The 245,195-nt window shown below is 37.2% G+C and overlaps 4 protein-coding genes across 4 annotated transcripts; 3 read left to right on the forward strand and 1 right to left on the reverse strand.

Annotated features, from left to right (window-relative positions):
• Window positions 1-8,607: 8,607 nt before the first annotated feature.
• Window positions 8,608-9,519, forward strand: LOC110541093 (olfactory receptor 4K3-like). The gene has a single exon (XM_021627902.2). It carries the CDS (start codon window positions 8,608-8,610, stop codon window positions 9,517-9,519), a length of 912 nt encoding a protein of 303 aa, XP_021483577.1.
• A 6,329-nt stretch (window positions 9,520-15,848) lies between these two features.
• LOC110541091 (olfactory receptor 4F15-like) lies at window positions 15,849-16,787 on the reverse strand. Its single transcript, XM_021627901.2, has one exon. It carries the CDS (start codon window positions 16,785-16,787, stop codon window positions 15,849-15,851), a length of 939 nt encoding a protein of 312 aa, XP_021483576.1.
• A 16,339-nt stretch (window positions 16,788-33,126) lies between these two features.
• On the forward strand, window positions 33,127-34,065 carry LOC110541094 (olfactory receptor 4F15-like). The gene has a single exon (XM_021627903.2). It carries the CDS (start codon window positions 33,127-33,129, stop codon window positions 34,063-34,065), a length of 939 nt encoding a protein of 312 aa, XP_021483578.1.
• Window positions 34,066-35,431: 1,366 nt separating this feature from the next.
• On the forward strand, window positions 35,432-229,596 carry LOC110541090 (ankyrin repeat domain-containing protein 26-like). Its single transcript, XM_060371561.1, is given in 59 exon segments — window positions 35,432-35,670; window positions 37,369-37,483; window positions 37,634-37,807; window positions 39,865-39,971; window positions 42,963-43,100; window positions 46,450-46,514; window positions 47,963-47,996; window positions 50,027-50,099; window positions 52,232-52,328; window positions 64,985-65,013; window positions 65,106-65,178; window positions 67,078-67,145; window positions 69,646-69,715; window positions 72,867-72,895; window positions 72,987-73,059; window positions 75,426-75,493; window positions 78,950-79,031; window positions 86,982-87,010; window positions 87,099-87,171; window positions 91,895-91,965; window positions 92,429-92,510; window positions 93,838-93,866; window positions 93,952-94,024; window positions 96,197-96,225; window positions 96,309-96,381; window positions 97,457-97,518; window positions 108,142-108,235; window positions 115,039-115,106; window positions 116,915-117,008; window positions 124,711-124,739; window positions 124,831-124,903; window positions 128,233-128,303; window positions 130,850-130,943; window positions 132,454-132,524; window positions 133,976-134,054; window positions 135,903-135,973; window positions 136,451-136,535; window positions 139,303-139,373; window positions 148,569-148,662; window positions 152,049-152,077; window positions 154,408-154,480; window positions 157,464-157,504; window positions 159,360-160,316; window positions 160,850-160,873; window positions 163,141-163,155; window positions 177,426-177,489; window positions 179,747-179,936; window positions 181,913-182,096; window positions 185,986-186,035; window positions 187,356-187,473; window positions 189,125-189,333; window positions 191,419-191,641; window positions 195,362-195,480; window positions 197,614-197,734; window positions 202,046-202,260; window positions 204,381-204,511; window positions 204,514-204,588; window positions 228,304-228,414; window positions 229,571-229,596. Coding segments are annotated over 59 exon segments (6,024 nt in total).
• Window positions 229,597-245,195: the final 15,599 nt, after the last annotated feature.

Here is a 245,195-nt window from a genome sequence, read left to right on the forward strand (position 1 = left end):
GCTAAAACAATCCTCTACAATAAAAGATCTTCTGGAGGTATATCCATCCGTGATCTCAAGCTGTACTATAGAGCAACAGTTATAAAAACTGCATGATACTGGCATAGAAACAGAATGGTGGATCAATGGAACCGAACAGAGGACCCAGAAATAAACCCACACACTTATGGACACCTGCTTTTTGACAAAGATGCCAAAACCATACAATGGAAAGAAGATAGGATCTTCAACAAATGGAGCTGCTCCAACTGGATGTCTACATGTAGAAAAATGAAAATAGATCCATACTTATCACCCTGCACAAAACTGATGTCCAAGTGGATCAAAGAACTCAACATAAAACCAGACACATTAAATCGGCTAGAAAAAAAAAGTGGGGAATACCCTAGAACTCATTGGTACAGGAGAAAACTTCCTGAACAGAACACCAACAGCACAGGCTCTAAGAGCAACAATCAATAAATGGGACCTCATGAAACTGAAAAGCTTCTGTAAAGCAAAGGACACCGTCATCAAAACAAAGCAACTGCCTACAGATTGGGAAAGAATCTTCACCAACCCTTTATCTGACAGAGGACTCATATCCAGTATATATAAAGAACTAAAGAAGCTGAAAAGCAGCAAACCAAGTAATCCAATTAAAAAATGGGGAACAGAGCTAAACAGAGAACTCTCTGTAGAGGAATATCGAATGGCAAAGAAGCATTTAAAGAAATGCTCAACCTCATTAGCCATTAGGAAAATGCAAATCAAAACAACCCTAAGATTTCACCTTACACCCATGAGAATGGCCAAGATCAAAAACTCAAGTGACAACACATGCTGGAGAGGTTGTGGAGAAAGGGGAACCCTTCTCCACTGCTCGTGAGAATGTAAACTTGTACAACCACTCTGGAAATCAATCTGGTGCTTTCTCAGACAACTAGGAATAGCGCTTCCTCAAGATCCAGCCGTTCCACTCCTAGGCAAAAGAGGCTCAAGTACACAAAAAGGACATACTTGCTCAACCATGTTTGTAGCAGCTTTATTTGTAATAGCCAAAAGCTGGAAACAGCCCAGATGCCCCTCAACTGAAGAATGGATGCAGAAACTGTGGTACATGTATACAATGGAGTATTACTCAGCAATAAAAAATAAGGAAATCATGAAATTTGTAGGTAAATGGTGGGACCTGGAAAGGATCATCCTGAGTGAGTTATCCCAGAAGCAAAAAGACACACATGGTATATTCTCACTCATATAAACCTACAACATAGGATAAACCCACTAAAATCTGTACATCTAAACAAACTAAGCAAAAGAGAGGACCCTAACTAAAATGCACAATGCCCATCCTGAAAGGCAAAAAGGACGGACATCAGAAGAAGAAGAAAACAGGAAACAACCTAGGAACCTGCTACAGTGGGCCTCTGAAAGCCAGAAGAAGAAAACAGGAAACAACCTAGGAACCTGCCACAGAGGGCCTCTGAAAGCCTCTGCCCTGCAGACTATCAAAGCAGATGATGAGCCTGATGGGCAACTGTTGGGCAGAGTGAATGGAATTTTATGTAAGAAGTGTGAAATAGCAAAAGCTGGAGAGGACAGGATCTCCACAAGGAGAGCAACAGAACAAGAAAATTTGAACACAGGGAACTTCCCAGAGACTCATACTCCAACCAAGGACTATTCATGGAGATAGCCTAGAACCCCTGCACAGATATAGCCCATGGCAGTTCAGTTTCCAAGTGGGTTGCATAGTAATGAGAAGAAGGACTGCCTCTGACATAGCCTGATTGGCCTGCTCTTTTATCACCTCCCCCTGAGTGGGGAGCAGCCTTACCAGGCCACAGAAGATGACAATGCAGCCACTACTGTTGAGAACTGATAGACTAAGATCAGAAAGAAGGAGAGGAGGACCTCCCCTATCAGTGGACTTGGGGAGGGGCATGCATGCAGAAAGGGGAGGGAGGGGAGGGAAGGGAGGGGAGGAGCGAGGGGCTTATGGCAGGATACAAAATGAATAAAGTGTAATTAATGAAAGTTAAATAAAAAATTTAAAATAAGATCTAGTTTCATTTGTCTACACATAGATATCCTGTTTTTGTAGAACCATGTGTTCATCATGCCACATTTGCTCTAGTGTGTGTTTTTGGCACATTCATAGTTATGTGAACTTATTTTTACATTGACTATTCTAATCCCTCGATTTATCTGTACATTTTTGTACCAGTTCCATGCTTTTAAAAATTATTAGGAACCTATATCAACTTGAAATCAGTAATATGATACCTCTAGCACCATCCTTTTGATTCATGATTACTTTGGTTATAAGTGGATTTTTTGTAATTCCATAAAAGGTTTAACTTTTTTAAATAACTTTAAAATAACTTTTTTTTAAAAAAAATAACTTTAAAAAGATAACAAATTTAAGAGACATGAATATAAGGGTATTAGTAGAGAAAAAAGGGATTCATAGAGAAGAATAATGAGAAAAGAGAATAACTAGCAGATTTGTCTGGAGATATTTAATTCTGGACCCATGGTCACCATATGTATGTAACAATCAAAAATATATTTTAAAAAGATTGCTTTTACTATTTCTCAGAAGAACGATGCTGAAGATTTGATTAAGGTTGGATTAAATATGTAACTGGCAGATGTCCTCTTCCCCTTCAAGGGAATTAGGAGAAGATGGGAAAAGAGGGTGGGATTGGGATGGGGCGGGGAAGGGGGCTACAGATGGGATACAAAGCGAATAAACTGTAATTAATAAAAATAAAATTAAAATTAAAAAATATGTAACTGGCATTGGTAAGAGGATAGTCTTATTTATTTATTTATTTATTTTTATTATTATTAGTTACATTTTATTAACTCTGTATCCCAGCTGTATCCCGCTTCCTTATTCCCTCCCAGTCCCATCCTCCCTCCCTCAGCTTCTCCCTGCCCCTTTCTAAGTCCATGGATTAGGAAGGACCTCCTTCCTTTTTGTCTGGCCCTGTTTTATCAGGTGTCTTCAGGGCTGGCTGCAAAGTCCTCCTCTGTGGCCTAGCAGGACTGCTCCTCCCTTGGGGGCTGGGGAGGTCAATGACCCTGCCATTGAGTTCCTGTCAGAGATAGTCCCTGTTCCCCTTACTATGGGAAACCAATTGGTTATTGAGCTACCGTGAGCTTCATCCGAGTAAAGGTTCTAGGTTATATTCATACATGGTCCTTGGTTAGAGAAACAGTTTCAGAATAAATCCCTGTGCCCAGATATATTTGGTCCTTGTGGTGCTCTTATCCTTTCCCCATCATACTAACTCCCCTTCTACGGAAGGTTTGGTTATGAGTCTTAGTATCTGTTTTGAAATACTGCTTGGTACTGGTTTAACTGGATGTCTACATGTAGAAAAATGCAAATAGGTCCATACTTATCACCCTGCACAAAACTAAAATCCAAGTGGACCAAAGACCTTAACATAAAGCCAGATACACTAAATCAGTTAGAAGAAAAGGTGGGGAAGAGCCTAAAACTCATTGGCACAGAAGACAAAATTCTGAACACAACACCAACAGCACAGGCTCTAAGATCAACAATCAATAAATGAGACCTCATGAAACTGAAAAGCTTCTGTAAAGCAAAAGACACTGTCGTCAGAACAAAACGACAGCCTACAGACTGGGAAAGGATCTTCACCAACCCTGTATCTGACAGAAGGCTGATATCCAGCATATATAAAGAAGTAAGGAATTTAACAAGCAATAAATCAAGCAATCCAATTAAAAAAAATGGGGTAAGGAGATAAACAGAGAATTCTCTGTAGAGGAATTCAGAATGGCAGAGAAACACTTAAAGAGATGCTCAACATTCTTAGCCATCAGAGAGATGCAAATCAAAACGATCCTTAGCGGTGTATCAAAGAAGATATTGAGACTCATAACCAAACCTTTGGCAGAGTGCAGCGAGTCATATGAAAGAAGGGGGAGTTAGTATGATCTGAAGAGGACAGGAGCTCCACAAGGACCAAATACATCTAGGCAGAGGGGTGTTTTATGAGACTGTATATCCAACCAAGGACCATGCATGGATATAACCTAGAAACCCTGCTCAAAGGGAAAAGGAACTGTCTCTGACATGAACTCAATGGCTGGCTCTTTGACCTTCATCCTCCACACTGAGGAAGGATCAGCCTTGCTAGGCCACATTGGAGGACATTGCAGCCAGTCCTGAAGACACCTGATAAGCTAGGGTCAGATGAAATGGGAGGAGGAAGTCCCCTATCAGTCAACTTGGAAAGGGGCAGGGAGGAGATGATGGAGGGAGAGTGGGGTTGGGTGGAAAAAAGGGAGTGGATTACAACTAGCATACAAAGTTAATAAACTGTAACTAATATTAAAAAATAAAAATTAATGAAAAAATTGCTGCCCACTCTTTCTTGATGTTCCTTCTGCTTTTGATGTAGTAATTGTGTTGGATACCTCATCTTGTGTTGCTCTCTGTATTTTGACCAGTTGTTGATTTCTGTAATAATCATTCTCTTATGTGTCACAAAAGAAGCTTATTTGATGATGGTTAAAGTGTTAAACTTGCCTCTGAACACAAGGGCGAATAGTTAGAATGCAGTCAGAAATCATACTGTATTATGAAAGTCCTAGTATTAGGATCTTCTCTAAGGTACAGGACCTTACTGACCAATAGTAGTTAGATTTATAGTACCAGTCATATATTCCTTCCTATGTCCTGGTTTCTGTAGTTACTCCGGGTTATATAATCATGCCTGAAGATTCACAACTAGGACCCAGAAATAAGGACCCATGCAATGTTACCCAATCTCAGAAAGTTTAAACTTTTAAAAAAATATTTATTTGTTTGTTTTTTATGAGATGGCCTGATGATAAGAGCAAGTGTTCTTGCAGATCAGCCTCATTTTTTTTGTTAACAATTTCATTCTTTCCTTCTTTCATTCTTTCTTTCTCTCTCTCTCTCTCTTTCTTTCTGTCTTTCTTCTCTTTTTGTGGAGCTTAGACTCAAATCAGTGCTTTATTGTTGAGCTATATATGCAGCCCACACAGATTTTTTTTTTAAACTGGATACATTACACACAGAACATTGTTCATGCTAGCACAGAAACTTTAGAAATAGGAACATATATTCTGTTCCCCTTTGGCAATTTTCATATGATCATGACTGAAAATATTGATGGCCAATTAACCAGAGTATCTCTCAGAGATAATCGCTTACTCCCTTTGACAAAAGTATTATAGCATCTACAGAAAAAAAAATATCAGTTCAGTTCTTTAATATATTAGCTTTGGGAAATATTAACCAAAGAAATGTTTTAAATCCACACTTAACCATTGCCACTTAAAACTCTGTGCTATGTACCCACTTACTCTCCTTGACTTTAACAATAAATGGCTGCACTGCCAGCTGATGATCTCACAGTTCTGAAACTGTGATGTCTCAAAGGAGCATGATATAGGTAGGAGAAAGTCTCCTTCCCAAGAGGCTACTGTGCACTAAATATATATCAAACACTTTACTATAAATTCTTGGCACAGCAGAAAATGGATTGTTTTGCCTCACTTTGATACTATTCCAGGGTCTTGTTATAAAATTATGGACAGTTATTTATCCATGAAAAAAAAACATTTTGCTAGGTACTATGTCTCTCTGATAAAATATGACCTATGCACACTTGTTTATTTCTTCTTTTTCACATTCTCTAGCATATTTAAAACAATTCCACTATGTTTTAACACTGTCCTATGACAAATATTAATAGTCGTGATCTGGAACTCCCAAAGAGATGACAAAAATATAGAGGATTTTTTTTTTTTTTTGGCAAGCTGTCATGAGATGTCTACTGTCCAAAAGCAATAACAAGAATATTTTGTCTAGGGTCATACTGTACTTTGGATGACCTGGTTTAAGAAGACTTGCTCTCATTGATTCAGAACCATGGAATACATAGTTGTCATGGAATAAGGGATTTCTTACAGGCACTGAGAGGTAACTATAATCATCAGAAATTTTCAGATAAGCTGCAACTGATTATTAATTATTTTCAGAGAGAAAGAGAGAGAGGAAGAGATCTGGATGGAAATTATGATTCTGAAACTAACTTAAGGAACTGAAAGGTGATATCACAGAAGGTAAAGAAATAACTTTAGAGAATGCATGCTCTGCATGCTGGAACACGCCTGACATTAATATGCTAAAAGTAATGGGTATGTGCAAGTCAGAGAGACTGACAGGGACACATAATCAATTTTTATATCATTATGAAATAAGAAACTTTAAAAGATGAAAATCATCTGATTTTCATTTTATATTTTTGGTTTGATGATTTTTATAAAGCTCTGTTTCATGCCTTTAGGCTTTAGGAGTATGTTCTTTTGGAATAGAAATTTACTTTTACTACATTAGACATGCTTGAAAATCAAGTATAATTCATTATTAATATTGAGACCAATATGAATTAAGTTACTAAAAATTGAAATAGTAACAACAGTAAATTAGTATGTATATAGAATATTTTCATATCGTTACTTTTACATCTATATTTCTTCTGCTGTTACCTTTACATAGGAAATGTATTTTAAGGAAAAGATTTTATAAACTTCTCCTTAGTTAATTGAGTATTCCTAAGTAAGTTCAAGCCTTCTGTAATCAATCTTCCCTTATAGAACCTAAATCTTTAACTATGTTCCTTTTATAGTTTACCTGCCTACTTTTTTTAATCTATTTCATCTACAAAATAAATACAATTCTTACAGTGATTATGAAGTTGTGATTAAAATGTTTTAAAACGGCTTTAACCTATAAATGAAATTTAAAGATATTTCCTAATTTTGAGAGAGGATAAATAACTAACACCAGTTATAAGGAAACAGGAATTAACATTGTAAAGATACTTGCTTAAGTGTGGCAAAGTCATTGAAATTGGAATATTTAAAAAGAAGGCAGAAAAAAAAAGTAATGAGGGAGAAGAGAGAAAAACAAAGATGGAAAGGAAGAAAAGTGAAAAAAGGGGAAAGGACAGAATTGGCAGGTATGAAAAAATATAGAGGAAGTGGGAAAAAGAGAAATATTTTTTCTATTTTATGGCTTGCCTATACTTAAAGCAGTTTACTCAAAATGAATTGTGATAAGAATTCTCTAGTTTGTTCATAAGACATCTAATATGCTTTCATATGTTATTTATCCCTACTAGTCAAAAATGTCTTCCACTAGTGAATTCAGGGAACATACTTCTCTTTTAAAACTTACGTTTTTTCAGCCCAAGGCATATGAGAATCAGTGGAAATATTACCGACATTTTAGAGGGATGAGGGACTCATTCGATTCTGAAAGCAACATAGCATAATTTTTCTAGTCTCATAAACTGAGTGTCTTCTAACCTGGATGTAAATTAACATCTGCCCTATGATTCATCAAGTCTTGTGTTCATTTTACTCCATACTGACTTCTAGATTTCAGTTTCTCAGAAGCTGTTATGTTTTTAATATTAATTTATTGTGAATTAGTGTGTTCACTGTTTAAACTAAATGGTCTACAATACAGATTTTTTTTTTTCTGAACACTAGGCCTCCTGATTCACTACAATTTGGTATAATTTAGGTTTTGAGTAATTTTGCTCAGGATTCATAAATTTGAAATTCATGATCAGAAAATATTTTTCCAATAGTCATGGTCTTTTCTTCATGAGTGAATGTTTACCCTGTCACAAATGGCTAAACATCCTACCCTTCACTGGATTTTCAATCATATAGAATTAACTATTATGGTAAACAATTTGGTCGTTTTTATCATAATTAGTATTACTATATTTTTACTAACTTATTTATTCACTCATTGAGTAATCACATAATTATTGAGATATTCATGTAATATTTTAGGTTTATATAAAACTTTATTTTCCTACCTTAGGAATCTTAGCTCCCAAAGATTCTTTTTTAAAACTTCACATTTGTTTTAGGTGTACAGTGTTTAATTGATAATACTTCCTCATTCATACCACATCCTTTTTAATGCTTGAATCACAACTCATGTTGATTTACATAATGAGAAGATTACATCAATGGGATACAATAAATTGCAAGAATGGAAATTAGGACTATCTTAATATGCTTATGTACTCACTTACCTTAGCCACCACTTGACTCTGTTACTCTTCTCTTAAATTCCTTTGTCATTGCATGCAAATATAGTTTTATTAAGTCCTTACAAAGTATAGTTATTTTCTGTTGCCTTTCATGTTGCAAAAACTATGCAAAAATCCACATTGGACACTTTAATTACTATATTTTACTACAATTTTACAAAGTTATACTTCACTTGTGTTTCAGAACACTATGCCCTTGTTTTGTCGATGGCAATTATGATTAGTATCCACTTCTTCTTATGCACATATTCAAGAATTAATGTATGCAAATACATGAGAATAAAATTTCTAGGGCATAGAATGTGTGACTGTTACAGTGAAGGTTATATCCTAAAGCCAAGGTCTTTCCCAAAGCTAGTAGTTTCAATCACTTGCATCAGAAGAGGTTAAGAAATCCTCTTAATTCACATCTGTTCTTAGCCCAAGGATCTATCTAACACTATATATTTTCCTTCAGATTAATTGGAGACTGAGATTAATGGAGGAAGTAAACCAGTCTGAGGTGGCGGGATTCATCATCCTTGGCCTTTGTGAATCTTGGGAGCTCCAGGTCTTCTTCTTAGTGATATTTTCTTCACTTTACTTAATCACCATTTTGGGCAACATATTTATTGTAGTCATAATCATCACTGACCTTCATCTCCATTCCCCTATGTACTTCCTGTTGGCAAATCTCTCATTCATTGACTTCTGTCTTGCCTCAGTCACCACACCTAAGATGATCACAGACTTCCTCAAGGAAAAAAAGACTATCTCCTTTGGAGGGTGCATGTGTCAGATTTTCTTTGGACACTTGTTTGGAGGGGGCGAGATGGTGCTGCTGGTGTCAATGGCTTATGATCGTTATGTGGCCATCTGTAAGCCACTTCGTTACACCAGCATCATGAACAGACACATGTGCATTGGATCAGTGTTGATATCATGGATCGTTGGCTTTGTACATGCCATAAGCCAACTGGCTACAATTGTAAATCTGCCCTTCTGTGGATCTAGAGTTTTGGACAGTTTTTTCTGTGACATTCCATTGGTCATCAAGCTAGCCTGCATGGACATTTATGTTCTAGAAATTTTGATAAATGCTGACAGTGGAGTGCTAGCAGCCATATGCTTCATTCTGTTGCTGCTCTCCTATTCTCATATACTGATTACTGTCTGCCTTCACTCTAAGGATGGGGCATCCAAAGCTCTCTCTACTTGCACTTCCCACATCACAGTGGTGGTATTATTTTTTGGACCCTGCATCTTTATCTATCTGTGGCCGGTCAGCATAACTTGGGTGGACAAGTTTCTAGCTGTATTTTATGCAGTTATCACTCCCTTCCTGAATCCAGCCATATACACTTTAAGAAACAAAGAGATTAAAAATGCTATGAAGAGACTGCAATGCTAGCAAATGAATTTCAGCAGAAATTTTTTTTAGGATTTCACGTTTAGAATGTTAACTTGGGGGTTCTTAAACTAGCCCCACTTGTTCTTTTCTCTCAATGTATTCTTTTTTTATTTTTATTTTTAAAATATTAGTTACACTTTATTAACTTTGTATCCCAGCTGTAGCCTTCTCCCTCATTCTCTCCCAATCCCATCCTTTCCCCCTCATCTCCTCCCATGCCCCTTTCCAACTCCACAGATAGGGGAGGACCTTCGCTTATCAGGTTTCTTCAGGACTAGATGCAATGTCCTCCTTTGAAGGGAGGAGCAGCCTTGCTAGGCCTCTTGGTGTATTCTAAAATAACTTCATACACATTATGTAGCCCAAAAGAAATTACCTTAAATTCACACTCCTCATTTTTATTTTTTAATTCTTACAAGTTTTTTGTTTTATCTTGTCTACATGATAAATTTTCCAGGAGTAAAACACTTTTGAAAGGACTAAAATAGAGCTGGCCAATAGGTATTATAGAAAAGAGTTTATTACTATGAATCACAAAACCTGATTAATACCCACAATGAAACATCATTACATACTTGAAAAAAAATGGTTATTATTAAAACCTCAAGAGATTGAGAGCAATGTAAAGAAAGCAGGTAGAAACCACCGCTCCTCCAAAACCAAAACCAAAACCAAAACAAAACAATAACAACAAAACAAAAACAGGACTGCAAAAATTTTGTTTAGAATTCCACCAGGCTTTTAAGGAAAGACTAACTCCAATTTATTTCAAATCATTTTATAAATCAGAAAAGAAAATAGTGCTTTTGAATTGTTTATGAATCTAGCATTACCCTGACACCCAATCCAGTTAAAGACGTAACTATCACAACAAATGAAAATTACAGATCAATGTCTCAGATGAACAATTTCTCATTAAAATACTTATAAAGTTCAAGAACATATAAAAGTATTATTCATAATTGTCTGAGAAAGTGCCAGTGCTGTCTTTTTTCCATTGAATGGTTTTGGCTTCTTTGTAAAACATCAAGTATTCATAGGCGTGTGGGTTTATTTCTGGGTCTTTTATTCGGTTCCATTGATACAACATTCTGTTTCTATGTCACTACCATGCAGCTTTTACCACTATTGCTCTGTAGTACAGCTTGAGATCAGGGATGGAGATACCTCCAGAGGATCTGTTGTTGTACAGGATTGTTTTGGAAATTCTGGGTTTTTGTTTCTCCATATGAAATTGAGAATTTTTTCTCTCAAGGTCTGTAAAGAATTTTGTTCATATTTTGATGAGAATTGCATTGAATCTGTAGATGGCTTTTGGCAGAATGGCCATTTTCACTATATTAATCTTACCTTTCCATGAGCACGGGAGATCTTTCCATCTTCGGGTATCTTCTTCAATTTCTTTCTTCAAAGACTTGAAGTTTTTCTCAAACAGGTCTTTCACTTGTTTGGTTAGGGTCACCCCAAGGTACTTTATGTTATTAATGGCTATTGTGAACGGTGTTGTTTCCCTGATTTCTATCTTGGGCCTTTTGTCTTTGGTATACAGGAGGGCTTCTGATTTTTTTGAGTTGATTTTGTATCCAGCCACTTTGCTGAAGGTGTTTATCAGCTGAAAAAGTTCTCTGGTTGAGTTTTTGGGGTCGCTCATGTATACTATCATCTCATCTGTGAATAGTGAAACTTTGACCTCTTCCTTTCTGATTTGTATCCTCTTGATCTCCTTTAGTTGTCTTATTGCTCTAGCTAGGACTTCAAGTACTAAGTTGAAGAGATATGGAGAGAGTGGGAAGTAGGAGAAAACAAGTAACAGGACAGGAGCCTACCACAGAGGGCCTCTGCAAGACACTACGTAGCAGTGTATCAAAGCAGATGCTGAGACTCATAACCAAACCTTGGGCAGAGTATAGGGAATCATATGAAAGAAGGGGATTTAGTATGACCTGGAAAGGACAGGAGCTCCACAAGGACCAAATATATCTGGGCACAGGGGTCTTTTCTGAGACTGTATCTCCAACCAGACACTATGCATATATATAACCTAGAACCTCTGCTCAGATGTAGCCCATGGTAGCTCAGTCTCCAAGTGTGTTCCCTAGTAAGGGGAACAGGGACTGTCTCTGACATGAATTCAGAGCTGGCTCTTTGACCTTCCCTCCCTGCCCCACCGCGAGGGAGGAGTAGCCTTGCTAGGCCATAGAGGAGGATTGTTGCCAGTCCTGAAGAGACCTAATAAGCTAGGGTCAGATGGAAGAGCAGGAGGACCTCCCCTACCAGTGGAATTAGAGAGGGGCAGGGAGGAGATGAGGGAGGGAGGGTGGGATTGGAAGGGAATGAGGGAGGGGGCTACTGCTGGGACTACAAAGTAAATAAACTGTAACTAATATAAAAAATAAAAAAATTAATTAAACAAAAAATTATTTATCATGATGAAGATGACTAACTTCCAAGATTCAAGGATGATTCAAGATATAAAAATAAATACGTGTGATCAATCACATAAACTCAGAGACAAACTTAGATGCAAAAAAAAGAACACTTTGACAAAAGAACTCTGAAGGTATTAGGAATAGAGGAATCATGCCTCAATATAATAAAGGCTATATATTTCAAACTTGTAGCCAGTATCATAGAAAAGAGACAGAAAAGTAAAGATCAGGAGCGAGAGGAGTGTGTCCATTGTCTCCTCTGCTGTTGTGAGTTGTTCTTGAAGTTTTATTTGGAGCATTATGACAGGAGAACAAAACTGTGTGTGTTTGCCTGTGTGTGTGTGTGTGTGTGTGTGTGTGTGTGTGTGTGTATGCAATAAGGAAATAACATTCTTCATACAAAAAGAAAAATAATCTAAAGTTCATATAGAATCACATAAGACTCCCAATAGCTAAAGCAATTCTGAGGAAAACCAAACAATTCTAGATGGATCACACATCAGATTTCAAGTAATATTACAGAGGTATAGTGATAAAAACAGCATGGTAGTGGCACAAAAACAGACACACAGATCTACACGGCAAAATAGAAGACACAAATGTGAGTACATATAAATCCAGCCACCCAATACTTGATAAAAACTCCAAAAACACAAATTTGAGAATATACAACATCTTCAGTTGATCCTGGGAATACACTTGTAGAATAATGAAGTTAGATATATCTATCACCTTGCACAAAAATCAACTCCAAATGGATCAAAGAGGTCAATGTTAGCATCTTTTGTTAACAGCAATTAAAACTGTTTTTAGATTCTATTTTATTATAGTTAGAATGAGTATCATTAGTAAAACATACAACAACACAGTGTCCCAAGGGTGTGGAGAACTGGATTCTTTATTGTTGTTGAGAATGTATGCTGGTACATAAACGATGAAAAGCATTATGGAGATTTCTCTAAAAAATATAGAAATAGACTTCCACTTACACTATTTCAGATTGTGTACCTAGAAGATTCCTTAGAGATAATTGCACACCCATATTTATTTCTACTCTATTTAAAAAAGCAAAGAAATTGAGTCAGTCTAGGTATTCGCATACTGGTGAATGAAAATTTAAAATTTGGTACATATACACTATGGGGTTTTGCTGTCATAAAGAATGAAGTTATGAAATTTGTAGGAAAATTAATGGAACTGGAAATATTATATAAAGTGGGGAAACTCAGACTTGAAAAAGAAACGAACACATTCACTTTCTTTTTATGTATATTAATTACAGTTTATTCACCTTTTATCCCAGCTGTTGCCCCCTCCCTCAGTCCCTCCCAGTCTCACACTCCCTCATCTCCTCCCATGCCCCTCTCCAAGTCCACTGATAAGAGGAGATCCTTCTTACGTGCATCTTCCTCTCTAAGCTTTAGATGCCTTCACTTGTGTGAATTATAGTGCGAATAGACTAGTATTGTAGCAATGAGCCTGTGAAAAAGACTCCTTAAAGGTGGTGAGACAGAGCAGGCATGGATATGGAAGTGGAAAGAGGGACACTGAGAGTATAATGATTTAAACAGGGAAGAAGAGCAGGGATTCCAGGAAAAAAAGTGGGATGGAAGGAGGATAGACTAAACTAATAATATTTGACAAAATTTATACTTTTTAATCTAATAAAAAGTAAAATGAAATAATAAGATCTTGATGGGAGATAACCTGTGTGAGTGAATAAAGCTTTTTACAGAAATCTTAAGGTATTGAATGCCAGCTATAAGCTGCTTTTTTGTGAGTTATTGATCAGGAAGCCTTCATAAGCTCCCATAACAATACAGACAATTGCCACTATAGTTGGTTCCGCTGAAGAGACCACATGCCTTGGTCAGGACATAGAGAAATTAATGTGGACTGTATGTTTCCTCCATGATGGTCACCCCTGCAATGCCAGAGTATCTTATGTAGTTTCTCAAGAGATAATTATCATCAGCAATCTTAATCAACTTTATAATGTGCATACAACAATATCGTTATCCAAAAATACAACTCACTATTACAATAGTGACAAGCGTGGGAGTCATCAACCCCTGTCTGATAGTATTTGACACTTGATAAGCAAGAGAGAATTCATATTTGTTTCTTTAATACCAGTGGAAACCCCATTCCTGGGCAAGGTTATAGGGCTTGCTGGAGAAGCAACTGCTCCTGTAGATGGACATGATATGCCTGTCAACATGCCTCTTAAATAATTATGTTTATGCAATAGGAAAATTTACACTTTAAGCTTATCTCAGACAAGCTAATTTTGCAATCAACAGTGGTGAGTGCACAGATGCATAGCTGGTAAAGTGCTGAGACAAATGAGTGTGATTGACCAATGATAATTAGGAATAAAGATCAAATCACCTCCTCTACTTCTCGGGGGCAGTCACAGAACAAGTGGGGAATGAAATGTAAAAAATGATAAAGGGTAGAGGTATGTGAAATCTTGTCTCTGGGCACAACAGATACATTACACTGTAAATTATGCAGCTATGACTGCCTTTATAAGAGCTCTACTGGACTGGGCCTATCATTAGTCCATTGTGGAAGGGACTTGTCTTATAGGAGGTCACTGTATCCCTAGGATTATTGCCATGATAAGAGTTGATAAGAAAGGAGAAACATTTTCCTCAGTAGAATTTTGCATTTAGCCACTGGCAAAATGCTCATAGTCCTGTAAACAACCCTAATAAAACCTATTGGGTCACAAAAGAAGTCATAAAAGTAGAAGTGAAGCCAGCTGAGAAGATGAATGGAAATAGGAGGTGAGGTAGTTTGACAAGGGACCACAGTAGGAACTGATTTTAATCAAATACTTTGTGTACATGTATTAAAATGAAAACTCATCATTATGTGTAATTAATATACACCAATAAAACATTAAAAAATAATTTCAGTGAGGTGATGGGGAGAAGTGAATTATTCTATACCATTAGCAGGAATGTTAACAATTTTACTTCAACCATAATATAAAACATTAAGGAGGTTTCTCAGAAAACTAATAAATAAAATTATCACATAATTTGGCAATTACTTTACTGGTTATATATGGTATGTCTATCCACAAAGACATTTATATTCCCATATTTATGGCAGTTTAATGGCAGTATACAGGATGTGAAAACATAAAAAGTATATATAGATTGGTGAATAAATAATTGTTCTTTGGGGCTAGAGAGAACACTAAATTGTCAAGAACATTTGTTCTTTGTATAGAAAACCTATAATTGACACCACATATTGGTTCCCATCTGTAGCTCCATTTCCAGAGGATGTGATACCCTCTTCTAGCATCCACAGGCACTATGTAGAGTAGACAAGATACTGGAAAAACACGTACACATAAAATAAAAAATAAATTAATCTTTAAACTGCATTGAAAAAAAAATAAAAAAAATAAATACATTAAGATACAGAACTTAAGCTGAAATAATTAGAACCCATCAACAAACTTCTGTAAGTAGAGAGACTCCGCAGGACATATAAAACAAAACAACTGACATTATGTATTTATATGTTTTGTTTTGTTTTCCTTCTGTGTTTCTTTTTAAAAGCTATCCTTTGGGCTGTCTCATTAAAACTACTGAACTACTTCTGGCTTGGAGCTGGGGAATTTATGTGTCATCGATTGCTCCAGTAAACTTTTTAAAATTTAAAAAAAAAATGAAAAAAATAATTGATTTCTATAAAACAGAACTTTATTCACTCATAAAGATTGTGAATCCATGTAATTTACAACATCATGGATAAATCTTGAGGGGATTATACAACTTAAAAAAATCAGATGCAAAGAGAAAAATATAATTATATAAGGATATTTACTATCTGAGTGTAATGAACACATACCAAGTAACCTGTGTTTTCCAGAATTATTCAGGACATTTTCCTAAAATGCAGGAGCTGATTACTTAGTCTTTTCATTGCCACCTTCATGTCTTTGTTTCTCAGTGTGTAGATGGCAGGGTTCAGGATGGGTGTAATCATGAAGTCCAGGATGGCAAGAAACTTATCCACTGGCACAGTAGGAAATGGCCACATGTACACAAAGATGCATGGTCCAAAGAACAAAACCACCACAGCGATGTGAGCAGAGAGTGTAGAGAGGGCCTTGGACAAGTCACCTGATGAATGTTTTCTTACAGTCAACAGGATAACAACGTAGGAGATAATCAGTAAGAAGAAGGTGCCAATAGAAATGATGCCACTGTTTGCAGCAACCATGAACTCCATTCTGTAGTTGTCTATGCAGGCCAGTTTGATAAATCGAGGAAGATCACAGTAAAAACTATCTATCTCATTAGGACCACAAAAACTCAAATGGACAACGAAAGCTAATTGGGCCACTGAATGCAAAAAACCAATAACCCAAGCACCAGACAGAAGCAAAAGGCACATCCATGGGCTCATGATGGTCAGGTAGTGGAGGGGCTTGCATATGGCCACATATCTGTCCCAGGCCATGGCTACCAGCAACACCATCTCAGATGCCCCCAGGACATGAAGGACAAATATCTGGATGACACAGCCCCGGAATGAGATGGTATTGTGCCCAGAGTACAGGTCAGAAATCATTTTGGGTACAGTTAAGGTGGAAAGACATAAATCAATAAACGAGAGGTTTCCCAGAAGAAAGTACATGGGGGAATGTAAATGTGGGTCAAAGGTCACTGTAAACACAACAAGGGAGTTTCCCAGCACAATGGCTGTATAGGCCACCACAGAGAATGCAAGGAAGAAATGCTGTATTTGTCTAGATCTTGAAAGGCCCAGAAACACAAATTCATGCACCTCAGTGTAATTTGTTTCATTCATTTACCTTGGTTGTATTTCCTGAAACAAACAGCAAAAATAAAAAAATGTGAAAAAAAAATGTACCGTAATGTTAGAAGAATAAAGTTCTGATACCAGAGGAGGGAAAACCTTCTTTATCATTTAGCAAAGCCCTTGGAAAACACATACTTTTGCCCATTCAATAACCAGACAGAAAACATGGAGAACCAACTTTATGTACATGTGCGTGCGATGTGCCAGATACCATGCCAGATACAGTAATGCAGACTGTATCTTCATGCAGTGTTTGGTCTAGATGTGAAATGAGACATGAAGTATGTAATAACATTATGTGGTCACTATAAGTACGTTGTGTGGACCTGAATAAGGTACAGCACACACATACAGCTGTACTGCATACCGCTCTGGAAGATGTCTTTGTTAAGACCTAAAGAGTTAATGTCAGATGTTTGAGTGAGAGATATTTATGGGGAGAAAATTACATCGACATACCCAAGAGCATAGAGCAAGCAAAACTCAGCAGTAAAGAAGTGTTCAGTAAGATTCTTATTCAGATGAAGTTTTATATTTGTTTTAAGAAATAAGTCTACACACACCAGTGAGGAACTAATTAAAGAAAACATGTCCCTGCTTTAGGAAATGATTGGTAGCTATAATAAAAAGAAAATAATGGAAGGATGCAAGAGAATAAAATAACACATCACCTGTTATTTTATCATGGGACTACACAAAATACATCTAAGAAGGCAAAATTTCTCACAAAATGGTGGCAATTTAACAAAGTTAGGTAAAAAAAAAATTGACTTTAGTGACTACAGGAGTTTTAATACTATGTTAATAAAATATTTTAAAAATGTAATATGCATATTCTTACCTAATTGTGTGAAAAAGACCATAGTAAATACAGACCCACAGGCACAATGTTTACAGAACAATCAGCAGTCTTGCATTCCAAATTTTTAATATTCTAAACAGGCTCTTATAATAATATAAATGTAAGATAATGAATGTTAAAATAGAGATAAAATAAAATTTACAGTGAATAAATAAAGGCAATGGACAAATTAAGAAGTCCAGATTGTCAGTTAACGTATGACGTAAAACCATACCATATGCAATGAAAGATGTAAATGTAAAATCTCATGATGCTTTTTGTAAGTAGAAAACTGCAATTATAAACAAATGTGTCACAAGTGGGACCATGAGAAAAGTTTTTCACTGTAACTCAAAATATAAATACATTCATCTTCAGAACACAATTCCAAAGTATGTATCCACTTATCCAAAATATTCTTAGACTCTTAGACTAATACTTCATTACAAGAAAGTTTTTAAAGGTCGTGCTAATACCATATACTCTAGGGTACATATCATGCAATCAATTATTTTATAACGAAAAGGTAACCTGAATAAAAAATAGAGAATTATGTGGTTGCTGTCTCCTTCCGGCTCCTTTCATATCCCCACTCTTCCATAAGACTTTCTGCGTTCTGTCCCAAGTTTGGCTGTGAGTCTTTGCATCTGCTTCAATCCATTGCTCGTTGGAGTCCTTTAGAGGACATCTGTGGTAGACTCCAGTCCTGTTCTCTCTCTTCTACAGCTTCCAGTGTCTATCCTGTTTTCACTTCTGAATGAGAATTAAGCATCTTCCTTAGGGTCCTCCTTGTTGTGTACTTATCCTATATTATATGTATAATATATATGTATAATATATAATATATTATAATAAGATTATATTATATATATTATAAGTAAATATGTGTCTTTCTGCTTCTGGGATACCTGCTCCTTGATCACTTCTTCCTGGTGAGGTGACCTAACCAGCTGAAAGAGGAATAGGATCCAGGCAGTCCTGATGGGACCTGATAGTCTAGGGTTAGACAGTAGGGGAGGAGGACTTCAACTATCAGTGTTCTAGGGAAGGAGGTTGGGAAAGAAGAACTAGGGATTTGAGACTGGAGGGAGATGATAGAGGGGGCTACAACTGGGATACAAAGAGAATAAATTGTTAATAATAATAAGAAGAAATGGAAAATTGTGTTATTCATAATATCTCCAGATGGGCAAAGCTCTTATTCCTACCCATAAAATAAATATAAAGAAAGACTATTTTAATGTATCCTAATTTGTAAAAATTAAAAAAATACTTAGAAGACATTTTTAAAATCTGTGCTAAAATACTGAAAGGAAGTAATAGATATTGGCTTTAGGCTAGTATTTACTTATTTTTGAATGTAGGTAATTATACTTTCAATATATGTAAACTAGTCAAATGTCAGCTTCAATGTCCATCATGCAAAATTATGATTAAGTTTTCCTTGTAATATGTTGTTGCCATCTTGATATATTTTAAACTGTTTCCCCCCAGTATACAACAATGCTTTATCATGTGAATTGCATTGCACAGCACCAAGCTCTCTTCCTGACTGTACCACTGCCTTTCCTCACTGCCACTCAGCACCATGCCAGGCTCCTGAGGTGTCACTGCAACTGCATCAGCATGAATTCCTAGAAATTCTGTCCCTACAGTTTTAGGCCTTATAGTTTTACAGGACTAGGTAAAAATTCTATGTATTGCATAGTCATTGTAAGAATTGATTGGTTTCCTAAGTATACTTTTATTTAAATGTAGTAGGTTTTTTTGACTACAATCATCTTCTAAACTGAATATTCTTTAAAAAAAAAAAACCTGCATAGTTAGTAAGATCACAATTACAGAAGGTGAGGGGAAAAAGTGTTTTATAGAAGAAATTCATTTTATCAGTTAAAGACCTTAAAAAGCACCTAGCCAAATAATATAAATGTATATGTTGATGTAGAGCTATATATATAGAGATGGCAAATGTGTTGTTGAAAAGATGCCTTACACTATGTGGTTTTCATAGAACAGAGGTGATTAAAATAAGATGAAGAAGGAGTAAAAAACAGAAATAATGGGAGATCTAAAAAGAGAGGAGACAGAAGTTTCTGGGTTGCTTGTTTAGCTGTAACCCTTCTTTAATAACTTCAGTGACTTTTACTAAGTTCAGAATACTCATATCATCTACACTATCTTCCATTCAAACATCTAAATGTCTCCTATAATTCAAAATACTTCATAGTTTTCTTTATTTACTTGACTAATCCTGTGTGTTTCCTTAATTTCTTGTTATGATTGAAATACTACAGGCCTGAATTTTTGCAGACTTCTTCTTATCCACATCCCAAATTCCTGCCTCAAATTTTCCAGAACAGCATCTGCTACTTTCACAGCGTATGTGAGACATAGGTCTCTGTGGTCTTCTATCATTTTGTATAGCCATGCATCATAAGACTGTTAATGTTTTATGGATGACATTTGACTAGACATACAGTACCTTATTCACAAATTACAGCTCATATAATTTTTCAATAATCATTTATGAGTACCCAGGTACACGGATGGTTAGATAGCTGCACCCAAAATTTTATTCTGTTTTGATCATGCATATGCAACTGCAAATGACTTTGCCAATTAAAACATGTTAGGCACTTCATGAGATGTTTAGTTCCTCACTTCATGCCTGTCACCAAGTACTAAGAATAGAAATTGAGTTTAATAAGTTTAAAGGAAATTTATCCAATGGATAGTTTGACTCTAGTACTGATATTTGGAGAGTGCATGAAAACATTATTTTTCTTGTAACAAAATAATTGATAGAGAAGACTTCAAATGATGACAGATCCTACCAAATAACAAACACGAAAGGAAGATTTGAAGAGTGTGAATCTGTTGAAATCCACTGTGCTGAGGGGACTGTATTCAGGGTTCTGCTGTCCAATCTAAATCATTGAGAGGTTGGTATGTATAGACAATTAGGGGAACTTTTAAACACAAGTGCTGACATACCCATGTGAGTTCTGTTCTATTCTTTATTGGAAATATATTCTTTCCTTACATATTTATATTCTCATTTCTTCTTTAGAAAATGCATCTCAGTCATCTGATTCAGCTCCATCCAGGAAACTTCCCAGAACTCACACTACAAGTATAGCTCATTATTTGAATCTCTTTGTATTTTTAATTATCTGTAAAGGAAGCAGGAACTGGAAACATTATCAGTGGGGACTGCGGATATAACTTTTGGCAATCACCTTATGCTAGTTCTCAGTTATTATCCACGAAGTGCTTTGACTCAAGCTTTATATTTCAATGTGTTTAATTATGGTTTCAACTGTATGTTTTTCTACTGGTACCTACAGTTGTGATCTCAGTTATCTCTTTTAAAGTATGCTTATATTATCAAGTATTCCTGCACATGAAATCACTTTTCTAACCACTATGAAATAGATTTAAAACTAAATAAATACATTACCATAAAATTATTTGGCATAATCAATCATGCTTGTTTCATTAATCATATTAATTAAAAATAATTGAAATGTTGTTAATGAAGGTATGCAACAAATTTTGTCTTTCCATAGTTCTTTTGGGAATCTTTGATTCATCCATTTCTATTTTGAATATAATTTCCGATTAGAAATTATAGACGATATGATATATTCAACCTGTTTACAAATTTGTAAAACTAACTTTGAATACTTACTTTAATAACTGTAAATGGCATCTTTCCAATAGAGACAGTCACATAAATTGATGTTATTATTAAAGTGGCACATTTAAAACTTTCTTTTTAATTATGTATGGAGGCTTTAAAGGCATTGAAGTATAATTAAAACATCTAAGCGTGTGTTTTTTTAAGACACTTCTACGTTTCAAAGACATCCTTGCCAAAGATAAAAATGATGACACTCATTCTCTGCTTCTCATCTAGCAAGCATGTGACCTAGGACTGTTGTAGATAACACTGGGTTTGTATCCTGCTTTGTGAGACAAGTAAGACAAAAACTGCAAATAGAAAATGAAGTATTTTGTAAAATCCCTGGAATAAATATGATAAATTAAACAGGTTTATCTGAACCAACAATATCATGAGTAAAAGGAGAAAAACTTATTTGTGAACTTAATACACTTTTTAATATTCTTAAGACATAGTCCAAAAAAATCACTTAGTGGTGTATTTACCGATTCATGGACCATGAAATAAAATCTCTTAGTGTCCATTATGAAACAACACTTAAAGGATATTTAACAAATGAAGGTGAATGGGCCAAGAGAGAGAATCCTTATTATCTTGACACCCAAAACCTCCCCCCATCACTTGGCTGTTGTCTTTCTTACCTGATCAGAAAAAGGAAGAAGAAAATGTATGTTAGCAAACAATGTTTTCAGTTTTTAAATTTTTTCTTTCCTAGTTCCTGTGAGTAGTTTTGGAATATAATTAGCAAGTTAGATCACCACAGCACAAAACCCAGCTCTCAGTGACCACTTGATTCTGGTGTCCTAACAGTCCTCAGTCCGTGCATCATGGGAATTCTGCATCGGGATCCCCAGGGTAGGAAGAGTGAGCAAACAGTAAAAGTTTAATTGAAGAGTAAGATTAAAGTGCAAGGAACTATCATGCATTAAGTCACAACCAGTATTTTTAAAGGGAAATCTCTATTCCCAGGCAGTATTTAGGTTTCTTATTTCTTTGGCTAATATCAATGAGCAGGTTGTAGCTATTTGCATATCAAATAGATCGTTTATATCATTGTTGTAACACAGAGGTAGGGTAACAATTTAATATAAACATTGCATTTCTTGGTCAGTATTAGATGTATATCATGCCATTTATGATAAGACTGAAAAAGTGAAAAGAGAATATTCATTTGACTCAACAGATTAAAATTAGAATTTCTGCAGCTTGTCTTCCTTAAATCTGTAGCAGAACATTAGTCCTAACCAGCCACTGAATTTCTGTTCTGCATCCTGACATTCCAAGGGCCCATAACCTTGGTCAGAAAAATAATTTTAAATTTTTATAAGAGAATTTAAAAGACAAAACAAATGATTAGTTTTAAAAGTATTCTATCATCTAACTGATTCCAGAAGTTCTTATATTTTCCACAATATTTTCATTGGCTATTTAGAAATTTTATACAATGTACCCCAATCATAGTTGCTTCCGCACCGTCTTTCAGGTCCACCCTCCCAACATTGAACCTTGCCCCACAACTTGAAAATAAACCAAGTTCAATTTGTGTTTCCCATATAATCACTGGAACACAGTCAAACTCCCAGTGGTTACACCTTAAACATAACTGAGTCCTTTCCCATCTTCCCAGCAGAAGCTATCAAATGTGAAGAGCTACACTTCAGCATCTTTCTTAACATTTATTTGGAAGTGGTTGTGATACAGGGTTTCTCTGTATAGTGCTGGCTGTCCTGGAACTCTATAGATCACCACTGCTTGGGTATTACATTTTTTAAGGGCTCTCTTCAACGTCTTCCTGTGACCATGTTGATATCCTCTCAGGGGTCATGTTGATGTCCCTAGTCCCTGTTGTCACTAGAGGTCATGTTGATGTCTGTGGTCCATGCTGTGGCCAGGGCTATGTAGATGTCTGCTGCTGTCACCAGAGATAATGATGAGGACCACCTGGAAACATATTGAGGTCTATTTTTCATGGAGGTGCTGGAGGCCATGTGGATGTCCATGGTCTGTGATGCAGCCAGAGACCTTGTGGATATCCATGGTCTGTGCAGCCATGAGAAACCATGTAGGTGTCCATGATCTTGTGCTGTTATGGAGAGGGAAACTTCTGTTGTAGTGATCTCTCCAGACTAGTAGTTGACAACAAGAGACATTGAAGGCTTCTACAGCACCTCACCAAAGGAAATTATTATTTTTTAAGTAAGGCATACCAATTACTTTACATAAAAACAAGTGATATTATATGAGCAGAACAGGTTGTATTCATATATTTAAAATATGTATCAACAATTAAAGAAGTAAAATTGATATAGAGCAAAGTGGGATACTGGGGGATTTTAGGAAGGAAAAGAAAAGGAGAAATTTTTATTATTTTGGCTTTTCGATAAACACACTTCTTTACAAAATAAAGCTATTCCTCTAGTGTCAGAAGATCACCTATACCTGCAAGATCAGGTCCCAGAGCTGGAAAGACAATGAAATATCAGAAGGAAATATCGCTTTGGCACTAGTCTTTCCTCTTCTCCCTGGACGTATATAACCTCACTTATCTGAGCCCTGGGTTTTCAGTCCACTTTAGAAACTTTCAATGTTTTCCATAATATCTGAACGAGTTCTCAGAGGTTGTTGTCATGTTTATCTGATTTTCAAAGTTGCCTATCTCTTAGCCAAGATTCTATTTTTTAATAATTCCATATTTTCCTTATACATAGTGATGCATTACATACCAGTATTCCTGTCCATACCCAGAGTATAAGGTGAACGCATTTGCAGCACCATAACCCCTTCCATTCTTTATTTCCTCCCATCTTTGCTAATTCCCCTTGTTCTTCTAGACAGTTGGTGTCACTTATACTTTTGTGTTATGCATACATAAATACATACATAATACATACTTACATACAGATATACAGACATAAGTGACCTTGCATGTTTATATAAAACCCAGGAATCACATATTAGAGACAGGTTTAATTCAGTCAATACAATTTTATATTAATATGTTTATTTTCCTACATACTGACTGAAAACACTTCCATTATGTATGTATACACATATTCTTTATCTATGTCATGGTGATTGGATACCTAGATTGATTTATTAACATACTCATTATAAATAGTGCTGCAATAAACATTGTACATAAATATCTCTGTTACAGGTTTGCTTAGAATCTTGTGGGTAAATAACCAGGAGTGATATAGATGGCTTCTATATTAAATCTCTTAATAATAATTTTTATTTATTTATTTATTTATTTATTTATTTAGAAATAGTGACACTGATTTTCATGGTGGCTATCTGACATTCCTATTACTAGTATAAAAATGTTATAGTCACTATGCATCTTAGCACTTACTGTTGTTTTCTTTTTTGCTTTTTTAATATTTTTTATTTTTATTTTTTATATTAATTACAGGTTATTTACTTTGTATCCAAGCTGTAGTCCCCTCCTTCAGTCCCTCCTAATCTCACCCTTCCTCCCTCATCTCCTTCCTGCCCCTCTCTAAGTCTATTGATAGGAAAGATTCTCCTCCCCTTCACTCTGACCCTAGCCTATCAGCTCTCATCAGGACTGGCTGCATTGTCTTCCTCTGTGGCTTGGTAAAGCTGCTCCTTCCCTCAGGGGGAAGGTGATAAAAGAGCCAGCCACTGAGCTCATGTCAGACACAGTCCCTCTTCCCATTACTAGGGAATCCACTTGGATACTGAGCTGCCATGGGCTACATCTGAACTGGGGTTCTAGGTTATCTCCATGAATGGTCCTTGGTTGGAGTACCAGTCGCCTGGGCCCAGATATTTTGGATCTGTTGCTCTCCTTGTAGAGCTCCTGTCCGCTCTAGGTCTTTCTATCTCCCCCTTATTTCATAAGATTTCCTGCACTCTGCCCAAAGTTTGGCTATGAGTCTCAGCATCTGCTTTGATACCCTGCAGGGTAGAGTCTTTCAGAGGCCCTCTGTGGTAGGCTTTTGTCCTGTTTCCTGTTTTCTCTCTCTTCTGATGACCGTGCATTTGCCTTTCTGGGTTAGGCTTGATCATCTTACCCTAGGTCCTTCTTCTTGATTAGTTTCTTTAGGGGCACAGATTTTAGTGTGTTTATCCTATGTTATATGTTTAATATCCACTTATAAGTGATCATATACCATGTGTGTCTTTCTGCTCCTGGATACCTCACTCAGTATGATCTTTTCTAGATCCCACAATTTGTCTGCAAATTTCATGATTTCCTTGTTTTTAATTTCTGAGTAATATTCCATTGTGTAAACATACCACAATTTCTGTATCCATTCTGTACCCAGTTAAGGAGCATCTGGGTTGTTTCCAGTTTCTGGCTATTATGATTAAATCTGCTACGAACAAGGTTGAACAAATATCCTTGTTGTGTACTTGAGCATACTGACTTTTGGTTTACATTGTAGGAGGCATGGAGGGTCTTGTGCTCACAGATTAACACTGAACAGAGGAGGAACAGGACTGTTAAAGACACAGGGTTGTTCCTTCAGAGAGTTGGTTCTATAACCTGTAATCTACCCATCAGGCTGGGAGCAGACATGGGTAATAGCCTGGTGGTCTTTCCATTATGTGTGATCCCAAAACCACCACCGATCCTCCAGACCCTTATCATGAGATTATTTTTCTCATTCGACTTATAGAACCCATCTTTATGGAATGTGTCATACATAGTTTACAAAGTGTTGCGATATAGACATGTCTAGTATTCATTCAGTTAATTTGTTCCTCAAAGAGATTTATGAATACTTTTTTGTGCACATTGTATTGAGTTAATTATCATCAGGAAAGTTTTTGGCAAATTTAAGTGCTTTTCTTAAGTTTGTCTATAATAAGCTACTTGGGGTCAGACTCCTGATGTTTTGACCAACACCTGCAACTTACTAAATCTTCTTAAACTGAACTGACTTTGTGCCTCACATGGACTGGTATGTTGCTGGCTGTGTTGATCACAGACACCTGTGATTTATGATTGAGTTTTCTTTTCAATACTTACCATGATACTGACAGAAGATTTGTCATATGTAGTCTTTATTATGTTGAGAGATGATATTTCCACAGTTTCTTTAATGCTTTTCTGAAGGTGCCGGAATATAATGTATGAAAAATTTTTCTTCAGTAAGAAAGGTAAATAAAGAAAAATTTTTCATACATTATATTCTGAAAATGATTTCTCCTGTCTCAACTTCTCCAAGATCCTCTCCACTTTGCCACCCACTCATATCTACACTCTTTCTTCCTCTTTCTTTAGAATAAAAAAATTGGCATTTAAGCAACCACTGCTGCTACCACCACAACAATAATGATAATAATATTAATACCAACAATACTAATAAAATGAATAGAGTAGGACAAACCAAAGAAATGGAGCCAAAGAAAAAGCACAAGAAACACATATAGATGCAGAAACACAAATAGCATAGACACACATGTGTCATCAGACTTGATGGAGATCAGAAATGCTGGGAAGCTGAGAACAGTCTGGAACCAGATCCTATTGAAATTGAAGCGATACCCACATATGAACTTCTGGAGGATAACTAATAACATTAGTAATATCTTGTAATGCTTAGGTATCTATAGGACATTGATGGCCAAAAACTCCAAAGAAGTAAGCCACTCCTTGCACTGAGATTTTTTTTTTAATTAGCTAGCCTGTGCTGTCTAGTAGGGACTTTGGTACCTCAGTTACCAGATAACTCCTCTTTGACCCATACCCTCCTTGTCTCCCTCCTATTCCTCCCCTTTCTTTTTAAGGAAGCTTCTACAGTAGCAAGTGGGGTCCCATATAAATTTTTCAAAAGGGCTTTTATTTTATTTATCCCTTTATATATTTGTTCCTCTGCTCTGTGTGCATACTCCTCATTCCAACTTCATCCCCACAGTCTTCCTACTCTAAATTTTTATATCACTCAATTCCCCTTTAATAGCCTACCATGGCCCTTTCATAATTTCATGAGCTTTGTGAGAATTCCAAGTATAATAGATACTTCTGAACATTCAATGAAAGCAACGAAGAACAAACACAGAGAAACTCTATTTGCTATAAAGTAAAAACTTTATAGAAAGTTTATTGAAAACTTGCTTTAAATCCAGGATATAAACTACTTACATTGGTACATGTGTACAGTGTAGAGAGCACTGCGTACTTCTAGAATTGAACTCTGACAAGTAATACCATTCATTCTTGACATGAGTGCGAGGTCATTCAAGGTAGTTTCTACCTAATGCTGCTGGATGGACTGGAAAGTCACATGCAAAGGCAATTGCATGAATAAGTTTACAAAGTGATTTTACAGAATGCTTTTTAATTGTTTCAATATACATCCACATTTTGTCAATGATATTTAATATTTAAGTAAATATTGAAATGTTAGTAATTGAAATCCCTGGACACTTTGCTGGTATGCTTTACTAGATGGAATTTTCTGTTTCTCATTTGCTTTCTTAACAAAATTATCGACATTTTATCCTTTGAGTACAATTCCCATGATAAAAGTCCCGGGGAGTTAGATCACTAGCTTTCAAGCGACTAAAACCTCCACAAAGTACCAAAGAGAGAAACACTTCTTAAGAGATGCAATAGTATTGGAAAGAGGGATTTCTGTTGCCTTCATTTTCATTAGTCAGGTAAGTGTCAAGTTACAATTAAAGTCAATAGCCTACTAAAAGTAGCAGTTATTTTACTTGTGTAAGCACTGCATAGGTCTCAGGTCACAATAACAAAACTTGTTATTTATTTTATTTTTATTTAAAAGCATTAATCATTCACTTATACTGGACTTCCATGGAGAAATAAAAAATTTCACTGTTTTCTCTCTAGTTTTTTTTTAAATTTCTGGTCTAGATTATATTTTCATAAAGACTAGCTAATGACTTAGAAACTTTTTTTAAAGTGACTTTTTAAAGATCAGCCATCGGTATATCATAATTCCTAAAGTAGCAATTAATAATATTCTGATATCAGGTGTTCAGTAGCTTTAAGATGTTAGGACAAATCTTCATTATCAATAAAATAGTATCATCAATCCTTTTATTTATATACTTGCATATGCTTATAGTTACCAAAATGTTACCTCTATCAAACTCATTGTCCTTACCAGGGAATATAATTTATTAATGAGATACACTCTCTGATTTTTAGGAAGCCATATGCTTAGTACAGCTTCAGGAGAATAATCGTTGTAAATTATACTGTGGAATATGCACTATAATGAGTTTTCAAGTATGATGTTAGAGCATAGCAGAAGGCATGCTAATTCAGAATTAAGTAGAAAGTCGTTCTTGATGAACTGACATAGTAGAGAATTTTTTCAATAAAAAATAACCAGCTAATCAAAACCACTAAGGAATCTTTTGAATAAAGAAACATATTACAGTCATGAAAGAACAAAGGATGCTTAAAATGGGTGGGACAGAGGGGGAGGTAGCCAGAAGAAGGATTGCCAGAGCTTTCCTGCTATACTGAAAATGTTTACAAGCATAAAGCAATGCAGATTTTAAGCAATGAATGAGACAGAGAAGCATCATGGAATATTGCACTTGTGTGTGCTTTTCAATTGTTTCCCTTTTAGAGTTTATGGTATCCCTTCTTGTTTGTTTCTATTTTTCTCTTTTTCTTGTTCCATGTCCATGTCCCATATCCTCTGTTCTTTGCTTTTCATCTACTTCATTATTAGCATCAGTTAACTAAATAATGGATATAGTTTAGAGAAAACCAACAGTAGGTTACCTCACAAACTTGAGTTTAATATTAGTGGTAATTTCTTGCTTAGAATGCTCTTTCATGGAATTGTGATATTTCATGAAAAAATAATTTTATATTTATAACCTATGTTATAATTTTTAAAGGTTGTTTGAAGGAGTCTGACATTGCTATGTTGAATTTGTAGGGCTATTTATCTTGATCTCTTCTTTTGTGAAACAATCCACTTTTTTTCTTTTTATTATTTTTTTATTTTTATTAATTACACTTTATCCACCCTGCATCTCTCCCATAAGCCTCTCCCTCTTCTCCCCCCAGCCCCCTCTCTCCCCCTCCTCACACATGCCCCTCCCCAAGTCCACCAATAGGGAAGGCCCTCCTCCCCTTCTCTCTGATCCCAGTCCACCAGATCACATCAGGAGTGGCCGTGTTGTCATCCTCCGTGGCCCGGTAAGGCTGCCCTCCCCTCAGGTGGAGGTGGTCAAAGAGCAGGCAAACCAGACTATGCCGGAAGCAGTCCCTCCTCCCATCACCATGTAACCCACTTAGACACTAAACTGCCATGGACCACATCTGCGCAGGGGATGTTCAAATGTGTTCAAACTTTCTGATTCTGTTGCTCTCCTTGTGGGGTTCCCGTCCTCTCCAGATCCTACTATTTCCCACTTCTTACATAAGATTCCATAAACTCTGCCCGACCATCGGCTTTTAACTTGGTAGCATACAAGATTGTTTTAGCTATTTAAATAACACATGAATATAAATTCAGGAAGTTAAAGATACATATAATCCTACATTTCCAGATTCTCAAACAGTGGTATTTAATGAGCATTTTTGAATATTATTTTTCATTCAAATAAAATTTTCTGTTACTAATTTTACTTTAAATTTTCCAACCTTCAAATTGGAAATATTTCCAGATTTATATGCAAAATGATGTAATATAATAGCTTCAAACTATTCCATCCCATATAGGAATAGTTATGTAACTAATGTACTGATTTGCACTATTCAACATTAATAATATGTAATATATATAGTAGAATAAATGTTACTTATTTATGCATAAAATACTTGCTTTGGTGGTAATATTCTATAAATCAACTTAGGATCTCATTTTAGTAATATTTTCATTCCCACCAGCATTGGAGGAGGGTTCCCCTTTCTCCACAACCTCTCCAGCATGTGTTGCTATTTGAGTTTTTTATCTTGGCCATATTTTCAACTTTCATTCTAAAAGTGAAAGAAAATCTTTCGTTCTGGAATCTTGATAAAACTGAGAATTCTTTCTCTCATCTATGTCTTGTCATTATTTGTCTATCTCTTTCTTGATTATGTTGATTTGTGATATAAAAGCTAGCAAAGTACTAATGACTGATAAGGTAAATAAACCTTATTGGTAATAAACCTATTGGCCATTGAGTGCATGTTTTGTGAGTCACCTCCATATACCTTTTTTATCTTAAAATTAGATCTACTCCTTGCAGCATGAATTTTCTTCCTTATATAAGCCATAATAGTATAAATGATGATAGTTTTCAAAGCCATAATCAATTAATAGCAAAGACCATTTTGGTATACAAAAGAAAGCCATGGTAAACTGGTCAGGTGTCCAACATTTTAGAAAAGTTAATATAATAGTATTGCTTCCTATTAGTGTTTGTGCATATAGTAGGTATGTATGTTCATGTGTGAGTGCACATGTGTGTATGTGTGTGGATGCATGTGTGCATGTATGGAATCAGAGAACAATGGTGGCTGTTGTTCCTCAAATATGAGCTGCCTTGGTTTTGTTTGAGTGTGTATGAAAGAGACATGGTCTTTCATTGCCCTGAGATTCACAAATTTGTTTAGATTGGATAGCCAGTGAAAGTTATGCATCTGCCTTTCTATCTAACACAATTAGATAATCATATCATTATGCTCCCATGATATCGGGTTTTGACCTGTGTTCCTGGGGTGAAATTCAGGTCCTCAAGCTTGTACAGCAGGCACTTTACCAACTGAGCCATCTCCTCAACCCATGCTTTTGATCTTGGTAAATTTCTTGTAAAAATACAGAACATGCAACTCTGTACTCCCAAATGTAAATGCTTTTGGTTCCTTACATTGAATGAGAAAAAAAAAATTGAGGACTAATAATTACAGCTCCTTTGATAGGAAACATATACTATCATTTACCTCATGTACCTTCATGCCTTGTTAATCGTTTTCTTTTATGTGAATTTAAATTATAGAGATTTAATTGATATATAAAAATATGTGGGTACTGTGGGATTCCATGACTGTTTTGATAAAAGTGTATGTAAATTTATAGATGGATAGATAGATAGAGATATGTAATAGAACTGCTCAAATCAAGGCTAGCTTAGAAACCCGCTCAAGTATTTGTCACGACACTGTGGAAAAATTTTCTGCTTCTGGTTCAATAATAAACTGGTCACACAATTCTGCTCTAATGTTCCCCAGTTCCTATCTGTATAGTCTTTACTGAGTGACTTTTTCCCTCTGCAGTTTTTTTTTTCTTGGCTTTGATATCTACTCCTACGTTCTCACCATCATGATGCCTCTTCCTGTCTGGTTTTGCTGTACAGAACTATATTTATGACACTAACAAGCTCTTGTTGTTTGCACCAATATATTCTACATTGTGAATATGCATTATAAGGATTTTCATGTGGACTCAGGCTTGGTAAAAAGTGACACAGAAGAGAGGAAGTAACATCATAAAAATTGGTAGGAGTCTAGAGGGAAGCTTCTTAGTAATAATGCAAGAAGGGAAACCATAGCAGTAAGTTAAGTGCGGGCTAAACAAATCATTTGGTTTGGTTACTCAAAAATGAAAAAGTTTATAAGACAGAAAAAGTAAATTGATATATTGTTACAGAAAAATGTATATTTGATCATCTTTGATTATCTTTTTAGGACTTGCTAATGTTAATTTTATATGTATTAAACTATTTCAAGTATCTACAGTAGTGCAGAGATAAGCAACTATCAGGTAGTCATGACAGGATCATCCTTCTGGTTTTATTAGAAATGTATCTTCTAAATACATGCTTCTTATGTATTTTGTCCCATAACAATTTTTATTAAAAATACATTATTCACCTCTTTCTATAACATTGGTTTTGTTTTCCATGTAGTTAGCTGTTTGATATTCCTTTAATAGTGTCTGTTTAAAAAGTTATATCAAGTTACGCTCTAGTTGTCAATGTATGAAACTGTATTGTTTGCTTGCAGTCTCATTTATAGAATTTCATCAGATCACAACCTATTTGATGACACAAACAGAAATCAATAACCTTTGCCCTTCTGTTTATGTTTCTTCAGACAGTACAAAAGTAGAATTATCACTTACATGGCAACTATGAGACTGTTTTTATGATGAAAAAGAAACATTTTTAATTTCAGTTTATTCACTTTGCGTCCCAGCTGAAGCCCCTTCACTCATTCCCTCCCAATCCCACCCTCTCCCTCATTTCCTCTCATGCCCTCCTCAAAGAGAACTTTTACTAGAAGTGCTTGTATCACTCTTGATGCACCTCCTTTGTCTATGTGTTATTTCAGAGGACATTTGAAACCCTGGGTACTCTAATTCCTTTCCTGTGGTAACTGCTACTGCTATCACAGAATGTATGTAGGCACATACTTCTGGTATAAACCAACCCTTCTCCACTTCTTTTTCTATATCTTAGTCATCAGGGTTTTGTCTACATTTAAAGTTGTTTTACTCTTCACATACTCAGTCTGCCTGTAATTCCGCCAGAAACAAGACCACTGTCTTAATAAAGAACATAACATCATATTTGAAATATAAAATATACTCGGAATTGATAATAGAAGGATAGAGACATATTCTTCAAAATATGGAAGATCAGGAAGACTTATTTTTTATTAGTCCATATTTTGGAAACAATTTAAGTGTTTGCTTTAATATTCATTAAAACTTTACTTTTTAATATAAAATTGTTTATTATAATGGATTTATAAATAAAAATGTCTCAATGTTAGGTTATTATTTTACCATTTCTGGTAATTGTTTTGCCTATTTTGTTTTGGATGTTGTAGATAACTCAAGAAAGATCCAATGAATGAAGGAAACTATTCTGAAATATCTGAATTTATATTCCTGGGACTATCAGTCTACAGACCAACACAATATTACCTCTTTGCATTCTCTACAATATCATATGCAACAATTTTTATAGGAAATTTTTCAGTTGTGTTTACCATGATCCTTGACCCTCATTTGCATTCGCCCATGTACTTCCTTTTAGCTAATCTTTCATTTATTGACTTTTGTTTTTCTACCTTAACAGTCCCTAAGTTGATTTCTGGCCTGTACTCAGGTCATAATATCATTTCATTCCAGGGTTGTATCTTCCAGATGTTTGTCCTTCATCTCCTTGGGGGATGTGAGATGGTGTTGTTGGTAGCCATGGCCTGGGACAGATATGTGGCCATATGTAAACCCCTCTACTACCTGACCATCATGAGCCCACGGATGTGCCTTTTGCTTCTGATTGGAGCCTGGATTATTGGTCTCATTCATTCAGTGGCTCAGTTAGTTTTTGTTGTCCATCTGCCGTTTTGTGGTTCTAATGAGATAGATAGTTTTTATTGTGATCTTCCTAGGTTCATCAAACTGGCCTGCATAGACAACTACAGAATGGAGTTCTTGGTTACAGCTGACAGTGGATTAATTTCTCTTAGTACCTTCTTCTTATTGATTGTCTCCTACATCTTCATACTGTTTACTGTATGGAAGCAGTCCTTGGGAAGTTTGTCCAAGGCTCTCTCTACACTTTCTGCTCACATCACTGTGGTGGTTTTGTTCTTTGGACCATGCATCTTCGTGTACATGTGGCCATTTCCTACTGTGCCAGTGGATAAGTTTCTTGCCATCCTGGACTTCATGATTACACCCATCCTGAACCCTGCCATCTACACACTGAGAAACAAAGACATGAAGGTGGCAATGAAGAGAGTGAGTAAACAGCTTCTGAATAGAAAAAGTATCTCCTAAGTGCCTCATGAGAATACACAACCTGAATACTGTAATATAAACACAAATGTTAAATGACCTCCTCTACTTTGACATGATGTATTATTCCTACTCCCACAGCTTGATAAACTTGAATATTTTATTTCAAGTTGATAATGGTATGATTACATATTTATTGGTTATTAGCTATTTATTACATATTTATTGGTTGTTTATATGTAATATGTAATAACATTCATTATTTATTGATTACATATGTATTGGTTATTATGAAATGCATATTTTAGATCCTTTTAAAAGCACTATTGGATATTAAAGCAGCACATTATCCATTTTCCACATCTGAAGAAATTCATCATTACCTCCTAGACATTTCTTGTACTATTTTTCTCATTTGGTACTAAGTTTCATTAAAGCTGGCTTCAAACTTGAAATTTTCCTGTATCAGCCTCCTCAGCGCTGGGATTAAAATGTGCACCATCACATCTTACATGCTTTTCAGTTTGTGCTTGCGGTAAGTGAGTGTGTATGACTGAGACTACAGTGTGCAGGTGAGGGTCAGCAGGAACAGGAGACAGAAGCAATCTGAATTCCTGTGGAAACCCTGGAGTGGGAGGGGATGCAGACTCAAGGAATTAGGGCAAAAAGGTTGACTTTGGGAAGTATTTTCCTGAAGTGCATTTAAAGAGATGAACTAATATAGGAGCTAAGGCAGGAGGTGCCTGTAGCAGCTCCTGGGGGCGGGAGAATGGTGTTCAAGAGAGGGTAGTGAAAAATGGAAGGTTGTATGACTAGAGAAGGAATTAAAGGAGAGGGAGGGGAAAAGGCAAGAAGAGAAGAGGAGGGAGAAGAAGGAGGAGGGAAAAGGGAAGGGGGAGCTGAGAGTCTTGGGTGGAGGCTAAGTAGGAGCACTTCTACAATGAGAATGAAAATAAAATGCTCCTTTAGGCTGGGAGGGGAGGCTGCAACCAGGATGTAAAGTGAATAAATAAATATATTAAAAAGGAAAACTTAGACTTTCAACAATCTCTGCGGATATTTGAGGACATTTGATGGAAAACAGATTTACTTTCTTGCAGTGAGTTGGCCAGAAATGGCTTGTACGTGGACAAGGAATGCTCTTGAACCCCCAGAGGTGTTAGCAGTACACAAAGCTCGCTCTTGTACATGCGCGCACCAATGTTTACCAGGGTTGCTAAGCAACCTGGATTCCATCAACTGCATCGAGGGGTGTCAGAAGTTATTTCCCCCACCCTATAACCTTGGTGCGGGCCCTAGTTGGCATATCATAAGCTGATACTGCGTTTTAGTGTTAGTGGGTCTAAGGACAAGATCTGGGGAAATGTGAAAAGGCCAGGAGAGGAGGGTGAGACCAGCAACTTCAATCATGAAGAAGATCTTGGTTCACGGAATTAAAGAAAAGACACCTATGGGTTTCTGCGATGTCCCACGAAAAAACTTGTTGGACTTTTTACGTGATATGAAAAGCATTTCTGTCCCAAACGAACCCAGATACAAACCTCTGAAAAAGATTCACAGGGCCGCAAGCGAGGGTGATGCCCAGAGGCTGCAGAGAATGATCAGTCTTGGGAAGCACAGCGTGAATGACAAAGACTTTAAGGAGAGGTAACGGGCGGGGGAGGGAAGGGGGCTATGAGCTAGTGGGAAGGGCCTAAGTGTAATTCACAGAGACAGCTTCTGTTAGATCCAAAAAATCAGTGGAGGGGAGCCAGAAGAATGGGAAGAGCGGGGAGTCTCTGTGCTGTGTGTCTCTTCTTGTCCCTAAGCACCTCCTCATAACATGAACTCGCCAGAGGTGGCTAGTTCACACCTTTCAACTCAGCCTACAAATTTAACCTGATAAATCATTAATTTATTGAGTATAATTATCTATTCTTTTTTTTTTTTCTTCACGTTTATGTTTGTTTATTGTATGATGAATTTTTTTCCTTTCTCCCTTTTTTTAATTTTTATTTTATTAATTACACTTTATTCACTTTGTATCCCCCCGTAAGAACCTCCCTCTTCCCCTCCACTGATAGGGGAGGTCCTCCTCTCCTTCCTTCTGATCTTAGTCTATCAGATCTCATCAGGAGTGGCTGCATTGTCATCTTCTGTGGCCTGGGAAGGCTGCTCCCCCCTCAGGGGGAAGTGATCAAAGAGCAGGCCAATCAGATTTATCTGTTCCTTAAGTCAATTTATTCACCAGTAATAACATGAACACTTACCATGTAGCATTCATATTGTACCACTCTTAAAACCTTCATGCTTTGCCCTCTCTAAGCTAATTAAGAGACTTTTAAGTAAACTTTGGAATCCTTGAAATCAATTAATATTACTGGCCCAACCAAACACCCACCCTATCTGAGAATGCCAATCCCTGACATTATGAGCAATACTCTGCTATACTTGTAGACAGGAGCCTGTCAGAGTTGTCCTCTGAGAGGTTCTACCCAGAAGCACCTCAAAACAGATGCTGAGACTCACAACCAAACTTTGGAGTCTTGTGGAAAAGTGGGAGGAAAGACCAAAGGACTCGGTAGTGCCTGGAGCTCCACAAGAGAAACAGCAGAGTCAACTAAACAGGGCCCAGAGAGGTTTGCTGAGACTGAAGCATCAACCAAGGACCATGCATGAACCAGACCTGGGCTCCCTACAAACATGTAGCACATGGGCAGCTTAGGCTTTAAGTGGGTCCACTAGTAAGGGAAGTGGAGACTACTTCAGACACAGACTGACTTGCCAGCTTTCTGCTCACTTCCCCCCTGGCAGTACTGCCTTGACAGGCCAGAGCTAAAGGAGGACATGTTCAGTTCCGATGCAACTTGATGAGCTGGGGTGGATGGGAAAGCAAACTCCCCTGTGGGGAGAGGAGAAACTGAGAGGGGAGAAGGGAAGGGATTACAAGGATGTAAAGTGAATAAAATAAATAAATGAGGAAAAAACTTCAGAAAATCCTTGTATCCTTTTATTGCTTAAAATCTTGTTTGCTGAGTAGAAGAAAATGTTAATTTTAAATTGAGCTGTTAAGTGCAGGTAGATAGCCTAGAAAGTTTACATATCACCTTGGTTTTAAAATAACTACTATTTTTGATCTTTGCTCTATTGATATCAAACATACTGCCATTTTTACTAATATAGTATAAGTTAGTAAATATTTCTATTTTTTTCAGAAGAAATTAATTCAGAATTCAGAAGGTGGAAGAGTCACTTGACATGAAATGTTTTAGAATTATGTGCCATTTACTATTTTAAGATTTCAGGAGTAATTTAATTTTGAGTTCATATTACAGAATTTCATTCAAACATTTTTCATTTCCATAGGACTGCTCTGCATTTCGCCTGTGCCTATGGCCAGGTGGAAATAGTAAGTGTTCTGCTGAAAAATAATTGTGACATTGATGCTGTTGACAGGAACTCCATCACACCTCTGATGAAGGTATATACACTTCTTCAAATTCAAGAAAACATAGGCTTGATGTAAATGCTATAAACAAACTTACCCCATGACCATGTCACTACGTGGGGAACTGTGAGTGATGTTTTGAGTCCTTTGAACAAGCAATCTGTTTCTTGGCATAATCTCTAGGCTGTACAGAACTGGACCTACGGATGTGTGTGTGCATTGCTGAAGCATGGTGCTGATCCAAACCGTATGGACAAAAATGGCAACACTTCTCTCCACTATGCTGTGTCTGAAGACAACCAAACACTGGCTAAATGCTTGCTTAAATACAGTGCAGACATGGAAATAAAGAACAAGGTATAGTTCACCCCACTGTAGTCCCCAAATAGTCTGAAATATGTGTGTGTTAGCAGTAATACAGGTAGGATTAGCTTCCCATGTTAGAAATTCAAGCATTCCTTGAATGAAAACATTTAGAAATATCTTCATTGTTTAAAAGCATGATTCCAAATAGGGATACTGTGAAAGAAGTCTTAGAGTTTAAAATGTTTCTGCATTAAAGGTTGGCATTTTGAAAACACTGTATTTGTTCAAGGTAAACCTCTGCTTATTATTTTCACTAAAATTTGTTTTTAACTTGTGTGATGTAACACACTCAGAAAACAAACTTTCCCTTGCTAATGAAACTATTTGAAAACTCAAATGAAGCAAAAGAATTTGTGACAAAATTAAATCTTATGCTGTTGACAAATAACAAATGATATATTTCTCTGCATTAAGACAGAATCAAAGAATATGGAACCAGATCCTGATTAGAAATATGTAGGTCCATCTCGAAATTAGGCAATTGAAGGAACAACCCCCAACTCCTCCCAGATGCTCCCCACCCACTTTCTTTCTTACTCAAATTCATGACCCCCTTCTAAACAAAGGAAAACAAATAACAACAAATATCCATAATACAAAAATCAAAAGAAATAGAATTGTGTTAAGATGAGTTTATGTGTATTCTGCTGTGCTTTCTGTTTGGGGAGTCATCATTCTTCTTTTACAAACAGAATTTACTGTCATATTTTTCTTTTTGTTGAACAAACAACTCCCACCTTGGTGAAAACCCCAACCTCTGCTCTCAAAGCCTGGATTGGGAGGAGCAGGGAGATGGAGTTTGCATTTTTGCATATTGAAATGAAATGTGATCCTAGCTGTTTTGTTCCTTGTCTGTTCCCATCTAAGGAAACTAAGAAGTCATCAGTGACTGAGTTCTTTCTCTTTTCAGCGATATGAACAAATGGTGAAGGCAATTAGCCATGTGGACTAGAAATGAGACTGAAGTGAAAGGCAGCTTCCTAATTCTAGAATTGAGTGTCCCAGTGACCCCAGGAGAATTTTAGACATCTGTATCAAAAGCAGAGTTTGACTCTGTAAATGTAATTAGTCATGGACAAGGGTATTTACAAAATTATACTCTTGAAATTAGGAAACAGTTCATTTTCTACTTTTAAAAAATCTTGACAATAATCATTAGATGTTGGACATTTAAGCTGGGATACAAGTTGAATGAAATGTAATAAATGACAATAATAATAAAAAATAAAAATAAAAACATTTATGCATTATTAATATTCAGGTCAACAGTTAGTGTAATTGATAACTGCAAGGGATTATTTTTTTCTACATCAAAAGAGCAGCAAATCACAAATCTAAACAGTTGAAGCTGTTAGGTGCTTTCAGTGTGACTTCCTAAGTGCATAAAACCCAGGCATCATGTCTTAGCATTTATAAACACTGAAGAACAAAAAGAAAGTTAATGACGCTGTTGAAAATCAATTGAATAATTTTGCCTTAGCACCTCTATGCAACTAATGATTAATTTCATTAATATTATGGAAAAACAGAGCAAATGAAGTGCAAACTAACAAGTGTTTGAAAATTTCTGGGTCAATGTTAAGATCTAAATTTCCTTTGGTATATTTATCATTTTTGTAAAGCTTATGGGAGAGATGATTTCACATGTAAATATTGGTTCATACAAGCCAACTGGAGAAAACACTTACTGGAAAGAAAAGACACAGGAGCAATGGACTCTTATGGTCCATGGATATGATTGCTTTTCTCTGTGAACTGAACCCATTGTTAAGCCTCAAGTTACTCATGCTGAAACCTGCTTATCAAATTGCTCTTAAAAAATCAATTCTTAGACCCACAAGATAGCTCTGTAGGTAAAGGGTTCACTGTCACAGGCAAGTAGAAAAGGGGAATTTCAAAGAGAAGGAGCATGCAGTGGACTGAGAGGGAAAAGGCTACATGTTCACTCTAGATAGGGTTAGTATTCCTGGGGATGATTTTAAGACTCAATTCAGTTCAAGACTGTAATGATTTTGGATTGCAAATTTTTGTTTTGTTTTGTTTTGCAGGATGGCTTTACACCACTTTTATTGGCTCTCAAGGAGAATAAAATAGAGATGGCAAAGTTTTTAGTAAGGAAAGGAGCAAATATACACGTATTTGATGGAATGAAAAGGTACTATCATTTGATTTTTAAAAAATGAGTGGCAAATTGAAATAACGATAATCATGCAATCAAGAAATATTAAACTGATAGGAAGAAGACTAATTTAGAAGTATTCAGTGATCAGATATTACTAGTCATCAGTCTCATCAGTTAGGTAAGAAACGAAATGTTGTCGCCTACCTTCACATCCCTTTCACCTAAATGGACTGCATTGTCCAGCCTCAATACAATAAGATGTACCTAGACTTACTGCAATTTGATATGCCAAGGCTGGCTGAGAACCATGGGAAGCCTCCTCTTTTCAAAGGAGAAGGAGAGGAGTAGGGGGAGGTGAGAGCGGAAGGACTGGGTGAAGAGGAGGGAAAGCTGTGATAAGGATGCAAAGTAAATAGAAAAACTTAATTTAAAAAGAAAGGGACTGAAAAGAATATGGAAAAAATAGAAAGAGAAAAGCAATGTTGAAGTGAGCAACACAAATCGTTTGTAATAAGTTTCATACTCCCTTATATTAAATGATGTTTCTTATTTTATATTTTGTTTGGTTGGCCAACCAGTCTTATAGTAGATTAATGGGTTTTCATTGGGGTTTTACCATTTTTTTTTTATTTTAGAAATTTTTTTTATTAAATTTTTATTTATATTTTGGTATTTTGTGTTTTTATTTTTATTAATTACAGTTTATTCACTTTGTATCCCCCCTGTAGCTCCCACCTTCCTTCCCTCCCAATCAGATACTCCCTCCCCCTTCTGGACCCATGCCCCTCCCCAAGTCCACTGACAGGGGAGGTCTTCCTTTCCTTCCTTCTGATCCTACCTAGTCTATCAGGTCTCATCAGGAGTGGCTGCATTGTCTTCCTCTGTGGCCTGGTAAGGCTGCTCCCCCCTCAGGAGGAGGTGATCAAAGAGCAGGCCAATCAGTTCATGACAGAGACAGTCCCTCTTCCCATTACTATGGAAGCAACTTGGACACTGAACTGCCATGGGCTACATCTGTGCAGGGGTTCTAGGTAATCTCTGTAATTTTTTAGTTGTTTATATTAATTACAGTTTATTTACATGGTATCTCAGCTGTAGGCCCTTCCCTCATTCCCTCCCAATCCCACCCGCTCTGCTTCATTTCCTCCCTGCCCCTCTCTAAGTCCACTGATAGGGGAGATCCTCCTCCCCTTCCATTTGACCCTAGGTTATCAGGTCTCATCAGGACTGCCTGCAATGTCCTCCTCTGTGGCTTAGCTAGGGTGTTCCTCCCATAGGGACATTTGCTCAACCATGTTTGTAGCAGCTTTATTAGTAATAGCCAGAACCTGGAAACAACCCAGATGTCCCTCAAAAGAGGAATGGATACAGAAATTGTGGTATATTTACACAATGGAATACTACTCGGCAATTAAAAACAAGGAAATCATGAAATTTTCAGGCAAATGGTGGGATCTAGAAAAGATCATCCTGAGTGAGGTATCCCAGAAGCAGAAAGAAACACATAGTATATACTCACTTATAAGCGGATACTAGACCTATAATGATAAGGCTTTACTATTTTTTTAAGAAGTTTGAACTTTTGTTTAACTTTTATTCATAACAAGACTAAATAGTATTGTGATATTTCCCCTTTTTCTTATACAGTAGTCTGATAAAATGTCATATTAATCATAAAAAAGAGTTGACAATCACAGTCTATTGAATGACTCCTACCTTTCACTTCCTCTTGTTTAAAGAATAAGGAGGTAATTTTTTGCTTTGGTGGCTAAGAATTGTTATTGCAGGATACTGCACAACTCCAGGCTATGTATATAACCTCTTTGTTAGTTCTAATTGGTATTGATATTTTTATATTTACTTAATTTTGAGAAAGGAAAGCAAATTAGCTTTACCTGTACACATGTAAATGAAGCTAAGTCATAAGTGAGTTGGTGCAATTCACACATAATTTGGTTAAAATGCCATATGGTTAGTTTCTAGTGTGTGATCTGAAGTGTTGTATCACCAAATATAAAAAGGAACATAATATCCTGGAAAGGCTCTTGTGAAATCATTTATGTGACATTTAGGGCTGTGCAAACACATGTTATCATAACTACTAAGTGAAGTGATAATATTATATTAGTAGAATACTTTACAATTGTATATCATTTAAATAAAGAAAATAGCTTCCAATGTTCTGATGGTTATCTGATTAATAATTATAATGTTACACTAAACTAGAGAAAATGGAGACATTTTCATTTAAGTCTTTACCTACGTCGTAAGAATGACTTTGGCACGCTTATATTCTAGCAAAGGTGATGAATCTAAGAATTCTATTAAGAATGGATACACAAGGAAAGCAACAGAATAAAAAAATATGGGCCCAGGAGTCTTATCTGAGACTGATACTCCAACCAAGGACCATGCATGGAGATAACCTAGAACTCTTGCACAGATGTAGCCCATGGCAGCTCAGTATCCAAGAGTGGGTTCCCTAGTGATGGGAGCAGGGGTTGTCTCTGACATGAACTCAGTGGCTGGCTCTTTGATCACCTGTACCTGAGGGGGGAGCAGCCTTGCCATGCCACAGAGGAGGACAATGAAGCCAGTCCTGATGAGACCTGATAAACTAGGGTCAGATGGAACAGGAGAAGGACCTCCTCTATTAGTGAACTTGGAGAGGAACATTGGAGATGAGGGAGGGAGGGATTGGGCAGGAATAAGGGAGGGGAACTACAGCTGGAATACAACGTAAATAAACTGTAATTAATATAAAAAATAAAAATTAAAAAAAAGAATGGGTACAACAGTACTGGGAGCTTTCCATCCATTTTCTCTTTTGTCTTTGGATAAATATATACATATATATGTATGTATGTACATATGTATGTATGTATGACCTTGTTTCCCTTAATATTTATGTGTGATATATAGGTCAATTCCAAACAGACAGACAAACATTAAATTTGCAAAATATACCCACGTGTTAACAGTTTTAGTTAAAGTAATGAAGCTAAAATTCCTGCATTATTTCAGAAACACACTGTTATATGCCGTAAGGTGGGATTCAAAAGACATGGTGAGTCTGCTTCTCGATGAAGGTGTTGACTTTTTCTTTAAAGATGTATTTGGATGGACTGCATTACGGTATGCTATTGAAGGCACAAGTAAAGGGTAAGTCTTTGCATTAGAATGTTATTAAACATTAATTTGTAGCCTAAATGAATCACAAAGTCTTCATCTTCCCTCACACCATATTTTGGAATGACAGTGACCATCCAATATACAAAATACATAACATTAGAAGTAGAAATGAGGGAAGGGTTTTTTTGTTTTTGTTTGTTTAATCTTGTGACTTGTTTCGAAAATGCTGAAGATGGAACGAAATACTTCCTATGCAGGCAAATCTGTCATTGCCTGAGCTAGATCTCTGTGTGGAACTTTCCAGACCTTTGACGTTATGGATCCTAACTTTTTCCATTTCATCCAAATATAAATTATACATGTATATAATGTATTAATTATATTAAGTATATATAGACAGACATTTAATATTCTAATTAGATGTTTCAATTTTCAGGTACAGTTTAGCAGAAAATGGTGTCTCTTTCTCTGGAGGGCTTTCTTCTATCTATTATTCTTTGAATCTTGAAGAAGATAATGGTTTCTGGGTTCCTCAAATCCAAGGAAGAGCTCTCTTTTTCAAAACATAGATCAAGAAGGGATTCTAGTCCTTGTTTCTACTGATTCTGTTGCTTCAGTGCTGGTAATAGCACTTCTCCTGAAACCTTGATAGCCATATTGCCTTTGTTGAATCAGATCTCTTATACTTCATGGTAATTCACGCTTACATTAAATAGTTATAATATTTTTAACTGAGCTATTAGCTTCAAAGTGATGGTGTTTTCTTTTTGCTGCTGGGATTTTTAGCTTGTGCCACATTCATTGCTAGCAATTTTAGAGCCTTACATGGGGCCTCATATTGGTGGAACCATAGATTGGTGGAATTCATAGTTCATTAACTTTGAAAAAATTGTTCATTTGTTCTGGTAGAAAATATGACTTGGGATCATTGAAATCTGAAATGAATATTCAACTCATGTTGGGGAGTATCATGAGTCTTTATTCATTACTGCTAGAACTCTACCACCAGAACTCTTTGCATTTTTGTGCAGCATTCTTTCCTACACACTAGGAGACCCAGTCTTATTTTTCTCTGGCTAGTTGTCAGCATTGGACTGTATGTTAGAGAACTCCTTCACATCATGTGCCATTGGAATCCATGTGTAAAACGGGAGTTTCTCTTCCAAAGCATCTGGAGATAAACAGGGCATTCAGTCATTCTAACAAGGATCTGAAGGTTTGATGTTTGATTAGGTAGAGGAGGACTAGAAGTAGCAGAAGTAATTTTTTAGAACATTTTGGTTTTCAGCCTTTGATGATTGAGAGTGTGGTATAGTGCACAATCTATTTAATGGAAAGAAACCATGTGATAAAAACCTTTTATTTTCAAGCTGTTAAATAGTTCATTTTTGTAAATTATAAGCCATAAAATTATAGCAGCAAACAATGAAAACTAGGGCTAGTGATGGTTAATTTTAATTACCAAATGACACAGTTTAGCATCCCTTAGAAAGAAAGTCTTAGTGAGTGACCCTGTAGATTAGCTTGACCTGTAGAGTGGTCAGTGGAGAATTGTCTTGATCATTAATAAATGTGGGAAATGTACCACAGTTTCTATATCCATTCTTCAGTTGAAGAACATCTAGGTTGTTTCCAGATTCTGGATATTATGAATAATACTGCAATGAACATAGTTGGGCAAATGTCCTTGTAGTATGGCTTAGCATCTTTTGGGTATATGCCCAGGAGAAGTACCTGGATCTTGAGGTAGCACTATTCCTAATTTTCTGAGAAAGTGCCAGATTGATTTCCAAAGTGGTTGTACAAGTTTACATTCTCAATAGCAATGGCAGAGGGCTCCCCTTTCTCCACAACCTGTCCAGCATGTATTGTCACTTGAGTTTTTGATCCTAGCCATTCTGATGGGTGTGACATGGAATCTTAGGGTTATTTAGATTGGCATTTCTCAGATGACTAAAGACATTGAGCATTTCCTTAAGTGTTTCTGTGCCATTAGATATTCCTCTGTTGATATTTCTCTATTTAGCTCTGTACCTCTTTTTTATTTGGATTACTTGAATACTATTCAGCAATTAAAACCAAGGAAATCATGAAATTTGCAGGCAAATGGTGGGAACTAGAAAAGATCAACCTGAAGTGAGGTAACCCTGAAGCAGAAAGACACATATGGTACTCACTTGGAAGTAGATATTAGCCATATAATATAGGATAAACATACTAAAATCTATAACTCTAAAGAAGTTAAACAACAGGGAGGACCCTAGGGAAGAGGCTGAAACTCAGAAGGACAAATAGGATAGACATAGGAAGTAGGAGAAGACAAGCAACAGGACAGAAGCTTTCCACGGGGGGCTCCTGAAAGACTACGCATCAGGGTATGGAAGGAGACACTGAAACTCATAGCCAAACTTTGGGCAGAATGCAGGAAACCTTATGGAAGAACAGGGAGATAGAAAAACCTGGAGGGGACAGGAACTTCACAAGGAGAAAAACCGAGTCAAAATACCTGAGTCTAGGGGGTCCTGCAGAGACAGACACTCCAACTGAGGACCAAGCATGGAGCGGACCTTGACCCTCTGCTCATATGAAGCTCATAGGCTGCTCAGTCTCCAAGTGGGTTCCCTAGTTAGGGGTTCAAGGGCTGTCTCTGACATGAACTCAGTGGTTGGCTCTTTGATCACTTCTCCATGGGGGGGGGGCGTGAAGCCTTGCAAAGCGACAGAGGAAGATGACTGCAGCCAGCTTTGAGTCAGGTAGAATGGGAAGAGGTCCTCCCCTATCAGTGGACTAAGGAAGGGGCATAGGGGGAAAAGGGGAAGGGTGGGTGGGATTGGGAGGAGACAAGGGAGGGGGATACAGCAGTGATACAAAGTGGATGAATTTTAATTAATTAATTAATTAATTAATTAAAAATAGATGTGGGAAGATTCTACCTGCTTTGAGAATTACCATTTCCTAGGCAGGAGTCCTGAAAGGTATAGGGACAGAGTAAGTGAGGAGCATGCATTAGCATTCGTTTCTTTTCGCTCTTGATTGTGGATATAATGCAACTGCTGCCTCAGACTTACTGCAGTAATGATGACTATTGTGAGTGAAGCTAAACCGTCTTGCCTAAGTCTCTTTTGTCAGGCTATGTATCACAGCAGCAGAACTGAAACCAGAAAAGGATTTCATGATTTTTGGACAGCTGTAATATCTGAATATGGGACCATGAAAGGAACTAACACATTTTGTTTTATTTGAATACTATGATAACGCCTTTGACATTGTTTGCAACAGTCTGTAAAACTTAACATAGTAAAATATTTTCCATATCAATTTAAAAATAGTAATTTTATGTTTATTTTTTTTTATTTTTTACTTTTTTTGCACATGGCAGTAGTCGAGAGATTCTCATGAACTATGATGAAAAGTTACGCAGAAAAAATAAAGATGGCAGTCTAGGTAAGGCTAATGATAATGATAAGTAAGTATTAAATTCAGCATGTACCCCATGTAAGCCAACTCTTTAATTACTTGTTTTCTAAGCATATGCAGTTGAAACTTCACATATTTTAAATATTTTAACTTAGGAAATAGCACTCACAGTCTGTGTTTGTGACTTTTAGTTATTGCTCATTAAACGTTGTCCCTGTTTTTTTTTTTTTTTTTTTTTTTTTTTTTTTTTTTTTTTTTTTTTCTTTTTGTCTATGCTGAGTCACGAGGCAGTTATCCCATACTGGCCTCTACCTTACTGTGTAGCTGAAGTAGCTTTATAATCCTGATGTAAGCTGCCTGGGTTTCTCAGTTGTTGAAGTAAGAGGCATGCAGTACATAGTCAGTAGCTTTCTTTATTAAAATCAGTCATTTTTTCTGGAAATAGAGACTGAATCCTGAAAATCATGTTTTTAAAGCCATTGTCTACTATCGCCATTATTCCTGAAGCTCCTTCCCCCCTTTTGTTTTTGATCATCAGTATAGTATATAATGGCAAATGCACTAGAAAATTGCTATTTCCACTTAATGCAAAAGGTTTAGAAGAAATTACACTGTGTGCTATTATCACTGCTTAACCTGTTTTCTTCAGTTCAGCTGTCATGTCGAAGAAGCTCAGGGGGTTGCCCACATATCTAAAAGATGTTCTAGAAGTTTCCTGCTCCTTTTTTGTTCTTTTAAGAATTAAACTTCTCTGTATTTGATACAGCTCAGGGCTGGTAAATCCTTAAGAGTCCAATTAGGCAGTGGTTCTTTCTATTGCAGGAGCTATAGCAGATGATTCTTGAGTCTCATTTGCACCAGATATAAGAACAAGGAAGTAGCCTCCACTGAATTCTTTAGCATTGTTTTGTGGAAGATGATGACTTGTACTGAGCTTAATTTGCAGCTTGAAAGTCTTTGCAAAGCTCCTTGGTCTTGGTCTAGCTCTGTGATTTGCCATGTTGTAAAATGCAGTGTTGATAAATTAAACTTTCTTAAGAGAATATTTATCCTAAACTAAAATTTATAATGAATATTTGATGTGATAACAAAACAAACTCACTTAAAATTGTTACTAATATGAGACTGTACATCTCTCCTGCTGTTTACTTGACAGTCTCAGCTCATAATAGCTTTTAAAGTCAGTCTCCTAGTATTAAGTTAGCGTTTTTATCATTGTACATAGCATTTTAGTTTTAGGTGACAAATTTTTGTAAATTTTAGTCTTTTTCTTTGGGTGTAGTAAATAGGAAACAAGGAGAAGATTTTTCTAGTACATTTATTATTCAATTAGCAAAATAATTAGTGCCCACCATACTCTATTCTTAATACATGGTCTGAAAGGAATGTTTCCTAATAAACCTTCAGAGTCATTATTTTTAATATTTTAGATTTTTCAATTTTTCATTTTGAAATAATTTCTTTTTCTTAAATAGAATACAAGAATTGTGAAGACAATTTGCTACCCAAGTAAGATTCATGTAATTATAAAAATCATGTTTCCTAATTATGGAATGTATAGATGAAAATATTTGTGCAGTATTCTACTCTGTAGCAGCCTCAATATTTATGCTTGTCCTTAGTTATTTCTTATAATTATCATGATAAATGTTTACTATTTTTCCTATTATATTTCCTATTATATATTTTTCCTGTTATTTTTCTAATTGTACAATTGTGATTCAGAATAATGTTTCATGATTTGACTATCAGGCTGCCTTGGTTCTAGTTGTATTCCCTTGCTCATTAGCATGGATTGACAGGAGCCCATGAAGCCTTTGAACCTATATAAGATGCATATCAGAACAAGTAAAATTTATGTTTAATGAAAATGTTTTACAATGTTTTCTGTTCTGCTCTCTTTGGAAAAGGCATTCCCAATGATCACATACACACTTATTTAGTTCTTTCTTTCTTTCTTTCTTTCTTTCTTTCTTTCTTTCTTTCTTTCATTCATTATTATAATTAACTTTAAAGCATTTAAAATGTTTCAAGGATACCTCACTCAGGATGGTCCTTTCTAGATCCCACCATTTGCCTGTAAATTTCATGATTTCCTTGTTTTTAATTGCTGATTAGTGTTCCATTGTGTAAATGTACCACAGTTTCTGTAGCCATTCCTCCATTGAGGGATGTCTGGGTTGTTTCCAGGTTCTGGCTAATATGAATAAAACTGGGTATATACTCACTTATAAGTGGATACTAGACCTATAAGATAGGATAAACATACTAAAATCTCTACACCTAAAGAAGCTAAACAAGAAGGAGGTCCCAGGGTAAGATGTTCAATCCTTACTTAGAAAGACAAATGGGATAGACATTGGAAGTAAGAGAAAACAAGAAACAGGACAGGAGCCTACCATAAAGGGCCTCTGATTAGTGATTAGTATATATTTATTTATTTACAATATCACTTTATCCTTAATTTCTATCTCCGGTATGTGGCTTGTGACCATGAAATACCACTTCCCAATAAATTAACTAAAACTTAAAAAAAAGGGGGGCCTCTGAAAGACCCTACCTAGCACTATATCAGATGCTGAGACTCATAACCAAACCTTGGGCAGAGTGCAGGGAATCATATGAAAGAAGGGGAAGTTGGTAAGACCTGGAGAGGACAGGAGCTCCACAAGGATCAAATATAGCTGGGCATAGGGGCCTTTTCTGAGAGTGATTCTCCAACCAAGGACCATGCATGGATATAACCTAGAGCCCCTGCTCAGATGTAGCCCATGGCAGCTCAGGATCCAGGTAGGTTTCCCTAGTAAGGGGAATAAGGACTGTCTCTGACATGGACTCAGTGGCTGGCTCTTTGACAACTCCCCCCAAGGGAGGAGCAGCCTTGCTAGAGCACAAAAGAGGACATTGCAGCCAGTCCTGATGAGACTTGATAAACTAGGGTCAGATGGAAGGGGAGGAGGACTTCCTCTATCAGTGGACTTAGAGATAGGCAGGGAGGAGATGTAGGAGGGAGGGTAGGGTTGGGAGGGAATAAGGAAGGGGAGGACCTACAGCTAGGATACAAAGTAAATAAACTGTAATTAATATAAAAAGTAAAAATTAAAAAAAGAATAAGTAACAACAACAACAACAAAAAGATGCTTCAAAGAACTCCTGATACTATTTTAGCTTTTTCCATACTTGTTTTTTAAGCAGAACAACATGATTTGTATGTTTTGGGTGTAAAGCTTAGATTTTGAATCAGGCTTTACTTTGGGTTAAAGTAGCATAAGTTCTGTTAGTCAGTGAGCAGGTGACAAATTCTGAATTCAGTTTAGGCAGTTTGTAAAGTCAAGTTTGTCCAAGGCCCAGCCAACATATCTGTTGTTACCATTCATATGGAATAATGTCTGAACATATTGGCTCTTTCATAAATTGGAAGAGACAGAGGCAAAGAGGAAACTGGATTATGATTATGAAATGTAATTTAATATAAAGGTTTTTACATGTTTTTCTAAAGAGTCTCGTTCTCCCATTTTTATTGTGTATTTGCTCTGTAGGCACCACAATGATCCTGCTTCTGTTTCCACCTTGCGTAAATCAAATGAGAATGAGTGTGATTTTGATGACAAGGTAAAGGTTTGCTTCTTAAACTTAGTATGTTTGTACAGCAACGTGTTTCCCTGGTGCTTACACTTGAAATTTTGTAGTGGTCTACCAGTTGTAATTTTGTTGACAATAGGCCATAGTCAGTGGGTGAGAAAAGACATTTTTTCACGACTATGAGTAGTAACTAATTTAATATTTCTTCAATTCGATAAACAAGCAAAGATCATGCAACTAGTGGTAAGAGTAAAAGGGGGGAATATATAGTTTAAGAGAATTGTACTAGAAATAGAATTTCTACAACAGAGTTTTAAAATATGGTCAATGACATTTGGGTAAATGTCACTTACTGTGACTTATGACATCATATGATATTAGAATCACAGTGAAGAAAACATTCTCACCAGAGGAAAGAGAATCATTCATGGAAGATAGATATCTGCTTATTAAAACATCTCCAGCAAGCTGGATAGCTTATGTCTTATTTAGCAAGCTATTCACCTGAGCATTCATGTGCTTTTGTAGTAGCTGTAGACTTTAATTTGCATTATTTTATGCCCTTCTGAGGGGGTAAAACTTGAATACAGGTTGTGATATACATATAGAAATTGTTCTTCTGCCCATCTGCAGGACCAAGCCCAACAATAAGAGCTGCTTTCTAGTACATACCAATTCCTATCATCAGTTTGCTGTTTTAAATTTATAAAACACTCTGATCAAGATCTTAGCCACATATCTTCTTCCTGATGTGGATACTGGATATAAATTTAAAAACATGTCAACCATATTTTAAAAAGATTAGTTAGAAAATGATTTGGAATGGTGCTGATAGCTTAATATTTTCACAACAGATTATATCTTTAATCATGAAGTAACATTTTATATGGCATAATTAGGGAAAATAATTACTATTATGTTATTTATAGTTTGATAAAAAACTTGCATGAACTTTAAAATTTTTTTATTATTATAACTTATTACAGCTTATTGAATAAGCTTATCCTGCCTGTGGCTCCCTCCTTCATCTCTTCCCAATCTCACCCTTTCTCCCTCTTCTCCCTCTATGCCCCTTCCCTAGTCCTCTGATAGAGGAGGTCCTCCTCCCCATCTACTTGATCCTAGCCTATCAGGTCTCATCAGGACTGGTTGCATTGTCTTCCTCTGTGGCCTGGCAAGGCTGTACCCTAAGGGGAGGTGATCAGAGAGCCTGTCAGTGAGTTCATGCCAGAGAAGCCTCTGCTTCTCTTATTAGGGCCCCTAATAAGATACTGAGTCTATGGGCTACATTGTGCTAGGGTTGTAGGCCCTCTCCATGCATTGTCCTTGGTTGGGTATCAGTTTCTTCTGGGCCCCCAGGGCTCAGTTTTTCTGGTTCTGTTCTCTCCTCCAGGTCTTTCTAACTTCCCCTTCTTTCCTAAGATTCCCTCACTCTGCCCAAAGTTTGGCTATGAGTCTTAGCCTCTACTTAGATACCTCCATCACAGAGGAAGAGAGTACAACCAGTCCTGATGAGACCTGATAGGCTAGGCTCAAATAGAAGGGGAAGAGTGGACTAGGGGATGGACATAAGGGGAGTAGAGAGAGGGAGGGTGGGTTTGGGAGGAGATGAGGGAAGGGGCCACAGATGGGATGCAAATTAAATAATTTGCAAAAATGATAATAATTATTAAAGAAAAAATAAAGTAAATAAATGTATGATTTAAAAAAAACAAATTTGGAAAATATTCCAGATAAAGGGAAAGAATATAGTTTATCAAAGCGTTGTTATGTTTTGATTGTCAAATAGTGGAAAAGGAAAATTCTGAGGATAGACATCTTTTTTATTGTGGGTATTTAAAGAGAAATCATTTTAAAAATTGAATACTCATTTTCAATGTAAAAATGTAAGAGTAGGGCAATCTAAGATTATTTTTTTATGAAATATGTGCAAGTAAGCAGATTGTCTATGAACATGTCTCTTGTAAGCGTCCATGTTTGTTTTACACAGAAGAGAAAGACAGACTTAATCTACAGAACATGTATAAGGTTTGCTGTTGAAATACTTGCTTTTGGGGACATTCTTTTTTGTTTTATGCCCAGTTTTTTTTAATGAAAAAGTCACATATCTTAAAATTAATGAGAAAGCATTAATTACTTTATTGTTTTGATATCAATTTTAGCTGGACACTTCTAAGTATGCTCTCGCTAAATGTCCTAGTAACTTATGTGGGGCTGGAGATCAAAGAGACAAAAATGAATCAAATTCAACAGTAGATGGTAAGAACCATATTCTATAAAAATATTATGTGACAGAAGGTTTATTTATATCATGAGGACTGATGAAATCTAAGAGCTAAATAATTTTTCTTTGAATGGATAACAGTGAAAAGTGGAAGTGAAATGCCTACAACTGCATCTCTCAGCAGCCAATCTTTAACAACAGGCAAGACAGAGTGACACTAAACATGTTTAATTAAGGTTACCAGTTCGTGACATTCTTATACACAAGGGCTCTTGGGAAATAAAGAAGAAATGAATACAAGGAATGAGATGTAAAAGCAGAGAGAACAAGGGAATGAATAAAGAAAAGATTTTATTGTACACGGTGTAAAAGAAAAAGCTAAAATTATGAAAAACTAGAAATTTGTTTTCATGTAGCAGCTGAGAGGTAGGAAAAACTTCTTATTCTTTCTCATCATCTCACCATTGCAAAAAAAAATTCATTAATGTCTAATGAACTCTATCATACAGATGCGGGTTTACTTTATTACAGATAAATATAAGCACTATGTGCTTAGTTATATATTGTGGTGTAAAATGTCAGGGAAGTTGCTGTTACAGGCTGATACAAGATAAAGTAATAGGCTGTCACAAGAACAAAGAATGGTGTTAGTTATAGAAGGTTCAGGAAGTTATCACTAGACATGGTAAGAACTTCAGGTCAGATGCCAAATGTAAGCTGAGGCAGAGAGATACTGAAGAAGACATCATAAAAAACAGTATTTCTCAAAGATACAGAAATTTGAGGTCAGTCTTAAAAAACAAATAATATTGTTCAGCTTGCCAAAAACTCTGTATTTACAATATTTTCTCAATCAATAACAACCAGCTACATTCTGTATATCCCCATTATGTTTTTAGGTAAACACAGAGAGAGGGCTCTTAGTTTATTACTGACAATCAATGCTATCAAGTGGAAGAATACATTTGCTTTTATGTGTGAGCCTGAAAGTAGAAGTCATTAAAAAAAGAAGAAGAAGAAGAAGAAGAAGAAGAAGAAGAAGAAGAAGAAGAAGAAGAAGAAGAAGAAGAAAGGAAGAAGCGGAAATAGAAACATTATAAGATGATAATGATAATTTATGGAATTTATGGCAGGAAAAAGCCAAGAGATAGAATGTGAGCAATGAGAATTTGAATTTAGATATGTGCTCACGGTCTGCAGTGACATCCAATTTTCCAATGAGGCTATTGCTAGTGTGAAAATCGTTTATTACCCACAAGATACAATAATGCAGTTTTGGAAATAGAAGATCCTTAATTTCAACTAATTTACTTACACTGAAATTGTACCTTATAGTAAATGTTTTACCTGGTTTACATGTGTAAAGTTTTCATAATTCTTCCTTGAAAAGTCATTTTAAAACTTTGGCAATCATGCTTAAAACATTTATCTACATTAAGTTGCAATTTAGGTTCATGTACTTCCTTAAAAATGCTCCCTAAAATTTTTAAGAACTGGTTTATAAGGCATAATAAATTCATAATAATAATCTGCATTCATGCTCAAACTGGAATATCTCTATGAATGCCCATTATACACATTAGTATGTAAGCTGATCAGTCCAGAGCAGTTTCCTTGATAAGTGATATTGTTTGTCTGAATAGTTCTACTGGATTTATGTTACCAGGATCACATGAAAAAATATGCTAAATCCTTATAGTCTTCTGGTTTTACTTATGATAAATTTTTATCTACATTGCATATATAAATATATATAATTTGTTATATAGTGTATAATTACTATTAGCCTTAATCACTGAAATATATCATCTTAGAGTCTTACTTTAGAAACCTTCAACTTTAATCTATTATATTACTTTTTAATTGCATCCCAAACATATTTCCTCCCAAACTGTACCAAAATAGGACCAGGTAAATCAATTAAATAGTCCTATATCCCCCAAAGAAATAGAAGCGGTCATCAAAAGTCTCCCAACCAAAAAGAGCCCAGGACCACATGGCTTCAGCACAGAATTCTACCAGACCTTCAAAGAGCTAACACCAATTCTCTTCAAACTATTCCACAAAATAGAAACAGAAGGAACATTACCAAACTCATTCTATGAAGCCACAGTCACCTTGGTACCTAAACCTCACAAAGACCCAACAAAGAAAGAGAATTTCAGGCCAATCTCCCTTATGAACATTGATGCAAAAATACTCAACAAAATACTCGCAAACCGAATACAAGAACACATCAAAGATATCATCCACCATGACCAAGTAGGCTTTATCCCAAGTATGCAGGGGTGGTTCAATAGATGGAAATCCATCAATGTGATCCATCATATTAACAAACTGAAAGAAAAAAAATACATGATAATCTCCCTAGATGCTGAAAAAGCATTTGACAAAATCCAACATCCATTCATGTTTAAAGTATTTGAGAGATCAGGGATACTTGGTACATATCTAAACATAGTAAAGGCAATATACAGCAAGCCTATAGCCAATATCAAACTGAACTGAGAGAAACATAAAGCAATCCCACTGAAATCAGGGACAAGACAAGGCTGCCCACTCTCTCCATATCTCTTCAACATAGTTCTGGAAGTCCTTGCTAGAGCAATAAGACAGTTGAAGGAGATCAAGGGGATACAAATTGGAAAGGAAGAAGTCAAATTATCACTCTTTGCAGATGATATGATAGTATACGTGAGTGACCCCAAAAACTCTACCAGGGAACTCCTACAGCTGATAAACACCTTCAGCAAAATGGCCGGATACAAAATTAACTCAAAAAAATCCGTAGCCCTCCTGTATACAAAAGACAAAAGGGCTGAGAAAGAAATTAGGGAAACAACACCCTTCACAATAGCCACAAATGATATAAGGTACCTTGGAGTAACCCTAACCAAGGAAGTCAAAGACTTGTATGAAAAAAAATTTCAAGTCTCTGAAGAAAGAATTAGAAGAAGATATCAGAAGATGGAAAGATCTCCCATGCTCATGGCTTCGCAGGATTAATTTAGTAAAAATGGCCATCTTACCAAAAGCAATCTACAGATTCAATGCAATTCCCATCAAATTACCAACACAATTCTTTACAGACCTGGAAAGAAAAATTCTCAACTTCATATGGAATAACAAGAAACCCAGAATTGCTAAAACAATCCTCTACAATAAAAGATCTTCTGGAGGTATCTCCATCCCTGATCTTAAGTTGTACTATAGAGCAACAGTAATAAAAACTGCATGGTACTGGCATAGAAACAGAATGGTGGATCAATGGAACCAAACAGAGGACCCAGAAATAAACCCACACACTTATGGACACCTTATCTTTGACAAAGACACCAAAACCATACAATGGAAAAAAGATAACATCTTCAACAAATAGTGCTGATCCAACTGGATGTCTACATGTAGAAAAATAAAAATAGATCCATACTTATCACCCTGCACAAAACTGAAGTCCAAGTGGATCAAAGACCTCAACATAAAACCTGACACATTAAATCGGCTAGAAAAAAAAGTGGGGAATACCCTAGAACTCATTGGTACAGGAGAAAACTTCCTGAACAGAACACCAACAGCACAGGCTCTAAGAGCAACAATCAATAAATGGGACCTCATGAAACTGAAAAGCTTCTGCAAAGCAAAGGATGCTGTCATCAAAACAAAGCAACTGCCTACAGATTGGGAAAGAATCTTCACCAACCCTTTAACTGACAAAGGACTCATATCCAGTATATATAAAGAACTAAAGAAGCTGAAAAGCAGCAAACCAAGTAGTCCACTTAAAAAATGGGGAACAGAGCTAAACAGAGAACTCTCTGTAGAGGAATATCGAATGGCAGAGAAGCACTTAAAGAAATGCTCAATCTCATTAGCCATTAGGGAAATGCAAATCAAAACAACCCTGAGATTTCACCTTACATCCATGAGAATGGTCAAGATCAAAACCTCAAGTGACAACACATGCTGGAGAGGTTGTGGAGAAAGGGGAACCCTTCTCCACTGCTGGTGGAAATGTAAACTTGTACAACCACCCTGGAAATCAATCTGATGCTTTCTCAGACAACTAGGAATAGCGCTTCCTCAAGATCCAGCCATACCACTCCTGGGCATATATCCAAAAGAGGCTCACGTACACAAAAAGGACATTTGCTCAACCATGCTTGTAGCAGCTTTATTTGTAATAGCCAGAAGCTGGAAACAGCCCAGATGCCCCTCAACTGAAGAATGGATGCAGAAATTGTGGTACATCTACACAATGGAATATTACTCAGCAATGAAAAATAAGGAAATCATGAAATTTGCAGGTAAATGGTGGGACCTGGAAAGGATCATCCTGAGTGAGTTATCCCAGAAGCAAAAAGACACACATGGTATATACTCACTCATATAGACATACAACATAGGACAAACCCACTAAAACCTGTGTATCTAAAGAAACTAATCAAGAGAGAGGACCCTAACTAAAATGTCCAATCCCCATCCTGAAAGGCAAAGAGGATGGACATCAGAAGAAGAAGAAAACAGGAAACAAACTAGGAACCTGCCACAGAGGGCCTCTGAAGGCCTCTGCCCTGCAGACTATCAAAGCAGATGCTGAGCCTGATGGCCAACTGTTGGGCAGAGTGAATGGAATTTTATGTAAGAAGTAGGAAATAGTAAGAGCTGGAGAGGACAAGTTCTCCAGAAGGAGAGCAACAGAACAAGAAAATTTGAACACAGGGAACTTCCTAGAGACTCATACTCCAACCAAGGACTATTCATGGAGATAACCTAGAACCCCTGCACAGATGTAGCCCATGTCAGTTCAGTGTCCAAGTGGGTTACATAGTAATGGGAAGAGGGACTGCCTCTGACATAATCTGATTGGCCTGCTCTTTGCCAACCTCCCCCTGAGGGGGGAGTAGCCTTACCAGGCCACAGTAGAGGACAATTCAGCCACTTTTGATGAGAACTGATAGACTAAGATCAGAAAGGAAAGGAGAACCTCCCCTATCAGTGGACTTGGGGAGTGGCATGCATGCAGAAAGGGGAGAGAGGGTGGGATCAGGAGGGGAGGAGGGAGGGGTTTATGGGGGGATACAAAATGAATAAAGTGTAATTAATAAAAAAAAACAATTAAAGAAAAAAAAACAAAATTTAGGAACCTCAAATTTTAAATTATCATTTCTAAAGCTACCCATGATTATTATGTACAGATTCTGCTTGACTTAGTGGTCAGTGGTGTGGTGAAATATGACTGATTGTGTGTCTCTTTGACATTTTAGACTCCTCTAAAGAACAACTCATGTCAAAGGTAATAGCATACAATTTATATCATTAGTTCATACTGTATGAATACAGACATTATTAATTATCATTTCTAATGCCACACAGCCTGCCATTGAAAAAGTAGATTCTGTTGCATATGAAGAATCAGGATCAAATCAGGAGGAGTCAACACTTGCAGGTAAACCATGGAGTATTGGTGTCTGTGCAAAAGTACTTCAGCACAACTTGAAATGTTTACAATATTTACAATATTACAGTCTTATTGATGACGTTTGTATCAATGCAAGGGTTTTCGCTACTTTGATGTGCAGTTCTTGTGTGTCACGTGCCTCTGGTTCTAATAAACTAATAGCAATTCTGATAAATTAACAATTTCTTGTAAAATCCTAGTATCAGTAAAATCCTTTTATTCTCTCATTACTTACATGTCATGCTCCCATTATTTTCTGTCATGCATCTGCCTAAACAACATTAATTCTTAAATCAGATATGTGATCAGGAAAAGCAACCATAAATATTTATACTATACCTAGTCTTATAGCAATACATCTGACTAAGTATTAATAATTCTGGTCTCAAGTCAGGAGAATGGTCAGTCTATACATGGATCATTTGAATGTTACTGCCAGTGTGAGATTAAGAAGGAGAGAGATTATTGAATAGATGTGTATTTCTGGAAGAAATTTTGATACAGGAGCAATCAGGTTAAGTAGAAACAAGATCTTTTATCTAGGTAAGGAAAAGATTAATCCAAAAAGACCATACATTACAGTCAGTCTTGAATGAAAACACTTCTTAGAGCGAATTCAAGATTTCCGCATGTGAGAAACAGTAACCATAGATAATTAATTATTAGATCTTTTTGTAAAGGGAATGCTTGGCAAATAGGGTAGTTTTAACCTTCTGCATTTTCTATTTGTGAGCAGCATAAAGCTGTACCTAGTTATGTGTTTGAAAAATTTTTAAGGTTTGCTCTTAACTACATCTAAATTTAAGGATAAATTTTTGAGATGTGTGTATGTTTTGAAAATTGTGCCATCTGCTGCCTGTGTAAGTCAACTACTGAATAGTTACAGGATGAGAAATGATTTAGGGAAAACAAATACACAGCACTTATTTGGAACAATTCTTTCAAAACTGCATTAATTTCAATGGAAAATAATGTTTTCAAAATATATGTTGTTATATAGACAATATATATTCAGTTTTTCATAGCTTAACTAAATAATAAATATGTTTACCAACAGAATCAGACATATTTACCACTGAATCACTAGAAGAAAAGGTCTCAGATGACAGTGAAAATATTCAGCCATTGGTATGAGGATATTTCTGTTCTTTTGTTCTTGTTTAATTGCATACCATGAGCAATAAGGAGGTATTTTTTTTGTTATCTCTTCCAAACTTAGTTGTTAATGCTTAAAAAAATTTAAATAATTATAAAACTTAGAATATTATTAAGATCAACACTAGTTTAAAGTTAAATTTTTCTCTTTAGACTGTGTCAAAAATTATTCCAAATATAGTCTCTGCTTTTTCCAGTGTATCATTACAGTAGAATAAAAATGTAAGACCCAATTTTAGCTTAATGACTGAACAGCTGCAATTGTGAACAAGGCAACTGCATTTGTTTTATGGTAAAGGATCATGTTTCTCATTCAAGTCTGTGGCTCCACATTATGAACATCGATGTTAATTTTTCTTAATTCTTTCTTTTTTATTATTTTTCTTTTTATTTATTGTTTATATATTACAGTTTATTCACTTTGTATCCTAGCTGTAACCCACTTCCTCATCCCCTTACAATCCCACCCTCCCTCCCTTTTCTCCTCCCATGCCTCTCCCATATCTGATATGTCCACTGATAGGAGAGGTCCTCCTCTCTTTCCATCTGATCCTAGCCTATCATGTCTCATCAATACATCAAAAGAGGGATAAAATGGGGACAGGAAAGGGCCTCTGAAAGACTCTACTCAGGGAATAGAAACAGATGCTAAGACTCATAGCCAAACTTTGGGCAGAGTGCAGGATCTTATAAAAGAAGGGGGAGATAAAAAGGGGGCAGGAGGGGACAGGAACTCCACAAGGAGTTATAACCTAGAACCCCTTCACCGAAGTAGGCCATGGCAGCTAAGTCTCCAAGGGTACCCTAGTAGGGAAACAGGGGCTGTCTCTGACATGAACTCAGTGGCTGGTTCTTTGATCACCTTCCACTGAGGTGGCAGCAACCTTACAAGGCCACAGAGAAAGTCAATGCTAATTGTTATTTATATATTGCATCTATAGTGTCTTCATTCTTTTTATTGAGGGAAATAAATAGAATTGCATAATCAATCCTAGTACATTTTTGCAAAGTTCTTTCTTCCACTTGAGGGCTTTTGGTGTACCTCTCAACATCTGTGATTTATTAGTCTTTATTGTCAGTTCTACTAGATTTGAACACCCCTTTGGAGACTTATGTTTGACTTGTTTGAATGGGTGTTCTTTGGGAGGACTGAGTGTGTAATGTAAAACCAGAGTGAACATCACAAGCATTAGCCCAGACGTTGTCACTACAGACTGAAAAGGAAAAGGAGAAAGCAACCTGAGCACCAGCATTCCATTTTCACTGCTTTGTTTTGTTTTCATTTGCTTGAAACAAGATTTTTCTATGTATGTCTGGTCCTGGAACTCATTCTGTAGACCAGTCTGGCCTAAAACTCAGAGATCCCCTTGTTTCTGCCTCCTGAGTGCTATGAACAAAGACACGCATCACCAGGAAGAGAAATGTTTCTGTCGTTGGATGTCATGTAAATGCTTAATGCTACATTCTATAAGTAAAATTAAATGTGCCCAAACATGAGCTACAGAACTGCTTTTGGGAAATCCTGTTTAGAACAGCTTTACTTGTGGATATATGCATTTCTTCTGGCTTTCCATGACCAAGTTATTTAATCAGTGCATTTGCAATGATAATAAGTAGAGTTGATGTAGGTAGAACATTCCACATTCTATTTTAACGTATTTCCCCCTTCAACACAATTTTTCTTGTAACATTCCAATTTAACTGCTTTTAAAATTGGAAAGATCTTATTCTGAAGTAAATGATAAGTGGGAAACTCATGATTGATACAAATTTTAACCAGTGTCTCTGATCCACTTCCACAGATAGGAGATGGTGTTTTATCTAGGAAAACTTATAAAAGAAGAAAACATAACACAGAAAGAAAAATTAAAGGTAGGAATTTTAAAATGTTATAAAAATCACGCCTGTGAAAGGACACTGATTTAAAACAAAGGCTAAGGCATTCATATTGTATGGGTCCAAGATATAACACTACTGAATTGAAATGAGGGAAGTGGTCAAAATATCCTGTAAATAATAAACATGGAAAAAGAAGCTTACATTTTGATGAGATAATTTGAATAGTAGAAGCTTAATAAGGAAAGTAAAGTGAAGTTCACTGTGAAAACTTGTCAGACATGAGCAGAAGACTTTGGGTGGCTTTATATATCAGCACTGAGAACAAAGACTAGATCAAAGTTTCTACATGGACTGTTGGACCCAATTGGAACTGGTATAATTAGGTAAACTGTAGCTGATCAATTCTCTTAATAATTTCGAGCATCAAAGAAATAGAAGTATGCAAGATTGATTTTAGACAGATATGTAAAAGTAACTTGAAAAGCATATCAGTTTTAACTTGAGTGACTAATGTGGTTATTTAGTGAATGTGCTTTTAAAACTAACATGATGTACCACAACAATGCACCCTCAGAAACAAAATACATTAGAGTTCATTCTCTGAATAAAAAAATGTAAATTGTAACAGATGTAGCATTGAACTCATACACTCCAAGTTCCTGATACAACAAAGTGAATAGTCAGCATACATTTTTAATTATTTTTATTTTTACGTGCATGGTGTTTTGTCTACACGTGTGTCTGTATGAGGGTGAAAGATCCCCTGTTACTGAACTTACCAACAGTTGTGGGCTGCCATATAGGTGCTGGGAATTGAATCCAGCTACTCTGAAAGAGCAGCCGGTGCTCTTAACCATGGAGCCATCTCTCAAGCCCCTCAGCTTATATTTTAAAATAATATCTCGCTGCTGAAAGATGATTTTTTTACCATCATCTAAGTGTAATGCATACATTCCCATAGTGGATCAAGATACTGTAAAATGTCTGTACTGAAAACATTTTGCCCTGATAACATACTTACATGTGTATGAAAAAGACCACTACTTTATGAATCACTTAGAAAATATTGCTCTGTTTATTTACCCGTTGTTACAGGCAGAAGAGGTAAAGACACAAGGTTCAGTCAACAGAAAGGTGAGAAATCTTATTCTACAGAGTCATTTGATGGTATGTGTATTTAAAGCAGGACAGACTAACACTAAACAGACTGAGCTTTATTTATACATTTAAGCGTATGTATACAAACCTAAATGTTTGTGTACATTTAAATAACAATTAAAACAAAAGAGTCCATGCAATGTAGAAGTCACAGAGTTGGAGTGCATGGGAAGGGCTGGATGGAAGAAATGGAAGAAGAAAAATGAGGTAATATTTTAATTAAATTTAAAATTAAAAATATCAAAAATAGGACACAGAGCTGGGGAGTTGAGTCTTTGAAAAGGAGAGAGTTTGCTGTGAAAGTATGAAGACTTGAGTTCAATTATCTAGACTGACTAAAACAGCTGGGCATGGCTACCGTGACTATATAACCCAGCACATTGAGGACAGTGTCAGGGGGATCACTGAGTCAGATATTTTGACTACTTGTCTAACTCCAAATTCAGTACTAGAGCTTGTCTTATTGGAAAAAGGTAGACAGTGATAGTCACGGTCGCCTGTTGTCCTCTTCTGGTCTATATTTCTGCATACACAGGTATGCAACTGCATAGACAAATATGCATAGACCATGAACACATTACACATAGCAAAGACTGAAATAAAATAAAAAATGGGACAGAAATTATTTTCCTGTCATTAAAATTACCTATGTAATTTTTATGGAATAATACACTATATTAAATGGCTTTACAGTTTTTTTTTAACTTAAGAAGTTTGAATAATTTTTTTTTCTTTTTTTTCTTTTTTCTTTTATTTTATCAGTTACATTTTATTAACTCTGTATCCCAGCCGTGTCCAGATCCCTCATTCCCTCCCAGTCCCTCCCTCCCTCCCTCATCTCCACCGTGCCCCTTTCCAAGTCCACTGATAGGGGGGACCTCCTCCCCATTCATCTGATCCTGTTTTAGCAGGTATCTTCAGGACTGGCTGCAAAGCCCTCCTCTGTGGCCTAACAGGACTGCTCCTCCCTTCGGGGGTGGGGAGACCAAAGAGCCAGTCATTGAGTTCCTGTTAGAAATAGTCCCTGTTCCCCTCACTTTGGGAAACCAATTGGTTACTGAGCTACCACAGGCTACATCTGAGTGGAGGTTCTAGGTTATATCCAAGTTTGAATAATTTTAAGGGTAGTATTAGATGTCTGAGTGGCATGTGAGGTTTTTTTTTTTAATGGCTGAGGAATGTTCTGAACAAGGAGGGTGATGAAGGAAAGGAGGACACAGATTAGGATCTACAGAGGGCACAGAAAGCAAATGAAGGTAATGAACAGGTGTTTAAAGTTGTAAAATTTAAATTACCCGTAGGTTATTTTATGTATGTACTTTAGAATTTCCTGTTGCAAATTTCCATGTTTATTAGGATTTTCTATCTCGACTTGGAATGACGGTGACAGAGTTATCTGCCTGTGTTCTCAGCTCTGTCAGAGCCTGAGCAAATGTTTCTGTGAGAACAGGGTTTTAGTTTGATCTCAATTATAAGATAGTTTCCTTCCTATGGAGTAAAGACACAAAATAAACCTATGAATTCAAATTGGATGATACTTGTGATTATGGGAAGCTTATTTGCATTTTAGTTTACATTCAAGTTTTGTTATAGCTCTGTGTCTGGCATAGGACTAGGTCTGTAGCCAGAAATCATAAAATAAAAAATGAGATGGGTAAGTGTGAATAGACTTTCTTGAGCCACCTGGAGCACATGCACCACCCCACTCATGAACACACACACACACACACACACACACACACACACACATAGACAGAGAGAGAGGGTTGAATGATTCAGTACGATCCATTTCAAATATCAGTTAATGTCATAATGGGAGAGCCCAGTTTTCCAGAGATAAAGTTCTTAAATACTTAAAATAATTACAAATGTTTTACATCCTCTTTCTTTGCAATTTTCTTTGGTCCCACAAGCAAGTGTGTCCTCTTCAACTATTTATTTTTAAATATATCTACTGTGCCATATGCTTTTGGCATTTCTTGCTACAACTTTTTAATTAGTGTGTGCTTTGCTCCAATCTGTCTCCTTAACCTCATACAAAACATTCCTTTTGGAAGGCACCCCTTACATGATCATTAACACTTGAATTCCAGGACCAGAACCTGGATGTGAAGAGAAGAATCTTTTGGGCAGTCAGTCATAACATGGTAAAAGAAGATCAAGGGAAAGAATGAGTTTACTGGTTTTTGTTGCTGTTTGTTTGTTTGTTTTTTTGTTTTTTTCTGAGCATGCTTACAGCACCATAGAGGAAACAAAGAGAGGCTGAAGCTGCAATGATTCGGTGATAATTTTGATAAATAACAGGGAATACAGAGTGGAAATAATCCACTAATCAGAATATAAAGCTGTGTGAATTTGTGTAGCAAATAATGGGTTTAAGCAAGATATGTTCATTCATAAATATTGTACATGGTTCAATATGTTTACCCTTATTCTTTTTACTGGTAAGCTGCCTTTTACCCTACCAGCCTCCTATTTCTGTTTTCACATTTTTTTTTGTAGTCACCATTGTGTATACAGGAGAAGATGGATGACATTTATTCCTGTGAATTTGTCTTATTTTTCTAAAACTTAGAACTTGTTTCTCCTATTACAAAATTATTTTTAAATTTTATTTATTCATATTTTTTATGTATATTGGTGTTTCACCTGAATACATGTCTGTATGGGGGTGTTGGATTCCTTGGAACAGGAGTTACAGACAGTTGTGCGTTGCCTTGTGGGCGCTGGGAATTGAACGATGGTCCTCTGGAAGAGCAGCGAGTACTCTTTAACAGCTGAGCCTTCTCCCCAGACTTATTAAATTCTTTAGAGTAATAATGTAGACAAACTCTGTTTCACTCGATTAACAATCAACATTACAGACATAATTTATCTCATGCACAAGTTAAGGATTTTAGAAAACATTGTTTTGAGTTTATGTATATACTTCCACTACTATATATTGTCATGTGGTTGTCTAAAATAGGAAAGTAGTCCTCAAATATTCCAAGCTGAAAATTGAGAATTTGTTTTTATCTAAATTTTGTACAGATACATGATGTTTATAGTATATTGATTATACTCACTTTTGCCTTTAAGTTCAAGTTTGGATGCATCCTACCTTGAAGGTAATTACTCCTTCTGTTTATTTCTGTAGTTATTAGTCAGTTGTTATCTGAAGTTTACAAAATTTAAATAACTTGTTTTTAAATCAACCCAGTCTTCCACTGAAGGGAAAATGCCCATTCTGAATGAAGTAGGAAATATGGCAGACTCACAGCACTTCATAATAGGTAAACAATATTGTACAAATCATTTCAAATAATAGTCCATTAAAATGCTTGAAACGCTTGCATTCTTCCAAAACTTAAAAGGTATATATTTTATAATATACACTTAATGCATGCTGTTTAGTAGACTTTACATTTAATAAAATTTTACCACAGGTAGGAACAGATAAAATCAAGAATATAACTATTACTGATATAATTCTGCAATGCAGGTTTGAATTATATTTCTCATCCTACTACTAATGTATCTATCCCCAGGTGCCTCATTTCCACAGAAGATCCCTTTTAGTGTGTGACGTATCTACACTGCAAACATGAATACAAACCATGGATTGTACTACAGAATGAAAGTGTCTCAATGCTCCATAAGAGACTTCATATTCTGATTCTACCCTGATACTGTTCTCATCCTTTTCCCTATTGCTGTCTCTTGCCTGACACCACAAATTCCATGGCATGCTCTCCTCATAATAGTTCCAGACAAAAACCATGTTGGCATTTAAATATTGTCTGGCTGTCCTTCCTCTGATAGTTCTTATTTTCATCATTTTAGCCCTCTGTGTTCCTAAGCTCAACACTTAATTTACAAATAAGATATAGACGATTAGAAGCCACCCCTAATGTTTTGTTGACCCTCTGCCATCTAATGTCAATGTCTCAGTTTGACTACAAAAAATTATTGAGTAAAATCAAGAAAAACTACTTGTAAAATGAAAGTGTAAAGATGATTTTTAGTACAGGAGTGAGGTAGAAACAGGTGAAAATGATATAATTCAAGGAAGAATGTTGGTATAATGTTCTTTTAAAATGTATACACGTTACCCTTGTTCATTCAAATGCTGATTTCTCCCTCCATCCCTGCTTTCAATCTGGATATTGCATTGTGATACTCATTCTAAGCATCCTGTCTCAACTCTTGTGTAAACAGGCCAAAATAAAGCAACTAGACACAATGTTGAGCTAGGAGGAGCCAGAGGACAGGAAAGAGGGGAGGAGCCAGAGAGCAGGAAATGAGTGGAAGGAGAAAGGGCAAGGAGAGCTAGGAGCAGAGCAGGAGAGATCTTGGAATTACATGGAGAGATGGACGTGGAGAGATGGACTGGACCTAAGATATCACTAAAAGCAAGTATAATGTGGGAAATCTAAATGTTAGGAAACTATGAGGGCTTGGAGGTTTAAGATGGAGTAACTATTGCCCAGCATTGTGTTCTAGGTTAACTAAATAAACCCAGTCTCTGTGTGGTGATTTGGTTATACAGCTGTTTAAGATTAACAGCAAGCTTTACCAGAAGATATATCAATAGTAAATATTAATCACTGTCTACAACAGAAGAAAGAAAAGTCAATAAATTAAGAGGTATGACAGGAAAACAGTACTTGTTTACTTGGAGAGAGTCAGAATCAAGGAACGATTTCTACATAAAACTGAGTCTTAAAGGGTGAAACTTATACATGGTGATATATATAAACTTGAGAAACAGTTTGATTACAGAAAAATAGATTGAATTATTGGCTGTATTTTGTAAAGAAATAGATTAACAGATTTCTTAAGATGTAATGGTATGAATTAAAAGTTACAGTATGAAAACTTTAGCTACTATGGAACTTTTTTTTTCAGTAAGTTTGTTCATTTAGATAGAGAAAATGAGTTTGTAGATGAATATTTTCAATATTTTTATATTGTGAATAAGGTGCCATCTACTGATTTTTTAAGTGGACTTTGAATGGTTGGTTAAAAAAAGTTTTAGAATACAAATACCCAGCTCAAAAAAAAATTATACTTAGTTAAAACTGTTAAATTAAAATATTATTAATAACTCTATACATTTAAATGTTATTATAAAAGCATGATTTTAAAATATAATAGTGCTTCATAAGTTAACTAAATATATTTACCTGCAGAATCAGACTTAGAAATTGAATCACTGGAGAAAACACTTTCAGATGACAGTGAAGATAAACAGTCATTGGTATGAAGATATTTCAAGTTTTTGATTTACTGATGTTTACTTCTATTTAAATATACAGCATGAAATAAAAAGCTACATTTTAAGATACCCAATCTTAGCTTTTAATGTTTAAAATTTTAACTAATTACAAAGCACAGAATATTCTTAAAATATACACTGGTGTGTAGCCAAATGTTATCTTTATTTTGATAAAATATGTTTCAAACACAGTCTGTGCTATTTTTTGTAAATCAATTCTTATAAATTGAAAAGAAACCAATTAATGGAGATAACCTAGAACCCCTGCAGAAATGTAGTCCATGTAGGCTCAGTCTCCTAGTAAGGTCCCTAGTAGAACAGGGGCTGTCTCTGACATGAACTCAGTGGCTAGTTCTTTAATCACCTCCCCTGATGGGGGAACAGCCTTACCAGGCCACAGAGGAAGATAATGCAGACAGTCCTGATGAGACCTGATAGGTTAGGCTCAGATGGAAGGGGAGGAGAACCTCCCTTATCAGTGGACTATGGGAGGGTAATGGAAGGAGAAAAGGGAAGAAGTTGGGATTGGGACAGGAGGAAGGAGAGGGTTACAGCTGGGATACAAAGTGAATAAATTGTACAAATAAAAGAATAAATTAAAAATTAATTAAATTGAAAAAAGACACTATCACATTACATCTTATTGACTAAACAGCTGCGATTGTAAACAAGGCAACTTTATTTGGTTCATGTTACAGGTTTGCTCTTCTCTGTCATTTCAAGTATGTGGTAACGTATTATGTACATCAATGTTAAGTTTTATTTATTACTTGTTATCTGTAGTTTCTTCATTCTCTCTAGAGAGGCAGAGTTAGGATTAATGATCAATTTCAGTGCCTCTCAGAGCTATTCTATCTCCCACTGTAGGGCTTTTGATGTCTGAGTGGCCTCAACAGCTGTCAATTTTAAGAGATTAGGAATCCTTGTGGAGACATCTGTTTTACTTGTCTGAGAGGGTGTTTGGGGAATATTGAGTGTGTGGCTTAGAAACAGAGAGAACAGTCCAGGAACTGTCACTGCAGACTGAAGAAAGGAAAGGGAAAGAGCAAGCCAAACATCACCTTTCTAATGACAAAAGCGATTAAAACAATAGCAACCCAACTTATCTTCACTGAAAGGAGGCAAAACAGAAATACTGAGGAATATTTACTATCTTCAGTGAACATTAGAATGTATTAAGGCAAGACTTTAGTACAGACAGTTTATAGAGATGATAACAGCACATGGAGTTCTGTTTATAAAAAACCTTCTAATAAACATGTTCTGAATCAATATTATAATTTGCAGTTGAATTTCGAGGATATTTTTCCCAATATTTTAACCTTGGATAGTTATTCTTTAGGATTTACAATGTTCTTTATTTATGGCTAAATACTGTGCATACCAGATGAAAGGACATGTTACCTAGTAAGGACCTAAGGCCAAGCAGCAAGCACAAATCAGTTGAGGTGGTTCACACAAAAACTAGAGAATCCCAAGGTAGTTAATATTGAAGGAGTTTCTGGTCATGATGAGGCTGTGAATGGGCACTGGCTTCCATGTTTTTTTTAGATAATTGTAAGGATGAATCAGAGTAGGAGGTAGAAGATGACAATGTTTTACCTATATGAATATCTTAAAGGGCAATCGGGAGAGAAAACAGTGGACCATAGGTCTGCCTCCCCTAAATCTGTTTATTCTGAGATGACCAGGATGCTGGTGGAAAAAGAAGCATCATATAGTCATATTATAGTCAACATGTCAATAATTGCTTGGCACTTTTCAGTCTTTGGATGAGTAAAATCATATATGGTTCTCTTCTTACTAAGGTTTACAACGCTCTCAGAGTAACATTTTTCATCACAAAGGATGTGCATATCTGCACATTATATTTGTGTCCTATTTACTTAAAGGCAATATCAAGAAAAATATATAACACTCAGCCTATTTAATCATTTTTCTACTAGTAAACATTTTATATAAGTAATTTTAGAAGTCTCAAACACTTGCTTGCTCCACATACTGACTTCTTTGTTTTGTACTAAGGATTGTAAATTCAATACACCACACATGATTTTCTGCCTCATTATTTCTGACATTAGATGACATGAAAATATTAAATGCTGTATTTGTGAAATTCAATTTGTTAAAAGAACTTTTGGTAGAATGCAAAGTGAGTTTAGGCATTCAGAATTCACTTCTTACTGAAGTATTCAGGAAAGCTGTCATGTGTATATCACATTTTCTCTTGCCATCCAAGACCAGATTCCAGAGTCTTATGACAGACTTATGGTCTTATGACAGTAAAAAGTGTAATGAGTCTGACAGTCATAACATACTCTGTTTAAAAGTGTCTTCCCTTCAATACATGTCTTCTTAATTTGCCATTCTAAATGCTTTTGAAATTTCAATTTTAGGTATTTTGTAAAAAACACATAATATATCTATGAAGTTCATAATTGATACCAATTTTAACAGAGTTATCTCTGATAATATTCCACAGAGTGATGACGGACATTTTTCTGGGACAAGAGCTGAATGTGGTCAAAATGATACAAATACACAAATTACAGGTAGGAAGGAAATTTAATAAAAACAAAAAGAAACAACTCAAAGTAGGAGAATGATTTTGAAAAGTGATTAATCAAAAATACTATTCATTAAATATATAGTAAGAAACATGTTCAATAAAAATTTGAATAACTTACCTAGTTCCAGCAACACATCAGACTGATAGATTTTTTTAAAAAGGTTTTGCATTATGAGTCACATTAAAAATATTTTAACATAGAGGCATGGTAATATGCAAGGAAAATAATGAAGGCAGGGTGAAGAATAAGAAAAATAGTACTGAGGGATAAAATTTGTGGAAATGAGGGAGATGTACATAAGAGATGGGGAAATTTTTAATTGTACTTCAGTTAAGCATTCATGGCAAAATAATATTGGATGAATGTAAAATGTAATTTGATAGCTAAACTTTCTAAGAAGCACAACAAAATCCTTTATCTTTTATCACTTTTGGAAGGCATTACCTACTCCATCAGGCAAAAGTATTTATGAACCATAGATAAATTAAATTATGTATTAGCAGATATTCATATTTCTATGTTTCTACAGCTTTTAACTTTATGATCCTTAAATACTGATGCCAAATAAGTAAGAATGAAGTGGACATAAATTTTCATAAAATAAGGAAAACAAAAAAGACTCAAGGATATATTTATATGTAAATATATAATCAATAGGATTTTATGAAGGTATATATGTAATACAATTAGAAAAGAAATGTTCACTAGGAGTCTTGAAGGACATGCATGATCATGTTCTTCACAAAACTCATTTTGGGTGGTTCCATGGGTAAGCACTAAAAACAAAGACTAGACCATCATATCCTCATAGGCTTTTTTTATTTTAATTTTAATTTTTTCTTCACAATTTATACCTTATATATCCTGATTGAAGCCCCACCCTCAGCCCACCCTCAGTCCCACCCTTCCTTCCTCTTTTTCCCATCTCCTTCTCCTAGTCCATTGAAAGGTACTATCTGCCATATGCCCATAGCTTAAGTCTCATCAGGACTGCCTGGATCCTCTTCGTCTGTGGCCTTCTTCATCAGGGGCAAGTGATCAAAGAGCAGGCAACTGAGTCCATGATAGAGACAGCCCCTGATCCCCTCACTTTGAACTCCACAGGGAGACTGAGGGGCCAATTGGCCACCTCTGTGCAGGGGGTCTAGGTCCTCTCCATGCATGGTCCTCCATCGGTGCATCAGTCTCTGCAGGACCCCATGGGATCAACCCTTTAGCTTTATTGGTCTCCTTGTGGGGCTCCTGTCCCCTCCATGTCCTTCTATCCCCACCCTTCTTTTCTTCCATAAGACTCCCTGCTCTCTGCCCAAAGATTGGCCATGAGTCTCAGCATCTGCTTCAAAGCCCTGTTGGGTGGATCCTTTCAGAGAACCCTCTGGAGTAGGCTCCCATCCTGTTTGCTCTCTTCCACCACTTCTGGTGTCTATTCTGTTTGTCATTCTGAATGAGATTTAAACATCTTCTCTAAGGTCCTCCTCAGTGTTTAGCTTCTTAAAGTCTTTAGATGGCTATCGTATATTCTATGGCTAATATTCACTTATAAGTGAGTGTATACCATGCCTGTCTTTCTGTTTCTGGGTTACCTCACTCAGCACGATCTCTTCTAATTCCATCCATTTGCCTGAAAATTTCATGATATCCTTGTTTTTAAAATGGAGTAGTATTCCATTGTGTAGAGGAACTACAATTTTTATGGCCATACCATCCTGAATGTGCTTGATCTGCTCTTGGAAGCTAAGCAGGGTCAGGCCTGGTTATTACTTAGATGGGAGATCTCACAGGCTTTTATGAGAAGAAATGAGACAATGTGCAGTCAATCAATTCTCTTGATCAAACAGTTATAACTAGGTTGCAGTGACCTTATGCAGGTACCTGGAAATAGTTTGAGTATAGTAGCATTTGTTTTCATTTGAGATTGAAAAGGTTAGATAAGGTGGATGTTTAGTGAATGTCTGTTGTGGTTATTTTTATAAAATTGTGTTTGTTGGTTTCTCTCTTAACCCTATTATAACCAAATAATTGAGACTCTATTATATAATTTCTATAACAAACTTCAAGGCACATGTAAATATTGTTTTTATTTTCTCAGATGAAGGCATAAGAGGAGAGCCATGCCCACGTTTTGGAAATACATGGCTCGGTCTGATCCCAGAGCTTTTTTTATGGATTTCCAAGGCCTAGGCCTGAAAGCTGCTAGACTCTGTTCCAATCCAATCTTCCGAAAGCCTTGGTCTTGAAGGCTTCAGCTTCCAGCCTCTGTCTGCTAACGTAGGCTTAGAATGTTTTTAGCCTCTGAGACTGCTAAATAAGCTCACCCTTTCAAGTTTTTTCTGAACTCCGGCTGGCAGGTTCAATTTAGCTGTTCTGACTCAAAACTTCTCTTCAATCTCACCAAATTGCTCTGCTTGTAAAAAAATTCCTTTGAACTTCACAAACTGAATTGCAAACACTCAACTGTATTCAATTGAGCTGCTCCAAACACTGAACTGAGCTGTACTGTGCTCCCAAACTCTACTGTACTGTCTCCACAAATTCTTTCCCTGTGCCATTCTTAAGTAGCCTGTCCTTTCTGTCTGCTCCTGTGAGAGTTGGGCTTATCCTATCTCTAATTCATTCTGTCATACCTTTCTCTGATTCATCATTTTGTCTGCCCCTCAATTAGACACCATTGTTTGGGATCAAAGGTGTGAACTAAGGATATGTCTGTGTTCCATCCAGACCATACTGTAATTCAGGGCCTGTCTGCATTACAACGGGATCAGATAGACCAAGAAGGTCTTTAGATGTGAACCCTTGCCAGAGCAGTCATGCTGCTGGATTACAATTCCTCTACATATACCACAATCAATACTTGACATTTGAGAGGAGGCACATAACTGTTTTTATGTCTTAGTTTATTCATTGTTTAGAACTTATAATTTATTTCATAAAATAGTTTATAGTAAGATGGTATGCCAAATATAAATTAACAGTATTAATAAACAGTAAAGCATTCACTTCTTTACTGTGCAAACTTAATAAAAAATTTTGATTTTCAACATTGCAAACAAATTAAATTGCTCCTGAACTTACAATGAAAATGTGACTGGTATTCTGTTTACACTGTACTGATTTTATCCCTTTTGTTTTTTAGCTCAAGTTTGGATGTATCCTAACTTGAAGGTAATTATTTCTGCATGTTAATTTTTAATTTTCAGTTATGTTTTGTCTAAAGTATACAAAATTATAATATCCTGCTTTTAAATCAACCCAGTCTTCCTTCGAGGAGAAGATACCCAATCTCAATGAAGCAGGAAAAGTGACTGAGTTGCAAAATTTTGTAATAGGTAATTTTATTTATTTATTTATTTATTTATTTATTTGATATATTTTATTCAGTTTACATCGTGTTATAGCCCCATACTTCCTCCATTCCCAGTTCTACCCTCCCTCTTCTCACCCCCTTCCCTTTTCTGAGGAAAAGGGGAGCTCCCTTTCCCATCCAGCCCAGCTCATCAAGTTGCATCAATACTTGGGGAAGAGGAAGCATGTCCTCTTCCCCTGTGGCCTGGCAAGTCAGTGCACCAGAAGAAGTTGCAAAAAAGCTGACAAGTGAGTCCATGTCCAATATAGTGCCTACATCCCCTACTAAAAGACCCACATGAAGCCTACGCTGCCGGTCTGCTGTATCTTTGGAAGGGCTTACGTCAAGTTCCTGTATAATCCTTGGTTGATGCTTCCACCTCAGAAAGACCCTCTGGGCCCTGGTTATTTGCCTCCTTTTATGGAGTTCCCGTCACCTACAGGTCCTTTTCTCTTTTTTCCCACTTTTCCACAAGATGCCCTAAACATCATCCAATATTTGGTTGTAAGTCTTGGAATCTGTATTGAGGTACTTCTGGGTAGAGCCTCTCAGAGAACAACTCTGTCAGACACCTGTTTACAAGTTTAGCAGAGTATTGTTCATACTGTCAGGGATTGGCACTTGCCAGTAGGGTAGGTCTTGGTTAAGCCAGGCATGGATTGGGCATTCTCTCAATCTCTCCTCTATCTGATTTATCTTTATCCCTGTACATCTTGTAGACAGGGTAAATTTTGGGTCAAAGTTTTTGTGGGTGGTTTGGTGTTCCCCTCCCTCCACTAGGAAAGTAGTCTGGCTAGTAGGTGTCCTCTTTAGTCTCTATAACTTTTGCTACTATGAGTCTCTGCTTGAGTACCCTTCATATCTTCCCAGGAGTCTACCGTGACTTAGGTCTCCAGCTTGTCATAGAGATCTCTCCACTCTCAGTGTCCCTGTTCTCTACAGACTTTCAGTCCTCTCCCTCTCTTTCTCCTCAGGTCAGATATACCCCCCTTAACTCCCCACAACCCCTCTCCTACCTTATTCCCTCTCTTCAGCTACTACCTCTGTCTATTCTATCTCCCATTCTAAGTGATATTTGTGCACACTCCCCAGGATCTTCTGTGTTACTTATCTTCTTTGGGTGTGTGCTTTGTAGTGTGTTTATCCTATACCATATGGCAAAAATCCACTTTTAAGTGAGTACATACTATGTTTATCTTTCTGGGTCTTCATTACATAATAGGTAAATTTTAAAGTATAAGTCATTTTGAACAAAATGCTTGAGATACTTGCATTCTTCCCTATCTTAGATGTTTTTTTTCAAACCATATTGATGATATCACAAAATAAGGGAAAGGTCAATGTTGTCATGTAACTCTGTTCTGCCCAGTTCACGAACCCCAAAAGACCAGGAATAAACAGACTCCACTGTAAATACATGAGGTTCTTTTTATTGTAAATTACAAGCTGCAGCTTGGGCCCAAAGTGGTGGGAGCCAAGCGCCCCGTGCCCAGGTTAGTTGGGTGATTTAAAGGTTCTGGTCTATCCCAGCATGCCCAAGGCAGGGGCAATTCCTGCCTGGCAAGCATCTATTGGTTAAAATGCTACATTTTCAATAGATTGGCTATAAGGAGGTTTCCAGACCATTAATAACCTGGTGTCCCTCCCTAGGGGGGTGGTCCAGTTTCCTAGCAACTGTATCTCTAGTGGGTGGGGAAAGAGTGCAGTGAGGTGGCCCTTCCCCTCAGGGCATTACTAGACTTCTTTACCCACCTACTTCAGGTCTTAATAATAGCTGCTAATTTATCTTTTGGTCTCTCACTTCTTCAAAAGGAAAAAGAGAGAGAGAGAGAGAGAGAGAGAGAGAGAGAGAGAGAGAACATGATAAAAATTTTATGTGAGTTCCAGCATCAAGGCTTCTATTTACTGCTTCATAACTACACTTACCATCTCTATATTTAATAATTTGCAGAGGTAACTTGCCGTACTTCTATGATCCATCAGTTTCAAAACTGCTTTGTGTAAACTGGGAGTCATAGGAGCTCCTATAATCTCAACATACCTTGGAATCTCCAGTTAGATTTCTTGAGGTTTATTGACTAGCCAATTAACAGAGCAAGATGCTGACCCTTAAAATAAAATAAATGATCACAGTAGGTCTTCCAAAGTGGCTTTTAATCTGAGCAAAATTAAAATTGACTGTATATTATTCTTTATTAATAAGTATTGTCTGAGTACAGGTAGTGCAAGTTCTCTTATTAATAAGTTAATTGATCAAGAATACATAAAATACATATATATTGTAATACAATATTGTGCTTACACATAAAACTCACCACAATTGGACTACATAAATATGTTTACCAACAGAATCAGATTTGGAAATTAAATCTCTTGAAGAAACTCCATCAGGTGACAGTGAAGACAAACAACCACGGGTATGAAGATATTTCACTTGTTTTGTTCAATATTGCTTATTTTTTTTAATTGTATAACATGGGCAATATGACAACATATTTTAGGTTTCTTGATGCTAAATTTACATTATTTACTTATTGTTTTGATTAACAATAATTTCTAATTATTTTCTCTGAAAATTTCATACAACAAATTTTGACAATATTTACTCCCACAGTCCCTTTTAGACTAACACCCCTCCCTATCTCTACTTCCTGTTTTCTTTTTATTTTTCATTTATTTCTCTTTTACAAGACATTACAGCTCACAGCAAATATCCTGCCCTTCTGTCTCTTATAGTCTTTCCACCTTGTCTTCCACATTATTCCCTAGGCATTAAATTTAGAGGGTTTGTGCTGAACACAGTTATTGGGGTTGAGAATTAAATGAACAGTTGTTCTCTATAGTTTGACCAGTTTCAGTTTTCTGTAATCAATCTCAATCTGCTGCACAAAAAGCTTCTTTGATGGAAGTGAATGCTGCACATCTCTGTGGGTATAAAGAATAAGCAGCAGAATTCAGTTAGAGATTTTGCGAGTTTGGAGAAGTGGCAGTAGTAGGTTCTCCTTTAGGATCCAACCCCTCACCAGCTGTCTCCATTCAGTGGGCCCTAGATCTCAGCTGGGGTTCTGGAGGCTTGGATTCCATGCAGAGAACAGATCAAGGGGATTCTGTTTCTCTCAGGAGGAGCTAGGGCACTTTAGGGCGAGGCCCCAGTATACTAAGCCAGGATGTGGAAAAGGTTTTTCAGAGTGCTACAGTTTGGCTCTTTTAGCATGAGATCACTGGTGGCAATAGAAGCTTGTGCAGTGCCAAAGTGTCACTGCTCTAGTTTAAGCTGCTGTGCTGAGCATGGCAGAGGTGCAGGCCAAGGCCCATGCCTGGTGAGCTTGCAGCCTAGACACAGGCCTGATGAGGCCCAAACCCAGGGAGACCCAGGCCCAGCAGGCCTGAGGGCAGGGCCAGCTGAGTTGTGTCCTGGCAGTGGATAAATTATGAATTTCAGATGGTCTTGAAGTGAGAAAGTGTGTACCTTTAGTCCTGTGAAATCAATGGCAATATAAACCTTGGGCAGAGGAAGAGATTTAGAGGGTGAATGTGTTTGATTCCATGGGGTTAGAGATACTTAATGGTCCTATCACAAGAAGGAAAATACAGCATTTAATTATCCTGGTGTGTGTGGGGTGGGGGGTTAGGGGAAATTTCTAAGTATACTTTAAGGTCACTGCTGGACTAAGATCCTAGCAGGGTGGGACATTTCTAGGAATTCCTAGATGCTTGCTAGAATAGTTTCCTTATCAGGAAAGGATCTTGTCTGTAATCTGCTCTGAGGGTTATGTGACTCCCTACTAGATCTGGAGTGACCCAGATCAGGGGAGATTGTCAGCACCCAGCTGAGAAAAAGGAGTCCTTCATGACAGACCCAGTGCTAATAAATGGCTAGCCATAGACTGCTGACTTCAGCCTTATCCAGCAGAGCTCCATAAGCAGCCACAGGTAATTAGAAAATTTGAAGTACTAGGCCTGGTCTCCCTCCTACTAAGCAGGCCTTGGGCCAAGTAGGTGGCTGTTGTTTACCTCCAGAATGAAAGTGCTGATGTCACATCTTCTAGAGTGTCTTGCTATTCTGGGTCCTGTTAAAGGACTTGATTCTCAGTCACTATAAATATATGGTTATATATGGTGCAAATCAGTATCTGTTAGGGCTGATACTTTCTTCCACAAAGTCCTTTTGGTTTCTGAGTGCTCTGAATGGCTGTGATTGTTGTTATTGTCAACTATACTGGATTAGAGATCCCCTGTGGGTATTTGCTTGGATTTGTCTGTGAGGATGTTTATAGGGAAGAATGACTGTGTCCTGTAGAATCAGGGTGAATATCATCAGTACTAGTTCAGGGGCTGTAAGCATAGAATGAAGAAAGGAAGGAAGAAAGCAAGTTGAACACCAGACTTCAAAAAAGAAAACTGATTAAAACAAAAACAACCCAACTCTTCTTCATTGGAATGAGGCAAAGCAGTTGTCTCTTCAACTTACATTAAATATATTAATACAGGATTTAGTGAAGATAAGCACTAATGGATGTACATAGCAAATATATTTTTAGTTGTATAATTAATTCAGAATAAAGACTCTGAATTGGTATTTATGTGTAATAAAGACACTCTTTAAATATTTTAACATTGGAAACAGTATGTTTAAGATACACTTAATGCAGTTAAAGATGATTGTGACGCTAAAAGTACAGACAACTCAGCAGCAAACACAAGTCTACACAAAAATTTACAGGACAGCACAGATAGTCTTAGTATAGGCAGAACTGAAGATGTTGAACTCATGATGCCACTCATAGTGGGCACTGGATTTACATCTAGATAAGATGGTTAAGAGGATGCAGCATTGGAGTTCAAGAATTAGATCTGCTGCATCAGAACAAAGACAAAAGTTTATCCCATGTGTTGCCCAGTTGATTCCTTATATCCTCAGACAACCAGCAACTAAAGAGCAGAGTAAGCATGATACAGTCACTTTTTTAATTCTCATATTTATGGGCAAGAAATGTGCCTATAGATGCTTGTCATAGTTCAAAGAGTCAACAAAGAAATGCATCTTCTCTTCTTCTAAGCACTGCTATACTTTTTGGAAGTACTTTATTACAAAAACAAAAAAGTTGCACACCATAGCTAATATTTGTATCCCATTTATTAAAGCAACATAAAAATTCAATCTCTTCATTTATTTAAACATCTTTTTTATTAGTAAGCATTTTAATTTGTGCATATTTGTGTTCAGCTGTTTGTGTAGTACCTAGAAAGGCAGGCGTGTGTATTGGATCCCATGGAATAATATATACAGTTGGTAATAAACCACCTGATAATGTGCTGGAAATTGAGCTGCCATCATCTGGAAGGGGAGGAAAGGCTTAGTCGTTGAACCACCTCTCCTGCCTTTTAAGACCTTTTACTCATGTTTATTCTCAAGATGACACAGTATGAATTCTCAAAACCTTACCTATTTTGTCTCAAGCAATTTCTGTTGTTTGATTTTTATATTAATGTTAAATGCTATCTTTTAAAATTTGATACTTAAAATTTTATAACAATGTATATTAAAAAAAAACTATGTTTAAAAGAAACCAAAAAAGCTAGAGTTGATGTTTAGGAAGCTCTGCTTGTTCATATTTCTCTGTTTTCTTTGGCTTTCCAGGATCAGTTGACATATTGAGTGGACTTATAATGATGAAGGGCAGAACTGATCTAGAGTCCTTTTATCCCATATTCCTTCAAGGATTTTTCTGTTCTTTTTGAACTTTCCCATTAGCACTTAGTGTAATTTCCTTTAAAAATTGAAATTCAGGTACTTAATTATGAAACGAATTATAAAATATTTATGCGACCCATTTGGTGGTATTAATTATAATTGTATATATTTTTTTAAGTATCTTCCACAAATAGATGCTAGCCATTTTTCTGGAGCAGCAAATGAAAGACCAGTAAACAAATTAGATGTACAAATGAAAGGTAGGCATGATACTCTTTTTAAAAAGTTATGTGATGGTGGCCTTGTTTAAAATTATACAATAACAATATGACTTGCTAAATGTATAATAAGAAATATCTTAAATACTAATAGTTTCAGAGACTTATCAGTTTTCAGCAACATGTTAATTTGACAGAGTTATTAAAGGATTTGTGTCATGAATAAAGCTGTAATATATTCTAATACCAAGGAATGCTAATAAATAAGGAAAAGTTGATTAGGAATGAAAACAAAAGTAAGGAGTGCAGGGAGGAGATAGATGGATATCAGGCACTGTGCATGAATACCTGATTAGTTATGAAGAGATTAGGAAACTCATAAAGAAAATTACATTGTGATTGCTTATGAAATCTCAGTTTGGTGGACATTGAAGATAGAATTGTTAGACTTCATTCAAAAAAGCTATTACATAAAGAACTTTGTAAGAAAATTCTGTACTGACAAGGTCTTAGCAAAGTTTGAGGTGGCTCCCTTTGGAGACAACTTTGTGTTTTGCCCAGATCTTAAGGTCCCCAAAGACTACCAGGAGCTGGACCATGTATGCAAGTGCAAAGAGTTTTATTAGGGCTTAAGCTACCACTACCAACTCATGAGATCAGAGGGGAGAACCCAAGCAGCTACATGGCATGGTTTTTATTGGGGTTTGAGCAAGAATCTGGAATTCAAAGCTTAGCAGTTAAGTATGGTATGGCATTCAGCAAAGGCAAGCTTGTAACAAAATGATTGGCTAACTAACATAACAAACATTGAGTGAGCTATTTATAGACCTCAGGACTGTTAGGTGGGTGGGCTGCCCAGCACAGATGCCTTACCCTGAGGTAAGATACATTCCCATTCTTGTGGTTACTCTAGGCTATTCCTTGGGTAGGGAATTTTATGTTTTTTGTTTTTTTTTTTTTCTTTATTTTTGTTTTTTCTTATTCCTGGAATTGGTGACCTATGGCCTAGTTCCTGGGACTGATGATTATTTTTTTGTGGGGGGGGTCCCTAGTCCTCTCAGTTGTACACATATCTTTTGGTTGCATATCCATAGGATTCTAGGTGTCTTTCAGGATTGTCACAAGCTAAACCCATACAATCTCCTAGACATAACTGTATAGCAAGAGTGCAGCAAGAAAAACAGCAATAGACATACCAAAGTAGACAGGGAAAGGTCCGCAAGGCCTCATCCCTACACAAGGAAGTACTTTGAAGCAATGCTTGAGAGCAGGAGAGATAGTCTTCTTCAGGGAAGGGAACACTGATTAGTTTTCCAATGGTATGTCCAGTTTGCGAATCCGAAAAGACCAGGAATAGACTCCACTGTAAATACCATAAATACCTGAAGTTTTTAAATTGTATACAGGTTTCAACATGGGACACTAACTTTCTGTGGAAACAGGAGAGGAATGCAGCCTCACGGTCTAGTGGAGCAAGGTTTTTATGGGGCAAAACCACAAACAGGGACTTACATGCTTTGACTTTAAATGATTTGGTAAGGGAGATTGACTTTTGAAATGGTCCGCTTTAGGAGTTAAGACTACAAACAGTTCTGGCCTGGTCTTATGGGTCGTTTCCATAGCAACTGCATAAACTAGTGGGTGGGGAAAGATTGCATTAAGCTAGTTTCTTTTCCCAGGTGGCTGGACATATCTCCATTTGGCTGACCTTAGTTTTAAACTTTAAAATAACAGCCACTGATTTTTAATCCTTTGGTCTCTCACCAATACCAAATGTCCAGCCTGAATGCCTACATACAATTAACATTATAGACACTGAGCAGGTTGTATGATTTATTTAGGCATGTGTGTGTGTGTATGTGTGTGTGTGTGTGTGTGTGTGTGTGTTAATTCCCACTTCTAATTCCTCTCTTCTAACTCTCTCACATTCACCTCCTTAATTTCCTTAAAATTGATGCCCTCTTTTTAAATGATTTCTTGTTTCATATATAAGTATGTTGGTAAATACATATATACAACCTGCTCAGTGTAATGTTATTTGCAATAGAATTATGGGTGTTGGAGAAGAAACAACCACCACTTTACAAAACCAGCATATAACAAACCTCTTAAAAATGTCTAAACTAAAAAGGGAGAAATAACATAAGAAATGGCGATGAGAGTAGCAGACCTGTGGATGCAAAAAGGAACATTTATGAGTCCTTTCATTAACATTACATTGCTTTTAAAGCAACTGGTTATTAATATACAATAGTTTTCTGAAAATGCCTAACATCTTTTTTTTCCAGATTTTGTGTGTGTTGATTTATTTATTTTTTAATTTTTCATCAATTACACCTTATTCATTCTGCATCCCCCCATAAGCCCTTCCCTCCTCCCCTCCCAATCCCACCCTCCGTCCTCCCTCTGCATGCATGCCACTCCCCAAGTCCACTGATAGGGGAGGTTCTCCTCTCCTTTCTGATCTTAGTCTATCAGTTCACATCAAAAGTGGCTGTGTTGTCCTCTACTATGGCCTGGTAAGGCTGCTCCCCCCCAGAGGGAGGTGATCAAAGAGCAGGCCAATCAGATTATGTCAGAGGCAGTCCCTCTTCACATTACTATGTAACCCAATTGGACTCTGAACTGTCCTGGGCTACATCTGTGCAGGGGTTCTGGGTTATCTCTATGAATAGGCCTTGGTTGGAGTATGAGTCTCTGGGAAGTTCTCTGTGTTCAAATTTTCTGGTTCTGTTGCTCTCCTTGTGGAGACCCTGTCCTCTCCAGCTCTTACTATTTCCCAGTTCTTACATAAAATTCCATTCACTCTGCCCAACAGTTGCCCATCAGGCTCAGCATCTGCTTTGATAGTCTGAAGGGCAGAGGCTTTCAGAGGCCCTCTGTGGTAGGTTCCTAGGTTGTTTCCTGTTTTCTTCTTCTTCTGATGCCCATCCTCTTTGCCTTTCAGGATGGGGATTGGACATTTTAGTTAGGGTCCTCTCTCTTGCTTAGTTTCTTTAGATGCACAGGTTTTAGTGGGTTTGTCCTATGTTGTATGTCTATATGAGTGAGTATATACCATGTGTGTCTTTTTGCTTCTGGGACAACTCACTCAGGATGATCCTTTCCAGATCCCACCATTTACCTGCAAATTTCATGATTTCCTTATTTTTCATTGCTGAGTAATATTCCATTGTGTAGATGTACCACAATTTCTGCATCCATTCTTCAGTTGAGGGGCATCTGGGTTGTTTCCAGCTTCTGGCTATTACAAATAAAGCTGCTACAAACATGGTTGAGCAAATGTCCTTTTTGTGTACTTGAGCCTCTTTTGGATATATGCCCAGTAGTGGTATGGCTGGATCTTGAGGAAGCGCTATTCCTAGTTGTCTGAGAAAGCGCCAGATTGATTTCCAGAGTGGTTGTACAAGTTTACATTCCCACCAGCAGTGGAGAAGGGTTCCCCTTTCTCCACAACCTCTCCAGCATGTGTTGTCACTTGAGTTTTTCATCTTGGCCATTCTCATGGGTGTAAGGTGAAATCTCAGGGTTGTTTTGATTTGCATTTCCCTAATGGCTAATGAGGTTGAGCATTTCTTTAAGTGCTTCTCTGCCATTCGGTATTCCTCTACAAAGAATTCTCTGTTTAGCTCTGTTCCCCATTTTTTTTAAGTCTTTTTTTTTTTTTTTCAATGCAGTTTATTCAGGAACATTGAACAATCCTCTGACCCTGGGGAAAGCCAGCCCACAGCTTAAATAGCCTCTGGGTAGCCAACCCAGGCATGCCACGTGGGCAATGCAGACAGGTCCACATACATGGAAGCAAGCCAGATCCTCAGCCTTAGCCAAATGTGGAATTGTTCGTGACAGAGAGCACTCACCATCGGGAAGGTGGAAGGCAGAAACCAGCTCCATCTTTAAGGCATAGCATTCCGCAGCTCTCTACAGTTCCCCCTTTTTGTTTTAGATGCATCAGGCAAGAGTAGAGGTCTGATCTCTGATATTAGAAATAAATTGGGACTTTGTACAGATGTTCATTTAGGTGTCATCCACCCAAAGAGCATCAGACCCGTCCGATAACTTTTTCTCAGAGGCAGGACCTGGGGCATCAACCAGCATGCAATCAGACATGCTCTTCTCTGGGTCCAAAGCGGCTGACCCTGAGTGCAGTGCTTAGCCTCGCATCCTGAGCGTATCATTTTAGCTTTTTATGGTATCCAACCATGCTTGGGGAGAATGTCCTGCTTCAATGGCTGTAAAGGCCTGAATGATCATGGCTGCATCACACTGTTGTGAGACTCTAATCTTGCATATATACCACAGGCAAACCAAGGAGACCAACACCAGAAGGCCTGCTAACACTCCCATGCCCGCCCATTCCTTCAGATGATTCATGGCTGCAGCAATCCATGTTGAAAATCCTGTGGCTAGTCCTGCGTCCACTCCGGTAGAATTTACTGTGACAATGGCCACTCTCAGCTGCTCCATCGTAGTATCGAATTCTCCAGTCCAATTACCTAAAATATAGCTCGACAATTGTTTAGACAGATTTGCAGCACAGGAAAAATTCTCATGTTGTATGCTAGTGACACAAAGTCCAGCATACTTTCATTGACAGCCAGGTTGAGCGATTTGCCATAGGGTATCAATTTGCTCCTGCAAGAGGTCAATCCTCTGATTGAACACCATCAAGCTTCCTTTTAGTTGAGCATTAATTCCTTTATGTACAACTAAGGCATGAGCTACATTGGCTAAATGATTATTCAGGGTCTGAGCAGTCTGCCCAGTATGACTCATGGCATTAGCTAATGCCCTGGTGGTAGCTCCAACAGCCGTCAATGAGATGGTAGTAACAATGGTGGCTGTAGTTCCAAGATCCCTTTTCTGTCTGAAGAGAGTCATAGCGTGAGGGGCATCAACGGGCACAGGCACCCAGTGAGGCATGCGAGTAACCAGGGCATACCTAAATTTACTAGCATTCCAGCATTGGGCAAAAAAGCAAGTATCATTACCAGAATTACTTGGCTCTATCTGGCTAATAATGAATAAAAATGGGGGATATAGACAAACAGGTGTGGGCTTATAGGAAATATTATGAGAAGCCTTAACCCCTCGTTGGAACATCCTGCGTCAGTTCTAGAACTAGCAGTGGTGGTGTCCGAGGTCTGAGTAGGTTCAGGAGACCATTGCCCCCAGGGGCGAGACGTGCTCCATGCCAATTGACTAACTCCATGTTTTCCTCTAATTTTGAAAGTCATTTAAGGTTCTTAAATTATTTTTTCCCTTTTTTCTTAAATTTTTCATCAATTACACTTTATTCATTCTGCATCCCCCCATGAGCCCCTCCCTGCTCTCCTCCCAATGCCACCCTCCTCCTCCCTCTGCTTGCATGCCACTCCCCAAGTCCACTAATAGGGGAGGTTCTCCTCTCCTTTCTGATCTTAGTCTGTCAGTTCACATCAAAAGAGGCTGTATTGTCCTCTACTGTGGCCTGGTAAGGCTGCTCCCCGCCCAGAGGGAGGTGATCAAAGAGCAGGCCAATCAGATTATGTCAGAAGCAGTCCCTCTTCACATTACTATGTTACCCAATTGGACTCTGAACTGCCCTGGGCTACATCTGTGCAGGGGTTCTAGGTTATCTCCATGAATAGTCCTTGGTTGGAGTATGAGTCTCTGGGAAGTTCCCTATGTTCAAATTTTCTTGTTCTGTTGCTCTCCTTGTGGAGACCCTGTCCTCTCCAGCTCTTACTATTTCCCAGTTCTTACCTAAAATTCCTTTCTCCTGCCCAACAGTTGCCCATCCAGCTCAGCATCTGCTTTGATAGTCTGAAGGGCAGAGGCTTTCAGAGGCCCTCTGTGGTAGGTTCCTAGGTTGTTTCCTGTTTTTCTTCTTCTTCTGATGTCCATCCTCTTTGCCTTTCTGGATGGGGATTGGACGTTTTAGTTAGGGTCCTCTCTTTTGCTTAGTTTCTTTAGATGCACAGGTTTTAGTGGGTTTGTCCTATGTTGTATGTCTATATGAGTGAGTATATACCATGTGTGTCTTTTTGCTTCTGGGACAACTCACTCAGGATGATCCTTTCCAGATCCCACCATTTACCTGCAAATTTCATGATTTCCTTATTTTTCATTGCTGAGTAATATTCCATTGTGTAGATATACCACAATTTCTGCATCCATTCTTCAGTTGAGGGGCATCTGGGTTGTTTCCAGCTTCTGGCTATTACAAATAAAGCTGCTACAAACATGGTTGAGCAAATGTCCTTTTTGTGTACTTGAGCCTCTTTTGGATATATGCCCAGGAGTGGTATGGCTGGATCTTGAGGAAGCGCTATTCCTAGTTGTCTGAGAAAGCGCCAGATTGATTTCCAGAGTGGTTGTACAAGTTTACATTCCCACCAGCAGTGGAGAAGGGTTCCCCTTTCTCCACAACCTCTCCAGCATGTGTTGTCACTTGAGTTTTTCATCTTGGCCATTCTCATGGGTGTAAGGTGAAATCTCAGGGTTGTTTTGATTTGCATTTCCCTAATGGCTAGTGAGGTTGAGCATTTCTTTAAGTGCTTCTCTGCCATTCGGTATTCCTCTACAGAGAATTCTCTGTTTAGCTCTGTTCCCCATTTTTTAAGTGGATTACTTGGTTTGCTGCTTTTCAGCTTCTTTAGTTCTTTATATATACTGGATATGAGTCCTCTGTCAGATAAAGGGTTGGTGAAGATTCTTTCCCAATCTGTAGGTGGTCGCTTTGTTTTGATGATGGTGTCCTTTGCTTTACAGAAGCTTTTCAGTTTCATGAGGTCCCATTTATTGGTTGTTGCTCTTAGAGCCTGTGTTGTTGGTGTTCTGTTCAGGAAGTTTCCCCCTGTACCAATGAGTTCTAGGGTATTTCCCACTTTTTTTTCAAGCTGATTTAATGTGTCTGGTTTTATGTTGAGGTCTTTGATCCACTTGGACTTCAGTTTTGTGCAGGGTGATAAGTATGGATCTGTTTTCATTTTTCTACATGTAGACATCCAGTTGGACCAGCACCATTTGTTGAAGATGCTATCTTTTTTCCGTTGAATGGTTTTGGCGTCTTTTTCAAAGATCAGGTGTCCATAAGTGTGTGGGTTTATTTCTGGGTCCTCTGTTCCGTTCCATTGATCCACCATTCTGTTTCTATGCCAGTACCATGCAGTTTTTAAAACTGTTGCTCTATAGTACTACTTAAGATCAGGGATGGAGATACCTCCAGAAGATCTTTTATTGTAGAGGATTGTTTTAGCAATTCTGGGTTTCTTGTTATTCCATATGAAGATGAGAATTTTTCTTTTCAGGTCTGTAAAGAATTGTGTTGGTAATTTGATATATGCCTAACATCTTTTAATATTAAAATTCTATTATGCTTTTTTCTCTTGTTTTAAAAAAAAAAGAAAAAGAAAAAGAAAAAGCACATGAGGTGACCTGACAGCATGATGTGACAGCATGATGTCTAAGTTTCCTTCAATTTAGGAGAGTAATTTTCTAATGAACATTACCTTTACATGTATGTGTGTGTATACAATCTTATAATTTTTTATTATACTAAATGTTAGTACTTTCAGTTTCTGTCAAAGGTTTTTACTGAGATTATGTATGAAAGATTAAAAGAGAAGTTAAAGAAAAAAATAATTATAATTGTAATATTCCTTGAGTTATATATAATCTATATTTTCAGTAATTTTATGCCATAATTAAAGTTTCATAAAAAGAACTCCATTACGCATTTTGTTTTATATGAGATCAATATATTTTCTCAAGATTATGTTTGAAACAATGTAGTTTCCAATTTAATTAAATCTGTATTTTAATTTTTATTCAGTACTTCTTCTCACATTTTTCTTCAATCAGCAACAACATAAAATTCAACACATAGCAAGCAAAGTAAAATTTCCCAAACTTAGGGTAATTATTGATAACCACAGTGATTCAGTTCCATTTTAACTGTGCCGGGAGGATGTTGCTCATTTTCATATAATAGATTGTTTGTCTTTTCAGAACCTGCAAGGAAATATCCAAACATGAAGGTAAATACTTCGACAGTCTTGCTCAGTATTATAAACTATATTTTGTAAACCATGTAACAGTTGTTAAATTACTTGTTTTAAAATTCAGACACCTAATGAAATGAATAATCTCATTCCAAATGAATGCTTGGAAGTGAAGGATGAAAGAACATTAAACTCAGGTAAATCTAAACCACCAATTTTTCTGGAAAGAAGGACTTGAAATTACGTGCGATGTTCACAGAATTCTAAATTGTGATTTCCACAAAATTTGATATAGGTAACTCAAGCTTAATAACACAGGAAATGCAAGGTATAGTCACAGTGTTGGGAAAAAGCAAATTTACTTGCTCATTTCTGTCTTTTTAGTGGAGAGTAAAGAGCTTATTAGGAGAGTTTGTAATGCCTCCAGCAGACAGTAGAGGGTGACAGCATGGTGGAAACTGAGGAAAATTCATGCCCCACCAACAGAGACAAACCCCATGGTAGAGTCTGTGAAGAAAATCAGAAAGCCTTTAATATTTTTTGAAGATGGGGGGGTTCACTAGTAAATTCAGTAGTTAAAGCCTGTACTGAATTACACAGGCAGATTATATGCTTCATTGGACCTCCTTTCAATGGGAGATTCTTATTCCTCTGGGTCTATTGGGCTATCTGAACCTGTTCTACATTTTAGTTTATGTGTCAGTAACTTCATCACCAACTGTCAGTCATAGGCTTAATTCTGTATTACCAAGTATCCTAATGAATTCCTTCAACATAAGAATACTGGCAATGTAAACACAAGAGACTCAAACATATTAATTAGATCATATCACATTTTGTGTCTTAATCATTTGCAAAGTACTGGGAAGGACTGGATTCTTCATAGCTCAGTACCAGGACATTTTAGTAAAAAAAAAATCTGTGTGCTGTGAGCTGGTGAATTTATGTATCGTTTTAGGAAACAGTACCTAAGTTTAATAATTAATGGTTGTTACTTTGCACAGTTGCCTTCTACAAAATCACCTCTATCCATTTATTCACTTGCTTTCCAAGTACATATTCATACCACATTTATAACTATCTATATTCATCCCAAGTAATAACAGACTAATTTTAGAAATATGAATGTATAAACCTTTAGGTGATTCCAATAACCTGACTTCTGTCCATGCCTTATTTAAAGCTATTCCTTCTTCTACCCATTCCTCTATCACTGTTACAGTTATGAGAATGCTACAACATTTTCCTTGTTATTAGAACGACATATACCACTATTTTTCATATCTCATCCTCTCTCTTTCCCTAATATCATGAACTTGCCATATTTTAAGTCTGCTTAACATAAGGTAAAAATTTTTATTTTTTACTCCTGGCTCTTGAGGTACATTCATTAAAATCCCAAGCCAAGGCAGGCACATGATAGATGATTATTCAGTTTAACAAATGATAATTGCTTATAAAATTATAATATTCAACATTGCCAGTCCAATGCAGCAAGAAAAACAATAGACATATTAAAGTTAGCTTGCCAGGAGACAACTTACTGAACAGAACACCAACAGCCGGGTAAAGGTTCTAGGTTATATCCATACATGGTCCTTTGTTGGAGAAATAGATGGACATCAGAAGATGAAGAAAACAGGGAACAGGACAGGACAGAGGGCCTCTGAAAGACTCTAACCAGCAGGGTATCAAAGCATATGCTGAGACTCACAGCCAAACTTTGGGCAGAGTGCAGAGAATCTTGTTGGGATCAGTAAACAGGCATCTTTATGGCCAGCTCCAAGGGACCTGACAAACCAGTTATCAGGGATTTTTGAAGCCACCAAGAAGACCACCCACTCATCACCTGGAACCACCTGCACATGCCCTGAATCACCTTATAAGAGAACTCCTGAAGCTCCTTCTCTCTCTCTTTCTCTTCTGCCCCGTCTCTCTGCGACTCTCTTTTCCTTCCCCTAATAAACCTCCCATGTGGAATCAGTCTCCTGGTGTGATTTGTGAACCCATCATGTAACCTTCACAGCCGCACGTTTTCTAACAAATCTTAAGAAAGAAGGAGGAGGTAGAAGACCTGGATGGGATAGGAGTTCTCAAGGAGAGCAACAGAACCCAAAAATCTGGGCACAGGTGTCTTTTCTGAGACTGATACTCCAACCAAGGACCATGCCTGGAGATAACCTAGAACCCCTGCACAGATGTTGCCCATGTGAGCTCAGTCTCCTAGTGGGTCTCCTAGTAATGGGAACAGGGACTATCTCTGACATGAAATCAATGGCTGGCTCTTTGTGCAGCCTTCCCAGGTCACCAAGGAAGACAATGAAGACAGTCCTGATGAGATCTGATCTACTAGGATCATATGGAAGGGGAGGAGGACCTCCCCTATCAGTGGACTTGGAGAAAGACAAGGGAAGATATGAGGGAGGGAGGGTGAGATTAGGAGGGGACAAGGGAGGGAGCTACAGCTAAGATACAAAGTGAATAAAGTGTAATAAATAAATAAATTTTTAAAAGGTAGCTAGCAATTGAAATAGCAAAGATGCAGATAAAACATGGACAAAGAGTTTTGCGGGGTATAGTAGCCTGGGCTGACATCTGTGTTCTCTTAGGGTCTGCATGATATCCGTCCAGGCCCTGCTGGCTTTCATAGTCTCTGTTGAAAAGTCAGGTGTGATTCTAATGGGTTTGCCATTATATGTTACTTGGCCTTTTTCCCTTGCAGCTTTTAGTATTTTTTCTTTGCTCTGTATACTTACTGTTTTGATTATTATGTGGCGGGAGGATTTTCTTTTCTGGTCAAATTTGTTGGGTGTTCTGTAGGCCTCATGTATTCTAATTGGCCTCTCCTTTAGCTTGGGGAAATTTTCTTCAATGATTTGTTGAAAATATTTTCTGGGCCTTGGAGAAGGGAGTCTTCTTTTTCCTCTATACCTATTATTCTTAGGTTTTGTCTTTTCATATTGTCTTGCATTTCTTGGATAGTCTGTGTGAGGAATTTTTCGGATTTAACATTTTCTTTGACAGATACATCGATTTCTTCCATTGTATCTTCTACACCTGAGATTCTTTCTTCCATCTCTTGTAGTCTGTTGGTTATGCTTACCTCTGTAGTTCCTGTTTTCTTCCCTAGATTCTTCCTTTCCATTATTTCTTCCATTTGTGTTTTCTTTAATTTTTCCAATTCTATCTTCAGGTCTTGAGTTGTTTTGTTTACTTCCTTCACCTGTCTGATTGTACTTTCCTGTTTTTCTTTTAGTTCCTTCAAATCTGTTTCTTTCATTTCATTCAGTGTTTTAAGCATTTCCTTTCTAAAGGCCATAAACTGTTTGGCTGCAGCTTCCTTTATTTCTTAACGGATGGCAATATTCTGTTTGAGTTTATCTTCCTCTATGTCTTTACAAATCTTATTTGTTTCCTCTGTTATCCTGAGTGAGTTGTCCCAGAAGCAAAAAGACACACATGGTATATACTCACTCATATAGACATACAACATAGGACAAACCCACTAAAACCTGTGCATCTAAAGAAACTAAGCAAGAGAGAGGACCCTAACAAAAATGTCCAATCCCCATCCGGAAAGGCAAAGAGGATGGACATCAGAAGAAGAAGAAAACAGGAAACAACCTAGGAACCTACCACAGAGGGCCTCTGAAAGCCTCTGCCCTTCAGACTATCAAAGCAGATGCTGAGCCTGATGGGCAACTGTTGGGCAGAGTGAATGGAATTTTAGGTAAGAACTGGGAAATAGTAAGAGCTGGAGAGGACAGGGTCTCCACAAGGAGAGCAACAGAACAAGAAAAATTGAACACAGGGAACTTCCCAGAGACCCATACTCCAACCAAGGACTATTCATGGAGATAACCCAGAACCCCTGCACAGATGTAGCCCAGGACAGTTCAGAGTCCAATTGGGTTACATAGTAATGTGAAGAGGGACTGCCTCTGACATAATCTGATTGGCCTGCTCTTTGATCACCTCCCCTTGGGGGGGAGCAGCCTTACCAGGCCATAGTAGAGGACAACACAGCCACTTTTGATGTGAACTGACAGACTAAGATCAGAAAGGAGAGGAGAACCTCCCCTATCAGTGGACTTGGGGAGTGGCATGCAAGCAGAGAGAGGAGGGAGGTTGGGATTGGGAGGGGAGGAGGGGGGAGCTTATGGGGGGATGCAGAATGAATAAAGTGTAATTGATGAAAAATTAAAAAAAAACATGGACAAATATTAGATTAATGCATAGAAAATAAATATAGTTATAGTTCAAAGAACAATTTTAACCAATAAAATTTCACTGAAACAGTGAGTCCTAATAGAATAACAGGACCTAATTAATTTTGCAGACACTGTCTTTTCTGCTATAATAAACATATTCTTTCCAAAATGAGGTATGAAACTTTGCAGCAATAATTGGAAGAGAAAAATTCCTAGCTATTCTTGAAGTGCCACTTCAACAAAGTAGAAAATATTTCCCAGCATGACTGTATTTGATTCCGTATATATGTATATATATATATGCATATGTATGCATATACATATATGGAATCAGATATATATGTATATATGTGTGTATATATGTGCACATATATATACATGTATATATACATAAATACATATATATATAAGTGTTGATTTATGTTTAATGGAATAATTTGTTCATTTGTATTTAAAATGTGTATATTTTTTGAGCATGGGGCACTTTGCTGTCTTTCTAAGTAATCCAATGAAGCTCTTCATAAACGAGACTTTTAATTCCAATTTCAAGAATTATCCAGACACAAGTTAAACGTATTTGAAACTTCTGATTAGGATATTAAATGTTCATATGACATTTTCATCAATATTTTGCAGTTTCTATACAGTATAAAATTCATGCTACTTGTTCCCTGCTTTGTACTGATTACATATGTGGTTTTGTTTTCAGAACCAATGGTAAAATCTACATCAGAAGAGCAACAAAAATGTCCTGCTGCCAGAGATAAAAAACAACCAGTGGTACTTAATTTTTATATTATTTTATATAATATTTTCATTAATAAATAGGGAAGAATAGGTAAATGGAAGTTGTCTTCAGCCTGCCCTGTGGAATCTGTAGATGATTGAATCTTTCGTTTTAACACCCATTTAAGTAATTAAGACAATTAACATATTTTAAGAATCTGTAATAACATAGCTGAATCTTATTTTTAGACACATTTCAAGCTGTTTATATCATTGTTTGGATTATATATGAATGACATCCTCAAGTTTTTAAACATAGATCAAATCTGAAACTTTTGTTTGGGTGTTTTGTTTTTTGAACCAATGATAACTAACATTTCTAGAGTCTAACTCATGCCAAATAGTCACCACTCTCAGTAAAACCTGAGATTTCTTCTTATGAGCCAATGCTGCTGACATTTAAGTTTCAATTATTCATTCAATGAATTATTGATCCTCATTTTAACATGTCTTTAAGCAAACTGGACCAATGGATATTGTGCATTTATTTACTGTTGAAGATCAAAGAGAAGAAAGTATGGGAAATAGTCAGGAAAAAGGTAAGAAATCTTATTATAAAGCACCAATTGGTGGACACTTATTCAAAACAGGGCTGAGATAATCTACTTGCCTAGAAAAATTAGATATTAGATATTAATAAAATATCTATAACATATTGTCAGTAACTCAAACATTGTATAAAATGTGGGCTGGACCCCGAGGGGCCAGGATCCCTGCAAGAAGACCAACAAAGCCAAAAAAAGCTGGGTCCAGGAGGGACTGCAGAGACTGATGCATCAACCAAAGACCATGCACATAGAGGACCTAGACACCCTGCTCAGACATAGACCACAGACATCTCAGTCTCCATGTGGGTTCCCTATTAAGGGGAGAAGAGAGAGTCTCTGACATGAACTTGGTTGTCTTCTCCTTGATCACTTCTCCCTGGTAGGATGCCCACAGAAGAAGACCATCCGTCCAAGCAGTCTTGATGGGATCTAATAGGTTAGAGTCAGACAGTTAGGAGGAGGACTTCCCCTATCAGTGGAAAATGGGAGAGGGATGGGGAGGAAGAGGTCAGGTTGGTAAGGTGGGACCACAGGGAGGAGATGAGGGAGGAGGCTACAACTGGGATACAAAGTGAATAAATTATAAAATAATAATAATAAAGAAAAAGAAAACAAAGAACATATTTATTAATTGATTTCAAATACTGCCTTATATTAAGTATTTCACTGCTATTAATTGAAACAGATTTTTAAGAGTTTTTTACCATTCCATTGTATATATAATTTCATATTCCTCTTATGAATAGTTTTAAGAAGGCATAGTACAAGACAAAATAATGAGGTCATAGTTACAGCCTATATGTATTCAAAAGAGGAATATTTCATACAAATCATGAAGATTCAAGCTGACCAGTTCATAAAATTTTAACTGAGTTACGCTTATCTCTGAAAATTTTAAGTCAGATTGTGTTGCCAAAATTACAATATAAAGTGGAGAATGGCATATTTTCACATTTCAATGAAGCTGAAACATTTAATTAAAATTAACTACTGAGGTATTTAATCTATCATCAGGTCTAACAGTTGTAAGGACATCTGAGCATTTTCTTAAAAAAATTAAAGTATGATTAAAGCTAAACATTTCCCCATTGGTTTCTCTTCTTTAATATGTTAACTCCAGTTGATTTCTACTGAATTTCTTTCCTAACCAGAACATTATAGAAGAAACAAAACCAAAGTCTATCCACCTCCCCAAAATTAACTTGCTATTCCCAGCGCTAATCATGAAAATATTTTCTCACACAAAGTATTGTTATTTGATGACTGATGATGTCATAATGATGTGTAGGTGATGTATACAATATCTTTGGTATTTTAGGTTCTCCTGAGGAGCAACCCCAACCTCAGGTAACACTTCCAACTTATTACCTATCATTAACTGAATACTGTATGAAATATAGAAGTTGTAAACTATTCTTTAAATCTCACCTAGCATACCACTGAAAAGACAGATTCTTCTGCTCATGAAGACTCAGGCAAAAATAAAGAAGAGTTATCTCATGCAGGTGAATATTGCAATATTTATTCTTCTTAATTCATTTCCTTTGTTTCCTAAGTTCACTGGTAGATTTGATATGAACAATGCACATGTATAGCTGCCAGCTTAATTATTTTTTATTTTTAATTTTATTTTTATAATTATTTTTATTCTTATTAATTACAGTTTATTCACTTTGTATTTCCCCTGCAGCTCCCCCCATCTACCCCTCCCAATTCCCACTCCCTCCTTCTTCTCCATCTGTGTCCCTTCCCCAGTTCACTGATAGGGGAGGTCCTTCACCCCTTCCCTCTGATCCTAGTCTATCAGAACTCATCAGGAGTGGCTGCACTGTCTTCCTCTGTGGCTGTGGTAAGGCTGCTCCATCCTCAGGGGGAGGTGATCAAAGAGCAGGCCAATAAGTTCCTGTCAGAAACAGTCCCTGTCCCCATTACTATGGAACCCACTTGGACATTGAACTGCCAAGGGCTACATCTGTGCAGGTCATCTTCATGAGTGGTCCTTGGCTGGAGTATCAGTCTCAGAAAAAGACCCCTGGGCCCAAACTTTTTGGATCTGTTGCTCTCCTCGTGGAGCTCCTGTTCTCTCCAGGTCTTGCTATCTCCCACTTCTTTTATAAGATTCCCTGCACTCTGCCCAAAGTTTGGCTAGGAGTCTCAGCATCTGCTCTGATAGCCTGCAGTATAGAGCCTTTCTAGACCTTCCGTTGTATGCCCCTGTCCTGTTCCCTGCTTCCGATGTCAATCCTCTTTTCCTTTCTGAATGGGGATTGAGCATCCTAGCCAGAGTTCTCCTTCTTGATTAGCTTCCTTAGGTGTACAGATTTTATTATGTTTATCCTATATTATAAGTCTAATATCCACTTATGAGTGAGTACATACCCTGTGTGTCTTTCTGCTTCTGGGATACCTCACTCAGGATGATCTTTTCCAGTTCCCACCATTTGCTTGCAAATTTCATGATTTCCTTGTTTTTAATTGTTGAGTAATATGCCATTGTGTAGATGTACCACAATTTCTGTATCCATTCTTCAACTGAGGGGCATTATCATAAGCATATAATACAGAAAAAGAAAACCCACTAGTTTAATCCGTTTAAAGAATATAAAGTTGAAAGCATACAGAAACTGGTTTAGAGAATGTTTTTTAAAATAGGAGTGGTTATCTAGAAGAAGAACAGAAAAAGACATAAACTTGGAAGTTAATGATGAGGACATATGAAAGGACTCATTTCAAAAAGCTTGAATATACTTTCATTCAAATTGGCTATATTGCTGCATAGAACACCAGAAATGAGATAGAATGAAGCAAATGTTAAAAGCCTCAGACACTTACTTTTTCTCTACAGCAGCTATATATTAACTATTAAAAATATTATGGTCTTAAGCATTCAATAAGAGTTATTGTAATGTAAAAGTGCAAATTATTTTAAAAGTGGTTTCCAATCTATTTTAAAGATGGTTGTTTGGTCACTATAGCTTTATTAATAGTGTGATACATCCACAACACAGCATTGGAAACAATGGAATACCTTAATTCATTCCTTAATTACAAAATATAATCATTGCATTAAATATTTACAATATTTCAAACAGAGCTTAAGTAACTTTCAATTCTTGTTTTAAAAATACCCATCAAGATTGTATTTTTCAACACTGAAAACATTTTGTGCTTCAAATTGTAATTTAGGTTCACATACCTTCTCAAAGAGTTTACTAAAAATGGACAATGTGTAAACTATAGAAAGAGAATAAATGCAGTCTCTAACATCACATATTTCTGTTAAGAAAGAAAAACAGTTTATGCATTAGTTAGTATTCTACAAGTTTATATGAAAGCTAATCATCTCAAAGTTCTCTTTATGATTTCAACATGTCTCTGAACACTTATTACTGCTTTGGTATTCTTTAATAAGTTATAAATATGACACCTTCTTATACTCGTGTGAATGATTCTGAAATATTTAGTTAACCATACAAGGTCTTTCATTTTAACTTTTGCTTTAATGGTTGATATATTACTTCAGAGTCATGACTTCACCTTGAGATTTGAGACTATTTTCTCTCTACCAGTTTATAACTATCTCATTGATACATATATTTTCAATATGTATCTGTTTGAAGATATGATAGACTGTGTAGCATTAATATATAATTGGTTATGTCTCTTTGACCTTGTAGCTGCTCCTGAAGAATATTCTCAATGTAAGGTAATATTTCATATTTATTCTGGATTGTTTATTTCATACGTATGAGAAAAATTGTTAAGTGTCTTATTTCAAAACTCATCCAGGCTACCCCTGAAACAAAAGAATCTAATTCAAATGAAAATTCATCAGTGAGGGATATAAAATCATTTTGTGCACGTAAGTTTTGTAATTGTTTATTATGATACAAGTATTTTAAATACTGGAACTTCTCATTTTCTTTCATTTTGTTCTTAACATTTTAGAAAAATAATACCAATAATACACATATTTTGTTGACTTCTATAGTCCAAAGAGTTTTTTCTTTGTAAAATTATTTTTGAAATTTCAAATTACATGTATTAAACATTTGTGGGTTCATAAAAGAGGAAACAGAATAGCAGTTCTTTAATACAGGAGTTTTAATGATCCTGAAGTGAACTAAAAGTGCTTTTGTACTTAAAATTCAAGTGTGCTTTTTAATTAAACTGCTAAATATATTCCATTGGTGAACAAAATGTATAAACCATTGGGATAAATAACCAAACCAAATAAAAATAACGAGCGAATAAATTAATAAAACTAAAACAGAAGATAAATAATCCATATGGAAGTGAATAAAGTATATATTTGTTTCATTATTTGGATTTTGATTTAGAGCATGCCATAACTATTTCAGGATCAATTTGGACATTTTTTTAATATAGTAAACTGTTAATTCTACAAATTAAGGAAAAGCAATAACTATAGTACATGACATCACTATTACTAGCTCTTGTGACAGACCAGATTTCATTATGGATTGAAAGACATTAAATTCACTGGGGCGTAAATCTAGAGTTCTAATATGCTGATATTCAATATACATTTTTCTTTATTTTTAGTTGATTATTTTACTCTTGGACAGCTTAGGAAGTACAAAACAAAATCAAAGTCATTCTTATTTTTTACATTCATTTCTGAGATGTGTTTTTCTGTACTGGGTACATGTATGGAGATGAATAACAAAAATGTGCATGAAACCATTTATGAATTAATTCATAAATTGAAATTCATGTAGCCTGTGTATTTTGTTCATCCATTGCAGATATTGATTGGAAAATTAAGATTAATTGAACTTTAAGATGAGGAAACACAATTTCAATTTTTATAATAACCAATGTTTAATTTTAAGTAAAATCTATGGTTGTAAAGAATACTGTTTAAGAAGTATCTAGTATATTTTAATTCTGTAATCATAAATCTATTTCAGTAGAAGCAGATTTAAAAATGAAAACAGAGGAGTATCCTGATAGTGAGAAAAGTAGTCAATCTTCTGTAAGTAACGTTTTTATTAATTTGTATTTTAATGTCTTTTGCAAACAATGCCCAAAGGGCTAAATGACATATTCTTTTCAACATGCATTTAGATTTAATATTTTTCTAGTTAGAGTCTTTGAACTTTCTTAAAATTTATGTTAGTCCATACATCAGGTATCTTTGGAAATGTTTATTAATTTAAAAATTATCATGCATGCTTCTGTTATTACATTCTACTCCTGTGTGAAATATAAGAGAGCTTGTGTTTGTCATCACCACATACTTGGAAATAACGCCAGTGTTGTATGGATGGTCCCATTTTAATGTTCAAAACAATAATTTTAAATCTCACCTTTTTACAAAATGCTTTAAGCTTTACTTGAGACAATTTGATTTGTTGTGTTAAAGAGTCAGAACCGAAAATAAAGATTTGTCTGTATCAAGGATTAAATGTAAAGTTCACTTGACACTTAGGCATAACAGTACCACGTCTCTCTCTACTTGTCTCATTTGCACTACTTTGACCCAACATAATATCCATGGGTTATCAAGAACATACATGATAGTTTTCTCCTAGCAACAGAGGTTTTCACTGAATAATCATATTTTCAGTATATATATATAATGAATAAGTTACAGGCTGAAATTTATTTTTTAATGGTGTGCTTACATTTGTTACTTTGAGGACTCAAAACCAGTATTTTTTGAGAAATTATAGGATCCTGAAGCTTTGAGGACATGTTCAATAAGCTTTCACCCATTGTCTATTGACTTCCCTAACAGACACCGAGACTATCTTTTCTTTTGTGTCTCATAGCCCCAGTGCTTTTTTAGCTGTATGAATAATCATTTTTTAGTCAATATAAGATTGTTTTATCCATTAAAATATTAAGTTTACAAAAAATAAATACAACATCACACAAAGCTGAAATATAACCATTAAAATTGATTTTCTTCAACCAATATCTTGAGAGTACTATACAAAGAATTTAATTAATATTAGAATATAGTAGGTCTTGTAATGCATGCATATGTCATCGGTGTTGAGGAATTTTGTAGGAATTCTTAGATTCTGCTCGTATGGAGTGATCTGTGCTTGTTTCCAAGGTCATTTTTATGTTTTTGATACTGAACAATTTTTCACTAATATTTATCATCAAAATAAAGAATGAAAGTGCCACTATGTTTTCTTTCTTACCTTGACGTTGACTATTTTCATCAGTTATTGAAGATATCAAAAGTGGCAGGCAAGAGTAAGTGGACACAGCAGGAGAACCACTGTGCAGAATTTTAAGAAAACAACCAAGTAATCAGAAAAAAGGTTTTAATTACACACACAAAGAATACTGACCCAGTGAATTATCAAACATTGCATACGTTGTCTTTAATGGAGAGTAAAAGTATAAGTTTATATTTACATAAAATCGTTCTGAAAAGACTCTAACTAGCAGTGTTTTCAAAGCAAAGACTCATGACCAAACCTTTGGCAGAGTACAGGGAATCATAAGAAAGAAGGGGAGTTAGTCTGATGGGGAAAGGATAGGAGCTCCACAAGGACCAAATATATCTGGGCATAGGGTCTTTTCTGAGACTGACATTCAACCAAGGACCATGTATGGATATAACCTAGAACCTCCACTCAGATGTAGCCTGTGGTAGCTCAGTAACCAATTGGTTTTCCAAAGTGAGGGAACAGGGACTATTTCTAACAGGAACTCAATGATTGGCTCTTTGGTCTCCCCACCCCCGAAGGGAGGAGCAGTCCTGTTAGGCCACAGAGGAGGGCTTTGCAGCCAGTCCTGAAGATACCTGCTAAAACAGGATCACATGAATGGGGAGGAGGTCCCCCCTATCAGTGGACTTGGAAAGAAGCACGGTGGAGATGAGGGAGGGAGGGAGGGACTGGGAGGGAATGAGGGATCGGGACACGGCTGGGATACAGAGTTAATAAAATGTAACTGATTAAAAAAAAAAGAAAATGAAGTCTCTGAGTAATCAGATGTGCTTTCTTCTACTGACATCACTGTTGACCAGTTGAGACCTTAGTTTTGTTATTGTTGTGTGTGTGTGTTTTTAAAGAGTATAGTTGATTAAAAGTTAAAAATCATTCTGTGAACTTCTAACATAGTCTTTCAAGTTTGGATGTATATAATTGGCAAGTAAAATAGCAACCTTTAAATGAAAAAAAAATCCATTTGTGAAGCTTTTGAGAAAAATAAATGGTTAAATGGCAAAAAAAAAATCTTTCTGAATATCAAAAACATGAGAAAAGAGCCATCACTGGGAAACAAAGCAATGACATCATGAGTAAAGAGTAGGAAAAACTGTATCTGTCATCTAAGTCATCTAAGTAATCTAAGTCTTTATGGGAATCAGATAACCAAACCTGATGCAGTTTTATTCTTATTTTTTTCTTTTTTCTTTATTCTTCTTTTATATCATCCCAACAGCAGTTTTCTCTTCCTCTTTTCCTCCCAGTCCCCAAAACCCCATCTTCCCTAACCAAATATCCACTGGTCTTCTAGTTTCTCTTCAGAAAACTTAATGCCTCCCAGGAATAGAAACCAAACATGACAAACAAGTTACAAAGAGACTAGGCACATGCCCTCATATCAACCCAGTAGGAGGAAAAGTATTCCCCAAACAGGCAAACTAGACAGACATCCCCCACTCCCACTGTTATGAGTTTCACAAGAACACCAAGCTACACAACCATAATATATACTCAGAGGACCTAAATCCCATATAGGCTCCCTGATGTAGGTTCAGGTCTCTGTGAGCCTCCATGAGCTTTACTTAGTTGATTCTTTTGGGCTGTATTTTTGTTGTGTCCTTCACTCCTTTGGCTCCTACAATCTTCTCTCTCTCTCTCTCTCTCTCTCTCTCTCTCTCTCTCTCTCTCTCTCTCGTCTTCTTTTTTGTAATTTAAACTCTTTGCAGCCTGCTACCAACCCCCTTCCTCTCTCTACCCAGTCCAGCATTCATGCCACCTCCCACTATTCCCCCTCTAAATCTTTTAAGACAAGGGGATCCCTAAAGTGTACCAACCCAACCTGGCACCTCAACTCACAGCAGGAATGAATGCATCCTTTCCCACTGAAGCCCCAAGCTCCACAACTAATGTTTGACTATGGGTCTTTGCACCTGTTCATAATCTTATAATGTAAGGAGAAGAAAATGTGGTAGTAAACAACTGAATCCATTCAGACACATCAAAATATCTTCTGATTCTTTTCCTATTATGATTTGTGCTTTATTTTATAAATTTTAGGGGGTAGAAGACTTCTACAATGTAATTTCTATGCTATTATACGAACCAAACCAACAAAATTTTTTTTATATTATTCAATCATTTTGTTATTAGCTAGTTTGATAGAACATATTTAGCATTTTATTAATTAATTTATTTTTCTATTAATCACAGTTTATTCAGCTATAGTTGCCATCCTTATCCTCTCCCAAGCTCATATTTTCTCATCTTCTCCCTCCATGTACCTCCCCATGTCCACTGATAGGGGAGGTTCTCCTCTCCTTCCCTCTGACCCTAGCCTATCAGGTCTCATTAGGACTGGCTTCATTATCTTTCTCTGTGGCCTTGTAAGGCTGCTCCTCACTCAGGCAGAGGAGATCAAAGAACCTGCCACTGAGCTCATGTCAGAGACAGCTCATGTCACAGACAGCCCCTGTTCCCTTTACTAGGACACCCACTTGGACACTGAGCTGCAATGGGCTACAGCTGTGCAGGAGTTCTAGGTTATCATCATACATGGTCCTTGGTTGAAGTATCAGTCTCAGAAAAGACCTCTGTGCCCAGAATTTTTATTCTGTTGCTCTCCTTGTGGAGCTCCTGTCCCCTCCAGGTCTTTCTAGTTTCCCTTTTCTCTCTTTCTTTTTTTTTCATAAGACTCCCTGCACTCTGCCCAAAGTTTGGCTGTGAGTCTCAGCATCTGCTTTGATACACTGCTGGGCAGAGTCTTTCAGAGGCCCTCTGTTGTAGGCTCCTGTCCTGTTTCCTGTTTTTTCTCTTTTCCCATGTCTATCCTGTTTGCCTTTCTGAATGAAGATTGATCATCTTACCCAGGGTCCTCTTTCTTGCTTCTTTACGGGTACAGGTTTTAGTATGTTTATCTTATATCATGTCTAATATGCACTTATAAGTGAGTTTATACCATTTGTGTCTTTCTGCTTCTGGGACACCTCACTCAGCATGATCTTTTCTAGATCTTACTATTTGCCTGCAAATTTAATGATTTCTTTGTTTTTAATTGCGAATCCATTGTGTAAATGAATCACAATTTTTGTACTCATTACTTAGCTGAGGGCCATCTGGGTTGTTTCCAGATTCTGGCTATTACAAATAAAGCTGCTATTATGAACATGGTTTAGCAAATGTCCTTGTCTGATGTAGGAAAAGATATTTTCAAAGTCCTTAGGCTGTCATTTTGTCCTGTTGACCTTGTCCTTTGCTTTACAGAAGCTTTTCAGTTTCTGGAGGTCCCATTTTTTTGATTGTTGATCTTATAGCCTGATCTATTGTGTTCTGTCCAGGAAGTTGTCCCCACAGAAATTGTGGTACATTTACACAATGAAAAACTACTCACCTATTAAAAACAAGGAAATCATGAAATTTGCAGGGAAATGGATGGAACTAGAAAAGATCATCCTGAGTGAGATATCCCAGAAGCTGAGAGACATACATGATATATGCTCACTTATAAGTGGCTATTAGCCATATTATATAGGATAAAGATACTAAAATCTATAAACCTAAAAAAGCTAAATAACAAGGAGGATTCTAGGGAAGATGCTTAATTCTCATTCAGAAGAGAAAATAGGGTAGACACTGGAAACAGTAGAAGAGAGGCTACAGGACATGAGCCTACCACAGACATCCTCTAAAAGACTCCACGCAGCAGGGTATTAGAGCAGATGCAGAGACTCACTGGCAAACTTTGAACAAGTGTAGGGAGTCTTATGGAAGAAGGGAGACCCAGTGAAACAGGAGGACTTCTGCTATCAGTAGACTAGGCAAGAAGGATCATGGAGGGAGAGAAAAGGGTGGCACTGAAAGGAGATTAGGGAGGGGCTACAACTGGGATACAAAGTGCATAAATGGTAAATAATAATAATAATAATAATAATAATAAATAATTGGAAAAAAGCACATCTTTCATTATCATGTCTTCATCCTCTTTATTAGCTCTCTGTTTAGCTTCTTTAGCCATTTTACTTTCATGTTTTATATACAAATGTGATTTGGAGCCTGGTGGGGGATGAAGAGCCAGAAAGGTTCAGATGTAGTACTCATGCATGTAATTAGAAAATAATGTATACAGTAGAATCTTAAAAAGAAATACAAATTAACAGGCATCAGCTTGTGATTTTCTAACCACAAAGATTAATTCACAGCTTGTTGTTGTTTTGTTTGTCACCGATGGATTGCCTTCCTTATTGGGTGGGAAGGTGTACCAAAAACTCACAGCTGAAAGGGCTGGGAAGGCATCCCAGCTCTGAGGTAGGACAGTGTTCCCAAGGAATCCTGAGACATGGGGGCCCAGGAATCACACTGCTCTGGGGAGGAGCAGGGTCCCAGGGCTATCCTGAAGGACAGGAGACCAGGAACTGTACTGCTCTGAGAGAAAATCTCCTTAAAAGAGATGCTGCAGCTCCCAGGGGAGGGTTGCTCCAATCCCTAATGAGCTGAGGAGCCTGAGCTTCACTCCTTCTCCAGCTGTTGCTGCTCTCAGGGGAGGGTTGTTCCAGTCTCTGAGACGCTGAAGAGTTTTGGAGCCTGAGATCAGTTCCTTCTTTGTTCCTTCCTTCTTTTCTTCTTTTTCTTCCAAAGAATTTGTCACAGCAGGCAATAAATCTCTTAAAAGAGATTTCTTGGAGGGATGAATACAGGAGAAGAGGGATGAATCCAGGAGTGGCTGCCTCTGTTCCTGGGAGAAGGCAGCAGGAACTGGGCAGACACAACCTTTGTATAAGATTTCTTAGGGGCCAGATCTTTCTAGGGCAGGGATTTCCAGAGTGTGGATTGGTGGGGTGCCAAGTCCTGAGCTTGAAGCAGATGCAGAGACGCACAGGCAAACTTTGAACAGAGTGCAGGAGTCTTATGGAATAAGGCAAATATAAAAGGACCCAGAGGCCCTCTGTGGCAGGTTCCTAAATTGTTTCCTGTTTTCTTCTTCTTCGGTTGTCCATCCTCTTTGCCTTTCGGGATGGAGATTGAGCATTTTAGTCAGGGTCCTCCCTCTTGATTAGTTTCTTTAAATGTACAGATATTAGTAGGTTTATCCTATATTATGTGTCTATATGAGTGATTATATTTGCGTGTGTGTTTTTCTGCTTCTGGGACAGCTCACTCAGGATGATCCTTTCCAGGTCCCACCATTTATCTTCAAATTTCATGATTTCCTTATCGTTTATTGCTGAGTAATATTCCATTGTGTAGATGTTCCATAATTTCTTTATTCGTTCTTCAGTTGAGGGGCATCTGGGTTGTTTCCAGCTTCTGGCTATTACAAAGATAGCTGTTACAAATATGGTTGAGCAAACATCCTTAAAGGCTCTGCCCTGCAGAATATCAAAGCAGATGCTGAGACTTGTGGCCAACTGGTGGGCAGAGTGCATGGAATCTTATGAAAGAAGTGGAAAATAGTAAGATCTGAAGCGTACAGGACTCCTCAAGGAGAACAACAAAACCAGAAAATTGGAACACAGTAATCTTTCCAGAGTCTCAAAGGCCAACCAAGTATCATGCATGGAGATAACCTAGAACCCCTGCACAGATGTAGCCCATGGCAGTTCAGTGTCTAAGTGGCTTCCATAGTAATGAGAAGAGGGACTGCCTATGACATGAACTAGAACCCCTGCACAGATGTAGCCCATGGCAGTTCAGTGTCCAAGTGGCTTCCATAGTAATGAGAAGAGGGACTGCCTATGACATGAACTGATTGGCCTGCTCTTTGATCACGTCCCCCTGAGGGAGGGAGCAGCCTTACCAGGCCACAGAGGATGACAATGCAGCCACTCCTGATGAGATCTGATAGACTAAGATCAGAAAGAAGGAGAGGGAACCTCCCCTACCAGTAGACTTGGGGAAGTGCATGGGTGGAGAAGGGGGAGGGAAGGTGAGATTAGGAGGGGAGGAGAGAGGGTTTATGGGGGGATACAAAATGAATAAAGTGTAATTAATAAAAGTTAAAAATATGCAAAGAGGGAAAAATAAAGAGAAAGAAAGGGTATAAAAAAGGGGGGTACACTCTTGTACCAGAGGGTACAGGAGAACTTCCTCTATCAGTGGACTAGTAAGAGGTTTAGCAGGGATTTGTTGGCTTTGTTGTTTAGGAATTGGTCAGTTTTTATGTTCAGGGATTGGTGGTTGTTAGTAGGAAGCTCAGGGATTGGTCATGACCTGTGTCTTTCTGAGACTGGATTAAATTTGTAAACTTGATTACCTACAACTGTATATATATTTTTTTCTGTAGATGACAATTTTATTCTTTTTTAACTGAGAAATTTTGACTGTAAGCATTGTAAATACTTAATTCTGTAGTAATTTCAATAAAATTATTATGTTCAAACATGTTTTTAAATATCTGCACATCAATATGAATTTTGCAGAATGATGTTTTATGTGTCCCAAAGTTAAATCCTGTTTAAGACGTGTATCCAACTAAAGGAGATCAAGGGTATAAAAATTGGAAAGGAAGAGGTCAAAGTGTCACTATTGTCAGATAATATGATAGTATACATGAGCAACCCCAAAAATTCAACCAGAGAACTCCTTCAGCTGATAAACACCTTTAGCAACGTGGCAGGATGCAGAATTAACTAAAAAAAAAAAATCAGAAGCCCTCTTGTATACCAAAGACAAAAGGGCCAAGAAAGAAATAAGGGAAACAACACCCTTCACAATAACCACTAATAACATAAAGTACCGTGGGGTGACACTAGCCAAGCAAGTGAAAGACCTGTTTGAGAAAAACTTCAAGTCTCTGAAGAAAGAAATTGAAGAAGATATCAGAAGATGGAAAGATCTCCCATGCTCATGGATTGGTTGGATTAACATTATGAAAATGGCCATCCTGCCAAAAGCAATCTACAGATTCAACGCAATTCCCATCAAAATACCAACTCAATTCTTCACAGACCTTGAAAAAGAGATTCTCAGCTTCATATAGAGAAATAAAAAACCCAGAATCTCCAAAACAATCCTGTACAACAACAGATCATCTAGAGGTGTGTCCATCTGTGACCTCAAGCTGTACTACAGAGCAATAGTGATAAAAACTGCATGGTGCATAGAAACAGAAAGGAGGATCAATGGAACCGAATAGAAAACCCAGAAATAAACCCACACACCTATGAATACTTGATTTTTGACAAGGAAGCCAAAACCATTCAATGGAAAAAAGACAGCATCTTCAACAAATGGTGCTAGTCCAACTGGATGTCTACATGCAGAAAAAATGAAACTAGATCCATATTTATCAACCTGCACAAAACTAAAGTCCAAGTGGATCAAAGACCTCAACATAAAACCAGATACTCTAAATCAATTAGAAGAAAAAGTGGGGAACAGCCTAGAATTCATTGAAACAGGAGACAACTTCCTGAAGAGAACACCAACAGCATAGGCTTTAAGATCAACAATCAATAAATGGGACCTTATGAAACTGAAAAGCTTCTATAAAGCAAAAGACACTGTCATCAGAACAAAATGACAGCCTACAGACTGGGAAAGGATCTTCACCAACCCTATATCTGACAGAGGGCTGATATCCAGCATACATAAAGAACTAAAGAAGTTAAAAAGCAATAAATCAAGTAATCCAATTTAAAAAATGGGGTACAGAGCTAAACTAAGAATTCTCTGTAGAAGAATACAGAATGGCAGAGAAACACTTAAAGAGATGCTCAACATCTTTAGCCATCAGGGAGATGCAAATCAAAACAACCCTGAGATTTCACTTTACGCCCATCAGATTGGCTAAGATAAAAAACTCAAGTGACAACACATGCTGGAGAGGTTGTGGAGAAAGGGGAACCCTCCTCCACTGCTGGTGGGAATGTAAACTGGTACAACCACTTTGGAAGTCTATCTGGCACTTTCTCAGACAATTAGGAATAGTGCTTCCTCAAGACCCAGCTATACCACTGCTAGGTATATGCCCAAAGTTTGCTCAAGTACACAAAAAGGACATTTGCTCAACCCTGTTTGTAACAGCTTTATTTGTAATAGCCAGAACCTGGAAACAAGCCAGATGTCCATCAACAGAGGAATGGATACAGAAATTGTGGTATTTTTACAGAATGGAATACTACTCAGCAATCAAAAACAAGGAAATCATGAAATTTGCAAGCAAATGGTGAACTCTAGAAAAGATCATTCTGAGTGAAGTATCCCAGAAGGAGAAAGACAAACATGGTATATATTCCCTTATATAGACATGATAAACATAATGAAATCTATACACCTAAAGAAAATAAACAAGAAAGAGGACATGGGGTAAGATGATCAATCCTCACTTAGAAAGACAAATGGGATGTGCAATGGACGTAGGACAGGAGCCTACCTCAGAGTGCCTCTGAAAGACTCTACCTAGCAGTGTATCAAAGCAGATACTAAGACTCATAAGCAAACCTTCGGCAGAGTGCAGGGAATCATATGAAAGAAGGGGGAGTTGGTATGATGTGGAAAGAATAGGAACTCCACAAGGACCAAATATATCTGGGCACAGGGTCTTTTCTGAGACTGACACTCCACCATGTATGGATATAACTTAGCACCTCTGCTCAGATGTAGCCCGTGGTAGCTCAGTAACCAACTGGTTTCCCATAGTAAGGGAAACAGGGACTATTTCTGACAGTAACTCAATGTCAGGCTCTTTAACATCCCCACCCCCTAAGGGAGGAGCAGTCCTGCTAGGCCACAGAGGAGGACTTTGCAGCCAGTCCTGATAAAGCAGGGTCAGATGAAAGGGGGCGAGGTCCTCCCCAATCAGTGGACTTGGAACAGGGCAGGGAGGAGATGAGGAAGGGTGCATGGGATTGGGAGGGAATGAGGGAGTGGGATACAGCTGGGATACAGAGTTAATACAATGTAACTAATGATAAAAAATAAATAAATTAAATTTTAAAAAAGCCGAGTATCACTTGATGTTCTGTTAATAAATTCCCTCTTAAACTACATGATGGGTTTATATTTTTTTCTTTTTAATGAGGTTAAGTATATTTCATCTCTGAAGCATATTATGATAATGAACTCCTCTTTTAAAATGCTTGGTGGGACATACTTATGTTCATATCAACAGTAGTTACTTTTGCTACTTTTAAAAGACTTGCTTTTTAAATTTTTAGCATATGTATAACCTCCATCTGTGTGTAAGTGTGTGTTAGTGCAGGTTCCCGGAAAGGCCTGAGGACTCTGAGCATCCTGAACATGGAGTTTAGAGTTATGAGCTAGCTGAGGTGGATGCTGGGAATAAAATGTGGGTTATCTGCAAGAGCAGACCGCCTTCTTAACCACTGATTCATCTGTCTCGTCATACAGTACTTTCCTTTAAAATGAGGAAGTAAAATATATTCAAAAGTAATTGAAAATTCATAGATCTATGTTAATATTTGTTTTACCAGAATACTACGACACATACTCAACCAAGATATGCCCCTCAGGTATCTTTAGGATTAATTCCAACACCAACAAACATTCTAAATGAAGAAGGGAAAGGTAAGAATAATGTCATTGGCATGCCATTGTATGGAATTATTAAAATCAGGACTAGTATGCATTTTAATAGAGAAAAAGCTGTCCATAAAAATAAGGTATGCATTAAAAAATAAGACACATTAGATTGTAACAAGTTATAAGTATCACGAAGGTTTAATAATATTTTAAATTGAACATATCAAGAGCCAAATTATAGGACTGGACTCAGCACTTAAGAACAAATACTGTTCTTCCCGAGTTCAGGTCCCAGCATGTGAATCAGGAGGATAACAATATCTATAATTCTGGTCTATGAGGCTTCTATAAGCATCTGTGCTCACAAACACACATACGTCCACAGAGACACATACACAATTTGAAGGACACAGGGGAAGAGGATATGCTTAGTCTTGATGCAACTTGATGAGCTGGGGTGGATGGGACAGGGAAATCCCCTTTTCTGAGGAAGAAACCTGGGGAAGACAGGGAGGGTGGGAGAGTAAAACTGGGAGAGGAAGAGAGATGGGGCTACAGCCAGGATGCAAAGTGAACAACAACAACAAAATAATTAAAAATAAATAAATATCATAACTAAGGAAAAACAAAAAAGTAACTAAATTTTTATTCATTTTTCTTTTCATTTATTCTTCTCCATTATAATACTACACCCCAAACATATCCTTCCCTCCAGCCACTCCTCCCAACCGGCCCCCACCTCCTTTCTCCTCCCGATCTACTGCTCCTCCCTTTCTCTTTAGAAAAGAGCAGCCCTCCCAGCGATATCAACTGAAGATGGCAAAACAAGTTACAATAATAAAACTAGCATCAAAACTTTCATATAGGCCACAAGAAACAACCCAGTTGTAGGAAAAAGTCCCAATACCAGGCAAAAGATTTAGAGACACCCCACTCTTCAGAACACCACAACCCCTTCTACCCCAGCTAACAACCACAACATATTCAGAGGATCTAGTGCTGACCAATGCAATTTTTTTAAAAAAAACCTGAATAATAGATGTATTTTGATATTATTTATCTGAGAAATCTCAAGTAATAAGAATTTGGAAAGAAGTTAGAAAGTGAATATTAAAATGGTAGAATGGTTACACAAAGAGGAGGTTAGGGCAATATATATGTGTATACACACACATATATTTTATAAAAGGGTATAAAAGTAACTTCTTTAGAAATGGCAAGTGTTAGACATATGTAAAACACATGCCATAAGGAATGGTATGGAAACATGACTCATAGGAAAAAGAATAGGGTGCGATTCTTCTTGTCTCTATCGCTTATAGAAAGGTGTGACACATAACAGAACTTCTTTTAATGCACAGAAGATAATCATAAACATCTGAGTGACCCACAATACATATTGAACATCAAGTGAAGGTTTTTCTACTTCTCTGGCAGAGAAGTATCAGCTACAGGCAAAAGCATGAATGGCAGGGCAGAAATAAATGATCAGCAGGTAACTCATCTATGTGGTGATCATTGCCTCACGCTACTTAAGTCGTGTGCCTTAGAACACTAAAGGAACCTTATGAGTTTGACACCACAATGTAAAATTCTGTACAATGGAATGTGGAAGGAGGGCTTCTCAAAGAGTCATGGACTTTACTGCAGACCATTGTTAAAATTAAATTTCTACTTTAATAGCCGTGGACGTCTCTATATATAAGACACCTTTGGGTGATATATATTTATCTAGTGGTTTAAACAACTTAATGCAACTCCATTGCATTCAGTTGCAGTCTATGGGAAGCATGCTTTCAATAGATGTGGTGCTGAGTCCGAAGGCAGGAAAGAATAATTTATAACTTTTATTACTTGTGAGAATTCAGGCTGTTATGATCTTATTTCAGTTACAAAAGAAACTTTTCTTTTTTGTTAAGGTTTCACGTATTCTGAAGACTCCTTACTATAAAATTCACATATAGTCTAGAAAATAATGAAAAGAATGAATTCCTCAGAGTTCCAAGCATGTTTGTATTAGAGTACTATTTTATACCTTATTATGCTGAGTATCTTCACTGATCACTTCAGTTAACATTATTTTTTTGTGAATAAATGTCTTATGCCTTTCACTGTATTTTGTCAGTGCCTCATGTTCATAAAATTACAACAGTGCATTGGTGTGAAAGTTTGTGAAGTGTTTGATCAAAACATTTAGCCTAGCATTTTACTTCACCTTGGGCAGTTGGAAGACCACCACTGGCCATTGATTTCAACCAGGACTGAGAGACAGGTTCTATGCTTTAATTACAAACTTCATAGTGGTACATGTGACTTTTGCACTTAGTTCAGTTACTTTCATTTGTATTATGAGCATACTTTGAATTTTTCATTTTTATTTTTATTTTATATTTTTTAATTTTTATTTTTTAATATTAATTATAGTTTATTCACTTTGTATCCCAGCTGTAGCCCCCTCCTTCATTCCCTCCCAATCCTAGCCTCCTTCCCTCATCTCCTCCCATTCCCCTCTCTTAGTCCAAGGATAGGGGAGGTCCTCCTCCCCCTCCATCTGACCCTAGCCTATCAGGTCTCATCAGGAGTGGCTGCAATCTCCTCCTCTGTGGCCTGGCAAGGCTGCTCCCCACTCAGGGGGAGGTGATCAAAGAGCAGGCCAATCAGTTCATGTCAGAGATAGTGCCTGTTCCCCTTACTAGGGTACCACTTGGATACTGAGCTGCCATGGGCTACATCTGAGCATGAGTTCTAGGTTATATCAATGAATGGTCTTTGGTTGGAGTATCAGTCTCAGAAAAGACCCCTGTGCCCAGATTTTTTGGTTTTGTTGCTCTCCTTGTGGAGCTCCTGATCCCTCCAGGGCTTTCTATCTCCTCTTCCTTTCATAAGATTCCCTGCATTCTGCCCAAAGTTTGGTTTTGAGTCTCAGCATCTGCTTTGATACACTGCTGGATAGTCTTTCAGAGGCCCTCTGTGGTAGGCTCCTGTCCTGTTTCGTTTTCTCCTCCTTGCAATGTCCACCCCATTTGTCTTTCTGAGTGAGAATTGATCATCTTACCCAGGGTCCTCCTTCTTTATTTATTACAATTTATTCATTTTCTATCCTAGCTGTAGCCCCCTCTCTTATCTCTTCCCAATCCTACCCTTCCTCCTCCTTCTCCTTCTATGCTCCTCTCCCAGTCCACTGATAGGGGAACTCCTCCTCCCCTCATATTTGACCCTAGCCTATCAGGTCTCATCAGGACTGGCTGCCTTGTCTTCTTCTGTGGCCTGGCAAATATTAACCCCCTCCTCAGTGGAGGAGCCAGCCACTAAGTTCATGTCAGAGAGAGCCCCTCTTCCTCTTACTAGGGAGCCTACTTGGATATTGAGCTGCCAATAGCTACATCTGTTCTAGGTTATCTCCATGCATGGTCATTGGTTTGAGTATCAGTCTCAGAAAAGAGATTGGGGCCCAGATTTCTTGGTTCTATCATTCTACTTGTAGAGTTTCTGTCCCCTCCAGGTCTTTCATTTCCCCTTTATTTCATAAGATTCCCTGTACTCTGCCCAAAGTTTAGCTGGGAGTCATAGCATCTGCCTCGATACCCTGCTAGGTAGAGTCTTTCAGGGGCCTTCTGTGGTAGGCACCTGCCCTGTTCCCTGTTTTCTTCTTTTTCCGATGTCCATCTCCTTTGCCTGTCTGAGTGAGGATTGATCATCTTATCCAGGGTCCTCCTTCTTGCTTAGCTTCTTTAGGTGTACAGATTTTAGTGTGTTTATCCTCTATTATATGTTTAATATGCACGTATAAATGAGTATACACCATGTGTGTCTTTCTGCTTCTGGGATATCTCACTCAGAATGGTCTTTTCTAGTTCTCACCATTTGCCTATACATTTCATGATTTCCTTGTTTTTGATTGCTGAGTGGTATTCCACTGTGTAAATGTACCACAATTTCTGTATCCATTCCTCAGTTGAGGGACATCTGGATTGTTTGCAGCTCCTCTCTAATATAAATAAAGCTGCTTTGAGCAAATGTCCTTGTTGTGTACTTGAGCATCTTTTGGATATATGCCTACGAGTGCTCTAGCTGGATCTTGAGGTAGCATTTTTCCTAATTGTCTGAGAAAGCACCAGACTGATTTCCAAGTGGTTGTACAAGTTTATATTCCCAGCAGCAATGGAGGAGAGTTCCTCTTTTTCCACATCCTTTGTAGTATGTGTTGTTATTTGAGATTTTGATCTTAGCCTTTCTGATGGGTATAAGGTGGAATCTCAGGGTCATTTTGAGTTGCATTTCCGTGATGATTAAGGATGCTGAGCATTTCTTTAAGTGTTTCTCTGACATTCAATATTCCTCTATTGAGAACTCTCTGTTTATCTCTGTTCCCCATTTTTTAATTGGATTACTTTATTTGTTGTTTTTTAACTTCTTGAGTTTTTTATATATTTTTATATCATCCCTCTGTCAGATATAGGGTTGGTGAAGATCTTTTCTCAGTCTGTAGGCAGTCATTTTGTCCTGATAACAGTGTCCTTTGTTTTACAGAAGTATTTCTGTTTCATGAGGTCCCATTTATTGAATGTTGATCTTTTTTTTCAATATATTTTTTATAATTTTTCATCAGTTACATTTTATTCATTCTGTATCCCCCCATAAGCCCCTCCCTCCTCCCCTCCCAATCCCACCCTCCCTCCTCCCTCTGCATGCATGCCACTCCCCAAGTCCACTGATAGGGGAGGTTCTCCTCTCCTTTCTGATCTTAGTCTGTCAGTTCACATCAAAAGTGGCTGCATTGTCCTCTACTATGGCCTGGTAAGGCTGCTCCCCCCCAGGGGGAGGTGATCAAAGAGCAGGAATGTTGATCTTAGAGCTGTGCTTTCCGTGTTCTGTTCAGAAAGTTGTCTCCTGTGCCAAAGATTTCAAGGCTCTTCTCCACTTTTTTTTCTAATAGATTTAGTGTGCATGTTTTTTTTTTGTTTGTTTGTTTGTTTGTTTGTTTTTTGTTGAGGTTTTTGATCCTCTTGGACTTTAGTTTTGTGCAGGGTGATAAATATGTGTCTATTTGCACGTTACCTGTGGATGTCTCCAGGGTCTGAGAGTGGCAAGTTTTTTCATTTAATTAATTAGTAACTTTTATTTTACCAATTTGTCCCCTATATTTGAGATCTATAAAGAGTAAGTGCAGGCTTGGAGAGCTGTCTCAGAGGTTTAACAGCACTGGCTGTTCTTCCAATGGTCCTGAGTTCAATTCCCAGCAACCACATGGTGTCTCAAAAACATGTATAATGAGATCTGGTGCCCTCTTCTGGTGTGCAGGCACACATGCAGACGGAATACTGTATAAATAATAAATCATAAAAGAAAGAAACAAAGAAAGAACGACTAAGTGCATAAGTGCAACAAGCAAAGAGAGAATATTCTGAAATGCCGAATTTCCTAACTGATTTCCAGTCAGTTGGCATGTTTTGCCATATATGAAATCCAAACTTATTTTAGCATATTTACATATAATTGATTGTATCATTTTAGGCTTTCGAAAGAAACTTCTTGAAGGAAAGGTAATCATTTTATATTATTTCCTAGATTATTATATTCATAAATTATAGCTTGTAGAAGACTCATTAACTATATATTTGAAAACTACTTCAGCCTCTCACAGAAATGAAAATCTCCACCCCACATGAAGTATCAGCAGTCATGTGTGGACAAGGATTTCCTGCAGGTAAATTCTGTAATAACCTAATCTCTGAAACAACTGTTTTAAACATGTAAAGTCCTAACAATCTTCTCATCTCCAAACCTTTGTCTCTAATTGTTTATGGAAAGATTTGATGTGAATGATCAAAATATTCTTTTACCATCACCATTTCAAAGCAAGCTATTCAATTGCAAGTCGAATATTTCCACCTTCCTGTTTCTGGAGGCTCATAGTGCCCATTTGGAAGTCCACTTAGGCAGTGAGTTCCCTGCATATAGTAAGAAAGCATTGGAAGTTTATAGGGTTTATAATTGCTAACTCTAGGGATAGAGAGGTTGTTCACGAGTTATCATTTATTGCTTTTGCACAGAACCCAGGTACACTTTCCAGCTTTTACAAGGCAGTTGTCAACTGTCTGTAACTCCAACTTCAGAGCCTCTGACACCTTTCTCTGACCGCTACAGTCAATAGGCATGCATGGTGCATATACACATATGCAAGCAAAACACTCATACACATTAAATACATTATCTAAAATAAAAGTATTCTATATTGTTGCATAGGCTTATACCCATGAGCATGTTTGCTTAGCATGTTCAAGCAAGAAACTCCTGGTCAAGAATGCTGTGTTTGAAAGCAATGTTTATTCAGAGACATGCAGTTTAATTTCGCTTGTAAGTGCACTCTGTGAGTAGGCATGAGTTTCTCTTCTCATTTGTGTTCTACTCATTTCTATGTCCCTTGTCATTCTTTGTCTCTGGTGTTTAATAGGAGTTCATATAATAAAACACACTGAACTATATATCCCTGCCTTTGCCTAACTGGCAGGAAGAAGACTACATTTCACAAACTACCCGGCATATTCTGGAACATGTACCACCAGCACTAAATCCATATTTCTGTGTTTGTTCTGTTAATAGTTTTCTACTCATATATGTCGTTAGATGACCTTTTTGTCATTTTGTTTGTATGTGTATTTACTATAGTGTGTTTGGCATTTTTACATGTAATTCATATATTCAACCAGTGAACTCAACTCCCTTTAAATTTAAATTATTATAACAAGTAATTTCTAAATTTCTTTCTCTATGATCATGAAGATTCTAATTTTAGCAATGTCCTGTCAGGTTTGTTTCAACATAAACATTGATTTTTTTTTCAACAGATGAAGACTTAACATTTGAAATACAGAGCCAGGATTATCTTGACAACAGTGAAAATACTCAGTCATCTGTATGTAATGATTTATATAACTGCTATTTCAATATTTTTAAACAATGTACTCTTGGCTAAATAAAATCTTTTAGGCACACATTCAGAATAAGAAGCTGAAAGTTTAAAATTCAGTTTTTAAAGTTTCTTACTTTTGAGGTTGCTAAATAAATTCAGCATCTCTCTCTTTCCTACCTCCAAACTTTCCTAGATACCCTCCTTGTTGTCTTTACAAAATATGGCCTCTATTTTTATGAATTGTTATAATTCCTGAATTTTGTTACAATCTACAGTAACTACATTTTCCCTGAGAAATTTTCCTATGGTTTCAACTTTCTTTCTTAGTACTCATCATGTTTCCCTTAATTTATGCTTGCTCTGTTATAAAAATATCAGAGGAAAAAAAACATCATTACTAAACACTTGATAACATTAGAAACACTGCACTAAAAACTTTTGTTATATTACAAACAGTAACTTGAATACTTATCTTTTATTTCAATGAATGAAGTCAGCTGATATCATTAATTTACTAGGCAGTGATGTTATCTAATGTTAGGATATATTAGGTCTTATTCTAATGCAGATACATGATAATAGACATTCTGTATTCTAAGTTTGTGTTTTACAGAACTGTCTGGATGAACTTTCTGTGGAAATACAATACTTTCCCCCAAAGTACCAACATGGACATTTTAATTCTTTGGAATTGAATAGTTTTTCACTAATAATTCACAGTTATTATTTTTTTTTTAATTTCCTATTCCTTAAGGGTTTTGCTGTTAGTGAGTATCTACCAAGTAGCAAGCAGTACTTTAATAAAATAACCCAGTGATCAGATACAGGCTTTAAGTGCTGGACATTAATAGTCAGGTTGTGAAAACAGTGAACACTGAAAAAGTTTCTTTAATGGGGGGGCCAGTTGGAAGAGGTCAGCTTTGCAAACCCACAGAATGCCATTGTGGGTAAAGAGAAGGAGGAATCATTTCTGTTTATATTCTATGTCTTTCTAATACCTGGGGGGGGGAGGGTGGCTGAGGAAATATGAATTCAAATAACAATCCCTACACTTATTATTATAAAGTATGAGGAAATAAATGACTGGCAAAACTCAGACAATGCGTGTGATATTTTAATCCCCTTCTTAAGGCTTGTGACTGCCTTATTTTCCCACTTCTGATTCATTCCTCTGTTCCTTCCAGGTTCCATTTCTCAAACTCCTCCCTCTCCTCTCCAATTGATAGCCTTTTTGATCATTACTATTAGGTGTGTGTGCATGTGTGCGCACAGACATACACATTTGTGTCTGTGTCTGTGTGTGTATGTGGAAATGTAACCTGTTGAGTGTATTTTGGTTGTCATTTGTATATGGTTTCAGAGCTGCCCAGTCTGGATAGAATAACCAATAAGGAGGTTTATTCCTGGGTAGAGCTAATTCTTCCTCTCCCAGTGGTCATTAGTTGCCTACAGTTCTTTGTCTAAGGTTAGGACCCAGGGAAAACCCTCACTTCCCGGGTAGCCTCTCTGTTACTACTGACAATCCATTCCTGTTTAGGCAGATATTTCTAGAAGTGACTGTTGCACAGACTTTGTGGTTTTCTTCCTCTTACAAGCTTTCTGCATTCTCTTCTGTGATGTTTCCTTCAATTGTAGATGCAGGAACAGTGATGGAGATCAATCCATGGTAGGGGTCCACATGATACATTGTCACTACAAATTTTAAAGAAAGTTTTGAAGATATTATTTTAGAATGGGAAATTAATTTATTTTAAAACAAAAGACATAAGAAATATTAATTGAACTCACTATGGACATTGATTTTTTTCCAGGATACCATTTTGGATCTTCAGCCTAAGTGTGTTCCTCATTTATTAGTTGGAATAACTTCAAGATCCACGAATCTCCTAAATGAAGGAGAGAAAGGTTGGAATTATATATAATAAACAAATAATTTGAGATGTTTATTAAAATAGGGTTAAATATTTTATACTAGAAATAAATACTATTAATATAATAAAAAGTACTTCAAAGAATAAAATATATTTGTTGGCAATAAACCATTGTATCTTATGAAGTTTTGATAATATTTTAAGTAGAGTATCAAGATGAGAGCTGAATTGTATGTGCATTGTAAAGTGTTCCTTACTTGAGGAGTTTCAAGAAACAGATTTAGAAAGAAGATGAGAGATGAAAATGAAAATGATGGAGGAGGTAGGTAGAGAGGCAGGATTATAGGGCAGGCATATGGAGTGTGAGGGGTAAAAATAACTTACTTAGAAAATGAAATGCAGAGGAGGGGCAAGATGGCGGAGCCGAGAGGACTCTCATTCTGAGCAGCAGCACAGCAGGATCAGCACAGTGACCAGCAATCAGAACTCTCGGCCATAAAACACAGTCATTGTGTTTCCCAGGTGAGAGGATACCCCACGGTGGGGGATTCAATCAGCTTTTAACTCACCCTGCTAAACCGCAGAAGAGATCCCGGTTCCGCCAGAGGCTTGGCTGCCGGCCGCCAGCCCCAGCCCCAGTCCAGAGACACAAGCCAGTGTCTCTGGTCACGGTCCCAGACTGAACCTTGGGCACCACACTATCAGAGACTGGAATTTTCAGTCGAGAGATAACCCCAGGGTACAGAAAACGATTGGGACCGGCCTTAGGTCACCCAGACATCCCCTGGAAAAGACTCGGGCGGGTTCCACGGGCACGCCAGGAGCCAGCCCAGAGCCAGAACCGGGGACCCAGGTTCCGGCACAGAGCCCTGCCTGCCTGCGCGCCTGATTCGCCTCTGGAGATAGAAACGGCGGGACTGATCTCAGAGCACTCAGCTCACCCCCAACCTGAAAAGGTCCCCGGAAAATTACCCAGCTTAGGGAGCCACTCAGGCTCCCAAAAGCCGCAAAGGCAGACACAGGCAGTTTCTGCGCAACAGACAGCTGGTAGAGACTGAGCCGCCATCACACAGCTGTGCTCCAGGCACAGGCAATTTCTGCGGCCAGCCAGCTGGCGGACACTGAGCAGTGTGCACCAGGGCAAAAAAAGACACTAGGAGTCCGTGTCTCCAGAGAATCCACGGGGAAGGAAGGAAACTGTACTGATCTAAATCACCCAATCCTTCCCTAGAAAAAGTCTAACAGTCTAGTGGGGCCGAGGCGCCAGCACTCAGCTGTGCTCCAGACACAAGCACAAACAGTTGAGGCACACCAGATGTCCAACTGGGTCACAGCAGCTGATCATTAAATTTGCAACAAGAAACCCAGAAACAGGGCAGCTGCCCTCAGGACTTTCCTGGGTGAGAGGAGAACCCTCTCGACTAACAAAGACCACAGTTACCACTCAGGTCTATATCCCTGAGGTGAGCAACTCCTGAAAAAACACCAGCCATCCAGGGACCATACCCAAAAAGCTGAGAAGACATCCTTCAGGAAAAACCAGCTTTCTGCAAAGGGGATTCTCTCCACCACAGGATCCCCAGGAACCAGCAGAAAATAACCCCAAACACCTAAGATAACACAATGGGTAGAGGCCAGCGTAAAAGCTCAAGCAACAAAAGACAGAGCAATATGGCATCTCCAGAACCCAGTTACCCAGGGGCAAGTAGCCCTGGACACCCCACCATAACTGAAATCCAAGAAGATGACCTAACAAGTATGCTCATGAAGATGATAACAGAGGAAACAAATAAGATTCGTAAAGACATAGAGGAAGATAAACTCAAACAGAATATTGCCATCCGTAAAGAAATAGAGGAAGCTGCAGCCAAACAGTTTATGGCCTTTAGAAAGGAAATGCTTAAAACACTGAATGAAATGATAGAAACAGAGTTGAAGGAACTAAAAGAAAAACAGGAAAGTACAATCAGACAGGTGAAGGAAGTAAACAAAACAACTCAAGACCTGAAGATAGAATTGGAAAAATTAAAGAAAACACAAATGGAAGAAATAATGGAAAGGAAGAATCTAGGGAAGAAAACAGGAACTACAGAGGTAAGCATAACCAACAGACTACAAGAGATGGAAGAAAGAATCTCAGGTGTACAAGATACAATGGAAGAAATCGATGTATCTGTCAAAGAAAATGTTAAATCTGAAAAATTCCTGACACAGACCGTCCAAGAAATGCAAGACAATATGAAAAGACAAAACCTAAGAATAATAGGTATAGAGGAAAAAGAAGACTCCCTTCTCCAAGGCCCAGAAAATATTTTCAACAAAATCATTGAAGAAAATTTCCCCAAGCTAAAGGAGAGGCCAATTAGAATACATGAGGCCTACAGAACACCCAACAAATTTGACCAGAAAAGAAAATCCTCCCGCCACATAATAATCAAAACAGTAAGTATACAGAACAAAGAAAAAATACTAAAAGCTGCAAGGGAAAAAGGCCAAGTAACATATAATGGCAAACCCATTAGAATCACACCTGACTTTTCAACAGAGACTATGAAAGCCAGCAGGGCCTGGACGGATATCATGCAGACCCTAAGAGAACACAGATGTCAGCCAAGGCTACTATACCCTGCAAAACTCTCAGTCCTCATAGATGGAGAAAACAAGATATTCAATGACAAAAACAAATTTCAACAATACCTACAAACAAATCCAGCATTACAGAAGACACTGGAAGGGAAAATACAACCCAAGAAAGCTAGCTACATTCAAGAAAACACAGGAAATAAATAACCTCACTTCAGTAAAACAAAAAGCAACCAAGCACACAACTTGATGACCACAGCCAACATCAAAATCAAGAGATCTAACAGCCACTGGTCATTAATCTCTCTCAACATCAATGGACTCAACTCTCCAATAAAAAGACACAGATTAACAGAATGGATACGTAAACAAAACCCAGCAATCTGTTGCATACAAGAAACACACCTAAGACACAAAGATAGACATTACCTGAGGGTAAAGGGTTGGAAGACGACTTTCCAAGCAAACGGACCCAAGAAGCAAGCAGGAGTAGCCATTCTAATATCTGATAAAATAGACTTTCAACCAAAATTAATCAAAAGAGATGGGGAAGGACACTTCATACTCATCAAGGGAAAATTCCACCAGGAAGACATCACAATCCTGAACATCTATGCCCCAAATACAAGGGCACCCACATTTGTGAAAGAAACATTGATAAAATTTAAAGCACATATAGATCCACACACATTAATAGTGGGAGACTTCAACACCCCACTCTCAACAAAGGACAGGTCAACCAAACAGAAATTAAACAAAGAAACAATGTCTCTGACAGAGGTCATGAATCAAATGGACCTAACAGACATTTACAGAACTTTACACCCAAACAGAAAAGAATTTACCTTCTTCTCAGCACCTCATGGAACCTTCTCCAAAATAGACCACATAGTGGGTCACAAAGCAAGCCTCAACAGATACAAGAAGATTGAAATAATCCCATGTATCTTGTCTGATCACCATGGAATAAAGCTGGACCTCAACAATAACAGAAATAACAAAAAGCCTACACACACATGGAAACTGAACAACTTGTTACTAAATGACAGCTGGGTCAGGGAAGAAATAAAGAAATTAAAGTCTTTCTAGAAATCAATGAAAATGAAGACACAACATACCCGAACTTGTGGGACACAATGAAAGCAGTGCTAAGAGGAAAGTTCATAGCACTAAGTGCCTTCAAGAAGAAATTCGAGACAGCTCATTCAAGCACCCTAATGGCTCACTTAAAAACCCTAGAAAAAGAAGAAGCAGACACACCAAGAAGGAGTAGATGGCTGGAAATAATCAAACTCAGGGCTGAAATCAATCAATTGGAAACAAATAAAACAATTCAAAGAATCAATGAAACCAAGAGCTGGTTCTTTGAGAAAATCAACAAGATCGACAAACCCTTAGCCAGGCTAACTAAAAGGCAGAGAGACACCACCCAAATCAACAAAATCAGAAATGAAAAGGGGGATATAACTACAGACACTGAGGAAATCCAAACAATCATTAGGACTTACTTCAAAAGTCTATATGCCACAAAATTTGAAAATCTAAATGAAATGGACAATTTTCTTGATCGATTTGACTTACCAAAGCTGAACCAGGACCAGGTAAATCAACTAAATAGACCTATATCCCCCAAAGAAATAGAAGCGGTCATCAAAAGTCTCCCATCCAAAAAAAGCCCAGGACCAGATGGCTTCAGCGCAGAATTCTACCAGACCTTCAAAGAAGAGCTAACACCAATTCTCTTCAAACTATTCCACAAAATAGAAACAGAAGGAATATTACCAAATTCATTCTATGAAGCCACAGTCACCTTGGTACCTAAACCTCACAAAGACTCAACAAAGAAAGAGAATTTCTGGCCAATCTCCCTTATGAACATTGATGCAAAAATACTTAATAAAATACTTGCAAACCGAATCCAAGAACACATCAAAGATATTATCCACTATGATCAAGTAGGCTTCATCCCAGGTATGCAGGGGTGGTTCAATATACGGAAATCCATCAATGTGATCCACCATATTAACAAACTGAAAGAAAAAAACCACATGATAATCTCCCTAGATGCTGAAAAAGCCTTCGACAAAATCCAACATCCATTCATGTTCAAAGTATTGGAGAGATCAGGGATACAAGGCACATATCTAAACATAGTAAAGGCGATATACAGCAAGCCTATAGCCAACATCAAACTGAACGGAGAGAAACTTAAAGCAATCCCACTGAAATCAGGGACAAGACAAGGCTGCCCACTCTCTCCATATCTCTTCAACATAGTGCTGGAAGTCCTTGCTAGAGCAATAAGACAGTTGAAGGAGATCAAGGGGATACAAATTGGAAAGGAAGAAGTCAAATTATCACTATTTGCAGATGATATGATAGTATACGTGAGTGACCCCAAAAACTCTACCAGGGAACTCCTACAGCTGATAAACACCTTCAGCAAAGTGGCAGGATACAAAATTAACTCAAAAAAATCAGTAGCCCTCCTGTATACAAAAGACAAAAGGGCTGAGAAAGAAATTAGGGAAACAACACCCTTCACAATAGCCACAAATGACATAAGGTACCTCGGAGTAACCCTAACCAAGGAAGTCAAAGACTTGTATGAAAAAAATTTCAAATCTCTGAAGAAAGAATTAGAAGAAGATATGAGAAGATGGAAAGATCTCCCATGCTCATGGCTTGGTAGGATTAACATAGTAAAAATGGCCATCTTACCAAAAGCAATCTACAGATTCAATGCAATGCCCATCAAATTACCAACACAATTCTTTACAGACCTGGAAAGAAAAATTCTCAACTTCATATGGAATAACAAGAAACCCAGAATTGCTAAAACAATCCTCTACAATAAAAGATCTTCTGGAGGTATCTCCATCCCTGATCTTAAGTTGTACTATAGAGCAACAGTTTTAAAAACTGCATGGTACTGGCATAGAAACAGAATGGTGGATCAATGGAACCGAACAGAGGACCCAGAAATAAACCCACACACTTATGGACACCTGATCTTTGACAAAGACGCCAAAACCATACAATGGAAAAAAGATAGCATCTTCAACAAATGGTGCTGGTCTAACTGGATGTCTACATGTAGAAAAATGAAAATAGATCCATACTTGTCACCCTGCACAAAACTGAAGTCCAAGTGGATCAAAGACCTCAACATAAAACCAAACACATTAAATCGGCTTGAAAAAAAAAGTGGGAAATATCCTAGAACTCATTGGTACAGGGGAAAACTTCCTGAACATAACACCAACAGCACAGGCTCTAAGAGCAACAACCAATAAATGGGACCTCATGAAACTGAAAAGCTTCTGTAAAGCAAAGGACACCGTCATCAAAACAAAGCGACCACCTACAGATTGGGAAAGAATCTTCACCAACCCATTATCTGACAGAGGACTCATATTCAATATATATAAAGAACTAAAGAAGCTGAAAAGCAGAAAACCAAGTAATCCACTTAAAAAATGGGGAACAGAGCTAAACAGAGAATTCTCTGTAGAGGAATACCGAATGGCAGAGAAGCACTTAAAGAAATGCTCAACCTCACTAGCCATTAGGGAAATGCAAATCAAAACAACCCTGAGATTTCACCTTACACCCATGAGAATGGCCAAGATCAAAAACTCAAGTGACAACACATGCTGGAGAGGTTGTGGAGAAAGGGGAACCCTTCTCCACTGCTGGTGGGAATGTAAACTTGTACAACCACTCTGGAAATCAATCTGGCGCTTTCTCAGACAACTAGGAATAGTGCTGCCTCAAGATCCAGCCATACCACTACTGGGCATATATCCAAAAGAGGCTCAAGTACACAACAAGGACATTTGCTCAACCATGTTTGTAGTAGCTTTATTTGTAATAGCCAGAAGCTGGAAACAACCCAGATGCCCCTCAACTGAAGAATGGATGCAGAAATTGTGGTACATCTACACAATGGAATATTACTCAGCAATGAAAAATAAGGAAATCATGAAATTTGCAGGTAAATGGTGGGATCTGGAAAGGATCATCCTGAGTGAGTTGTCCCAGAAGCAAAAAGACACACATGGTATATACTCACTCATATAGACATACAACATAGGACAAACCCACTAAAACCTGTGCATCTAAAGAAACTAAGCAAGAGAGAGGACCCTAACTAAAATGTCCAATCCCCATCCGGAAAGGCAAAGAGGATGGGCATCAGAAGAAGAAGAAAACAGGAAACAACCTAGGAACCTACCACAGAGGGCCTCTGAAAGCCTCTGCCCTTCAGACTATCAAAGCAGATGCTGAGCCGGATGGGAAACTGTTGGGCAGGTGAACGGAATTCTAGGTAAGAACTGGGAAATAGTAAGAGCTGGAGAGGACAGGGTCTCCACAAGGAGAGCAACAGAACAAGAAAATTTGAACACAGGGAACTTCCAAGAGACTCATACTCCAACCAAGGACTATTCATGGAGATAACCCAGAACCCCTGCACAGATGTAGCCCAGGGCAGTTCAGAGTCCAATTGGGTTACATAGTAATGTGAAGAGGGACTGCCTCTGACATAATCTGATTGGCCTGCTCTTTGATCACCTCCCTCTGGGGGGGGGGAGCAGCCTTACCAGGCCATAGTAGAGGACAATACAGCCACTTTTGATGTGAACTGACAGACTAAGATCAGAAAGGAGAGGAGAACCTCCCCTATCAGTGGACTTGGGGAGTGGCATGCAAGCAGAGGGAGGAGGGAGGGTGGGATTGGGAGGGGAGGAGGGAGGGGCTTATGGGGGGATACAGAATGAATAAAGTGTAATTGATGAAAAATTAAAAAAAAAGAAAATGAAATGCAGAATAAGACATGCATTAGAAACAGACCAGAAGATAGCAGTATATAAGCACGATTGAGAGGTGGAAGGAAAAATTACTATTCTTACTGTTTTCATCAGTTCTAAAAAAGCAGAGAAAACTAAAGAACTGGGTTCTAGTAGAGCTTCTTTTATGCATAAAGTAGATAGCCATGAAACAAACAGGTCAGCCATGCATGCCATCACAGCTTAATGTCATGTATAGTGTTGCCTTTTACTGGATGTTGTCACTTAGGCCTAACCTAGAATGGCAGGTGGAAGTTTCTATTTGCAGATATAATTTATTCCTTGTCTCTTTTTTTATTTTAGCTTTTCATAATATATATTCTGAATTGAAGGTAAAAATTTGATATTTCATCTTTGATTATTAAGTTTGGAAAGAATGACATGTAAAGAAATGATCAAATATAATTTTTTAAACCCATCCAGTCTCCCATTGGAAGTAAAGCTTTAGTTTCATCTGAAATATCAATGATGAAGCAGAAACAAGAATTCCCACCAGGTAAATTGTCCAATACTGTTTTCTTTGTATAACTATTTTTTTTAATTTTATTTTTTTCTTATCAGTTACATTTTATTAACTCTGTATCCCAGCCGTGTACCGATTCCTCATTCCATCCCGTCCCTCCCTCCCTCCCTCATCTCCACCGTGCCCCTTTCCAAGTCCACTAATAGGGAGGGGACTTCCTCCCCATTCATCTGATCCTGTTTTATCAGGTATCTTCAGGACTGGCTGCAAAGCCCTCCTCTGTGGCCTAACAGGACTGCTCCTCCCTTCGGGGGTGGGGAGACCAAAGAGCCAGTCATTGAGTTCCTGTTAGAAATAGTCCCTGTTCCCCTCACTTTGGGAAACCAATTGGTTACTGAGCTACCACAGGCTACATCTGAGTGGAGGTTCTAGGTTATATCCATACATGGTCCTTGGTTGAATGTCAGTCTCAGAAAAGACCCTGTGCCCAGATATATTTGGTCCTTGTGGAGCTCCTATCCTTTCCCCATCAGACTAACTCCCCTTCTTTCTTATGATTCCCTGTACTCTGCCAAAGGTTTGGTCATGAGTCTTTGCTTTGAAAACACTGCTAGTTAGAGTCTTTCAGATGCGCTCAGTAGACTCCTGTCAGACGTTCAGTGCACATCCCATCTGTCTTTCTAAACGAGGATTGATCATCTTACCCCATGTCTGCTCTCTTGATTATCTTTTTTAGGTGTATAGATTTCATTATGTTTATCATATCTTATAGGTCTATATAAGTGAGTATATACCGTGTTTGTCTTTCTCCTTCTGGGATATTTCACTCAGAATGATCTTTTCTAGATCCCACCATTTGCCTACAAATCTCATGATTTCCTCCTTTTTGATTGCTGACTAGTATTCCATTGTGTAAAAATACCACAATTTCTGTACCCATTCCTCCGTTGATGGACATCTGGGTTGTTTCCAGGTTCTGGCTATTAGAAATAAAGCTGCTATAAACATGGTAGAGCAAGTGTCCTTTTTGTGTACTTGAGCAATGAGGATTCTGGATCAGGCCCATGGGTGCTTCTGCTCATTCAACTTAGGTTGCTGAACCAGGTGAATGGATTTAATTATGACTGGACTTAACCACAGTTTAAGCTCACAAGTAGGATAAGATCCCCCAGCCTCTTCAGCACAAGATGAGGACCCATATTAGGGGCCAGATTTGGCAATGGGAAAGATACACAGATGTTTAAAGGGTCCAAAAAACACAGAGGGTAGGCTTCCAACATAGTCAAGATGCCTTAGCTGACCCATGACATTATCTGACTCTCAGAAGAAGGTAGACATAGACCTTGCATCCATAATTACTACTCACAAAGAGGGAAGGAATACATCAAACATACTAAAAGTTACTCCAAACACCGCCACTTGAGTTTTTCTTTTTCCTCTTTTATTAAAAATTGATTTTCTCATATATAGATTGATAGATAACAGTTTCCCCTCCATTTACTCCTCCCAATTTCTCTCAGCCTTCCCTCCCATCCAAATCCACTCCCCTTCTGTCTGTTAATAGAAAAGAATAGGCTTCTAAGAGATAACAGAACTTGGACCCAGAGAAGAGCATGTCTGATTGCATGCGGGTTGATGCCCCAGGTCCTTCCTCTGAGAAAAAGGTATCAGACGGGTCTGATGCTCTTTGGGTGGAAGACACCTAAATGAACATCGGTACAAAGTCCCAATTTATTTCTAATATCAGAGATCAGACCTCTACTCGTGCCTGATGCGTCTAAAACAAAAAGGGGGAACTGTAGAGAGCTGCGGAATGCTATGCCTTAAAGATGGAGCTGGTTTCTGCCTTCCACCTTCCCGATGGTGAGTGCTCTCTGTCACGAACAATTCCACATTTGGCTAAGGCTGAGGATCTGGCTTGCTTCCATGTATGTGGACCTGTCTGCATTGCCCACGTGGCATGCCTGGGTTGGCTACCCAGAGGCTATTTAAGCTGTGGGCTGGCTTTCCCCAGGGTCAGAGGATTGTTCAAGGTTCCTGAATAAACTGCATTGAAAAAAAAAAAAAAAACGAAATTAAATAAAAGATAAAATAAAACTATCATATAGAAGTTGGACAAGGCAAGTAGACAGAAGAAAAAGATCCCCAAGTAAAGACACAAGAATGAGAGATCCATTCATTCACACATTCACGAGTCCTATAAAAATACTAAATTGATAGCTATAATAGATATGCTGAGGACCTGATTCAGTGCAGTGTCAACTCTGGGATACCTCACTTAGAATGATCTTTTCTAGATCCTAACATCTGCACAAAAATGTCATGATTTCCTTGTTTTTAATAGCTGAGTAGTATTCAATTGTGTAAATGTACCACAATTTGTTGAGGGGCATCTGGGTTGTTTCCAGGTTCTGGCTATTACAAATAAAGCTGTTACGAACATGGTTGAGCAAATGTCCTTGTTGTGTACTTGAGCATCTTTTGGATATATGCCTAGGAGTGGTATAGCTGGATCTTGAGGAAGTGCTATTTCTAGTTGTCTGAGAAAGCGCCAGATTGATTTCCAGAGTGGTTGTACAATTTTACATTCCCACCAACAATGGAAGAAGGTTCCCCTTTCTCCACATCCTCTCCAGCATGTGTTCTTGCTTGAGTTTTTTATCTTAGCCCTTCTGATGGGTGTAAGGTGAAATCTCAGGGTCATTTTGATTTATATTTCCCTGATGACTAAGGACTCTGAACATTTCTTTTTGTTTCTCTGCCATTCTATATTTCTCTACAGAGAATTCCCTGTTTAGCTCTGTACCCCATTTTTAAATTGGATTCCTTATTTTGTTGGTGTTTAACTTCTTTAGTTCTTTATATATTCTGGATATTAGTCCTTCACCAGATATTATTTAAAACAACGTATCAAATAATCATATGTGAATTCTAGAATATTGAATGACATGTAAGTGGTTGACATAGAAGAAAATAGTAACGACAACTTTTTTTCTAGAGAAATAGGCTGTTATGAAGTATAAAACAGAACTTGTGTCTTTGTAAATTTTTAATTATGTTTTCAAAGATGTATTTATTTATGTTGGGCACACGCATATGTGGATAAATATTTAATATGTTTATGCATGAAGGTGCAAACTTTCATTCTGCAAAACTATACATCTGGAAGTTCCTGGTAATTCTATTTTGTACATAAGTAAATATCTTTGTGAGGATAAACTTAAATTTTAAAATGAGAAAACAAAAGTATAATTTTCATAATAACTAAACCATAAATGATGTTGTTGTAAAGACACATATATACTTTTAAAATGTTACTTTTTGTTTACTTGAATTACGTAAATACGTACTTATTTCAATAGAAGCAGACTGGAAAATGAAAACCGAAGATTTTCGGGAAAATCTGGATGACGATGAAAGCACTGAATCACATGTATGTAAACTTAAATTTTTACTTCTGCTTTAATATTTGTAAACAGGTAGCACAGGCTGAGTTAAACCTTTCTCGAGACATGCATTCTGAGAGAGTAGTTCAAAGCTTAGTTTAAACATTTTAGTTGAAATTTTTGATTTTTTCTTGAATTTATATTAACACATAGTTAAATTTTCTCTCTTTATTTTTAGCCCATGTTTCCTCCCTATGTTCTTCTATTACAAAGTCAAAGAGAAGAGTGTGCTTGTTATTAGTAAGCACTTGAAAACAAAAACACTATTGCATTGACTCCCTTGTTTTTATCCTGCAGTCACTGACTTCATAACTTAATCTTTTATTTGGGTAATTAAAGTAGCCAAAATAACCAAATTACAATTGAAAAATTAGTTAACATTAGGAAATGTTAGATCTTGTCCTAATCCATATACATGGTTTGTTTGACACTATTTTTATTTATAGGGAACTGGTACACTAGACTAAGTATCATGTGGAAAGACAGTGAATTTTGTTTGAGGCCTCTGTAAGGCCATTTTCATTATCTCCATGAATAAATAATTTCTCATCAGTTCTTTTCACCAAAAGAAAAATGTCACATCCAGAACGCCTTTTATTCCCGTTGTCTTCAGATATTTTTTAGATATAGTATATCCTAGAAATGACAGCAGGTATAATAAATGAGACTGTGTGCATGAATTTATGTCCCTGGAACAGTTTTTTCATGGTAGAAATCATAATAAGAGTATGGCTTTCTATACAGAGAAAACCTTTTTTTTTTTTTTAAATTTATTTTATTTTATTTTTTTTATCAGTTACATTTTATTAACTCTGTATCCTAGCCGTGTCCCGATCCCTCATTCCCTCCCAGTCCCTCCCTCCCTCCCTCCCTCATCTCCACCGTGCCCCTTTCCAAGTCCACTGATGGGGGGGACCTCCTCCCCATTCATCTGATCCTGTTTTATCAGGTATCTTCAGGACTGGCTGCAAAGCCCTCCTCTGTGGCCTAACAGGACTGCTCCTCCCTTCGGGGGTGGGGAGACCAAAGAGCCAGTCATTGAGTTCCTGTTAGAAATAGTCCCTGTTCCCCTCACTTTGGGAAACCAATTGGTTACTGAGCTACCACAGGCTACATCTGAGTGGAGGTTCTAGGTTATATCCATACATGGTCCTTGGTTGAATGTCAGTCTCAGAAAAGACCCTGTGCCCAGATATATTTGGTCCTTGTGGAGCTCCTATCCTTTCCCCATCAGACTAACTCCCCTTCTTTCTTATGATTCCCTGTACTCTGCCAAAGGTTTGGTCATGAGTCTTTGCTTTGAAAACACTGCTAGTTAGAGTCTTTCAGATGCGCTCAGTAGACTCCTGTCATACGTTCAATGCACATCCCATCTGTCTTTCTAAACGAGGATTGATCATCTTACCCCATGTCCGCTCAATTGATTATCATTTTAGGTGTATAGATTTCATTATGTTTATCATATCTTATAGGTCTATATAAGTGAGTATATCCCATGTTTGTCTTTCTCCTTCTGGGATATTTCACTCAGAATGATCTTTTCTAGATCCCACCATTTGCCTGCAAATTTCATGATTTCCTCCTTTTTGATTGCTGAGTAGTATTCCATTGTATAAAAATACCACAATTTCTGTACCCATTCCACCGTTGATGGACATCTGGGTTGTTTCCAGGTTCTGGCTATTACAAATAGAGCTGCTATAAACATGGTTGAGCAAGTGTCCTTTTTGTGTACTTGAACAAACTTTGGGTATATACCTAGCAGTGGTATAGCTGGGTCTGGAGGAGAAAACCTTTAAGAGGTGTTAGTGACACTACCTTGGAAACAATATTGTAATATCATGAGTAATGAGGAGAGGGAGCCACTTCTGATTATAAGTTAAGTCTTTAGAAACCAATATTGGAGAGGAGGCTGAGATTCAGATAATCAAGCTCCATGCATTTTTTTTTTTTAATTCCTACAAGGGGAGGAAAGTGTGCTATTATACAGAGGGTTAAATCACATACCTATCAAAATATGTTTTGATTTCCTTTCAAATAATTTTTGCAATTTAAAAAACTACATCTTTGGAAAAATACAATAATACATCTAAGTTTTCCATTCTGTTATTTAGAGTAAAAATGCAAAAATTTTTATCATTTTGTCATTATATTCAACCTGTTTATAACAATAACAGGTAAAGAAAAACAGGTCATGTTTTCAAGAGAGAGAAAATGAGAAGAGGTATAAGAGCAAGGATGAAAGAGGAAAAGGAAAGAGTAAAATGACATAAATATATTTTAATTAAAAATTAAAGTAAAAAACATTTTCAAAAAATTGGCTTTTATGTATTATTTACATGTTTAACGAATAATAAATATTTATAGGGATAAACACATAGACTTTGTCTGGAAATGTGATTTACTGCATTCATCTTTATAAATGTCTTGAAAACGTGCTTATTTTACTTTTAATGTAAGTAAAATTTATGTACTTTACTGCAAAGTGAATAGATTTCCTTATGGAATTCACTATTGATCTTGATTTTACCAGAATTCTTTTACGTGTCTTCAACCAAGTTCTAGTCCTTATTTATCGTTAGAACTAACTCAAAGGCCACCATATCATCTAAATAAAGGAGGGAAAGGTAAGGAATATGTATCATCACTCAGTAATTTCAAACAATATTGATTAAAATCAGGGCAAGAACTGTACCATTATAAAAAGTGCTTTAAGTAGTAGGAATGTATTATCTTGTCATAAGTTATATATCTCATTAAATTTTAATACTATTTAAATCGTCCCTGTTAAAAAGTGAATTATAAAAATAAACATGGTTCCTGTTATTAAATGAAAAAAGATTCTTCTTTCATACAATACATCACAGCCACAGTTTCCATCCTTCCCCTTTCTCTTATCTCTCCCTTACTTTCTGACTCCCCCAGGTCTAGTCCTCTTCTGTTTCCTCTTCAAAAAAGAGTAGCTCATAACTTAAATTAACTCATTTTACTAATTTAAATACTGCCAATGTGGCTGGTTACCTGAGCTCAGGCATCATGCATTCGTTTTTCCTCACATCTTGGTCACTGAATTCCCATACCTGTCTCTATTCCAGAATCCTCTCTGCCTACTAGATGTCTCACCCCATTTCCTGCCTAAGACCTAGCCATGGGTTTTTTGTTTGTTTGTTTGTTTGTTTGTTTGTTTTTTAATTGACATGTGTTGCATCCGCAAAATACAAAAGAGATTCTTCCTACAATTATTCTTTAACTGAAGAATTTCAAGACATGTTTGGAAAGGAGATGAGAATAAAAATTAAAATGATAGGAAGGGTAGAAAGGAATATATGGAACAAATATTTAAAGTGTAAGATATGGCCACAGAAGAAGCTCATGCAGCCAGCCCTGATGAGACCTGATAGGCTAGGGTCATATAGAAGGGGAGGAGGCATAAGAGGAGAAGGAGAACAGAGGGTGGGACTGGGAGGAAACAAGGGAAGGGTCTACATCTGGGATACAAAGTGAATTATTTGTAATAAAAGAACAAACAAATAAAATAAACTATAAGATATAAAAATGACACCTTTAGAAAATGAGTGCAGTTTTGACATGTCAGAGGCATATGTTGTGAAGCAAAGGTATGGAAACAGAACTCAGAGATTGAAGGCAGGATGACAGTCTTCTCATCTTCTTTATTTGCAGAAAGGAATAGAAGACTGGAGTCTGGGTCTTTCAGAAATATTGATCACCAGCACCAAAAACATATTCTTATATTTCGTTAGTTTATTTTTGTCTATTTTTGTTTAATATACTTCTTTTAAGTTTATTTTTAATTAAACTAATTATGTGACTTCTTTGATACCTGTCTGTGTAGATGAACATTTGACATATGTTTATTCTTGATCATGAAATGATTTATGATGTGGCTTATGTGTAGAAGTTCTTGTTTGTTGTGCAAATATTGTATGTCAATAAATATCACTGGAAGAATAAAGATAACCACACTTTAAAATAAGAGCACTAAGAAAGCAATTTTCATTCTTAATGAAATAAATTAGTGTAATAACTTTCTTTTAATCTTTGGTTGTAAAGACTTCTGGTTTATAAATGTTATTTCTAGTTTATTTTAACTATATTAATATTGGTTGATTTCAACAGAAGCAGACATACAAATGACATCAGATGAAAACCTTAAAAATCTGGATGGAAATGAGAATACTCAGTCATCTGTAAGTAATGTTGAATAAGAATTTCCACTTTAATATGTATTTTTATAAACAATGTACCATAGGCTAAAAGAAATCTTCTAGACATGAATTATTATGAAAGTTAAAACTTTGATTTAAAAATATTTAATTAGTTAGAAATGTTGAATTTTCTTAAAATCTATGATTTTTTTTTCAGAGCTAAAATTTCTCTGGTAATTGTTCCTAATAGTTTTCTGTGTTAACCTTTGTATGTTCCTTCCTTTTACCCATATATATATATTTAAATATATATTTAATTATACTTTATTTTCTTTGTGTCTTCCCTCTAGTTCCCTTTCTCTTTCCCTCCCAATCTCTCCCTTCCTCCCCCTTCTCCACACACTGCCCTCCCCAAGTCCACTGGTAGGGTAGGGTTTCTTTTTCTTCCTTCTGATCCTAGTCTGTTAGGTCTCATCAGGAGTGGCTGCATTGTCTTCCTCTGTGGCCTGGTAAGGCTGCTCCCCCCTCAGGGGGAGGTGATCAAAGAGCAAGCCAATCAGTTCATGTCAGAAGCAGTCCCTGGTGCCATTACTATGGAACCCACTTGGTATGACTATGCATCTGAACATATGATCAGTGTAGCACTGATATCTTGTTGATCTATTCCTGGTAGACATCCCAGACTTATTTATTTCCCTAAAGGAACACAATAGATAAAATTAAAATAATACTCACTGACAACAGCTGTTATTAGAATATAGTAGATATTGTTGTAATTAAAACACACCATATAGATGTCTGACATTAAATTGTACTTTGTAGAAAATTGTTGGAAGACCTAACTTGTGGAAGTAGAGGTATTTGTGCTTGAGTTCTCATCAAGGCCATTTAATTGTTTTGAGGCTGCATAGTTTTCCAGCAAGTCTTGGCATCAAATCAGATATAAAACAAACAACCAAGTTGTGTTTATTTCCTTGGCCCTGACTCATTTTTTCATGTATGAAGTATCTATGCAGTGACAAGAAGACAATAAGCGTTGCAGACATGGCAGTATGCTTATCTTTAATAACACAACCAAGTAATAAGAAAACACATATTAATGATTAACACAGATACTGAAAGCTGAACGTTATTGAAGTTTTCCATTATAGTGGGAGTCAAATACAATTTTGTATTCAGAAAAAAAATATTTTGAGTGTGATAGTGAAGTGGCCAAATATATGAGGAGAGATATGAAAAGAAAACATTGTCACCATGAGTAAAAGAATAAAAGGAGAAATTATACTTATTATCATTTAAGTCTTTATAAGCCCAGATGGATGAGACAGTGGAAACTCACAGAACCAAACCCATTTAACCTAAAAAAGATTTCATCTGGAATGGTGTAACTATTTCTTAATTATAAAAAGATATACTTTTATAATAGGAAATAGGTTTACTGCATTGTGATTAGAAATCTTCATGGAACTAACTGCTGGTATTTGTCTTAGCAGGATGACATGTCAGATTATCAACTGTGGCATGTTCCTCATTTATCAATACCCACAGATCTTCTAAATGAAGGAGGAAAAGGTAATGATTATATCATCAGGAAGTCATTTCAAAAATTTTATTAATTTCAGAGGTAGGAATAACTTTTATGAGACTCAAAAGTTTCATTTAAAATGTGTAGAGGAATTCAGCTTGTTAGGTGGTAATACATTACTAACCATGTAAAATTTCTCAATATTAAATTGAGAGTGTCAAGGTGAAAACCCAATTGTAACTACACTGGTAGAATATTTGTTACTTGAGGAATTCCAAGAAATAAGATAGTGGTGTTAACTCAAGTCTCTGAAGACAGAAATTGAAGAAGATATCAGAAGACAGAAAGGATCTCTTGTGCTCATGGATCGGTAGGATTAACATAGTGAAAATGGCCATTCTACCAAAAGCAATCTACAGATTCAATGCCATTCCCATCAAAATACCAATACAATTCTTTACAGACCTTGAAAGAAAAATTCTCAACTTCATATGGAGAAACAAAAAACCCAGAATTTCCAAAACGATACTGTACAACAACAGATCATCTGGAGGTAATTCCATCCCTGATCTCAAACTATGTTACAAAACCAGAGTAATAAAAACTGCATGGTAGTGGCATAGAAGCAGAAAGGTGAATCCACAGAACTGAATAGAAGACCCAGAAATAAAACCACAAACCTATAAATACTTGATTTTTGACAAGGAAGCCAAAACCATCCAATGGAAAAAAGACAGCATCATACTGAATGTAAGCCAAGATGAGAGCATCAGGTAGAAGCAACGAATGATATGAAATGTCATCAGTTATCATTATGAAAGTGTCATTCATTGATAAAAATGTCATTAGTTTCATGAGGTTTCACTTAATAATTTTGGGGCTTAGAATCCATGCTATTGTGGTCCCATTCAGAAGGTTTAGTTTCCCTCTATGTCAATGAGTTCAAGTGTATTCTTTTTCCTCTATCAAATTAATGGTATCAGATCTTATGTTGAGATCGTTGGCCAGTTTGTAGTTGAATTTCGTGCTGGATGAGGCAAGAGTCCTTGTTTTATTCTTCTGCATATAGCTATTTAATTTGGCTAGTAGTGCTTTCACAATCATTTCCTCAGTGTGTATTATTGGTCTTTGTCAAAAACAGGTAGATATAGAAGCATGAGTTTATACCTGGGTCCTCAATTCTATTTCATTGATCTATGACTCTGTGTTTTTCATTACCATGTTGTTTTCATTAATATAGCTCTGAACTATAATTTGCAACCTAAAATGGTGATACTTTTATATTCTTTTTTACTGTTCAGGATTGTTTTGGCTATCTTGAAAATTTTATTGTTTATGTGTAGAAATTAAGATGATTTTTTTCATCTTCTCTAAGAAGTGAATTGGAATTTGATAAAGATTGTATTAAATATATAAATCACTAATGATAGTGTATCCATTTTTACAGTATGAATCTTTCTAAATTTCTATATTCTTCAGAGATAATGCCATATAATTTATTTAGGGAGTCTTCATATAGTCTTGATATTAGGGTGATACTGGCTTCATAAAATAATTTGAAATGTTTTTTTAATTTTATATTTTTTTGTGAAATAGAGTATTTGTGTTATTTTCAATGAAATTCTGATAGAATTCTTTGCTGGGGCCATATGGTCCTCATTTGTAAAGCTTTATAATCCAAATCATTGTCCTTGTTAATTACATTTTCTACAGCAATATATGTGCAGTAGAATATTAAACATAATTAAAAATTAAAGTTAGAAAAATATTTAATTGTGAAAATAACAAATTTTAAACTTTAGTTTTTGGGTATAAAGACTCCTCAGTTCAAAATGTTATTTCTTATTTTAATTTTTGTTTTTGTTTTTGTTTAAATTCATAAAAAAATTCAACAGTTGCTGAATTACAAAATACATCAGTGAAAACTCAAACCAATCTTGAACGCAATACCAATTCTCAACCATCTGTAAGTCAGTATTAAGTTTGAATTGCTACTTTGGTATTTTCTCATATAAAACAAATTGTCATAAGCTAAATGAATTTTTTATCTATATGTCTTTATCTTGACTAGTCAATTAAAATTGATCTGGTTAGAATTTTGGAACTTTCTTAGAATATACAGTCATTCATACCTAAACTTTCTCTATGATTTGTTCTTATATTTATCCTACACAGTTCCTTTCTTTTATTCCTCTTTTGTTATGAGATGTAGGATATTTTTAATTAGAAGTAATTAAAGGTAACTAGTATGCACTGATATTCTGGTTATTTTATATATTTCTGAATTTTTAAAAAATATTTTGTATTCCTGTTTTTTTCTGAGTTTGGAGAGCCATGCTTCTTTAGTTTCAAAAACAGTTGCTTTAAAATAGGATTTTTTTATGTTATGGTGAAGTCCTTGGTAAATATTCGTGGAAATCACTTTTGATATTGATTTTGGCAGGAAAGCATTATGCATCTCCCACCAATGCATATTTCTCATTCAACTGGAATAAGTCCAAGATTCACGAATCTCAATGAAGGAGAAGGTAAGTTCTGCTCTTTGGTAACTTCTCCCTGGTGAGGTAGCCTTGCCAGGTCACAGAGGAAGAGGATGCAGGAAGTCCTGATGAGATTTGATAGGCTAGGGTCAGAAGGTAGGGGAGGAGGACTCCTCCTTTCTGTGGACTAGAGGAGGAGAATAAGGCTTAAGAGAGGGGGAGGGTGGGACCAGGAGGAGACAAGGAAGAGGGCTGCAATAGGAATATAAAGTGAATAAACTATACACTATACAAAATAAAGCCCTCAAAAGAGACTTAATTATCATCAACCCTCAAAAGAGACTTAATGTATCATTTGAGACATTGTTAAAATCAGATGGAACAATATATTTAATAGCCCAGTACTTGCTTATCAAATTGTAATAAGAATTAAAATGTATTCAGTGGTAATGCTTTATATAACATGAAAATTCAGTACATTTTATGTTGTGATTGTCAAAATGAGAGGGGCATGAGAACTACATTGTTAACTATTTTTATTTGAAGAATTTCAAAAATTAAGAAATTGAATAGAAAATACAAAGTGAAGAATAAAATTAAAGTATACTCACTGAATAGGTTATTGTCTATAGTGTTGAGAGATAATTTTGCTTGATATATTATTTGAAAATTCCATGAATTTCAATTTGCTTCATTTTTTATTTTTTTAAATATATTATTTTTATTAAATACAGTTTATTCATTATGTATCCCAGCTATAGCCTCCTCCCTTCTCCCCTCCCAATCTCACCTTCCTTCCCTAACTTCCTCTCATTCCCCTCCTCAAGTTCACTTATAGGGAGGTCCTCTCTCCATTACCTCTGACCCTAGCCTATCAGGTCTCATCAGGATTTTCTTCCTCAGAGGGAGGAGATCAAAGAGCCAGCCACATACACACATATTTTGGAATCATATCTCTTTTGTTCTTATTATTAATATTCATTCTCTCTCTCATATTTAGGTAGCACTTTCTCATTTTCAAACAGAAACAAACTCTTCAAAGGCTTTGTACATAATTTGAAAGTTATCCATAAATCTTTACTATATACATGGTGTGCTAAACCTTATAGCTTTTAAGTTATTGGTTCCAAGTATTAAATAAAATATTTTAGTCATTATACTGAGGCAATTTCATACATGAAGTCTTATGTATTCTTTTAATGGCCTACTCACTATCCCCTGGTTTTCTCCCATGTAACGTTAGTCCTGTTTTCTCTACACATAGACACCCTTTCTGATTTTTAAATTTATTTATTTTTTATTAATTACAGTTTATTCACTTACTATCCCAACTATAGTCCCCTCCTTCCTCCCCTCCTAACCCTACCCTTCTTCATTCATCTCCTCACATGCCCCTCTCCAAGTCCACTGATAGGGGAGGTCCTTCTCCTCTTCTATCTGACCCTACCCTGTCAGGTCTCATCAGGACTGGCTGCATTGTCTTCCTCTGTGGCCTGGTAAGGCTACTTCCCCCTTAAGAGGAAGTGATCAAAGAACCAGCCACTGAGTTCATGTCAGAGACAGTCCCTGTTCCCATTACCAGGGAACCCACTTGGACTGAGCTTCCATGGGCTACATCTGTGAATGGTCTTTGGTTGGAGTATCAGTCTCAGAAAAGATCCCAGTGCCCAGATTTTTTTTTTCTGTCCCTGTGGAGCTCCTGTCCCCGCCAGGTCTTTCTATCTGCCCCTTCTTTCAAAAGATTCCCTGCACTTTGCCCAAAGTTTGGTACCCTTTCTGATTTTATTGTCACACATAATATTTTATATTGCCATCACTCCTTTCCTCTTCATACCTCTCCTCCTCTCTTCTAGTCCCCTTTCTACACTTAAATCTGATAAACATACAGATACAGACATACGCAGATACTACAAACACACACAAACATATACATATTTATATCCATATACACATACACATTTATATATACTTACCCATAAAACATACACATTTACATATACATATACCTACATATATGTATTCCGTAGGTAAATTTAGACCTACATGTGAACAGAAGGTTGGAAATATGATTTTGAAAATCTTAGACTAATTCTGGTATAGTTGGTTCAGCAGAGTAATCTCTTTTTTTTCCCCATATTTTGGTTTCACATTTCTTTGTCCATTCATCTTTCTGGAATTCCAAGGTGACTCTCTGTCTTAGGTGTTGTGACTACAGTGAAGATAAAATTTGATGTGAGAATATCTGTGTTGTGCTTATCTAGACATTTCACTATTATCAATTATTAGTTGCTGTTCTATCTTATTTGCTGTTAGTTTGCTAATATTTCCCCCCTTTTCCCTATGTTTTAAAGATGATATATTTCTTATTTGACTTTTTTCTGTCTATTTTGCTCATGAACTTTTTAACTTACATATTTAGGGTCCTCCGTGGTTATAAATTCTTTCATTAGGAGTCAAAATTGGAAGAGAGTTTATATAAAGACGAAATAAAAGTTTCCCTTTACTCCAGTAATACACAGATTGTATACATAATTTACATTGCTTATTAACATTGGGTATATGAATATGTGGGTGTATATTTAACATATGTTTTTGTCTGACTATGGAACCTTTATGCTTTACTCCATCTACTGAAGTTCTTGTTGATTGTATTTTCTACTTCAGTGTCCCTACAGTTTTAGATTAAATTTGACAAACTGTAAATGTGAAAATAAAAATATAATTTTCATTATAAGATTTTATACATTTTAAAGCTCACTTTAAGATTATATTTGTAATTTTATTGAACTAAATAAACACTGAATTCTTTCAACAGAAGCAGACTTACAAGCGAAATTGGAGGAAAATCAGAGAAATACTGATATCAGTGAAAACATTCAATCATCTGTATGTAAAAGTTTAATTGCTAAATTTTAACCCTGTTATTTTGCTAATGTAAACAGGTGTCCATATGCTAAATTCAATTTTCTTTTACAAAGACCTTTGGAAAGAATGGTCCATAGCTTAAGATTTAAATTTAAATGTATTTAGTTAGAAAATTTGAACCTTCTTAGTATCTACAAAAGGCCATAATAGTTTCCATGATATGTTTTTTCCTATGTTTTTCTTTATTTCATTCTTCAATTGTTAAGTCAAAATTTGTTATTACTAGCTATATGAAATCATGAAAAATGGTACACAAATCTTCTGTTGTTTTATAAAAAAAAGAGTAACTTCAAACTTCTTTTTATTCTACTTAAGAACCAAAAAATATGAGACTACTACTAGCCACTGATGTGAGTGAACATTAAAATAGATTAGATCTTGACCTAATTCAGATACTTTTTTTTAGGTTTTTTGTATTATTTGAGTTTGCATTTTACAGCTAACTGTAGACATTGACTGCTCTATATGTGAGATCTCTCTGCAGCCATTTTAATGATTTTTGATACTAAATACCTTTTTGACCAGTCATTGTCATCAGATCTGTGGCCAGAGGTCACAGCCAGATTTTCATTATTTTCATGACCTCAACTAGTTGCAATTATTGAATATCAGCTAAATGAGTGGACATTACAGATGACGCTTTTCTCTGTATTTTAATTATATTACCAAATCTGAGGAAACATTTTTTTTTCATTGGTTCACAAAAAAAAAATGTTGGTGGTGTAATAAAAAGGAATGTTATCATTTTATATATATATATATTAAATATAATATATGTTTGTGATGTAAAGAGAATGTGCAAATGATCACCAAGCAAGATTCATTCACACACTAAAATATATTTTTTATGATTTGTTCTAAAAAAAAAAAGAACTTAAGGTGTTGTAACCTGCTTACCCTGCTTAAACTCTACAGTCCTATTGAGACCTACTTTAGTTTTTAGCATAACGTTGGCTCCTGTTAACACCTGCTGTAGCCTTTACCTTATCAGAAGCCATTTTGCCTCCAAGTCTCCATTTTGATTGTGTTTCTATGGTTTAATTTCTCAAACTTCGTATACTTTGTTACCTGGACACTCAATGAAGTCTCCAACTGCAGAACCAATTAAACACTCTGTTTAACTAGTCAAAATGATGTAATGTAGCTTCCTACACCTGGATACCTGGTTGTTACCTATTTGTGGTTTGTTTCTTTCACCTGGTTACAGTTTTGTTACCTGGTTACAAAAACAAACAAACAAACAAACACAAACAAACCAAACCAAACCAAAAGAAAACAAAACAAAACAAAACCTGCCTTAGGATGCCATACTCTGGCTCCAAGTGGCTCCTGTGTCCAGATTGTGGCCCTGACTGGTCAGTTTTTGTTCAGCGTTCAATAAACTTCCATTAGTCTTAAAAAAAAAAGGATTTTTCTTTTGTCTTCATTATTTGATTTAGTAAAAACTTTAATACTATATATGCAAATTCTATGCTTTATATTATAAAAGTAGAACTCAACAATATTTCCTTATTTTGTCATATCAAAAAACAGTTTTTTCTCAGTGAAGTTTTTACCTAAAATAGATACTTATTCCCAAATAAAGCAGACACTAAATTATCATTACATTGGTTTTTAATTGTTTAATTTATTTATTCACTTTACATTCTAATTGTAGTCCCATCATTTCTCTCCTTCTGTTCTTCCATTCTGCCCTCTTACTCCTATCCCATCTTCCCTTCTCCTCAGAAAAGGAGAGACTCCTCACCAGCCAACCCAAGCACAAAAAGTCTCATCAGGACTCAGGTCATACTTATCCTCTGCATGCATAGCAATGCAAGGCAAGGCTGCCCCTTTAAGAGGAAGTGATTGAAAGCAGGCAACAAAGTCCATGAAATAGACAGTACCTGCTGACCTTCCTAGGCTACCCATATGAAGATGTGTGGGGACCATAGGTCCTGTCCATGTTGGTGCTTCCATTTCTGCAAGGTCCCATTGGTCTTGGTTAGTTGATTCTCTTGGTCTTCTGTGGCATTCTTGTTTCCACTATCTCCTCCACCACCACCACACTTTTCTACAAGACTCGCCAAGCTCTGCCTAATGCTTGACTGTGAGTCTCAGCATCTGATTTGATTAGCTGCTTGGTGGTGCTTCTCAGAGAACAGTTATGCTAGGCTACTGTCTACAAACCTAGCAGAATATCATTAATGGTGTGAGGGGTTGATTCACTCCCATGGAGTGGATCTCAGGTTGAGCCGGGCATTGGTTGGACTTTCCCTCAGTCTCTACCCTTATTTCTGCACATCTCACAGACAGAATAAGTAGAGTTCTCCTCCCACCACTATTAAGTCTTTCCTGGCTAGAAGGTGGTCTCCTCAGTCTCCATGTCCCCAGTGGCTGGGAGAGTTAGCTAGAAAATCCCATGGCCTCCCTGTAGCCTAACCTGTCACCGGTATGCAGCTTGTCTCAGTGATGCCACCACTCTTGGTTTCCATTTTCTCTCCAATTCCTGTCATCTCCCCTCACCATTCTCCCCAGATCTGAACCCCTCACCTCCTTGCCACACCCTCTCCTACCCAGTTCCCTCTCTATATCCATTTCTGCTATTTTCCCATCAAGGGCTCTCCTTGGGTCCTCCTTGTTACTTAGCTTCTTTGGGTCTGTGATTAGTAGATAACATACAGCAAATATCAGCTTATAAGTGAGTACATAGCATGTGTGTCTTTCTGGGTCTGGGTTACCTCACTCAGGATGATCATTTCTAGTTCTATCCATTCGCCTCCAAATTGTAATGATAAACGATGAAGCTATCACAACCTACCTGTCTTTTTTTCAAAACATGCTTGTAATCTACCATGAAATAACACAGATCAGAATTTATCCATACAGAATTAATTGATATCTGAGAAAAATAATCTTTTCTAATATTTTAAGAATGAACCTCAATATATCTTTTGGGGATTTCTGAGTAATTCATATAAAATTCATGCTCTTTTATACTTTTCTGTTGCTCTCAAAGGTTTTCAGTTTTCCACATAAAAAGTAATCAGAAAGTAGTATTACTTGCTGAGTCCATACCCTCATTCCACACCATCCTCAGTTATCCACTTTCTCTTCTTTCACTAATTCCATTGTTACAAAACAGTGTCATCTTTAATTGTATTATATATTTACACAATTTTATTTATGTACATAAAATCTGAGAGCCTTAAACAAAGAGAATTATTATGGTATTAGTCTTTCTGAGGCTGGCTTAATTTGAAAATACAAATATCTACAGTTGCATGATATTTTCTGCAACTGACATACTTTTGATTTTTATGATGTTTTAACACACCTTTCATATGTCTTTCTCTTGTTAAAAATTTACTTATGTATTTAATTATTTTATATCCTGATCATAGCTCCCTCTCCCCTCTCCTGCCAGTTCAAACCTTCCTCCCTCTTCTCCATACCCTGCACCCCACTCCTCAAATTAGAAGAGCCCTTTTACCAACCCACCCCACCACATCAAGTCAAACAAGGAATGAGCACATCCTCTTCCTCTGTGGCCTTATGAGGCAGCAACACCAGGAGTGTGATCAAAAAGTAGGCAACAGAGTCTGTGTCGGGGACAACACCTGCTCCCTTTATTAGGGAATCCACATGATGCCTGAGCTGCCTACCACTACATCCGTGTAGGGGGCCTAGGTCCCATCTCTGTAAGGTCCTTTGTTAGTGTTTCAACATCAGGAAGCCACTCTGGGCTCTGGTTAGTTGGCTCTGTTGGTCTTCTTGTAGAGCTCCTATCCTCCAGGTCCTTCTATCTTTGCCCTTACTTTTCCACAATGTTTGGCTTTGAGTCTAGGGATCTGGTGCTGGGTGGGACCTCTCAGAGAGCAGCTAAGCTAGGCTCCTCTCTGCAAGCATAGCAGAATATTATTAATAGCGTTAGTGGTTGTCTCTTTCCCATGGGGTGAGTATGAGATTGATCCAGGCATTAGGTGAACATTCCCTCAATTTCTGCTCTATTTTTATCTTTGCACTTCTTGTAGGCAGGGTAAATCTTGGGTCAAAGCTTTGTAGATGGGTTGGTGTTTCTGTCCCTCCATTAGGAGTATTGTTTATTTAGAGGGTATCTTCATCAGTCTCCATGACTGCTAGAACTAAGGCTCTAAGCTAGTCTCACCCCATATCCTCCCAGAAGCTTATCATGTCAAAGGTCACCACTTTGTTACAGAAATGCCACAGCCCACAATTTCTCTTCTGTCTGCAGGCCCTCTGTCCTCCTACTCTTATTCTCTTCAGGTATGTTCTCTCCAGCCTCATTTCTATTTGAGCCTCTCTTTCCTACCTTGTTGCCTCTGTTCTATTTACCTTTCAGAGTGTGATTTCAGAATCCTCCCTTGGGTCCTCCCTGTTACTTATCTTCTTTGGGTCTGTGAATTGGAGTATGGTAGAGTGTCTTTTGGGCATATGCCCAGAAGTGGTATGGCTGGGTCTCCAGGTAGATTTAGTCACAATTTTATGAGAAGGTACCAGTTTGATTTCCAAGGTGGTTGTACAAGTTTGCACTCCTACCAGCAACGAGGGAGTGTGTTGGGGGGGGGGGTGTTCCCATTTCTTTACATCCTTGTTAGCGTGTGTTGTCAATAAAGTTTTTTATATTAGCCATTATAAGGGGTGGAAGATGAAATCTCAGAGTTGTTTTGATATGCATTTCTATAATGACTAAGGACCCTGAACATTTCTTTAAGTCCTTCTTAACCATTAGAGATTCCTTTATGAGAATTCTCAGTTTAGCTCTGAACCCCTTTTTTGATTGGATTATTTGCTTTGTTGTTGTTTAATTTTTTTTAGTTCTTTACATATTTTGGATACTAGCCTTCTGTTGAACGAAAAGTTGGTGAAGATATTTTCCAAACCTGTGTAGGCTGCCATTTTGTTCTATTGACAGTGTCCTTTGCCTTACGGAAGATTTTCAGTCTCAAGAGGTTCCATTTACTAATTGTTGATTTCAGATCCTGTGCTGTTGGTGTTCTGTTCAGGACATTGTCTCCTGTGTCAATGAGTTCAAGGCTGAGCCCCACTTTTTGTATACCAAATTTAGTGTATCTGGTTTTATGTTGAGGTCTTTGATGTACTCAGACTTGAGTTTTTTTCAAGGTGAAATATATGGATCTATTTTCTACATGTAGACTTTCAATTAGACCATTTGTTGAAGATGTTTCTTTTTTTTTTCATTGTATGGTTTTGGTTCCTTTGTCAAAAATGATGTTTCCATAGGGGTGTGTGGTTTTGTTTGGGGGGATGTCTTCGATTTGATTCCATGTAGCTTTTACTACTCTTGCTCTATAGTATAGCTTGAATTTAGGGGTGGAGATACCTCCAGAAGTTCTTTTATTGTGTAGGATTGTTTTAGCTATTCTGTTTTATTATTGTTGTTTGCTTTTCCATATGAAGTTAAGAACTGTTCTTTCAAGGACTGTAAAGAATTATATTGGTATTGATAAAGTGCATTGAATCTGTATGTTGCTTTTGATAAAACGGCCACTTTTACTATGTTAGTTCTACCAATCCATGAGCATGGAAGAACTTTCCATCTTCTTATATGTTCTTTAATTTCTTTCTTCAGATACTTGTAGTTCTTGTCATATGGTTCTTTGACTTGTTTGGTTAAAGTTACCTCCAGATCTTTTATATTACTTGTGCCTATTGTGAAGGGTGTAGTTTCCCTAATTTCTATCTTGACCCATTTGTCATTTGTATACAAAATTGCTACTGATTTTTTTTTTTTTAGTTAATTTTGAATCCAGACACTTTGCTAAAAGTGTTTATCAACTGTAAGAGTTCTTTGGTAGAATTGTGGGGGTCATTTATATATACTATCATATCATCTGTGAATACTGATACTTTAACTTCTTCCTTTCCAATATGTACCCTCATGATATCCTTTAGTTGCCCTATTGCTCTAGTACTCATCAAGTACTCTGTTGAATAGATATGAAGAGTGGACATCCTTGTCTCGTTCCTGATTTTAGTGAATTATTTTAAGTTTCCTTTCATTAAATTTCATCTTTGGTATTGGCTTGTTGTATGTTGCCTTTATTGTGTTTAGGTATAAGCCTTGTATCCCTGATCTTGCCAAGACATTCATTAAACATGAAGAGGTGTTGAATTTTGTGAAAAGCTTTTTCTGTGTCTAAGCAGATGATCAGGTCGTTTGTTTCTTTTGGTTTGTTTATATGGTGGATTATTTTGACGGATTTTCATATATTGAACCGCCCCCGCATACCTGGGGTGAACCATATTTGATCATGGTGGACATTATTTTTGATGTGTTCTTGGAATTGGTTTGCAGGTGTTTTGTTGAGTTCAATTGGATCAATGTTCTAATGGAAATTGCTCTGAATTATTTTTCTTTGTTGGGTCTTTGTGTGGATTAGGTATCAGGGTGACTGTGCCCCTATAAAATGAGTTTGGCAATTTTCCTTCTATTTCTATTGTATGTAATGTCTTGAAGAGTATTGCTATCATCTCTTCTTTGAAAATATGATAGAATTCTGTTCTAAAATTATCTGGTCTTGGGCTTTTTTTTTTTTTTTTTTTTTTTTTTCATGGGAGACTTTTCATGACCACTTCTTTTTCTTTAGGGGTTATAGGGCCATTTAACTTGTTTACCTAAATTTTATCTAACTTTGTTAAGTGGAATCTATCAATTAAATTGTACATTTCATTTGGATTATCCAATTTTATGAAGTATAGGTTTCTGAAGTAAGACCTAATGATTCTTTGAATTTCCTCAGTGTCTACTGTTATGTCTTTCTTTTCATTCCTGATTTTGTTGATTTGGTTCTTTTTTCTCTGCCTTTTAGTTAGATTGGCTTAGTTTTTGTCTATCTTGTTAATTTTCTGAAATAACCAGTTTTTGTTTTCATGGATTCTTTGTATTTTTCTTTTAATGTCCTGATTTCAGCTCTGAGTTTGATTATTTCCTGCATCTACTACTCTTGAGTGTGTTTGCTGCTTTTTTTTCTAGAGCTTTCAGGTTAGCTGTTAAGTTGCTTATGTGAGATGTATCCAATTTCTTTATGCTGGCACTTAGTTCTATAAAGATTCTTAGCACTTCTTTCATTGTTTTCCATAAGTTTGTATATTTTGTGCCTTCATTTTCAAAGAATCTTAAAAGTCTCTAATTTATTTATTTATTCGCTGACCCAGTAGTCATTAAGTAGGGATTTTTTTCAGTTTCTATTAGTGTGTTGTCGTTTTGTAATTTCTGTTTTTGTTGATGTCCAGCTTTAATCCATGGTAATCTGATAAAATACAATGGGTTAATTTAATTTTCTTGTATTAGTTGAAGTTTGCTTTGTGTCTGACTATATGGTCAATTTTGGAGAAGGTTCTCTGTGATGCTGAGAAGGTATATTCTTTTGTATTTGGGTGAAAAGTTCTACAGATATCTACTATGTTAATTTGAGTCATAATAGTTAGTTTTATTATTTCACTGTTTAGTTTCTGTCTCGATTATTTGTCCATTGTTGAGAGTGAGGTGGTAAAAATCTACTATTAATGTGTAAGTATCAATGTGTAATTTAACCTTTAGCAATGTTTCTTTCACAAATGTGAGTTCTTTTGTATTTGTCACATAGATGTTCAGTATTGAGATGTCTTCTTGGTGGACTTTTTCTTTTGATGTGTATGACATGTCCTTCCCCATCTCTTTTGATTAATTTTGGTTGAAGTTTATTTTATTAGACATTAGGATGACTACATCATCTTTTGTTTATTTACTTAGAAATATTTTTTCCAACCCTTTATTCTGAGGTGTAGTACCTTTGTTGCTGAGTTGTGTTTCTTGTATGCAGCATAATGTTGGATCCTGTTTATGGATCCATTCTGGTAATGTGTCTTTATATTGAAGAGTAGATTCCATTGATATTGAGAGATATTAATAACAAAGAATTCTGAGTTTATTTTATTATAATATTGTTGGTGATAGTATGTTTGTGTACTGTCTCTGGCTCTGCTGCCAGTCTTTAGATTCCTCTCTCCTAACTGAGCAACCTCTTCTAGCCTCAGTAAGAGAAGATACACTTACTCTTACAGCAACTTGCTATGCCAAGGCTGATTGTATCCATGTGAGGCCTCACATTTTCTGAGAAAAAAGGGAGGGCATATGGGGGCCAGGAGAGGTAAGATGGAGGAACTGGGAAGAGAGGAGGGAGAAGAAGCTGAGATCAGGATATAAAGTAAATAAATAATTAATAGTATAAATGAAAAAATACAAGAAAAAATAAAAGAAATAGAATGAACTTAATATATTAATTTTTCAATATAATTTTTTTAATTTAAATAATTCCCAAAAAGTAATGCCTTGAGAAAAGACACACATTATAAGAAAGTGCCAAGTTTAGCCTGGTCATACACACTTTTAATCCAAGCTCAAATGTTTAAGAGGTACTAGGATCTCTGTCAGTTTGAGACAAGCCTAATAATACATAACAAGTTCCAGGCCAGACAGTGAGCCCTTATCTCATAAGCTAATAGAATAAAAACAAAACAAATAAATAGTTATGAGAAACTGTGGTAGAGATTTCAAATTCAATAAGGTACAGGGAGAGGGAGCGTTATCATGTTGATACTGTGAAGCATTTCATTGTCTTCTTACAAAATTTCTGAAAATAAACTTGTTTAATTCTTTGTGTGTTGGGCACTGTGCACAGTGGGGGCAGAGGATGACCTTGGACACTAGACACCATTTGTTAGGCACTGTCTACTTTTGGTTTGAGACAGATTCCCCCACTGGCCTGGGTCTTGCCAAGTAGCGTTGGGTTGGCTGATCATCAAACCCCAGGGTTCTACCTGTCTGTTTAAGTACCTAAACTTTTTATGAAAAATGTGATGCTGCATCCTGAAGTTAGTCTTTGTTGAAATAGATACATCACCAATGCCTTATCCTTGAATATATTCTCTCTCTCTTACAATGTGAAGTTTACACTTCTCCTACCAGATGAGTATAGTCACGGACTTCATCTAGACAGCACACATTATATACTCTTTCTATATTTTTATAATAATATACTAGGGTTTGACTAAGAAATAATGAAATACTGGTTTTTAAAATAGGGAATTTCTTTTACTATGGAGTAACTGGAAAAAAACTGAGTTAACTTAATTTGATACCTGTTTTACTAGGACAATGTAAAGCACTTTCAACAAAGGCGAATCCGTCATTTATTGATGGGGCTAATTCCAAGATCTGCAAATATTCTAAGTAGAAGAGGGAAAGGTAAGAGTTGCATGTTATATATATTTTTCAAATCAGGGCTAACAATATATTTAAAGTACCAAGAGTTGCGTATCAAATGTGTAGTAAGAAATAATGTGTGTAATATGGAACTAAGTAAATATATTATAGAGTTTCAGTGACATTTAAAATTTATAATGTTGAGATCTGAAATGTAACTGTGTAACTTTATAATAAGGTAATATTTATTTTATGAATTTAATAATATAAGTAGTTAGAAAGAAAGGGAAAAAAATAAGAAAATAAATGAGAATGCCTGAAAGGAAATTTGACATGAATAAATAATGGAAAGTTGAAAATTAAAATTACGTTTTTATAAAAATAATTGATGGAACCTATACATGCTCAATATATAAATTATGTTTTGAGACACAAATTTGTTCAAAAAAGAACTTTAATTTTTCTGTCTTTTTATATTTCCTTCTTTTTGAGCCTTACCAAATGTTAAGTAATCATCTTGATCAGCTGTGTTTTAATTATCACAGTCACATATGAACATATTCAGTCAGCCTTGCATGTAAGAATGTTATTCAAAGTGTGGTTACTTCAAAAAGGATCATACATGTTAAAACAACAGGCTTGAAAATAACTCCATAGCTTATTTACAGAGAGATCTAGAAATATATCAGTGGATAAGAAGTCAGATAATTGACATACTTCAGTTTGGGGGAGATGATAGGGATGAGCTCAAGGTTATATTTTAAGAACGAATAACAAGTAAAGGAACTAAAGCCAACTCATTATTAAAAACAAATCTACTCAAACATAATGTGCATGACGATAACAGAGCTCATGCCAATCTCTCACCTCTGGGGTTTATAAGTTCTGTGAGTTGTGGGCCAATAATCAAGGCTCCCTGTAGGTCTTATTGATGGCAGGGAAGCCTGACTTAGGTGCCACTTCCCCCTCCCTATCACTCTTTTTTCAAATCTGTGGGAGTCTCACCAACAAGACTGCCTCATCGTAACCTGAACATGGATGACACCAGTAGATCTAAAGCAGATGGAAAAAAAAAGCCTTTTCATACATTCTTTTGAGTATAAAGATGGTATGCCAAACTAATGTATAACAATTTTAAAAGCAAAATTCATTATAAAAGGTCTTCCTTGAATACTCAAATTGTTAATCTTACTATATATCAGAATTTATTAACGTGTAGTGAGTTAATATGTAATATTTAATTGGAAACACAATTTTATTTTCTTTATCTACCATGTATCAATATCAAACGATAATGTAACTCATAGTTTATTCTTCTTCTCACACAAGTTGTTCAGGCACAATACATATATCCAACCTTTATGGGAACATTATAGTAATACAATTATCACACACAATGTGAATATTTTATTAACTTCTCTTTTATTGTTATACACACGTGCTTATTCATTATAAAAATTTATGTATAACAAATTATATTTTTATTTTAACATATTAACATCAGTTTTCAATTTCTAAATTTCAGCCCACAGAAAGTTATTTAATGCATTATTATAATTTAATGTAATATTTGGTTGTAAGGGTTCCATTAAAGAAATACACTCTTACCTTTTTTTAATTTTTGGAATTCTGTATTCAATAAATTCAATAAATAGATAGCAGTGATATGCCAAATACAGGCATTTTAAAGAATTTTAAATTAAATATATGTTTAGAATAAAATGCTGTTACAAAAAACAGAATTGGATACTAATAAAACAGTTTAATAAAATAAGACACAATGTTTAAGACAAAACTAATGAAAAAGATATATAAAGTTAATATACGATCATATTTTTAAATGTCCTTTGGGGAGGAGGCACAAAAATTTAAATAGCTTAAATATTCTTTTTAAAACATTAGTTATTATAAAGTAACATAAATTTGATACAATAAGACTCTATCATTTACAGAAACAAACTCCACTGGTGAATTATATTTCTGAGTTAAATTTTAATTATATATTTACTTATACAGCTATTTCTAATACACAAGACTTTGACAGAAATTTAAGAAGTTTGAGTATATAAAATTTGGCCAAAGTAAAAGTAACATCTTTTCAGCAACTTTTGTTGGTACTGGAAAACCCAGATGTTATGAAAAGCTGAGACTGGTTATTTACAAATAACTTTGTGAGTCAGTGGAATGCTTCTTAAATCAATCCCTAGTAAATATAGATCATGAAGAATATAAAATGAGTGGAAGCTTTACATATTGAAATACCCCCTTTCAACCTATAGTAAAACTGGTGCTGACACATGCTAGACTTCAGAGTGACAATGTTTTCTTAGGATGGCAGAACTTCTGTTTTCCTTTGTGGTAGCACACACATTTTAAATAAAAACACTCTACAGAAGATACACCTTTCAACCGGGGGCAGGGTATTGATGGTGGGACTCAACCCTTGATTCCAGAGGGCTCTGATCTCCTAATGACACTTTTACCTTTTTTTTTTTTTAACTCATTGACAGTCAGGCCAATTCTCAGAATCATGAATACAAAGACCCTTTATTAATCAGCTAGTCAAGTTGGTATATGTTCATTTTCTATTTCAGTTAAATTTATCAGAGTTATCATTTTTTATTTTTTTATTTTATTTTTTTTCAATGCAGTTTATTCAGGAACATTGAACAATCCTCGGACCCCGGGGAAAGCCAGCCCACAGCTTAAATAGCCTCTGGGTAGCCAACCCAGGCGTGCCACGGGGGCAATGCAGATAGGTCCACATACATGGAAGCAAGCCAGATCCTCGGCCTTAGCCAAATGTGGAGTTGTTCGTGACAGAGAGCACTCACCATCGGGAAGGTGGAAGGCAGAAACCAGCTCCATCTTTAAGGCATAGCATTCTGCAGCTCTCTACAGTTCCCCCTTTTTGTTTTAGACGCATCAGGCAAGAGTAGAGGTCTGATCTCTGATATTAGAAATAAATTGGGACTTTGTACAGATGTTCATTTAGGTGTCATCCACCCAAAGAGCATCAGACCCGTCTGATACCTTTTTCTCAGAGGTGGGACCTGGGGCATCAACCCGCATGCAATCAGACATGCTCTTCTCTGGGTCCAAAGCGGCTGACCCTGAGTGCAGTGCTTAGCCTCGCATCCTGAGCGTATCATTTTAGCTTTTTATGGTATCCAACCATGCTTGGGGAGAATGTCCTGCTTCAATGGCTGTAAAGGCCTGAATGATCATGGCTGCATCACACTGTTGTGAGACTCTAATCTTGCATCTCAAGAGCAAACAAGAAACATTATTCTCTCAAATCCAAATCTAAAATAATCATTTAGATAGAAATTACAAAGAATAACTTTTGTGATTTTTGTGTATGGATATATGACAATTGATTTTACATCTAAATCACTATATATTTTCCTTGACTATTTTTTTTTTAGAATCTCACAAGAAATGTTCTTCACTTAAGGTAAATATTTTTATTTTCCACATATAATTTACATTATATTTTATTAAATACAAACTACTGAATGTGTTTTATCAAACCCCATCTAGGATCCCACTGAAATAAAAGTCTTTGATGCAAATACAAAATTAGAAAACTATGAAATACAAACATTCAAATCAGGTAACTTTGCAAAATTATTCTGGGAAGAAGAATTTTAAAATATGTTGTAATAAGTAAAAATGATATTGGACTAAATAATGTTTATTATTATTTGCCCTATAGTTATTATGGTAGTATCATTTAACACACTATCACAATCAAATAAGACACAGACACCTGTTAGATTTTATAATTGCCTTATTGAACTTGGGCTGGGCAGATATTCTGTTTACATTGTGTCCACCTCACAGCTCCTATCCAATACCATCCATCTTACCATCCTTATCTGGGCTACCTTTCATCCACAGTCTTATGAATACTTGCTTTTATTCTTCATCTGGGCCTTCCCACGCCATTATTGGAGTCCTTCCTCCTGGTCCAAATGGTTTCTCTTCACACTAACCCATTGCGGTGTCCACGAGCCTCCTCTCTTTCCATTTGTCTGTTTCCCAGGATTCCCTGGGAACGTTAGCCACACCTACCCCGTTCTGCCCTGTCCAGGTTTGAGGCCTTTAATCAACCAGTCAGGTATAATGTATGAGGCAGGTTTCCACAACAAGGTTAGGTTTATCCAGGCATTAACCAGATCTTGAGGGCCAGTAATTAGCATCAAAATACAAGAATCAGACCAACCCCCAACAATTCCCCTTTTTTTCTAAATGAAAAGTTCATTTTTATACAGTAAGAATAGTTATGAAACAGCTATAAAAACCAATATGTAAAAGTGCAATTTATAATGCCTATCCTATCTATGAAGGTTTAAAGTTATTTTTACCTAAATTATTTATTATACTTTGTATCTACCAACCTAAAAATATGTATCTAAATGTAAAATATCTTTTTAATTTCTAAGCAACTAAGCTAATTGTAAAACTATGGCTATTTGTTCTTCACCCCCATAGGAGAATTGAGAAGGAATAAAATTAATTACTTAAGTAAATAGAAAGTGGATGTTAGCAGCTTAAAAAAAGAAAAGAAAAGAAAAGAAAAAGGCAGAGACAGTTTTCTGCCTAAGATGCCATCCAAAACAATCTATACTGTTGAAGCATTGCCTTCAGCCTTCTGTCTTTTACAGACATATATGTGAAGCAGGAACTATTTAGGATTTGTGTACCCTGTCTTGGCAGAGTTTGGCAGTTTATTTGGCCTGCGTTTGAGCTTTCCCATTTTATGCAGAATTGTGTCTGTTGTAAAGCAAGGGCATTTTATTTGCCTAAGTGAGTGGTTTGCTATATTTTCAGCCATCTCCGTAAGAAGGTATTTGATGCTTATCTTTTTTATTTATTTATTTATTTATTTTTGAGGTAGGCTGGGTGCTGCCTAACTTTTCATTTAGAAAAATGTCTCACTGACAAAAAAATCCTTAAAATAATAAAAACATTTTATGTCAGAACACAACCCCATCATAAACCAGAGGGTTTTTTTTTTCTTTTAAAGACTTATTATTTTTTTTTTTTTATGTATGAGTGCTCTATCTGCATGTACACCTGCATGCCAGAAGAGGGCATCAGATCCCAGTATAGATAGAGCTACCATATGGTTGCTGGGAATTGAACTCAGGACTTCTGGAAGAACAGACAGTGCTCTTAACTGCTGAACCATCTCTCCAGTCTCCAATAAAAACATTTTAAAATGCCATGTTCTGTAAATCTCTGAGGTTTTTGAAGACTTATTTATTTTTATATATTTATCTATAGAATCATATCTATCTGTTAAATCTAGTATATACCTTTTTTGATAAATTAAACTAGATTAGACTCATGTCTGACATGACCATGAGTTGATTAACAATTAAGTTGCATTACCTAATATCCTAAACAGCTTGTAATAACATTTTTTAAAGTATTGGCAGTAAACCTTAAATTTGTACCAATATACTAAAACTTGTACTAATGTATAAAATAAATTTATTTTTGCATCAATATACAAAATCTTATACTAATGAGCTAGAAATAACCTTATTTGAGAATAACAAATAATCTACCTTTTCTCATATCATTTCTATAAAATATCCTTATATCCCTCTTTCCCTTTTTCCTTATCTAAGAAAAAAAGAAAGATAGAGAAAAGAAAAAAGAAAAGAGAGAAATTCCTGAGTCTAAGGTAAATAATTTTATTTTCCTCATATAATGTACATCATATTTTATTGATATAAATTCATTACTGAATGTGTTGCTTCAAACCCCATCCAGGATCCCACTGAAATAAAAGTCTTTGATCAAAATACAAAATTAGAAAGGAATGAAATACAAACATTCAAATCAGGTAACTTCACAAAATTATTTTGGAAAGAAGATTTTAAAATATCTGAAATAGATGCAATATTCTCATTTTACTTAATTTTCCTCCAAATGTGAAAGAAGTATTTGTCCTAAATAAAGCAAATGCTTTAACAACGTATAGAGAAAGTACATAGAATCTTATGAAAATGTTTTATAAATGAATACTTCTTTAAGTATCAGTATTTTTAAGTTTCTACATTCTAACATTTCCAGCCAAACTACTCATATTTGTTAAGGGATTAACTGGGGTGATTTATGACAATGTAAATTTTCCCATAGTTTAAAAATGATCACAAAAGAGATGGCCAGCATCTCACATACTTTTAATTTTGTATACATATTTTCCTGAGAACAGAGCACTCCAGGATCTTCATAGTCTTTATTTTCATTTTATTGAAAATAGAATCTTTAGTAATATATTCTGATTAGAATTGCTGCTACCCCAATCCTTTACAAATCTCCACGCCCATCTAAATCCACTCCCTTTCTTGGTCTCTATCACTAGAAAACAGAGGCATCTATAAAATATAGAAAACAAAAAATAATGATAAGCTAGAATGAAAACAAATTTGAATAGGACAAAGCAAAACAAATGATCAGAAAAACATCGTGTAAAGGCAAAAAAGCACAAGATACACATACAATTAAAAAAAACAGTTGCAGAGAAACAAAAATTGAAACTAAAACATATAAGCAAAGGACTTGTAGGACAAAAATAAATAAGTAAAGTATTATCAGACCATTTGCCTGCTCATTGATCACTTCTCCCTGGTGGGGTGACCTAGCCAGCCCACAAAGGAAGAGGATCCAGGCAGTCCTGATGAGAGCTGATAAGCTGGGGTTAGCCAACAGGGTATGAGGACTTCCACTATCAGTGGACTAGGGAAGAGAGATAGGGGAGGAAGAGGGAGGGAGGGTTGGACCTGGAGGAGATGAGGGAGGCAAGTACAACTGTGATACAAAATGAATAAATTGTAAATAATAATAATACTGAAACTACAGTTGAAATTGATAAAGTTCTTTTGGCTAAAATTTAAAAATTTAGGCAAAGCACTGTGAGACATCTACTACTGGCCATCTACTGCTAGGAAGGAAGCTGTGATTTAACAAGGGTTTGTATATCCAGTGAAAATCGATTAGAGAGAACTAATTTCCTTTGCTAGTTCATGTCAGCTGGAGAAAACTGTGATACCAGTGGTGTCTAATGTCCACTCTCAGCTTTGAGACCTCATCCGGTACAGATCTTTTCAGGCCTTGTTCAGGCTGCCACAGTCTTTGTGAGTTTGCGTGTATAGGTCCTTCTGTTTTTAGAAGGACATGCTACCTTGACCTCCATCTTCTCTGGCCCTTACACTCTGTCTGCCTCCTTTTTCACACGGTTCCCTGAGTGTGCCCAATGAATGAGTGTTCTAAGGTCTCTCACTATCTGCCTCACATTTGACTGTGGTTTCTCTCTGTGTTCCTTCCCGTCTACCATAGGAGATGCCATAAGCTTCTCTGTTGATGGCTGAACAAGCACTGATTGATGAGTATTAAAGATTGTTATTAGGAGTCATTTAATAGCTACATTCCCTTTGCATTTGGCTTTCCCTTCGTTCCTGTCCCTGGCTCATAAGGGAGGTATCAGCGGTGGGTTCCATCTCATGGAGTGGGCCTTAAACATAAACATACTTATTGCTTACTCCCACAAGCTTGGTGGCACGATTGCACTAGCATATCTTCCATACATTTCATTGTAGAAATTTAAAAAAAGGTTATGCAGCTGTGGTGGTGTTTACAGTCTCTGTTGGAAGCATGAAAAGTATTTTCAGGCCCCATGAACACTACTCTGACTTGTGAGCCTGTTTATACAGTGTATTTAATAGATCACGTCTATGACAACAAATTATATTATATAATATAAATAATTGTAAAATATACTAGGATATGTATTAGTTTTCATGTTGCAACTATATGCAATTTTCCATTATAAAGTATCCTCTGAATTAGAGCTTCAAAGTCATATTAATAAATTATTCATTCATTAAAATGACATAATCCTACCTTTCTTTTCTTACTTTTTAAAAACTTCTTTCTTGCGTGAACTAATCATCTTTTGGGGGTTGTAAATTTGGATATGTTTCCTGTTCCATTCATGTTTCACACTGTTACATCTGCCTAAGTCACTTTATAAATTTCAGCTTGATCTTTCACTCTTGAAATATCATCTCTAAAAATATTCACTTTTAATCGTCAGCAGCTCACATTTATCAGGACCCTAATACCTACTGAGAAAAAAAATAAAAAATAAATAATGTTATTTTTTTTTCAAAGATGATTGGGAAAGTTTAACTTACTTATCCAGGAGTTAAAGGAATCATAAAGTAAATAAAGTTAGGCCGGTAAAGTTAAAGTTAAAAAAAAAAATGATATAAAGCACTCACTCAGTTCAAAAGAGATGCCTAACATTCTAGAAAAAAAAAATGAAGGAAAACTTCCCAGAGTCAACTAAATCTTAAACAAAGACAGTTTCCAACACCGTGAACAAATAAATGAAAGTGTATACACATATGAGTTCAGGAATGTAACTGTAATGCTTAGCAGGTTGTTTAAATTTTCAATTTTGAATTATTGAACTATATACACTGTGAACGTATATGTATATGTGATTTTCTTGCATTTAATTTTGTTTTTAAAGTTTTAAAAAGTATTGCCACATATGTAAGGTAGGTAAAATTGTGACTAAATATTCTCTCTACCTAAAACTAAGAAATATTTGATGTCTTTCAAAGGGGTTTTAGATAATTGGAAATAACTCTTAAAATAAAAATTTCATCTAAAGATAAATAAGCTATTAAAATTCTGGAAATAGAAAACAGAAAAATTTATTACTGCAGATTAAAAATACTTAGCTGTTATTATAATTGATTTTGTTTTCTTCAGTGTTGTTTGTGGTATAACTAATTACATTTATTTATTATAAACAGATCAAGACATGTGTGATGGCAGCAGAAATAATCAGCCATTGGTATGTAAATACTTCATTTTAAAAGACTAACATTACAAGATTTTTCCTTTTAGGGTATAGTGTAGCATATACCAAATAGCATTATGTTTTTAAACTTCTCTGTGGAGCAAGTAGGTTATAATTTCATACTTTATTGAAATATCCTTAAACGATAAAAGTTTTTTGTCTAGAAGGACTGTAAATGCAGTTAAGAAACAAGCAACAAACTTCTTCAAGTTAGTTAACAGGTAACTTATCAAATAGATTTAGAGCAACCTCTTTTCTTTGTATTACCATGTATGAAAATTCAATCTCATTTTGCATATGCCTAAAATTATCATAGTGCATAATTTGTTTTAAAATATGAAATTTCATATTTTGAAACAGGGTCTCATCTTGTATCTCTGGCTACCCTGGAGCTCTCTCTCTGTAAATTAGACTGACCATAAACTCACAGAGATCTTCCTTTCTCTACCTCCCTAGTGCTAGGGAAAGGCAGGCCCTAGTGCTTTCTCCACCACTTCAGTTTTACTAAACTACAGAAAAATGACGTAACTAAAAAAGAATGCTCATATTTAACGTAAGGTAGGGTGAAGTCTTTTATTGTGAGGAAAACTATGAAGTACTAAAAATATTTATTTACTGTGGCAAGTTTAACATAGTGGGTTAAGAATAGTCAAATCAAATCAAATCAAATAGTCAAATCAAACAGTAGTTAAATTGCCTGGCTCATTTTTCTACTATTGCAGGATAAACTACACAATTTTCACTCCTGAAGAGATTTCATCAATTTGCAAGAACTAAACCTATGTTAAAAAGTTACCTGTGACTAATCACTATTCTAATTGTTATTTGATGACATAAGGATGATTTTTTTTTAAAACAGTCGTGCTGGACAGTATACTTGAATAGAAGCCACTATCTCATCACAAAAAATTATCAAAGAATAAGGAATAAGTAAGACTTGTGATAGGGTTTCTGCATATGTGAATTTACGTGTTCATTCTGTGGGAATGTAGGGTCATGTGTTCATCAGACAAGGACAGTTTCAGTGGAATACTGCATAAAAAGAAAACCATTAAGTATGAAAAGTGGTGGTATAAAATATCCATGTTCTCCTCCCTCTTTCCACTGTCAGTGTTACTCCTGCCATATTCTGACAAACTAACTTTTTTTTAAGCATGTGACCTTTACACCAAGATGCACAGAGAGACATTTTACTAAGTCATACAATGTTTTACAGTTGGCAAGCTACTTTTATTTAAGGAATCTGATGAGACTATCATGGGTCAAAAGAAAGGATGGAAGAGGGACATAAAATATATGTTTGAAAATTGCAAGAAATATCCCCAGCCAATCAAGTCTACCTGCTGTTGTTTTGTCTATTTAACTTTGTATCTTTTGCTCAAAGTATTATCATTTATAGTTATAAGATGGTTTCACATATTTTTAAAATAAGCATTTATAGCTCTACACACTTTTAGTTTTATCCTTAAATCAGCCATTTCTTCTAGGTGGTTTTATTACTTTTATAAATTTTGATACATGTGATTTCATCACATTGACATATTAAAGATTCAGCTAAACTTTTGAGGTTTAACCTCAAAGTATAAGGCCGAGTTGTGATGCATATTGAATTAAAGATGGTAAGGAAAAAAAAATCTTCTCAAAAGTAGAACAGGCACTAGGCTCCCCATATCCCTCAAGAACGTCAAACTTCTTTGTAAGCTGCACTTCTTATTATACACTGACACAAAAAGTTTTTGTAAGGTAAATTCATAAAATTCAACAGTCAACTCATAAAGATCATTGGGGGGAAAAATAGCTCTTTACTGTGAAAAAAAATGTTACCCTTAATATTCAACTCTCATTACAGGGTGAAGCGAACAGGCAGAAACATGCAAGCAGTGAAATGGAAGACAGGACTCGATCCTATGGCCAGGAGCTAGCTGCCGCTGCTCCTGATGCTTCTACTGCTTCTGTCATTGCTGCCATCGTCGCTGCAGCTGTTGTAGCTGTGGCTGCTCCTGCTGCTGCAGTCGCTGCTGCCTCTGCTGCCATAGCTGCTGTCGTGGCTGCTGTTGCTCCAACGGCTTCTGCGGCTGTTTCTGCCGCTGCGGCTGTCGATGCTCTCGCTGCTGTTTCCGGGGTTGCGCCTGACAATTCCGCTGTACCTGTCGCTGCTGCGACGGCTGCCACCGCCGCTGCTGTCCCTGCCTCGATGGCTGCTGCCGGTGCCCCAGACACTGCCCCTGCTGTCGCTGCTGCTGCTGCCGCCGCGGCCGCCTCCACTGTTGCAATGACTTCGGTGGCTGCTGTTTCCCTCACTGCCGCATCTGCTGCTTCTGTGGCCGCGCTGGTTGCCTCTGCTGTCACCGCAGCGGCTGCTTCTGATGCTCCCACTGTAGGTCCTGCTGCTGCTGCAGTTACTGCCGTGGCTGCTGCTACTGGTCCTGCGGCAGCTGCTGCTCTTGTGGCTTCTCTTGCTGCGGCTGTCACTCCCTGTGCTCCTCCTCCTGCTAACCCTTCAGCTGCATCCCCTTCTCTTGTTGCTGCGGCGACTGCTGCTGCTGCTGCCGTTGCTTCTCATGCTGTTGCTTCACCTGCTGTAGCTGCCGCTGCTGCTGCCGCTGCTGCTGTTGCTGCTACTGTTCCTCCCCGGACTCCTGGAGCAGCTACTACTGCTGTTGCAGATGCAGCGACGCCTCCTTTTAATATCCCCACAGCTGTACCAGCTGCTGCTGTTGCTGTTACAAAACAAAAAACAAGTCTACAAAGAAAGTGTGTGGAAGCAAGAAATCAGCGATCTCCTCTTGAGGAGGCGGAGGAGCATGTTGGGTAAGCCCAGGAAGATTTGAAACTAGTTATTGATTCTGCCCTTTAAAAGGAATTCTCATTTTTTTACATTTTCCATGAGTAGCAAATATGGCTAACTTTGACACAAGGGTAAACTGAGGCAGAACTCAGATAGGCAAAAAGTGCCAAAGCTGGTGGCTCTTGGCTTCTAGCTGGTAGCTTCTGGCAAGAAACTCTTTAACTCTTTAACAGTTTTTGTCTGGTTAAAGGCTCTAAACTCTTTCTCTGACTTTTTAAAACATTTATTTATTTTTTATGAATTACAGTTTATTCACTTTATATCCCAGCTGTAGCCCCCTCCCTATTCTCCTCTCATGCCCCTCCCCAAGTCCACTGATAGGGGAGGTCCTCCTCCCCTTCCTTCTGACCCTAGCCTATCAGGTCTCATCAGGACTGGTTGCATTGTCTTCCTCTGTGGTCTGATAAGGCTGCTCAGAGGTGATCAAAGAGCCAGCCACTGAGTTCATGTCAGAGACAGTACTGTTCTCATTACTAGGGAACAGCTCAGAGACTGAGCTGCCACAAACTACATCTGTGCAGATGCTGAGCCTCATAGCCAAACTTTGGGCAGAGTGCAGGGAATCTTATGAAAGAAGGAGGATATAGAAAGACCTGGAGGGGACAGGAGCTCTCTCTGACTCTTTAACTACCAGAGCTGATAGCTTTTGGTTAATGTCTCTGCTGATTATGAAGGAAGACACTGAAACTGTTTAACACTCTAACAGCCAGAACTGATAGCTCCTGGCTAGGAACGCCGAACTTTCTTTAATTCTTTACACGGAAAAAATTCTTTAATTCTTTGACTCTTTAAACTCTAAAAATCTCAGTTGTTGGGGGATCCAAGGTGATGGCGCCGGGAGGACACTGTATCTGAGGAGCAGGACAGCAGTGTCTGCACAGCGACCAGGAGACTGAACTCTGGGATCTAAAACACCAGCGTTTGTGATTGCCAGGTGAGAGGAAATCCTACGGTGTGGAAATCAATTGGGACTGACCTCAGGTACCCAGTCAATCCCTGGAAAAGGTCCTGGGGACCAGCTGCGCACAGCTGCTGGCCCAGATCGGAGCACACAGCCTCCCGCCCAGAGTGAGGCGTGCAGCCTCTCGATCAGAGCAGAACCGGCAGCCACCATCTCAGACTCGGGGTGCACAGCCTCTGGCCCAGAGTGTGGCACCCAGCCTCCAACTCAGAGCAGAGCCCTTAGTTGCCGGCCCAGAGAGGAGTGCACAGCCTCTGGCCCAGAAGGGGAAGCACAGCTACCAGCCCAGATCAGGGCGCACAGCCTCCAGACCAGAGTGGCGTCCCCAGATGCCATACCAGCCCTGGGCACACAGTCTCTGGCTCAGAGCAGGGCCTTTAGCTACTGGCTCAGGGGGGAGGACTCAGCCTCTGGCCCAGAGACTTGCTGTGAGTTAGACTCACCTTCCCAGACAGTACTGTGGGCCCTGGTGCACCAGAGACTGAGTTTCCCTTGTTGTGAGAAAAGCCCACAGCGAGGGAATCAGCACGTTCTTCAAGAGGGCTGTACCTCGAAAACAGTGTAACAACAGCAGCAGCTCACTAAATTCAGAAAGAGAAACCCAGCAGCAGGGCAGCTGTCTCCAGGACTTCTACGGGTGAGAGGATAGCCCCCCTGCCTAACAAAGACCACAGCTACCACTCAGGTCTATACGCCTGAGGTGAGCAGTGGCAATTCCTGAGAAACACTGGCCATTCAGTGACCACACCCAAAAAGCAGAGGAGGCCTCCTTCAGGAAAAATAATCTTCCTGCCAAGAGGATTCTCCCTACCTCAATATTCCAGGAAGCACCAGAAACTAATAGCCAACACCTGAAATAGTCCAATGGGTAGAGGTCAGCATAAAAGCTCAACCAATAAAAGACAGAAATAAGACATCTCCAGAATCTAGTCATCCAGGGGTGGGCAGCCCTGGACACACCAGCATAATTGAAATCCAAGAAAATGACCTTACATCTATGCTGATGAAGAGGATAATAGAGGAAACAAATAAAATACATGAAGAATTAGAAGAAGATAATCAAACAGATTATGGCCATCAGTAAAGAAATGGAGGAAGTTAAAGACAAACAGATTATGGCAATCCATAAAGAAATACAGGAAGATAAAGACAAACAGATTATGGCCATCAGTGAAGAAATACTGGAAGATGCAGCCAAATAGTTTGTGGCCTTCAGAGAGGAAATAACTAAATCATTGAAGGAAATAAAAGAAACAAAGGAATGTTAAAACAAACAGTTAAAGGAACTAAAGGAAAAACAGGAAAATACAAACAGACAGGTGAAGGAAATAAACAAAACTCAAGACCTGAAGACAGAATTGGAAAAAATTAAAGAAAACATAAATGGAGAAAATCATGAAGAGGAAAAATTTACAGAAGAAAACAAGAACTACAGAGATAAGCATAACCAACAGACTACAAGAAATGGAAGAAAGAATCTCAGGTGTACAAGATACAATGGAAGAAATCTATGTATCCATCAAAGAAACTGTTAAATCCAAAAAATTCCTGCAGACCATCCAAGAAATCCAAGACAATATGAAAAGACAAAACCTAAGAATAACAAGAATAGGAAAAAAAGAAGATTCCCTCCTTCAAGACCCAGAAAATATCTTCAACAAAATTATAGAAGAAAATTTTCCCAACTTAAAGGAGAGGCCTATAAGAATACAAGAGGCCTACAGAATACCTAATAAATTAGACCAGAAAAGTAAATCCTCCTGCCACATAATAATCAAAACAGTAATTGTACAGAACAATGAAAAAATACTAAAAACTGAGAGGGAAAAAGGCCAAGTAACAGATAATGGCAAACCCATCAGAATAACACCTGACTTCTCAACAGAGACTATGAAAGCAAGAAGGGCCTGGACGGATAGGATGTAGACCCCAAGAGAACACAGATGTCAGCCCAGGCTAATGCATCCAGCAAAACTCACAGTCATCACAGATGGAGAAAGCAAGATACTCAATGAAAAAAATAAATTCAAACAACACCTACCCACAAATCCAGCATTACAGAAGATACTAGAAGGAAAAATAGAACCCAGGAAAACTAACTACATTCAGGAAAACACAGGAAACAAATAAATTCACTACAGCAAAACTAAAAGTAGCCAAGCACACAAACACACTACCATAGCCAACAGCAAAATCAAAGCATCTAACAGCCACTGGTCATTAATCTCCCTTAACATCAATGGACTCAATTCTCCAATAAAAAAACAAACAAACAAAAAAAAAAACAGACTAACAGAATGGATATGTAAACAAGACCCAACAATATGTTGCATACAGGAAACACACCTAAGTCACAAAAATAGACATTACCTGAGAGTAAAGGGCTGGGAGATGGTTTTCCAAGCAAATGGACAAAAGAAGCAAGCAGTAGTAGCCATTCTAATATCTAATAAAATGGATTTTTCAACCAAAATTAATCAAAAGAGATGGGGAAGGTCATTTCATACTCATCAAAGGAAAACTTCATCAAGAAGACACCAAGGAAACAATGACTCTAACACACGTCATGAATCAAATGTACCTAACCAACATCTACAGAACCTTACACCCAAACACAAAAGAATTTACCTTCTTCTCAGCACTCCATGGAACCTTCTCCAAAATAGACCATATAGTTGATCAAAAAACAAGTCTCAACAGATACAAAAGATTGAAATAATCCCATGTATCCTATCTGACCACCATGGACTAAAGCTGGATCTCAATGACAACAGAAATAACAAAAAGCCTACACACACATGGAAACTGAACAACGTGTTGCTCAATGACAGCTGGGTCAGGGAAGACATAAAGAAAGAAATGAAAGTCTTCCTAGAATTCAAAGAAAATGAAAGCACAACATACCCAGACTTTTGGGACAAAATGAAAGTGGTGCTAAAAGGAAAGGTTGTAGCACTAAGTGCCTTCAAGAAGAATTTGAAATGTCTCATGCAAGCAACTTAATGACTAACCTAAAAGCCCTAGGGGGAAAAAAAAAAGAAGCAGACTCACCAAAGAGGAGTAGATGGCTAGAAATAATCAATCTCAGGACTGAAATCAATTAGAAATGAATAAAACAATTCAAAGAATCAATGAAACCAAGAGCTGGTTATTTGAGAAAATCAACAAGATAGACTAACCCTTAGCCAAACTAACTAAAAGTCAAAGAGACACTATCCAAATCAACAAAATCAGAAATGAAAAGGAGGACATAATGACAGACACTGAGGAAATGCAAATAATCATCAGGTCTTACTTCAAAAGCCTATATGCCACAAAATTTGAAAATCTAAATGAAATGGACAATTTTCCTGATTGATTCCACTTACCAAAGCTGAGTCAAGGCCAGGGAAATGAATTAAATAGCTCTATATCCCCTAAGGAAATAGAAGATAGGAGTGATCATTAAAAATCTCCCAAGCAAAAAAAAGCCCAAGGCCAGATGGTTTCAGTGAAGAATTCTACCAGACCTTCAAAGAAGAGCTAACATCAATACTCTTCAAACTATTCCACAAAATGGAAACAGAAGGAACACTATCAAACTCATTCTATGAAGCTACAGTCAGCTTGGTACCTAAAACTCACAAAGACCCAACAAAGAAAGAGAATTTCAGTCCAATCTCCCGTAAGAACATCAATGCAAAAATACTTAACAAAATACTTGCAAACAGAATCCAAGAACATATCAAAGGTATTATCCACTATGACCAAAGTAGACTTCATCCCAGGTATGCAGGGAGGTTCAATATATGTAAATTATCAATGTCGTCCACTATATAAACAAACTGAAAGAAAAAAAAACCACACAATAATCTCCGTAGATGCTTAAAAAGAATTTGACAAAATCCAACATCAATTTATGTTTAAAGTATTGGAGAGATCAGGGATAATACAAGGCACATACCTGAACATAGTAAAGACAGAATACAGCAAGTCTATAGCCAACATCAAACTAAATGGAGAGAAACTTAAATCAATCCCGGGACAAGGCAAGGCTGCCCACTCTCTCCATACCTCTTCAACATAGTTCTTGAAGTCCTAGCTAGAGCAATAAGACAATTAAAGGAGAACAAGAGGATACAAATTGGAAAGGAAGAAGTCAAAGTATCCCTATTTTCAGATGATAAGGTAGTATACCTGAGTGACCACAAAAATTCTACCAGGGAATACCTACAGCTGATAAACACCTTCAGCAATGTGGCTGGATACAAAATTAATTCAGAAAAATCAGTAGCCCTCTTGTATACAAAAGATAAAAGGGCTAAGAAAGAAATTAGGGAAACATCATCTTTAACAATAGCCACATAAAGTACCTTGGTGTGACCCTAACAAAGCAAGTGAAAGACTTGTATGAAAAACATTCAGTCTCAGAAGAAAGGTTTAGAAAATGAAAAATATCTCCCATGCTCATAGCTTGGCAGGATTGACATAGTAAAAATGGCCATCTTACCAAAAGCAATCTACAGATTCAATGCAATTCACATCAAAATACCAACACAATTCTTACAGACCTGGAAGGAAAAATTCTCACCTTCATATGAAATAACAAGAAACCCAGAATTGCCAAAACAATCCTCTACAATAAAAGATCTTCTGGAGGTATCACCATCCCTGATCTTAAGCTGTACAATAGAGCAACAATACTGAAAACTGCATGGTACTGGCATAGAAACCAACTGGTGGATCAATGGAATTGCAGACCCCAAAATAAACCTACAAACTTAAGGACACCTGATCTTTGACAAAGATGCCAAAACCATACAATGGAAGAAAGATAGCATTTTCAACAACTGGTGCTGGTCTAACTGGATGTCTACATGTAGAAAAAGTGCAAATAGATCCAAACTTATCACCCTGCACAAAACTAAAGTCCAAGTGGATCAAAGACCTCAACATAAAACCAGACACACTAACCCTGTTAGAAGAAAAAGTGGGGAAGAATCTGAAACTCTTTGGCACAGGAGACAACTTCTTGAACAGAACACCAACAGCACAGACTCTAAGAGCAACAATCAATAAATGGGACCTCAGGAAACTGAAAAGCTTCTGTAAAGCAAGGGACACTGTCATCAGAACAAAACGACTACCTACAAATTGGGAAAGGATCTTCACCAACCCTATATCTGACAGAGGACTAATATCCAGAATATATAAAGAACTAAAGAAGTTCAAAAGCAACAAATCAAGTAATCCAATTAAAAAATGGGGAACAAAGCTAAACAGAGAATTCTCAATAGAGGAATATCGAATGGCAGAGAAACACTTAAAGAAATTCTCAACATCATTAGTCATCAGGGAAATGCAAATCAAAATGACCCTGAGATTTCACCTTACACCCATTAGAATGGCCAAGATCAAAAACTCAAGTGACAACACATTCTGGAGAGGTTGTGGAGAAAGGTGAACCCTCCTCCACTGTTGGTGGGAATGTAAACTTGTATAGCCACTCTGGAAATCAATCTGGTGCTTTCTCAGACAACTAGTAATAGCACTTCCTCAAGATCCAGCTATATCACTCGTAGGCATATATCTGAAAGAGGCTCAAGTACATAATAAGGACATTTGCTCGACCATGTTTGTAGAAGCTTTATTTGTAATAGCCAGAAGCTGGAAACAACCCAGATGTCCCTCAACTGAAGAATGGATACAGAAATTGTGGTACATCTACACAATGGAATATTACTCAGCAATAAAAAAAAAAAAAACAAGAAAATCATGAAATTTGCAGGTAAATGGTGGGAACTGGAAAAGATGGTCCTGATTGAGCTCTCCCAGAAGCAGATAGACACACAGAGTATATACTCACTCATATAGACATATAATATAGGATAAACCTACTAAAATCTGTACACCTAAAGAAACTAATCAAGACGGAAGACTCAGGCTAAAATCATCTCCATCTAGAAAGGCAAAGAGGATGGACAGCAGAAGAAGAAGAAAAGAGGGAACAAGTCAGGTGCCTGCCACAGAGGGCCTCTGAAAGGCTCTATCCTGCAGGGTATCAAAGCAGATGCTGCGACTTATGGCCAACCTTTGGGCAGAGTGCAGGGAATCTTATGAAAGAAGTGGGAAATAGTAAGATCTGGAGAGGACAAGAGCTCCACAAGGAAAGCAACAGAACCAAAAAAAATCTGAGCACAGGGTTCTTTACTGAGATTGATTCCCCAACCAAGTACCTACCATGCATGGAAATAACCTAGAACCCCTGCACAGATGTAGGCCATGGCAGTTCAGTGTCTTAAGTGGGTTCTATAGTAATGGGAACAGGAACTGTCTCTGACATGAACTGATTGGCCTGTTCTTTGAGAGGGGAGAAGCCTTACCAGGCCACAGAGGAAGACAATGCAGCCACTCCTGATGAGACCTAGTAGACTAAGATGTTGAAGATTCTAGGCACTAATTTCTAAACTGCTATTCGACAAGCTCAGACCAAAATCTGATTTTGAAACCAATGGATTGCTTTTAGATACTGTCCTTCCCAGTCATAATATACCCATACCTTCCACTAGGTACAGCATGAGAGAAGTTAAATTTTAAAAGAAAAGAGTATTAGATAAAATTCAGACATCTAACATAAAATATTACTAAACAAATCAATATGGATAAATGTCAGAAAAAATAATTTTGAATGTAATAAACAAGCAAACTATAGTACAGTCCACCTATTTAAAACTTCAAAAGTAAAGTAATATTTTGCCTACAGTTATCACAATACATTATTACCACAGGAATGATGTTCTGGAAGAAATGAAAAGCAGAAGGGAGATGCAGCCAACAGATGAAGAGTGGCAAGGAATGGGTCCTAAACCTGACTTGTCTTTGGTTCCCTTCTGCATGTGTCTTTTCTTGGCTTAAAAACATCCATACAGTTGCATGAATGCTGCCAAAGGCTTATGGGGTACTCAGAGTTTAGTATAAAATTTGAAGGTAGTTCTTCACATGGAATTTTCAAAGTACAAAGAACAGATTTGGCTTTGAGGCTGCCCACGTGTCAACCTAGCCACCAGATACCACTTCCCAAACAAGCGTCCAACTTTACTGACCTGATTGTGAGTGCTACTTCTGGGATCCAATTCTTTCATTTATGTGTTTGGTTTTGATGAGTTTTGATAAGTCTATCTCCAGCATATATAAAAATTGTAACTATATTTATATGATTTAATTTTTTCTAGTCAATGTGCGAAAGTAAAATTAACAAATGTACATACAAATTTACATACAAAGTCTGAATTAAGATTTCTTTCTTCTTTTCTTTTTCTTTCTTTTTTTTTTCTTTTTTTTTTTTTTTTGTCCAAGAGCCATTTAGAGACAATTTTTTTGTTCAGTTTGTACTATTTCATTTCGGAATTATAATTTTTTTTCTGAATTTCTATTGTTCTCTCAGAAAGGCAGATGACCTACAAGGCTCTGCTTCCTTCATAGGGCCATTCACATCATAAACTTAAAAATAATATTAAGAGGTTAAAGGAATCAAAGGAAAACCCCCATGACAATAGCTGCATGGTCTAAAGCACTATTTCTATTGCTTCTACTCTGAAGTTTTATCAATGCTCAGTAGAAAACCATTTATTTTTATTAAGAATTAAATTATTGTCTACTCACATAAATATGTAACAAGTTCAAAAATAAAGACAACTGCTGGAGAAAAATTATTTTATTTTATAAAATAATCTTAGCTGTTCCAACTAACAAACTTCATTGAAAGTTATTTTCATGTCACGAAATATTTCATTTCATGTGTTACTGTTTTCTAGGTTTGCTCATGAGGGATTGAATTTTACAATATTTTTGTCTTAAGATTTTTTTTTAGGTCTTTCTTAATTCTTTTTTAATTTAAGTAGAAGCCTATGGCTCTCCCTATTTCTCTTTCTTCCTCTTCCCTGCCATATCCTCCTCTCCCACCACTCATAAGTTGATAGCCCCTTTTCCTTTGGTTATTACTGGTGTGTGTATGTGTGTGTGTTTGAATACAACTTGCTTATGCTGTTTTTGTTTTCATACATAATATGGTTTCAGATCTGACTACTCTGTATTGGACAACCAAAAAGAGGTTCATCCTTGGGAGAAAGTAATTCTCCTTCTCCCACCAGTCATTAGTTGTCTGCAGCTTTTTGCTAGGAGTGAGACTCTGTGAAATTTTACCCCCCCCCCCCGCATTAACATGTCCAATGATATTACTGGTATTCCTATTTGGTTTCTGCAAAATATTTCTAAGAGAGACTATTTGACAGATACTATAATCTCTAGTATTCTGGCTCCAAGGTGTTCCCTGAACCATAGATGCAGGAGCTATGGTGCCGATGCGTCTGTTAAGGCTGGGCTCCACAAAACCTATTGATACCTGCATTTGTTCCTGTGATGCTCTCTATATTTTTCAATGAGAAGTTTCTTTGATGAGCGGTGGTAACTAAACTCATCTGTAGGTATATGAATACTATTTAGAGTGTTGTAAGGAATTGTGCTGGCCTGACAAATAAAAGTAGTATATGCTTTTCTAAGTTCTATGACTTCATGAGTCTCAGGAAGCTGGCTAAGTTTCCAGTAGCAGGCATGACTTCACTCCTGATGGTTGCTACTGACATGTGAATAGCAGGCATTGCTTGCTTATGAATATCTTGCAATGTGGTTTTTATAATCATTTATAGCTGTTTTACTAGGTAGAGCTGCTTACTTGCTTCCATATTTGGGAGCGTGCAAACTGTTTTCAGAAACCATAAAAATTAGACAACAGAAAAGAAGTTTTCAGGTTAGACCTACCCTACCTCAAATCATCTGGCTCCAGTCTTAAGTGTGAGATGCCTTCAGCAATACAGGTCCACATTCAATCCTTGTGAAACAACTAAGAAGTACATTAATATTATTTATTGATTTTAGTGTCACTTGAACTATCTTGACTGACCATTTGAAGGCAGCTGTTTCATGCCTGGTGCTCAGGTTTTCTTAAGTCTGTGGTTCTTGTGGAGAGCATTGTCAGCCTAAAGTGGCTTAACTTCCTTTATATATACAATATATTATACATTAATATAATATAATGTAATATCCCTTGATCCTCTTTCTCTTTAAGTATTGACAACTTTCCCTTTTTCATAATGGGGTTTCAACCTCATTATTACAATTTCCCACCTTATAACAGCTGCACACATATTCCTTTCCTTGACACTCTCCTTCCTCTTGTCCTATTATATTTCCTTGGTTTCTGTGGTTACACCATGCTTTATTCTCATGTATTAACATCAATAGCCAGGAACCACAGATGAGAGAGGATATGGGGCATTATTCTATCTGAATCTGGTTTACTTCACTCAGTCTAACTTTTTTTAGGTCCATCTATTTATCTGAAAGCATAATTTTTCCTTAATGTTGAACTCTATTTCATTGTGTAAATGTACCAGATTTTCATTATCCACTCATCTGTGGAATGACATTTAGAATAACCCTAATTAAAGAGGTTAAAAACTTCCCTAATGAAAAACTTAAACCTCTGAATAAAAAGACAAGAAAGACCCAGAAAATGGAAAAACATATCATTGTCATGAGTTGTTGAATTAATATTACAAAATGACTCTTTTGCCAAAAGGTATTTGCAGATTCAATCCAATCTCAATCAAAATCCCCATCTCATTCTTAACAGAAACCTACCCTAAAGTTCACATGAAAACACAAAAAGATCACGATAGCCAATATCCATAGCAAAAAAAAAAAAAGAAAGAAAAGAAAAAAAAAAAAGAAAAAAGAAAAAAAAACAATGCTGACAGAATTACCATTCTAGATCTTATGCTACATTACGAAGCTAAATTGTAATAAAACCAGCATGATACTCTGACAAAAAAACAGGCATTTAGACAAGTAGAACAAAATAGAGGACTCAGGCCTGAGTACAGATAATTTCAGCCACTTATTATCTGACAAAAGTATCAAAACCTAAGCTGGAAAAAATAACCTTCAACAAATGATATTGGGAAAACTGGATGTCCACATGCAGAAGAATGAAATTAGAGTCCTGTCTGTCACTTTGCAGAAAAAATAACCCCAAGTTGATCAAATACTAAATGAGAAACCTGAATATTGAAACTGGTAACAAAACACATTGGCAGTAACTTGCATAATATAGTTATAGAAAAACTTTCTGAAGGCTAAAAACTGACAGGTAGGACTTTATAAAATTAAAAAAAAAAAAAAAAAAACAAAAACAGCAAAACCCAGCACAGTAAAGGAAACCATAAGCTCATTGAAGAAAAAGCCAGAAGAATGAAAGATAATCTTTGTCAGCTGTATATTTGAGAGAAAATTGAATAATATCCAGAATATAGAAAGGACATACAAAAAAAGATCCAGCTATATCACTCGTAGGCATATATCTGAAAGAGGCTCAAGTACATAATAAGGACATTTGCTCGACCATGTTTGTAGAAGCTTTATTTGTAATAGCCAGAAGCTGGAAACAACCCAGATGTCCCTCAACTGAAGAATGGATACAGAAATTGTGGTACATCTACACAATGGAATATTACTCAGCAATGAAAAATAAGGAAATCATGAAATTTGCAGGTAAATGGTGGGATCTGGAAAGAATCATCCTGAGTGAGTTGTCCCAGAAGCAAAAAGACACACATGGTATATACTCACTCATATAGACATACAACATAGGAAAAACCCACTAAAACCTGTGCATCTAAAGAAACTAAGCAAGAGAGAGGACCCTAACTAAAATGTCCAATCCCCATCCGGAAAGGCAAAGAGGATGGACATCAGAAGAAGAAGAAAACAGGAAACAACCTAGGAACCTACCACAGAGGGCCTCTGAAAGCCTCTGCCCTTCAGACTATCAAAGCAGATGCTGAGCCTGATGGGCAACTGTTGGGCAGAGTGAATGGAATTTTAGGTAAGAACTGGGAAATAGTCAGAGCTGGAGAGGACAGGGTCTCCACAAAGAGAGCAACAGAACAAGAAAATTTGAACACAGGGAACTTCCCAGAGACTCATACTCCAACCAAGGACTATTCATGAAGATAACTCAGAACCCCTGCACAGATGTAGCCCAGGTCAGTTCAGAGTCCAATTGGGTTACATAGTAATGTGAAGAGGGACTGCCTCTGACATAATCTGATTGGCCTGCTCTTTGATCACCTCCCTCTGGGGGGGAGCAGCCTTACCAGGCCATAGTAGAGGTCAATTCAGCCACTTTTGATGTGAACTGACAGACTAAGATCAGAAAGGAGAGGAGAACCTCCCCTATTAGTGGACTTGGGGAGTGGCATGCAAGCAGAGGGAGGAGGGAGGGTGAGATTGGGAGGGGAGGAGGGAGGGACTTATGGGGGGATGCAGAATGAATAAAGTGTAATTTATGAAAAATTAAAAAAAAGGGAAAAATAATTTAAGAACCTTAAATGACTTTCAAAAGTGGAGGAAAACATGGAGTTAGTCAATTGGCATGGAGCACGTCTCGCCCCTGGGGGCAATGGTCTCCTGAACCTACTCAGACCTCGGACACCACCACTGCTAGTTCTAGAACTGACGCAGGATGTTCCAACGAGGGGGTTAAGGCTTCTCATAATATTTCCTATAAACCCACACCTGTTTGTCTATATCCCCCATTTTTATTCATTATTAACCAGATAGAGCCAAGTAATTGTGGTAATGATACTTGCTTTTTTGCCCAATGCTGGAATGCTAGTAAATTTAGGTATGCCCTGGTTACTCGCATGCCTCACTGGGTGCCTGTGCCCGTTGATGCCCCTCACGCTATGACTCTCTTCAGACAGAAAAGGGATCTTGGAACTACAGCCACCATTGTTACTACCATCTCATTGGCGGCTGTTGGAGCTACCACCAGGGCATTAGCCATGAGTCATACTGGGCAGACTGCTCAGACCCTGAATAATCATTTAGCCAATGTAGCTCATGCCTTAGTTGTACATAAAGGAATTAATGCTCAACTAAAAGGAAGCTTGATGGTGTTCAATCAGAGGATTGACCTCTTGCAGGAGCAAATTGATACCCTATGGCAAATCGCTCAACCTGGCTGTCAATGAAAGTATGCTGAACTTTGTGTCACTAGCATACAACATGAGAATTTTTCCTGTGCTGCAAATCTGTCTAAACAATTGTCGAGCTATATTTTAGGTAATTGGACTGGAGAATTCGATACTACGATGGAGCAGCTGAGAGTGGCCATTGTCACAGTAAATTCTACCGGAGTGGACGCAGGACTAGCCACAGGATTATCATCATGGATTGCTGCAGCCATGAATCATCTGAAGGAATGGGCGGGCATGGGAGCGTTAGCAGGCCTTCTGGTGTTGGTCTCCTTGGTTTGCCTGTGGTATATATGCAAGATTAGAGTCTCACAACAGTGTGATGCAGCCATGATCATTCAGGCCTTTACAGCCATTGAAGCAGGACATTCTCCCCAAGCATGGTTGGATACCATAAAAAGCTAAAATGATATGCTCAGGATGCGAGGCTAAGCACTGCACTCAGGGTCAGCCGCTTTGGACCCAGAGAAGAGCATGTCTGATTGCATGCGGGTTGATGCCCCAGGTCCCGCCTCTGAGAAAAAGGTATCAGACGGGTCTGATGCTCTTTGGGTGGATGACACCTAAATGAACATTGGTACATAGTCCCAATTTATTTCTAATATCAGAGATCAGACCTCTACTCTTGCCTGATGCGTCTAAAACAAAAAGGAGAAACTGTAGAGAGCTGCGGAATGCTATGCCTTAAAGATGGAGCTGGTTTCTGCCTTCCACCTTCCCGATGGTGAGTGCTCTCTGTCACGAACAATTCCACATTTGGCTAAGGCTGAGGATCTGGCTTGCTTCCATGTATGTGGACCTATCTGCATTGCCCACGAGGCACGCCTGGGTTGGCTACCCAGAGGCTATTTAAGCTGTGGGCTGGCTTTCCCCAGGGTCCGAGGATTGTTCAAGGTTCCTTAATAAACTGCATTGAAAAAATAAAAAATAAAAAATAAATAAAAAAGAAAAAATAAAAAGTAAAAACAGGTATTGCTAACAAAAAAAGACCTAGAAGGATTGGGAGGGAAAGAGGGAGAGGGCTACAGCTGGGATACAAGTGAATGTATAAAATTATTTAAAAATAAAAAATATTAATTAAAAAAAACAGCAAAACCCAGCACAGTAAAGGAAACCATAAGCTCATTGAAGAAAAAGCCAGAAGAATGAAAGATAATCTTTGTCAGCTGTATATTTGAGAGAAAATTGAATAATATCCAGAATATAGAAAGGACATACAAAAAAAAATCACAAAGGACCCATTAAAAATTGGCTTAAATATAGAGTTCTCAAATTAAAAAAAAAAGTATAGCCAAGAACTATCTCACAATTTCTCAAGAATATTCATCACCTTTTACAACTAGGGAATGCAAATGAAAACTGTGCATGTCTCTGCAAAATCTGCAACGAGCAGAGAAATCTGTCTCAACAAGACTCAGTCCTGTTGGCTCAAATTTCTAGAGTCTGACACAGCCAGGTTAGTTTACAGCACAATTTGGGAAAATGTTTCCCATGTACATAAGGAGGTCATTTACATTGAAACTCTCTTCAAAGTACATGTTACTTCCTCCATGAAGATATATGCTCTAGAGATAGGCTACATGTGTTATTTCCTGATTGTATGCTGGAGCGAGGATCCTAGGGAGGATGCTTAAATCTCGTTACAAAGGGCAAACAGGATAGACACTGGAAGTGGTAAAGAAAGGGAACAGGACAGGAGCCTACCACAGAGGTCCACCCAGAAGGGGATCGAAGCAGAAGCAGAGACCCACAGCAGAGCAGTGAGTCTTTTGGAAGATGGTGTGTGTAGGGGGAGTATAGAAGGAGCTCCACAAGGACACCAACAAAGTAAAAAATCTGCGCTGATGGGGACTGCAGAGACAGATAAGTCAATCATGGATCGTGTCTAGAGAGGACCTAGACTCCCTGCTCAGATGTAGCCCATAGAAAGCTCAGTCTCCAAATGAGTTCCCTAATATGGGGAAGCAAGGGCAGTCTCTTACGTAAACTCCACGGTCTGCTCTTTGATCACTTTGTTGGCCATCCTTGTCAGGCCACAGCAGAATCCTAGACTAGAGTCAGATAGTAGGGGAGGAGGATTCTCCCTTTTCAGTGCACTAGAGGAGGGGAATGGGGGAAGAGGAAGGGAGGATGGGACCTGGAGAAGATGAGGGAGGGGGGCTATAATCAAGATACAGATTCTACCCAGCAGGGTGTCAAAGCAGATGCTGAGACTCATAGCCAAACTTTGGGCAGAGTGCAGGGAATCTTATGAAAGAAGGGAGAACTAGAAAGACCTGGAGGGGACAGGAACTCCACAAGGAGAGCAACAGAACCAAAAAAATCTCGACACAGGGGTCTTTTCTGAGACTGACACTCCAACCAAGGACCATACATGGAGATAACCTAGAACCCCTGCACATAAGTAGCCCATGGCAGCTCAGTCTCTATGTGGGTACCCTAGTAAGGGGAACAGGGGCTGTCTCTGACATGAACTCAGCGGCTGGCTCTTTGATCACCTCCCCCTGATGGGGAGCAGCCTTACCAGGCCACAGAGGAAGACTAAGCAGCCAGTCCTGATGAAACCTGATATGCAACAGAGGGAAGGGGAGGTATCCCCTACCAGTGGACTTGGGGAGGGGCATGGGAGGATAGGGCAAACAAGATAGACACTGGACGTGTCTAAGTCCAAGGAGGGAGGATGGGATTGAGAGGGGACAAGGATGAGCAAGGAAGGTACAGCTGGGATACAGAGTGAATAAACTAATTTATTAAAAAAAGAATAAACTTCAGAACAAAAAAACAAAATGAATTACAAAACAACAAAATGAATAAATTGTAAAAATAATAATAATAAAATTTTGAAAAGTAAATCTACCATATCACTCAGCTGTACTCAGCTGTACTCAGCTGTACTACTACTCCTAGGCATATGCCTGAAAGTACGCAACATCCTACCCAACAGGTACTTGCTCAGCCATGTTCATTAATGCTCTGTTCATAATAGGTAGGTTACAGAAACAACCTAATGTCTTTCGACCAATGAATGGACAATCAAACTGTGGTATACATACACATGGACTACTACTCTTCACACGGAGAAAAGAATGAAATCAGGAATTTTGCAGGCAAACGGATTGAACTAGAAAACGATGAGTGAGATAACCCAGATCCATAGCAGCAAAATTATTTTACATATTCTATTCTCTTTATTATTGAATTATACTTGTAGAAATATTATGCTGTATAAATCTTATAAATAGAATAACCACTTATAAAAGACATTTTCTTGAACACCTAATCATTTTAGATATTCATTGTTTTGTATAGGTTTAATGTTATCTGAAAATGTGTTTTTCTATTGTAGGACCAAAATTAAAATATCTAAGGAAAATATTAAGGTATTGTATAAAAAGTATTAATTTACTCAATATGTATATATTTTCCTTTATTAATTACACTTTATTCACTTTGTGTCCCCCCTGTGGTTCTCTCCCTCCTCCCTTCCCAATTCCTCCCTTCCTCCACCCTCTGCATGCATGCCCCTCCCCAAGTCTACTGATAGGGGAGGACTTCTTTTCCTTCCTCTGATCCTAGTCAATTAGGTCTCATCAGGAGTGGCTGCCTTGTCTTTTATAAAAACACAAAAATATAAAATATGTAACAATTGTAAAGATGCAAAATTATAAATGTTGTGAGGTGTAATGACACTCACCTTGAAGCTCAGTGTTCAGGAGACTGGGGCTGGAGGGCTGCCATGAGATCCTGACTGACTAGCCTGAGCTAATATCTAATATACAAGTTCCAGACAAGCCTAGGATACAAAAAAAAAAAAAAAAAAAGAACACGATTGGAAAATAAAAGACTGAAAGGAAAGAAAATCTCCAGAATCTTTTATCGCTTAAACGTACTTTCTTTGGATGTTTAAGAAGTTAACTATTGATAAAATATCTTGCCAAGTAGTTATTTGTGAAAGTATATTTTGTTCTCCTTGTACAAAAGGGTGAATTACTCCTTATGCACATAGAATTGTTTGTCTTATAGGTCCTAAAGCCAGCAAAAGTGGTACATGATATCAGTGCCTTGACTCCAATAACTGAATCATGCTCAGCGGAATGTGAGTTGCCAAATGAAACCGTTACTTTAATTAATTGGTGTAGAGTAATACTACATGAATATAAGGTGATGAATTGCAGTATTTATGTTCACACTGCTTGAAACTGCCCATGGAACCCTGCTGAGCTGTCGTGCTCTTCATAGCAGAATTTTCTTTGAATTAAATTAAAACGAAAAGCCCTGTACGCTGTTGACTAAAGTGCTGTGGTCATGGCCAGCACATCCTCTTTGCTGACTCTGCTTATTCCCTGTGCCTTCGCAATCACTGGGTCGGGTCATGTTACCATTGTCTCCACTAAGGCTATAGCAGTAACCCTAGAATGATTTTTCTTGCTACCCAACCCCCTGTAACCTCTATCATATTTCTAGCTAGTTCTATATGTTTTTTTAAAAAAAGTGAAATTTCATCACGTCTGTCTTGTTGAATATTGAGCGGTCATTTCAATTACCAGAATGTGAAATATTTCACTTCTCTAACTTTGCCTTGTATCTTTGTTCTGGGTGTTATCATATGTGTTTCTTCTTGTGATAGGACCTTTCAGTTTTCATAGTTTATTTAAGTATTGTTAATATATTACAAAGTGCACAATCATACTAGTTTTGACATGTATGTCTCACAGGTTTAGTCTTCACATCAAGATGGTGAATATACATATTACTTGCAAATGTTTCCTTACACGTTTTTCTTACTCCTTAAGAGTAGTCCTTAAAGGACTACTCTTTGTAGTCCTTTATTAAAAGCAGCTGTGATGAGACAGAATTGTGCCTCACACATCCCTTGGAGGATGCCCCACAACATCCACTTTACTAAACCAGCATAATCCCTAACTACATTCTGAATATCTGTCTTACTACACATAGGTAAGTATAGCCCCCATTCTTCAACAGAGAAACTTCTACTTTCAACAGACAGATACCATTACAAAAAAAATAATAACCAAACAGAGTGCATATTTTCAAAACACAGTCCTAAAGGATACATATATAAAACAATTCCCATATCTAAGGTTCAGGGAATATTGAGGAAGATGTGGCAGAAATAATGTAAGAGCCACAGGATCAGGGGGTTTGCTGTGAGATTTTATCTCCTAGTTATGTCAGAAGCTAATCCATAAAGTCTAACCAACATTAAGACAGTAAGATTGTAGTAATGAAATTCCTTTTTGAATTTTCGTGACCACAGATTTCCCTGAGGTTTGCAGGTAACTTTCCTGAAGAACATCGTTGATTCTTCAGAGAGTACAGCTGAGTACAGTAATGGTGTGTCATGTGGCCTGAACTTGGTTCGGGCTGTAACTATAAATTCAAGTTTATATCTCATTGTTCCTGATTCTCTTGCCTAGCTGTATGAGATCTGCCCAACATCTTGTGAATTATGAACTCATCCAGCCCAGCCCCAACAGACATGCCTCCTATCACCTACAGCAATCAATGTTCACTTGATGTAGCTTCAAACAAACTTTTCAAATTTTTCCCCTGTGACTCAGGTCTACACATACATGTGGTCATTAGTGTGCTAAATATTTGAGGGGACCCTTTCAAAATCCCCGGGATTCTTTCTCTTCAATGCTCTCTCTTCCGTATTGTTTAGTGCTGTTGAGCAAAAGTGCATTCATCTTAAGATATGATCAGCTTCATCGCTTTAGCCAAGGGAGTCTAAGAGACTCTGTTGGGTGTGGTACCCAGGGCTGTAAGTGTGTTGGAGAATGGCCTGACAATGCTTTCAACCACAGTGCCAGAATTTCTTTTGTTTGTGGCAGGCTCTTGCTATGCAGCTCCAGGTGACTACAAGCTCATGAAGTTTCTGCCTTACCTGCTGTGTGCTGACCCTGCAGACAGCACCTAGCCTGCTCTTTATTTCATTTTCTTTGTTTCTTGACCTTGAATGGTTGCTATTGCTCCACTGTAGAGAGAAACATTGCTCATACTTCAGCATGTTCTCTGTACTGGCATGGAATTTTTTCACTTTTTATGTTGTCCTTCCTGCTTAGTTTTTGTGTCCCTAGTCAGCTATCGTTTTCTCTGGGATCAATTCCAGTGCACAGTACAAATTAATTCTATTAGTGATAAGAAAACACTTCTTTATTACCGTATTTTATCAAATCATCATGGGCATGCCTGTTCTATCTACTAGACTTTCCGTTGAATGTTATTAGAAATCTGGTCTGTTCTTTTTTTTTCAGAACTTAGGATAATGCGTCCTGTTTTACTATGGGATATACTTATGTATTTTATTTATTTGTTCTCTCCTGGTGCAGATCTTGGCAGCTCCTTACAAAGTTCACCTGCCTTTGACTTATATAAAGAGTTAGTAGAACTTAAAGAAACCAATGATCAAATGCTCACAGAAAAAACTAAAGTGGAGACGGAATTATCTGAAGTAAAAGAAGAGAACTCACAGTTAGAGAAAAAGCTTGTAAGAAAGAATGAAAGAATCTCTACTCTGAGGTATACCACTGTGGTGCTTAAAACACTTAACTATGTGCTGAAGCGGGGAAACGGGTTTGGTGATTTCTTAGTTTCCTTCTGATACTTTGTAAAGGAGAAAACTCCTGTATTTGAAGGGAAGAGAAATTGTCAGGAATAATAAAGCTATTATAAAATCATGAATACTTTTAATACATCCATCTCATACATAGATAACAGAATGTATATGCCCTTTACAATCTCAATGCAGTGTGTATATAGTAGCCTGCCACATTCAAATATCTGTATTTCACAAGTAGAAATTTATGGAACATTTTCTTATTTGTTACAAATAATTTTGTAAAAGAACACTGTTGTAATAAATTAGAAAAAGAGTCGGGCTTTATAATGTTTATCATAGGTCCTAATATTATTATGGTGGTATTATTCAACTTGCTATCACAAATAATAAGGCACAGACACCTGTAAGATTTGTTAATTGCCTTATTTACCTTGGGCTGGGAAGATATTTCACCTACTCTGGCTCAGTAACCTCACCATCCATCTCCCAGCCCCATCCAATGCCATCCCCCTAATCCTTCTCATCTGGTCTACATTCTAGCCACAATCCCATGGTTCTTGCTTGTATTCTTCATCTGGGCCTTTTCATGCCATTACTGGAGTCTTTCCTCTTGGTCCCACGTGTTTTTTTTTTCCCCCATACTAACTCATGGTGGCATCCTTCTTCCTCCTTTCAGCCTGTCTGTCTATATCCCATGATTCTCCTGTCCTCTCCAAACCCAGGAACCTTAACTACATGTACACCATTCTTCCCTGCTCAAGTGTAGGCCATTTAATCAATCAATCAAGTACATTTTAGGCAGGTTTACAAAGTAGGAATAGGTGAACCAGAACTTGAGGTCCAGTAACGCACATTGACTAACCTCCAACAGAACACCATTTAGATGAATAATTTTCTCTATTCCTAGTTGTCTATAATGAATACATTTTTACATGTAGAAATATGTCAAAACATTTGCAACCTTAAAAATTCTTTTGATCAATATTCCTGAATTTTTCTCAAGAACACTTGTCATGGTTCTTAGAGCAGGTTATGAAGTGGTTTTAGTCACTGTTCTATTGTTATGAAGAGACAGCATGACAGAAGGAAACGCTAAAGAAGGAAGCATTTACCTGGAGGTTTGCTTACAGTTTAGGATGCTTAGTCGGTTATCATCATGGCTCTGAACTTGGAGGCAGAGAGCGTGGTAGCACAGAGACTGTTGCCAGTGCAATATCTGAAACCTGTGCGCTTTGATCTGCAGGTGTAGAGAGACTGGGGGTGGAGTGGGTTTCTGGAGCCTCAAACTCTACTCCTGTGACCCACTTCCTCCATCAAGAGTACACCTCCTACACCTTCTAATACTCAAACAGTTCCATTTCCTGTTAACTAATGGGACTGTGGGGGCTATTATTATTCAAGCCATCACATGTGGTTATTTTTATCTGCTCCCAAATTTAAAAATTAATATGCATTTGGGTGATGCCTTGTGTCATACACAGGGCCTTGCATAGACTAGGCATCATTCTACTTAACCTTACTCAATTAATGGTTCAGTTATCAATTAAATCATACCTATTAAGAAGAAAAACAGATATTGACCTTCGAGGAGGTCATTCAATATTTGTTCAAAACATAGATAATGCTAATTTAGGTCCTTTTCTATAAATAACATACTGATAATTATTATATGGTTACTATTGCCATCTTAATTCCCCCATTAAATACATAAGCAACAAAATAAGTAGAAATTACAATGAAATGGATGCATGAAAAGCATACTCCTAGATATTAGATCTTTTATCTTAGCTATAAATTTCAGAGAATAGATTAGAAAAGAAAACCAAGAGTATAAATTTTGAGGAAGGTTATAAGCAACTTCTGAGGGACCAAGCCACAAAGTGAACATTTTGTTTTCTGAGAAAAATAATTCTAAGACCAGCTTACTCAACCACAGATCAATCATAAAAGAACAAGTGGAGAAGAAAAGGAATATAATTTGTGCTTATAATGAGATGGTGGATGAACTGAGAGAGAAAGAGGAGATGATTGAGAGAAGAGGAGAACAATACAACAGACAAGTTACAGAGACACAAAAATTTGAAATATGTCTAAAAACAAGAGATGTGGAGTTGAAACAGGTAATTTGTTCTTTAATAACAACACCATTTTGACTTTAGCCTACTAACATTTAAACATTCCTTTGATTTAACTCTATATTTCATAACAGATACTGATCTGAGAAAAGTTTCCACTGTCAGTTTCATCACTGTTTAAGCTTTCTTAGCATATACATACACAACCTAGGAAAATCCACCACAATTGAGTGCTATCTAATTTATAATATGATCATTGCAGTCTATTTGTTTTTACCAATTCATTGTCATTTTGAACATGCAATTGTTTTATTTAGGATTCAACTTAAATTTTATTTCATTACAAAATATAATTTTAACCTAAAATTACTGTTTTAAAGTATATCATCTAATAGACATACGGTGTGTGATTTCTGGATGAAGGAATGGAAAGTTATTTGAGATTTATCAACAACATATTTTTTTTATTTTGTTTCTACTTCTATTGAAAATTTATTCTTAGCAAGTGCATACCTTTAATCCAAGCACTTGGTAAGCAGAGGCAGGTGGATCTCCGCCTTTGAGGCCAGCCTGATATATATATAGTGAGTTCCAAGGCAGCCAAAGGTACACAGAGAAACCCTATATCAAAGAAAGAAAGAAAAAAAGAAAGAAAGAAAGAAAGAAGAAAGAAAGAAAAAAGAAAGAAAAAGGAAAATAGACTGTTTAAAAAATTAATATATCTCAGTTATATTTTCTCCTCTCTCTGACTTCTCTCATTTCTTCCCCACTACCCCTCTCATCTGAATCCACTCCCATTCTGTCTCTCATTAGAAAGGAAAACAATTCTCAGAATGTGTCTCTTTTGATGACTGAGCATGACACTGATCAAATTTGTCCATTTGGGTTTGGGATACCTCCCTCAGGTTGATTATTTTCTAGTTCCATCATTTTACCTGCTTGCTTTTCACAAAATTCTAATGGAAACACAAAAGACCCATACTTGCTCTAAGCACAACTATCAATGCTATAAAAATAACTATACCTGGTTTTGAATTATTATAAAGAACATAGTAATCAAGATAGTACTTACTGCAACAAAGCAGACATGCACAAGCAGATAGGAGACACAGAACCTGGTGGTTACTACAGCTACTTGTTTCGTTGTTGTTGTGTTTGTTTGCTTGCTTTAACATGAAGTATCCTAAACCATACTTTTGGGAAGAGATACATTTTCAAATAAAATGTCCTGTGAAAAGTGGGTATCTAGGTGGAGGTACTAAATTATAGGCACTTATCTTTCCGTGCAAATAGACCAACTAAACATACCAATATGAAACTCTGAAATGTTAAAGCTCCTTAAAAGATCTTTGTAAAAAGGATTCCAACAGCTCAAAATGAGGAGAATGGAAAATGGGTTTGCATGAATGTGCAGAATAAAGGAACAACCTACAGTATAAGAGAAACTGTGAACTAAACATATGATGGAGGGATAGTGTACAGAATCCATAAGGAGCTCAAAAATAAAAGTCAAAATGAGTAAACAAAACAAAAACAAAACAAACAAACAAACAAAAAACAGTTCAGTTCAAAAAATAGAAGTAGAAGTGGAAAATATGACTCAGCTATACCAGTGCTTGACATTATTTCTAAAGGCAACTAAGTTGGCATTTGCCAGCAGTTATTTGCAGACCCTCATTTGTTTCAGTACTAATTGCAGTTGCCAAGATAATAAACAATGACTACATGTCCATCAACAAAGAAATGAATAAATAAAACTCCATATATAGTCACGGGAATTTTATCAGTTATAAAGAATGAAGATCTACCCTTTTTTTTTTTTTTCAGGAAAAATGCATTGAGTTGACCTCCATCATGTAAAGTGAAGCTAACCAAGCTCAAGCAGAAAATACCATACATTTTCTAATGTGCAGAGTACAGCTTTAGACAGCAGGCATTGGGCAGGGTGTACGTGCATAAGAAGTGTAATGTCTGAAAAGGGGAGAGGCTCAGAAAAGCGTCCTGTAGTAGACAATAATTACCAAGACCTACAGCCGGACAATGTGCAGAGAGTGAGGCTGTAGAGAACTCAGCCATAGAAAGGATGTCTTCATCAAACCTCTCCCTCAGTGTTCAGGGACCCATGCACAGGAGGAGACAGAAAGATTGCAAAAGCCAGAGGTGGCGGACAAACTACAAAATAGTGTTTTCCAGGCCCAAGTGAACTCACAGAGACTGTGACAACATGCACAAAGACTGCACAGGTTGAAAGCAGACAAAATCCAACACTAAGAAGGGGAAACTGTACACAAATTCCCCCTCTAACCAAAGAACAAACAACAACAAAAAGAACTGTTTGTAGTTGACACCTGCTGGGAAAGAGAAAATCAGTTTTCTCCAGTAAAAATGTCACTGGGTATAACAAACAGGCCACATGCCCATGTGTGTTACTTTTTTTTCTTATGTAAAGAGTCTAAGAAATCTTGTTTTGTAATGTAAATTACAATGCTTTCCTAGCAGTGGCTTTAGCTACCTCTGCAGATCATGACATCTATTCTTCATTTCATAACTTACACAGTAGAAGGGATCCATTTACATTTCACATTTACATAATATGATCATGGCTCACCAGAATCATGCATTTTCTCAGGGACATATTATTTTGTGATAGCTGATACCTGGCTCCCTAAATTGTACTGCAAAATAAAAGGATGAAGTTACTATTGGCTAGTGGAATTAGTCTAAGTTGCAAAAAGAACTGGAGATGTATCCTGAGTCATAATTCCAATGGTATGAAGAAGGAATCAGTTTATTTAGATAGAAGCCTTATTTAACTGTTGTGCTGCCTTGTTAAATTTTTATTGTGAAATGAAATTGTATAATAATATTAGTGTTACATCAAATATATGGTCCATCAAATATACATACCACTGTGTCACATTAGCATAAAAATATGTGCATTACACAGATAACCTTTCCAATATCTCAGAGCAGTAAATTTTGTTATCATTTGCATTTTACCATTAAAAAAAAAAAAGCAGTGAGACACGGGGACATGGACATGTTTCAGAACAAACATCTTGTAATAATGATCTGGAGTTAAGGACTAATCATTCACATTCAAGCATCTGTGTTGAAGCTGCCTCAACCCGTTGCTCACATCCTTTAATAAAATACCTGATTATAACTAATTATCTCATGTCAGGGGCTAGGAAGACAGCACAGTAGGCAAAGTGTTTACAAACAGAAAGACGAGTTCATTCCCCTGGCCCCATCTAAAAATTAGGTATGGTGGTGTATGTTTCTGGTCACAGCTCCAGGGAGGCAGAGATGGACATCTCCTTTGGGTTCAACGTATACCAACCTAACTTATTTATTAAGTTTCATATTTGGTAGCAAGAAAGAAAAACAAAAACACCAAGACAATGCTCCCCAAAAACACTTCAGGTTGTCTTCAGGTGCAACTGTGCTCTTGTACACGTATACACACAAACAAACACACACTCACAGCATGAATATACACGGTTATTTTAATGTTCACCATTCCTGGCATAGTTTTTGTCATATAGGTATATGTAAAGTTTTTATATTAAAAGCACTCTGTGGCCCTTGTGAAGCAAAATTACAAGAACCACAAGGGCCTTTCCCTTTTATTTTTGTTGGCTTCAATATTTAAGAAAGCAAAATCGAAATGGAAAGGTAACGCATTTCAGACTTACAGCAGGATCAGTTTTTTTTTTTTTTAATGAAGGGTGAGAGAATATTACATCCTGTTTTGCAGGCTGTGAAAATCCTGTTAAAACTAAATTAAACTTACAGTGGTAGCAGCAAGGCACCCATAAAGTGTGGATATAAATGGGCCTGCCTGTGTTCCTAAAAAAGGTATAGCACATAAATAGATGATGCATCAATTTGTATCAAGATATTACTAAAATTGTTTTTATCTTTCATTTAGTTACAAAAAGAAAAAGAACATGCACAGAAGATGGAAGATCACCTACAAATGTAAACTTTAAACCATCATATTTATATAGCAAATAAGTAACATGAGAATTATCCAAATTACTATCAATGTGAAAACACTGTAAAATTGTAAAGTGTTTCTTGAAATATACAACATGGAGTTTGGGAAGTAACTCACATCATAGCCGTGAGTGCATATAGGGTTATTATTTCCCAAATAAAATCAATAAAAAGAAAAAGGAGAACACATGATTATTCATGTACCTACACCTTCATTCTTTCTTTAAAAAACCTCAAACATAATGCAATTTTACATCATTCACATTTAATATATTTTATTTATACAGTCACTGTTTTATATACGTATGCAAAAATATGTTTTGTTTTGTGTGTCTGGAGAGAAAGAAAAGAAGAGAGAGAAACAAATAGAGAGAGAAGGGGGCTGTGAAAAGGAATAAGGAATTCTAATAGAAAGTAAGAAGAGATTAGTTGAAATAGATAATATATATATATATATATATATATATATATATATATATATACAAGAGTATATAAACACCAAGCCATTTTTCCCGTGAAGAATCCAAATACAGGAGGTGATCGTTGAACTGCAAATATAACCAAAATATAACAATATACCTCTGTGAAAATGTCACAGTGAAACACAACACATGATAACTAAACTTTAAAAATTATCAGTAATGTGGCATTTAAAGATTTGTATGTGAGAAAAATTACTTTTTAAATATGTCTTTTCCTGAAACTCATAATCAGTCTTTGGGCAGAATGCAGGGAATCTCATGAATGAAGGGGGAGATAGAAAGACATGGAATTGTCTGGAGCTCCACAAGGAGAATGGCAGAAACAAAAATTCTGGGTCCAGGGGTCTTTTCTGAGACTGCGACTCCAACCAAGGACCATTAATGGACATAACTTAGAACCCCTGCACACACATAGCCTGTGGCAGCTCGGTCTCCAAATGGGCTTCCTAGTAAAAGGGAGCAGGGGCTGTCTCTGACATGAACTCAGTGGCTGGCTCTTTGATCACCTCCCCCTGGGGGGCAGCCTTACCAGGCCACAGAAGAAAGACAATCCTGATGAGACTTGATAGACTATGGTCAGATGGAAGGGGAGGAGGTCATCCACTATCAGTGGACTGGGGAAGGGGCATTGGAGGAGATGAGAGAGGGAGGAAGGGAGAAAGGGAAAGAGGGAGGGAGGGAGAAATGGAGGGAGGGAGGGAGGGCGGGTGAGTTTGGGAGGTGACGAGGGTGGGGGTTTCAACTTGGATAAAAAGTGAATAAACTTGTAATAAATAAAAAAATTATATTAAAAAACAAAACAAAAAAATATGTCTTTTAGGTTGGAACTAGAAAACACCTCATTAATTGCTAGAGTTAAGAAACAAAAGGAGGAGCTAGGACATCTGCAGAGACATATGCTGGACACCCACAAAGGCGTGGCACAGGGTCCCAAATTTGTAAGTCACTTTCATAGTAATACCTTTCTCTGGCAACAAAATATAGGAATGCTTCAGGAAATGTATGAAATGTCTCATTGAAATGATTTTTTTATTGTTTAGCAATTTTATGCATGCATACAATGTGATTTAATCCAGTCTACCTCCTAATTCCCACACTCCCAATTCTTTCCTTTTTTTTACTTTCACTGCTATTCTCTCTCAAATCTATGTGTCCATTTTGGAATTTTTTGCCTTTTGTTTTGCATTTTTAACTAAATCTCTATCCCGTACAGCTTGAAATACAGTCTCTGACCATTTTGGCATCACAAACTGTCCAGCATTGTGGAAAGTTATTACTGATTTTGACAACAGGGGGAAAAGTAGAACGATGCTGGGGATAAAATTCAGCACAGGGCACAGCTGCCTGAGGCTCGCTCAATACCGGGCCAGTAAGGCAGCAAAGCCCACCCACTCTCAGCAGAGAGACCCTCCTGCAAACACTACTGAGGCACAGCGCCCATGCCGTCCTTCTGCTGCATGAGTGTGAGAACTACTACAGCCTGGCTAGTCTCTCAGGGTCATTTCCCTGGAGAAAACTGTTTCCGAGCAGCTCCCAATTTCTCTTTGAATGAACTAATTCCATGGGAAGGAATGGATCAGGGTGAATAGTATAGCTCGTGAATAGTATAGCGGATTCCTCAGGAGATGTCAAGAGATGGGTTCAGCACTACATAAATTAATACTTGCTTTTTTAAATTTTTTTATTTATTTTTATTAATTACACTTTATTCGCTTTTTATTCCCCCATAGGCCCCTCCAAATCCCACCCTCCCTCCCCCTTTCTCACGCATGCTCCTCCCCAAGTCCACTGATAGCAGAGGTCCTCCTTTCCTTCCTTCTGATCTTAATCTATCAGATCTCATCAGGAGTGGCTGCATTGTCATCTTCTGTGGCCTGGTAAGGCTGCTCCCCCATCAGGGAAAGGTAATCAAAGAGCAGGCCTATCAGATAATGTCAGAAGCAGTCCCTCTACCCATTCCTATGTAACCCACTTGGACACTAAACTGCCATGGACTACATCTATGCAGGGGTTCTATGTTATCTCCATGCATGGTACTTGGTTGGAGTATAAGTCTCTGGAAAGACCCCTGAGCTCAAATTTTCTGGTTCTGTTGCTCTCTTTGTGGAGTTCCTGTCCTCTCCAGATCTTACTATTTCCCACTTTCTTTCCATGCACACTGCCTAACAGTTGGCCATAAGTCTCAGCATCTGCTTTGATAGTCTGCAGGGCAGAGCCTTTCAGAGGCCCTCTGTGGCAGGTTCCTGTTTTCTTCTTCTTCTGATGTCTTTCCGCTTTGTCTTTTGGGATGGGGATTGAGCATTTTAGTCAGGGTCCTCCCTCTTGATTAGTTTCTTTAGATGTACAGATTTTCGTAGGTTTATCCTAGATTACATGTCTATATGAGTGAGTATATACCGTGTGTGTCTTCTTTTTAAAATTCAGATTTAATGGTACTTACATTGTGGCCTTTTTTTTCACACATTTGAAAATTGCTGTCAGACTAATTTCCTCAACATTGAAAGAATCAAATGTTAAAAGGAACGTTATCACACATATTAGAATGACTTGAATTACATTTATTCTAAATATAAATTTCATTTTCTGTAGACACAGACAGCTGCTCAGAAAAATCAGGACTTGTGTAAGAACCAAGCTACATTAATAAGTGAGATGGAAAACACAATCAAAAGTTTGCAGTCACAAGTCTCCAGTGTTAAAATTTCTAAAGAGTTAAACAAAAGAGAACTGGAAAAATATAAGCAATTCTATCTAGAAGAACTAAGAAATAAAAACTTTTTATTACATGAACTAAACAGGTGAGTGAAAACAAATGTCACAAAGTGTACAATTAGCTCCTTCATGCATTGTTAATTCTTAATTTTAATGAAATAAGAGCCTGAGACTAGTAGGATGTGAAAGCTAATACATTTTTGGAAAGTTATATATGAAAATGGACTCACTGATAGAGTGTTATTCCTTCTTTTAGTTAGAGTTGACTTTTTCTACTTTAACATTCTCATAAAGTTAACCTGATGATCCAGACTTTCAGCCACATATTTCTAAATGTTTCTCATTAGATACAGCCATGTAGGTTTAAAATTGACCATCAACATATGCAAATAAAACACATGCACAAAGTGGAGTCAACAGATTGTGCTGAGATCTGCTTGGCTTGGATCTGGAGATCTGACTAGGTCAGCTGGGAAGAAAGAAAGCACAACGTATAGACACATGTATGGAAAAGCTGGGTCAGATGCAGAGTGTGCACACTGATAGAGCAGTGTCTGCTCCCAACCAAATGCTGAATGTTGGTGTCTTAATAACGTACAACAATGAGGTAGGAGGGGGCATTGTCTACTCCCTCCAATCTCTCCCATATTGACTTATTTTAGATTATTATTGTTATACACACGCACACACACACATCTGTGCACACACACAAATATATGTATATATATATATATATGTATATATATATATATATATATATATATATATATATATATATATATATACCTTGTTGAGAAAGTGCAGGATGGAAGCCCTGAGTAAGTGAAGCACTGTGTGAACTCTGGACATAAGTAGAGCCATGTCAATGGCACCGATGTCTCAGTCCCACAGGAGACTCACAGGGGTGGTGAAGCTTTATGGACTGGAGAGAGCAATAAGTACATACAAAAGCTAGCAACTGTGGCTTCCTCCCTTTCTGGATGTTACAGCTTGAGACTGCTTGCCTACAGAGAGTAGGTGTACAGATTTGAGGGGTATGATGTGAGGTTTTAGTGAATTTAGTGAAATTTGGTGATGTACCATGAATGTCAACGTATTCATCACATCACACAATCATCTTTTGAATTCAAGTATTTCTAACCTGGCCACATTAACTGTATGGTTCCTTTCAGCATCAGTTTGCCAGCTGCTCATATGTTGTTCTTGTCTCTTATACAGTGTGTTTTTCTTTTTAGTCTCAAATTTCCCCCCAAGGTATCTAAGTACATATATTCTGTTTTCTGCATTTGCAAGTGTGTGTGTGTGTGTGTGTGTGTGTGTGTGTGTGTGTGTTTGCTTTTGTATGAGCACATGGACATGTACATGAGTGTGCATACACATGGAGATGTGACTTACAGTTTGGAAGTCTTCCTCAGTCGCTCTCCTCCTTACATATTGAACATAGTCTCTCAGTCAAAGTGAGAGCACAGTTAGTTGGCTAGTCTGATAGCCAGCTGGCTTTAGTAACGCCCTATCTCTGCCTTTCAAGCCCCTGGGTTTGAGGTAGGCCATATACCCCCCTGGTGCTTTCATGGGTTTGAAGATCTGAACCCTGGTCTTATGCTGTCATGACAAATTCTGCAACCACTTTCCCTGAAGAACCATCTTCATAGACCCATAATGAATGTTTTTTTCTGAACACATAATTGTGTGTAGTAGTTACAATTTGACATGGTTTTCTTTTCTTTCTTTCTTTCTTTCTTTCTTTCTTTCTTTCTTTCTTTCTTTCTTTCTTTCTTTCTTTCTTTCTTTCTTTTTATTCATTTTACATCCCAATCGTAACCCTATCCTTCTCCCGTTTTCCTTTTTCCCATATCCCTCCTCCTTTACCCCTCAGAAAAAGGGAGCACCCCCCCAAACCACTCTAACCAGCACATCAAGTCATGTTAAGACTGAGCTCATCCTTTACTGCAGTGGTGTGGCGAGGCAGCCTCTCAAAGAGGAAGTAAATGAAAAGCATGCAAGAGAGTCCTTGTCAGAGACAGCTCTCGAGGCTCTCCTTGCTAGCCATAGTTTTCAATGTTAAGATTATCTTGAAAGCCAGTTTTATCACAGTGGCAGAATTTTCATTTAGGATTCTTTATTCAGAGAAAATAATTACTGCTCAACCTTTGGGTCTTTGTTCACAGCAGGACAAATTTGAGTCAAGAAGGATCTCATACAGAACTTCGCATGAAAATCGAGCAAAACATTTCTGCATCAAACATACTGAATACAAGACTGGTACATGAGCACTCTTGTGTAGAAAAAACCCACAGACTGGAGAAGGATGACTTCCTCCTGAGGGGAAACTTGGTAGTACCCTCCTCAAGCTTAGGATGTATTCATGCCTGTATGGCACAGTACCCGTGGACGGTGCGTTCAAGTCCTGTTTTTTTCTTTGAAGTTCATATTTGTGGTATAACTCTTGTTTTCAATTTGGCACACAATGAAGTGATTTATTTAACCTATCCATGTAAAATTAAGGTGATAATTATGTGTTATTAACGAGAGAAAACATATTTGACAATTTGGGGCAGTTTTATTTTTTTTCTTTTTATTGAACATAGATTCTTTTCGTCATACAAAATAATGTGAACACACTTTCCCCTCCCTCTTTTCTCTTTCCAGTTCCTTCCACATGAACAGGGCCTAGAGGGGCTTACGCAGAATCTTTCCATATATTCTACAGATGTCAGTTCAGTAGTTTCGTGGGACTCTTAAATGTGTAAATGAGTGGGTTTCCGATGCAATAAATTTATGGGGTATTGTGGCCCCTCCCTTGTCCCCTCCCAATCTCACCCTCTATCCCTCTTCTCCCCCTATTCCCCTCACCTAGTTCACTGATAGGGGAGGTCCTCCTCCCCTTCCCTCTTTCCCTAGCCTATTAGGTCTCATCAAGACTGCTCCAATGTCATCTTCTGTGGACTGGTGAGACTGAAACCCCAGGGGGAGGTGAGCAGAAAGCCTGCCACTGAGTTCATGCCAGAGATAGCCCCTGCTTCCCTAACTAGGGAACATACTTGGAGACTGAATCTATGGGCTACGTCTGAGCAGGGATTTTAGGTCCTCTCCATGTATGGTCCTTGATTGGGGTATCATTCTCTTTAGGGTCCCCAGGGCTCAGGGTTTTTTTGTTTGTTTGTTTGTTTGTTTGTTTTGTTTTGTTTTTTTGTTTTGTTTTGTTTTGTTTTCTCTCTTGGTCTCCTTTTGGAGCTCCTGTCCCCTCCAGGTCTTTCTATCTCCCCCTTCTTTCATAAAATTCCATGCATTCTTCCCAAAGTTTAGCTATAAGTCTCAGCCTCTGCTTCGATACCTCAATCAGTAGAGTCTTTCAGAGGTCCTCTGTGGTAGGCTCTTGTCTTTTCCCTGTCTTCTCCTGCTTCTAATGTCTATCATGTTTGCCTTTCTGAATAAGGATTGAGCATCTTCCCAAGGGTCTTCCTTATTGTTTAGCTTCCTTAGAAGTATAGATTTTAGTATGTTTATTCTATATTATTTGTCTAATAACCACTAATAAGTGAGTATATAACATGTGTGTCTTTCTGCTTCTGGATTACCCTACTTAGGATGATCTTTTCTAGTTCCCACCATTTGCCTGCAAATTTCATGATTTCCTTGTTTTTAATTGCAGAGTAGTATTCCAATTGTGTAAATATACCACAATTTCTGTATTAATTCCTCCATTGAGAGACACCTAGGCTGTTTCCAGATTCTGGCTATTATAAATAGAGCTGTTACAACATGGCTGAACAAATGTCCTTGTTGTATACTTGAGCATCTTCTGGATATATGCCTAGGAGTGGTATAGCTGGATCTTGAGGTAGCACTAATACTAATTGTCTGAGAAAGCACCAGACTGATTTCCATAGTGGTTGTAAAAATTTACATTCCCACCAGCAATGGAGGAGGGTTCACCTTTCTCCACATACTCTCCAGCATGTGTTGTCACTTGTGGTTTTTTTTATTTTTATTTTTTATATTACTTATAGTTTATTCACTGTAGCCCCCTCCATCCTCCCCTCCCAATCCCACCTGTCCTCTCTCATCTTCTCCTATGCCCCTTTCCAAGTCCATTGCTAGGGGAGATCCTCCTCCCCTTCCATCTGACCCTAGCTTATCCAGTCTCATCCAAACTAGCACATGGTCCTCCTCTGTGGCCTGGTAAGGTTGATCCTCCATGCAGGGGAGGCAGTCAAAGAGCCAGCCACTGAGTTCATGTCAGAGGCAGTCCCTGTTCCCCTTACTAGGGAGCCCACTTGGAAACTGAGCTGCCATGGGCTACATCTAGCAGGGGTTCTAAGGACTATCCATGAATGGTCCTTGGTTGGGTCACTTGTGATTTTGATCTTAACCATTCTGATGGGTGTAAGGTAAAATCTCAGGGTTTTGATTTGCATTTTCCTGATGACTAAGGACATTGATCATTTCTTTAAGTGTTTCTCTGCCATTCAATATTCCTCTATTGAGAATTCTCTTTTAGCTTTGTACCCCACTTTTTTTTCTGTTGCAAAACACATGAGGATATTTCTTATTACAAATCATTACAAGCTGCAGCTTGGGCTCACACCCCCCCCCACCACTGAAGTGATGAGAGCCGAGAGTCCCGTGCATTATAAGTGAGTGATCAACATTTAAACACTTATAAATGTGTAAGTTGTAAGGGCACCAGAAAGGAACTCTTACCATAAATAAACAAACTATACTAACTTCTGTCCATATTCAAAAAGTTCCATTAACTTAAAAAAAGACAATATTCCTTTGTCATTTAACTTATATCAGTTTTAAGCATGTTTATCACTGCAGTGATTACTGCAATCATAATAGTCATAAATATTACTAGAAAATGTTTTAATGTTCAAGATGTGTTCACTTATGCCTCTCTAGAGTGCTTTTCTTGAATGATTAATGTCTAAGGCAGCAATGATGTAAACAACTCCAAAAACACCTATCATGTATATCATTTGGGTACTGCTATCTACTTTTATAAATAATGTGAAGGCATACATTTTCCTCTCTCTAGGAACACATGACAACAGTTTCCCCATTAAAGTGTGTGACTGAATTTACAATAAGAAATCTTTTCTATATCATTTGATGAGTGAACAAAAATAAAGTTTAAAGACTATTAACAGAATGAAATATTTATAATTTAATACATTTTGACTTGGGAAATTACATAAAAAGTACTCATTTGAGTGAAAAGTGAGATTTAAATGCATACTCAAATTCTTATTGCTAAAGTACTCATTTCAATCTATGTATACTGGCTTATAGTTTTAATGTGGTTTTTAATCTTTCATTCCCAGTAAACAGTAAAGATCTGTGTCAAACATTGGGTTGCTTAGGTAGTATTGAAGTTAACTAAAAGGAAAAAAAAAAAAAACAAAACAAAACTTAGTGTCTGCTTTCCCTTTTTTTTATTTTTCTCAAAAGCACAAAAGGAACAGAATCTAAATGCTACAGAATCATAAAGGAAGGCCACCATATACAAAAATAGGAGTAGACACGATTTTTCTATGAATTGTTGAGCACAGTTTAATACAAAATACTCTCCTTAATTCTAACTCAGAAAAATCAAAGAATATATTTTTTAAATTGCATAATACTTACTTTTATAAATAATGATATATTATTTAGAGAAATTGTGGGAATTATTAATGTTTTCAACTAAAGTATTGATGAAGGTTGGATAAAAACCTGCTTAATGCTAAGTATTTCCAAAGAACTGGAGAAGTAGTTTGTATTATACTTAATCTAGGAGTTAATGTGTACCTGTGGTTTCCTTGTGAGATTTGTTCAGCAGTCATGGTAAACATCATAGGAAATATTAACTTTGCTCTAAATATTTTTCATTAATGCTTATCCCCCAAATCATGCAGTTTTATCAATTAATATTAGTAACTTATCAAAATAGAAAATGTACATATATATTTCAATTTGAGAAATTTGAAGGAAAGTTATTGATTTTTATCAAGTGTATAATATTTATTAAGCCCTTACAACGATATTCCTCACAAACTCTTAAGTAATAATATTTTAAGAAAGATAAGTGAGCATCTAGAATTTAACATTGTATTTTATGGTTTTTAACAGTCTGAAGATGATATGAGAGAGCTAAGCAAAGAGCTCAGTGATGACTTGAAACAATCCGTGCAACTCAGTTTGGAGACTCAGAAGAAACAAAGTCGTGAAGTAGAAAAAGAACTAGCTGGGTAAGATCATAATATTTCAGATAAATTTAGTGATTTAGCTCTAATAGTACTAATGCCTAAAGGTAGATTCACTTTACATTTAGTTATTAACATATAGATAACCGTATTTTAAAATGTATTCTGGAAACTAAATACAATACTTTTGCTTTTTAGACAATATTTTGAATATTAGGTCAACCTGACTTCAAATTGTGTCTTTCACCTTACCTTCAAAGTGCTGCATGTATTCATAATATATACACGTGTATTTATTATGTATATGTCATGTATAAGATAAAATGCACAATATATGTTTCAACAATGAAACCAAACGTTTTTAATAGCAATATATTAAAATATGCTGTGTATTTTTCAAGGATTTTGACAACAAATGTTGCATTGCCTTGTGCATGTAACATCAACTTGCTCTGCACTTTGTGTGCCACGAATGTTTGTTTTTGATACGATCTTTCACCCTTTCATTCTTCTTTTGTTTCATTGTCTTCAGGATTCAAAAGTTTTTATACATGGACTCTATCACTTCCAACAATATTACAATTATCTGGCTTATGTTTATTTCTCTTCTGCATCTTTCCTTTTATAATGTAAGGAATATATATATATATATATATATATATATATATATATAATCTTACTGTTGTCATCTTCCATATGCCATGTTATTAAATGTTTTGATACATCAGTATATTGATATTTTAAGAAAAATATTAGTTACCTTGAAAAACACAATTGAAATTTGTTAGGTATGGAATGATTCAGCTGCTTCTACAGACCTGCCATTGCTGCCTGGTAAGAACTGGTTCCAGAATACTCCACAGTCCATGGTTACACAAGTCTGTTATAGACAATTTTGTGGTCTAGACACACACCTGTTCTAGTAACCACAATCGATTATTTTCACCTTGTATTATTATGGTGTTTGTAAATCTCTTCACTTTTATATTTTTCCTTTTCCTGTTCAAAATTATTTTTTGAAATTTAAATATAATTACATCACTCCCTCTTTCCTTTCCTCCCCGCAAATTCCACCTATGTAGCAACTCCTCCCACCATGATCTTGCAAATTAATGACCTCTTTTCCTTAAATTATGTGTGTGTGTGTGTCTGTGTGTGTGTACTGCTTAATCCTATTTTCTTTTTTTACATTTAAATTAGCTTTATTCTTTGAGAATTTCAGACATCTTATTTAATCATATTTATCCCTAGAGTATTATTTACAAGTATTAACCATTAGTATTCTTTAAAGATCCTTCCTAGATTAAATGGTTTATTCTATCTACAGATGATTTAAAAAGTTTGATAATTAAATTTTTATTGTTTGATAAAGTAACTGTTGTCAAAAGAACTTGGTCATGATTAAATTCATTTCAAACATGCGTGTCGTGCTTGCACAGACACTCTTTGTATTTCTCCTTGTATTTTCCATTGTTTTCATCACCCCTCAATTACTTTTTTTAATTTTTTTTATTTTTTACTATTAATTACACTTTATTCATTTTGTATTCCCCCATAAGCCCCCCCTCCTCTCCTCCCCATCCCACCCTCCCTCCCCCCCTCAATTACTTTTAATTAACTGTAGTATAGCTTGGTGGTGCATACCTGTAATCTCAGCACTCAGGGAGACAGAGGCGAGTGAATCTTGGTGAGGCCAACCTGGTCTACAAAGCTAATATGGGACAGCTAAGGCTACGCAGAGAAACCGTGTCTCACAAAACAAAAACAAAACAAAATAAAAATCAACAATAAAAATTAACTATCATGACATAGAATAATAGTAAAAAACTGCATATATATTTGTATTTCATAATGAACACTTGTCTGTGGTTTTAGCTTTCATTTTCACACTTTGAGCTAACCTCTGCTGACAGATGATAATGACTTAATGTTTTATATGTACATACTGCTGTGAACCTGTCATTTAACTGCTACACAAATGCACTAACTCCTCTTACATTATTTGTATATTTTAATTACTTAATTAAAATATTTTAAGGAAAAATTTGCTACAAACAAATAAGAGGAACAGGATACACAGACACTTTTTGATGATATAATATGGTATTATAAATATTCACTGTTAGCAATTTTTAAGTGGTTATTGCTAATATACATTTATTCATTACACATTTACAGAATTGGGGAATCCTTCGAGATGGCAAATTGTGGGCATGAAATTGGAGAATGTGGTTCTCATGGAGATTTTAAAACCTGCCAATTTAGAATGAGTACTCCAGCTATCATGGTGGAATGCTCGGTAAGCTTTAATCAGTTTTGGGTCCAAAATTCGCTTAATTGGAAATAATATATAAATGAATACTTTGATAAGAGAAATTAATACCTTTAGTAATGTGAGAGACTTGATCTCATATGAAAAGTTTTCATTTTTCTATTAAAACTGTATGCTTTGATTCTCTTGTGACTTGATATCTAACCAGATTAGTTTAATCTGTAGGTCTTCTTGTGGTGTCCTGACCCCTTTGGATCCTTCAATCCTTCCTCCCACTCTTCCACAAGACACCCCAAGCTCTGCCTATTGTTTGGCTGTGGGTCTCTGCATCTGTTTCCATCAGCTGCTGGGTGAAGCCTCTCAGAAGGCAGTTACACTAGGCTCCTGTCTGCAAGCTTAGCAGACTATCATTAACACTGACAGGGGTTGTGGGGTGGGTCTCAAGTTGGGCCAGGCATTGATTTGGGGTTCCCTCAATCTCTGCTCTATCGTAGTTCCTACACTTCTCTTGGGTAATACAAAATTTGGCTCACAGGTTTATGGGTGGGTTGTTGTCCCCCTCCCTCCATGGAATTCCCACTTGACTACAGGAGGTGGCAACTTCAGGCTCCTTAAACACAGCCTCCCTCCCCCCCACTCCCCACCCTCCCACTCCTCCCCCCCCACTCCCCAACCCCACTCCCCACCCCGGATGCTAGAAGTCTCAGCTAGTGTCACTCCCATAGACTCTTTGGAGCATCCTGTGTTCCAGAGATGCCCCTCCCCCACCCCAATCAGATTTGTTCTCTCTATCCTGGTCTTCCCCCAACCAATACCCCACCCGGCTCTCCCCACCCACACCTGTTACTCTCTCCTTCCCTTCTCTCACCTAGGTCCCTCCCTCCATCTAATTCAGGTGTTTATTTTATTCCTATTCTGAGTGCGACTCAAGCATCTTCCCTTGGTCTCTCCTTGGCTTCTTTGAGTCTGCCTTGTAGCATGGTTATCCTGTACTGAATGGTTAATTCAAGTGAGTACATATATTGGCGTCTTTCTGTATCAGGGTTACCTCACTCAGGATGAGTTCTTTTGTTTTGTTTTGTTTAATCTATTTGCCTGTAAATTTCACGATGTTTCCCATTCCTCCCCATGTTATAACCCTTAATCTTGTAGAGGCAAACTTTCTTACTTTCACAAAATTGCAATTAATGATACCTGGGCATAGAATTCTTCCATAGTAATTCCAATATCTTCCTTATAATTTTCTGATATTTCTCAGTGACAGTGTTTGTCATTAGTAAATTAATATTGCTATAGACAGGATCCTCCTTAAAACAAAGTAACTTCTACTATGTGGTTTATTTTTGTTATTATCTTGTATCCAAACCAATCTGTCTTTGAATTTTATTTTTAAAAGATTTACTTATTTATTTTATAGACAAATTATTTATCTGTATACATTAAATAAATAAATAAATAAATAGATAGATAGATAGATAAATAAATAAGTTTTTCACAATTTCTTTTTTTCAGAAGAGTCTGGGAATGAAAGATCCGTTTCTTATTCCATTCTCTTCATTTGGGGCAGTTTTAAAACTGGGTAGGATGTAGAGTCATTGGAAACATTGCTCTATCCCGTATGTAGTTTCTCTAGACATTGCTTCAACCATCAGATGGAACTCAGTTGGAACAAACAGATCTGCTTGAAAGCCTAGGCTCTTTCATTTGCCTGATATCCTCACAGCATGGTCACTGAATTTAGGTAGTGCTATAAAATAGAGATATTATTTAACTTACTGCTGTCAGTCACTTGAATTCATTCTCACCTATCTATCTATCTATCTATTTATTTATTTATTTACATGGATAGAATATTTTTATTCTTTATTACAATTTATTCACTTTGTATCGCAGTTGCAGCCCCTTCCTACATCTCCTCCCAATCTCGCCCTCCCTCCTTCTCCTTCCATACCCTTCCCCAAGTCCACTAACAGGGGAAGACCTCCTCACTTCCATCTGACCCTAGCTTACCAGGTCTCATTAGGAGTGGCTACATTGTCTTTCTTTGTGGTCTGGTAAGGCTACCCCGACCCTTAAGGGAAGGCAATCAAAGAGCCAGCCACTGAGACCATTCTATCTTCTTATCTAATGAAAATTAAAAAGAAAAAACAAAAAACAAAAACAAAGGCTTTAAAACCCACATACCCAGAACATCAGTCATAATGTATTATAGTCCTCCCATTTGAAAATTAAAGTTATTTCAAGTCAATAACAACCACTGGGATCATTAAATGCTGAGTCATCTCTCAAGCCCTCATGCTAAAACCTTATACAAGAATACTTGGTATTCTAGAATCTCTTACTACATATTGGAATTTTTCCTGACCCACTACTTAAAGTGAGAGTCATCAAACACCCTCATTGTTGTTTTCAATTATTTTAATACTTTTATTCATTTTACATCCTTGTTGAAGTCCCATCCCTCTTCCCTTCTCAGTCCCACCTCCTCTTTCTCTCCTTTATTTCCCCCTCCCCTTTTCCTCAGCAAAGGGGAATTCCCTTTTTCCATCTAGCCCAGTTCATCAAACTGCATCAGGACTGAGCATGTTTTCTTTCCCTGTGACCTGGCAAGGCAGTGATCAAAAAATTGGCAAGTGAGTCCCTGTCTGATGTAGTCCCCACTTTCCTTACTATAGGACCTACATGAGGCCTAAGCTGCCCATCTGCTACATCTTTGTAAGGGGCCTAAGTCCAGTTTATGCCTGGTCCTTGGTTAATGCTTCTATCTCAGCAAACACCTCTGGGCCCTGGTTAGTTGGCTCTGTCGGTCTTCTTGTGGAGCTTCTGTCACCTCCAGGTCCTTTTCTCTTTCCTCCCACTTTTCCACAGGACACCCTACGCCTCACCCAATGTTTGGCTGTGAGTCTCAGCATCTGTTTTGAGGTGCTGCTGGCTGGTGCAACTCAGAGGACAATTCTGTTAGGCTCCTGTCTGCAAGTTTAACAAAGTATCAGTTGATTAATGTTGCTCTATAGTCCGGCTTGAGATCAGGGATGGAGATACCTCCAGAAGATCTTTTATTGTAGAGTATTGTTTTAGCTATTCTGGTTTTCTTGTTATTCCATACTAAGTTAAGAAGCAGGCAAATAGTAGTAACTAGAAAAGATCCTCCTGAGTGTGGTATCCCAGGAGCAGAAGGACACACATGATATACACTCACTTATAAGCGGATATTAGACATATAATATAGGATAATCATACTAAAGTCTGCACGTAAAGAAGCTAAGCAAATAGGAGGACCCCAGGTAAGATGCTCAGTCCTCATTCAGAAAGGGAAATAGGATAGACATCGGATAGGGAGAAAACAGGGAACAGGACAGGAGCCTACCATAGAGGGCCTGTGAAAGACTCTACCCAGCAGGGTATTAAAGTAGATGCTGAGACTCATAGCCAAACTTTGGGCAGAGTGCAGGGAATCTTATGAAAGAAAGGGGAGATAGAAAGTCCTGGAAGAGATAGAAACTCCACAAGGAGAGCAACAGAACCAAAATATCTGGGCCCAGGGGTCATTTCTGAGACTGATACTCCAACCAAGGACCATTCATGGAGCTGACCTAGAACTACTGCATAGCTGTATCCCATAGCAGCTCAGTCTCCAAGTGGTTACCCTAGTAAGGGGAACAGGGGCTATCTCTGAAATTATCTCAGTGGCTGGCTCTTTGATCACCTCCTTCTGGGGATGAGGGGAACAGCCTTACCAGGCCACAGAGTAAGACAATGCAGACAGTACTGATGAGACCTGATAGGCTGTGGTCAGATGGAAGGGGAAAGAGGATATCCCTTATCAGTGGACTGCGAGAGGAGAAGAAGGAGGGAGGGTGGGATTGGGAGGAGACAAGGGAGGGGGCTACAGCTAGGACACAAAGTGAATAAACTGTAATGAATAAAATAATAAATTAAAAAAGAGACAGACCCTGCACCCCTTATTAGAGAACTCACATTGAGACTGAACTGCCTATGGGTTACATCTGAGGAGAGGGTCTAGGTCCTCTCCATGCATGATCCTTGGTTGGAGCATCAGTCTCTGTAGGCTGCCCTTGGCCAAGAATTTTTGGCTCTGTTGGTCGCCTTGTGGAGTTTCTGTCCTCTCTAGGTCTTGCAATAACCCTCTTCTTCCATTAGGTTCCCTGCACTCTGCCCAAAGTTTGCCTATGCATCTCAGCATCTGCTTAAATACCCTGCTGCCTAGACTCTTTTAGAGACCCTCTGTGGAAGGTTCCTGCCGTGTTCCTGTCTTCTCCCACTTTCAATGTTTGTACTGTTCGCTAAACTCACTGTGTGCTGAACTTAATGTTTCAGGCAGAAGCAACAAGTAAGCCACACTCAGAATTCTTAAGGGATAGTTATTCACCTTCAACAATAAATGAAATGGAAATCAAAATTAGACGCCTTAAATCTACACTTTCTAAGTTGAAAGTTAACAGAGCATTACGCGCATTGGAACTGGAACGCTATAAGTACCTCTATTTCGAAGAACTAAGCATTAGAAAATCATTTCAGTCCCACCTAAACAAGTAAGTAAGACACGTATATGTTGAAAGCACAGCAAGTTCAGTAATTTGTCTTTAAATCGTAATTGTTACCAAAATACTCCCTGTGAAATTCCTATGAGCTGAATGTTAATTGGCTAATATAATTTGGGAAATTAATGTATTACCTTAATTTTAAATACTCACCTATTCCAGATTATACTATTTTCTTCTTTTAGTATATGTTATATTTTAATAAACTTAGTCAGAAGGAATATATTTTCATTTGTGGATTTTGGAAACATTGACATAAAACTTATTTTTAATAATTTTAATATATATAAATATAAATATTGAAGATTAAATTGTGCTTAATGTAGTGTAGCTCAATACCAAGGGTATGTCTACATCTATAGACATGATCTGGCAGTTGGTAGATAACTTTTTCTTTGCTATGACCTTTTCTACCACTAGAGGGAGCCAGAAGACTAACTATCCTTCCTCTGTGCTCTGTATATAGGCATATTGTACTACAGGGAAAGATTAACGTGGGTCAAAAGAAAGCCCAGACTTTCTTGTGGAGCTCCTGTTCCCTCTGGGTCCTTCTATCCTTCACTTCTACAAGTCTCCCTGCATTCCCCTCACTGATTGGTTGCAGGTCCCTGCATCTGTTTTTATCAGCTGCTGGGTAGATCAACTCAGAGGACAATTATGCTAGGCTCCCCTCTGCAAGCATAACAGAGTGTCGTTAATCAACAGAGCCAACTAACCAGGGCTGGGGAAGGTGAGCTGTGGAGACTGAAGCACCAACCAAGGACCGTGCATGGACTGGACCTATGTCCCCTAAACAGACGCAGCCCATGCGGAGCTCTGTCTTCATATAGGTTCCCTAATGAGGAGAATGGGAGCTGACTCTGACAAGGACTCCGTTGCCTGATTTTTGATCACTTTCAGGAAACTGGAGAAGAGGATGCACTCAGTACTGACGCAACTTCAATATGCTGGGGATGGGTGGGGCTCCCCTTCTTTGAGGAGTAGGGGTGGGGGATAGGGGAAACAGGGAGGAAAGGTGGGACCAGGAGGAGAGAAGGGAGGGAGTTACAAAAATTATTTTTAAAAAAGAAAGGAAGAAAGCCTAAACCACAAAATAGGTAAAAATTATTCAGCGTGGGGATTTGTGGAAGATACATTGGCAAGCCCCACTCTTGCTGCCTTGGTAACGATGAAACGATGTCACTGTGTCACAAACTACTTTGGTTCCTTTATCCCAACTGTCATATTCTCCCCAGAAGCTGTTATGACTTATTCCCCAGTGCCAATTGTTTAATGTCACCCAAATAACACATGAGGAATAAATAGGAGAAGGCAAATCTTTTCAAATGTATTTCAAAGATGGTATTTGTGAAAATCTGTTAACTTGTCTGTGAATGTTGAGGGAATCCTTGCTTGGAAGCTGTGAACATTGTCTTCCTGCCCCGATGACGCACAGAAGAGCATTCTACTCACCCTAGTTTTGTGAACCAGTGAGTTGAACCAGGGTAACTTACAGGGTACTAAAGCAACCACACAAGAAGATTCAATCTGTGTGATAACTAACTGTCTGTATATCCTCAGGAGAAGTAAGAACTCATGTGGCCACAACTCCATATGAAAATGATGCGCCAAGTATTTTGATGGTTCTGGTATAGATAATTACAACCACTAAGAGTTTAATATGGCATCTTGTCCAGAGGACAGAGTTCTACAAAAATTAAATCCACATTTTCTTAGATATTTCACTTCAGTTTATTAAGTGTAAACATTTAAACGACACATCCTTCTAAATGAGACAGTGGACTTCTAGTATTTCATTTAATCTCTATATGTTTTATTAAGTATTTCAAAAACATCATGAATAACAATATAAGTATACCCTGTCAGAAAACAGGAGTCTTTTCTCACAGGCTGCACATGAGAAATATAACTTCATGTATGCAATATCTCTAGAATGACAGGAACCATCTTTGGAAAAAAATTGTACCCACCGGTGTATGCATTTGATATACTCAGAAACATCTTCATTGTTAACGTGCCATTTCCATGAGAATTTCATTTAATTTTGTGGCAGCACTGAAAATTTGCAAGTAGCTTAAGGCTTTAGACTTTACTCTTTACAATCTTCTTAGGAGTAACTCAGAAAAGAGCAACACACAGCTTCACATGCAGATCCAGCGCAGCAGCTCTGACATAAATGCTCAAAGCATGCAGCCTTTTGGTGGGTGCTCATCTGCTGACGGTTTTGATAGCATCCCAGGACCTAGAAGAGAGCTACTTCTGAGAGAAAACCTGACAGCATCTTCCTCCACAAGTGGCCTGGAAAACTGCCTGGAAATGGTTAGTTATCCTTTGAGTTTTAGAGTTCTGTTGTAGTTAAGGCCTCAGTAAATGCCAATAAAGGACAGAAATAGAAAGATTGGAGAGGAGACTCCAGTGCTAAACTGTGCTCCCCTATGAAGGCAAGGACACAAGTTGAGATCCCAGGGAAGCCACCTGAAAGTTTGGCATTGTGACTGTAAATAATACAAAATAAAAAAAAAAAGGAGGACAAAGGAACAGGACGAGACAGGGTGATCCCGTCTGTTGAAGGCCAGCTTCTGCACCACAGGGTGAACTAAAGAGGTGGATAGTTGGTGACTGGGGGGCCAGTACTGTGTAAATGGTGGCTGTGAGCCAGTACTGCTTGTAACTAGTGACTGACCACCCAGCAGACTTTCTGTTTTTGTTTTTTCCTGAGTGTAAAAAGATTGAATCTCCAGGCCGGAACTGATCGCAACCAATGGGGCTGCTCCTGATAGTAGCAAACAACTAGCGAAAAGGAGAGGAAAAGAAAGACCATACAAACACGACACAACACACACACACAAATACACACACACTTGGTGGATGAAGGCAGACAAGCTCAACATCCTCACTCATACACTTACACACACATACTTGTATACATACGTACATGCATACGTACGTACATACATATATACATACACATGTATTGCGTGGATGGAACAAAGCTAATGAGCAAGCTCCAACCATTTCACATGCACACACATACACATACATATTGGGTAGGTAGAGCAAATTCAATCGAGGAAGCACTAACCATATTATTTTTCCCTCAGGGCTTATATAGCCCAGAAAAAAGAATCTTTCAAGCAGTACAAAAATCACAGTGTTTAACATATGTGTGTGTGTGTGTGTGTGTGTGTGTGTGTGTGTATTCTACTTTAAATTCTCATGGTGTACATCTACTCATTATCATTTTCTATTAAATCATATCAGGAAGCTAAGGGCAAAATAGGTACAAGAAATTAATTACCACTTTTATCATCAGCCCATCTTCAGAAAGAGCTATGTATGCCAGTGCTAATTTAGACTCTTCTTCTTACTCCTCACCTCAAGAAGTCCCTAGCTCAAGAGGACCTAAAACCTCTGCTCAGATTTAGCCCATAGACTCAGTCTCTAAAGGCTTCCCTAGTAAAGGGAGCAGGGGCTGTCTCTGACATGAACTCAGAGGCTGGCTCTCTGCCCTTGGGGGATGCAGCCTTGCCGTGCCACAGAGAAGACAACCCTGCCAGTCCTGATGAGACCTGATAGTCTAGGGTGAGATAGAAGGGGAGGAGGACCTCCCCTATCCGTGGACTAGGGGAGGAGCATGGGAGGGAGAGAGGGATTGGGAGGACACTAAGAAGGGGGCCACAGCCTGGATACAAAGTAAAGAAATTGTAATAAATAATTAATAAAAAATTTAAAAACCAAAATTCCAAAAAGCAGTGTGCCTTCCTGAACTTCAAAATTTTTAAGATTTTTTCTACATCACAGCAAAACATCTTGATCTAACTTTCTAAAACTATTTAAATAAAATTAGGAGTTCAAAAGCTTTAGTTGATCTAAACGATATTATTTTATGAAAGTTCATCCTCATAACAATCTGCAGAAAAATTTGCCCAAAAGAGTGGGCTGTCCTCCAGGGAACACTCACACCAGACTATGGGCAGTGAGGGTCTCCTCATGCCAAATCACACCATGCCAGATACATGAGGACTATAGCAGTAACAAACACGAGAAGGCACAGCAGCAGCAAGAAGCACTCTGGAGACAAAGCCCTGTGCTTGTGCCTCACCTAGGTACACCCACAGAGGCTGATCAAAATGGCCGGCCATCTCCCAGAAGCTCTCCTGCCCCCTGCAGCAGCTCCTTTAGGGCATCTGCCAATTTCAGTCTCAGCCAAGCTAAGCTAGCCTTCAAAGGATTGTGAGCTCTAGATTCAGTATGAACTTATATATACATATAATAAACATATATATACATATATATATGTTATACATATATACATATATGTTTATTATATGTGTATATGTATATATACATATATATGTGTATATATATATATTAGCAGAAAAGAGAGGAAAAAATAGTGTAAGTAAGCTTTCCGCATAAATGCATGTCCTGTTGAGCACAACCCACCCCTCTCCATGCATATGTATCACACAGACCTACACCCACACGCACGCACACACACACACGGCAAAAGAAGGAGAAAACAAAATTAGAAATAAATTTCAAAAGTTTCTCACGTGCTTATTTTCATGAGACATCCTTTGCAAACTGTATAAAATACGTGTAAAGTTTTATACATTTATTGTGTATTTATTTATATATATTTATTTGAAATCTGCATGTAAATTACTTTTTAGGAAATGATTATTCCTGAACAGACACTTTTGCTCAGTTAGTAGAGGTCTTTGCTTTATGGCATGTATGTGTGTGCATCCAGACAGACACACACTAATTAAATCCATGACGCGTAGATTCATAAGTGCACAAACATAAATGAAAGTGATTATTCCTGCACATGACTCTGTGTGCTTTGACGTGCTTTGGCTTCTAGCTTGGCTGTGCACACATTTCACTTGGGCTTCCCATTTGAGCTCAACTCTGAGATGCTGGGTCCTATGGACTAGGCACAGTATTATTTTATTCTGTTTCTATTTAATTTTATTATTGCTCAATTACAAGTTATGTAACTGGCACAAGAAGAGGTGACTTTTAGGTTCTGTATATTGAGAATCATTTTCTGAACACTGGAAAAACACGTTTGGTTCTGAGAACTGAAGACCCTGTGTTTGTAAAGCACACTCTATACCAGCTAGGAATCTTAAGTGACTTAAAGATTAGAAATAACATTTAACTTTTTCTTTCAGATGTCACAAGAGTCCCAATAGAATTATAGCTAGAGAAGCAAATAAAGCAAGGTATGCTGTCAAAAGGTATGAATTTAAATAGCAGATTTATAAAAATAAATTTCAAATAGTAACTGGCTTTCTCTCCCTTTATCTTGTTAGATTAACTAGTCTTATTACAGATACTGAATAAAACATATAAAGCGTAAAAATTCAAAAGGAGGAATGTAACTTCCTCATTACTAATCATCTATAATTTTTTAAAAAATATCCCCAAAGTCTACATTTTTTGGAAAGAAACATGAAGACATTATTATCAAATCACAAGGTACCACCAAGTACATAATCAACAACACTGAAAAGTAGCAACACTCGGCCTGCAAATCACACAGACATTTCAATAATAACTTCAACTAATACTGGCCTCAATTCTCTAATCAAAGGACACAGGCTGACCAATCGACTCAAGAAACAAAATCCAACTATTTTCTATAGGAAAAAAAATGCATCTCAGCTTTAGAGATGGATGCTGCCTTGGTGTAAAAATTGAAAAAAGAAAAAAAAAAGTAATCTGATCAAATGGGACCATGTATCACTATATACATAGGAATGATAAATGTAAGATAGTGCATATGATTATACAATAATGGTTTAATTTTTACTTAAAATGATTGTCATAAGCATAACTATTATTTAGTTATTCAGTGAGTTTGATGAGCCTCTCTCTTCTGAAAGGCCCCTGATTACTAATTACAAAGGAATAGATACATGAGTTGACTATCAGCATTTCTGGCTATTTGGTGCATTTTCTACCCCCTTTCATATACCGCCACAGCACTGGAATCAAGAAGCAGACCATATCATGGCAACTCAGAGTCATTTTTAGTAATTAATAATTCTAAATAAGAGTCATATTTAGAAGTTATATCCCAAGAGTTAACCATTACCTAAGTTTTGCCATTAGGTGTGTTAGAGGAGACCTTACTTACATGTATCCTAGAACCCAAAATCTTCACATACTTAAGGCAATTTCATGAAAAGCATTAGCATACGAGAAATAAAGAATATCTGTTATCAGACCTTATATTCACTGTACCTAACTAACATCTATTTAGTTGACCTTTGTGAGGAAAGTAACTCTGACTGCCCTAAACTCACTAAGGAGAGCAGTGTGGCTTTGAACTCACAAAAATCTACTTGCCTCTGCTTCTTGACTGCTGGGATTAAAATTGTCCAACACCTCACCATGCCTGAGGATATTTTGATAGATTTCTTTATTTATTTGGTATTCCTTTAAAACTAACCCCATTTGTTTCTTGTCACTTGTTCTGGTACTTGCTTTTTCTGTATTATTTTTGCTTATATTTATGCTTCCCATTTGTTTGTTTGTTTGTTTTTAATATATTTGTTTGTTTGTAATATATTTATGTTGACTGAATACTTCTCTTTTTGCTGAGAAAATAGCAAAAGCACAAATGATTCCAGGATTTTATAGGCTTCCTAGTAAGGGGAGCAGGGACTGTCTCTGACATGAACTCAGTGGTTAGCTCTTTGACTTTCTTCCCTGGATGGGGGAGCAGCCTTGCCAGGCCACAGAGGAGGACAATGCAGCCTAGTCAATCTGATGAGACCAGATAGACCAGGGTCAGATGGAAGGGGAGGAGGACCTCTCTATCCGTGGACTTGGAGAGGGGCATAGGAGGAGATGAGGGAGGGAGGGTGGGCTCAGGAAGGAGGAGGGAGGGGACTATAGCTGGGATACAAAGTAAATGAACTGTAATTAATATAAAAAAATAAAAAAATAATTTAAAAAACTAGTCAAAATGCTACCTACTCCTTGAACTTGCATGTAATATCCTAGGAAAGATGATTGTTTTGATCTAAATGTTAAACTCATGCTTTTTGCTGGGCCTCTGTGAACATGTAGACAAACTAGCATTCCTTAACATAAGGACAATTTTTGGGGGTGTTTTAATACAGAATTTAAGGATTGCTACTATCTATTACAATTAGAAGAGATTATATTATGTTTAGTAAATGAACCCAGTAGTACAGGGTAAAAAATGACTTAATGAAAGAAGGGAAAATTTAAAAGAACAACAGTGGGTAGGGCAAAGACTTAATTTTTGAAATAGACTTGTAAGTTGAATTTCTGAAAAGCTATATACATATATGTTAAATAAGGACTTCAAGATACTGAAACTTATCTGTAAAGGAATATTAAACGTGTGTGATTGAATGATCCTAATAAATATTTTGCTTTTTTTGTCTTTACTGTAGGAACTGACAATCATCAAGATTCATATTGTAGATATTTATCAATTTGAAACAACTGGAAAATATTCTATAGCAGATAAAAATTCGGATTATCTTCTTTTACAAACCCCTTGTGACTGTGCGTGTGCGTGTATGTGCATGTGTGTAAGTCTGTCTGTATGTCTGTCTTTCCCTGTGTATCTTGATCAGTGTCAGTGTCGTATAGAGATGCAAGTGTTGCTGAATTATACGTATCTGTGACCCAGATAAGGTGTGCTTTCTCCTATATCTCCTTTCCAGCTCACTGATGTTTTTACAACAGACACTTGTGATAACCAATAGCTAGGCCTGGCTTGCAGCACACTTACAAGAGTTTCTGTAGTTGTCAGCATTCATACAGGGAAGATAGCTGGTTGAATCTACAATTAACTGGCTTTTAGATGATAAGAAAATACCTTAGGGACCACTCTCCTGAAATCAGGTTTAACATTTAAGTATCAGACATGTACACAGAACCCTACTGAAGTGGAGACCTGATAGTGAGATGCCATGGGAAAGACAGTCTACAGACATATTAAACAGATATAGTTTAGAAGAAAATATTCCTTAATAATAATAATACTGTTATTTTAAGTGAATATTTTACACATTTAAATGTAATGATAACTTTTCATTAAATGCTTCTTTAAAATCTATGTCATCTCCTACTTCATAATAATTATATTTTAGTATTGAGAGGCTATTTTACATTATATCTTATATGTGAGTCATAGAGTCATGGACATTCTCACATAGGTGGACCAACAAAAATCTATAATGGGTAAAGTAGAAGAAGCAAGAATTGTAGGTATGACAATCTTCACTAAAAATAACAACACTTAAATATTTTTCCAAAGTTATGTATTTTCAGTGTAGCTCACTTAAATTAGATAAAAATGCTTTATTAAATATTCCGGAATTCAGTATCGAAGCTGGTAAAATCAGTGGTCTTTCTTTCCTAAGAAATAAATTTTACATTTCACTGAACTGTTGAAACTCTGTACTCATGCTCTCCTGTACTATACAAGAATCTAAAGTCTCAGATAATCTTTTCAAAAGCTATCATCAGAATTCAGCTCTGTGCCAACCCTTCATACCTTTGCAGCTTCCATGTTAATAGTCAGAGTGCATTGTTTCTGTTCTTTTGTGGCTTGTTATGACCAGAGCTGATATATGTCCTCCCTTAAAATTCATAGTTTGTCTTACCTTCCAATGTATATAAAATAAAATGCTCTTCTCTGGTGAAAAAAAGTCATAGCTTGTACATTTTTTTACTTTAATTATTAAGTACATATCAAGTAAAAAAATACAATATTTATATTACAAGATACTATCTTCTTCCAAAACCCTTGACCACTGAAATGAAAGATGCCTAAGGAAAAATAACAGAACCCCAAAGAAACACAATTGTTTAAGAGAACAGAGTCCAAAACAAGCAAGAATATATAGTAAACTGAATCATATCACTATAAAGTGTCCAGACAATAGAGGAAAGTATATTAGATGTAAAGAACAAGGAATTCATAGATAAGGATATATAAAGTAACAAACCTTTGACAAAGAATGTGCTTATGGCTTGATTTAATTTACTATTTTGTTAGGAGAAAGAGCCAAAAATTTATTTTCTGTTAAAATTTTGTTACTGTTTATTAATTTGTTTTGAATAAATCGTTAATAATGTCTCCATGCCATGAACACCATGCATTCTAGTTCTTGCCTAAGTTACAAAGTGATGTTTGAGATGATTAAAAATATTTTAGAAAATATGACTGTTGAATTAAACGATGGTAGTTTTTAAACTAAAGTAAGAGTTTTATTGGGGACTATTAAGTAAATCTTTTTTCCAATAAATAATTATGTTTTATTACAGGAAAAAATAATAATCAGTTACTTAAGCAAGCAATCTAATCATAGTTCTGTGTGGCAGATATTTAAGATACAAAAAGAACCTACAGCTTCAGATTCTTATACATTAGAGAAGACTCAGTCACCCTGTGCACTTCATTATGCTCTGATCTTCATGTGGTTCACAAAGCTTATTTGGGGTACAGTTGGTTTCCAGCTGATGGTGCTATTTGAACTAATAGATTCTTTGGGTGGTTAAAGCCTAGTGGCAAGAATTGATGCTATTGGTAAGTGCTCTTTGAAGGTGGCATTGAGATTTCTGTCTGTATTCCTTTTAGTCCCCAGTTAAATGTGAGCATCCTTGCTCTGCCGTCTTCTTCTTCTTCTTCTTCTTCTTCTTCTTCTTCTTCTTCTTCTTCTTCTTCTTCTTCTTCTTCTTTTCCATCATTTTCTTGTTGATTCTTTGCCCCTCACAGGCCCCCAACAATAAAACCCCACAACAGTGACCTGAAACATCTGAGATTTTTTAGTCAATGTCACCCACTCCTCATTGCTAAGGTGGCTTTATCAGGCTTCTTTATACCAGAAGAAAGATGACTGGCTGATACAGGATTGTACCAATCTTGAAATTTAACATTGGCGAAAATAGTTCAGGACTTGATAGCATCATTTAAAGTCATTTCAGAATTTAATGTTAGTAAAAACTTTTATTTTCCTTACCCATGTCCCTCTCTATTTTTTATTTTTTCATTATTATTGTTTATTAATAATAATTATTATCATTTATTACAATTTATTCACTTTGTATTCCTGCTGTAACCTCCTTTTGTATCGTTTCTGAGTCCCACCCTTCCTCCGTCTTTCCCCCAAGTTTCCTTCCCTAGTACACTGATAGGAGAGGTCTTCTTCCTTACTCTCTGACCCTAGCCTATCAAGTCTCATCAGGACTGTCTGGATCCTCTTTCTCTTTGTCCTAGTAAAGCCACTTCTCCAGGGAGAGTTGATGGAACTTGCAGGCAACCAAGTTCATTCCAGTGACTGCCCATGCTCCATTTACTGGGGAACCCCCATGGAGACTGAGCTGCTTATAGGCTACATCTGAGCAGGGGGTGTAGTTCTTCTCCATGCCTGATTTAGCATTCCTACAGGACCACCTAAGCCCAGATTTTTTGGCTCTGTTAATCTCCTTGTAGAGCTCCTGTCCCCTCCTGGTCTTTCTATCTCCTCCTCCTCCCATGAGATTCCCTGTATTCTGCCCAAAGTTTGGCTATGAGTCTCAGCATCTGCTTTACTACCCTGATGGGTAGAGTCTCTCAGAGGACCCTGTGGAAGGCTCCTGTCCTGCTCTCTCTCTTCTCCTACTTCTGATGTCTATCCTGTTTGCCCTTCTGAATGAGGATTAAGCCTCTTCCCTAGGGTTCTTCGTATTGCTTAGCTTCTTTAGGACTATAGATTTTAGTATGTTTATCCTGTATTACATAGCTAATATCCACTTATAAGTGAGTATATACTGTGTGTGTCTTTCTGCTTCTGGGTAACCCTACTCAGAATCATCTTTTCTAGTTCCTATCATTTGCCTGCAAGTTTCATGATTTCCTGGTTTTAATAGCTGAGTAATATTCCATTGTGTAACTGTACCATAATTTCTTTATCCATTTCTCAGTTGAGAGACATCTAGGTTGTTTCCAGATTCTGGCTATTATGAATAAAGCAGCTATGACCATAGTTGAGAAAATATCCTTGTTGTATGGTTGAGCACCTTTCGGATATATGCCCAGAAGTGGTATAGCTGGATCTTGAGGTAGCACTATTTCTAATTTTCTGGAAAAGCACCAGTTTGATTTCCAAAGTGTCGGGGGGGGGGGCGTCTAGCGATGATTCAGTGGTTAAGAGCATGGACTGTTCTTCCAAAGGAACTGATTTCAATTCTCAGTACCCACTTAGTGGCTCACAACCATCTTTTACTTCAATCCTAAGGGATCTGACAACTTCCTTAGTGGGTGTTGAATGTATATGGTGCCCGGTCATACAGGCAGGTACAACATCCATTCAAAAATACATCTTTTATTATCATTATTTTAAATATTTTCTTTTTTAAGACAACACTAATAGAATTTATTGGGTTAAAAATACAAATACATAATAAAAATACAAATGCATAATAAATACACATTTTAAAAACACAAACATCACATGGAAAAAGAGCATGTGCTGTTTCCTGTTGTCTTTGTCCTTGCACTACTGAGACAGGTAGAAATCAGCAGAAGGGACAAAACACAAATATACTTTGAAATCTTAAAAAATCTGTTAAAGGTGTGCTTTAATGCTTAAAACAAATTTTCCATAAAACACAATAGAAAAATAAGCCACGAGGCCAAACTATGTACAAAGTAGGATTGGATTGTGTTCTAACTAAAACTAGGGGAGGGGCAGGGGGATGAGGGAGGCTGAGTGGGACTGAGAATAGATGAGGGAGGGGTCTGTAATCAGGATGCAATCTGAATAAGTTTTAAAAAAAATAATAAAAATAAATTAAAAACAAAAGAGAAGAATGAGCAATCCTAGGTACTTGAGCTGCTGAGATGCACAAGGGCAGTTCTAAAGAAGCACACATCACCTCAAATAGTCATTAGTGGAGGATAAAGCATTTTCTAAAGAGTCTATGTGTCCCCATGCAAAGATGAATAAACTCTGTCCCATGGGTTAGGAAAACAAAGGGGGCAGAGAGAATATGAAGGCACAGATGCCAAACCTTCTTTAGTTTAGTCATCCATCAACTATCTAAACTTAGGTAGAACAGTCAGTATTTATGACAAAGATTATGTTCACATTTCTATGAAGTAACCTAGGCAACTGTTAGCTTGAGACAGACATCAAAAAGGTTATCTTACAGAAAAGCTAGTAGAAGCTAACAGTGCATTGTCCTGCTATGAAATTTTAGAAGTCCGAGCCTTTAACCCAAGGGTAAGAGAATCTTCTACTCCAACAGGTAGTCTTGACATTTGAGTTGCCTGGGGAAAAGTGCACACAGTCTCACTAAAGTCAGTGCCTCTGGCAGCTGCTTTGATATTTAAATCTCAGCAGAGAGACTGCTTTTACCGGACCTTCTCTAAAGGCAAGGTAGAATTTGCAAGTCCATCTCCTTTTGTTTGTGACAGCAGGTAGGATAGCTTGTGAGGGTCACACCTCTTCCTCAGGCTCCTTGTGCAAATTAACCATTGTTCTGAGAGGTTTCTACTCTGGCTCAGAAACTCTACAATAAAAAGGCAGGCCGCCAGTTACCGCAGAAGAAGGCTGAAGATGATGCTCCAAGCATCCTGTCTCAACTCTTGTGTAAACAGGACACAAATAAAGCAACTAGATACAATGTCGTGCAATGGGAGGAGCCAGAGGACAGGAAAGAGGGGAGGAGCTAGAGAAGAGGGTTGGAGGCAGAGACGGGAGACTTGCTGCTGGCACTGCTTGCTGCAGCAGCCTGCCTTTTGCTGTGGCTGTCGAGTCTGGACCTTTAAAAAGTTTTCTGTGTGCTGTGTGTTTATTTTATTAATTTTAATCCTCACTCCCAACTCAAGAACCGTTCGACTTTGCTGACTGACGCCGGCACACTAAGGACATTTTGTGGGAAGTGATTTTTTTTTTCTTTTTTTTTTACCGTGGAAGCACTTACCCCTTAATTTAGTCCTTTTTATACCCACCGTGAAGTCCTGTTTTAAATATTTTTCTATCAGTGCTTTTAGATAGTATATCTTTCCAATAGTTATCATTACATGTACACTACATGTTCACATACACGGATTTATCAGCATAACTGAATTTTACATTACCACCAGAGGAAAATTTGAAAAATAATTGTTAGAATGTATTGTTGGAATGCATTCTTTGGCCATTTTGCAGAGGCTCTATCAGTCTTTGCTGGAAAATTCAGAAGCGCTACCCTTGTAGAAACTGATACATGTTGTAAAGGTTAATTTTGATTGGTCACTTGACTAGACTGAAAAATTACTCAGGAATCAGTCAGGCACACCTCTTGGTATGCTCTTAAGACCATCCGAAGAAGAAGGGTTTCACCTACTGACTAGATTAATAACTTGATGAACTCTTGGTATGATGACATTGCTGAGAAATGGAGAATTGAATTCAGAGACACGAACTATTCAGAGGACATAGGTAATGGATGATTTCTTTTTCTACTATGGTATTCTGGAAAAAATACTGTCCTACTCCTATTTTGTCTGCTTCATATCTACACACTTATTTTTAGACACGGGCTGGAAAGTTGAGCTCCACGTTTACATCTACTGGCATAATGTTCTGCGTAATCTAAAGGACAATCATTGTAGCAAAGATCATGGACTGAAATCATTGAAGTATTTGTGGAAAATAACTCCTTCCTGAAGTTGTTTCTGTCAAGTTTCTTGCCAAAACAATGAGAAAATACCCAAACTCATGGCATATTCTATCCTGCCTCCATGAAATGTATGCTATTACAATTTAGCACAACCTAGACTATATTTTTCAAATTTTCTGAACTCATATTCATGACACAGTCTTTATAATCAGTCATCATGCAGAAGTCTGCAAAATAAGTAGTCTGTTAAATCATTGGATTGTGGTAAAATGATACAGAGAAACACCAGCAAATGTATCATTCCAGAGCCTTTGGTCATTGTACAGACAGGAAATAGAGAAGGCTTTCCTTCCAAGACTCTTCTCCAGCAGGTTTTTTATTTTTCCAGTTCATAGTGCTTGATCTTCCATGTATTTCATTTAGATAGGTTTACACTCACTGCATGCTGATACTTTTTGTAGTCAGTGGTTGTGTCCAGGTAGAACATAATTTTAACAAGCTAAACATTCTTTTTTTTTTTTTTATGTCTACAGGCACTTTTACTAGAATGTATGTCTATATGTGTATGTTCTCAATGCCTCAGAGGCAAAAGGTTATTGGATCCATGGAACTGGAACAACAGATGTTTTTAAGCTACTATGTGGGTCTTAGGAATCAAATTTATGCTCACTAAAAGAATATTCAGTGACTTTGGGTAGGTGTGACTTTAAACTTTTCTGGGATGGATTCATATGAGAAGTAGTGGCTTAAAGCAGAGTGCCTAATCTGGGAGCTGTCTATTATAATTATACTCTTTTTTAAAATAAAAATTTTAAATTTATTAAATTTATTCACTTTGAATCCAAGCTGTAGCCCCACCCTCGTCCCCTCCCAATCCTACCTTTCCTTCCTCCCTCATCTCCTCCCATGCCCCTTTCCCAGTCCACTGATAGGGGAGTTCTTCCTCCCTTTCCATCTGACCCTAGCCTATTGGGTCTCATCAAGACTGTCTCAAAGTTTAAGAGCACTGGCTATACTTACTAAGGTCCTGAGTTCAATTCCCGGCAATCACATGGTGGCTCACAACCACCTATAATGAGATCTGGTGATCTCTTCTGGCATGCAGGCACACATGCAAGCAGAATGCTGTATAAAAATAATAAACAAACAAATAAACAATAAAAAGTACAGTTATACTCTTAAAACATGAATTGTGAAATGTTGAATTTACAAACACTAGTCTGCATTTTCTTCAGTGTAGGATCTGAGCAAATCACTGCTGTTTTAATTGTTCTTTACAGTTTTTTCAATGAGATAAGCTCCTGTGCCTTACCAACTGGCTGGGCTTTAGCTTTAATACATGTTAGGTGAATTTAGATAAGAATATTATTTGAAACTCGAGAATTTTGAACAGTTGCACTGATACTAACCATCACTAGTGTGGACACTAGTTCTACTGTTTCTTTGATCTAGATTTTGTTTCTAATGTCACATTCTTTGTCTAGCTAAGACATCCAATTAAGTAAATAATTGTGTATCACTCTCTTGTTTTTCTGGTGAATAATCACAATGAAATGATAACTGAAGCAAATCTTGCCTCACTGCAGTTTTTCCAGCACTGTTCTGAGTCAAGGGAGTGAGCATCAGTGGCTGTCTCAATGAAAATTCTCCAGGGATTTACTCACTGTCCAGCATGAGCCACATGCTAGAGAGGATTCTCAAGTTCTTGATAATTTACTATTATACCATTTCTATATTATTTAAGTCTTCATTTATTTCAGTCATATTATGTTAGAGAAGGTAGGGAATAATCATGTGAGTCAAAGAGTCATGCTGAAACCAGAATAGGATTTATTGTCACACACAATGTTTAGGAAAGTAAAGTATCTCTAACAAAAAGAAACTATTGCTTTGCTTATGGTTTGTAAAACTGTGTTGTGATGATCTATAAAAGAGATCAAGAATTGTGAAGAATAACTGCACTGTTCTTGTTTTGTACAGTTACTGTCTCCTTAAAGGTTAAATTATTTACAATGTTTAACTATGTTAAAATTATATAAAAAATATAAAACCATCTTGACTTTTAAGCAATACCGCATATTTTGTCTAAATTTAGCATGCCGGAGGAGAGTTTACAATTCAACTTAAGTTTACAAATGAAAGAAGGAAAAAAGGTTGGAATTTATGGGAACTACTATCAAGTGAATGATGACTGTAGTAACAGAAATAAACCGATCCACATTGAGAGAAACAAAGTTGTTCCTTGGTTAAATAAAAAAAGATTTCTATGTGACATTTATCACAACTTTCTGCTTCCACCATAAGAAACACTTGAAAGAATTGTGCATTCCAGGAAAAGGACATTGGTACCTTTACAGTGATCTTCAATGAGATTTTCAGAAACCATTCTAAATAAAAGCGTTAGATGTCATAGCTTAGTTTCTTTACCTTTGCTGTGTCAAAATATCCTGGAAATAAAAGCCACTTAAGGGAGAAAGATTTTATCCTGACCCACAGTTCAAAACTGCAGTCCATCATGATAGAAAGGTCAGAGGGATGGCCACAACAAGAACACAAGAACGCAGAGAAATGATTTCCAGATTACGAGTTGTATTTAGCTTGTTCTCTTTAGTTTACACTGGACCCTGGCCAGTGAGTGATCCCACCCACAGATAAGATAAGTCTTTACACATTGATTGATGGATTCATTACAGGCATTGCCACTGGCAAATAATCCTTTATACAATGTGACCAAAAGCTTGTCTTGTACGTGTCTCACCACGGAAACTTGACAATTAATAACCATCACAATATGTCATGGAAAATACCCACCAAGAGATGCAGGATTGTTTGAAGATGGATAGAAGCCTCTGAGCTGAGACTGAGGACTAGCGATGTTCTGATTGTCTGGATCTTTAGTATCCACAGAAACTAAAAGTTTATTGTTGCAAACATTTTTGGAGATTCATAGGATGTTTAGACCTAGGATGCCAGATTTTCAGTGAATTTTTAATCCATAATTTGCTTGTCAGTAAACTCTTATTCCTTATATACTTTGGAGTATAATTATCAACTTATATATTGTGTATCAAATATATTATCAAATCAATAAATTATTTGTACATTGTAAATTCATGTATACTAACAAATGCCATGTAGTAAATCAGCAGCATTTGTCACAAACACATGAAAAAAACATTCTGTAGTACATAGATGTGATTTATAAAATTGAGTACTTAATGGCAGGATATATGGATTAAATGACAAATGGACTTGAGTATATCTCTGTGAAAGCCAATTAAGTAGAGAGCTAAATTAAAATTATCCAAAGAGAGAAACACAGGAAGAGATATGGAAGTGAAAATAAAATAAAATAAAACACCAGAAAGTTATATGATGAAGCAGAGCAAACTAATCATAGCTTTAGCCATATTCTACTCTAGTTGGATGAAAAGGTTCAGAATCTACTTCCAAATGTTAGGTAAGGCCAAGTAGTATCTTTTGGCCTTCCTGCTCAGAAGGAAAGGTGTCCTAGGACTCAGAAGCCCAGGAACCAGCCAGCTCTGAATTAAGACAGTGTCCTAATGGAAGGGCATCCTGAACCACGGAAGAACAGGAACTACACAGCTCTGTGAGGAGGTCATCTCAGCAGAAGCATTGAAGCTCTCAAGGGAGGGTTTCCTCAGCAGAGCTGAGGAGCTCTGGAGCCTCAGCTTTTCTCCTTCGGTGTTATGGCTTCCAGGGGAAGGTATTCCCAACTGGGATGAAGACCTCAGGAGCCTCATCCTCTCTCCACTTTTCCACTTTTCTTCACTGCTGCTTGGCTGCTTCTAATGAACCAGTCACAACAGGGAGCAAATCTCATATAAGAAATTTATTGGAAGGGTTTAGGCTATGTAGAGAGAAATCCAGGATTTGGTACCCCTACTCCTGGGAAAGAACAGCAGGGAACTTTTATATAAATACAGCCTTTATATCGAATTTCTTAGGCAGCTTTCAAAGGGCAGAGATTTCTAGGGTGAGTACTGGTGGGCTTTCAAGCCCTGAGCTTGAGGGAGTTAAGGAATTGATGGGTTTTCGTATTCAGGGATTGGTAGGTTTTCCTCCTCAAAGATTGGTGGCTTTTTGTTCAAACTTTTTCTTTAAAATTAGCATAATCTGGAAAGGGTCCCTCTGTAGGGCTGGAGATTACCTTTGTGACAGTTACAGAGGCTTGGAATGCTTTATGACAGAAAAGTCTAGGGTAGTTAGCTCCTCAGGCAGAGAAGTGGCCACTCTTTCCTTGAAGGTTTACAAAGTTTACGAAGTATACAAAGTTTGCAAAATACACAGAGTTTACAAAGGGGGTCTACAGAGGGGAATTCCTTGCTACTTGAGTCAACATGAGTAGACAACATTGTCACCCTCAGTACAAGCCTACAGTTCTCATGAGACTCCAGTTGTGGCTGAGATCAGAGAACTTCTGCAAGTTAAAGAAACTCAGGTTGAACCACCATAGCTTCCCAGTGAGAGAAGACGGGGAAAATTAGTTTTGGCTGCACAGTGATACACTAAAAGATGAAGCTGGCAAGGCAATGGCTTTGATTCTCGGCAGGTGAGAATATAGGGCTTTCATCTTTGCTGGAAACGGCAGCCCAAAGCAGCGATCAAAGCAGCCTACCGCAGCGGAGAGAGCCCAGCGTCAGAGAGAGCCATGGCAGCTGTGGAGCTCCTTGGAGGCAAAAGCCATGGCTTCCCGCTACCGGCTGCATCCACGCAATATCAACGCCCATGGTGGAGATAACACCTCAAGCCTTGACCTGGGGCAGCTATAGTGATCTGCCCCAAGCTGTGGTGGCCCGCGCTTTTCCCACAGCTGCAGTGGAGGCCCACTGAGTATCCTCCCCTGCAAAGAGCAACGTCTAGCCTTTGAGCAATGGGCCACTAAAATGTCAAGTGGGACCCTGCCAGCTCTCCTTCCTGCCTCACCCCTTCCTGACTGCCCTGGGGCCCTGAAGGTAGGAGTCATAATGGTAGCTCTTGTTAGTGCCTCAGCTGCAGCTATCCATGGTGGCTGTTCCTGTCTCAGCCCACAGCTCTGGGAACCTACACCTTTCCTGCCTTAGAATGTCTACCGCTGACACCGTGGGAAATGTTCATGATAATGACAACCTTTTCCGCTTCAGCCTACTGCCTTCACAAGCAGTCTCTGTAAATTTTAGTCTTTTGCACCGTCAAGGCAGAGAATTGGCCAGCTCCTCCTCTCCAAGACCTCTGTAACTGTTATCTGCAGCTCCTCAGTAGAACTCATCCTGGCTGTTAGGCCACAGAGGAGGGCTTTGCAGCCAGTCCTGAAGATACCTGATAAAACAGGATCAGATGAATGGGGAGGAGGTCCCCCCCTATCAGTGGACTTGGAAAGAGGCACGGTGGAGATGAGAGAGGGAGGGAGGGACTGGGAGGGAATGAGGGATCGGGACACGGCTGGGATACAGAGTTAATAAAATGTAACTGATAAAAAAACATAATAATAAAATAAAAAAAGAACTCATCCTGGATTATGCAAATTTGAGGTGAAAAGTCTGGAGAAAACCCAACAATACCAGAGCAGGAAAACTGACCAGTCTCTGAGCTTTCCACTAAAACCCACCAATCCCTGAGTAGCAGGAGAAGCCAACCAGTCCCTGAACAGAAACCAGACACTCCCATTTCTTCTGCCTCCTCTTCTGCAGAGTTCTAGGAGTTCTTGAGGTGTGTGTGTGTGTGTGTGTGTGTGTGTGTGTGTGTGAGAGAGAGAGAGAGAGAGAGAGAGAGAGAGAGAGAGAGAGAGAGAGAGAGAGATTTGATGGTAGCATCTCCTTTAGATCTGTGTTCCAAGGTGTCTCTATGTAGTGTCTGCCTGTGGGTCTCTGTATTTTTTCCCATCTTCTTCAGGAAACATCCTGGGAGACATCCCCAGGCAGCATAAACCTGGGAAGTCTTAGAAGGGTAAGAAAATCTTGCCTAGCAAACCATATGTCAAAATGATAAAAAAATTCCTTATATACAAGCAAGGTAACTGCCACTGTGCAGAGATGCCTGATAAATATACAGCTGTTGCCTAGTAAAGATTCAGCAGCCACATAAAAGGGGAGTCCACAATTTCAACTGACCTCTAGCTTCTCCATGAATATCACCAGTACTCTCCAATATCAAGAACCCACAATGATGCTATATCCAAAAATCTATTTTATGTATATTCTTTTTTAATTCCTTCCCTCCCCATGTGTTCAGTAATGTTTTTTACTGTACTGAACTTTATTTTATTTTTAATTCCTTTCATTAAACATAGATTCTTTTCTCAAACAATATAATCTGAATACAATTTTTCTTCCCTCTACTCATTCTATTTCTTCCCCACTGTCCCTTCTACTTGAATCCATTCTCTTCCTGTCTCTCATTAGAGAAGAAAAAGCATCTGAGATAATAAGAAAACAACAAAATAAAATATAAGATAAAATGAAAACCATCACATCAAAGTTGGAAAGAGAAGTCAACACAAAAAATAAAAGAGTCCCAAGGAAGGCAATAGAATCAGAGACCCATTCTTTCACACACCCAGTAGAACCATAAAAGTAATAATTTGAAAACTGCAGTATACATTCAGAGGAAATGGTGCAGACACAAGTCAGCCCTGTGATTGTTGCATCAGTCTCTGTGAGTTCATATAATCTTTGACCAGTTGTTTTAGATGGCCTTGTTCTCCTGGCATCATCTCTGATGATAGCTGAATAAGGAACTGATCCATGAGTATAACAGAATATAATTAGGAGGCATTTTATTATTGCTTTTAAAAAATATTTTAGGCCATTAGTACTTGGTTTTATCCAGGACTCTGGGTAATCTAGACTCTGGATCTTGGTCACACAAGCAATTTCATGTATGGCTTCCATCTTATGGTGTAGGCCTTAAGTCAAATCAGATTTTGTTTGGTTATTCACACAAGTTTTGTACCACCATTGTCCTATCATATTTTTCATGCAGGACAGATTGTAGAGCAAAGGTTTTGGGATTATGGTGGTGTTTGTGTTTCCCTTTTGGTAGCCTGCAGAGCACCATTCCATGTCAAAGACTATCAGTCACAGGGCTGAAGGTTCTATTGAGGTGCAAACTTGACATCTCCATGTCCCAGAAGTTGTATGGGTGATTTCTTTAGCAATGGTGTCTTGTTGTCAGTTTGTAAAGGTCAACCTATTGTCTTGGCACCAGCCTGGGTTGTCTGAGGATTTCCGTGAGATTTTGGCCAATGGCACAATTGGGTGAGACCCAGTCACAGTACTGGAAGCTTCATTTGGTAAAAAAAAGATGGTCAGTTGGGATTCAGTCTTCCTTATTATTTGTGGACTTCTTTAGAATTGTCTTCATATATTATAATAAGTTTCCACTGCACTAGATTTACATGTCAACCCTCAAATGCCCTTTAATTGTAGCTGTCTCTCCTCTCATTCCTGACCTCAATCTTATCTCCTCTTCCCCTTTCCACCTAATCTTACCATTCTTTAACACACACACACACACACACACACACACACACACACACACACACTACTAACCTTGATCCCAGTCCACCCATAAAAACTATCCTATTTTCCCCTCACAGTGAGATTTATGTGTTCTTTCCAGTCCCTTCTGCTATGCCCAACCTCCCTGGATTTATTGATTGTAATTTGTTTATCATTCATGTTATATTTAATATATACATACAAGCATATGCATTACCATATTTATCTTTCTAACCTGGGAAACCTTACTCAGCATAATCTAGTTCCACCCATTTGTCTACAAATTTCATGTAGTAACAATTTTTTTTAGCAACTAATACTCCATTGTGAAAATGCACCACATTTTTTATCCATTATTCAAATGAAGCACATCTAAGTTGTTTGCAATTTCTGTCCATTATAAATAGATCATCAATGAACATGCTTGAGCAAGTGTCCTTGTGGTGGGATTAAGTGCTCTGGATATTTCCCAAGAGTGGTGTAGCTCTATCTTAAAATCTTTCATAGAAACCACCATACTGATTTTCTCAGTGGCTGTACAAGTTTTCACTCTAATCAGCAATGGGTGAGCATTCCCCTTGTGTCCTATCTTTGTCAGAAAGAGTTGTCACATATGTTTTTGATTTTAGCAATTCTGATAGGTTATTATACTTCATACATTCTCTACCTTTGTGAATAAATTTTTCCATTTGGTGGCTTTTTTTTTTCTTATTTATGTGTTTAACCACCTTTCCTACATTTATCCAATGCTGGTTTTCTTTTTTCCTATAATTTTTTATTTAATACAATTTATTCACTTGGTATCCTAGCTGTAGCCCCAACCTCATCCCTTCCCAATCCCACTCTACCTCCTTCTTTTCCTCCCTTGCCCCTTTCTCAGTCCACTGATAGTGGAGGACCTCCTCCCCTTCCATCTGACCATAGTCTATCAGGCCTCATCAGGACTGTCTTTCATAGTTTTCCTCTGTGCTCTGATCAGGCTGCTCTTCCCTCATGGGGAGGTGATCAAAGATCCAGCCATTGAGTTCATGTCAGAGACAGCCCCTGCTCCCCTTATTAGGGAACCCATTTGGAGACTGAGCTGCCACAGGCTACCTCTGAGCAGGGGTTCTAGGTTATCTCCATGCATAGTTCTTGGTTGGAGTATTAGTCTCAGAATAGAGCACTTTGTCCAGATTTTTTGGTTCTGTTGCTCTCCTTGGCACTCCTGTGCCCTCCAGGTCTTTTTGTCTCCCCCTTCTTTCATAAGATTTCTTGTTCTCTGCCCAAAGTTTGGCTATGAGTCTCAGCCTCTGCTTTGATACTCTGCTGGGTAGAGTCTTTCAGAGGTCCTCCATGGTAGGCTTCTGTCCTGTTTCCTGTTTTCTCCCTCTTCCAATGTCCATCCCATTTGCCTTTCTGAGTGAGTATTATTATCTTACCCAGGGTCCACCTTCTTGCTTAGCTTCTTTAGGTGTACAGATTTTAGTATGTTTATCCTATATTATATGTTTAATATTCACTTATAAGTGAGTATATCCCATATGTGTCTTTCTGCTTCTGGGATACCTCACTCAGGATGATCTTTTCTAGTTCCCACCACTTGCCTGCAAATTTCATGATTTCCTTGTTTTTAATTGCTGAGTAGTATTCCATTGTGTAAATGTCCACAGTTTCTGTATCCATTCCTCAATTGAGGAACATCTGGGTTGTTTCTAGATTCTGTTTCTTTTGAATAAAGCTGCTGTGAACACGGTTGAGCAAATGTCCTTATATACTTAAACATATTTTAGATATATGCCTAGGAGTGGTAGAGCTGGAACTTGAGGGAACAATATTCCTAATTGTCTGAGAAAGCTCCAGATTGATTTCCAAAGTGGTTGTACAAGTTTACCTGCCCATCAGCTCCCTTTTCTCCACATCCTCTCCTGCATGTATTGTCACTTGAGTTTGTGATCTTGACCATTGTGATGGGTGTAAGGTGAAACCTCAGGGTCATTTTGATTTGCATTTCCCTGATGAGTAAGGATGTAGAACAATTCTTTAAGTGTTTCTCTGCATTGGATATTCCTCTACTGAGAATTCTGTTTAGCTCTGTACCCCATTTTTTAATTGGATTACTTGATCTGTTTCTTTTTAACTTCTTTAGTTCTTTATGTATTCTGGATATTAGCCCTCTGTCAGATATAGGGTTGATGAAGATCCTTTCCCATCTGTAGGCTGTCATTTTGTTCTAATTTACTGTCTCCTCTTAAGTATTAGTATACAGGATCATTTTGGTAATTCTGTTTGTTTGTTTGTTTGTTTGTTTGTTTGTTTTTCCATATGAAGTTAAATCTGTACCTTGTATGATCCAATGTTGTTTCTGCTACAGCAGTTATTTCTGCAGTGAGAGATTCTGAAGAATGGGCTTTCAACTGTAGGATGTTCTGTAAGAAAACATCCACTCTAAGATCAGAAAGGAGAGGAGAACCTCCCCTATCAGTGGACTTGGGGAGGGGCATGCATGCAGAAAGGGGAGGGAGGGTGGGATCGGGAGGGGAAGAGGGAGGGGCTTATGGGGGATACAAAATGAATAAAGTGTAATTAATAAAAAATAAAAAAATAATTGAAGCAATAGAAAAAAAGCCCATACTATGTCTGCTAATCATAAAAATATAAATGCATGATATGAGTTAGATATTTCAAATGGCTGCCAGCACACTGATAAGCCTGAGACTCTGGTAGTTCTCAGGCTAGAATCGTGGATGCTGTAGCAGGGCCATCTGGTGCTGAAGCCCAAAGGACTGCTGGAGAGCTGTTGGTCTTCAGTATACATTGGAACCAGAAGAAGCTAGAATGTCCATAAAGCATGCCGACATTAGCAGTAGTAGCAACAAGGACGTGTACTCACACCAACAAAAAAGTGATGGTGGTCAGGCAAAGCAGAACTGCCATTCCCTCACATTTCTTTATTTCTGGGACACCATAAAGTCTCTTATTAATTTATTAAGAATAAAATGCCAGCTTCAGTTTTTGGATATTTCCCTAGGACCTGCTGATCAGGGAATCCCTAGTGACCCTCAAACATTTTAGGTTATTGTCATTGCTCTTGGTTACCTACAACAACACCTTACTGGTGAAGACAACACAGACTTTCAGTACAGAACACAGAAATCAAGATGGAACTAAGTTGGAAGCTTTCTCACTTTGGGCTGGTGCTCATTGTGTTAGAAGCTGCTATGAAGGTTCTTGGGGTATAAACTCAACAATGTTCTTGCCTGAATGTGATGCTATGTGCTACAATTTTAACATGTCTATGATTTAGTGTAGAAGACATTATAAAACTAATACAGACATTTTGGAAGTCAGTACAGATTTTAACCAACTAGTTCCCACTGATGCAATAAGGACAGGAATACTATGTGGGGAAGCCAACCATTTGCTTGGATCTTAGGCCTTCTCCATGGTAATGATCACATCCCTGGTACTGTCATCCTGTTCAAAATCTGGAAGGTCACAGATCATAAGGAAGAATGCACTATGATGTTTTATTTAAAAAAATGTGTAGTCAAATGAACTGTTAAACATCTATTAGGGGGCGGAGAAGCCTTACCAGGACACAGAAAAAGACAAGGCAGACAGTCCTGATGAGACCTAATAGGCTTGAGTCAGACGGAAGGGGAGGAGGACCTCCCCTATCAGTGAAAGTGGAGGACATGGGAGTTGATGAGGGAGGTAGGGTGGGATTGGGAGGAATGATGGAGGGGGCTAAAGCTGGGATACAAAGTGAATAAACTGTAATTAATATAAAAAATAAAACAGGAGAGTGCTACCGTCCTGCCTGGGTCAGAGATGCTTTATGTTGCATGAGATAGGAGTTGTAGAGACTCGCAGTGGGCCAAACAGGGGTGTGCACACGTGCACTGCACACACACACACACACACACACACACACACACACACACAATCACCCCACCTCCTAAAGCTCAGGGAACATGAACTAGAAAAGCAATGAACCTGGATGTATCTCTTTGTATAGAACAGATTCCTTTATGTAAAAAGTCTGAAGTGGTACAATCAGGACATATGGTTATTTCCCTTTTTGAGAAAATCTGTACTGACTTCCAAAATGTCTGTATTAGTTTTATAATGTCTTCTACACTAAATCATAGTTATCATTCAATAATCATCAGGGTTAAATAAGACAGGCACTATCATTTAAGACTAGCTTCCAGTTAAATAATTCTTGGGATGAAATGCCCAGTAGATACACTTAAATTTCTTGAATGGTCTTTCTGCTCAGCTAATCTCTTCTCTTCAAAAATGCGAATGAATGATTCTAGAGCCAACCTAGTGAAAGCATCTGTTGTAATTTGTGATGTCAAACAATTACAATCCCATATTTTGCAGGCAGAGACTGAAGATGGATGGCCCAAATCTTGAGACCAGCCTGGTCTACATGGTGAAACCCAGGCCAGCCTGAACTACAGAGACTGTGTCTCGAAGAACAAAACAAAACAAAGGAGATGCATCATCAATCCCTGCAGCTTTGCAGATAGCCTCACTTAGCCCATTTTATTTTCACTGCAGTCTCTCTTGAGAGGGTTTGAGTGTTGTTGTCTTTTAAAAGCAAGAGATATATTCAAGGAAAGCAATTCTAAAAGCCATCCATCCTGTGGAAGTTACTTGCCTAGGAAAGACATAAGTATAAAAGCCTTTGTCAGCCTTATAGATTTTACTCCTCTGGATTTTCCAAGTAAACATAACTGCAAGAAAGTCAAGTGACTATTGGCTAGGATGGTGATTTTCACTCTTTACACTGATCTTTTAAGACTGCAGTAATGTGGTTTTGCTTTTATACAGCTCCTTAAAACTTCTGCAATGTCAGCTGGAAATTTTGAGCTACATAATCTTTCTTCCACAGTCTTCAGACATGAGCGGGATTCCAACACCGATTTTACTTTATCCAGTCTGACTGAGCTATCTAGTGACTCCAGTCAGTGGGAACTCCAGCACTCTGCTTTTGACACCACAGGTAAGTCAAACTTTAGATTTCTGTGTTTGATGTGTTAAATTATTGCTGTACATTATTAATAGCAAATGTGTAATATATGACTACTGATGTCACCTACTTTGTGGTGATAAAACTAATGTCAATTTAGATTTTTGTATTTCTTTTTCTCCAAAACATACAGGCAGATTTTGAGAAGGAATAGGAGAGGGTGTGGGTGGAGACATGCTTTAGAGTGAAGTGTAAAAATTTAGTGGACTAGAAATTTTTGAACAAAGATGTAAGATTTATTCTCTGGATGCTGTGGCCTATCAATCCGTAATTTTCTATGATTGATGGAATTAAGCATTTATACTTAAGCTGAAGACAGTAAGAACCAGCATCTTTCATGCATCTCTTCTATCCCTGAGTCATTTCAGTTTCTCATAAGCTGATATATATATATTAGAGAGAGAGATAGATATAACAAGTGCTGCAATGTTGACAGATGTCAGAAGGAAAGACAAACTGGAGATACATAGTAATTAGTTATTCACAAGTTTTTTGTTTTTTTTTTTACTTGCTCTGACAATTTGAGGAAAATTTGCTCTTAGAGTTTGTATTCATCAACCATTTAAAAAATTGAGACTATAATATAATTACATCATTTCTCCATTCCCTTTCTTCTCCCCAAACCTTCCCATAGGCCCTCTCCACTCTCCTTCGAATTCATGTCCTCTTTTTCATTAATTATTATTGCGTGTTGATTGCCTAGTACCAAAAGGTCAGCCCTGAAAACATATGTATAAATGATATTATATAGACTGAACAAGTTATGTTTAGGGAAACATATGTATTTAGATATACATATGTTTATATATATATATAATATATATATATATGAACTTTTAAAGGTTTTGAATTATAGTGAGTTTTGAGATACCAATGGATTAATTTTTCTTTGTAGGTGGCTTTTATGTAATAGGTAGATAAATTTTTAAGTGTTGTAAATTAAAATCACATAATGATTTGCTTTCCTCAAACAAGAAGTTGTAAATCCAAATGGTAAAGAGAACTATCAGAGCTTTGCTTGTCACAACATACTGATCTTTTCCACTTGTTAATTATTATGAGGGATTAGACATTTAGTTTTATGATCAGAGGATTGTGCTAAGACTTTTGCTGCACTTCTTCACTACAGATTCACTGGCAAGAAGTTTTCGGTGAACAATAAGCACTCATATTGGATGACATGTTTTATAGTAAATGGAGTTCTGAAGCAAGGGAATATGACATGACATCGTTTGAAAGGTTCTTCCAACTCTAAGAATAAAGAAATTTGCAGGCTGCCTCACTTTCCTTAAAGCACAGTGCTTGTTGAGTACTGAGTCCATTTAAAAAAAAAAATCTTTATACACGTGCAAAGTCTCAGAAAGTTTATCAAGTGTGCTTGATATCTTTTTTTAACTTTCTTTTCTTTTTATTTATTTTTATAATTTATTCAATTTATATCCCAGTTATAGCCTTTTCTCTCATCATCCTTTCTACCTCTTTCCCCTTATCCCCCTCCCCCTAGACCACATAAAGAGGGAATCCTCCTTCCCTACCATTTGACCCCAGCCTATCAAGTCTCATCAGAACTGCCTGGATCCTCTTCCTCTGTGGCCTGGCAAGGCCACCCCACAGGGGAAAGTGATCAAATAGCAGGCATTGAAGTCCATGTCAGAGATAACCCCTTTTCCCCTTACAAGGGAACACACCTGGAGACTGAGAGGCCTATGGGCTACATCCTAGATGTCCCTCAACTGAAGAATAAATAAAGAAATTGTGGTACATTTATACAATGGAATACTACTCAGGTATTAAAAACAAGGAATTCATGACATTTGCTGGCAAATGGATGGAACTAGAAAAGATCATCTTGAGTGAGGTAACCCAGAACCAGAAAGACATTCATGGCATATACTCACTTACAAGCAGATATTAGCCATATAATACAGAAAAACAATACTCTAATCCAAAGACTTTAAGAAGCTAACAAGGAGGACCCTAAGGTGAATGCTTAATTCTCATTCATAAGTGAAGTGTAAAAATTTAGTGGACTAGAAATTTTTGAACAAAGATGTAAGATTTATTCTCTGGATGCTGTGGCCTATCAATCCGTAATTTTCTATGATTGATGGAATTAAGCATTTATACTTAAGCTGAAGACAGTAAGAACCAGCATCTTTCATGCATCTCTTCTATCCCTGAGTCATTTCAGTTTCTCATAAGCTGATATATATATATTAGAGAGAGAGAGAGAGATAACAAGTGCTGCAATGTTAAAGAATAGACACTGGAACCTACTGAAGAGAGGGAACAGGATGAGAGCCTCCCATAGATGTCCTCTGAAAGACTCCACCCAGCAGGAGATCAAAGCAGATGCTGAGACTCACAGCCAAACTTTGAGCAGAGAGCAGAGAGACTTTTGGAAGAGTTGGGGGAATGAGACTACCCTGAGGGAACAGGAGCTCCACAAGGAGACCAACAAAGTGTTTGATATCTTAACAACAGTTGGGATAATCTTTGTTTCTCTGTGTTGTGTATTTTTTTTCTTTTCCCTTGCTGGGGGGTATCTGACATTTTTCAGAACTAAGCCTTCTCTTAGACTCAGCCATTATCTCTATGTAGCTGACTTTCATTTTTTTCCCTTGGGTGGAATCTTATTCCCAGAGCTATATTCTATAAAGATCCTGGGAAACATTTTTGTTTCCCATTATATTTGTGGTTCCCCATACAATGCATTTCAGCTGAATCCTGTAAAACTCCCAACATACTCTTCATTTTATGTCATTTCTTTTGTCACAGACCCCAAAGTTAGCTTCAATAATTCTTAGCATGGACTTTAACAGAACATGTGCTCCTTTGTGTTTATGCTACTTTACTATTTATCTTTCTGCATGTTTATCTACTTTAGAAATCTGAGCACACATTAGGATGTGGGGCAATAAAATATTTTAAAAATACATCTTGAGAAATAATTTTCCCCAGAGAAGAGCACTCTATTTGGTTATCTAATACCAAATTGTCAGCCTTAAAAAATATACATGCAGGTTGTATTTATAAATTTTGTATATATCAGTAATATACACATGTATGTATGTATGCAGAATTGCATATACATGTAACAATAAAAATAATAAAAGAAAAGAGGTCATGAATTTGAAAGGGAGCAAGGAGATGCATATGTGAGAGTTTGGAGGGAGGAAAGGAAAGGGAAAATGATGTAATTACATTCTAACCTTTACAAAAACCCTAAGTGATAAAACTATATGTTGACACATGAACTATCTTTGTGAGGGACTGACAAAAGGGACTGTTACCTTTCCATATGTCTGTGGTTACCTTTCGGTCTAGGAGGTCCCTTCTCTGTTGCTGATCATCTACAAAGACTGTCCTTATAAAGATCTTCACATTCCAGTTTTTCACAAAATTGCATCACACAAAATACTACCTGAAAATACAATTGTTCTAAACAAATTTCATATTCAGTGAAATTTGCCTTTCATTTGATACTTTTGTGGAGCATTGAGCACATCATAATGTATTCTAGGTGCTTTTTCTTTCGCTTCATTTCCAACTTCTATTGATTCTTCCAAAATATAATTATTAATATTTAGGGCTGGTTACTAGTTACTACAAATGAAAATAATATGATGGAAGTGGAGGAAGAGTTATGTCCTTTTACCCCTTTTATAATGTCCTTTTATAATGACATTATAGCATTGTGTTGGCAGCCAATCTCTGTGCATACATTCTTAGCATGAAAAAAAAATGTAACAGCTGAATTTATGGAAAGTTGAGCTGCTATGTTTAAAAATAAGCTTCTCATTGTCAGGCAAGAATGGCAGAGACAGCCTTCATTCATATAATCTCATGGATAACATCGCTGGAATGGAAATAATTCTTATAAAATATTTATCATGTAATTATCACTTATTTTAAAACACCACCTAATGGATACGTATCCAAAGTCCACAGAAGAAGACTGGAATCATGTCATTATCTTCATGGTGTATGTGCTCGCGTAGTGTTTGATGGCCTGTGGGAAGGTGAATCGCTTGCAATTTGTTCTCTCAAGGAAATGTACTTGCCTTTCCCTCCCCAACACTACTTTGTAATTAACTTTAAAAGGCAGCCCACCAAGAAAATGTTCCTTGTATTACAGTAATGTCTTTGAACAGCAATTCAAACATTCTCTCAGGATTCTGTAAGCTTCCTGATATTATTTTTTGCATTGTTTAATTTTTTTAATTATTATTGTTTACAATTTATTCACTTTGTATCTTAGCTCCCTCCCTCATCTCCTCCCAGTCTCCCTTCCCTCTAGGATACAAGGTGAATCTCTGCTGGGAAAGAATAGAAATAGCTTATAACGTACATGATGGGAAAAGGAAAATTATATAATTATATTTTAATTTTCACATACTATTCTTTGTAACAGATCCCTAATATTCCTACTTCTGAACTACCTCAAGCACCAGCTACCCCATCACCAGTTTGCATGGCACTATGGTAACAATGAAAAGATCAATGACAAAAGATCTAACTGTCATCCTTTCTAACTGCTAAGGCTGCTAACTGATATTCTAATATAACTTCACCTCATAAATGCTCTGAATGGCATATATTAAATATTGCTATAATCACCTATTGTATTTCAACATAGATTTGAATATTGTTAATTCACACATTGCGAGAACTGGCTTAGCACTTCATAAAGTGTCCTTTGTAGTAATTACTTCTTGTTTCAATATGTGGAGAGCAAAAACACTGAGAATATTTTCTTCTTAAAACCAAGTATGTGCTATGTTTTCTCTTACATGAGTAATTCAACTCTCACAGACCAATTAGGTATGGTAGAATTTAGTTCTATATTTTAGTTCTATATATATAGTTTATAACACTAACTACCTAGAATTAGTGTAAAACCACAGATTTGTAAGTTTGGTTCCCTAAGGGACCAAAAGGCATTTGCCATTTCAGGCACCAAGGGCAAATACTGAACATTTCGATTACTTACACTTTTGTATGTGTTGTTACAAAGCAGGGGTTCCTACATTCTTTTTTCCAAGTTTCAATATGTTCTAGAATATCCCAAATATTTTGTTAAAATAGTAAAACCCTAACCTTAATCCTGAGATCTTTATTTTTGAAACTAAGAACAGACATATTATAGGTTAAGATTTGGATAGAGCTAGTTGTGTTTAGACCTTGTCCCGGGCTTCTGGCATCTAACGGGTCGGAATTTCCTGAGGAATAGTGATAATCTCAAGAACTCCTATTATGTAAATTTCTAAATAGCTTTAGTTTTATTTACTTTTCATGTAGTTGAAACCATGGGCATGGGCATGGGAGGAGAAGAGGAAAAAATGGTGGGATTGGGAGGGGAAGAGGGAGGGATACAAAATGAATAAATTGTAATTAATAAAAAATTAATAAAAAAAACTGCTACCCAAACCTTGCATATAAGCAAATTTTTAAAGAAGTTTCTGAACCACATAATCTCAGAGCTTTTCCAGGTATTTCCTTGCAAATATGTGACTTTCACACAACTTCAGCTCCTGTTCTTTCTCTGGTTGCTGAAAGAGGAAAGTCTGCAGTCCAGGCCACCTTGGGTTTTGGTGAGCAACCTCTATCTTGAAGCTATTTAGAAGTTCACATAATGGGAGCCTTTGAAATCATCATTATTCCTTAGGAAATTCCAACCAGTTACATGCCAGAAGCCCGGGACAAGGTCTAAACACAACTCTTTGATTGTATCAGTTTTGAAGGATGAGCCATGTCTTGTGCATATGCATGAGCCTAAACTTTATCTGTTTCTATATCTATATGCATACCTGTATTATCTATTTTTATCTCTATACAACCTAGCGAACTTCAGCCAGGTGACACACCATCATATAACGGCTGCTTGCCAAAGCTTGCTTTAATATTTTCTAAAGTCTTAAAGAATTTTTAATTCCCCTCCCCCCCCAAAAAAAATCCAAAGGATGGACTCTAGTCTATGACCTTGGATAGAGACTTTACATTAGACTAACTGAAACCCAGAAGATCACTTCTATCTAAGGAGCAGAGGCCATCACATCAACAACTTTTTGTACTGATAGAAGTATTTAGGAGTCCTAACTCTTTGAGATGCTTAGATCATCACCTATCTGTTTATATTTTATATATAAATCATCTGTGCATGATTTGGGTGTTCTCTCAGTCACAACATGGCCCGTGGACTATGTTTAACAAGATTAGGAGTCTACAGACATCATATGAACATTCTGGGACCAGACTTTAGAGCAAATATAATGCATATTCTCTGGAAGAACTCAGGAATTGGCATTTTAGAAACTTCTTTTTAGAAATAAAAACTCAAAAGTTTGTAAACATTTGCCATTTGCCTTAGTTACAATTATAACTGGCTAAGCAGAAAAAAATATTCCCAATAATATTTAAACAGTAGATAATTTCCTCAAGATAATTTTTGATGGTACTAGTTATAATCAGCTATAGCCTTTTGGTTATCAGGTTTTTATATAAACACAAATTATAGATTATAGATATCTATTCAAATGTTAGCGAGAGAACATTTCTGCTTTTTATTTACATGCTAACTACAGATAGACTCATATTTTACAAGCATTTATTCTTAGTGAATGCCCAGACTAACCAATTCTATGCCATTAATAATAAAGAGAAAGTTTATGCCTTTTTAATTCCTAAATTTAAATATTTGAGGCTTTAGGTTTTATGTGTGGTTTTCAGTATAATGTTATCAAGTAAATAATGAAGTTCAGAGGATCAGAGGTATGGATTGCTTCTCCTTTCCAGTGATAGATCAGCAGAGAGCACTGTAGGTGAAAGGAACCAAACTGTTTGCTATTAATATGACTTTAAAATGATGGATCAGCAGATAAAACCCTTCACTTCCTCTGCATTTTAAAATTCAATCTATATCCTGATGGCTCTTCTACAGCTCTTAAACCCATTCTTTCTTAAGAGCAGTCTCAGCTCATATAATATGCATATTCTGGCTGCTGTGATAAAATAAAAAATTAAAGTCAAAGGGATGCTGTGAATGTAAAGTGAAATAAACTCCCAATAAGTGCCATTTTGTTAAATGTCTGAAGAAAATATTCTTCTGAGAACTGAATTGAATGCATCCACTGTACTTCCAAGTGATAAGATCATAAGGTCTTTTCTGGTAACCATAAGCAAGTACTAAAGGAAGTTTTGGCAAGTGGCCATTACATTATGGTGCATCACTCCAGTGATGTTCACTAGATTGTATAGAGATAAAGATAGATGATGATACCTGTATGCATTATAGATACAGTTACAGATGAAACTTAGCCACATGAAGGAGACATGGCCCAGTAGGTAATAGCTAATGCTACACATGCACTTGGCCTGAATTTGAATCCTTAGAATCATGTAAGGTCAGCTTGTAGTGCTTGTTTGTCATTCCAGTGGATATGTAGAAGTTGGGACAGGAGAATTCCCCAAAGATTGATTCCCAGTTAGTTTGGCATACACAGTGACAAAGCAAAAGACAGTGTATCAAGGTAGAGGCAAGGACTGACAATCATCCCAGCTGTCTGCTGACCTCTACATGAGCTGTGGGACAACCCACAGACACACATTAATATCCATACACAAAAAAAAAACATCAAACGATTATTATGTATGTAGATGCAGAGATGTTACATTTCAAATATTTTCTCATGTCATATTTTCCACTTGACGAGTAATTCGACAGTATATATATATATATATATATATATATAAACAAATATATATATATTTGTTTTAGAGCTTGTGATTTTGCTTATTTCACACATCTGTGAAATAAAGAAAAGATGATTTTATGATAAATGCTTATGGTGAAATTCTGAAGTTAGGGTGATGAATGTAGTCATGCCCTTTACTTCATAAGGTTCGTTCTTTAATTTAATTAATTAAATAATTCATTATTATCATTTATTCACTTTGCATCCCAACTATAGCCTCTTCCTTCATCTCTTCCCATTCCCACCCTCAGTTCCCTCTTTTCCTATGCCCCTCCCCTAGTCCACTGGCAGGGGAGGTCCTTCTCTCTTTTTATCTGACCCTAGTCTATCAGGGCTCATCAGTACTAGCTGCATTTTCTTCCTCTCTGGTCTTGTAAGGCTGCTCCCTCACCCACCCACCCAGACTGAGGTGATCAAAGAGACAGCCACTGACTTCATGTCAGAGACAGTCTCTTTTCCCATTACTAGGGAACCTACTTGGAGACTGACCTGCTGTGGGCTACATATGAGCAGGGGTCCTAGGTTATTTCCATGCATGGTCCTTGGTTGGAGTATCTGTCTTTGCAAAGACCCCTGGGCTCAGATTTTTTGGTTCTGTTGGTCTCTTTGTGGAGCTCCTGTCCCCTCCAGGTCTTTGTATCACCCCTTCTTTCATAAGATTCCCTGCACACACACACACACACACACACACACACACACACACACAGACACTTATAAACAGGAGTACAACCTGCTCAGTCTTTATAATGTTATAATGACCAATTGATATTAGTAAAACAATCGTGTTCTCTTGACTAATGAAAAGGCTCCACTACAACAGACATGCTAATTTGGATGGGAGAAAGTTCACAAGGTCTCACTCAGTCCACACAGAGAACCACAGGCAACCAAGGGACAATGAGAAGAAAAGTAGTCTTCATTCGCCATGCCAAGGTCTGTTTCCTAGCTCATGCCACTCACAGGAGTTTCTCCATGGTTCCACTTACTGCTACAGTCTGTCATAGGAGTGAGAAAGATTTCCTGAAAGAAGATGACAGTTCACTGAGATAACTTGTTTGTTTCTACTTATATTCTTCCCTCAACTACTGATTTATTTATGTAGATACTAAACAAATACTTAAACTTTCAGTCATTGTTATGAAGACAGAGGAAGAAGCTGAAGTGGAGACAGAGGAAGAGGGGCAGTAATTTATATTAAAGAAATACAATTTAACTTATTGTTCATAAAAATATTTGTCCTGTATTTTAAAAAACACAAATTGATTTAAAAATCCTCTGATTTCTGTTTCCTTTGTTCATATTATTACAGATAGAGGAGTAATTATCTATACAATGATCCCTTCTATGTTTAAGCTTTATTCAGCATACTTATGAGACTGGTCAGTGTAAAAGAACAATAAATCTGAATTTAACTTTTAAACAGACATATTTAGATGCAGGTCATGGAAATGAAATACAATGTACAAAAAATGTTTTGTTTAATGGGAATGGCCAAATCTGCCAAGAAAAGTAGAGAAAAATAACATCATATCTCATTTATATGCTGGAGTATATCATGATTACAGTCTCATAAGAGTAAAATATGATTCTTTAGAGAATTATAAAAATATAAAGTTATTTTTGGAGGACTTTGATTTTTCACTGCATTTTTTAACAAAGATTAAGAGCCTGACTTTCTTTTGACTCTAAATACTGAACTCATAGTTTATAAAATCTTGCAAACACATCTGTAAAACAAAGCAATGTATTAAAAATGATTTGCCAGTGAGATAAATTATTATGTTATTTAAGGAAAAATAACATAAAATAATATTGTACTGCCTTCGCAATGTCCTGGTTTTGGTTTGCTTTCTATTGTGATAAAGGACATCATCAAAAGCAACTGGAGGAAGCATTCATTGGGCTAACTTGTTCTGATTACAGTCCATCAATGAGAGAAGCTGATGAAAGCGTTAAGGCAGAGCAGGAACTGAAGCAGAAGCCATGGGGGAGTATGGCTTCCTGGCTTGCTCTTCATAGCTTGCTCATGTCATCATGGTCTTCTTCCTGACATCTAACCAACAGCTGGAGAAAACACTAATGGGAGCACCAAGATGCGGAACCCAAAAAATATTTGTTGAACACTTCCCCTCCAGATAGACACCTAGCTCCTAAAGATTCACAGGAAAGTTTGAAGGTTGCTCAAATATTTTATCAGAATTATTTGTGTGATGTTTTTAACTAAAACCAGTCAGTTTTGAATGCATACATACAAATGAGATTATAAAGGCTGAGTAATATTTAGAGATATTATGTGTATATAATCATTTATATTTAAAATTGTGTTTATATAATGATTATAACAAAAAATAATAAAACATACCCATGAATTTGAAACAGAGCAAAGAAAGATGTATAAAGGGATTGGAAAGGAGCAGAGAAAAGAAGGAAATGTTATCATTATATATATGTAAAATAAAATTTTAAAAATTAAAAAAATAGACTGGGACTTATGTGGTTTAATTGGGACAATGAATGCAAGTTAGAGCTGAAAAATAAGGTGAAATCTTCTGGGAAGTATTTCTTCAATGTCTGCACAGAGGAGCTGTGGTTCAGAGCTGGGTCAAAGCTGGGTTTTAAGGAGCTAGGCAGGGCTGGAACTGTGTGAAAGCAGCTGAGACCTGCCACCTTTGAGAAAGGAACATTAGGTCACTGTTGTAGCCTTGCCCTGGCTTCCTTTGAGGATGGACTCTAACCTATAAGGCATAATAAACCTTTTATTTCTCAAGTTGTTTCTGGGCAACAAATAAGGAAACTATTCACATTATATTATACAAATTAAGCACAAATCTTGTGTGTGTGTGTGTGTGTGTGTGTGTGTGTGTGTGTGTGAGTACATGTGTCCTAAATAAAATCATGCCATTTTGCCTGACTGTATTTTCCACAAGAGCTATGAACTAAGAAAAACTCAAGTATTTGGCACAAGAAACCTCCATTCAAGTTGTTGGTCAGGGTAGTCCAGTTCATTCTCAAAACATCATAAGCTGTTTCTGGTGCCCTTGATTGCCCTCAGATGCTGAAAGTAGGTCTCTAGTGCTGAAGATATTATATACTTTGGACACAGAACTCCAAGACTTCATACGGATTTAATGTGGAAGCCTCCTTCTCTCTGTTTAACATTCATAGGAACAGAAAGGACTATGTAAGCTACCCATGGAGAAAAACAATCAATAGTACTATCCAACTGTGATAATAAAGGTTCAGTATTGGCACTCATATATTTGTGGTAATCCACAGATGTCTAATTTTACTTAAGGCTTGCTCAATGTGTGGAAAATCATACCTGGTGCTAGAAACTTAATCAACCACTGAGGCTAGGGAGGTCATGAACCTTAAGAGACAACCCATTACATCCATTTTACTAGACAAGAATAATTCCTAACCACATTCTAAAATCGACCTAAGTGTAGATTGGCATAGCTCTCGCCTCTCATCAATGAAGCGCCACATTACAGAAAACGGAGACAACTGCAGAAAACCACAACCAGGCCCAATACACAAATAAATATCATGAGATGACCAGTTCTGTCTGATAAATCTATATCAAATCTCCCGCTGAGGGAACTCTGAGGAATTTGGGCAGAAATATTGTAAAAACCAGGGAGTCTGCTATGAGATTGTGTCCCCCGGAATTGACAGAAAAGCTGTATCCATGGAATCACAGCAGTGTTTCTGCTTAAACAAGATCTGAACAATTAAAATATCAGTTGACACACTAATGCTAAAGGGAGAATCTCCCTAGGTCTTACTCCTGGACAAAGAACTGCCTGTAACCAATGGCTCTGTAGAGAGGGAGAAATAACCTCTCCCCTAAAATAAACCCCAAAAGTCATTATACAACGCAACACGATCAGCACTGTGCTCCTGTGCATCTGAGCCATACTAATTTTGCTCAGTGGGTTATATTTAAGCATTTGTTTGTGTAACAACACAAATTTTAAATAAAGAGGCCATCAGTTGGAGAGGGAGTTAGCGACACGGGAGAGATAGAGAGTAAGAAAGAGAAAGGTGAAGTGTGTTAGTATATGATTTCAGAGCCAAAGTCTCCTTTCAGAGTAATCTCTGGTAAGATTATCGTTGTAGCTCGTTCTGTTAAGTTAAAGTAGCCCTGTTACTTGGTTTCTCTGAAGCAAACCTACCCTCTAGTGGCCATGCTTCAATTTGCAGAGCAGTAGGTGTGTGTGTGTGTGTGTGTGTGTGTGTCTTCCCTCCATGCAAGCAAAAAGTAATTGTCTCTCAGTTTCACTAAATAACAGTGTTCATAGTTGCATTTTTTTTAAAGAATAATTGCGGATGGCTTAAAATAAATGAAATCTCAATTAAAATGAAAATTAATAATACAAAGGAACAGGAGAGTTGGAAGAGAAATACAGTCAGGAGGCAAGAGAAGGGGAAGGTAAAGAGGAGCTAAGGAAGAGAAGATGAGCAGAGGAGATAGGGAGGAGGGGAAAAGAGAAAGATCCATCAAAGGCAACTTTCCAAACTCTAAATGGAGACAGTCTTTTGTATAGACAGATCCCATAATGAAACACTTCAATATAGGTAATGTAAATGAAACTATTTGATTCCCTAGATGCCTGAATTCTGGATTGTGTTGCTATTAGCTATAAGCTTATGGGAAATCTTTTAAGAAGCCACTCAAAGTTCAGTTGTAAGTAATCTTTTTTTCTTATCTCCTATGATTACTTTTCACAGACTGTAACCATACAGACACCAGATATCTTATCAGAATACTGTTTCTCTGAACTGATAGTTTTACTGACAAAAATACTGCAAGAAATTTTATATCTAAAATATACTAAGAACTCACATAAGCTCCAAACTAAATGGCAAATGGAATAAAAAGTGAGGAAAGTGATTTTTAATAGACATTTCTGCAAAATAGATAAACCAATACAATAAGGGTGTCAAAGGATATCTGTCAGCATTTGCCACTTTGCTTGGCATGATTTATAAGTCAAAACAAGTGAAGACAGCCTTACAAGGAAAATAAAGTCTTCTAGAAAGCCACCAAACATACTAAATGGTGACAAGTATCTGGGGGATAAGTCCTTAGGGGGCTCGAGATTTACTGGGCCCCATTGGTGGATTGCCCAACTTCAAACTTTCAAAGTGGCAGTAGGCTAATCTATTTTAGGGCTTCGGTAGAGCTGGGGGAACTGTGATGGAGACAGAGTAAATCAAAATAATTGAAACTTGATGTTTTTAATGAGTTCAGCTCTTTCTTTAGAATAAACTCCAATTGGATAGCAGTAAATCTTTGCTTCCTTCCCAGAAACTTATAAACAGTGTCTACTTCCCAACCCCAGAGTTCTCAAGGATAAAATTTTCCAACTTTTAACTCTTATAAGCATAGCACAACTGGGGGTAACAGGAGTTGTCTCTAGTTCTTATGACTGCTTACTCCATGTATGGCAAGGCATATTATATTATAAAAAGGGTATTTCTGCTACATCCCATAGCCACAGCTACCTTGAAAACAGTTACTCCGCTCATTGCTAAAAGGTGAAATTGTGAAGTACATAGACTGTTTTTAGGCCTGCCGTCTCTCAGAACAGGAAAAACTTCTAACCTGTCAGGAAATCACATTCACTTGTCAGGAGAGTTTCTCTTCTTCCAGAAGGCACAGCTTTTTATTAACCATGATCCTCTAGGTGGTTAGCATGGATTAGATGTGGGGTGTCATGCAGGAGCACATTTTACCATATAGCAGCAAGAATGCCTTCATATGTGTTTTATGGAAACTAGGACCTGGCTGGCTTATTCTTGTGCCTAAGCAACTCAAAAAGAGAGTAGAAATGCCTGTGTCCTGCACTGGCTTATCTCACAGTTGTTATCCTAATATAGTTCATATTTTTATTTTATATTTTCTTATATTTTACAAAATTGTAAGCAGGTTTTAGACAAGAATCTATATTCTAAACTTTTTGGAGAGAGAAAATATAAGTAAAATTAATTCCATAACACTCAAAATTGGCAACAAAATAATTTTAATAGTGATGGAGGAACAATCTAAAATGTTTTAAGCAAGGTATGTCCTACAAAACTTGATGGGCACAGCGTTATTGTTTTAATAATCATATACTCATCAGCTGCAACTTATTTTCTGTGTTGTAGTTATTTTAAAGGAGCGTTCAATGTTTTTTTTTTTTTAATAACTATAAGTTAGCTTGTAAATGTCACCTCCCAATCTATTCTTGAAAGATCATGAAAAGGGTATAGGTTCCATGTGCCTTGCTAATAATTTTACATGCATAATCTCATTTAGTTATTTCCATTATGCGGGAGTGTGGGTTTCAGATGCGGTACACAAAGGAATGATGATGAATAAAGAAAGCTCCTTTCTCTTTGCATGTGCTGGTTTATAGAGCGCACTTGGATAGAAGTCGCAGTGTCCTACCATGATCTGTGTGATGCCCTCATCCCTCAAAATGAAACCCCTAAGGTGTTGGCAAAAGAACCTCTTTCAGTGAAGCATGTGTTTCTAATTTGGGATTGTCTTCCCGCAGGGTATCTGGCACAAAAGGTTCTTTGAGTTCTGAAAGGCCCTGTTGCCTTCTAACATGGGATATTATGACAAATACCACCTACTGTTGAGGACCTGTTAATGCTAACAGATGGCCAGTTGCCTGGTCTAGGGAAAGTTCTGCTTTCCATCTGGAGACATTCAAGTTAGTCCTTTCAACCCTGAGCCTTCCTGCAGTAGGGAAGAGTTCAGCGGTGCTGAGAACATGCAATGGCACAGTCAAGATGAAGATGTGTTTTTGTCCTAGCTGAACATTATTGTACATAGAACATGTGGGAAAAATACGTCTTTATAAAAAAGGGACGTGATTCTTCAGTATTTAGCTCAGGGATTCTGAAAGCTAGACTCATGGCAAAATCATTTGGAAAATTTTCAAAATCTCAGATGCTCAGGTAAACAGTGAAGTCAGATTGCACAAACTGAAGCTGAAACATTAGCCTGGTTTTTTTGTTGTTGTTGTTTGTTTGTTTGTTTTTGTTTTTTTTTTTTTACCTTGTTATTGTTGTTTCCCAATTCATTCAAATGTGCACCGGAGTTTGAAAGTTAGTGAGGAAACTTATTGTTAGAAATTATTTTGAGGCCTTTTAATAAAACAGACTTCAATCCTTAGTTCTGACGTAAAGCCTGTGGGTCTATGTTCGCAAAAAATGCTCAGAAAATGGAAATACTGCTGTTGACAAATCACCCTGAGGGGTAGTACGTTAATTGTGGGCTTTCCTCTGAAAAACAGAGACTTTGATGCTCAACTGTCAGCACTCTTTCTATTCTTCAATGTTATCAGTTGTCCTTGGATAACGTAGAACTTCCTGGACTGTTGCAGCTAGCAGAATCAGAAATTGTCTGATTTATTAGAATTGTTAGCTTTAGACAAGGATCCACTAAAGAATGACTAAATCATTTTCTTCATAAAATCTAGAACTCAAACATAAAAAAAATTCAGACGGAAGGAGTTCATTGGTGAAAACACACGATTTACAAATCAGAATATGCAGCGCTAGTTATACACACAAGATTAGTACTATGGATATTTTATGTCTGTCAAGTCAGAAAATGTAAGGCAGTGAATGGCAGGATATATAGGCTACTTAACATTTGCCATTATTATAGACTATTTGCAGCAACCTGGAAGAGCCCAGGCTATCCAGAATATCATTCTCTGTACCTAACATATGAGATAACACATATTAAACATCATACATGTTTAAACACAATAATTTACTCTAAATAAATTTCCTAAATGCTTACTCTAAGTTCTAAGTACTTTATTTAGACGCTTCACTTAATACTTAATGTTTCAAGTTTGTTGACTTCTACAAAGTTTATAATGACGCAAATCCAGGTAAATGACTTCACAGATGAAGGAATGAAAGCATGGAGAGATTTAAATATTTGTTCCATATTCACAGTCAGGGAGAAGGGGAATTGGGTAGCAGATCCAGTGCCTATTGGGTTAAATTTCTGATGTTGACCAGAATACAGTTAAATGTTAGAGAAACAATAGCTGAGAAATACCAATACTATTCATATTATATAATATTCTATCATAGATAAAGAAACAGAGGCTCAGAAAATTCACCAAGATCGCGTGCTTAATAATGTATAAAACTGAGATTTAAATCCTGACAGATTTAAATCCAAGCGTTAAGTCTAGAAGTTTCATCTGTAATCATTATTGTATAATTTTTTCAGTAAATATTCATGACACATCTAATCATTAAAAAAAAACTTAAGAGACAAAATATGCAAACCTTAATTATCAAACAAGTTGCTAATATCAGAGGAAGAGATCATGTAATACTTCTGTACACTATGAAGTCAAAGCTATTATCCTCTTTCCTCTTAGCTACTACGACTAAGGATTTGTCAGATAATGGAAATTGTTAACCTCTAAAGAGTCTCAGAGACCCTTATTGAAGCCACACACTTTTATCTATGAAGTCCCTGTGAGGATCTTCTCTGCAGGGGATACAGTATCACCACCATCTTGATCATCAACTAATCTGGAATGCAGACAGTGGCTGTCTTTCCTATGAATATTCTGAATATCTGAAAAGCCAGGGAGCCAGTTTCCTGTGGATAGACACCCAGGAGGCCTGGGAGGGGGCTATCCACCAGCTGCAGGAAGGATGGATCAGTGTGCCTGGAAGTGAAACCCTTCCTCATGTTTTCTCTGGGACATTTTTTAAAGATAACTGAACACTTACTTCACTGTTTTATCATCCTTGATCATCTGAGTCTGACTATTGAGAAATATGCAAATGGATCACATTTCACCAAATAGAGCAGATTTTCCCATTTTCTCTTTTGTAAGTTCTAAAAAAATGTGACTTCATATGAAATCACAGTCTGAACTTTTTCATGATTGCTTTTCAATGAATGGTTAGAAAACAGAGTAATACCCAGAATAAGTAAACTAATGGGATGAGAAAAAGCTC

The sequence above is a fragment of the Meriones unguiculatus genome, chromosome 18 (genome assembly GCF_030254825.1).
Source record: "Meriones unguiculatus strain TT.TT164.6M chromosome 18, Bangor_MerUng_6.1, whole genome shotgun sequence".
Taxonomy (NCBI): Eukaryota; Metazoa; Chordata; class Mammalia; order Rodentia; family Muridae; genus Meriones; species Meriones unguiculatus.

Bases quoted from the DNA above. Each gene is read 5' to 3' on its own strand.
- LOC110541093 (XM_021627902.2), top strand. From the start codon at position 8,608: ATGGAGGAAGTAAACCAGTCTGAGGTGGCGGGATTCATCATCCTTGGC.
- LOC110541091 (XM_021627901.2), bottom strand. From the start codon at position 16,787: ATGAATGAAACAAATTACACTGAGGTGCATGAATTTGTGTTTCTGGGC.
- LOC110541094 (XM_021627903.2), top strand. From the start codon at position 33,127: ATGAATGAAGGAAACTATTCTGAAATATCTGAATTTATATTCCTGGGA.